The sequence below is a fragment of the Bufo bufo genome, chromosome 2, assembly GCF_905171765.1.
Source record: "Bufo bufo chromosome 2, aBufBuf1.1, whole genome shotgun sequence".
NCBI classification, from domain to species: Eukaryota; Metazoa; Chordata; class Amphibia; order Anura; family Bufonidae; genus Bufo; species Bufo bufo.
The window spans coordinates 1,801,600-2,089,957 of record NC_053390.1 but is presented as its reverse complement, the minus strand read 5'-3'; the positions used below and the strand labels follow the sequence as shown (position 1 = coordinate 2,089,957).

General features: G+C 48.9%; 1 protein-coding gene across 5 annotated transcripts; it reads right to left on the bottom strand.

Moving 5' to 3' along the window:
- Positions 1–107,462: 107,462 nt before the first annotated feature.
- On the bottom strand, positions 107,463–238,506 carry TLN1 (talin 1). 5 transcript variants are annotated; one of them, XM_040420671.1, is made up of 58 exons: positions 238,436–238,506; positions 214,544–214,712; positions 212,319–212,416; positions 209,199–209,328; positions 208,775–208,927; positions 207,416–207,558; positions 207,197–207,324; positions 206,998–207,058; positions 201,183–201,287; positions 200,856–201,011; positions 200,673–200,774; positions 200,043–200,119; positions 193,678–193,858; positions 193,459–193,572; positions 178,221–178,329; positions 177,641–177,849; positions 177,244–177,342; positions 170,946–170,999; positions 168,216–168,383; positions 167,846–168,140; positions 165,480–165,646; positions 165,270–165,398; positions 165,079–165,192; positions 164,863–164,976; positions 164,624–164,758; positions 159,868–159,996; positions 159,681–159,783; positions 157,986–158,194; positions 155,879–155,998; positions 155,567–155,764; positions 151,595–151,734; positions 151,188–151,281; positions 149,605–149,694; positions 149,352–149,474; positions 146,624–146,767; positions 146,379–146,540; positions 146,148–146,288; positions 145,889–146,070; positions 145,663–145,795; positions 145,493–145,594; positions 145,232–145,402; positions 144,998–145,147; positions 144,817–144,918; positions 130,957–131,076; positions 130,710–130,856; positions 122,761–122,927; positions 122,489–122,672; positions 121,839–121,964; positions 121,633–121,749; positions 121,365–121,550; positions 121,180–121,287; positions 120,989–121,094; positions 118,454–118,578; positions 118,113–118,238; positions 117,965–118,027; positions 117,707–117,889; positions 117,506–117,631; positions 107,463–108,256 (listed from the first exon to the last, which is right to left on the bottom strand). In XM_040420671.1, the coding sequence occupies exons 2-58, from the start codon at positions 214,671–214,673 to the stop codon at positions 108,125–108,127; spliced, it is 7,680 nt and encodes a 2,559-aa protein (XP_040276605.1). In that variant the 5' UTR covers positions 214,674–214,712; positions 238,436–238,506; the 3' UTR covers positions 107,463–108,124. The 5 variants fall into 5 exon arrangements, with proteins under 5 accessions (XP_040276605.1, XP_040276608.1, XP_040276606.1 ...); XM_040420674.1 differs by lacking the exon at positions 238,436–238,506 and adding an exon at positions 238,302–238,319; XM_040420672.1 differs by lacking the exon at positions 238,436–238,506 and adding an exon at positions 223,377–223,552.
- Between the last annotated feature and the right edge of the window lie 49,852 nt (positions 238,507–288,358).

Sequence of the window (288,358 nt, the reverse complement as noted above, 5' to 3'; positions counted from 1 at the left end):
ACAGCTCAGGAGCCACCAGGGGCTCACAGTTTAGGGGGTGTCAGGGAGATACAGCTCAGGGGGTGTCAGGGAGATACAGCTCAGGGGCTCACAGTTTAGGGGGTGTCAGGGAGATACAGCTCAGGGGGTGTCAGAGAGATACAGCTCAGGAGCCACCAGGGGCTCACAGCTTAGGGGGTGTCAGGGAGATACAGCTCAGGGGCCACCAGGGGCTCACAGCTCAGGGGGTGTCAGGGAGATACAGCTCAGGGGCCACCAGGGGCTCACAGTTTAGGGGGTGTCAGGGAGATATAGCTCAGGGGCCTCCAGGGGCTCACAGTTTAGGGGGTGTCAGGGAGATACAGCTCAGGGGACCCCAGGGGCTCACAGTTTAGGGGGTGTCAGGGAGATACAGCTCAGGGGCCACCAGGGGCTCACAGTTTAGGGGGTGTCAGGGAGATACAGCTCAGGGGCCACCAGGGGCTAATAGTTCAGGAGTTCACAGCTCAGGGGGTGTCAGGGAGATACAGCTCAGGGGCCACCAGGGGCTCACAGCTTAGGGGGTGTCAGGGAGATACAGCTCAGGGGCCACCAGGGGCTCACAGCTCAGGGGGTGTCAGGGAGATACAGCTCAGGGGCCACCAGGGGCTCACAGCTTAGGGGGTGTCAGGGAGATACAGCTCAGGGGCCACCAGGGGCTCACAGCTCAGGGGGTGTCAGGGAGATACAGCTCAGGGGCCACCAGGGGCTCACAGTTTAGGGGGTGTCAGGGAGATACAGCTCAGGGGCCACCAGGGGCTCACAGTTTAGGGGGTGTCAGGGAGATACAGCTCAGGGGCCACCAGGGGCTAATAGTTCAGGAGTTCACAGCTCAGGGGGTGTCAGGGAGATACAGCTCAGGGGCCACCAGGGGCTCACAGTTTAGGGGGTGTCAGGGAGATATAGCTTAGGGGGTGTCAGGGAGATACAGCTCAGGGGCCTCCAGGGGCTCACAGTTTAGGGGGTGTCAGGGAGATACAGCTCAGGGGCCTCCAGGGGCTCACAGTTTAGGGGGTGTCAGGGAGATACAGCTCAGGGGCCACCAGGGGCTCACAGTTTAGGGGGTGTCAGGGAGATATAGCTCAGGGGCCACCAGGGGCTCCCAATTTAGGGGGTGTCAGGGAGATACAGCTCAGGGGGTGTCAGGGAGATACAGCTCAGGGGCCTCCAGGGGCTCACAGTTTAGGGGGTGTCAGGGAGATACAGCTCAGGGGCCACCAGGGTCTCACAGTTTAGGGGGTGTCAGGGAGATATAGCTCAGGGGATGTCAGGGAGATACAGCTCAGGGGGTGTCAGGGAGGTACAGCTAAGGGGGTGTCAGGGAGGTACAGCTCAGGGGCCTCCAGGGGCTCGCAGTTTAGGTGGTGTCAGGGAGATACAGCTCAGGGGGTGTCAGGGAGATACAGCTCAGGGGCCACCAGGGGCTCACAGTTTAGGGGGTGTCAGGGAGATACAGCTCAGGGGGTGTCAGGGAAATACAGCTCAGGGGGTGTCAGGGAGATACAGCTCAGGGGCCACCAGGGGCTCACAGTTTAGGGGGTGTCAGGGAGATACAGCTCAGGGGGTGTCAGAGAGATACAGCTCAGGAGCCACCAGGGGCTCACAGCTTAGGGGGTGTCAGGGAGATACAGCTCAGGGGCCACCAGGGGCTCACAGCTCAGGGGGTGTCAGGGAGATACAGCTCAGGGGCCACCAGGGGCTCACAGTTTAGGGGGTGTCAGGGAGATACAGCTCAGGGGCCACCAGGGGCTCACAGTTTAGGGGGTGTCAGGGAGATACAGCTCAGGGGACCCCAGGGGCTCACAGTTTAGGGGGTGTCAGGGAGTTACAGCTCAGGGGCCACCAGGGGCTCACAGTTTAGGGGGTGTCAGGGAGATACAGCTCAGGGGCCACCAGGGGCTAATAGTTCAGGAGTTCACAGCTCAGGGGGTGTCAGGGAGATACAGTTCAGGGGCCACCAGGGGCTCACAGCTTAGGGGGTGTCAGGGAGATACAGCTCAGGGGCCACCAGGGGCTCACAGCTCAGGGGGTGTCAGGGAGATACAGCTCAGGGGCCACCAGGGGCTCACAGTTTAGGGGGTGTCAGGGAGATATAGCTCAGGGGCCTCCAGGGGCTCACAGTTTAGGGGGTGTCAGGGAGATACAGCTCAGGGGACCCCAGGGGCTCACAGTTTAGGGGGTTTCAGGGAGATACAGCTCAGGGGCCACCAGGGGCTCACAGTTTAGGGGGTGTCAGGGAGATACAGCTCAGGGGACCCCAGGGGCTCACAGTTTAGGGGGTTTCAGGGAGATACAGCTCAGGAGCCACCAGGGGCTCACAGTTTAGGGGGTGTCAGGGAGATACAGCTCAGGGGGTGTCAGGGAGATACAGCTCAGGGGGTGTCAGAGAGATACAGCTCAGGAGCCACCAGGGGCTCACAGCTTAGGGGGTGTCAGGGAGATACAGCTCAGGGGCCACCAGGGGCTCACAGCTCAGGGGGTGTCAGGGAGATACAGCTCAGGGGCCACCAGGGGCTCACAGTTTAGGGGGTGTCAGGGAGATATAGCTCAGGGGCCTCCAGGGGCTCACAGTTTAGGGGGTGTCAGGGAGATACAGCTCAGGGGCCACCAGGGGCTCACAGTTTAGGGGGTGTCAGGGAGATACAGCTCAGGGGCCACCAGGGGCTAATAGTTCAGGAGTTCACAGCTCAGGGGGTGTCAGGGAGATACAGCTCAGGGGCCACCAGGGGCTCACAGTTTAGGGGGTGTCAGGGAGATACAGCTCAGGGGCCACCAGGGGCTCACAGCTCAGGGGGTGTCAGGGAGATACAGCTCAGGGGCCACCAGGGGCTCACAGTTTAGGGGGTGTCAGGGAGATACAGCTCAGGGGCCACCAGGGGCTCACAGTTTAGGGGGTGTCAGGGAGATATAGCTCAGGGGCCTCCAGGGGCTCACAGTTTAGGGGGTGTCAGGGAGATACAGCTCAGGGGCCACCAGGGGCTCACAGTTTAGGGGGTGTCAGGGAGATACAGCTCAGGGGCCACCAGGGGCTAATAGTTCAGGAGTTCACAGCTCAGGGGGTGTCAGGGAGATACAGCTCAGGGGCCACCAGGGGCTCACAGCTTAGGGGGTGTCAGGGAGATACAGCTCAGGGGCCACCAGGGGCTCACAGCTCAGGGGGTGTCAGGGAGATACAGCTCAGGGGCCACCAGGGGCTCACAGTTTAGGGGGTGTCAGGGAGATACAGCTCAGGGGCCACCAGGGGCTCACAGTTTAGGGGGTGTCAGGGAGATACAGCTCAGGGGCCACCAGGGGCTAATAGTTCAGGAGTTCACAGCTCAGGGGGTGTCAGGGAGATACAGCTCAGGGGCCACCAGGGGCTCACAGCTCAGGGGGTGTCAGGGAGATACAGCTCAGGGGCCACCAGGGGCTCACAGTTTAGGGGGTGTCAGGGAGATATAGCTCAGGGGCCTCCAGGGGCTCACAGTTTAGGGGGTGTCAGGGAGATACAGCTCAGGGGACCCCAGGGGCTCACAGTTTAGGGGGTGTCAGGGAGATACAGCTCAGGGGCCACCAGGGGCTCACAGTTTAGGGGGTGTCAGGGAGATACAGCTAGGGGACCCCAGGGTCTCACAGCTCAGGGGGTGTCAGAGAGATACAGCTCAGGAGCCACCAGGGGCTCACAGTTTAGGGGGTGTCAGGGAGATACAGCTAGGGGACCCCAGGGTCTCACAGCTCAGGGGGTGTCAGAGAGATACAGCTCAGGAGCCACCAGGGGCTCACAGTTTAGGGGGTGTCAGGGAGATACAGCTAGGGGACCCCAGGGTCTCACAGCTCAGGGGGTGTCAGGGAGATACAGCTAGGGGACCCCAGGGTCTCACAGCTCAGGGGGTGTCAGAGAGATACAGCTCAGGAGCCACCAGGGGCTCACAGTTTAGGGGGTGTCAGGGAGATACAGCTCAGGGGACCCCAGGGGCTCACAGTTTAGGGGGTGTCAGGGAGATACAGCTCAGGGGCCACCAGGGGCTAATAGTTCAGGAGTTCACAGTTTAGGGGGTGTCAGTGGTTCACACTTCATTACCTCCAGATGGTCATTAAATCACTTCCAGATTGAGGTCTGTAATGAGAGAAGTTATGCAAACTGATCCTCGGCCCAGCTGCACGTCCATCATGTCCGAGCTCCGCCAGGTCCATCGGGTCCCTTCCGATATCAATACTAGAAATTAAATAGAAAGGAATCGTCTACAACTCAGAGTTTCTGGAGGGAAACCAGCAATTCCAGGCAAGTCCAACGCACGTTCGGGATCAAATGTTCGCGAACCGCGCATTCACATCGCGCCCATTGACTTTAATGGCAGGCGAACCTGAAAAACCTTCAGTTCATATTTGCAGCCAGCAAATACAAACTAGAAGTGCACAAATAGTCCCCCAACATGGACAGTGACCAGAGGGGGATCATTGGCAAAAATTCCCACAAAAAATATGTATTTTAATCAGGGGCCGTCTTAAAGGGAAACTCTCAAAATGTGCCCATCTGGAGCCTAGAAATGTTATTTCCTATCGGTCTGATGTATATAAATGTGCAGCGCTCCACGGGTTGTATCCTGCAGAGTCTATTCAAAAAATGCAGACGTTAACGTACATTTTTTTTCAACCATGGAACTGTATGGTGAACGGACGCCACTGTGCGCCATCAGTCTGAGGCATCTGTTATTAATGTATATATTTTTGCTATGCATTAAATGGATGGCACAAATAGGATGTGAACCCAGCCCTAGTGTCAGAATAAGCCCCAGTACACAGCGGAGCGGAGAGGGGAGGCCGCCATGTACTGACAGAGCGCTACCTGGTCCTGGTGGTCAGGGGTGAGGACTGTGTCTCCCAAGGATCATTATATACTGGGAAATACAGGGCGCAGTATAATACACTAGAATCTATATAATATACAGATATTAGCCCTACCCCCGAATAATAATACAATTAGGGGGTCATTTATTATATAGAAATACGTCGATGTTAGGCGTATTTCTGACACATGACCCTGTGACATTAAGGTTCTTATGGTGAATGCGGTTCATACGCCACCATAATGCGAGGCGGAGGAGTGAGACAGGGGTGTGATTATGTGGCTAGAGATAAAAAAATGTAACTGTCGGCCAGTACAGGCCCCAAAAATTTGCCAATAGGCGTTCACCTGACAGCAAAGAACTGTGGATTCTGTGGCTGGAGGTACATTAGGCGGTCACAGGATAAATATGTAACTGTCGGCCAGTACAGGCCCCAAAAATTAGGCATTCACCTGACAGAAAAGGCCTTTTATGCCGCTGTATCTACATAAGGCAAGGACCATTCTTTGTTCTGGGTGGTGGCGGATATGTGTGGGCTGGCATGAGGAAATTCAATTACACGTGGTCGTCACATGTGTTGAATCCCTCCGAGATCCATGCCTCATTCATTTTTAGAAATGTGAGGTAGTCCACACTGTAGTGAGCTAGGCGAGTGCGCTTATCGGTCATGATCCCCCCTGCTGTGCTGAACGTCCTTTCGGACAGGACACTTGACGAGTGGCAAGCCAACAGTTCCATGGCAAATTGTGCCAGCTCTGGCCACAGGTCAAGCCTGCACACCCAGTAGTCCAGGGGTTCCTTGCTTCTCAGAGCGTCCACATCGGCCGTTAACCCGATGTAGTCGGACACCTGTCGGACTAGGCGTTCCCTGAGCCTGGATCTGGAGGGCGGCTGTCGATGGGTTGGCTGCAAGAATGAACTCATATCTGAAGTGACCAACACATCTTCAAACTGCACTCTTTTTGCAGGCGCGGTAGGATTGGTACCCATCATTTTGCCCTGTTTTAGCGCGCTCAGCAGATTGGCACCGTTGTCGCACACCACTTTACCAACTGTCAAATTGAGTGGGGTTAGCCACTGATCGGCCTGTGACCGCAGAGCTGAAAGCAGTGCAGGACCCGTGTGGCTCTTGGCTTCCAGGCACAACAGACGCAGCACAGCATGGCAACGTCTCACCTGGCACGTCAAATAGGTTCTGGGGATCTTGGGGGGCGCCGCAGAAGAGACGGTAGCAGCGGAAAAGGAGGAGTCAGCCGAGGAGGAGATGGAGGATGGAGTAGGAGGAGGAGAAGAAAAGGCAGGCCTGCATGCAATCCGTGGCGGTAACACCAAATCTACACAGGTGCCGCGGGTTACATGTCTGACGGCTGTCAGAAGGTTCACCCAATGGCCAGTAAAAGTTACAGTGCCTTGCAAAAGTATTCACTCCCCTTGACTTTTTTCGTGTTTTGTTACAATACAGCCTTAGGCCTCACACTGTTACGAAGCTGCCGGCTGAGTACCCTTCGTACAGCTCCTTCCTGCACCTTGAAACCCTCCAGCATACGATAGCCCACCCAATAACTAGCCGAAACTTAGTTAATAGTGAATCAGATGGATTTTATTAACAGTGCCTGCACCAGGCCGTATATACACCTGGACCCCACAGGGGGTCCAGGGACAGAACAATGGGACATAGCCCTGGCGCCGCTGTGTCTGGGAGACAAGGATAAGATTAGTCACCTTCTCTCCCAGACTACAGGGTGCCCATACAAACAGGACACTTTTTACATGGTTACACACATTATCCTTATACACAATATATTTCCCCAGATAGCTCTGGGGATGGGGAACACTTGGAGAAAATAGTGCTCGGATCAGAGCTAGGGGGGGCGGTGCAATCGTCGAACGAAACACATTGGTGCATGGCTTGTCTCCGATCAGAGGAGCTGTTCCATGGGCTTAATCGTGTTAGTCCGCCGGATTTGAATATGGCGCTTAAACTCGAGCTGTGCGTGGCCGGCCAATCAGCTTAGTCCTGGAGAGCGGCGTCTCGGGGATTGGACAGTTCAAAAGTAAACAACCGTAGCTCTCCTGCTGATTGGCTGGCACTCTCCTCCGGCGGACCAGCGGGTCAGGTGGAAACTTGTAGCCCGCCCAGGGCTCCATGAGAGAGCGCTTTTCCCAGGGTGGAAAACAAAGGGGGGAAAGTACAACTGGGCCAATAAGCGCCCTCCTGAGATGGGGCAAATAAACAGAATGGGGCAAGCATGAGGTGGGGCTGTCCCTAACTGTCACAGTGCTCCCCCGTGACCAACAGTCCTGGCAGACCCGGCTCGACCCCAATTGGGTCGACTTGGGGGTGTCTGGGGAAGTAGATACTCAGGGAGTAGACACCAATTCCGTCTGGAGGGACAGCGCATCAGCATTCCCCTTCTGTTTGCCTGGCCGATAGTGAATAGTAAAGTTATAAGGTTGCAGGGCCATGCTCCATCTTAACAGCCTGGCGTTGTCCCCGGCCACCCTATTGAGCCAGACCAGAGGATTGTGGTCAGTAAGGAGGGAGAACTGATGGCCGTAGAGATATGGCTGCAACTTTTTGAGTGCCCAGACCAGCACCGGGCACTCTTTCTCCACCGCGGCGTAGCTCACTTCTCTGGGTAGATGTTCTCCCCCATCCTCTCCGACCTGGCTCAACACCGCTCCGAGTCCAAACAAAGAAGCGTCTGTATGGACAAGAAAGCGGTTAGATGCATTAGGGGCGGCCAAAATAGGGGCATTCACCAGGGCTGTCTTTAGTTGTTGGAACGCCGTCTCACACTCCGGGGACCACAGGACTTGTCGGGGCAGACTCTTTTTAGTCAGGTCGGTCAGGGGCTTGGCTATGGCGCTATAGTTCGGGACAAAGCGGCGATAATAGCCGGCAGCATCGAGGAATGCCAATACCTGGGTCTTAGTCCGGAGAGTGGGCCAGTTAGCTACTGCCTCTACTTTGGCGGTTCAGGACGCTGTCTCCCACAACCCACCCTGTGTCCCAAGTATTGGACTTCGGCCATCCGGACATGGCACTTGTCGGGTTTTAAGGTCAGTCCTGTGGTTTGGATCCTATCCAAGACTACCCCTATGTAACAGAAGCCCTCTGTTTGTCGGTTGGAATATTGTGAATTTTGGGGTACTTGTTAATGCGCATAAAAAAATATTGGTTTTCCTGTCTGGTGATGATTAGGTTACTACAGTGTCTAACCTGATTATCTCCCAGGCAGAGGGGAGACATTGCGTGGGACTGTCCTGGATTGTGTGATTATTTCCATTGGTCTATGTGGTTGTCACGCAGTTCTCAATTAGGTCCACAGGGGAGGGCCCCTTCCATGGAGACTTGTATATAAGGCCAAGGGTGGCACCAATAAATGTTGTTCTTACCCTCAACACGCAGCCTCGTCTCGTGTTGTAGGGAACATTGATGGCCAGTTCGCATTGTTGCCATCTTTTCTCACAAGTCCGGCGAGGCACAGGTAAGCCCTTACCTGAGCCTGTGCCACAAGCCGGTCTTAAACAAATGTGGTCAGCGGGAGCAGGCAGTTCCGAGAACAGCCCGATGAAGGCCCCCGGCGGCTGTTCTCGGAACTGCCTGCTCCCGGTGACCGCATTTGATTTCAGACCGGCTCGCGCACAGGCACAGGTAAGCCCTTACCTGTGCCTCGCTGGACTTGTGAGAAAAGATGGCAGCCCGCATGTGTTCACGGGCGAACAATGTGAACTGGCCATCCATCACTGGTAGGGAGCAGCTATATCACTACTAGCTCTTGTAAGAGCTGCACAGCTACTGGAAATCGCAACTCGGCTTGGAAGTCTCTGGAGCAGCTCTACAGCGCCACGCTGACCACGGGAAAAGGACGTCGCCAACAGTTGATACCGTTACATTTGGTGGCAAGCAGTGGGATGGTCCTTCTACCCCAGGAGGCGTGCAGGTCGAATGGAAAGCCAATATGAGCAGCTAAAAAGGATGACCCTCAAGGATCTACTGAAAAGCCGTGGAGGGAGTGCCAGCAACCGACCTAAGAGGGAGCTGATTGCGGAGTCACAGCAACTGGATCGGAATTCTGCCATGGCTGAAACCCCTACCCCACCTGGAGACGAAACGGCTCACATAGTGAGGGAGCGGTTGGCGATCTATGAGCCAAACCCTTCTGAGGAACGGATTGCACAGATTTTTGCCCAGGTAGCAGCGGAAGCTCGAGAACAAGGGAATACGATCTGCAACTAATTATTGCCCAGCGACTCCCAGAGCCACCCCCAGTCACCCTTACTCCGGCCATCACAGAAAAGCGGAAGGTACCATTTGCTGCATTTAAACAGTTCCTGGAGGCAGAGGGGGAGATCGACAGCTATTTTTGCGGACTTTGAAAGGCGGTGTGTACTTTACCAGGTACCCCCAGAGGATTCGGTTACCATTCTATCTGGCCAGCTATCCGGGAGAGCAGCGAAAGTCTTTCGGGCCATCCCAGAGGACGAGGTAAAACAATACCACCTTGTCAAAGACACCTTACTTAAATGGTATGCCTTAACTCCTGAGGCATACCGGTGGAAATTCCGAGATACCAAAAAACGGGGATGTGACACCCACATGGAATGGGCTAACAGGTTGCACCGCACCGCTACCCATTGGATTAATGGATGCCAGGCCGTATCTGCCGAGGAGGTGCTACAACTTTTTCTCTTGGAGCATTTCTTCAATAATCTACAGCAGGACTTAAGCAACTGGGTAAGAGACCGACGTCCCCACACCCTAACAGGAGCGGCACGCCTGGCCGATGAGTATGCGGATTCCAGGCGACTGGACCCAGCGTTATCCCGACCTAATCCTCGAGCCGATGCCCGGGTCCCTATTGTATCCAGACCCGCTCCACGACCGGAGTTTAGGGCCCCTGTTCCGCCCAGCCCCCCTCATTTTGCTGGTCCTTCCAGGAATAGTTCAGAGTATTCCAAGGTGAAATGTCACCGATGCCACGAACCAGGACACCTTGTGGCCAATTGCACTTTTGGTCCTCCCCGACCGGAGTTTAGGGCCCCTGTTCCGCCCGGCCCCCCTCGTTTTGCTGGTCCTACCAGGAATAGTTCAGTGTATTCCAAGGTAAAATTTCACGGATGCCACAAACCAGGACACCTAGTGGCCAATTGCCCTTTTGGCCCTCCCCGACCTTCCTGGAACAACTCATCCCCAGTGTCAACCCCTGCTGCATCCCGTAGCCCGGCTGTCCACTGCATGGACACGGACACTCACCCTGAGGAATATCTGGGGGTATTGTACGAGGTCAATCCCATTCATGCTGATTCTGGGGATAATAGACAGCAGCACCGACAAGAGGTCAAACTCAATGGACAGGTCGCCCACTGGGGCTACCATTACACTGGTACAGAGGCACTTGGTTCCAGCCCATAAGCGTACAGGCCAACCCATAGTTGTTCGAGTGGCTGGGGGAGCCGTATTTCGCCTGCCTACCGCCCGTGTTCACCTAGACTGGGGAGCCGGATCCGGTGTAGTGAAAGATGGCATAATGGATACCTTACCTGCAGAAGTCTTTCTGAGCAATGATTTGGGCCCCCTCACTTCTGCCTACGTCCCCACCTCTACAGCAGCTGCACACCCCGTGATGACCAGGGCCCAAACTAGAACCGAATAACAGAGGCTGGACAGCCCCAAGTTGCCCTGAAAAAGGGTCAGACCGGGTCTGCCAGCGTGTTCCACTGAGAGGGAGCCATGTAACAGAAGCCCTCTGTTTGTCTGTTGGAATATTGTGGATTTTGGGTTACTTTTAATGTATAAAAAGAAAATGTAGTTTTACTGCCTAGAGTTGATTAGGTTACTACAGTGTCTAACCTGATTATCTCCCACTCAGGAGAGACATTGTACGTTCTGTATGGGGGTCTTTATACACAGTGTGGTTTTACTGTCTGGAGATAATTAGGTTACCTACAGTGCTAACCTGATTATCTCCCAGGCAGAGGGGAGACATTGGGAATGTCCTGGATTGTGTGATTATTTCCATTGGTCTGTGTGGTTGTCATGCAGTTCTCAATCAGGTCCACGGGGGAGGGCCCCTTCCATGGAGACTGGTATATAAGGCCAAGGGTGGCACCAATAAATGTTGTTCTTCTTACCCTCAACTCGCAGCCTCTTCTCGTGTTGTTGGGAACAGCTATATCACTACTAGCTCTTGTAAAAGCTGCACAGCTACTGGAAATCGCAACTCGGCTTGGAAGTCTCTGGAGCAGCTCTACAGCGCCACGCTGACCAGGGGAGAAGGACGTCGCCAACAGTTGATACCGTTACACCCTAGATGTTCCAAGTGCTCCTCCCAGGTGTCACTGTAGACCGCTATGTCATCTAGGTACACGCAAGAGAACTCCTGGAGTCCCTCTAGGAGTCGGTCAACCATCCGCTGAAATGTAGCCAGGGCGTTCTTCATCCCGAATGGCATCACCTTAAACTGGTAAAGGCCAAACGGGGTGAGGAAGGCCGACTTCGGGATGGCCTCCGGCGCCAGTGGGATCTGCAGTATCCCTTGCATAAATCTATCGTAGTCAGGTAGTTACCCTTGGACAAGCGGTCTAGCAGTTCGTCTACTCGGGGCATAGGGTAGGCATCAGTCACAGTCTTGTTGTTTAACCGACGGTAGTCCACGCAGAAGCGCGTGGATCCGTCCTTCTTGGGCACCAAGACTACGGTGGAGGCCCAGGGACTTTTGGAGTCTTTAATTATTACTAGGTCCAGCATATCCTGGATTTCAGCTCGCATCCCTTCCCTGACTGCTTCAGGGATGCGATAGGCTGGCTAACGCACTTGCGTCTTAACCGGGGGTTTCTACGGAATGAGTGGCTAGGTGAGTATAACCCGGTTTGGCGGAAAACATCTTCCGCCGTTTGTGGAGTAGTTGGCGGACTTGGGTCCACTCCCCCGGGTTCAACCCCTCTCCGAGCTGGACCCCCTCGACTGTCCCTCCTCGCTTCTGCTCTTCTAAGAGGTCGGGCGGAGGAAGGTTTTCACTATCATCAGCGGCTGGGGCACAAACCACTGTGACTTCCTCTGTCCGCTCCTCGTATGCCTTCAGCATGTTGACGTGGAAGGTCCAGCGGACCCTCGCGTCAGAGCATGGGGATACGACATAGGTGGTGTCGGGGATCTGCTCCACCACCTGGTATGGTCCCTGCCAGGAGGCCTGTAGCTTGTCGCGCTTGGTCGGTTTAAGGACTAGTACGTTCTGGCCGACCCGAAAGCTACGGTCCCTGGCCCTCCTGTCGTTCCATACCTTCTGGCGCTTCTGGGCCGCTTCTGGGTCTCGTAGTTCCAGAACGTATGGGACAACAGGGGTCCCTTCCTCACTAGTGGCCCCCTCCTAATGCTCTCTGATGAGGTCTAGGGGTCCTCGTACCCGGCTCCCATACAGTAACTCAAACGGTGAGAGCCCAGTAGATTCGTGTGGCACTTCTTGATATGCAAAGAGTAGATGTGGCAGGAATCGCCCCCAATCTCTGTAAGCGGTGAAAGGTCCTGAGCATCTGCTTCAGGGTCCCATTGAACCTCTCACAGAGGGCGTTAGTCTGGGGGTGGTACGGGGAGCTCTATATTGGCCTAATTCTGCAAATCCTCCATAGCTGTGACTTGGGTCCCCTGATCAGTAAGTATCTCTCGAGGGAACGAAACTCTGAAACACCTTCATCAGCGCCTCCGCCACCGTCTCTGCGTGGATATTAGGCAGTGCTACTGCCTCGGGGTATCTCGTAGTGTAGTCCACCACGGTGTGAATGAATCTGCAGAACGCCAGACATGCAGGGTATTGTGAAGTGAGGTCATGGTTATGGGCAATCGAGGGTTACTCACTGTTTGGAGGAGAACCCTGGGCAGGCATGTGGCAGTGAAGGAGAGGCTGACACAAAGTTCCTCTGGGGCACACTCAGTATGTATGGACCAGGCCTGATGGTGGATGAGGTGCCCTGGATGTTACAGGTGTTTTGAGTGCCTGGGGCAAGGTCCCTTTAAGGATCGTGACGCCAGTGCCTGTAACGGTGGCACACCGGTTTCCAGTAGCAATAAGTGAGGTACACAGGTGGTATAGTGAACCAAACATTGCTTTACTTTAAACAGTCCAAACTTTGTACATACAGTTGATAATGATGCAGTCCCTTTTATCATATGTTCCACAAGCAGGCTTACATTCAATAAAGGCAGGTATAATCTTGCAAGATACTTGGAGGGTAAACAATTAATGCTTCACAGATCAGGCTGCACTATCTCCACAGCTATTCTGGCTGGCTGTATCCCAAGGCCCGGATGCCTAAATGCTGGCTTTAATCCTTGGTAAATAATCTTCCTCCCGTATTGACCCTTGCTTCTATTTTATTGTACCTCTGCCCATCAGCTTACTTATCTGAGCTGGATGTACTGTCCTTGCTTGGTATGTAGGTGGCTGCAGGTTTCTCCCAGGAGGTACATCTCGTCTCTTGGGGTAATCTTCTGAGCTAACTGAGGCTCACTTTATCAACAGGCAGGCTATCATTCTTCACTAGCCTCCTGGTAGCAACTAGAAGCCTGGACTATCCAGCTGCATGTCAGGAGGAGGCCCTCAGCATATCTCTGGCTAAGATGTCCTCTCACTTCTGTGTCCACAGACTCCTGACTACAGACTTCTGACCCCTCCCTGTCTGGGCCTGAATATTTATTCTAGGGGCTCTCTATCTCCCTCTAGTGTCTAGGATGCTACACTACACCCTCATAGGCCTGCTATGCATGTCACAGGGGAAACATTGCATACAAAAGCACACAGAAAATACAGTAAAATGTTCCTTAGGAGTAACACGTGAACCTTGTGTAGTGCCCACCCCTACCTAGTGGGACACTACAAATCTCTTCCCTGATGGACTAGGCTTGGCCAGGGGTCCCATGATGTCCACAGCGATGCGGCCAAAGGGCTAGCTGAATATGGGCATTGTGCGGCGTCTGGCGCGCGGGTGATCGCCTCTCTTCCCTGTCCGCTGGCAGGCATCGCACGTTTTACAGTATTCTTTGTTGTGCCCTGAAATTCCCATTCAGAAGAAGCTTTGGGTCAGTATATGTAACATACGGCGGATCCCCATATGCCCTGCCAGGGGGATATCATGGCTGATCCACAGCAGTTTGGGACGGTACTTTTGGGGCACAACTAACTGCTGTTTGGGGGTCTGTGCTGCCCCTCTCCCCGCTCCCTCTGTGACCCTATATATTCAGCCTTGTTCCCTCTTGAAGCGGTCCCCGTCTTGCCATCAATACTCCTGGTCTGCTTGGGCACGGTACTTGGCCAGAGACAGGTCCTGCCTGGTCTCTTCCTGGAACTTTACAATTTACAGTCACAAGTGACAGTCGGATGGTCAGCTTTTTGGATACAAGGGTTATCAAGGATGTGAAAGGTAATTTGTCAACTGATTTATTTCGAAAGGAGACAGACAGAAATAGCATCCTCCACTTTACCAGCGCCCATCCATCTGCTCTAAAAAAAGCTATTCCAAAGTCCCAGTATCAGAGGGTCAGACGAATTGTCTCTGACCCCTTGGTACTGGGTCATAGAATAGAAGAGATGACCACAAGATTTGAAGAAAGAGGGTACCCGTCATCCATCCTAACTAACACCATAAAGGAGTTAGATTCTCCCCGTAGCTCTGAGAATAAACAAGACAAAAGTCTACGAGTGGCACTGATTCACAAATTCCATCCATTCAATTCTAAATTAGATAACATTGTTAAAAAACATTGGTGTTTACTAGGTAAAGCATACCCCCAAATCAAGGAATTCCAAAATCTGCCCCTCATTTGTAATAAGAAAAACCCTAGCTACAGGGACAAGCTAGTACGAGCGGATATTGGAAGCACCCGTGGTACTCTTAAACAAGGGGTCCTGGCTACACAGCGGAAGGGTACGTTTCCATGTCTCCATTGTTTCCAGTGTTCTAATGTCATCAAAGGGCCCAATGTTCACCACCCACATACTGGACGCTCACATGCAGTTGATGGCTTTTTCACTTGTGAATCAGCCAACGTTATATATCTAATAAAATGTCCTTGTGGGTTACTTTACATTGGGGAAACTATGCAGAGCATCAAAGACCGCATTGGAAAACATAAATCCACCATTAGGACGAAAAATTTGCTTTTACCAGTTCCCTCCCATTTCGATAAGTTTCATCATACAGTCGCTCAATTAAAATTTCAGGTGATAGAGCAGATTTCTAGACCCAGACGGGGTGGCGACATTAAAAAATTACTTTTGCGTCGGGAGGCGTACTGGATTCATACCCTTGATACCCTATATCCGAGAGGCCTCAACCGCGACTATGAAAATTATGCATATATGACTTCTTGTAGTGCTATTTTTTTCTGTTCATCTCAATTTTACTGATTTTTATAATCTTTTTTGCATTATTATATTTTTTTCCAGACATCTACCATATAAATGAAGGAGTCCCTCAGCTGTATTGGTATTTAACAACATTATTTTGTTTTCATTACGATTGACATGTATTTTGTTACCTGTTGCGCTTTTTGATTCCCTGATTGACTACCTTGATCTTGTTACTATGTGACCATGTACGTACCGCCCCTATTATGGGCGTTCACATCACTGTGATTTTCCTTTCCTCAATCATTGATACGCATATATATATGAGTTGCTGAACATGTATATTTATCTGTTTGTTGAGAAAGGCAATTGAGCCGAAACGCGTCCCTTTGATGGACTATTGTTACAGGCAATAAAACTTTGCAAGCATTGAAGACTCGTCTGCTGGGATCTTTCTTTTCATCACACGTGGTAATTATCCTATCCCGTGCGGCGAGCACCTCAGCGTGTGCCGGCCAAACCTCTTGCTACATCTTCCTGGAACTTGGCCAGTGTGTCCCAAGCAACTAGAGGTACTGTCGAGGAGTGGTCATGTTCCTGACTCATCGGGACAAAGGGGAGTCGGGTATAGTCAGGGGAGGTTCAGGGTCAACGGGTCTTACCTGGGCCTCTCCGGAGTGTGGGTGTTCTTGCGCTTGCCGGGTTTGGGACCGGTTGGTAATGGGGCAGGCCGTTTCAGTGATGGCAGGGGTAAACGCAGAGGTCAACTAACCCAACTGACCCAAATAGTTCCCTAGCAGGACCTCCGCTGGTAAGTTCTGCATTACTCCGACCTCTACGATGCGGGCATCAACACCCCAATCCAAGTGAACTTTGGCCGTGGGCAATCAGTAGATGGTACCTGTGGCGAAACCAACCTCGCCACTGGGTTTTGGAGGGGCCTGGCTACCAGCCTCTTGCCCCAGGATTATGGACCCTCTCATCAGCCAGGCTTCCTTTGTTCACAAAGGACTTGTACTAACTTGAACCCCTGGTCTAATTCGTGCCATTTTGGGATGTTAAATGACTATGTGTATTTAAAAGGGTGGGACATTGTATACATTGAGTAGTGAGGTCTGTTCCATTGTCTCTCTGTGTGTATTGGCGATGTCCTTTGTCCTGAGAGATAATTGAATTACGTCTCGGTTGTCTCCAGGACAGAGGAAATTGTGTATTCTCCTGCCTGTGATGATTGCATCAACCCAGAGTGAGGTAATTGGATCACGGGCAGAGGGGAGGATTTTGTGTGGGAGTGTCTGAGTGTATTGTACGTGGTTATTGGCTGTTTTTACAAAACCCTGTGGGTGGTAACCTTGTTGGAAAATGTGTATAAATCAATGCTTGTGTGTTCAAATAGAGAGTTCCTGTTTTTTACCCTTCATCATGTTGAGGCTGGTGTTTGGGTAACTGATCAACACTGGGGGATTGCTATACGCTGAAGATTTGCTATACTCTCCTGGCATAACTACTAGCTCTTGTAAGAGCTGTTCCTGGTCTCTGGATCCCTGAGAGGTTCACCCACTGGAGCCTGGAGCCTTGTCGTAGGTCCAGGGTGGGTAGGAGACGGCAAGACCTCAACCAAGCTTCGGCGGTTCGTGGGGTCTGCAGCGCTTACGGTGTCAAGTGGAGTGCTGGGAGTCCTCTGGAAGCACTAGGAGCATTTATCGACTGAGGTACCCGGTCGGGGTGCTAGGAGATCCGTTACATTGGTGGCAAGCAGTGGGATGGCGTCCTAGTGAGAAGAGAAGCAGCTCGGAGACACCATTCGTGGATTTACAAAATTGAGGGCAACGCTAGTATCTGTACAGCGCCCCTGGCTACAGCAGGATGGAATTGGCTAGTCTTCAAACAGCGTTCTACTACGAGGAGGAGGATGAACCGGACTGGAGGGATGCAGTCCGGAAAGGCGTCTGGCACGAGGCCCTGGAAGATGTACAGCGTCGGCGGGGCGAGTGTCTCCCCAGTAATGAGCAGCAGTTGCGGATGCGAATGCCCTTCTGGGAGAGAAGCCTCTGGGTGAGTGGGTGACAGAACTGGAGAGCCTGGTATGGAAGGAGCTTTGGCTAGACAACGCCTACCAGGCACTCTGGTGGTATGTGATTCAGCACTCCCCCTGGATGGCTGAGCACGACAGACCCGAGGGTGGGGATTATGATGGCCCTGGACTACAGGGAGGCTATGCATGACTAGGCTACAGAGAGAGAGGTGAGACAAGATCTGGCATCTCTAGTGTCAAAGGAGTGGGAACTGAAGCAGGATTACCAATACCTCTTCAGCTCAATTCGGTCCCAATATACACTGCCAGAGAGCTGGGTGGCAGTCCCAGACCTACAACCCTACAGCTGGGAAGACCCGACTGAAGTATCCCCTGCTTCAGTACCAGCTACAGAGGTAGGGGACCTCATAGACTGGTCCTGGGGGGAAACCCATATGGCAGGTGGAGATGGGACCGAGATCTCTCCACCGGCCCTACAGGGATGCTGGGCAGTCGGCACAGATCCCCAACGGCAGCCGGAGTTTCAGGGTGTAGGGACAGTTGGTCCTGATCCCCAGCTGCAGTGTACTTTGAAGAGAGATGAGATAACCGGTCCCTCTCTCCAACCACAGGGGGACAGCACCCCTAACTCCAATGATGCACATGGGACCACAGTCTCTGCACCAGGCCTACCAGGATGCTGGACGGCCGGTACAGAGTCCCCAACAACCCCGCAGGAATGCCAGGAGGAGGAGGTAAGCGATCCCTCCTCTCCCCAGCTGATCCGCAACAAGGTCCTGGGGGTAGGATTCCCTGACCCCATCCCAGCGGAAGAGCTGGCATCTGGGCAGAGCGCAGTTGGCCTCTGCCCTCCTCTATCCTCTTCTCCAGAGGCTGACTCCACACCGGCTTCCCCAGCGGAAGAGCTGGCATCTGGGCAGAACACAGTTGGCCTCTGCCCTCCTCTATCCTCTTCTCCAGAGGCTGACTCCACCCAGGCTTCCCCAGAGGAAGAGCTGGCATCAGGGCAGAACACAGTTGGCCTCTGCCCTCCCCTATCCTCTTTTCCAGAGCCGGACTTCCCACAGGCTACCCCAGCGGAAGAGCTGGCATCTGGGCAGAGCGCAGTCGGCCTCTGCCCACCAAGTACCTACAGCTTCAAGCTAGAGAACAACAAGGAAGCAAGGAGTAGCAGAGGCCCCCTCAAAAGCTGGGGACATACAGAACAGAGCCAGGCCCCAAAATTCAACAGGTCCAGTATTGGGTTGTGGGTGGACTGCCAGACTAACTCAGATACCGACCGGCGTGAGGTCCGGTATCTGGTTAGTCTTCCCTGGGAGGGGGAGATGTGTGGCGAAACCAACCTCGCCACTGGGTTTTGGAGGGGCCTGGCTACCAGCCTCTTGCCCCAGGATTATGGGCCCTCTCATCAGCCAGGCTTCCTTTGTTCACAAAGGACTTGTACTAACTTGAACCCCTGGTCTAATTCGTGCCATTTTGGGAGATTACATGACTATGTGTATTGAAAAGGGTGGGACATTGTATACGTTGAGTAGTGAGGTCTGTTCCATTGTCTCTCTGTGTGTATTGGCGATGTCCTTTGTCCTGAGAGATAATTGAATTACGTCTCGGTTGTCTCCAGGACAGAGGACATCGTGTATTCTCCTGCCTGTGATGATTGCATCAACCCAGAGTGAGGTAATTGGATCACGGGCAGAGGGGAGGATTTTGTGTGGGAGTGTCTGAGTGTATTGTACGTGGTTATTGGCTGTTTTTTACAAACCCTGTGGGTGGTACCTTGTTGGAAAATGTGTATAAATCAATGCTTGTGTGTTCAAATAAAGAGTTCCTGTTTTTACCCTTCATCATGTTGAGGCTGGTGTTTGGGTAACTGATCGACACTGGGGGATTGCTATACGCTGAAGATTTGCTATACTCTCCTGGCATAACTACTAGCTCTTGCAAGAGCTGTTCCTGCTCTCTGGATCCCTGAGAGGTTCACCACTGGAGCCTTGTCGTAGGTCTAGGGTGGGTAGGAGACGGCGAGACCTCAACCAAGCTTCGGCGGTTCGTGTTGTCTGCAGCGCTTACGGTGTCAAGTGGAGTGCTGGGAGTCCTCTGGAAGCACTAGGAGCACCTATCGACAGAGGTACCCCGGTCGGGGTGCTAGGAGGATCCGTTACAGTACCGCCCGCTACCCTGACCGCCACCTTGTGCCCCGTTCTCTCTGCTTGGGGTACTCGGTGGGGTTGAATCAGGGTGAGGGTGGCCCCGGTGTCCCGAAGTCCTTCCGTAGCTTATCCATTCACTCCCGACCACTTGTCGGTGATGCTGCCTGTTGTCTGGGTTGTCGGCTTGCACCGGATCTGCCTCATGCAGGACTCCCCAGCTTTCTTCTGCCGCCCAGGTATCAGTCTCTGGTCTCGGGGCGTATGTTTCCCAGTTCAGGCAGTGGGCATGCTCCGAGGTTGGTTGTACCCCGGTCAGGACCACAAGGGTTTTTTGTCCCAGATGCAGGCAGTCCACTGCTTGTGTTCCCGCTGATTACACTTGAAGCAGCGGGCTTGGGATCGCTGTACCGAGGAACTTGGTGCTTGTGGGGTGGTGGAGCTCTGTCGCAGTGCCAGGGTCAGTGTTGGGGATGCCAGTTTGGCTGGGGACAGAGCCTCAGGTTTTTCCCCCCATCTTGCGTCCTGGTGCTCATCCGCAAGATGGCCGGCTTCCTCCATGGTAAGGGTCTGTTTATCCCTTACCCAGTCTCTCACCTCGGGCACTGTGACCTCGTAAAACTGTCCCAGGAGTATGAGCTCCACCAAGTCCTCCAGGGTAGAGGCTCGACTGCCCTGTATCCAGCTCATCGCAGCCCTGTGTGCTCAGTAGGGCCATTCTGCATAAGAGTCTTTGGGCCCCTTTTTCAGAGCCCTGAACCTGCGCCGGTATGCTTCTGTTGTCATAGCGTACCTGGCGAGGAGTTTTTTTTTGACCCGAGCATATCTGGTGCTGTCCTCATCTGGTACCGCCCGGTACGCCTCTGCTGCTCGGCCCGTGAGTTTGCTGGCCAGCACGAGGACCCATTCTTCGGACCGGAGTCCCTGCAGGTTGCACTGTCTCTCGAAGTCCTGCAGGTATCTGTCTATTTCACCCTCCACGTCATCGAAAGCTTTGAACGCGGCATAATTGATCTTCATCTGACCTGAGGGCTCGCTGTTCTGTGTCGGGTTTGGCGACACCCGAATTCTGGTCTCTGCCATCTGCAGTTGGTTCTGCCTCTCCGCATTCCTTTCCTCCTGTACTTGATTCATTATCTGTAGGATCACTTCAGTCCCAGGGTTCGGCCCGAAGAAGGGTAGCCGTCCCTTAACTTCCCTCTGGAATTCCGAGTCCTCGGATCCCCTGGACGAGGGACTGCTGATCCAGTCGTTCTCCATGAGCTCTGCTATGATGACAACCTTGGACTTGTTGCTCGCCGTTCTCCCTTGAGCCTCCAGCAAGTCCTTCAGAGTCGTTCTCTTAAGCAGCTGGAATTTTGCTCCATCCACCAGTCTCGTAGTGGTTCCAGGGTTTTTCTGGCATGAAGGAGTGAATCCCGCTGCTGCCAACCATTGTTACGAAGCTGATGGTACTTCGGCTGAGTACCCTTCGTACATCTTCGTCCTGCGCCTTGAAACCCTCCAGCATACGATAGCCCACCCAACACCAGGCCTTATATACACCTGGACCCCACAGGGGGTCCAGGGAAAGAACAATGGGACACAGCCCTGCACTGCTGTGTCTAGCAAACAAGGTTAAGATTAGCCGGGGACCGGTGCAATCGTCGAGCGAAATACACTGGCGCGTGGTGGAAACTTGTAGCCGCAGTTTCATGGAGCCCTGGGCGGGTCAGTGGAAACTTGTAGCCCACCCAGGGCTCCATGAAACTGCAGCAAAACGTGCCTGGGTACTCGCATCTCTCTCAGGAGGAAATCTCCTCGTAGGTAGCACCTGAGAGAGCGCTTTTCCCAGAGTGGAAAACAAAGGGGGAAAAGTGCCACATAGCCAAAGAGCGCCCTCCTGAGATAGGGCAAATAAACAGAAAGGGGCAAACACGAGGGGGGACTGTCTGTAACTGTCACACACACGAACGTTGTTTTGGTCCGCATCAGAACCCGCAGTTTTTGCGGCTTTGATCTGGACCCATTCACTCTGTGTGCTGTCTGCATCCGTTGCTCTGTTCCGTGGTCCGCCCAAAAAATATAACCTGTCTATTCTTGTCTGTTTTGCGGACAATTTTTGCGGCAATTTGTGGACCCGCAAACACACAACGGTCGTGTGCATGTAGGCCTTAAGTTCAATGTTTTGTTAATCTGAATTTTATGTGATGGATCAGAACACAATAGTCTAAGTCGGTGAAGTGAAAGGAGAAAAATATATAAATAAAACTATTGTTTAGAAATAGAAAACAGAAATTGTCCTGTGCGTATGTATTCACCCCCTTTGTTAGAAGCCCATAAAACGCTCTGGTGCAACCAATTACCTTCAGAAGTCACATGATTAGTGACATGATGTCACCTGTGTGCAATCTAAGTGTCATATGATCTGTCACTACATATACACACCAGAGGCTGCAACACCTAAGCAAGAGGTATCACTAACCAAACACTGCCATGAAGACCAAGGAACTCTCCAAACAAGTAAGGGACAATGTTGTTGAGAAGTACAAGTCAGGGTTAGGTTATAAAAATACCCAAATCTGTGATGATCCCCAGGAGCACCATCAAATCTATCATAACCAGATGGCAAGAACATGGCACAACAGCAAACCTGCCAGAGACGGCCGCCCACCAAAACTGACGGACCGGGCAAGGAGGGCATTAATCAGAGAGGCAGCACAGAGACCTGAGGTAACCCTGGAGAAGCTGCAGAGTTCCACAGCAGAGACTGGAGGATCTGTACATAGGAGGACAATAAGCCGTACGCTCCATAGAGTTGGGCTTTATGGCAGAGTGGCCAGAAGAAAGCCATTACTTTCAGCAAAAAACAAAAAGACACGTTGTGAGTGAAAAGGCCTGTGGGAGACTCCCAAATGTACGGAGGAAGGTGCTCTGGTCTGAGGAGACTAAAACTGAACTTTTCAGCCAAAGAAAACGCTATGTCTGGCGCAAACCAACACATCACATCACCCAAAGAACACCATCCCCACAGTGAGACCTGGTGGTGGCAGCATCATACTGGGGATGGGACTGGAAACTGGTCAGAGCTGAGGGAAAGATGGACGGTGCTAATACAGGGATATTCCTGAGCAGAACCAGCCCACTCTGTGCGTGATCAGAGGCTAGGATGGAGGCTCACCTTCCAGCAGGACAATGACCCCAACACACGGCTAAGCAACACTTGGGGGGTTTAGGGGAAACAGTAAATGTGTTGGAACGGCCGAGTCACAGCCCAGATCTCAATCCAATAGAAGATCTGTGGTCAGACGTAAAGATCGTGTTCACAAGCGCAAACATCCGACCTGAAGGAGCCGGAAGCAGTTCTACAAGGAGGAACGGGCAACAATCCAGCGGTCAGATGTGGCGACTGCTCATAGAGTCAGACGCTGCTGATACTGTGGGTGGGTTAGGCCCAAAACGTGCTAGAGCAAAGCCCAGCTTGACTGTCTGTAGCTCTGTGCAAGCAACTCCCGTATGGCGCCTTTTGTCCACTAAGATGTGCAAGATCTGCAGGATTAAATTAAAGCCGTGGGCATTCAAACATAGTTATAGGTACGAGAGCTCTATTGCGGCTCTTAGGCAACATCACTGGATCCTTGGTCAGCATATCCAGTCAGGACAAGTCTTTCCTCCTTCTCCTGTCCTCTTTGTAGCAGCCAGCACGCATCCCCAAGTGTCCTTTGTCGTCATCATTATCACCTTTCATCTCTTCTCCTGCTAAGACTCCTTGTCCTCAGCTCCATTTTGAAACATCTGTAAACACCCCAGAGGTTGGTGTTACTACACGCCACTACCCCGCTACTATCTCCTATGAGCCTTTTTAACTGTCATCTGATGTAATTTACATTATGTCTTCCACAATGTGCATATAAATCTATGTTAAATGCAAATTGTTCATGTAAATTGCCTGGTTACCAGTAGGTGGCAGCAACTCATTGGCAAGTACAGTTAGTGTTTAGTGTGAATCAAAGCTGGAATGGAATATTCCAGCTGAGCTCCCCCTCTGTGGAGAGGTGGGCTGGTCCCACAACCTGCAGCATCGGTGGAGAAGGAAGTTAGAGAGAGTGTAGCCCACCCCACTGCTAGGGGTAGGTTGAGTGTGTGGAGCTCCCCTGCATAGGGAAGACAACAATGAGCTAGTCTCGGCTGAGACTTGGCCGTATACCCAGTCTGAGCACCTACAGCTCAGCTGGATGAGGAAGGCAGAAACTAGAGGCAAACTCCAGAGTTGCAGGAAGAAAGCATCTCCTGAGAATCCATCTGTGAGATAAGTCCAGTGCCTAGGAGAAGCCAATTCCTCCTCAGCTAGTCTGTCCCCACACAGCAGAAGGTACCAGATAAGTGCAGAAGCTAATCTTGGATAGTTACAGAGCTACCAAGCAGCCGTTTTATCCTGCAAGCTCCACATTTAGAGCAGAAGTACTCATCCCTGCCAATGATTGCCAAAACCAGCTGGGACAAGGACACCAAAGCTGTATACACTTGGATGCATGTTATTTCAAGTAAAGCAACGTTTGAACTTCATCTAAAGGTCTGGCCATCATTTCTGTAGCAAATTCCTCTATTACTACTAACTATCACTACACTCAAATTCATTGCAAGTGAGGCAGGAGTCAGGAGTCAGCCGTACCCAGGTAGGAGCCACTGTGACATAACTACCCACCACCAAGCTATAGGACCTTTATAGGCCATTACACCCACTCTGGCATTCCTAATCGGGGCATGCGTTATAACACCCTTGGGAGGACCCTGTGATAGTACCCTGCGCACGCTGCAATTGGCATCACGACAAATACAGGATATACGGATGTAGCAGGGTTAACACACATGCTTATGAGACAGGTTATCTAATCTAAATGCAACTAAATACAAACCGGATTCCAAAAAAGTTGGGACACTAAACAAATTGTGAATACAAAACTGAATGCAATGATGTGGAGATGGCAAATGTCAATATTTTTATTTGTAATAGAACGTAGATGACAGATCAAACGTTTAATCCGAGTAAATCTATCATTTTAACCCTTTCAGGACCAAGCCATTTTTCACCTTAAGGACCAGGCTATTTTTTGCAAATCTGACCAGTGTCCGTTTATGTGTGAATAACTTTAAAACGCTTTTACTTATCCCGGCCGTTCTGAGATTGTTTTTTCGTCACATATTGTATTTCATGACACTGGTAAAATTGAGTAAAAAAATTTCATTTTTTTAAATAAAAAAATACCAAATTTACCAAAAATTTGGAAAAATTAGAAAATTTCCAAGTTTCAATTTCTCTACTTCTATCATACATAGTAATACCTCCAAAAATAGTTATTACTTTACATTCCCCATATGTCTACCTTATGTTTGGATCATTTTGGGAATGACATTACAAGGCCTAGAAGTTTAGAAGCATTTTTCAGAGAATTTCCAAAACCCATTTTTTAAGGACCAGTTCAGGTCTGAAGTCACTTTGTGAGGCTTACATAATTGAAACCACCCAAAAAAAAGACCCCATTTTGGAAACTACACCCCTCAAGGTATTCAAAACTGATTTTACAAACTTTGTTAACCATTTATGCGTTCCACAAGAGTTATTTGCAAATGGAGATGAAATTTCAGAATTTCTATTTTTTTGCAAATTTACAATTTTAATCAATTTTTTCCAGTAACAAAGCAAGGGTTAACAGCCAAACAAAACTCAATATTTATGGCCCTGATTCTGTAGTTTACAGAAACACCCCATATGTGGTCGTAAACTGCTGTACGGGCACACAGCAGGGCGCAGAAGGAAAGGAATGCCATACGGTTTTTGGAAGGCAGATTTTGCAGGACTGTTTTTTTTTACACCATGTCCCATTTGAAGCCCCCCTGATGCACCCCTAGAGTAGAAACTCCATAAAAGTGACCCCATCTAAGAAACTACACCCTCAAGGTATTCAAAACTGATTTTACAAACGTTGTTAACCCTTTAGGTGTTCCACAAGAATTAATGCAAAACGGGCACACGGCAGGGCGCAGAAGGAAAGGTGCGCCATATGGTTTCTGGAAGGCAGATTTTGCTGGATTGTTTTTAGACACCATGTCCCATTTGAAGCCCCCCTGATGCACCCCTAGGTTAGAAACTCCAAAAAAGTGGCCCCATTTTGGAAACTACGGGATAAGGTGGCAGTTTTGTTGGTACTATTTTAGGGTACATATGATTTTTGGTTGCTCTATATTACAATTTTTGTGAGGCAAGGAAAAAAAAAATTGGAAATTCTGAAATTTCATCTCCATTTGCCATTAACTCTTGTGGAACACTTAAAGGGTTAACAAAGTTTGTAAAATCAGTTTTGAATACCTTGAGGGGTGTAGTTTCCAAAATGGGGTCAATTTTTGGAGTTTATACTCTAGGGGTGCATCGGGGGGGCTTCAAATGGGACATGGTGTCAAAAAAACAGTCCAGCAAAAACTGCCTTCCAAAAACCATATGGCATTCCTTTCCCTCTACGCCCTACTATGTGCCCGTACAGCAGTTTACGACCACATATGGGGTGTTTCTGTAAACTAAAGAATCAGGGCAATAAATATTGAGTTTTGTTTGGCTGTTAACCCTTGCTTTGTTATAGGAAAAAATGGATTAAAATTGAAAATTTGCCAAAAAATAGCTGTTTTGGCACTGCTTTTATTTTTTATTATTTACAACGTTCATCTGACAGGTTAGATCATGTGCTATTTTTATAGAGCAGGTTCTTACGGATGTGACGATACCTAATATGTATACTTTTTTATTTATTTAGGTTTTACACAATAATATCATTTTTGAAACTAAAAAAAAACATGTTTTAGTGTCTCCATAGTCTGAGAGCCATAGTTTTTTCAGTTTTTTGGCGATTGTCTCAGGTTGGGTATCATTTTTGCGGGATGAGATGACGGTTAGATTGGCACTATTTTGGGGTGCATATGACTTTTTGATCGCTTGCTATTACACTTTTTGTGATGTAAGGTAACAAAAAAATAGCTTTTTTGACACCGTTTTTATTTAATTTTTTTTACAGTGTTCACCTGAGGGGTTAGGTCATGTGGTATTTTTATAGATCAGGTTCTTACAGACATGGCAATACCTAATATGTCTACCTTTTTATAATTTATCAGGGTTTTACACAATAATAAAAAAAATCATGTTTTAGTATCTCCATAGTCTGAGACCCATAGTTTTTTTATTTTTTGGGCCATTGTCTCATGTAGGGGCTCATTTTTTGCGGGATGAGGTGCCGGTTTGATTGATACTTTTTTTGGCGTACATGCGACTTTTTTGATCACTTTTATTACCTTTTTTGGGAAGTAAGGTGGGCAAAATTTCAATTTCCTCATAGTTTTTATTTTTTTATTTTTATGGCGTTCACCGTGTGGGGAAAGTAACATGACCGTTTTATAGATCAGGTCGTTATGGACGCGGCGATACCTAATATGTGTAGTGTATTTTTTTTTTTTTATTTTATTCAGTGATAAATGTGTTTTTTTAAAACTTTACTTTTTTCACTTTTTTTTTGACCCAGACCCACTTGGTTCTTGAAGATCCAGTGGGTCTGATGTCTGTATAATACAGTACAGTACAATATATATTGCACTGTACTGTATTTTACTTACACTGAACAGATCTCTGCCTTTTAGCACAGATCTGTTCAGCACCATGGAGAGCAGGATGCCTGAGACGGCGTCCTGTTGCCATGGGAACCTTCCCCGTCTGCTCAGTACTGTTCAGAACTGCGCAGACGGGGAAGGGTAAGGACGGGGCTGTCGGGGGGCTGTCTGGGGGCTCTCTCCCTCTCCCATTGGGGGGCTGCAAAGGCACAGCAGCCCCCCGATGGGAGAGGGAGGGAGCTCCCTGAGCTGTTAACCTTTTCCATACAGCGGTCCGTACGGACCGCTGTATGGAAAGGGTTAAACGGCTGACATCGCATCACCGATGTCAGCCGTTTATACCAGGGTGTCAGCAATGTGCTGACACCCTGGTATACCCACTAGACGCCAACGATTATTGCACCCCCTGCACCTCCCGCACCGCCTGCGACACCCCCCCTGCACCACCCGCCCACATAATATCATTCAGGGGTGCAGGGGGGGGTGAAAAATCTTTATTTTGGACATACAAAAGTGCAGAAAGCGCTACAAACCGCAGGTCTGAATTGACCTGCGGTTTGCAGCGATCGCCGATAGGGTGGGGTCACAGGACCCCCCTCGGCATTGACCCAAGGTGCCTGGCTGTGTGTAACAGCCGGGATCTCAGCGCTGTCACCATGTCTGCAGACATGGTGACAGTTTAATGCCATGACGTGTATACTCATCATGGCGCGCTAAGTAGCAGTGCGCCATGACGAGTATACTCATCATAGGTCGGGAAGATTTTCACACTATCTCCTTCTCGGATCGCTTCCCTGACAGGAATTGGGGCGATCAGAGAAGGAGAAGCACATAGTTACTCCCTAACCCCCCCTTACCTGCCCCGATGCGCTGCGATTGGTCCCTCTGCAGTATTGGAACAATCACAACGATCGCGGGCGGTCAGAGCTCCGATACAGTGCCTGCCGGCTTCTCTGATTGCCTAGCAACCCCAGCACGCCGGCTTCACTGAACCTTCAGCGCTTCGCTCCCTGCGCTGACAGAGAAAGCCGATCACGTACATGCACGTGGGAATGCGGTGAGGCACCACATTCCCCCACGTACATGTACGTGATGTTGCGTGAAGGGGTTAAAGGAAAAATACATTGATTCCAATTTTCACGGTGTCAACAAATCCCCAAAAAGTTGGGACAAGTAGCAATAAGAGGCTGGAAAAAGTAAATTTGAGCATAACGAAGAGCTGGAAGACCAATTAACACTAATTAGGTCAATTGGCAACATGATTGGGTATAAAAAGAGCTTCTCCGAGTGGCAGTGTCTCTCAAAAGCCAAGATGGGTAGAGGACCACCAATTCCCACAATGTTGCGCAGAAAGATAGTGGAGCAATATCAGAAAGTTGTTACCAGCGAAACATTGCAAAGACTTTGCATCTATCATCATCAACCTGTGCATAACATCATCCGAAGATTCAGAGAAATCTGGAACAATCTCTGTGCGTAAGGGTCAAGGCCGTAAAAACCAATACTGGATGCCCGTGATCTCCGGGCCCTTAAACGACACTGCACCACAACAGGAATGCTACTGTAAAGGAGATCACAGAAGGGCTCAGGATACTTCCAGAAACCATTGTCAGTGAACACAATCCACCGGGCCATCCGCCGCTGCCAGCTGAACTCTACAGTGCAAAGAAGAAGCCATTTCTAAGCAAGATCCACAAGCTCCGGCGTTTTCACTGGGCCAGGATCATTTAAAATGGAGTTGGGGCAAATGGAAGACTGTTCTGTGGTCGACGAGTCACGATTCAAAGTTATTTTTGAAATCTGGGACGCCATGTCATCCGGACCAAAGAGGACAAGGACAACCCAAGTTGTTATCAAACGCTCAGTTCAGAAGGCTGCATCTCTGATGGTATGGGGTTGCATGAGTGCGTGTGGCATGGGCAGCTTGCATGTCTGGAAAGGCACCATCAATGCAGAAAAATATATTCAGGTTCTAGAACAACATCTGCTCCCATCCAGACGTCATCTCTTTCAGGGAAGACCCTGCATTGTTCAACAAGATAATGCCAGACCACATTCTGCATCAATCACAACATCATGGCTGCGTAGGAGAAGGATCCGGGTACTGAAATGGCCAGTCTGCAGTCCAGATCTTTCACCTATAGAGAACATTTGGCGCATCATAAAGAGGAAGGTGCAACAAAGAAGGCCCAAGACGATTGACCAGTTAGAGGCCTGTATTAGACAAGAATGGGAGAGCATTCCTATTTCTAAACTTGAGAAACTGGTCTCCTCGGTCCCCAGACGTCTGTTGAGTGTTGTAAGAAGAAGGGGAGATGCCACACAGTGGGGAAAATGGCCTTGTCCCAACTCTTTTGGGATTTGTTGACACCATGAAATTCTGATTCAACATATTTTCCCCTTAAAATGGTACATTTTCTCAGTTTAAACTTTTGTTCCGTGATTTATGTTCTATTCTGAATAAAATATTAGAAGTTGGCACCTCCACATCATTGCATTCAGTTTTTATTCACCATTTGTATAGTGTCCCACCTTCTTTGGAATCCGGTTTGTACGTTAAGCAATTGCTTTTCAATGGCTTTTGTTTTAAGATAACGCGATGAGTTAAGAAATTTGAGGTAAGAGTGTGTGTGTTACCCCTGCTACATCTGTATTATCCACCTGACCCGGCCACTGCACTATAAGTGGCGTCAGCGAACCCGTATCCTAGTCACTGCATTAAGTGGCGTCACGATCAGGATTGGATTGTGTGTCTACCATTGCTACAAGGCCTAGGAACTGTGTAAAAACCCTGAAAATTGACTTTATTGCTTTTATTGCGGTGCAAAAAAGTGCTAAACAGTGCGTGCCAGCACGCCAAGGGGTAAATTTGCCATATTTATGTAATTTGCGCAGCTATTTTCATGACCCTCAGAAGCGGGGAAAACCCATAAACGACCACTCTCAGGAGTGCAAAAATGCTGACTACCGCCCCTCTAGAAGCGGGAAACCCTAAATCCTGCTCCACCAAGAACTTTGCAATCTGAGTCAAGGGAGTGAAGAACTCCTCCTCTCAGGCTCCACCTTCACTTCCTGCATCCAGCATGACTGAGGAGCAAAGGAAGATGGCTCTCCCCAAGCCCAAGTGGGACCAAGATGTCGATCAAAGGCGAACCCTGTTTATGAAAAGTACCGATCAGAGATCCGGGTTCTCCCAATTAGTGAACAAGAAAGGCCCGTCAGTGTTTGCCATGATTCCGGAGGCCACTACTGACGCAAAGATGGACCGCTGTTCTCCAGTCTGCTCCGTCGGAAGCAGTCGTCAGCCCAGCTATCCAGGTCCCGGAAGCGCCTACGTCCCAGATGATATCATCCACCCCCGCGACAATGGTCTCGGCACAGCAGCAAGCCGCGACCCCCGCAGAGTCGACTGAGGCTCCAGAAGCCACCGAGACCACCCCCGAACACCAGCAGGAGGCACCGGAACCAGCCACCCGGCCGCAACAACAGGTCGTAGCCATCCCGCTCCCTGAGGCCCCAGTGCAGCCCGTAGCTGCCCCTGAACCGGACCCGGTGGTACCCGGTCACTCTGCTAGGCCCAAGGAGGCCCCGCTCTGTACGCCGGCTAGCGTGGCGGAGGCAGCAGAAGTTTCCACTCCACTGCCCAGGTGGACTGAACCCAGGCTCAGTCACATTAACCCTGAGGTCCCTCTCGAGATCACTTGCCATTCCCAAAGTCAATGGGAGTATAAAACGGCAGTGGAAGAGTGGGTAAAGCAGGTCCTGGATGACCCCCGACCAGGGGACCACAAATTAATCAGGCGCACGGGAACTGTGCTGTAGTTACCTGTTAAAAGAGGAGTGGGGTTCCTACAGGACAACTACAGCTGGGGGGATTTGTTTGTGGGCCGTGAAGTGGAAGTATCTGCCGCAGGCCTGCCACAACTTATATGTCAGGGACTAGGTGGAATACACCCCGATGCGCTCCGCGCTCATTTTTGGAGGTACTATAGGGGGCAGTGTTATTGCTGGAGGTACTATAGGGGGCATTGTTACTGCTGGAGGTAATATAGGGGGCATTGTTATTGCTGGAGGTAATATAGGGGGCATTGTTACTGCTGGAGGTACTATAGGGGATAGTGTTGTTGCTGGAGGTAATATAACGGGCATTGTTACTGCTGGAGGTACTATAGGGGACAGTGTTATTGCTGGAGGTAATATAGGTGTCACCGCCAGTTCTGTGAGAAGGTCTGTTAAAGAACGTCATGCAAGAGGTAAAGAAGAACGTCTGTTTTGGTTTCACTTTTTGTCATCTCCTTTCCTTCTCCCAGCTGTCACCTATTTACTCTAATTGTCTCCCTTTATATTCCCTCCCATACTGCCTCACTTTGCGGTTTATACTTACTTCCTGGGATTGTGTTCACTGCTGGAGTCTGCTACAGGCTGATTCCTCAGATAAGTCTTTTTCCTTTATTTGTGTTTCCTTGCTGGGCTTGATTCTAGGTTACCCTGACTCCGTCCGTATTAAGTGCAGGGAGCCGGTGGTCGTGTCCTCTCACTATTATAGGGTTTTCAGGTGTCACACAGTATTAGGTACGTGGGCATGCAATTGTCTACCATAAAGACCTTTGCATGGGCATAGCAGTCAGGGAGAGCTCTAGGGGTTTTATAGGGCTCATCCATATGCTCCTTAGTTTGGGATCAAGCCAGTCGGATGTTTATTTATAAGTTCCAGCTTTCTGCAACACCACCCCGTGACAATAGGGGGCATTGTTATTGCTGGAGGTATATAGGAGGCATGGTTATTGCTGGAGGTAATATAGGGGGCATTGTATGCTGATGGTAATATAGTGGGCATTGTTATTGCTTGAGGTAATATAGGGGGGCAGTGTTATTGCTGGAGGTAATATAGGGGACATTGTTATTGCTGGAGGTACTATAGGGGGTAGTGTTATTGCTGGGGGGTAATATAGGGGGCAGTGTTATTGCTGGAGGTAATATAGGGGGCAGTGTTATTGCTGGAGGTAATAGGGGGGCATTGTTATTGGCTAGAGATACCATAGGGGGCAGTGTATATTGCTCGAGGTACTATAGAGGGGCAGTGTTATTGCTAGAGGTAATATAGAGGGCAGTATTATAAGTGGAGGTAATATAGGGGCAGTATTATTGCTGAAGGTACTATAGGGGGCATTGTAATTGCTAGAGGGTAATATAGGGGGGCAGTATTATTGCTGGAGGTAATATAGGGGGCAGTTGTTATTGCTGGAGTTACTATAGGGGACAGTGTTATTTGCTGGAGGGTACTATAGGGGGCATTGTAATTGCTAGAGGTAATATAGGGGGCAGCTATTATTGCTGGAGGTAATTATAGGGGGCAGTGTTATTGCTGGAGTTACTATAGGGGACAGTGTTATTGCTGGAGGTACTATAGGGGGGCAGTGTTATTGCTCGAGGTAAAATAGGGGACAGTGTTATTGCTGGAGGTACTATAGGGGGCAGTGTTATTGCTGGAGTACTATAGGGGATAGTGTTATTGCTGGAGGCAATCTAGGGACAGTGTTATTGCTGGAGGTACTATAGGGGCAGTGTTATTGCTAGAGGTAAATATAGGGGCAGTATTATTGCAGTGTTATTGCTGGAGGTAATATAGGGGGTCAGTGTTATTGCTGGAGGTAATATAGGGGGCAGTGTTATTGCTGAAGGGTAATAAAGGGGGCAGTATTATTGCTGGACGTAATATAGGGGCATTGTTATTGCTGGAGGTTAATATAGGGGCTGTGTTATTGCTGGAGGTACTAGAGGGGGCAGTATTATTTGCTGGATGTAATATAGGGGGCAGTGTTATTGCTGGAGGTACTATAGGGGGCAGTGTTATTGCTGGAGGTAATATTGGGGACAGTGTTATTGCTGGAGGTAATATAGAGGGCAGTATTATTAGTGGAGGTACTATAGGGGCAGTGTTATTGCTAGAGGTAATATAGAGGGCAGTATTATTAGTGGAGGTAATATAGGGGCAGTATTATTGCAGTGTTATTGCTGGAGGTAATATAGGGGGCAGTGTTATTGCTGGAGGTAATATAGGGGGCAGTGTTATTGCTGGAGGTATTATAGGGGGGGCTGTATTATTGCTGGACGTAATATATGGGGCATTGTTATTGCTGGAGGTAATATAGGGGGCAGTGTTATTGCTGGAGGTACTAGAGGGGGCAGTATATTGCTGGATGTAATATAGGGGGCAGTGTTATTGCTGAGGTACTATAGGGGGGCAGTGTTATTGCTGGAGGTAATATTGGGGGCAGTATTATTAGTGGAGGTAATATAGGGGCAGTATTATTTGCAGTGTTATTGCTGGAGGTAATATAGGGGGCAGTGTTATTGCTGGAGGTAATAAGGGGGCAGTGTTATTGCTGGAGGTAATATAGGGGGCAGTGTTATTGCTGGAGGTAATATAGGGGGCAGTGTTATTGCTGGAGGTACTAGAGGGGGGCAGTATTATTGCTGGAGGTAATATAGGGGGGCAGTGTTATTGCTGGAGGTACTATAGGGGGCAGTGTTATTGCTGGAGGTAATATTAGGGACAGTGTTATTGCTGGAGGTACTATAGGGGGCAGTGTTATTGCTGGAGGTACTATAGGGGGGCAGTGTTTATTGCTGGAGGTAATATAAGGGGGGGCAGTGTTAGTGCTGGAGGTAATATAGGGGGCAGTGTTATTGCTTGGAGGTACTATAGGGGGCAGTGTTATTGCTGGAGTTACTATAGGGGACAGTGTTATTGTTGGAGGTACTATAGGGGCAGTAGTATTGCTGAGGTAATATAGGGGGCATTGTTATTGCTGGAGGTAATATAGGGGGCATTGTTATTGCTGGAGGTAATATAGGGGCATTGTTAATGCTGGAGGTAATATAGGGGGCATTGTTATTGCTGGGAGTTAATATAGGGGGCATTGTTATTGCTGGAGGTAATATAGGGGGCATTGTTATTGCTGGAGGTACTAGAGGGGCAGTATTATTGCTGGAGGTAATATAGGGGGCAGTGTTATTGTTGGAGGCAATATAGGGGGCATTGTTATTGCTGGAGGTAATATAGGGGGCAGTGTTATTGTTGGAGGTAATATAGGGGGCAGTGTTATTGCTGGAGGTGATATAGGGGGCATTGTTATTGCTGGAGGTAATATAGGGGGCAGTGTTATTGCTGGAGGTGATATAGGGGGCAGTGTTATTGCTGGAGGTGATATAGGGGGCAGTGTTATTGCTGGAGGTAATATAGGGGCAGTGTTATTGCTGGAGGTAATATAGGGGGCAGTGTTATTGCTGGAGGTAATATAGGGGGCAGTGTTATTGCTGGAGGTAATATAGGGGGCAGTGTTATTGCTGGAGGTAATATAGGGGCAGTGTTATTGCTGGAGGTAATATAGGGGGCAGTGTTATTGCTGGAGGTAATATAGGGGGCAGTGTTATTGCTGGAGGTAATTAGGGCAGTGTTATTGCTGGAGGTAATATAGGGGGCATTGTTATTGCTGGAGGTAATATAGGGGGCAGTGTTATTGCTGGAGGTAATATAGGGGGCATTGTTATTGCTGGAGGTATAGAGGGGCAGTGTTATTGGTGGAGGTAATATAGGGGCAGTGTTATTGTTGGAGGCAATATAGGGGGCATTGTTATTGCTGGAGGTAATATAGGGGCAGTGTTATTGCTGGAGGTAATATAGGGGGCAGTGTTATTGCTGGAGGTAATATAGGGGGCAGTGTTATTGCTGGAGGTAATATAGGGGGCAGTGTTATTGCTGGAGGTAATATAGGGGGCAGTGTTATTGCTGGAGTTACTATAGGGGACAGTGTTATTGCTGGAGGTAATATAGGGGCATTGTTATTGCTGGAGGTAATATAGGGGGTAGTGTTATTGCTGGAGGTAATATAGGGGTCAGTGTTATTGCTGGAGGTAATATAGGGGGCAGTTTATTGCTGAGTTACTATATGGGGCAGTGTTATTGCTGGAGGTACTATAGGGGGCATGTTATTGCTGGAGGTAATATAGGGGGCAGTGTTATTGCTGGAGGTACTATAGGGGCAGTATTATTGCTGGAGTAATATAGGGGCAGTGTTATTGTTGGAGGTACTATAGGGGCATGTTATTGCTGGAGGTAATATAGGGGGCAGTGTTATTGCTGGAGGTACTAGAGGGGGCAGTATTATTGCTGGAGGTAATATAGGGGGCAGTGTTATTGTTGGAGGTAATATAGGGGGCAGTGTTATTGCTGGAGGTAATATAGGGGGCAGTGTTATTGCTGGAGGTACTATAGGGGCAGTGTTATTGCTGGAGGTAATAGGGGGGAGTGTTATTGTGGAGGTAATATAGGGGGCAGTGTTATTGTTGGAGGTAATATAGGGGGCAGTGTTATTGCTGGAGGTAATATAGGGGGCAGTGTTATTGCTGGAGGTATAGGGGGCAGTGTTATTGCTGGAGGTAATATAGGGGGCAGTGTTATTGTTGGAGGTAATATAGGGGGCAGTGTTATTGCTGGAGGTAATATAGGGGGCAGTGTTATTGCTGGAGGTAATATAGGGGGCAGTGTTTATTGCTGGAGGTAATATAGGGGGCAGTGTTATTGCTGGAGGTAATATAGGGGGCAGTGTTATTGCTGGAGGTAATATAGGGGGCAGTGTTATTGCTGGAGGTAATATAGGGGGCAGTGTTATTGCTGGAGGTAATATAGGGGGCAGTGTTATTGCTGGAGGTAATATAGGGGGCAGTGTTATTGCTGGAGGTAATATAGGGGCAGTGTTATTGCTGGAGGTAATATAGGGGCAGTGTTATTGCTGGAGGTAATATAGGGGGCAGTGTTATTGCTGGAGGTAATATAGGGGGCAGTGTTATTGCTGGAGGTAATATAGGGGGCAGTGTTATTGCTGGAGGTAATATAGGGGGCAGTGTTATTGCTGGAGGTAATATAGGGGGCAGTGTTATTGCTGGAGGTACTATAGGGGGCAGTGTTATTGCTGGAGGTAATATAGGGGGCAGTGTTATTGCTGGAGGTAATATAGGGGCAGTGTTATTGCTGGAGGTAATATAGGGGGCAGTGTTATTGCTGGAGGTAATATAGGGGCAGTGTTATTGCTGGAGGTAATATAGGGGGCAGTGTTATTGCTGGAGGTAATATAGGGGGCAGTGTTATTGCTGGAGGTAATATAGGGGGCAGTGTTATTGCTGGAGGTAATATAGGGGCAGTGTTATTGCTGGAGGTAATATATGTTAGTTATATTTAATATCAGTGTATTATTAATATAGGGGGCAGTGTTATTGCTGGAGGTAATATTAGGGACAGTGTTATTGCTGGAGGTAAATAGGGGCAGTGTTATTGTTGGAGGTAATATAGGGGGCAGTGTTATTTCTGGAGGTACTATAGGGGGCATTGTTATTGCTGGAGGTAATATAGGGGGCATTGTTATTGCTGGAGGTAATATAGGGGGCAGTGTTATTGCTGGAGGTAATATAGGGGGCATTGTTATTGCTGGAGGTAATATAGGGGGCAGTGTTATTGCTGGAGGTAATATAGGGGGCAGTATTATTGCTGGATGTAATATAGGGGGCAGTGTTATTGCTGGAGGTAATATAGGGGGCAGTATTATTGCTGGATGTAATATAGGGGGCAGTGTTATTGCTGGAGGTAATAGGGGGCATTGTTATTGCTGGAGGTAATATAGGGGGCATTGTTATTGCTGGAGGTAATATAGGGGGCAGTGTTATTGCTGGAGGTAATATAGGGGGCAGTGTTATTGCTGGAGGTAATATAGGGGGCATTGTTATTGCTGGAGGTAATATAGGGGGCAGTGTTATTGCTGGAGGTACTAGAGGGGGCAGTATTATTGCTGGAGGTAATATAGGGGGCAGTGTTATTGTTGGAGGCAATATAGGGGGCATTGTTATTGCTGGAGGTAATATAGGGGCATTGTTATTGTTGGAGGTAATATAGGGGGCAGTGTTATTGCTGGAGGTAATATAGGGGGCATTGTTATTGCTGGAGGTAATATAGGGGGCAGTGTTATTGCTGGAGGTTCTATAGGGGCAGTGTTATTGCTGGAGGTAATATAGGGGGTAGTGTTATTGCTGGAGGTAATATAGGGGGCAGTGTTATTGCTGGAGGTAATATAGGGGGCAGTGTTATTGCTGGAGGTAATATAGGGGGCATTGTTATTGCTGGAGGTAATATAGGGGGCAGTGTTATTGCTGGAGGTAATATAGGGGGCAGTGTTATTGCTGGAGGTAATATAGGGGGCAGTGTTATTGCTGGAGGTAATATAGGGGGCAGTGTTATTGCTGGAGGTACTATAGGGGGCAGTGTTATTGCTGGAGGTAATATAGGGGGCAGTGTTATTGCTGGAGGTAATATAGGGGGCAGTGTTATTGCTGGAGGTAATATAGGGGGCAGTGTTATTGCTGGAGGTACTATAGGGGCAGTGTTATTGCTGGAGGTAATATAGGGGGCAGTGTTATTGCTGGAGGTAATATAGGGGCAGTGTTATTGCTGGAGGTACTATAGGGGGCAGTGTTATTGTTGGAGGTAATATAGGGGCAGTGTTATTGCTGGAGGTACTATAGGGGGCAGTGTTATTGCTGGAGGTAATATAGGGGCAGTGTTATTGCTGGAGGTAATATAGGGGGCAGTGTTATTTCTGGAGTTACTATAGGGGACAGTGTTATTGCTGGAGGTAATATAGGGGGCAGTGTTATTGCTGGAGGTACTATAGGGGGCAGTGTTATTGCTGGAGGTAATATAGGGGCATTGTTACTGCTGGAGGTACTATAGGGGACAGTGTTATTGCTGGAGGTACTATAGGGGGCAGTGTTATTGCTGGAGGTAATATAGGGGCAGTGTTATTGCTGGAGGTACTATAGGGGGCAGTGTTATTGTTGGAGGTAATATAGGGGCAGTGTTATTGCTGGAGGTACTATAGGGGGCAGTGTTATTGCTGGAGGTAATATAGGGGGCAGTGTTATTGCTGGAGGTAATATAGGGGGCAGTGTTATTGCTGGAGGTAATATAGGGGGCAGTGTTATTTCTGGAGTTACTATAGGGGACAGTGTTATTGCTGGAGGTACTATAGGGGCAGTATTATTGCTGGAGGTAATATAGGGGGCATTGTTATTGCTGGAGGTAATATAGGGGGCATTGTTATTGCTGGAGGTAATATAGGGGACAGTGTTATTGCTGGAGGTAATATAGGGGGCATTGTTATTGTTGGAGGTAATATAGGGGGCAGTGTTATTGCTGGAGGTACTAGAGGGGGCAGTATTATTGCTGGAGGTAATATAGGGGGCAGTGTTATTGCTGGAGGTAATATAGGGGGCAGTGTTATTGCTGGAGGTACTAGAGGGGGCAGTATTATTGCTGGAGGTACTATAGGGGGCGGTGTTATTGCTGGAGGTTCTACAGGGGACAGTGTTATTGCTGGAGGTTCTATAGGGGGCATACATAATACTAATATTATTACTACTGGGGCCACTATAGGTGACATTATTACTAGGGTTAGGGGCACTGTAGTTGGCTTTATATCTTCTGGAGTCACTGTGGGGGAGGATATTAGTACTGTGGTATCAACAGCGGGAATTATTATTACTGTGGGCATTATTATTACTGATGGCACTAGAAGAGCATTATTACTGGGGCCACTAGTTTTTCAGCAATATATTAGGGTTAGGGTAGGATGATTCTGCAGCGGCACTAGGATGATGGAAAAGTCAGGAATTTAACATGCCTGCGTGGCCGAAAGAATTCGTCATGGTGGTCTGGGCCAGACGGAAAAGATGAGGAATGACAACATCCATATCAGAGGAGCTGTCACTGGATAAAGAGGTATGTGGTGCTGTATTCTCCTAATGTTTGGTAGCTGTGAAAGACCAGGCAGCATGATGGTGGTAGAGCTGGCATGCAGAGCCCCCCCCCCCCCCCTCTTAATTAGAGATAAGTAGGATAGGAAGACACATCTTGGCACCTTATTGTGGGCACCACAAAGGGGCAGCTTCTGTGGAGGCATTTTGTGCTGCTGTGGCAGTATTTGTTGTGGCATTATGGTACTGCTGACCCAGCCTACTTGTGTTGTCCCCACCAACATGGGTTACTTTTAGTTTTTATTTTGTCAGGACCTCATAAGGTTCCCAGTCCACCCCTGTCTTGCATTTTCCAGCTTTTCTACCTGGCCAGTGGAGGTCTCCCCCCATGTAGATGTGTACAGTCTCTCATTGTGTTCTCCTATACTGTGGTGGTGGTGGTGGTGGTGAGAGCTTCCTGTAGGTCCCACAATGACGTTCTGTGAAGACATGTTTATCATCTTGCATTTTCCAGCTTATCTTCCTGGCCAGTGGAGGTCTCCCCCCATGTAGATGTGTACAGTCTCTCATTGTTGTCTCCTATAATGTGATCTTAGTAGTGGTGAGAGCTTCCTGTAGGTTCTAGGATGAAGTTGTGGCTTTCTAGAGATGTCTTCTAGCATCCAGCTATGGTTCCTGGACCGGGCTGCTCTCCTCTGGCAGGTTATGTAGATGTCATGTGTGCCCCTCTCTCTAATGGTTGCCTCCTACGATGTGACCTCAGTAGTGAGAACTTCCTGTAGGCCCTGATGTGAAATTTTGGCTTCTTAGAGACATCTTCTGACATCTTGTTTTCTTGGGCTGATCTTCTTGGATAGTGGTTGTCTTCTCCTATGTGGATGCCATAACCCTCTTCTTCTCTGTAGATGCCTCTCTGGTTTCTATCCACCATACATGGATATGTCACATGGGTTGAATAGTAATGCTTACAAGAACATGTCATTGTCTCATGATGGGAGCTTTCTGGTTCCTTCAAGGTGTTTGCTGGATCTATGCAGCCACCATGGGATCTGTGACGGTGCCTAGATGTCTTATCCTTAACCCCTGTGCTTCTGACCATTATCTCAGAATTTCTGGCCGTCCTCACACTGACAGGACCAGATCATCTTACACTGGCAGCTGGGGAACATGAAGCTAATATAGCTGGGCAGAAGGACATGAGCATGAAGGACCATCGAAGGTTGTCACCGCCTGCTGGTCGAAGCTGCAGGAAACAATGACTGCCAGTGATGGAAATCCTAGAAGACCATTACATGCGGTATTACTGCTCAGGAGTCTGGGAAAGCTGAGTGTAAGGGCCTGGTTGTGGGTGCTGCTGGGCGCAGCTTCTCTCATCCTCTGGATTTCATTAATAACAGGAGTAAAAGTGGAAAGTGCATGTGCTGGAGGCGGCGTCTCCTGACAGATAAGGCGGGACAGGTGCTGGGGCAGCGGAGGCCGGTTTCATCTATTTCCAGCTGTGATCTCAGTGGAGGATTGCCCGGCCATCAGATCCAGGATTCAGCAGCCAAATCCTTCCATCACCCCCACCGCACACATTGACACCCGCGCCTCGCGCCTCCTTCTGTGGCTTTAATAGGAGCTGTGCAGGGCTGGGGATTAACCTCACTTTATTTTAACTTTACTTGAAATACTCAGCTCCGGCATAAGACCTAAGGGGAGGATTCCGCCTCTCTGGCTGCAGAGCATCGCCTCATCCTGCAGACCACCTTCTCCTCCTGCAGAGCATCCCCTCCTCCTGCAGAGCACCTCCTCCTCCTTCAGACCACCTTCTCTTCCTGAAGAATAAATGCTCCGCTTTCAGAGGACCGTTTCCTCTTGCAGAGCATCCCCTCCTCTTGCAGAGCACCCCCTCCTCTTGCAGAGCACCCCCTCCTCTTGCAGAGCACCCCCTCCTCTTGCAGAGCACCCCCTCCTCCTGCAGAGCACCCCCTCCTCCTGCAGAGCACCTCCTCCTCCTGCAGAGCACCTCCTCCTCCTGCAGAGCACCAACTCCTCCTGCAGAGCATCCCCTCCTCTTGCAAAGCAACTTCTCCTCCTGTAGAGCACCGTCTCTCATTCAGAGCACCTCCTCCTCCTTTAGACCACCTTCTCCTCCTGTAGAGCACATCCTCCTCTTTCAGAGTGCCTCTCCTCCTGGGGAGCACCTCTTGCAGAGCATCCCCTCCTCTTGCAGAGCATCCCCACCTCTTTAAGATCATCCCCTTCTCTTGCAGAGCATCATCTCCTCTTGCAGAGCACCCCCTCCTCCTGCAGAGCACACCCTCCTCCTGCAGAGCACCAACTCCTCCTGCAGAGCACCAACTCCTCCTGCAGAGCACCGTCTCATTCTGCAGAGCATCCCCTCCTCTTGCAAAGAAACTTCTCCTCCTGTAGAGCACAGTCTCATTCTGCAGAGCATCCTCTCCTCTTGCAAAGCAACTTCTCCTCCTGTAGAGCACCGTCTCTCATTCAGAGCACCTCCTCCTCCTTTAGACCACCTTCTCCTCCTGTAGAGCACCGTCTCTCATTCAGAGCACATCCTCCTCTTTCAGAGTGCCTCTCCTCCTAGGGGGCACCTCTTGCAGAGCATCCCCTCCTCTTTAAGATCATCCCCTTCTCTTGCAGAGCATCTCCTCCTCTTGCAGAGCACCTCCTCCTGCAGAGCATGATCTTCTCCTGCAGAGCACCATCTACTCCTGCAGTGCACCTTCTCCTGCAGAGCATCCTCTCCTCTTGCAGAGCACCTCCTTCTCCTGCAGAGCATATCCTCAGGCAGAGCACCCACTCATTCTGCAGACCATGCCTTCCTCTTGTAAAGCAAAGCCTCATTTTTTCAGCACATCCCCTCCTCTTGCAGAGCATTTTCTCCTCCTGCAGAGCACCTCCCCCTTCCTGCAGAGCACCTCCCCCTTCCTGCAGAGCACGGTGGTGCCACTACTAATAGATCTGCTGTTGCTACTACTACTACTACTACTACCACTACTATTACTACTACTACCACTACTACTACTACCACTACTAATAGGTCTGCTGTTGCTGCTACTACTACTACCACTACTATTACTACTACCACCACTGCTACTATTACTACTAATACTAATACTACTACTACCACTAATACTACTATTACCACTACTACTAATAGGTCTGCTGTTGCTACTACTACCACTACTATTACTACTACTACTACTAATAGGTCTTCTGTTGCTACTACTACTACCACTACTATTACTACTAATACTAATACTACCACTACTACTAATAGGTCTGCTGTTGCTACTACTAATAGGTCTGCTGTTGCTACTACTACCACTACTATTATTACTGCTACCACTACTACTAATAGGGCTGCTGTTGCTACTACTACCACTACTATTATTACTACCACTACTACTAATAGATCTGCTGTTGCTACTACTACTATTACTACTAATAATAATAGGTCTGCTGTTGCTACTACTACAACTACTACTAATAGATCTGCTGTTGCTATTACCACTACCACTAATAGGTCTGCTGTTGCTACTACTACTATTACTACTAGATCTGCTACCACTACTACTAATACTGTAGGTCTGCTCTTGCTGCTGCTACTACTACTAATACTACTACTACGTCTTCTGTTGTTGTTGCTGCTGCTGCTGCTGCTGCTGCTACTACTACTACTACTACTACAAATACTGTAGGTCTGCTGCTACTACAAATACTACTACTACAAATACTACTACTACCATTAATACTGTAGGTCTGCTGTTGCTACTAATAATAATAATAATACTAATACTACTCCTACTACTACTACTAATAGGTCAGCTGTTGCTGCTGCTACTACTACTACTACCACCACTAATGTATCTGCTGTTGCTGCTACTACTACTACTACTACTACTACTACTACTAGGTCAGCTGTTGCTGCTGCTGCTGCTACTACTACTACTACTACTACTACTACTACTACTACTACTACTACTAATGTATCTGCTGTTGCTACTACTACTACTACTAATAATAATACTACTACTACTACTACTACTTCTACCACTTCTACCACCACAGATAAACTACATGGAAACTCCAGCAGACAGACCAGGAATAAAATCCAATATCTTTATTGTTTTTCTTTAAAATCCAAGGCTGACCGAACATACAACGGTCTACACGTTTCGACTAGGCGTCTTAATCATGACCAGGATGCGTCACCAGATCTCCTGGATTATACAGACACTAGAGTTAGAAGCATGTCTAGCGGCATATTAAAACATGCACCATATAAACCAAAATCCCCCAAAAAATGAAGAAAAGAGAAAACACAAGAACCAAATAAATATAAAAAAATCAAATCATGTCTCCTAAACCAAAAAATCCAGAAGGATTCCCTGTCGAGGAGTCGTCTATTCCTATCTCCACCTCGCATCGATGACTATGTACATCCCTAAAATGTCGGGATAACGTAGAAACATGAACTACTTTCTCACTGGACACATCAGGAAGGTGTTTTCTTCTCCTCACCTTTAGACTATTGGATGTACAATAAATAAATCACGTTGTTCATATTACAACTGATGTAAAAGACTTCTCCTGCAGTACTGTATCCACCCCTTTCCCCTACCGTAATACACATACACTGAGGCCACATTTCTAGCAGCCTGCAACATCCAACCACCTAGATTTACCACTACTAGTCTTCTCCAAGACTCAGCGACAATGTGGAAGATAGGGTGGGTGCCCGACTCCGGCTCCAGGATTGGTGGCAGGCTATCATCCTGGTACAGGATAGGCATAGGATAGGCAACCTGTCTACTACACGTAGTGACCACCCACGTTCTCCATACCCTCTCGACACTCAGTACACGTTCCCCATACCCTCTCGACTCTCAGTACACGTTCCCCATACCCTCTCGACTCTCAGTACACGTTCTCCATACCCTCTCGACTCTCAGTACACGTTCTCCATACCCTCTCGACTCTCAGTACACGTTCTCCATACCCTCTCGACTCTCAGTACACGTTCTCCATACCCTCTCGACTCCCAGTACACGTTCTCCATACCCTCTCGACTCTCAGTACACGTTCTCCATACCCTCTCGACTCTCAGTACACGTTCTCCATACCCTCTCGACTCCCAGTACACGTTCTCCATACCCTCTCGACTCTCAGTACACGTTCCCCATACCCTCTCGACTCTCAGTACACGTTCTCCATACCCTCTCGACTCTCAGAACACGTTCTCCATACCCTCTCGACTCTCAGAACACGTTCTCCATACCCTCTCGACTCTCAGTACACGTTCTCCATACCCTCTCGACTCTCAGTACACGTTCCCCATACCCTCTTGACTCTCAGTACACGTTCTCCATACCCTCTCGACTCTCAGTACATATTCTCCATACCCTCTCGACTTAAACCTCTGAGACAGGGCCGCACTTTTCAACTTAAAGGTAATGGTTTCAGGATAAGGGATACCATTAATTACGTGCTTTGGGTAACAAGACGAGGCTAGTAACGTGGCGTTCCCACTAGTGTCTTTCCTATAGTTGCTACTAGTTATCTTCTTCCACTTCTTTGAGAGCTTGATGTCCAAAAAAGGAATGTCTTTTGAAGATACGGTATACATGAACCGAAGATTCATATCATTATCATACTTCACAAACTGCAAACCATTATAATGTCATCTATGAACCTTCCATACCACATGACTGAGGACAAAATGCCACATATAAATATTTGCAAACAAGGGGGGTAATTTCACACCCATCGGAGGGATGGAGGGATGAGGGACAGAGGGATGAGGGACAGAGGGATGAGGGACAGAGGGATGAGGGACAGAGGGATGAGGGACAGAGGGATGAGGGACAGAGGGATGAGGGATGAGGGACAGAGGGATGAGGGACAGAGGGATGAGGGACAGAGGGACGGAGGGACGGAGGGACAGAGGGACAGAGGGACAGAGGGACGGAGGGACAGAGGGACAGAGGGACGAGGGACGGAGGGACGGAGGGACGGAGGGACGGAGGGACGAGGGACAGAGGGACAGAGGGACGGAGGGACGAGGGACAGAGGGACAGAGGGATGAGGGACAGAGGGACAGAGGGACAGAGGGATGAGGGACAGAGGGACAGAGGGACAGAGGGACAGAGGGACGGAGGGACGGAGGGACGGAGGGACAAGGGACAGAGGGACGGAGGGACGGAGGGACAGAGGGACGGAGGGACAGAGGGACGGAGGGACGGAGGGACAGAGGGACGGAGGGACGAGGGACAGAGGGACGGAGGGACGGAGGGACGAGGGACAGAGGGACGGAGGGACGGAGGGACAGAGGGACGAGGGACAGAGGGACGGAGGGACAGAGGGACGAGGGACAGAGGGACGAGGGACAGAGGGACGGAGGGACAGAGGGACGAGGGACAGAGGGACGGAGGGACGGAGGGACAGAGGGATGAGGGATGGAGGAATGGAGGGATGAGGAATGGAGGGACAGAGGGATGAGGGATGGAGGGAGGGATGGAGGGACAGAGGGATGAGGGATGGAGGGAGGGACAGAGGGATGGAGGGACGGAGGGATAGAGGGATGGTGGGACGGAGGGATGGAGGGACGGAGGGACAGAGGGATGGAGGGACGGCTGGAGGGATGGAGGGACTGAGGGATGGAGGGACAGAGGGATGGAGGGACGGCTGGAGGGATGGAGGGACGGCTGGAGGGACAGAGGGATGGAGGGACGGAAGGATGAGATAGGAGGGATGGAGGGACGGAGGATAAAGAGCAGCTACATCACATGTTGCCCATTTGAAACGCTCTTCCCATTCCAATCTACTGACAATGTCTAAAAACCTGCTTGGTGTCCCTCAAATAACTTGGCACAGATTTGACCACAGGTTGTAAATGCCCCAAACGTTCTCCTAAACTACCTATCCCCGATACTAGGAGTCGCATGGGGGGGGGGGGGGGGGGGATCTACTTTAGGGAGCGAATGTAAAATCGGTATTCCAGGCTCTGAAACATAAGGTGATCCCTGAGCTTTCCATCTACGACTCACGGCGGGATCTGATCTCCATATCCTATATGTGGGTGAGTCACTAACGCTTCAGTGCATCCAAAATTACCGTACAGCCCCCTTTATCCGATTTCCTAATCACGAGATCTTCTTTAACCCTTAGAGTGCCCAGTGCCCGTCTTTAGTAAGATTATATTTTAATAATTTATTATGTTTTCATTCTCTCACTTTCTGGTTCAGAAGCGCTAGATCTTTATCAACTAGTTCCTGAAATGTATCTAGATTTTCCACACTAGGCCACGCCTCTAACTCCGCCCAAAACATAACTATACACCTAATCCCACCCGGTCCGCTTAATGCCCCCCACATAGTAATTATTCCCCCTTCATGCCACCGCACAGTATTTATGCCCACATTGTGCCCCCTCTCAGAATTATGCCCAGCTGTACCCCCAGTATTATGCTCACATTGTGCCCCCCTCTCAGAATTATGCCCAGCTGTGCCCCCAGTAATATGCCCTGTTATCTGTGCCCTCAGTAATATGCCCTGTTATGTGCCCCCAGTAATATGCCGTTATGTGCCCCCAGTAATATGCCGTTATGTGCCCCCAGTAATATGCCGTTATGTGCCCCCAGTAATATGCCCTGTTATGTGCCCCCAGTAATATGCCCTGTTATCTGTGCCCCCAGTAATATGCCGTTATGTGCCCCCAGTAATATGCCCACATTGTGCCCCCAGTAATATGCCCACATTGTGCCCATCAATATGCCCTGTAATGTGTCCCCAGTAATATGCCCAGCTGTGCCCCAGTAATATGCCCTGTTATCTGTGGCCCCAGTAATATGCTGTTATGTGCCCCAGTAATATGGCCTGTTATGTGCTCTCAGTAATATGCTCACATTGTGTCCCAAGTAATATGCCCACATTGTGCCCCCCCAGTAATATGCCCTGTTATGTGCCCCCAGTAATATGCCCAGCTGTGCCCCCAATAAAATGCCGTTATGTGCCCCCAGTAAAATGCCTACATTGTGCCCCCAGTAATATGCCCACATTGTTCCCCCCAGTAATATGCCCACATTGTTCCCCCCAGTAATATGCCCACATTGTTCCCCCCAGTAATATGCCCACATTGTTCCCCCCAGTAATATGCCCACATTGTGCCCCCAGTAATATGCCCACATTGTTCCCCCCAGTAATATGCCCACATTGTTCCCCCCAGTAATATGCCCACATTGTTCCCCCCAGTAATATGCCCACATTGTTCCCCCCAGTAATATGCCCACATTGTTCCCCCCAGTAATATGCCCACATTGTTCCCCCCAGTAATATGCCCTCATTGTGCCCCCAGTAATATGCCCACATTGTTCCCCCCAGTAATATGCCCACATTGTTCCCTCCAGTAATATGCCCACATTGTTCCCCCCAGTAATATGCCCACATTGTTCCCCCCAATAATATGCCCACATTGTGCCCCTCACAGAATGTAAAAAAAATCAACACCACATACTTACCTTGTTCCTAGCAGCAACAGCAGGACATCGGCTGCTCTGGTCTGTGAAAGAGGCGGAGCCAAGGCTAACTGCCGGCCAGCCCCGCCCCCCCGCACAGACCAGAGGTGTGGAGAGCCGGCAGGGGGGAGGAATGATGAAACAGGGGGCGGATCTCTGCTTCATTATGGCAACTGTTTCTGCTTCCTATGGACGCAGGGACAGCTGCCAGAAAGCGGGACATACCGGGACAGTCACGGAGATCCGAGACTGGTTGGGAGGTATGCTACCACCACTACTACTACTAATAGATCTGCTGCTGCTACTACTACTACTACTACTACTACTACTACTACTACTAGTTATAGATCTGCTACTACTACCACTAGTATTACTACTCCTACTCCCACTTTTCACATCCACACTGCACTGCTGCTACTACTACCATGACTACTATTACCACGACTACTACCACTTTCCACATCCACACTGCACTGCTGTTATTCCCACTACTACTCCCACTTTCCACATCCACACTGCACTGCTGTTATTCCCACTACTACTCCCACTTTCCACATCCACACTGCACTACTGCTGCTGCTGCTACTACTACTACTACTACTACTACCACAACTACTATTACTACTACCACGACTACTACCACCACTACTACCACTTTCCACATCCACACTGCACTGCTGTTATTCCCACTACTACTCCCACTTTCCACATCCACACTCCACTGCTGCTGCTTCCATTTAAAAGGGAGAATCTCTCTAGGCTTGTTCAGAACAAGTCACTTTTCCTTCTGACAACCAGCACTTGTGCGTGTCATTTGGGCAGTATTCTGACCCTGTCAGGGCACAGTGTTTGGACGCTTGGTCCTAAAGATTCGGTGTCTTTTCCCAATAACACCATGTGTGGATGCACACCATCTGCCTCTGATAAGGCACAATCTTTGGAAGCTTTGCGAAATAAATTATAAAAAATAAATGAAAAGTCTCTAGGAGACCAGAGGGTGTTATCTACCAATTTCCAGGGCACGTGAAGCCACTTTGGTTTGGCTGGAATAGTTTCGGGTCTGAACTTAACTTTTTCAAAAAGTTGGTGAACCTGAAACCAACTGAATCCCAAAAGGGTGTCTCATCTCTCTGCTATGGTCATTATGGAGTGGAGTCAGATGAGGATGGATGGAGAACCAGTAATGACTTCCAAGTCTGGAGAATCTCTCTCAATGGTTGGTGTCCATTTTCCACAGCCCATGTCTGTGGAAGAGAGTTCACCCTGTGGTAGATCGTGGACGGATTTGTGGAGCAGGGCAAACTTGGGGCCCCAGCTGTCATGGCAGAGAATCCAGCAGAGCTGACATGTGTGTTCTGCCTGTGTCAGCGAGCTGCCATCCAGGGCATGGCTAATCCCTCCGTCTGGATAGACATTCCTGGCAGGGCTCAGCAGGAGATGTGTCAGGAGGAGGATTAGGATCTATGACTCCCTCTCCTCTTCCTCCCTGGACTTCTGGCAGTGAATATCTCATCTCAGACAAAGCCACACGACTTACATGGACTTCTGTAAGTCAAATATTTATATTCAGCAGCTCAGGACATCTGAGCTCATCACCCGGGGGAGGACGATAGGATTCCTCATTCTCCAGACGGTGGATCATAGGAGCCGAGCATTATAAGGAGACCAGAAGAAGAGGTCTGCCACTTCTGCTGCACTGTAGAAAACTTCACAATGTGCGCAAATCCCAGCGACCACCAAATGGACCCCTGCACAACAGCAAAGTGGTCCAAGTACCGGGCTCCTGGACAAAGGGCCCAATAATGAGTGTACAGACACCACCACAAACCAAAGAGAGCGGCAGAACGTCTGACGGGTCCGTCACAGGCGTCCTCCTGAAAAACAGACACACTATGCCGAAACTAACATTAATGGGGGAGGAACGAGAGAGTTTCTGGCCGACAACTCTATAGAGGGAGAAAGGGCAACTGAGGTCCAAATATATGAGGTGTCCAACTATCTATAGAGTAAGAGCAGATACTGAGGATTACACCCAGTATACAGGACAGGAGAAGTGGTACTGTGCAGTGTGTATATATATACAGAATAAGAGCAGATACTGAGAATTACACCCAGTATACAGGACAGGAGAAGTGGTACTGTGCAGTATATAATATATATATATATATTATAATACACATACAGTACAGACCAAAAGTTTGGACACACCTTCTCATTCGAAGAGTTATCTTTATTTTCATGACTATGAAGGCATCAAATCTATGAATTAACACATGTGGAATTATATACATAACAAACAAGTGTGAAACAACTGACAATATTTCATATTCTAGGTTCTTCAAAGTAGCCACCTTTTGCTTTGATTACTGCTTTGCACACTCTTGGCATTCTCTTGATGAGCTCCAAGAGGTAGTCCCCTGAAATGGTCTTCACTTCACAGGTGTGCCCTGTCAGGTTTAATAAGTGGGATTTCTTGCCTTATAAATGGGGTTGGGACCATCAGTGGCGTTGAGGAGAAGTCAGGTAGATACACAGCTGATAGTCCTACTGAATAGACTGTTAGAATTTGTATTATGGCAAGAAAAAAGCAGCTAAGTAAAGAAAAACGAGTGGCCATCATTACTTTAAGAAATGAAGGTCAGTCAGTCAGCCGAAAAATTGGGAAAACTTTGAAAGTAAGGGCTATTTGACCATGAAGGAGAGTGATGGGGTGCTGCGCCAGATGACCTGGCCTCCACAGTCACCGGACCTGAACCCAATCGAGATGGTTTGGGGTGAGCTGGACCGCAGAGGGAAGGCAAAAGGGCCAACAAGTGCTAAGCATCTCTGGGAACTCCTTCAAGACTGTTTGAAGACCATTTCAGGGGACGTCCTCTTGAAGCTCACCAAGAGAATGCCAAGAGTGTGCAAAGCAGTAATCAAAGCAAAAGGTGGCTACTTTGAAGAACCTAGAATATGACATATTTTCAGTTGTTTCACACTTGTTTGTTATGTATATAATTCCACGTGTGTTAATTCATAGTTTTGATGCCTTCATAGTCATGAAAATAAAGAAAACTCTTTGAATGAGAAGGTGTGTCCAAACTTTTGGTCTGTACTGTATATATATACACTGCACAGTACCACTTCTCCTGTCCTGTATACTGGGTGTAATCCTCAGTATCTGCTCTTATTCTGTATATATATACACACTGCACAGTACCACTTCTCCTGTCCTGTATACTGGGTGTAATCCTCAGTATCTCCCCTTATTCTGTATATATACACTGCACAGTACCACTTCTCCTGTCCTGTATACTGGGTGTAATCCTCAGTATCTGCTCTTATTCTGTATATATATACACTGCACAGTACCACTTCTCCTGTCCTGTATACTGGGTGTAATCCTCAGTATCTCCCCTTATTCTGTATATATACACTGCACAGTACCACTTCTCCTCTCCTGTATACCGGGTGTAATCCTCAGTATCTGCTCTTATTCTGTATACATACAGTGGCGGAAATAATTATTTGACCCCTCACTGATTTTGTAAGTTTGTCCAATGACAAAGAAATGAAAAGTCTCAGAACAGTATCATTTCAATGGTAGGTTTATTGTAACAGTGGCAGATAGCACATCAAAAGGAAAATCGAAAAAAAACTTTAAATAAAAGATAGCAACTGATTTGCATTTCATTGAGTGAAATAAGTATTTGAACCCCTACCAACCATTAAGAGTTCTGGCTCCCACAGAGTGGTTAGACACTTCTACTCAATTAGTCACCCTCATTAAGGACACCTGTCTTAACTAGTCACCTGTATAAAAGACACCTGTCCACAGAACAATCAATCAAGCAGACTCCAAACTCTCCAACATGGGAAAGACCAAAGAGCTGTCCAAGGATGTCAGAGACAAAATTGTAGACCTGCACAAGGCTGGAATGGGCTACAAAACCATTAGCAAGAAGCTGGGAGAGAAGGTGACAACTGTTGGTGCGATTGTTCGAAAATGGAAGGAGCACAAAATGACCATCAATCGACCTCGCTCTGGGGCTCCACGCAAGATCTCACCTCGTGGGGTGTCAATGGTTCTGAGAAAGGTGAAAAAGCATCCTAGAACTACACGGAGGAGTTAGTTAATGACCTCAAATTAGCAGGGACCACAGTCACCAAGAAAACCATTGGAAACACATTACACCGCAATGGATTAAAATCCTGCAGGGCTCGCAAGGTCCCCCTGCTCAGGAAGGCACATGTGCAGGCCCGTCTGAAGTTTGCCAATGAACACCTGAATGATTCAGAGAGTGACTGGGAGAAGGTGCTGTGGTCTGATGAGACCAAAATAGAGCTCTTTGGCATTAACTCAACTCGCTGTGTTTGGAGGAAGAAAAATGCTGCCTATGACCCCCAAAACACCGTCCCCACCGTCAAGCATGGGGGTGGAAACATTTTGCTTTGGGGGTTTTTCTGCTAAGGGCACAGGACAACTTATTCGCATAAACGGGAAAATGGACGGAGCCATGTATCGTGAAATCCTGAGCGACAACCTCCTTCCCTCTGCCAGGAAACTGAAAATGGGTCGTGGATGGGTGTTCCAGCACGACAATGACCCAAAACATACAGCAAAGGCAACAAAGGAGTGGCTCAAGAAGAAGCACATTAAGGTCATGGAGTGGCCTAGTCAGTCTCCGGACCTTAATCCAATCGAAAACCTATGGAGGGAGCTCAAGCTCAGAGTTGCACAGAGACAGCCTCGAAACCTTAGGGATTTAGAGATGATCTGCAAAGAGGAGTGGACCAACATTCCTCCTAAAATGTGCGCAAACTTGGTCATCAATTACAAGAAACGTTTGACCTCTGTGCTTGCAAACAAGGGTTTTTCCACCAAGTATTAAGTCTTTTTTTGTTAGAGGGTTTCAAATACTTATTTCACTCAATGAAATGCAAATCAGTTGCTATCTTTTATTTAAAGTTATTTTTTCGATTTTCCTTTTGATGTGCTATCTGCCACTGTTACAATAACTACTATTGAAATGATTACTGTTCTGTGACTTTTCATTTCTTTGTCATTGGACAAACTTACCAAATCAGTGAGGGGTCAAATAATTATTTCCGCCACTGTATACACTGCACAGTACCACTTCTCCTGTCCTGTATACTGGGTGTAATCCTCAGTATCTGCTCTTACTCTGTATATATATACACTGCTCAGTACCACTTCTCCTGTCCTGTATACTGGGTGTAATCCTCAGTATCTGCTCTTATTCTGTATATATATATACACTGCACAGTACCACTTCTCCTGTCCTGTATACTGGGTGTAATTCTCAGTATCTGCTCTTATTCTGTATATATACACTGCACAGTACCCTTCTTCCTGTCCTGTATACTGGGTTGTAATCCTCAGTATCTGCTCTTATTCTGTATATAATATATATATATATATACTATATATATATATATATACACACTGCAGAGTACAATGTGTCACATATCTGGGTGTAATCCTCAGTATTGCTCTTATTCTGTATATATACACTGCACAGTACCACTTCTCCTGTCCTGTATACTGGGTGTAATTCTCAGTATCTGCTCTTATTCTGTATATATACACACTGCACAGTACCACTTCTCCTGTCCTGTATACTGGGTGTAATCCTCAGTATCTGCTCTTATTCTGTATATATATATATATATATATATATATATATATACACACTGCATAGTACCACTTCTCCTGTCCTGTATTCTGGGTGTAATCCTCAGTATCTGCTCTTATTCTGTATATATACACACTGCACAGTACCACTTCTCTGTCCTGTATACTGGGTGTAATTTCAGTATCTGCTCTTACTCTGTATATATATTACACTGCACAGTACACTTCTCCTGTCCTGTATACTGGGTGTAATCCTCAGTGTGCAGGAGCAGTGGGACGGGTGTGGTCGTGTGTGCAGGAGTCAGTGGACGGGTGTGGTCGTGTGTGCAGGAGTCAGTGGACGGGTTGTGGTCGTGTGTGCAGGAGTCAGTGGACGGGTGTGGTCGTGTTTGGAGGAGCTCCTGCTGATTGTCCAGCGCTTCCAGGGATTTTTCCATCTATCCCAGCACAGGCCTGCCTCTCTCCCCAGGGAGGTGGTGGGGTCTGGGCAATGAAGCGAGCTGAAGACCCAGGATCCTACTTCCCGGGGGTAGGCCGGCGGGAGGTAGGGGAGGTGAGCTACCGGCCTCAGTTCCATCTCCCGCCTCGGGGGTCAGAAGATCCAGCAGGAGTCGTGGTGCAGCGGCCCCTGCAGCCCCCGGAGGTGAAGCGTGTCCATCGCGGCAGTTCCAGGAGGGCGGACAGTAGCCCTCCAAGAGGTACGCGGAGTGCTCCTGGGGATGGGACGGTTCCGGTTCAGGCTGACTGGGGCAACATGAAGCCCCGCGAACTAATCGCTGTTTACAGCTCCCGGATCACAGCCTACCTCGGGAGTACGAGGAAGCGATAGGACCTCAAGAAAGTGAGGGAGAACCTGAAGCTTGAGAGGGGGAAGGTGGACAAAGCGGAAAGAAAAAACAGGCCAGAAATATCAAGAAAAATAAAAATCTTAAAGAAGTCATTAAAGAGCTGCAGGAAAGAATGGGGGCCATATTCTGGATAACAGTGGTCCCTTCAAGGAAAAGCTCATGAACGATCAAAGGTTTAATGAAATGGCTGGAAACCAAAAGCAGCAGGAAGATGACTCCTCTAGTGAGGAGGAAGAGTCGGACATGGGGGGGCAGCCTGCGGAAAACTGGCATCACCGCAGAGCAGGTATGCCTGCCCCCCACTAGCTCTGACGAAGAAGGCGGGTACAGTGAGAACAGCGGAGTTGGGGGGCAGCTTATGGCCGAGATACGCCACCTGGAGTCCCCCCAAAATTATGTGGACATTGTTTTGGTAATGAATTACCTGAAGATGAGCCGATGGAAAGAAGAGAAAGACAAAGACATTAAAGCCAGAGGTGAGGTTATGTCTATGTGACCCACCCTGCGTGCCCTGGGCCAGCTGAAAGCCAGCTCAGGGCACGAACCCCACCATCCTCCTGGCCGGTCTCTGCTGTGGGATCGGTGCGTAGGGAGTGGGGAGACAGACGTGGCAAAGATGGCGCAGGACGCCGTCCCGTTTGCGGTAACAGGGGCGGTGAGGAGAAGCAGGAGGGGCCAGACAGGAAGGCTCCCGGGGCGGGCGGCGAGGGGGACATGGTTGGTGGTCGGATGGCTCCGCCGCCTCTGCTGGGGCACTGGACAAGTGCCGGGTGGAGGTGCGGCGGGGCGGTGTGGCTGCCACTGCCCCCCTTGCAGAGGTTGTTGCCGGGATCCCTGTCCTGGGGTCTGCCTCCTCTGCCCCGGTCTGCTTCGCCGCTCCCGTGCACCCTGCAGCCCCCCCTGCCGGGTTTTGGCATGGCGGTGGGGGACGGGGGGCTGGGGGTGGTGGGCACGGGTGTGGGTGGGAGGGGGTGGGACCGCGGGTACAGTGGTGTCCCGTTCCGGAGTTGCAGGGGGAGGGTGCGAGGTGGCTGCCTCCGCCCCTCCAGTTTGGATGCCAAGTCCTTGCCGGTGTTCCGGTCCTCCTCTGCCCCGGTCTGCTCCGCTTCAGTCCCTTCCGCTGGTATTGTCGTGGCGGCGGGGAGTGGAGGCGCAGTGGGAGTGGTCAGGGGTGGAGGGGGTGGGGCTTCGGATGTCCAGAAAAGAGCTCAGAGCAGTGTGTGTTGTAGGCAGAGAGGGAGGGGGCGGTCTGATGAGAGTGTGGTGCGCACCGCCCCTCCCTCCTGCACTGTCCGTCAAGTGGATAAGGCCGGCGTGGCTGGACCAGTGGTTCTACAGCCCGCCGGCCTGAAAAATCAGGAAAGACTGAAAAATCAGAAAAGACTGTTAAAGATGTGTCCAGCAAGGAGATGCTGGACAAAACAAATATGTGACCTCGGTCCCCTCTGGCCCAGCAGTGTGTGTGGGGGGAGGGGAGAGTGCGGTAGTGGCCACTGAAGAAGTGGTCACTTGTGTAAATACAGTTTTTGTTAGTGGTGTTGCCCTGGGCCCTGATGGAGGGGTGAATGTTGGAGGTCGGCCGCCCACTGTACAAGTGGCCGGTGCGCCTCATGTAGCCCCTTCAGAGGGGTCTGGAGTGGCACCTGCTGTAGATAGGTCTGGGGGGGATGGGGGTGGGCCCGGTCCGGCTGCCCCTCCTGCGTCGGTTACGCCTGGCAGAAGTTATGCTGGTGTGGTTGCCGGCGCATGGGGGGGAGGGGCGGTCCCCATTGTCCTCCCCATTACCAATGTCTGGTGACGGTAACTTGCAGCGGCAACTTCTAGAGGCTCTTAGGAGAGGGGAGAATTCCATTACAGTAGGGGGGCAGCAGGTGGATCTATCCTTCTGGATAGACAGGCATGGCCTGCATGCCTTCCGAGAGCAAGGCGGGGGCGAGACCACCTGGTCCTCACCCACAACCGGCCCCGGGTCAACCAGGCGGAATGTTGTCTGTCTGAAGTGGAGAGGCAATGAAGCGTGCCCTACCAGAAAGAGGGTGGCAGAGCTTCTCTTTCGGATGGGCATCAGGGCATGTGACATCTTTGCCCTGATACATCCGTATGGCACCCGGGAGTTTGATGTCAGTTTTGCCCGGCCAGAGGGTCTTGAACTTTTCTGGTCTGGGTATGAACTGGCAAAAGACCAGCCGGACTGGCAGGGGTTTTTTGTGCAAGCGATAACCCGCCAGAATGAGGTCAAGAAGGTGACCGTTCTCACCCGTAACGAGTCACTTTCTTGTGTTGACATCTTGACCTGGTTGAACAGGTACGGGGACGTCCAGGGTCTTCCTAGCAAGAACCTGGATGAGTTTGGCATCTGGTCGGGTGCCTGGACGTTTCAGATTAAGTTGAAACATTCAGGGGGTCGGTTTCTCACATACCATCATCTGCTTTCCTTGGTCGGGATAGGATCATGGTGTTCTACAGGGGGCAGCCTAAGCTGTGTTACAAGTGCGGCAGCCCTTCGCACTTCAGCGCCAGCTGCAAGTGCAGAGGTGCGCGTTTGTGCGGGGGTGAAGGCCATCTAGCTGCATCTTGTGGGCAGATTAGATGCAACCTGTGTGGTGAGCTAGGGCACCCGTTCAGTCGTTGCCCTCGCTCTGTCGCCAACGTGGCTCGTGCACGCGCGGAGGCGAGCCGGGAGGCCCCCACCGCCGAGGCGAGTGCTGGCGAAGGCGACAGGGCAGTGGGGTCAATGAAGAGAAAAGACGGCCCGTCCCAGCAGAGACGGAGGGAGAGGCGTCAGATGGAGAGGGGGCAGGTGGAACCCCGTCCTGGGGTGATGCCTGTGCCCTCCCAAGAGAATGCCTCTCCTAGAGCTGAGACTCTGGGGGATATCGAGGGGAATGAGGAACTCAGGAGACTAGACCGTTCCGAGGTGACTCTGTCCTCTTGCTACGAGAGTGCAACAGAGGGGAGTGAGACAGAGTCTAAAAGAATAAGAAGGAAACGTCTGACCAAAAAAAGATCTAGCCCGACTAGAGTGCCTGTGGAAGGCAAAGCCAGCTCCCCCCTGGACCTCTCTAATCCTGACTCTCTTCCCCTGGATCTTTCCAACCGGTACCTCACCTTGGATGAGATCTCCGCCTCCTCTTCTTCCGGGGGGAGGTTCAAGGTGGGGAGCCGGAGGGGCAAGAGAAGGAGCCTCTGGAAGGGCCCGCGCCTCCCTCCGGTGAGGATGCAAGGTCCTCAGGAGGTGGGGCGGGTCCAGACACTGGGAATGGGAATGACAAGGGTGGTGCGAAGGGGGAGGCGGTGGTGACTAATGAGATGGACACCACTGTCTCTCTCAAAAGAGATCGTGCCACCTTAGGGGGTAGCCCCAAGAGGGGTAAGAAGAAGAACAAGAAGGGGAAGGGAAGGAAGAAGGCCGTCTAACTTAATCACTCTGTATGGCGGCACTCACTCCGTTGACGCTGGCGACCATTAATGTCGCCAGTATTAAATCGGATGCGGCTAGGTTTGCAGCCTTTGATTTTCTCAGCCGGGTTGAAGCTGACATTTTATTTTTGCAAGAGACCAGGCTGCCAGATTTGGCGGCTGTGTATAAAGCAAAAAAGGAGTGGAGGTGTGGTCCATCATATTGGTCTCTTGCGGCTGAGCCGTATAGCGGAAGTGGCGGTTCTTTTTACCGCACCAGTAGAAAGCCGACGAGTGATTGAGTTAGAAATGGGGAGGTGTTTGATTTTAGATGTCCTCATGAAGGGTCAAGAGCTTCGCCTGATAAACATCTATGGTCCCCAAACCAGGTGGGATCGGAAGCGTCTCTTTATGAGGATCAAACCTTTCCTTTTTACGAGTCGGCAGGTGGTCTTTGGCGGGGACTTTAATACAGTCACAAGGTCCCAAGACCGGGGAGGCGCCAGAAACCGGCTGGCTTATGATAGTGTATCCCTGAATAGCATAGCTAGCGAGGCTCGCCTGGTGGATGTCCACATTAGGCACACCCCAGGCCACGGTGGTTTCACTTATTATAGAGGTAGTCAGATTAGGTCTAGAATAGACAGGTTTTATTTAAAGGAGGAGACTACTTTTTCACCTTTAGAGGTGGTAGAGGTGGAATTCTCCGATCACTGTCTAATTATGTTCTCTTTGAATGTTGCAGAATCCCCCCAAATGGGAAGAGGCTATTGGAAGCTAAATTCGGCCCCTCCTGGAGGAAGCAGAGGTGAGACAATCCTTTAAGGACTTCCTTCAGAGTCAGGTAGAGTTGCTGGATCTTTGTGACACTAAGTCTGAGTGGTGGGAGATATTCAAAGATCGGGTGGCAAAATTCTTCCGCCAGCTCTCGAGCCTCAGGTCCCTGGACAGGTACCGCTTGTATCAGGGTCTGAGGAGGAAACTCGAACAACTGGTCTCGACTGGAGGTAGCCGAGAGGATATCTCCAGGGTGAAATCTTTGCTTAAGAGGTGCCAGTACGATAGGCACACGTCTTGGTTTTTGAGAGGGATTTCGGGAAGTACCGCTCGCCCGACCCTTACAGAAACTGTAAGATGTCAGTGAAAAGTAAGTTGGTGACGGGACTGGTCGATGGTACGGGATCTCTGGATAGGTCCAGATCAGGGATCTTGGAAATCGTCAAGTCCTTCTACTCGTGCCTCTTGAGGAAGAAGGATCTGAATCGGGACAGGATTTCGGCTTTCCTGGCTGAAACCATCCCCGAGTCAAGAGTGGACCTCTCTCTTGGCGTTTTGATAGAAGAAATCAGAGAAGAGGAAGTCAGCCTGGCGATCGAAGGGCTTGCCCTAAAGAAGTCGCCAGGCCCGGATGGCTTAACATCCGAGTTTTATAAGACCTTTAAGGACTCTTTGGTTCCCCTCTTGACTAAGGTATTCAATGAGTGCCTTTCCTCGGGTGCTCTGCCGAAGTCAATGAGGAGGTCAGCTCTGATCCTTATATCAAAGGGTAAAGATCCGAGCCGTATTGAGAATTGGCGTCCCATAGCGCTTCTCAATACGGACAGAAAGATCCTGGCCAAGATACTGTTTAAACGGTTGGTGCAGTTTGCACCCCGGCTCCTTTCGGAGACCCAACATTGCTCAGTTCCAGGCCGAAGCACGTTTAGTGCTGTGCTCGGTGTCCGAGAGGCAGTGGAGCAGAGTAGGGCGGGTAACTGGAAGGGTACATGCTGGCTTTAGATCAGGCAAAGGCTTTTGATCGGGTTAACCACGAGTACCTCTGGGCAGTCCTTCTGAATATGGCCTGCCGGGAGGATTTGTCGATTGGCTAAAGATCTTGTATGCAGGGGCAGAGAGTTTCCCGCTGGTGAACGGTTGGTCTGGCAGCCCTTTTGAGGTCGGGTCTGGAGTCCGCCAGGGTTGTCCATTGAGCCCGCTCTTATACGTGTTTGCGATTGATCCTTTTATTAGGAGGATTGATCGGGGACCGTTAGCGGAGTCAGGATGAGTCTGGAGGAGCCAGAAGCCACTCTGAGGGTGGTGGCGTATGCCGATGACGTCACTGTTTTCGTGTCCTCGGGAGGGGGGGCGGAATACGTGATGTCGGAGGTAGAACGCTACTCGGAAGTCTCCGGGTCCATGATTAACCGGGATAAGTGTGAGAGTCTCTGGCTGGGAGGGGGTGATCCATCTTTCGGTCTCCCGGACACCCTCCCAGAGCCCCAGTCGTCAGCCAAAGTCCTAGGCGTTCAATTCGGCCATGGGGATTATCCCACCCAAAATTGGGACAGCAGGCTCACGATCGCCGCTCAGAAGGTTGACCAGTGGAAGGGTTGGTCTTTGACCCTCAGGGAAAGGGTGAACCTGATCAAGACTTACCTTCTCCCTTTGCTTATCTATTTGGCCAGTGTATGTGTCTTGCCAGAACCTCTCTGGACTCGGGTTTACAGTCTGTTCTTTCAACTGTTATGGGGGAATAGGCTGAACCTAGTCAAGAGAGAGGTGACATACCGTACGAGGAGATTAGGGGGGTTGGGTATGGTCAACCCAGTGGTGTTCCTTGTGAACACCTTTGTTAAGATCAACCTGGCAAACCTCTGGAAAGAGAGGGCTCCTCCGTGGGTAGTCTCTTGCAGGGGTTGGTTTCGGCCTTTCTTCCAGGAGTGGGAGACAGGAGGGCAAGTGAAGGATTTGCGTACACCTCACGGATATCTTCCGGCTTATGTCACCCCGATTCTGAAGGTGATCCGCCAGTGGGGTTTGGGAGTGAGGGAAATCAAGACCCAGTCAAGGAGATCCCTTGACGAGAGGGTCTTGTTGACCCACTTCTGGAAGCCCCTGGCCCTTAAGGATTGCCCAAGCCGGGATCTAGACAAGGGGTTACAGTTGTTAAATTCGGCAAGGATCCCCTTGAAGTTTTGGGACTTGGCTTGGCGCTGCTTTCACGGGAAGCTGTATGTAAGGGACAACTTGAAGTACAGGAACTCTGATGAAAGGGGTTGTCCCCGGGAGGAGTGTGGCGACATACTGGAAAGTATGGAGCACTTCCTGCTTCAGTGTCCCTTTAATACAGAGGTATACAAACGGGTGGGTGCATCCATTGGCTGGCCTAGGCTAGCCAACCTCTCCTATGCGGAATGGGCTTATGGAGCATTCAAAGGTTTGGGAAGAAGGGACCCATGCACAGCTTTTATAGTTAGCATAGTGATCAGGTACTTCACATGGAACGCACGGTGTTTAGTTTCAACCCAGCAGAAAGTCCTCCCTGTGGAAGAGGTGTGTAGGAACATTCTAGGTGACCTGGCGAAGGTTCGCTCTCTTGAGTGCGAGAAGGTGGGTACGGATGGGGTCTCTTACCTCTGGAGAGGCTTCACCTTTGATGTGCCTTAGCCTCAGTAGCACTTTTCCTGGTGTTGGGCTGAGGCTTTCACATTAGGTTTTTGTTTTGTATTTAAGATGAGTTTTTGAAGAAAGGTTTGCAAATGACTGAACTTGGGCCTTCGGGTGGATTTTAACATTGGTTTGTATAGATTGATATGGTTGTTATAAGATGTATATATTGTATGATAGGGTAAGTGGGGTGTAGTTAGGTTGGGTGGGATGGGGTGGGGGGGTTCATATTTTTGTGTGGGGAGACCTGCATCCAGCCCTGGACTATGCGGACATAGGAGGACATGAGGCGAGGGGCTGGGTGTGGGTGGTGGTGGAAGGGCTGGCCTCATGGAGGGACAAGAGGCGGAGGTTGGCCCTGGGTGAAGGTGATGGGATAGATAGATTGGTAGGGTTAGTATAGGTTTGTTTTCTCATATATGTGTGTAAAAAAAAAAAAAAAAAAAAAAAAAAAAAAAAAAATTAATTAAAATTAAAAAAATTATTAGAGTTATTTGATATTTCTGTTATGATTATTTTATGTTTATTATTTTTTATTGTAAGAAGTTGTAATTTAGTTTCTGTTCTGATTAATTTGTATAAATTTGTATATAGTCGGGGCTCAGCCGGATCGGATGTTTACGTTAGGCTAAGTTTCATTTTCTCCATTTTTTTTAGTAGGTATGAATGAGATAGTATGCATGTAGCTGGGCCAGTAGGGTAAGTGTATATACTTTATACCTTGTTTTGAAAATTTTATGGCAACGTTTTTGTATTTTTGTATAAAATTAAAAAAGAGTTCCTCTGTATCTGCTCTTATTCTGTATATATATACACTGCACAGTACCACTTCTCCTGTCCTGTATACTGGGTGTAATCCTCAGTATCTGCTCTTATTCTGTATATATATACACACACTGCACAGTACCGCTTCTCCTGTCCTGTATACTGGGTGTAATCCTCAGTATCTGCTCTTATTCTGTATATATATACACTGCACAGTACCACTTCTCCTGTCCTGTATACTGGGTGTAATCATCAGTGTGCAGGAGCCAGTGGACGGGTGTGGTCGTGTTTGGAGGAGTCAGTGGACGGGTGTGGTCGTGTGTGGAGGAGCTCCTGCTGATTGTCCAGCCGCTTCCAGGGATTTTTCCATCTATCCCAGCCCAGGCCCTGCCTCTCTCCCCAGGGAGGTGGTGGGGTCCTGGGCAATGAAGCGACTGAAGACCCAGGATCCTACTTCCCGGGGTAGGCCGGCGGGAGGTAGGGGAGGTGAGCTACCGGCCTCAGTTCCATCTCCCGCCTCGGGGGTCAGAAGATCCAGCAGGAGTCGTGGTGCAGCGGCCCCTGCAGCCCCCGGAGGTGAAGCCGTGTCCATCGCCGGCAGTTCCAGGAGGGCGGACAGTAGCCCTCCAAGAGGTACGCGGAGTGCTCCTGGGGATGGGACGGTTCCGGTTGAGGCTGACTGGGGCAACATGAAGCCCCGCGAACTAATCGCCGTTTACAGCTCCCGGATCACAGCCTATCTCCGGGAGTACGAGGAAGCGAATAGGACCCTCAAGAAGGTGAGGGAGAACCTGAAGCTTGAGAGGGGGAAGGTGGACAAAGCAGCCAGAAAAAACAGGCCAGAAATATCAAGAAAAATAAAAGTCTTAAAAGAAGTAATTAAAGAGCTGCAGGAAAGAATGGGGGCCATTCTGGATAACAGTGGTCCCTTCAAGGAAAAACTCATGAACGATCAAAGGTTTAATGAAATGGCTGGAAACAAAAAGCAGCAAGAAGATGACTCCTCTAGTGAGGAGGAAGAGTCGGACATGGGGGGGCAGCCTGTGGAAACTGGCATCACCGCAGAGCAGGTATGCCTGCCCCCCACTAGCTCTGACGAAGAAGGCGGGTACAGTGAGAACAGCGGAGTTGGGGGGCAGCTTATGGCCGAAATACGCCACCTGGAGTCCCCCAAAATTAGTGAGGACATTTGTTTTGGTGACGAATTGCCTGAAGATGAGCCGATGGGAAAAAAGAGAAAGGCAAAGACATTAAAGCCAGAGGTGAGGTATGTCTATGTGACCCACCCTGCGTGCCCTGGGCCAGCTGAAAAGCCAGCTCAGGGCACGAACCCCACCATCCTCCCTGGCCCGGTCTCTGCTGTGGGATCGGTGCGTAGGAGTGGGGAGACAGACGTGGCAAAGATGGCGCAGGACGCCGTCCCTGTTTGCGGTAACAGGGGCGGTGAGGAAAAGCTGGAGGGGCCAGACAGGAAGGCTCCCGGGGCGGGCGGCGAGGGGGACATGGTTGGTGGTCGGATGGCTCCGCCAGCCTCTGCTGGGGCACTGGACAAGTGCCGGGTGGAGGTGCGGCGGGGCGGTGTGGCTGCCACTGACCCCCTTGCAGAGGTTGTTGCCGGGATCCCTGTCCTGGGGTCTGCCTCCTCTGCCCCGGTCTGCTTCGCCGCTCCCGTGCGCCCTGCAGCCCCCCCTGCCGGTTTTGGCATGGCGGTGGGGGACAGGGGGGCGGGGGTGGTGGGGACGGCTGTGGGTGGAGGGGGTGGGACCGCGGGTACAGCGGTGTCCCGATCCGGAGTTGCAGGGGGAGGGTGCGAGGTGGCTGCCTCCGCCCCTCCCAGTTTGGATGCCCAAGTCCTTGCCGGGGTTCCCGTCTCCTCTGCCCCGGTCTGCTCCGCTTCAGTCCCTTCCGCTGGTATTGTCGTGGCGGCGGGGAGTGGAGGCGCAGTGGGAGTGGTCAGGGGTGGAGGGGGTGGGGCTTCGGATGTCCAGAGAAGAGCTCAGAGCAGTGTGTGTGTAGGCAGAGAGGGAGGGGGCGGTCCTGATGAGAGTGTGGTGCGCACCGCCCCTCCCTCCTGCACTGTCCGTCAAGTGGATAAGGCCGGCGTGGCTGGGACCAGTGGTTCTACAGCCCGCCGGCCCGAAAAATCAGGAAAGACTGAAAAATCAGGAAAGACTGTTAAAGATGTGTCCAGCAAGGAGATGCTGGACAAAACAAATAATGTGACCTCGGTCCCCTCTGGCCCAGCAGTGTGTGTGGGGGGGAGGGGAGAGTGCGGTAGTGGCCACTGAAGAAGTGGTCACTTGTGTAAATACAGTTTTTGTTAGTGGTGTTGGTGTTGCCCTGGGCCCTGATGGAGGGGTGAATGTTGGAGGTCGGCCGCCCACTGTACAAGTGGCCGGTGCGCCTCATGTAGCCCCTTCAGAGGGGTCTGGAGTGGCACCTGCTGTAGATAGGTCTGGGGGGGATGGGGGTGGGCCCGGTCCGGCTGCCCCTCCTGCGTCGGTTACGCCTGGCAGAAGTTATGCTGGTGTGGTTGCCGGCGCAGGGGGGGAGGGGCGGTCCCCATTGTCCTCCCCATTACCAATGTCTGGTGACGGTAACTTGCAGCGGCAACTTCTAGAGGCTCTTAGGAGAGGGGAGAATTCCATTACAGTAGGGGGGCAGCAGGTGGATCTATCCTTCTGGATAGACAGGCATGGCCTGCGTGCCTTCCGAGAGCAAGGCGGGGGCGAGACCACCTGGTCCTCACCCACAACCGGCCCCGGGTCAACCAGGCGGAATGTTGTCTGTCTGAAGTGGAGAGGCAATGAAGCGTGCCCTACCAGAAAGAGGGTGGCAGAGCTTCTCTTTCGGATGGGCATCAGGGCATGTGACATCTTTGCCCTGATACATCCGTATGGCACCCGGGAGTTTGATGTCAGTTTTGCCCGACCAGAGGGTCTTGAACTTTTCTGGTCTGGGTATGAACTGGCAAAAGACCAGCCGGACTGGCAGGGGTTTTTTGTGCAAGCGATAACCCGCCAGAATGAGGTCAAGAAGGTGACCGTTCTCACCCGTAACGAGTCACTTTCTTGTGTTGACATCTTGACCTGGTTGAGCAGGTACGGGGACGTCCAGGGTCTTCCTAGCAAGAACCTGGATGAGTTTGGCATCTGGTCGGGTGCCTGGACGTTTCAGATTAAGTTGAAACATTCAGGGGGGTCGGTTTCCCACATACCATCATCTGCTTTCCTTGGTCGGGATAGGATCATGGTGTTCTACAGGGGGCAGCCTAAGCTGTGTTACAAGTGCGGCAGCCCTTCGCACTTCAGCGCCAGCTGCCAAGTGCAGAGGTGCGCGTTGTGCGGGGGTGAAGGCCATCTAGCTGCATCTTGTGGGCAGATTAGATGCAACCTGTGTGGTGAGCTAGGGCACCCGTTCAGTCGTTGCCCTCGCTCTGTCGCCAACGTGGCTCGTGCACGCGCGGAGGCGAGCCGGGAGGCCCCCACCGCCGAGGCGAGTGCTGGCGAAGGCGACAGGGCAGTGGGGTCGATGAAGAGAAAAGACGGCCCGTCCCAGCAGAGACGGAGGGAGAGGCGTCAGATGGAGAGGGGGCAGGTGGAACCCCGTCCTGGGGTGATGCCTGTGCCCTCCCAAGAGAATGCCTCTCCTAGAGCTGAGACCCTGGGGGATATCGAGGGGAATGAGGAACTCAGGAGACTAGACCGTTCCGAGGTGACTCTGTCCTCTTGCTACGAGAGTGCAACAGAGGGGAGTGAGACAGAGTCTAAAAGAATAAGAAGGAAACGTCTGACCAAAAAAAGATCTAGCCCGACTAGAGTGCCTGTGGAAGGCAAAGCCAGCTCCCCCCTGGACCTCTCTAATCCTGACTCTCTTCCCCTGGATCTTTCCAACCGGTACCTCACCTTGGATGAGATCTCCGCCTCCTCTTCTTCCGGGGAGGAGGTTCAAGGTGGGGAGCCGGAGGGGCAAGAGAAGGAGCCTCTGGAAGGGCCCGCGCCTCCCTCCGGTGAGGATGCAAGGTCCTCGGGAGGTGGGGCGGGTCCAGACACTGGGAATGGGAATGACAAGGGTGGTGCGAAGGGGGAGGCGGTGGTGACTAATGAGATGGACACCACTGTCTCTCTCAAAAGAGATCGTGCCACCTTAGGGGGTAGCCCCAAGAGGGGTAAGAAGAAGAACAAGAAGGGGAAGGGAAGGAAGAAGGCCGTCTAACTTAATCACTCTGTATGGCGGCACTCACTCCGTTGACGCTGGCGACCATTAATGTCGCCAGTATTAAATCGGATGCGGCTAGGTTTGCAGCCTTTGATTTTCTCAGCCGGGTTGAAGCTGACATTTTATTTTTGCAAGAGACCAGGCTGCCAGATTTGGCGGCTGTGTATAAAGCAAAAAAGGAGTGGAGGTGTGGTCCATCATATTGGTCTCTTGCGGCTGAGCCGTATAGCGGAGTGGCGGTTCTTTTTACCGCACCAGTAGAAAGCCGACGAGTGATTGAGTTAGAAATGGGGAGGTGTTTGATTTTAGATGTCCTCATGAAGGGTCAAGAGCTTCGCCTGATAAACATCTATGGTCCCCAAACCAGGTGGGATCGGAAGCGTCTCTTTATGAGGATCAAACCTTTCCTTTTTACGAGTCGGCAGGTGGTCTTTGGCGGGGACTTTAATACAGTCACAAGGTCCCAAGACCGGGGAGGCGCCAGAAACCGGCTGGCTTATGATAGTGTATCCCTGAATAGCATAGCTAGCGAGGCTCGCCTGGTGGATGTCCACATTAGGCACACCCCAGGCCACGGTGGTTTCACTTATTATAGAGGTAGTCAGATTAGGTCTAGAATAGACAGGTTTTATTTAAAGGAGGAGACTACTTTTTCACCTTTAGAGGTGGTAGAGGTGGAATTCTCCGATCACTGTCTAATTATGTTCTCTTTGAATGTTGCAGAATCCCCCCAAATGGGAAGAGGCTATTGGAAGCTAAATTCGGCCCTCCTGGAGGAAGCAGAGGTGAGACAATCCTTTAAGGACTTCCTTCAGAGTCAGGTAGAGTTGCTGGATCTTTGTGACACTAAGTCTGAGTGGTGGGAGATATTCAAAGATCGGGTGGCAAAATTCTTCCGCCAGCTCTCGAGCCTCAGGTCCCTGGACAGGTACCGCTTGTATCAGGGTCTGAGGAGGAAACTCGAACAACTGGTCTCGACTGGAGGTAGCCGAGAGGATATCTCCAGGGTGAAATCTTTGCTTAAGAGGTGCCAGTATGATAGGCACACATCTTTGGTTTTTGAGAGGGATTTCGGGAAGTACCGCTCGCCCGACCCTTACAGAAACTGTAAGATGTCAGTGAAAAGTAAGTTGGTGACGGGACTGGTCGATGGTACGGGATCTCTGGATAGGTCCAGATCAGGGATCTTGGAAATCGTCAAGTCCTTCTACTCGTGCCTCTTGAGGAAGAAGGATCTGAATCGGGACAGGATTTCGGCTTTCCTGGCTGAAACCATCCCTGAGTCAAGAGTAGACCTCTCTCTTGGCGTTTTGATAGAAGAAATCAGAGAAGAGGAAGTCAGCCTGGCGATCGAAGGGCTTGCCCTAAAGAAGTCGCCAGGCCCGGATGGCTTAACATCCGAGTTTTATAAGACCTTTAAGGACTCCTTGGTTCCCCTCTTGACTAAGGTATTCAATGAGTGCCTTTCCTCGGGTACTCTGCCGAAGTCAATGAGGAGGTCAGCTCTGATCCTTATATCAAAGGGTAAAGATCCGAGCCGTATTGAGAATTGGCGTCCCATAGCGCTTCTCAATACGGACAGAAAGATCCTGGCCAAGATACTGTTTAAACGGTTGGTGCAGTTTGCGCCCCGGCTCCTTTCGGAGACCCAACATTGCTCAGTTCCAGGCCGAAGCACGTTTAGTGCTGTGCTCGGTGTCCGAGAGGCAGTGGAGCAGAGTAGGGCGGGTAACTGGAAGGGGTACATGCTGGCTTTAGATCAGGCAAAGGCTTTTGATCGGGTTAACCACGAGTACCTCTGGGCAGTCCTTCTGAAATATGGCCTGCCGGGAGGGTTTGTCGATTGGTTAAAGATCTTGTATGCAGGGGCAGAGAGTTTCCCGCTGGTGAACGGTTGGTCTGGCAGCCCTTTTGAGGTCGGGTCTGGAGTCCGCCAGGGTTGTCCATTGAGCCCGCTCTTATACGTGTTTGCGATTGATCCTTTTATTAGGAGGATTGATCGGGGACCGTTAGCGGGAGTCAGGATGAGTCTGGAGGAGCCAGAAGCCACTCTGAGGGTGGTGGCGTATGCCGATGACGTCACTGTTTTCGTGTCCTCGGGAGGGGAGGCGGAATACGTGATGTCGGAGGTAGAACGCTACTCGGAAGTCTCCGGGTCCATGATTAACCGGGATAAGTGTGAGAGTCTCTGGCTGGGAGGGGGTGATCCATCTTTCGGTCTCCCGGACACCCTCCCAGAGCCCCAGTCGTCAGCCAAAGTCCTAGGCGTTCAATTCGGCCATGGGGATTATCCCACCCAAAATTGGGACAGCAGGCTCACGATCGCCGCTCAGAAGGTTGACCAGTGGAAGGGTTGGTCTTTGACCCTCAGGGAAAGGGTGAACCTGATCAAGACTTACCTTCTCCCTTTGCTTATCTATTTGGCCAGTGTATGTGTCTTGCCAGAACCTCTCTGGACTCGGGTTTACAGTCTGTTCTTTCAACTGTTATGGGGGAATAGGCTGAACCTAGTCAAGAGAGAGGTGACATACCGTACGAGGAGATTAGGGGGGTTGGGTATGGTCAACCCAGTGGTGTTCCTTGTGAACACCTTTGTTAAGATCAACCTGGCAAACCTCTGGAAAGAGAGGGCTCCTCCGTGGGTAGTCTCTTGCAGGGGTTGGTTTCGGCCTTTCTTCCAGGAGTGGGAGACAGGAGGGCAAGTGAAGGATTTGCGTACACCTCACGGATATCTTCCGGCTTATGTCACCCCGATTCTGAAGGTGATCCGCCAGTGGGGTTTGGGAGTGAGGGAAATCAAGACCCAGTCAAGGAGATCCCTTGACGAGAGGGTCTTGTTGACCCACTTCTGGAAGCCCCTGGCCCTTAAGGATTGCCCAAGCCGGGATCTAGACAAGGGGTTACAGTTGTTAAATTCGGCAAGGATCCCCTTGAAGTTTTGGGACTTGGCTTGGCGCTGCTTTCACGGGAAGCTGTATGTAAGGGACAACTTGAAGTACAGGAACTCTGATGAAAGGGGTTGTCCCCGGGAGGAGTGTGGCGACATACTGGAAAGTATGGAGCACTTCCTGCTTCAGTGTCCCTTTAATACAGAGGTATACAAACGGGTGGGTGCATCCATTGGCTGGCCTAGGCTAGCCAACCTCTCCTATGCGGAATGGGCTTATGGAGCATTCAAAGGTTTGGGAAGAAGGGACCCATGCACAGCTTTTATAGTTAGCATAGTGATCAGGTACTTCACATGGAACGCACGGTGTTTAGTTTCAACCCAGCAGAAAGTCCTCCCTGTGGAAGAGGTGTGTAGGAACATTCTAGGTGACCTGGCGAAGGTTCGCTCTCTTGAGTGCGAGAAGGTGGGTACGGATGGGGTCTCTTACCTCTGGAGAGGCTTCACCTTTGATGTGCCTTAGCCTCAGTAGCACTTTTCCTGGTGTTGGGCTGAGGCTTTCACATTAGGTTTTTGTTTTGTATTTAAGATGAGTTTTTGAAGAAAGGTTTGCAAATGACTGAACTTGGGCCTTCGGGTGGATTTTAATATTGGTTTGTATAGATTGATATGGTTGTTATAAGATGTATATATTGTATGATAGGGTAAGTGGGGTGTAGTTAGGTTGGGTGGGATGGGGTGGGGGGGGGTTCATATTTTTGTGTGGGGAGACCTGCATCCAGCCCTGGACTATGCGGACATAGGAGGACATGAGGCGAGGGGCTGGGTGTGGGTGGTGGTGGAAGGGCTGGCCTCATGGAGGGACAAGAGGCGGAGGTTGGCCCTGGGTGAAGGTGATGGGATAGATAGATTGGTAGGGTTAGTATAGGTTTGTTTTCTCATATATGTGTGAAAAAAAAAAAAAAAAAAAAAAAAAAAAAAATTAATTAAAATTTTAAAAAAAAAAATAATAATAAAAAATAAAAAAAATAAAAAAATTATTAGAGTTATTTGATATTTCTGTTATGATTATTTTATGTTTATTATTTTTTATTGTAAGAAGTTGTAATTTAGTTTCTGTTCTGATTAATTTGTATAAATTTGTATATAGTCGGGGCTCAGCCGGATCGGATGTTTACGTTAGGCTAAGTTTCATTTTCTCCTTTTTTTTTTAGTAGGTATGAATGAGATAGTATGCATGTAGCTGGGCCAGTAGGGTAAGTGTATATACTTTATACCTTGTTTTGAAAATTTTATGGCAACGTTTTTGTATTTTTGTATAAAATTAAAAAAGAGTTCCTCAGTATCTGCTCTTATTCTGTATATATATACACACTGCACAGTACCACTTCTCCTGACCTGTATACTGGGTGTAATCCTCAGTATCTGCTCTTATTCTGTATATATATATACACTGCACAGTACCACTTCTCCTGTACACTGGGTGTAATCCTCAGTATCTTGTGGCAGTGATACTGTGAAGGTGATGTGGATTATTTTCTGTGGAGACTCTTTTGGCTTTTGGCGCCACCTTCTGCTTTGGCAGATTTAGTGATTACTGCAGTTTAGAAAGAGTCAGACAGAGAAATCCAACCTTAACCCTTGACTATACAGGCGGTAACCACATCATGACCACTTTGCATTGTCAAACCCTAAGAGGGAAGAATAAAAGAGGCTTCTGTGGTTGAAATGTGGAGTTGCACAGTTTTTTGGGGTCTACTAATTGCTGTGTTTTCTAATTTTACTCAAGGGACTATTAACCCAATGTGGTTGGCCAGGATAAGACATTCTTAACATTTTCTATAAAACTTTTTTGCCTTCATGATTTTTGGAAAGTTCTCCGGAACAAATATAAACATTCAAGCTAACGACCTGCCACATACTCGTGGCTTTGGAGCTTCAGGCCCAATCGCTCTATTAAGACAAGGGGCAGGAAGAACTTCCCCTCCCCCATCACCTTCTTAGATCCTCAGCAATTCCAAGACTGCCATCGGCCAAAATTCCAGAGCAACAAATGTGGCTTTATATGGAAAGGAAAATTCCTGGGATTTCAGACTTACCCTGGGAAAGAGGAGCCAAGAGCATGCCTGACCAGTCCTCGCACTCCTGCAGGGTTAGGAGTCCTGATGCTAAATTACATCGTGTGAAACACCAGTCACATCCAAACCAGTGGAGCTTCAACTTAACCCCTTAAGGACACAGCCTCATTACACCTTAAGGACAAGCCATTTTTTGCAAATCTGACCAGTGTCACTTTAAGTGGTGATGACTTTAAAAGCTTTGACTTAGGCCGAATGCACACGGCCGTGTTCCGTGGTATGCCGGGCTGGATTCCTGTTCAGAGCAGGCGCGCATTGGTTGCTATGACGCCGCCGCTTCGAGTGTATTACTGTAGTGCAGTATGAGTGTATTACTGCCTAGTGATGGTTGCCCCCTTTCAGTAGGTACAGTGAGTAGCTGTGTCCATTAGTATGCAGTCCATAGAAAATTGTCTTTATGTATTACCAGTGTTGGTGACATAGAAAAAATGTAGAAAAAATATATAATATATGGATAGAACAATAAAAGAATAAAAAAGGTAAAAATATATATAAATGGTATATCAGTCCACAGACCACTGATGAAGAAGGCAGCTTAGTCCTTCGAAACGCGTCTGGTGACTTCCCTCTAAAAAACCTGCTAAAATCTTTATTTTGGAAGCGCTTCCACATAACCGATTCCATCCAAGTCCCCTGGATTGAAAAGACCACCAGCGAAAATCCCAATACCAAATCCGGCAAAGACACGCGAGACGCCAGAGAAGTGACGTCACACACACGCGGCACGCCGAGAAGACCGGGAAAACAGACACCGCTGAGCGCTGTAAGGCCGCTCCAACAGCCAGGATATCCATACCCCACAAAGAAGGTAAACAGTCAGGGTCTTTACTAAATGTGTGGGACGCCACACTAAGTACAGCACCCGACTGATATACCATTTATATATATTTTTACCTTTTTTATTCTTTTATTGTTCTATCCATATATTATATATTTCTTCTACATTTTTTCTATGTCACCAACACTGGTAATACATAAAGACAATTTTTTATGGACTGCATACTAATGGACACAGCTACTCACTGTACCTACTGAAAGGGGGCAACCATCACTAGACAATCACAGCATTGTCATATCCCCACCTTGCACATTTTTTCACTGTGCACCTCCACTGCCGCATATTGCAGATCATCATTTTTATCCTTGAGTACCCCATTTTTTAGAAATTCTACATTTTTAGAACGTCTACTCCTACTCTCCATTCTTAAACCCATCCTCCTAAAAATAAATATATATTTTTTACTATCACCTGTGTACATTGCTTCTTCAGTATTATTGATAGATGTAGAGTGCCGGTTTTCCACTATATACCTTTATTGCTTTAAACTACTTTCCTGAATGGGTGAATCAGTCCAAAACCAGAGCACCTACACATTGCAGTGATCAGGTGAGCCACCAATAACCCACCTTTTTCTCCTCATGAGTGTATTACTGTAGTGCAGCGGCGGCATGAAGCGCACGGCATCATAGCAACCAATGACGCCGTGCGCGCCTGCTCTGAACAGGAATCCAGCCTGGCATACCACGGACCACTCTCGGCCGCGTGCATTCAGCCTTATCCAAGCCATTCCGAGATTGTTTTTTCGTCACATATTGTACTTCATGACACTGGTAAAATGAAGTAAAAAAAAATCTTTTTTATTTATAAAAAAAATACCAAATTTACCAAAAAATTATTAAAAATTTCCAGGTTTCAATTTCTCTACTTCTATAATATATAGTAATACCTACAAAAATAGTTACTACTTTACATTTTTTCCAGTAACAAAGCAAGGGTTAACAGCCAAACAAAATGCTATATTTATGGCCCTGATTCTGTAGTTTACAGAAACACCCCATATGTGGCCGTAAACCGCTGTACGGGCACACGGTAGGGCCTAGAGGGAAAGGTGCGCCGTGTGGTTTTTGGAAGGAATGTTTTGCTGGACTGGTTTTTTGACACCATGTCCCATTTGAAGCCCCCCTGATGCACCCCTAGAGTAGAAACTCCATAAAAGTGACCCCATCTAAGAAACTACACCCCTCAAGGTATTCAAAACTGATTTTTACAAACTTTGTTAACCCTTTAGGTGTTCCACAAGAATTAATGGAAAATAGAGATACAATTTCAAAATTTCACTTTTTTGGCAGATTTTCCATTCTAATAATTTTTTCCCAGTTACATAGCAAGGGTTAACAGCCAAACAAAACTTAATATTAATGGCCCTGATTCTGTAGTTTACAGAAACACCCCATATGTGGTCGTAAACCGCTGTACGGGCACACGGCAGGGCGCAGAAGGAAAGGAACGCCATACGGTTTTTGGAAGGCAGATTTTGCTGGACCGGTCCCATTTGAAGCCCCCTGATGCACCCCTAGAGTAGAAACTCCAAAAAAGTTACCTTATTTTAGAAATTATGGGATAGGGTGGCATTATTGTTGGTACTAGTTTAGGGTACATATGATTTTGGTTGCTCTATATTACACTTTTTGTGAGGCAAGGTAACAAGAAATAGCTGTTTTGGCACAGTTTTTATTTTTTGTTATTTATAACATTCATCTGACAGGTTAGATCATGTGGTATTTTTATAGAGCAGGTTGTCATGGATGCGGCGATACCTAATATGTAAACTATTTTTTTTATTTATGTAAGTTTTAAGAAATGATTTAATTTTTGAAACAAAAAAAAAATCATGTTTTAGTGTTTCCATAGTCTGAAAGCCATAGTTTTTTCAGTTTTTGGGCGATTATCTTGGGTAGGGTATGATTTTCGCGGGATGAGATGGCTGTTTGGCACTATTTTGGGGTGTGTATGACTTTTTGATCGCTTGCTATTACACTTTTAGTGATGTAAGGTGACAAAAAATTGCTTTTTTGACACTTATTATTTTTTTTTTTTTTACAGTATTCACCTGAGGGGTTAGGTCATGTGATATTTTTATAGAGCAGGTTATTATGGACGCGGCGATAACTAATATGTATACTTTTTTTATTTATGTAAGTTTTACACAATTATTTCATTTTTGAAACAAAAAGATCATGTTTTAGTGTCTCCATATTCTGAGAGCCATAGTTTTTTCAATTTTTGGGTGATTATCTTAGGTAGAATCCAATTTTTTGCGGGGTGAGGTGACGGTTTGATTGGTACTATTTTGGCGTACATACGACTTTTTTGATCACTTTTATTGCCTTTTTTGGGAAGTAAGGTGGGCAAAATTTCTATTTCATCATAGTTTTTTTTTTTTATGACGTTCACCGTGCGGGTAAAGTAACATGACCGTTTTATAGATCAGGTCGTTACGGACGCTGTGATATCAAACATGTGTAGGGAATTTTATTTTTTTCATTTTTAATCAGTGATAAATGTGTTTTTTGATTTTTACATTTTTACCTGCATCCCTTGTAATGGAGGCCATTATGGCACCAAAAATGGAAAAAGGCAGAATAGATCCAACATGCATGTGGATCCAACACTCCCTGAATTTTATGGCGGCCATTATGGCGCATAACAGGTAGTATTTAGTGTTAGGACCCGTCTAACAGAGATCACCTTGACGTTCGGCAGACGGGCTCAGATGGTTTTGTACAAAATGCATTGGCCAGCCTCTCACTTTATAAATAAGCCTAGCATTAGCACCATCATTTTTGGCATTGTTGTACTTTATCTGATTTGCAGGGTGCTGCTGCATTATCTCTTTTTTTCCTCTAGGTCTTTGCCATGGTGGCGTTCACCTGCGCACTGGGAGGTGCTGACTAACCCCCTTTTTTTGCGGTTGCCATGGTAACCATCACTCGCTGCCACAGCAGAGCAGTGGGTGATGGGGAGGGAGAGGGGCCCCCTCCCTCTACCATCGGGGGCTGAAAAGGCACAGCAGCCCCCGATGGGAGAGGGAGCTCCCTCCCTCTTAACCTCTTCCATACAGCGGTCCCTACGGACCGCGGCATGGAAGGGGTTAAACGCCTGACATCTGGGCCAGCACAGATGTCAGGCGTTTCAAGCAGAGTGTAAGCAATGTGCTGACACTCTGCAAACCGCTCGGCTATCCTGTGAGAGGAGGCGGGCGGAAGATCGCATGCCTGCCTGCCCGCCCCCCCAAGCACCGCTCGCCGGCAGATAGAGGGCAGCAGGGGGAGGGGGGGGTTAAACATTAAAATAAAGGTTATTTGAAGTTTCTGATCCACGCGGTCACAGACCGCAAGGATTAGAAACTTCCGAAACCGCAGGTCTGAATTGACCTGCGGTTTGCTGCGATCACCTACACGGAGGGGGTCACAGAACCCCCCCTCGCATTTAGCCAAGGTGCCTGCTCAATGATTTGGGCAGGCACCGGGTTCCGATCACCGCCTGCTGAGCGGCAGTGATCGGAAATACATAGGACGTACCGGTAAGCCCTGTGTCCTTAACGATCAGGAAATCAGTGCGTACCGATACGCCCTATGTCAGGAACAGGTTAAAAGCTTAAACATCACTTATCAGCTTCATCCTATCAGTATCTGACCTATAGACATCCCTTATCAGCTTCATCCTATCAGTATCTGACCTATAGACACATCACTTATCAGCTTCATCCTATCAGTATCTGACCTATAGACACATCACTTATCAGCTTCATCCTATCAGTATCTGACCTATAGACACACATCACTCATCAGCTTCATCCTATCCGTATCTGACCTATAGACATCACTCATCAGCTTCATCCTATCAGTATCTGACCTATAGACATCACTCATCAGCTTCATCCTATCAGTATCTGACCTATAGACACATCACTTATCAGCTTCATCCTATCAGTATCTGACCTATAGACACATCATTCATCAGCTTCATCCTATCAGTATCTGACCTATAGACACATCACTTATCAGCTTCATCCTATCAGTATCTGACCTATAGACACATCACTCATCAGCTTCATCCTATCCGTATCTGACCTATAGACATCACTCATCAGCTTCATCCTATCAGTATCTGACCTATAGACACATCACTCATCAGCTTCATCCTATCAGTATCTGACCTATAGACACATCACTCATCAGCTTCATCCTATCAGTATCTGACCTATAGACACATCACTTATCAGCTTCATCCTATCAGTATCTGACCTATAGACACATCACTCATCAGCTTCATCCTATCAGTATCTGACCTATAGATACATCACTCATCAGCTTCATCCTATCAGTATCTGACCTATAGACACATCACTTATCAGCTTCATCCTATCAGTATCTGACCTATAGACACATCACTCATCAGCTTCATCCTATCAGTATCTGACCTATAGACACATGACTCATCAGCTTCATCCTATCAGTATCTGACCTATAGACACATCACTTATCAGCTTCATCCTATCAGTATCTGACCTATAGATACATCACTCATCAGCTTCATCCTATCAGTATCTGACCTATAGACACATCACTTATCAGCTTCAACCTATCAGTATCTGACCTATAGACACATCACTCATCAGCTTCATCCTATCAGTATCTGACCTATAGACACATCACTTATCAGCTTCATCCTATCAGTGTCTGACCTATAGATACATCACTCATCAGCTTCATCCTATCAGTATCTGACCTATAGACACATCACTTATCAGCTTCATCCTATCAGTATCTGACCTATAGACACATCACTCATCAGCTTCATCCTATCAGTATCTGACCTATAGATACATCACTCATCAGCTTCATCCTATCAGTATCTGACCTATAGACACATCACTTATCAGCTTCATCCTATCAGTATCTGACCTATAGACACATCACTTATCAGCTTCATCCTATCAGTATCTGACCTATAGACACATCACTTATCAGCTTCATCCTATCAGTATCTGACCTATAGACACATCACTCATCAGCTTCATCCTATCAGTATCTGACCTATAGACACATCACTTATCAGCTTCATCCTATCAGTATCTGACCTATAGACATCACTTATCAGCTTCATCCTATCAGTATCAGTATCTGACCTATAGACACATCACTTATCAGCTTCATCCTATCAGTATCTGACCTATAGACACATCACTCATCAGCTTCATCCTATCAGTATCTGACCTATAGACATCACTTATCAGCTTCATCCTATCAGTGTCTGACCTATAGACACATCACTTATCAGCTTCATCCTATCAGTGTCTGACCTATAGATACATCACTCATCAGCTTCATTCTATCAGTATCTGACCTATAGACACATCACTTATCAGCTTCATCCTATCAGTATCTGACCTATAGACACATCACTCATCAGCTTCATCCTATCAGTATCTGACCTATAGATACATCACTCATCAGCTTCATCCTATCAGTATCTGACCTATAGACACATCACTTATCAGCTTCATCCTATCAGTATCTGACCTATAGACACATCACTTATCAGCTTCATCCTATCAGTATCTGACCTATAGACACATCACTCATCAGCTTCATCCTATCAGTGTCTGACCTATAGATACATCACTCATCAGCTTCATCCTATCAGTATCTGACCTATAGACACATCACTTATCAGCTTCATCCTATCAGTATCTGACCTATAGACACATCACTCATCAGCTTCATCCTATCAGTATCTGACCTATAGATACATCACTCATCAGCTTCATCCTATCAGTATCTGACCTATAGACACATCACTTATCAGCTTCATCCTATCAGTATCTGACCTATAGACACATCACTTATCAGCTTCATCCTATCAGTATCTGACCTATAGACACATCACTTATCAGCTTCATCCTATCAGTATCTGACCTATAGACACATCACTCATCAGCTTCATCCTATCAGTATCTGACCTATAGACATCACTTATCAGCTTCATCCTATCAGTGTCTGACCTATAGACACATCACTTATCAGCTTCATCCTATCAGTGTCTGACCTATAGATACATCACTCATCAGCTTCATTCTATCAGTATCTGACCTATAGACACATCACTTATCAGCTTCATCCTATCAGTATCTGACCTATAGACACATCACTCATCAGCTTCATCCTATCAGTATCTGACCTATAGATACATCACTCATCAGCTTCATCCTATCAGTATCTGACCTATAGACACATCACTTATCAGCTTCATCCTATCAGTATCTGACCTATAGACACATCACTTATCAGCTTCATCCTATCAGTATCTGACCTATAGACACATCACTTATCAGCTTCATCCTATCAGTATCTGACCTATAGACACATCACTCATCAGCTTCATCCTATCAGTATCTGACCTATAGACATCACTTATCAGCTTCATCCTATCAGTGTCTGACCTATAGACACATCACTTATCAGCTTCATCCTATCAGTATCTGACCTATAGACACATCACTCATCAGCTTCATCCTATCAGTATCTGACCTATAGACACATCACTTATCAGCTTCCTCCTATCAGTATCTGACCTATAGACACATCACTTATCAGCTTCATCCTATCAGTATCTGACCTATAGACATCACTCATCAGCTTCATCCTATCAGTATCTGACCTATAGACACATCACTTATCAGCTTCATCCTATCAGTATCTGACCTATAGACACATCACTTATCAGCTTCATCCTATCAGTATCTGACCTATAGACACATCACTCATCAGCTTCATCCTATCAGTATCTGACCTATAGACACATCACTCATCAGCTTCATCCTATCAGTATCTGACCTATAGACACATCACTCATCAGCTTCATCCTATCAGTATCTGACCTATAGACACATCACTCATCAGCTTCATCCTATCATTATCTGACCTATAGACACATCACTCATCAGCTTCATCCTATCAGTATCTGATCTATAGACATCACTCATCAGCTTCATCCTATCAGTATCTGACCTATAGACACATCACTCATCAGCTTCATCCTATCAGTATCTGATCTATAGACACATCACTTATCAGCTTCATCCTATCAGTATCTGACCTATAGACACATCACTTATCAGCTTCATCCTATCAATATCTGACCTAAAGACATCACTCATCAGCTTCATCCTATCAGTATCTGACCTATAGATACATCACTTATCAGCTTCATCCTATCAGTATCTGACCTATAGACACATCACTTATCAGCTTCATCCTATCAGTATCTGACCTATAGACACATCACTTATCAGCTTCATCCTATCAGTATCTGACCTATAGACACATCACTCATCAGCTTCATCCTATCAGTATCTGACCTATAGACACATCACTCATCAGCTTCATCCTATCAGTATCTGACCTATAGACACATCACTTATCAGCTTCATCCTATCAGTATCTGACCTATAGACACATCACTTATCAGCTTCATCCTATCAGTATCTGACCTATAGACATCACTCATCAGCTTCATCCTATCAGTATCTGACCAATAGACATATATCACTCATCAGCTTCATCCTATCAGTATCTGACCAATAGACATATATCACTCATCAGCTTCATCCTATCAGTATCTGACCTATAGACACATCACTTATCAGCTTCATCCTATCAGTATCTGACCTATAGACATCACTTATCAGCTTCATCCTATCAGTATCTGACCTATAGACACGCATCACTTATCAGCTTCATCCTATCAGTATCTGACCTATAGACATCACTTATCAGCTTCATCCTATCAGTATCTGACCTATAGACATATATCACTCATCAGCTTCATCCTATCAGTATCTGACCTATAGACAGACATCACTCATCAGCTTCATCCTATCAGTATCTGACCTATAGACACATCACTTATCAGCTTCATCCTATCAGTATCTGTCCTATAGACACATCACTCATCAGCTTCATCATATCAGTATCTGACCTATAGACACATCACTCATCAGCTTCATCCTATCAGTATCTTACCTATAGACATCACTTATCAGCTTCATCCTATCAGTATCTGACCTATAGACAGACATCACTCATCAGCTTCATCCTATCAGTATCTGACCTATAGACACATAACTTATCAGCTTCATCCTATCAGTATCTGACCTATAGACACATCACTCATCAGCTTCATCCTATCAGTATCTGACCTATAGACATCACTTATCAGCTTCATCCTATCAGTATCTGACCTATAGACACATCACTCATCAGCTTCATCCTATCAGTATCTGACCTATAGACAGACATCACTCATCAGCTTCATCCTATCAGTATCTGACCTATAGACACATCACTTATCAGCTTCATCATATCAGTATCTGACCTATAGACACATCACTCATCAGCTTCATCCTATCAGTATCTGACCTATAGACACATCACTCATCAGCTTCATCCTATCAGTATCTGACCTATAGACACATCACTCATCAGCTTCATCCTATCAGTATCTGACCTATAGACACATCACTCATCAGCTTCATCCTATCAGTATCTGATCTATAGACATCACTCATCAGCTTCATCCTATCAGTATCTGATCTATAGACACATCACTCATCAGCTTCATCCTATCAGTATCTGACCTATAGACACATCACTTATCAGCTTCATCCTATCAGTATCTGACCTATAGACACACATCACTCATCAGCTTCATCCTATCAGTGTCTGACCTATAGACACATCACTCATCAGCTTCATCCTATCAGTATCTGACCTATAGACATCACTTATCAGCTTCATCCGATCAGTATTTGACCTATAGACACATCACTCATCAGCTTCATCCTATCAGTGTCTGACCTATAGATACATCACTCATCAGCTTCATCCTATCAGTATCTGACCTATAGACACATCACTTATCAGCTTCATCCTATCAGTATCTGACCTATAGACACATCACTCATCAGCTTCATCCTATCAGTATCTGACCTATAGACATATATCACTCATCAGCTTCATCCTATCAGTATCTGACCTATAGATACATCACTCATCAGCTTCATCCTATCAGTATCTGACCTATAGACACTTCACATATCAGCTTCATCCTATCAGTATCTGACCTATAGACACATCACTCATCAGCTTCATCCTATCAGTATCTGACCTATAGACACATCACTTATCAGCTTCATCCTATCAGTATCTGACCTATAGACACATCACTCATCAGCTTCATCCTATCAGTATCTGACCTATAGACACATCACTTATCAGCTTCATCCTATCAGTATCTGACCTATAGACATATATCACTCATCAGCTTCATCCTATCAGTATCTGACCTATAGACACATCACTCATCAGCTTCATCCTATCAGTATCTGACCTATAGACACATCACTTATCAGCTTCATCCTATCAGTATCTGACCTATAGACACATCACTTATCAGCTTCATCCTATCAGTATCTGACCTATAGACACATCACTCATCAGCTTCATCCTATCAGTGTCTGACCTATAGACACATCACTTATCAGCTTCATCCTATCAATATCTGACCTATAGACACATCACTTATCAGCTTCATCCTATCAGTATCTGACCTATAGACACATCACTCATCAGCTTCATCCTATCAGTATCTGACCTATAGACACATCACTTATCAGCTTCATCCTATCAGTATCTGACCTATAGATACATCACTCATCAGCTTCATCCTACCAGTATCTGACCTATAGACATCACATATCAGCTTCATCCTATCAGTATCTGACCTTTAGATACATCACTCATCAGCTTCATCCTACCAGTATCTGACCTATAGACATCACATATCAGCTTCATCCTATCAGTATCTGACCTATAGACACATCACTTATCAGCTTCATCCTATCAGTGTCTGACCTATAGACACATCACTTATCAGCTTCATCCTATCAGTATGTGACCTATAGACACATCACTTATCAGCTTCATCCTATCAGTATCTGACCTATAGACACATCACTTATCAGCTTCATCCTATCAGTATCTGACCTATAGACACACATCACTCATCAGCTTCATCCTATCAGTATCTGACCTATAGACACATCACTTATCAGCTTCATCCTATCAGTGTCTGACCTATAGACACATCACTTATCAGCTTCATCCTATCAGTATCTGACCTAAAGACATCACTCATCAGCTTCATCCTATCAGTATCTGACCTATAGACACATCACTTATCAGCTTCATCCTATCAGTATCTGACCTATAGACACATCACTTATCAGCTTCATCCTATCAGTATCTGACCTATAGACACATCACTTATCAGCTTCATCCTATCAGTATCTGACCTATAGACACATCACTTATCAGCTTCATCCTATCAGTATCTGACCTATAGACACATCACTTATCAGCTTCATCCTATCAGTATCTGACCTATAGACATATATCACTCATCAGCTTCATCCTATCAGTATCTGACCTATAGACACATCACTTATCAGCTTCATCCTATCAGTATCTGACCTATAGACATATATCACTCATCAGCTTCATCCTATCAGTATCTGACCTATAGACATATATCACTCATCAGCTTCATCCTATCAGTATCTGACCTATAGACACATCACTCATCAGCTTCATCCTATCAGTATCTGACCTATAGACACATCACTTATCAGCTTCATCCTATCAGTATCTGACCTATAGACACATCACTCATCAGCTTCATCCTATCAGTATCTGACCTATAGACACATCACTTATCAGCTTCATCCTATCAGTATCTGACCTATAGACACATCACTTATCAGCTTCATCCTATCAGTATCTGACCTATAGATACATCACTCATCAGCTTCATCCTACCAGTATCTGACCTATAGACATCACATATCAGCTTCATCCTATCAGTATCTGACCTTTAGATACATCACTCATCAGCTTCATCCTACCAGTATCTGACCTATAGACATCACATATCAGCTTCATCCTATCAGTATCTGACCTATAGACACATCACTTATCAGCTTCATCCTATCAGTATCTGACCTATAGACACATCACTTATCAGCTTCATCCTATCAGTATCTGACCTATAGACACATCACTTATCAGCTTCATCCTATCAGTATCTGACCTATAGACACATCACTTATCAGCTTCATCCTATCAGTATCTGACCTATAGACACACATCACTCATCAGCTTCATCCTATCAGTATCTGACCTATAGACACATCACTTATCAGCTTCATCCTATCAGTGTCTGACCTATAGACACATCACTTATCAGCTTCATCCTATCAGTATCTGACCTAAAGACATCACTCATCAGCTTCATCCTATCAGTATCTGACCTATAGATACATCACTCATCAGCTTCATCCTACCAGTATCTGACCTATAGACATCACATATCAGCTTCATCCTATCAGTATCTGACCTTTAGATACATCACTCATCAGCTTCATCCTACCAGTATCTGACCTATAGACATCACATATCAGCTTCATCCTATCAGTATCTGACCTATAGACACATCACTTATCAGCTTCATCCTATCAGTATCTGACCTATAGACACATCACTTATCAGCTTCATCCTATCAGTATCTGACCTATAGACACATCACTCATCAGCTTCATCCTATCAGTATCTGATCTATAGACATCACTCATCAGCTTCATCCTATCAGTATCTGATCTATAGACACATCACTCATCAGCTTCATCCTATCAGTGTCTGACCTATAGACACATCACTCATCAGCTTCATCCTATCAGTATCTGACCTATAGACATCACTTATCAGCTTCATCCGATCAGTATTTGACCTATAGACACATCACTCATCAGCTTCATCCTATCAGTGTCTGACCTATAGATACATCACTCATCAGCTTCATCCTATCAGTATCTGACCTATAGACACATCACTTATCAGCTTCATCCTATCAGTATCTGACCTATAGACACATCACTCATCAGCTTCATCCTATCAGTATCTGACCTATAGACATATATCACTCATCAGCTTCATCCTATCAGTATCTGACCTATAGATACATCACTCATCAGCTTCATCCTATCAGTATCTGACCTATAGACACTTCACATATCAGCTTCATCCTATCAGTATCTGACCTATAGACACATCACTCATCAGCTTCATCCTATCAGTATCTGACCTATAGACACATCACTTATCAGCTTCATCCTATCAGTATCTGACCTATAGACACATCACTCATCAGCTTCATCCTATCAGTATCTGACCTATAGACACATCACTTATCAGCTTCATCCTATCAGTATCTGACCTATAGACATATATCACTCATCAGCTTCATCCTATCAGTATCTGACCTATAGACACATCACTCATCAGCTTCATCCTATCAGTATCTGACCTATAGACACATCACTTATCAGCTTCATCCTATCAGTATCTGACCTATAGACACATCACTTATCAGCTTCATCCTATCAGTATCTGACCTATAGACACATCACTCATCAGCTTCATCCTATCAGTGTCTGACCTATAGACACATCACTTATCAGCTTCATCCTATCAATATCTGACCTATAGACACATCACTTATCAGCTTCATCCTATCAGTATCTGACCTATAGACACATCACTCATCAGCTTCATCCTATCAGTATCTGACCTATAGACACATCACTTATCAGCTTCATCCTATCAGTATCTGACCTATAGATACATCACTCATCAGCTTCATCCTACCAGTATCTGACCTATAGACATCACATATCAGCTTCATCCTATCAGTATCTGACCTTTAGATACATCACTCATCAGCTTCATCCTACCAGTATCTGACCTATAGACATCACATATCAGCTTCATCCTATCAGTATCTGACCTATAGACACATCACTTATCAGCTTCATCCTATCAGTATCTGACCTATAGACACATCACTTATCAGCTTCATCCTATCAGTATCTGACCTATAGACACATCACTTATCAGCTTCATCCTATCAGTATCTGACCTATAGACACATCACTTATCAGCTTCATCCTATCAGTATCTGACCTATAGACACACATCACTCATCAGCTTCATCCTATCAGTATCTGACCTATAGACACATCACTTATCAGCTTCATCCTATCAGTGTCTGACCTATAGACACATCACTTATCAGCTTCATCCTATCAGTATCTGACCTAAAGACATCACTCATCAGCTTCATCCTATCAGTATCTGACCTATAGACACATCACTTATCAGCTTCATCCTATCAGTATCTGACCTATAGACACATCACTTATCAGCTTCATCCTATCAGTATCTGACCTATAGACACATCACTTATCAGCTTCATCCTATCAGTATCTGACCTATAGACACATCACTTATCAGCTTCATCCTATCAGTATCTGACCTATAGACACATCACTTATCAGCTTCATCCTATCAGTATCTGACCTATAGACATATATCACTCATCAGCTTCATCCTATCAGTATCTGACCTATAGACACATCACTTATCAGCTTCATCCTATCAGTATCTGACCTATAGACATATATCACTCATCAGCTTCATCCTATCAGTATCTGACCTATAGACATATATCACTCATCAGCTTCATCCTATCAGTATCTGACCTATAGACACATCACTCATCAGCTTCATCCTATCAGTATCTGACCTATAGACACATCACTTATCAGCTTCATCCTATCAGTATCTGACCTATAGACACATCACTCATCAGCTTCATCCTATCAGTATCTGACCTATAGACACATCACTTATCAGCTTCATCCTATCAGTATCTGACCTATAGACACATCACTTATCTTTTTTTTGCCTTCCTCTGGATCAACTTGCAGGATAACAAGCTGACCTGGTTGGACAAATGTCTTTTTTCGCCCTTATGTACTATGTTACTACTATGTAACAACACTTTATTGATAATCCAACAATAACCATAATATAAAAAACATATCACTATTAACATATATCAACGTATTTTCCTTTAACCCCCCAGAAGCCCCCCCCCCCTCCTACTTCAGCACCACCCCTCCGTTCTAAGACCGAGGAGTGGGGTTGACGGGTGAAGAGCGGGGGAAGCTTCTAGAAGATCCAGTCTCCACAGATTCCAATCTATTTTTTCTCAGTATTTCTCTGCTTATACAAAATGTATTCATACCTCTTAGTAGTACTCACCAGATTTAACCATGTATTCACAGTGGGACTGTTTCGCGAAAACCAAGAACGTGCTATCAAAAGTCTTGCCAAAAACATTATCTTAAATAAAAGATTTTTTTTGTATTGCTGACAGCTCACCCAGTACCCAACATTCAGGGCAGAAAGGGATCCGCACCTTCAATTACCCCTCCGTATATTTATGGATAACCCCCCAATAGGGTTTCAACTGTGCCCAGGACCAGAACATATGCAGATTGTCCGCTTCAGGGACATCGCACCTGGGGCAGTTGGAGTCGTTCCTAATCCCACATCTATTAAGCCAGAGAGGTGGGACATAAAGTCTATGTAAAATATTAAACTGCACCACCACATGATTAAAATTATGTGAAACCAATTTTAAATTCAGAGTTACCTTCTGCTCGTCGTCCACATGAATCATTCGGCACTCATTTTGCCAAGTCCTCTGGCCAGCAGAAGAAACCCCTCCAAATCGAGTTAGAAGTATATTTTTATAAAAGTGAGAAATCTTCATCTTCTGATCCCAGTTCCCTGTCCTCTCATGAAGTTGTGCTGAGGTGTGTATATGAAACCTAGTTTTTTCCTTTATACTAAAAAGTGCCGATCTTAACTGTAAATACCGAAACCATAATAACTTCCGTGCTTTTTCTCTCTCTGATAATTCTACAAATGAAATAATATCTCCATTACTTACTACCTGTGTCAAATAAAAAATATGACTTTTTTGCCAATATTGTTCCTTAGCTAGTTCCTCTAAAGTCCGAAAGTGCTGGTTATGCCATAAGGGAGTGCATCCTAGGGAGCCTTTCACTCCACACCATAGTCTAATAGAATACCAAGACTTCCTAAAAAGATTCCGAGCTGATCTAAATTCCCTATCGGAGTTGATCAATTGACTCCAGTAGAGTAAACAAGTTATCATATGGAGATCTGTTCACTAAGTCCCTACAAAGTCAGCTATCTTTCCATTCACGGAGAAAACAAAACTGTGCAGCTAGAAAATATCCCCTAAAACAGGTGAGGTTGACTCCTCCACCCTCTAGGGGCTTATACCAATGCTCTAACTTGAGTCTTACTCGTTTCCTCCCCCAGAGTAGATTGTTAATAATCCTTTCAATTACCTTAACCCCTTCACGCAACATCACGTACATGTACGTGATCGGCTTTCACTGTCAGCGCAGGGAGCGAAGCGCTGAAGCTCCGGTGAAGCCGGTGTGCTGGGGTTGCTAGGCAACCAGAGAAGCCGGCAGGAGCTGTATTGGAGCTCTGACCCGCCCGCGATCGCTGTGATTGGTCCATTACTGCAGAGGGACCAATCGCAGCGCATCGGGGCAGGTAAGGGGGGGTTAGGGAGGGATTATGTGCTTCTCCTTCTCTGATCGCCCCAATTCCTGTCAGGGAAGCGATCAGAGAAGGAGATAGTGTGAAAATATTCCCGACCAATGACGAGTATACTCGTCATGGCGCACTGCTACTTAGCGCGCCATAATGAGTATACACGTCATGGCATAAACTGTCACCATGTCTGCAGACATGGTGACAGCGCTGAGATCCCGGCTGTCACACACAGCCGGGCACCTTAGGTCAATGCCGAGGGGGGTCCTGTGACCCCCCCATGTCGGCGATCGCTGCAAACCGCAGGTCAATTCAGACCTGCGGTTTGTAGCGCTTTCTGCAGTTTCTGATCCCCGCAGTCCCTGACCGCGGAGATCAGAAACTTTAGTATGTCCAAAATAAAGCTTTTTCACCCCCCCTGCACCCCTGAATGATGTTATGTGGGCGGGTGGTGCAGGGGGGGTGTCGCAGGCGGTGCAGAGGTGCGGTAAGGTGTGGGAGGCGGGCGGTGCGGCAGGCAGGATCGCGATCCCCCGCCCGCCTCCCTTTCAATGATCGTTGGCGTCTAGTGGGTATACCAGGGTGCCAGCACATTGCTGGCACCCTGGTATAAACGGCTGACATCTGCGATGCGATGTCAGCCGTTTAACCCTTTTTATACAGCTGTGCCTTTGCAGCCCCCCGATGGGAGAGGGAGAGAGCCCCCAGAGAGCCCCCCTCAGCCCTGTGCTTACACTTCCCCGTCTGCGCAGTTCTGAGCAGTACTGAGCAGATGGAGGAAGGTTCCCATGGCAACAGGACGCCGTCTCAGGCGTCCTGCTGTCCATGGTGCTGAACAGATCTGTGCTGAAGGCAGAGATCTGTTCAGACAAAGTGTAAAATACAGTACAGTACAATATATATTGTACTGTACTGTATTATACAGACATCAGACCCACTGGATCTTCAAGAACCAAGTGGGTCTGGGTCAAAAAAAAAGTGAAAAAAGTAAAGTTTCAAAAAAACACATTTATCACTGAATAAAAAAATAAAAAATAAAATACACTACACATATTAGGTATCGCCGCGTCCGTAACGACCTGATCTATAAAACGGTCATGTTACTTTCCCCGCACGGTGAACGCCATAAAAATAAAAAAATAAAAACTATGAGGAAATTGAAATTTTGCCCACCTTACTTCCCAAAAAAGGTAATAAAAGTGATCAAAAAAGTCGCATGTACGCCTCATCCCGCAAAAAATGAGCCCTTACATGAGACAATGGCCCAAAAAATAAAAAAAACTATGGGTCTCAGACTATGGAGATACTAAAACATGATTTTTTTTCTGTTTCAAAAATGATATTATTGTGTAAAACCCTGATAAATTATAAAAAGGTAGACATATTAGGTATTGCCATGTCCGTAAGAACCTGATCTATAAAAATACCACAGGACCTAACCCCTCAGGTGAACACTGTAAAAAAAATTAAATAAAAACGGTGTCAAAAAAGCTATTTTTTTGTTACCTTACATCACAAAAAGTTTAATAGCAAGCGATCAAAAAGTCATATGCACCCCAAAATAGTACCAATCTAACCGTCATCTCATCCCGCAAAAATGATACCCAACCTGAGACAATCGCCAAAAAACTGAAAAAAACTATGGCTCTCAGACTATGGAGACACTAAAACATGTTTTTTTTTGTGTCAAAAATGATATTATTGTGTAAAACCTAAATAAATAAAAAAGTATACATATTAGGTATCGTCACGTCCGTAAGAACCTGCTCTATAAAAATAGCACATGATCTAACCTGTCAGATGAACGTTGTAAATAAAAAATAAAAACAGTGCCAAAACAGCTATTTTTTGGCAAATTTTCCATTTGAATTCACTTTTGCCCATAACAAAGCAAGGGTTAACAGCCAAACAAAACTCAATATTTATTGCCCTGATTCTTTAGTTTATAGAAATGCCCCATATGTGGTCGTAAACTACTGTACGGGCACACGGCAGGGCGCAGAAGGAAAGGAGCGCCATATGTTTTTTGGAAGGCAGTTTTTGCTGGACTGGTTTTTTGACACCATGTCCCATTTGAAGCCCCCCCGATGCACCCCTAGAGTATAAACTCCAAAAAATGACCCCATTTTGGAAACTACACCCCTCAAGGTATACAAAACTGATTTTACAAACTTTGTTAACCCTTTAAGTGTTCCACAAGAGTTAATGGCAAATGGAGATGAAATTTCAGAATTTCAATTTTTTGTTACTTTGCCTCACAAAAAGTGTAATATAGAGCAACCAAAAATCATATGTACCCTAAACTAGTACCAACAATACTGCCACCTTATCCCGTAGTTTCCAAAATGGGGCCACTTTTTTGGAGTTTCTACTCTAGGGGTGCATCAGGGGGCTTTAAATGGGACATGGTGTCTAAAAACAATCCAGCAAAATCTGCCTTCCAGAAACCATATGGTGTTCCTTTCCTTCTGCGCCCTGCCGTGTGCCCGTACAGCAGTTTACGACCACATATGGGGTGTTTCTGTAAACTACAGAATCAGGGCCATAAATAATGAGTTTTGTTTGGCTGTTAACCCTTGCTTTGTAACTGGAAAAAAAATATTAAAATGGAAAATCTGCCAAAAATGGGAAATTTTGAAATTGTTTCTCTATTTTCCATTAAATCTTGTGCAACACCTAAAGGGTTAACAAAGTTTGTAAAATCAGTTTTGAATACCTTGAGGGGTGTAGTTTCTTAGATGGGGTCACTTTTATGGAGTTTCTACTCTAGGGGTGCATCAGGGGGGCTTCAAATGGGACATGGTGTCAAAAAACCAGTCCAGCAAAATTTGCCCTCCAAAAACCATACGGCGCACCTTTCACTCTATGCCCCGCTGTGTGCCCGTACAGTAGTTTACGGACACATATTGGGTGTTTCTGTAAACGGCAGAGTCAGGGCAATAAAGATACAGTCTTGTTTGGCTGTTAACCCTTGCTTTGTTAGTGGAAAAAATGGGTTAAAATGAAAAATTAGACAAAAAAATGAAATTCTCAAATTTCCTCCCCATTTGCCAATAACTCTTGTGCAACACCTAAAGGGTTAACAATGTATGCAAAATCAGTTTTGAATACCTTGAGGGGTGTAGTTTCTTAGATGGGGTCATTTTTGGGTGGTTTCTATTATGTAAGCCTCGCAAAGTGACTTCAGACCTGAACTGGTCCCTAAAAATTGAGTTTTTGTAAATTTCGGAAAAATTTCAAGATTTGCTTCTAAACTTCTAAGCCTTATAACATCCCCAAAAAATAAAATATCATTCCCAAAATAATTCAAGCATGAAGTAGACATATGGGGAATGTAAAGTCATCACAATTTTTTGGGGTATTACTATGTATTACAGAAGTAGAGAAACTGAAACTTTTAAATTTGCAAATTTTTCCAAATTTTTGGTAAATTAGGTATTTTTTTGTGCAAAAAAAATAATTTTTTTGACTTCATTTTACCAGTGTCATGAAGTACAATATGTGACGAAAAAACAATCTCAGAATGGCCTGGATAAGTCAAAGCGTTTTAAAGTTATTAGCACTTAAAGTGACACTGGTCAGATTTGCAAAAAATGGCCAAGTCCTTAAGGTGAAAATGAGCCCGGTCCTGAAGGGGTTAATATACCTATCCGGGATCCAAACTGGAGAATTCCTAAAGAGATAGAGTAACTGAGGGAGAATCACCATCTTGACTAAGGATATTCTATCCGCCTTTGACAAAGGTAATCGAAGCCACGTTGTTATTTGCAACCTTAACTTATTTATCAATGGCATCAAGTTAAGCGGAATAAAATCTTCCGGCCTTGGGTAGACTGTAATGCCAAGGTACTCAAAGGAGTCCGCAATTTTTAGAGTGTTTAAAGGACTATCCTTGGGGAATGAGAATTTATCTAAGGGCATAGTTGTTGTATCTAGTGGCATAATCGTGGTTTATCCCAGTTTACATCCAGACCTGAAGCTTCTCCAAAAGAATGTATTGTTTGCATAATAGATAACAGGGTAGAGTTTGTCTGTTGAACATAAAATAAAACATCATCGGCATATAAAGAAATGCAATCTTCCGTTTCCAATACCCCAAACCCTAGTATCCCAGGATCTTGTCTAACCCTGGCAGCCAAAAGGTTCAATATAGATATCAAATAGAAGAGGATAAAGTGGACATCCCCGGCGAGTGCCCCTGGTCATGGGGAAACGTCTTGTAAGATGTCCATTTATATTCAGTCTTGCAGTAGGAGATCTATAAGGAAGTTTAACCATATTAATAAACCTAGAGCCAGAGCCCATCGTGTGAAGCACTCTCCATAGAAACCCCCACTCAACTCTATCAAAGGCCTTAGACGCATCTATAGACAGGATGGATCGTGAAGGCCCTCCAGACGTCTGTATATTAGAGAATAGACGGTGTCGATTATAATGAGTCCCCTTGTTGGGAATAAAGCCATTTGGGTCTGGATGTAGAATTGATGTCATAACACTAGAGAGCCTCATAGCCACGATTGTAGAATAAAGTTTAACATCCGTGTTAGGCCTCATGCACACGACCGTTGTGTGCATCCGCTCCGTTATTTTTCACAGTTTAGCGGAGGTCCCATTCATTTCTATGGAGCTGTGAAAAAAAACTGATAGTCATCCATTTTTTCTCTGTGTCCGTGATTCCAGTCGGTCCAAAAAATATAACCTGTCCTATTCTTGTCAGTGGAAAACGGAGGACGGACCCATTCAAGGCAATGGGTCCGTCCAAAAAAACGGATGCACAACTGGTATGTCATCCGTGTCCGTGTCCGTTTTTTTCTACAAGACCTTGGTGCAATAAAATTACACTTTTCATTAGCCTTCCTTTTTTTTCCTTGTCAGACAAAAAAAAAGGAAGACACAAGGAAACACAACTGAAGCCAAATCACTGACAGTGAAAAAACACGTGTGCATGAGGCCTTAAGGAGAGAAATCGGTCTATAGGATCCCAGCTCATTAGGGTCTTTACCCTTCTTTAATATTACTGTTATCACGGCCTCTGTCATCGTTTCTGGGAGGACTCCGTCTGTTATGGAATCAGAGAATGTTCTCCACAGATGGGGAAACACAACCTCCCCATATTCACGATAAAACTCATACGGGAGTCCATCCAATCCGGGGGGAAGAGTTACCTGAACAGGCCTTCATTGCATTCTCTATCTCTTGAGGGAAAAGGTCCATCTCCAGACGTTCCTTTTGCCCATCTGTAAGAACCGGAAGGGAAATAGAGTCCAAGTATGCGTCCATCGCCGCCTCTGAGAGGACACTGTCTGATTCATATAATTCAGAAAAGTATTTTATAAATACTTCTAATATTCCCTCCTGATCTTCCACAATAGTACCATCAGACGTGCGAATACTACCGATCTCTTTCTTTGGATCCTGGCTTGGTATCACTCTAGCCAGCATCTTCCCAAGGCCTCTGTTGTGCTTTATCCAGAAGGAAGTCAGAGAAAGCCTGGCTTGTCCTCTTCATAATCTCTCTACCCTCCTCCGTCTTCCCTTGGCCATTCCTTCAGCGGCTGCTTCCTCTAGTTCTTTCTCCTTCATCGCATAGCGCTTGCTCAGATTTGCAATTGTACCAATAAAAATCCCTCTCATAAATGCTTTAAACGTGTCCCAGATATATTGAGATTTAGCTGAGGCATAATTCCTATCCCAAAAGGCAATAATCTCCTTTTCTATCCGATTGTGATTATCAATTATTAATAGCCAATGGGGATTCCATCTAAATGGAGGCTTCACTCTCTAGTCATTCTCACCCGTACACAGCTCTATTGAGACGGGAACTTGGTCTGAAACGGATCTGGCCTCATATTTCATACGTTTAACACAATTTAAATAGCCTTTATTTATCAAGGTCAGATCAATTCTAGACATAGATCTTCCAGATTTACTGACACAGGAAAAAGCTCTTTTCTCCTTAAATAGATATTCCCAGACATCCACGAGGCCACCTCTTGGCAAATCCAATACAACCTGTCTATTTACCTTGTCCCCTAGACCTCGAACATTCCATGTAAGTATTCTTATAATCATTAATTAATCCTAAGATGCCCAAGTACCACCCTCCTCACGCCTCACTCCGTTCCCCACCTCGGCTTTGGACGCATCGCAGCAATCCCTCCCCCCCTCCCCCCAATCCCAAACCTCAAACCTCGATTACCCTTTGATTCGTGACTAAAAGAAAGACCTTTTAACTAGGACCATCCCTCCCCCGCTCCCCCGCTGAACCTCCAACAATCAAAAAAAAGAAAAAAGAGAAAGAATTTTTTTTTAAGCATTATTACTATCCAGCCAATCAGTGGCCAGCTCTGGAGTATCGAAAAAAAAACAGAGTCATTAAACATAATCCTTAACTTGGCCGGATACAAAAAAATAAAAAAAAATAAAAAAAAGAGTACTTGCCCTGAAGGCGTTTTTTAACTTCTATGAAAGTACACCTCTTATCTTGAACGTCTTTGGAGAAATCGGGGAAGAGGAGGAGTTTACCCCCATTATACAAGATCGGAGGGGACTCCCGTGCTCGCCTCAAGATCATGTCTCTATCACTGGCGGCTAGCATCTTAATAATTACGGTCCTTAGTCTCCCCCTCCAACAACCAGGCTCCAACCAGGCTTCTTCCGTGGTAGCGCTGGCACCAGGGCAAAGTACCGCTGGTCTATGCCCACTCAGCAACCCACCAAGGCAGTCTACCAGTCCCCCACACAGCCGTAGTGAGGCACATGGACAAGTTTATCCCTTGCTCAGGTGTAGTAACCATTTATTGTGGGTGGGCTGTACTGCTGATTCTATTTTGTGGGTGGGCTGCTGGACTAACAAGGGCACTGACCGGCAGAAGGTCAGATACCCTGTTAGTCTGTTTGGAAAAGGGGAGAAATGTGGCGAAACCAACCTCGCCACTGGGTGGTGGAGAAGCCTGGTTGCCAGCCTCTTGCCCCAGGATTATGGGCCCTCTCATCAGCCCATGCTAAACTTAAATCCCATGGCGATTTGACTGTGTTTGTGGCATCTGAGCGCTGTTTGGATATATTGAGCGCTCAGATCCAAGCCATCTGGGGATATGTTAAATGTCTATGTTTACTGTAATGGTTGGGACATTGTATATTTGAGCAGTGATGCCTGTCCTATTGTCTCCACGTGTGTATTGGCGATTTCCCTTTGTCCTGAGAGATAATTGAATTACTCCTCGGTTGTCTCCAGGACAAAAGACATTGTATATTCTCCTGCCTAATTACATCAACCCATTGTGTAAGGTAATTGTATCACAGGCAGAGGGGAGGATTTTGTGTGGGAGTGTTTTACTGTATTGTACGTGTTTATTGGTTGTTTTTACAAAACCCTGTGGGTGGTACTAGTGTGTAACAATGTTATATAAGATCAATAAATGCACAGCTCTGGGTGACCACTGCTTTGCCCTCAACACGGAGCTTGGTCTCGTTCTTGGGGGGATTCACTGTATGCTGTTAGACTGATTGCTAGGAGTGTAAGCTGCTTGGGTGCGTTTCCTATTCGTCTGCTAGCAGCTATTCGTGAAGTTCCGTTCGGGAGTTTGGAGCATTCCCTTGTATGCCGTTACACCCTCAATCTTCAATCTTCCATAGAAAAGGTTAGCATTTGATGATTAGTTGGAGAGAGCTGGGAAATGGGGATTAAGACTACTGTCCGGTGGGGTTGGTTGAAAATTAGTGGGGTTAGGCTGGGCAGAGAGACAGAGGGGATAAACAGAGAAAGAGTCCAGGAGGGGGAGATTAACAAGGATAGATCTCACCAGTCCGGGGGGCTTCCACTATGGTTCAGCCTCAGTCCGCGTCGAGGAGAGACCAGCAAGACAGCTGTAAACACCGGTCGGCCAAACCAAAAGCAGGAGAGGAGGGGAGGAGGAGAGCGGTCCACCGCTGGAGAAGACTGCAAAGCTGTGAAGCCGGAATTCAAGCAGAGCCAGCGCCACTGCAGAGGGATAGCAGAGGAGGAGGATAAAACCCCAAGGCATCGGAGTCCCAGGAGACACAGGAGGGTAGCAGCCACGAACACCCAGGCCGTACTATCACCCCACCACACAACAGGAGAAAGGCAAGCCGGCAATCCACTGCTCTCGATGCGCTCACAGCTCTGGGAGACCCGCACAGACTCAGAGACTTCTACGAGGGCACAATCCAGCGCAGCGTCCAGTACTTGGTACGGAGGTATTCCAGCATTGGGGGAGGGGGGAGAGCATAACGCTACGTGCTCACGTCATCAGGTCCTGCCCATCCTATCAGTATCTGACCTATAGACACATCACTTATCAGCTCTAGACTCTGTTGCTCCCCTCAAACATAACAAAATCCGAAAAATCAACAGAGAACCCTAGCACACCATTACACCCATCCTCAAAAAGCCATTCCTTAATCAGTCTTCTTTGTCTAGTTATCACTCCAAACTCTCTCTGAAACGTCTATCCAAACGAATAGCCAAAGACATTGCGTTCTCCAAAGTATCTGGGTATTCATGAAAAGCCAGAGCATCTTTCAACCTTTCAGATAACCCCTGACAAAACTGGCTACGTAACGCGCGGTCGTTCCACCCTGACTCAGTAGCCCACCTCCTAAACTCTGTGCAGTAAACCTCAGCAGTATGTTTACCCTGTAGTAAGTTACGTAATTTTGATTCTGCCATCGAAACTCGATCTGGGTCATCGTAAATCAATCCCAGGGCTTTAAAAAATTCCTCCACCGACCGGAGGGCCAGAGACCCGGGCGGCAGAGACAAAGCCCAGGATTGTGCGTCCCCTTTAAGCAAAAACATGACGATACCCACCCTCTGATCCTCATTACCTGATGAAAATGGGCACAATCGAAAGTACAAATTACATGACTCTTTGAAACGGAAAAAATCATCAGTACCCCCTGCAAATTTCTCAGGAAGAGCGACTTTAGGCTCCCCAACAATTTGACCTGTACCTGAAGCAACACCCTCTGACACTGTGTGACCGTACTACGTAGATCCGCAACCTCCAGGGACAAACCCTGCATGTGGTCAACCAGTGCATCAATTGACGCCATCACATAAACCCTGAGCAATGGCAGTCACAGTATGGCAGATTATAATGTCACGGCGGACGTGCACTCAATATAAAAGATAACACACCAACCAGGCTCTGGATGAGAGACAGGAAAAGGGTCACCTCCTAGTTTATCCCTGACCTCTTTCCCTGCACTGCTCAGCCCACAGGCAGACCTTGAAGGTAGGTGTGCTGTGTCCTCCAGCCTGGACTGACAAAACCCTGAACTCCCTGAGATGGTGAAGTGGGGAGATAGGAGAAGCCTGCTCGCACAGAACCTGGATGGGAAAGATGACACCAACAACCAAACTAGAAATTACACTTATCTCTTGAGAGCAGGAACTGACAGCCAACCTTCCCTCCAAACTTCCCTGACCAAAATGATCAGTATAATCCGCTCAGAGCACTTAGCTGGAGACCATTTAAACTAATGACTCCACCCAGTGCACCTGATGCGAGGCGGATCCAGCACAGCATCAAAACAAATACTAAACTCATGCTGCTATCCTGGCCGACCTCCGCACATCGTCAGAGTGGGGCATGACATCCTCACTGGGGAGACACTCGCCCCGCCAACGCTGTACATCTTCCAGGGCCTCGTGCCGGACGCCTTTCCAGACTGCATCCCTCCAGTCCGGGTCATCCTCCTGCTCGTAGTGGAACGCTGTTCGAAGGCTAGCCGATTCCATCCTGCTGTAGCCAGGGGCGCTGTACGGATACTAGCGTTGCCCTCAATTTTGTAAATCCACGAACTGTGTCTCCGAGCTGCTTCTCCTCTCACTAGGACGCCATCCCACTGCTTGCCACAAATCAAACGGATCTCCTGGCACCCCGACCAAGTACCTCCGTCGATAGATGCTCCTAGTGCTTCCCGAGGACTCCAAGCATTCCACTTGACACCGTAAGCACTGCAGACCCCACGAACCGCCGAAGCTTGGTTGAGGTCTCACCGTCTCCTACCCACCCTGGACCTATGACAAGGCTCCAGTGGGTTAACCTCTCCTAAATCCAGAGAGCAGGAACAGCTCTTACAAGAGCTAGGAGTTATAGCCAGGGGAGTATACAGCAAATAGCAATCTCCATACACATGAGACGAGGCTCTATGTTTAATGTAAAACAGGAACTCTTTATTGAACACAAGCATTGACTTATACACATTTTCCAACAAGGTTACCACCTGACTCCAGCTGTATCGCACCGCACGCTCCAGCCCGAAGATTTTACCTTTTTTTGTACGAATAAAGGATTTGAACCACGCCGGTGAGTGCTGCTTTTCTATTCCTCTCATGTTTAAAAAGAGTTAAATGTCCATAGCTGTTGGGAGACGGCAACAACGGGGGCGTCGGACAGATGCAGAAACAAAGGGGAGTTGTTAAACAAAGCCCTAGTCAAGTACTTCACCACCACCTGTCTTCTCACCAACTCAGACCCCAGCACCAGATCAATGTGTAACATCCTGAAGTAACATCCTGAACTTCTGTTCCCCTGCTTCATAATGTTAGGTATATGCATAATGTCATCTGGTAAAAGTTTGCATCATTTTCCCCATAATGTGCATTTTCCAGGTCTGTTGCATTATATTTATGCTGTAATATTCATGTACACCAGCAGGTGGCAGCATTATGTAGCAGAATCAAGCCAGTTAGTATATCTAGACTGGAATAAACCATTCCAGGCTAGCTTCCCCCTATCTGAGGAGGAGTGGAATGTTCCCACATCCTACTTCAGAGGGAGGACAGAAAGTTCTAGGCAGTGTTCAAGCCACCCCCTGTTGGGGTAGGCTGTGTGAATAGGAGCTCCCAGAAACAAGGATCCCAACCAAGGATTTAGGCCTCTCTAAGGCCCAAAGCAACCTTCCCAGCCTGAGTTCCTTACCTCAGCTGGATGACAAAGAAAGCAGCCATCTTCAGAACTACTAGATCTCCAGGAAGAAACCACCATTCCCTGCCAGCAGTCCTGTAAGTACAGATTCCAAATACAAGGAGAAGATAAGTACCTCCATAGCTAGTCAGGCCCAAACAAAGCAGAACCCAAGACAGAGCAGAAGACAGATACCTGCCAGATTCTGTACTAGATGCAGAAGATATATATAATTCCTGCCACATATTGCCAATACCTGCTGGGACCTAAAGACTATTGCTGTAACATTGTATGGATCTAGAGCTGCATAAGATAACCTCAAGTAAAGACAAGTTGGACCCTATTCTCTGTGTGGAATTCCATCATTCCTCCATTACTCCTATTTACAACACTCAATTTGTTGCATGTGAGCCAGGATACAGGAGTCCAGCCATACTAAGGTAGGAGACACCGTTGACACAATACAGAGACAATATCCCCCTCTGGCATTCCTAGCCTAGTACATGAGCTATACCATCTTAAAGGGCCCTTTTACAGTACCTGCGCAAGCTGCAACTGGCGTCACAAACTTAGTTACACCTAAATTTGACCCACTGCATAGCAGCCCCAATGACCCAGTGTTCTGCTCATTGCAAATGCGTGATAAAGCCTTGTGTGATCTGGTATAGCAAGAAAACTGACGCACCTTGGGGTGTCGAATACGCCACAGATCTATCAGGGCCACCTCCTCCAACAATCTACCAAAGGCTGATACAGGACCATCAGCGTCTGCCTGCGCCCCCCCGTATCTATCCCAGTAGGGATGAATAGTATTGTTGAAATCTCCACCATAATGACTGGTATATCAGGGTTACTATTAATAAATGTCAGAGCACCTCTTAACGCCACACTGCTATAAGATGGAGGGATATATAGTGATACTAACAGATACTCCTGCGTGAAGATAATACAGTGTATGCAGATAAATCGGCCGTCAGGGTCAATCTTGGATGACTGAACCTGGAAGGGAATTGATTTATAGACCAGGACACTAACCCCTCGGGAATAGCTAGATAATGCCGAGTGGAACGTAGGACTCATCCATGACCTATGGAATGACTGTGCCCCCTCCTTCGTAAAGTGGGTTTCTTGCAAACATCTCTCATATATATAAAAACGAGTTTCTGTCTGTCTGTCTAGACGTGTCTAGATGTTCTTTATGCGCGACCAAACGACTGGACCGATCTTAACCAAATTTGGCACATAGGTACATCAGGTGTCCGGGAAGGTTTTAGACCGGGTATCAGCTCTCTAGGACGTACCGTTCCTGAGATATTCCCAAAAAATGACCCACATTAGCCAATAGTACCTGAGTGGGACTAATAGTGACAAAAGTCTCACTGATATTTCAAGATTCAAAGCTGCCAGTGGCCCACAGTGTGAAGTGTGGGGAAATATCCTTTTAAAATATAGCCTTTATAAGATATGCGATAAAATATACACCACAGGATGCATCAACAATACAAAACATATATAAGGGGGTTCGGGGATAGATGCCCCACTGCTGGTGAAGCTAAGGTAAGCAATGAAACTGCTGCGCCTGTGTGTACGCACGCAGTCTTACCTAAAGCAAAGGTAAGTATTAAACCGGCCGCGCCCTGTGGACGCAATCAGTCTCACCTGACCAACAACAATACAAGACATAAAAGGGGTTCCAGGATAGATACCCCACAGCCGGTTGATACAATGGTAAGTATAGAACACTGCTGCGCCTGTGTGGACGCAAGCAGTCTTACCCGACCAACCAGGTGACCAGGATCGGCATGACGGGGAATGATGCTGTGATAGAACTGGGTGTAGAACAGAGATGCAGTCACGGGAGTGTGAATACTGTGCCCTATATCACCCTATACACTTGGTAGGAAGGGGGCTGCTCCCATACTGCCTGTCTACACAGAGCACTCGCCCTGAAAAGGATGACCCCGTCAGGATACCTGTCCCTAGTTATGGACCTGGTCACTAGTCTAACAACAATTATTAATAACTACAGACCTCCCGACGTGGCACGTTTCTGTCGTGTCGACTCCTCAGGGGGATTCAGTACATGTAGAAAGGAAGAAACAATAGGTACCACCTATAACTGCAGATAGCAGGTAAGCATATCCTGCAGTAACGTGGTTACACTACAAGGGTAGGCTCAAGCACTCAATATAGGAGCCTGAGGGCAGACATCCGTGGTGCAGGATTGCCGTGCTGCAGAGGGATAGATGCTCCTCCGCTTGTTGGTGTGTGAGGATATAGTGATCCTCGCTAAAGGTAATATCCCTATGGTTTAGGGGGTTCCTCAACCAATACCAGCCACACTGACACATACCTTGTTGGAGTTTAAATAGAGCCCAAACGCGCCTCTTCTTGGGAGACCGCCCTGTCAGCATCTGCGTCGGCGTCTGACGTCACGCGCATGCGCCGCGACGCACCAGACGCCACCGCCCATACCACATGATTATAGCGACCAATCCGATCCAGGGGCGGAGGGTGTGAGCGGTTACCTAGGAGACTATGTCAACAGGAAGTAACCACACAGCACGTCTCTTGATAGAGGCGTCTGTGATGACGCTATGACACAGAATCATAGCAAGATGACAAGGGGGGAAATATTGTGGTCATGGACTCGGCGCACTATAAGAATATGTGCAGGAACATACTGTCAGACAAAGGGACGTATGAAGTTCTGAATCACGACCCCACTGAGGGTTATAGGCGAGAACTGAAAAATATTTTGGATGAGGCGAAAACCTCCAATGTCATCACTGCCGAGGAATTTGCTTTTCTATTTCCTTTGCATCCCCGCAAATCTACATTCTAGAGTCTCCCCAAAGTGTATAAGGGGGTCAGTCCTCTGAAGGGGAGACCCATAGTGTCGGGGGTGGACAATCTCAACCAGAATCTTGGTATTTATATCGATCAGGTATTGGCACCCTTTGTTACAGCTCTCCCCTCCCATGTCAGGGACACTACTGACCTCCTTAAACGTCTGGAGGGTCTGACATTGGAGGAGACATGCCTTCTTTCCAGCATTGATGTTGAGGCCCTCTATTCATCTATACCGCACAATCTGGGCCTCACCGCGGTAGAACACTTTCTACGGTCACGGGGATGTCAGTATCGCGCCCACAGCCAATTTGTCCTGCGTCTTCTTGAGTTTACCCTAACACGTAATTTTTTCACCTTTGACGGGAGGACCTACCACCAGCTCAGGGGTACAGTGATGGGGTGTCCATGTGCCCCGTCGTATGCAAATTTATTCCTGGGCTGGTGGGAGGAAACCATCGTTTTTAGGGAAGAAGAGGCGTTGGATACTTATGAAATTGGCTTGTGGGCGCGATACATTGATGACATCTTTATACTCTGGAATGGAGAACAAGGGACTTTTGAAACCTTTGTCCAACATATCAATCAGAATAACATAGGCATGCGTTTTACGTGTGAGTCGCACCCTACATCACTGCCATTCCTGGACACTAAAATCTCCAAGAATGCAAGGGGGGAACTTGACACGTCAATTTTTAGGAAGGAGAGCTCTACGAATTCCCTCCTGAGATGGGAGAGTAACCATCCCCTCCCACTCAGGAGAGGAATTCCTAGGGGCCAATACTTGCGACTACGACGCAACTGCTCAGACAAACATGATTTTATTCACCAGGCAGCTGATTTAAGGTCGAGATTTTTGTCCAGGGGCTACCCCGACTATGTGTTGAGAGCAGCGTTCCAGTCAGCCCTGTCTCGTCCAAGAAGCTCGTTGCTCACCCCTAACCCACCATCCACCCCGCAAACCAGGATCATGAGAATAATCACCAATTTTGATAGGGGGTCCCAACAAGTCAGACAGATTATAAAACGTCACTGGGAAGTCCTCAAAATGGACCCTGACTTGAAAGATGTCTTGGGTGATCAACCACAAATCACCTACCGCAGGGGACCAAATATCCGTGACAAACTCGTGCACAGTCATTATGCACCTGATCGCACGAAGACCACATGGTTGCGATGTAGGATCCAGGGTTGTTATAGATGTGGTGATTGTATAGCGTGCAAGCGCATACGAGTTACCAAATCCTTTGTGAGCAGTGTGACAGGCAAAACATATTCAATCCCACATTTCATTAACTGTAAATCCAGAGGGGTCATTTACCGGATCCAATGTGAATGTGGGATTGAATATGTAGGGAAGACGATACGGGAATTCAGGAGACGGATAGGGGAGCATATAGGGGATATCTCACACAAACGAGATACCCCAATCTCAAAACAGGTACATACTGTGCATAATGGTAAAGCCTCCTTGAAGTTCCTGGGTATCGATCTTGTTAAGCCTCCCTTGAGAGGGGGCGACTGGGATAGGTGTCTACTTCAACAAGAATCTAGATGGATATTCCATCTCAAAACATCTGCACCTCGTGGCCTTAATGAAAGGCTTGATTATGGGTGCTTCATATAGATTGCGGTGATGGCCCCTTTAAAAAGGATATATCCCAGGTTAACGGTGACATCCCGTTCTAAGTGATGGGATGAACCCACTTGAAACATTCATTTCCTCATTATTAATTCAAATCCACTTTGCCTCATGTGTGTAATTCCCTGTAACCTGTCCGTGTCCTTGTATTTCCTGCAAAAAATGTCAGTCTAATCTTGCTATGATTCTGTGTCATAGGGTTATCACAGACGCCTCTATCATGAGCCGTGCTGTGTGGTTACTTCCTGTTGACACAGTCTCCTAGGTAACCGCTCACACCCTCCGCCCCTGGATCGGATTGGTCGCCATAATCATGTGGTATGGGCGGCGGCGTCTGGTGCGTCGCGGCGCATGCGCGTGACGTCAGACGCAGATGCTGACAGGGCGGTCTCCCAAGAAGAGGCGCGTTTGGGCTCTATTTAAACTCCAACAAGGTATGTGTCAGTGTGGCTGGTATTGGTTGAGGAACCCCCTAAACCATAGGGATATTACCTTTGGCGAGGATCACTATATCCTCACACACCAACAAGCGGAGGAGCATCTATCCCCCTCCAGCATGACAATCCTGCACCACGGATGTCTGCCCTCAGGCTCCTATATTGAGTGCTTGAGCCTACCCTTGTAGTGTAACCACGTTACTGCAGGATATGCTTACCTGCTATCTGCAGTTATAGGTGGTACCTACTGTTTCTTCCTTTCTACATGTACTGAATCCCCCTGAGGAGTCGACACGACAGAAACGTGCCACGTCGGGAGGTCTGTAGTTATATTTTTTGTTGTTAGACTAGTGACCAGGTCCATAACTAGGGACAGGTATCCTGACGGGGTCGTCCTTTTCAGGGCGAGTGCTCTGTGTAGACAGGCAGTATGGGAGCAGCCCCCTTCCTACCAAGTGTATAGGGCTAATTAGGGCACAGTATTCACACTCCCGTGACTGCATCTCTGTTCTACACCCAGTTCTATCACAGCATCATTCCCCGTCATGCCGATCCTGGTCACCTGGTTGGTCGGGTAAGACTGCTTGCGTCCACACAGGCGCAGCAGTGTTCTATACTTACCATTGTATCAACCGGCTGTGGGGTATCTATCCTGGAACCCCTTTTATGTCTTGTATTGTTGTTGGTCAGGTGAGACTGATTGCGTCCACAGGGCGCGGCCGGTTTAATACTTACCTTTGCTTTAGGTAAGACTGCGTGCGTACACACAGGCGCAGCAGTTTCATTGCTTACCTTAGCTTCACCAGCAGTGGGGCATCTATCCCCGAACCCCCTTATATATGTTTTGTATTGTTGATGCATCCTGTGGTGTATATTTTATCGCATATCTTATAAAGGCTATATTTTAAAAGGATATTTCCCCACACTTCACACTGTGGGCCACTGGCAGCAACCACATTAGCCAATACAAGCCTGCAAGTCTTTCTCTTCAAATCCCAACTGCCATAAACACAGTTTTGCTCCAGGTTACCATAACAACCAGCCATTTTTCTTTCCTGCTTAAAGGGGCGGGCACTGTGGAGGTCACTGTTAAAGGGGCGGTCACTGTTAAAGGGGCGGGCACTGTGAAAGTCACAGTTAAAGGGGCGGCCACTATGAAAGTCACTGTTAAAGGGGTGGCCACTGTGAAAGTCACTGTTAAAGGGGCGGTCAATGCTAAAGGGGCGGGCACTGTGAAGGTCATTGTTAAAGGGGCGGGCACTGTGGAGGTCAATGTATATCAGATGTTTCTGTGTGTCATAAAAGATAGACAGTTTCCCCCATAACAGTGACCTCTACAGTTATAAAAAGACACTAAGTCCCGACACAAGCGCACAGAATAGTCACGTCAAAAAAAGATACTAAGTCCGGACGCAAGCGCATACAACATCAACAATAGAAAAGTAACTAAGTATCGAACGCAAGCGCAAAAGAAACATTGTGATTAGCTGACAATCTGACCATCGTGACCGACGGAACCGCACCTGGATAGGTCTATTCACATGCTCTTCAACACGAGAAATAATTCTATTGGACAATACTGAGCGGAAACCCGCCTCACAGATATACAAGTCCTTACAAACGAAACACTCGTGTTGCTAGTAGCTCCTTACCCCCCTGAAGAAGCCGCATCTCGCGGTGAAACATGTTGGGGGAGCTGCACCATTAGTTTTTAATGATTATGGCAGGGCAAAGGAATGATTAACTGGACGGCGATCTGCAGACGCCGCTTATAGACATATATTATAGGGGCAGAAAATAGGCAAAAATGCGGGCGGTAAGAGCCGCTATGAGTACTTGATAAAATATATCGTACCTGGACACATATAGCACTGTAGGTTGGGCAATAATCCCAAGAGCTTTAGTTGCAAGGTGTCTGATGTCGGCTGACATTACAGACACGCACTCTACAATCATTTGCAAAAGATAAAAAGATCTTAGCTTACCTACAGATAAGCAGTGGATGCTAAGCCTATAGCCCCCGAATAGCATTGCGCCCCATAAGTTGTTTTAAATTTATATGTTTTTTGTGGCTATATCGTTTATTAAAGGAGAAATAAAGGTTATATTTTAACAATTAGAGAAAAGGCCAGAAACAGGAATTATAGTCTTAGACTATTGAAACTGAAAAACTCTACAGTACCCGCCCCTTTAACATTGACCTCCACCAAAAAATCGTTCCTGCCTTGCATCTTCTAACAGGCCGAGGCACAAGTTCTCCATGAAACCGGACATATAAGCAACGTTTCAACCTCTCTACTTCTGCTGAGCGAGATTGTCCCCCACCATAAAAGGATACACGTGCTCTGTGGGCAGCTCAGTAGTAGAACAGTAGAGGGATAACCTCCTAACAGGTCACTTAGTAATAACCAAGGGTACAAACTTGAGTTAGACGGACGGCCATAATCTCTCCTCCTGTCGCAGCGGACGTTCATGCTGGTTGATCCACGTGGCCACATCTTTCGGTGTAGTGAAGAAATGAACAAATCCCAGAGCAGCCACCCGCAGACGTGCCGGGTACATCATAGAATAGGACGCTTGTAAGGAACGAAGTCGCCGCTTGACATCCAAGAACTGGCTCCGCTTCTTTTGGACTTCTGAGGAAAAGTCTTAAAAGAACGCAACCGTTTGCCCATTAATAGTGATGTCAGGGCGGTTTCTGGCTGCCCGCAAAATGGCATCCCGGTCTCTGTAGTGAAGTAACTTAATCAGAACAGGCCGTGGAGACGCTCCCAGCGGCAGCCGTCTGGTGGGGACTCGGTGCACCGCCTCCACCGCATACAGCAGGGAAAGGACCTCTGTGACAAAAGATTCTTTAAGCCAATTTTCTAAGTATGACGTAGGGTCTTGCCCCTCAACTTTTTCAGGGATCCCCAGAAGCCGTACATTATTGCGTCTAAGACGGTTCTCCAAGTCATCAGACTTGGCGATTAATGCTGAGATTTTCTGTTCATGGATGCGGGACGCCCTGGTTAGAGGGGGCAACTTATCTTCCACCTCACTGACACGACTCTCCACCTCTCTTTGATCAACTTTCTGCAGGTCATGGTGTATAAAGGAGGACTCTTGTTTTAGGGACCCCATTTGCTGCTGTAACGCTGTCAGGGTCACTGCCCTGAATACATCTTTTAATGTTGGCTCTGCACTTCGGGGAGATATGGCCCCCTCCTCCTCTGCCACAACTGCCTCCTTAGTGGCTGCCGCACCAGCCTCCATGTCATGTTGGGCTTCTCCTCCAGAGGCCTTCTCCATGGCCTGGATCGCCTCTTCCTCTGCTATATAGGGCCCCTTCAGCTCCAGCATTTGCTGTGGAACCCTGGAGCTCATCACACTCCGCGCTGCAGCTGGCACACCCCCTGCCTTCCTGTAAGGAGCGTGCCGGCGCCATCTTGCACACCTCGTTCGGCACCTCCCGCCGTCTTCTTATTCTTTTTAGCGGCGCCTACGGCCATGGGACCACTCCAGATGAACACCAGGGTACTGTTGTCGCCGTGAGTATTGCCAGCGATCGCCAAGGAATCCCACGGAGCAGGCTTTTGGATTAAAGAGGCGGGAGCTGACACACATTGCTGCCATTCACATCCCCGGTCACGCCACGCCCCCCAGACAGGACACTTTTAATGGGGAATTTACTTTTACATTCTGCATTTCATCTGACAATTTATTTTCCTCAGTGAATACATTGGAGAAAAAAATATTTAACAGCTTTGCTTTCTCCTCGTCGCTCTCTGCGACTCCCCCCTCATCACTCTTTAAAGGGCCGACACCTTCAGATTTATACTTTACCATTTATATAATTGAAGTACATTTTAGGGTTAGTTTTACTCTCTTTGGCAATAAATCTCTCGGTCTCTAGTTTGGCCGCTTTTATTTGTTTTTTACATATTTTATTTTTTTCCTTATAGTTTTTCAGTGCTTCCTCGCTCCCCTCCTGTTTTAGTGATTTATATGCTTTCTTTTTGTCATTTATTGCTTTCTTTACAGTTCTATTTATCCACATTGGTTTCATCTTGTTCCTTAACCTTTTATTCCCATACGGTCTGTACCTCTCACAATTAGAGTTTAGGATGCTTTTAAAGATATCCCATTTTGTGGCTGTATCTTTATTTTTGAGGACTTTGTCCCAGTTAGTTAGGCCTATGGCCTCTCTTAGTTGACTACATTTAGCTTTTTTGAAGTTTGATATTTTTGTTCCTCCCTGAATTAACAGCTAAATTATCTGAAAGGCCCACAAGGGTAGGGGTTAAATCCTGGAGATCTTGTGCACGCGCCGCTCATCTATAGAGCCTCAAGTATAATGAGAGCAGCTTCAGGAATGCGGTTCCGATTCCTCTCCTGGCTTCTGTGGCATAACTTCCAGTGGTTGAGCAGAGCTGACCATGGACCTCAGCACAGCGTCTTACTACCACTGGACAGAAGGCAGCCACAACCTGTCCTTGAACAGTGGCAGACGGATCCTCTGCCACGTCTGGCAGCTTAGGACGGTGATAAATAAGACAAGAGCCGCCTCTCCGAGGTGAAGATATTTATTGGTGAGAAGAGTTTTGGTGGAGCCATGGAAGTGAGCAGCACAGACGGCATCGCTCACGCTCCATCAGAACAGCATATAAAATTTCAACAAAATGCAAAATAAAAATATATACTTTATATAGAAATGTAACGGGATGTCACGGGGAGACGAGGAAGCGCGCGGCACGGTAAGGAGTAACAGTTTGATTGTGCACGGCACGTTCAGGCACTTGTCGGCATGTGGTCGCACATACACAGAGGTCACCAGGCACACAGCATTCACTCCACCTCCCTGTGAGTGCACAGCGGAGGACAGCAGGAGAGGCAAGCAGCTGGAGGTTAATACAGCACAGACAGGGCATCAGCCCTGCTCACAAGCCAGCGTCAGGGCATTAAGGCACCACCAGTACAAAACAAACCGTTCACAAGCCGGGAACGGACAGTATTCACACAACGTGTTCTGCTCTTTCCAGCTGAGGCATCTGAGGAAGAAGATGAACCATGTGGCCCCAAGTCCCAGAGCGCCGGATTCATACTGACTACTGAGGCCCATGTGCAAGAGTGATTAGTGAGCGGGAGAAGCCGGTTAAGCCTCAGTAGTTGGGGAGGAGGGGGCTGGGAAATGTTAATGGCATGTTGGGTGGGAATGAGTCAGCCGAATTTTCAGTTCTGGGAGTCTTCTCGCAGCTCTGATGGCAGAAACTTATACTGCTGCTGTCTAATCATGGCCAGCTTCTTCCGCGCTTCCTCAAGCTCGCGCTCTTTACGCAACATTTCTTCCTGAGCTGCAATAATCTGCAAAACAAGGCCACAATCTGAGGACTGTTGGCAATGCCGACTCCAAGACAAGCAGGTGAACATCCCACCATAGACATGTCGAAGAAGGACACTTCACCCAGGTCTCCAGCTACTAATGTATGTATGAAGCTCCCACCATAGTGATGTCATCAGGGAGAGACACATCGCCCAGGTCTCCAGCTACTAATATATGTATGAAGCTCCCACCATAGTGATGTCATCAGGGAGTAACACATCACCCAGGTCTCCAGCTACTAATGTATGCATGAAGCTCCCACCATAGTGATGTCATCAGGGAGAGACACTTCACCCAGGTCTCCAGCTACTAATGTATGTATGAAGCTCCCACCATAGTGATGTCATCAGGGAGAGACACATCACCCAGGTCTCCAGCTACTAATGTATGTATGAAGGTCCCACCATAGTGATGTCATCAGGGAGAGACACTTCACCCAGGTCTCCAGCTACTAATGTATGTATGAAGCTCCCACCATAGTGATGTCATTAGGGAGGGCCTCCAGCTACTAATGTATGTATGAAGCTCCCATCATAGTGATGTCATCAGAGAAGGACACATTGCCCAGGTCTCCAGCTACTAATGTATGTATGAAGCTCCCACCATAGTGATGTCATCAGGGAGAGACACATCGCCCAGGTCTCCAGCTACTAATGTATGTATGAAGCTCCCACCATAGTGATGTCATCAGAGAGAGACACATCACCCAGGTCTCCAGCTACTAATGTATGCATGAAGCTCCCACCATAGTGATGTCATCAGAGAAGGACACTTCACACAGGTCTCCAGCTACTAATGTATGAAGCTCCCACCATAGTGATGTCATCAGGGAGGGACACATCACCCAGGTCTCCAGCTACTAATGTATGAAGCTCCCACCATAGTGATGTCATCAGGGAGGGACACTTCACACAGGTCTCCAGCTACTAATGTATGTATGTATGAAGCTCCCACCATAGTGATGTCATCAGAGAGAGACACATCACCCAGGTCTCCAGCTACTAATGTATGCATGAAGCTCCCACCATAGTGATGTCATCAGAGAAGGACACTTCACACAGGTCTCCAGCTACTAATGTATGTATGAAGCTCCCACCATAGTGATGTCATCAGAGAAGGACACTTCACCCAGGTCTCCAGCTACTAATGTATGAAGCTCCCACCATAGTGATGTCATCAGGGAGGGACACTTCACACAGGTCTCCAGCTACTAATGTATGCATGAAGCTCCCACCATAGTGATGTCATCAGAGAAGGACACTTCACACAAGTCTCCAGCTACTAATGTATGTATGAAGCTCCCACCATAGTGATGTCATCAGGGAGGGACACTTCACACAGGCCTCCAGCTACTAATGTATGAAGCTCCCACCATAGTGATGTCATCAGGGAGTAACACATCACCCAGGTCTCCAGCTACTAATGTATGTATGAAGCTCCCACCATAGTGATGTCATCAGGGAGAGACACTTCGCCCAGGCCACCAGGTACTAATGTATGCATGAAGCTCCCACCATAGTGATGTCATCAGGGAGGGACACATCACCCAGGCCACCAGGTACTAATGTATGCATGAAGCTCCCACGATAGACATGTCAAAGAAGGACACTTCACCCAGGTCTCCAGCTACTAATGTATGTATGAAGCTCCCACCATAGTGATGTCATTAGGGAGTAACACATCGCCCAGGTCTCCAGCTACTAATGTATGTATGAAGCTCCCACCATAGTGATGTCATCAGGGAGTAACACATCACCCAGGCCACCAGGTACTAATGTATGTATGAAGCTCCCACCATAGTGATGTCATCAGAGAGTAACACATCGCCCAGGCCACCAGGTACTAATGTATGTATGAAGGTCCCACCATAGTGATGTCATCAGGGAGAGACACATCACCCAGGTCTCCAGCTACTAATGTATGTATGAAGCTCCCACCATAGTGATGTCATCAGGGAGGGACACATCACCCAGGTCTCCAGCTACTAATGTATGTATGAAGCTCCCACCATAGTGATGTCATCAGAGAAGGACACTTCACCCAGGTCTCCAGCTACTAATGTATGAAGCTCCCACCATAGTGATGTCATCAGGGAGAGACACATCACCCAGGCCACAAGGTACTAATGTATGTATGAAGCTCCCACCATAGTGATGTCATCAGGGAGTAACACATCACCCAGGCCACCAGGTACTAATGTATGTATGAAGCTCCCACCATAGTGATGTCATCAGGGAGTAACACTTCACCCAGGTCTCCAGCTACTAATGTATGTATGAAGCTCCCACCATAGTGATGTCATTAGGGAGGGCCACCAGGTACTAATGTATGTATGAAGCTCCCACCATAGTGATGTCAGAGAGTAACACATCGCCCAGGCCACCAGGTACTAATGTATGTATGAAGCTCCCACCATAGTGATGTCATCAGGGAGGGACACATCGCCCAGGTCTCCAGCTACTAATGTATGTATGAAGCTCCCACCATAGTGATGTCATCAGAGAGAGACACATCGCCCAGGTCTCCAGCTACTAATGTATGTATGAAGCTCCCACCATAGTGATGTCATTAGGGAGGGCCACCAGGTACTAATGTATGTATGAAGCTCCCACCATAGTGATGTCATTAGGGAGAGACACTTCACCCCCAGGTACTAATGTATGCATGAAGCTTCCACTATAATGATGTCATCAGGGAGGGACACTTCACCCAGGCCACCAGGTACTAATGTATGTATGAAGGTCCCACCATAGTGATGTCATCAGAGAGTAACACATCACCCAGGTCTCCAGCTACTAATGTATGCATGAAGCTCCCACCATAGTGATGTCATCAGGGAGGGACACTTCACCCAGGCCACCAGGTACTAATGTATGTATGAAGGTCCCACCATAGTGATGTCATCAGGGAGGGACACATCACCCAGGTCTCCAGCTACTAATGTATGTATGAAGCTCCCACCATAGTGATGTCATCAGAGAGTAACACATCACCAAGGTCTCCAGCTACTAATGTATGCATGAAGCTCCCACCATAGTGATGTCATCAGGGAGCGACACTTCACCCAGGCCACCAGGTACTAATGTATGTATGAAGGTCCCACCATAGTGATGTCATCAGGGAGAGACACATCACCCCCAGGTACTAATGTATGTATGAAGCTTCCACCATAGTGATGTCATCAGGGAGGGACACTTCACCCAGGCCACCAGGTACTAATGTATGTATGAAGCTCCCACCATAGTGATGTCATTAGGGAGAGACACTTCACCCCCAGGTACTAATGTATGCATGAAGCTCCCACCATAGTGATGTCATCAGAGAGTAACACATCACCCAGGCCACCAGGTACTAATGTATGTATGTATGTACAGTGGGGGAAATAATTATTTGACCCCTCACTGATTTTGTAAGTTTGTCCAATGACAAAGAAATGAAAAGTCTCAGAACAGTATCATTTCAATGGTAGGTTTATTGTAACAGTGGCAGATAGCACATCAAAAGGAAAATCGAAAAAAAAACTTTAAATAAAAGATAGCAACTGATTTGCATTTCATTGAGTGAAATAAGTATTTGAACCCCTACCAACCATTAAGAGTTCTGGCTCCCACAGAGTGGTTAGACACTTCTACTCAATTAGTCACCCTCATTAAGGACACCTGTCTTAACTAGTCACATGTATAAAAGACACCTGTCCACAGAATCAATCAATCAAGCAGACTCCAAACTCTCCAACATGGGAAAGACCAAAGAGCTGTCCAAGGATGTCAGAGACAAAATTGTAGACCTGCACAAGGCTGGAATGGGCTACAAAACCATTAGCAAGAAGCTGGGAGAGAAGGTGACAACTGTTGGTGCGATTGTTCGAAAATGGAAGGAGCACAAAATGACCATCAATCGACCTCGCTCTGGGGCTCCACGCAAGATCTCACCTCGTGGGGTGTCAATGGTTCTGAGAAAGGTGAAAAAGCATCCTAGAACTACACGGGAGGAGTTAGTTAATGACCTCAAATTAGCAGGGACCACAGTCACCAAGAAAACCATTGGAAACACATTACACCGCAATGGATTAAAATCCTGCAGGGCTCGCAAGGTCCCCCTGCTCAGGAAGGCACATGTGCAGGCCCGTCTGAAGTTTGCCAATGAACACCTGAATGATTCAGAGAGTGACTGGGAGAAGGTGCTGTGGTCTGATGAGACCAAAATAGAGCTCTTTGGCATTAACTCAACTCGCTGTGTTTGGAGGAAGAAAAATGCTGCCTATGACTCCCAAAACACCGTCCCCACCGTCAAGCATGGGGGTGGAAACATTTTGCTTTGGGGGTGTTTTTCTGCTAAGGGCACAGGACAACTTATTCGCATAAACGGGAAAATGGACGGAGCCATGTATCGTGAAATCCTGAGCGACAACCTCCTTCCCTCTGCCAGGAAACTGAAAATGGGTCGTGGATGGGTGTTCCAGCACGACAATGACCCAAAACATACAGCAAAGGCAACAAAGAAGTGGCTCAAGAAGAAGCACATTAAGGTCATGGAGTGGCCTAGTCAGTCTCCGGACCTTAATCCAATCGAAAACCTATGGAGGGAGCTCAAGCTCAGAGTTGCACAGAGACAGCCTCGAAACCTTAGGGATTTAGAGATGATCTGCAAAGAGGAGTGGACCAACATTCCTCCTAAAATGTGCACAAACTTGGTCATCAATTACAAGAAACGTTTGACCTCTGTGCTTGCAAACAAGGGTTTTTCCACCAAGTATTAAGTCTTTTTTTGTTAGAGGGTTCAAATACTTATTTCACTCAATGAAATGCAAATCAGTTGCTATCTTTTATTTAAAGTTATTTTTTCGATTTTCCTTTTGATGTGCTATCTGCCACTGTTACAATAAACCTATCATTGAAATGATACTGTTCTGAGACTTTTCATTTCTTTGTCATTGGACAAACTTACAAAATCAGTGAGGGGTCAAATAATTATTTCCCCCACTGTATGAAGCTCCCACCATAGTGATGTCATCAGGGAGAGACACATCACCCAGGTCTCCAGCTACTAATGTATGTATGAAGCTCCCACCATAGTGATGTCATCAGGGAGGGACACATCGCCCAGGTCTCCAGCTACTAATGTATGTATGAAGGTCCCACCCTAGTGATGTCATTAGGGAGGGACACATCGCCCAGGTCTCCAGCTACTAATGTATGTATGAAGGTCCCACCCTAGTGACGTCATTAGGGAGGGACACATCACCCAGGTCTCCAGCTACTAATGTATGTATGAAGCTCCCACCCTAGTGACGTCATCAGGGAGAGACACATCACCAAGGTCTCCAGCTACTAATGTATGTATGAAGCTCCCACCATAGTGACGTCATTAGGGAGAGACACATCTCCCAGGTCTCCAGCTACTAATGTATGTATGAAGCTCCCACCATAGTGATGTCATCAGGGAGAGACACATCGCCCAGGTCTCCAGCTACTAATGTATGTATGAAGGTCCCACCATAGTGATGTCATTAGGGAGGGCCACATCACCCAGGCCACCAGGTACTAATGTATGTATGTATGAAGCTCCCACCATAGTGATGTCATTAGGGAGAGACACTTCACCCCCAGGTACTAATGTATGCATGAAGCTCCCACCATAGTGATGTCATCAGAGAGTAACACATCGCCCAGGTCACCAGGTACTAATGTATGCATGAAGCTCCCACCATAGTGATGTCATCAGGGAGGGACACATCACCCAGGTCTCCAGCTACTAATGTATGTATGAAGCTCCCACCATAGTGATGTCATCAGGGAGTAACACATCACCCAGGCCACCAGGTACTAATGTATGTATGAAGGTCCCACCATAGTGATGTCATCAGGGAGAGACACATCGCCCAGGTCTCCAGCTACTAATGTATGTATGAAGCTCCCACCATAGTGATGTCATTAGGGAGAGACACTTCACCCCCAGGTACTAATGTATGCATGAAGCTCCCACCATAGTGATGTCATCAGGGAGTAACACATCGCCCAGGTCACCAGGTACTAATGTATGCATGAAGCTCCCACCATAGTGATGTCATCAGGGAGGGACACTTCACCCAGGTCTCCAGCTACTAATGTATGTATGAAGCTCCCACCATAGTGATGTCATCAGGGAGAGACACATCACCAAGGTCTCCAGCTACTAATGTATGTATGAAGCTCCCACCATAGTGATGTCATCAGAGAGTAACACATCACCCAGGCCACCAGGTACTAATGTATGTATGAAGGTCCCACCATAGTGACGTCATTAGGGAGGGACACATCACCCAGGTCTCCAGCTACTAATGTATGTATGTATGAAGCTCCCACCATAGTGATGTCATCAGGGAGGGACACATCACCCAGGTCTCCAGCTACTAATGTATGTATGAAGGTCCCACCCTAGTGACGTCATTAGGGAGGGACACATCACCCAGGTCTCCAGGTACTAATGTATGTATGAAGCTCCCACCATAGTGATGTCATCAGGGAGAGACACATCACCCAGGTCTCCAGCTACTAATGTATGTATGAAGCTCCCACCATAGTGATGTCATCAGGGAGGGACACATCGCCCAGGTCTCCAGCTACTAATGTATGTATGAAGGTCCCACCCTAGTGATGTCATCAGGGAGAGACACATCACCCAGGTCTCCAGGTACTAATGTATGTATGAAGCTCCCACCATAGTGATGTCATCAGGGAGGAACACTTCACCCAGGCCACCAGGTACTAATGTATGTATGAAGGTCCCACCCTAGTGATGTCATCAGGGAGGGACACATCACCCAGGTCTCCAGCTACTAATGTATGTATAAAGCTCCCATCATAGTGATGTCATCAGGGAGGGACACATCACCCAGTCCACCAGCTACTAATGTATGTATGTATGTATGAAGCTCCCACCATAGTGATGTCATCAGGGAGAGACACATCGCCCAGGTCTCCAGCTACTAATGTATGTATGAAGGTCCCACCATAGTGATGTCATTAGGGAGGGCCACATCACCCAGGCCACCAGGTACTAATGTATGTATGTATGAAGCTCCCACCATAGTGATGTCATTAGGGAGAGACACTTCACCCCCAGGTACTAATGTATGCATGAAGCTCCCACCATAGTGATGTCATCAGAGAGTAACACATCGCCCAGGTCACCAGGTACTAATGTATGCATGAAGCTCCCACCATAGTGATGTCATCAGGGAGGGACACTTCACCCAGGTCTCCAGCTACTAATGTATGTATGAAGCTCCCACCATAGTGATGTCATCAGGGAGTAACACATCACCCAGGCCACCAGGTACTAATGTATGTATGAAGGTCCCACCATAGTGATGTCATCAGGGAGAGACACATCGCCCAGGTCTCCAGCTACTAATGTATGTATGAAGCTCCCACCATAGTGATGTCATTAGGGAGAGACACTTCACCCCCAGGTACTAATGTATGCATGAAGCTCCCACCATAGTGATGTCATCAGGGAGTAACACATCGCCCAGGTCACCAGGTACTAATGTATGCATGAAGCTCCCACCATAGTGATGTCATCAGGGAGGGACACTTCACCCAGGTCTCCAGCTACTAATGTATGTATGAAGCTCCCACCATAGTGATGTCATCAGGGAGAGACACATCACCAAGGTCTCCAGCTACTAATGTATGTATGAAGCTCCCACCATAGTGATGTCATCAGAGAGTAACACATCACCCAGGCCACCAGGTACTAATGTATGTATGAAGGTCCCACCATAGTGACGTCATTAGGGAGGGACACATCACCCAGGTCTCCAGCTACTAATGTATGTATGTATGAAGCTCCCACCATAGTGATGTCATCAGGGAGGGACACATCACCCAGGTCTCCAGCTACTAATGTATGTATGAAGGTCCCACCCTAGTGACGTCATTAGGGAGGGACACATCACCCAGGTCTCCAGGTACTAATGTATGTATGAAGCTCCCACCATAGTGATGTCATCAGGGAGAGACACATCACCCAGGTCTCCAGCTACTAATGTATGTATGAAGCTCCCACCATAGTGATGTCATCAGGGAGGGACACATCGCCCAGGTCTCCAGCTACTAATGTATGTATGAAGGTCCCACCCTAGTGATGTCATCAGGGAGAGACACATCACCCAGGTCTCCAGGTACTAATGTATGTATGAAGCTCCCACCATAGTGATGTCATCAGGGAGGAACACTTCACCCAGGCCACCAGGTACTAATGTATGTATGAAGGTCCCACCCTAGTGATGTCATCAGGGAGGGACACATCACCCAGGTCTCCAGCTACTAATGTATGTATAAAGCTCCCATCATAGTGATGTCATCAGGGAGGGACACATCACCCAGTCCACCAGCTACTAATGTATGTATGTATGTATGAAGCTCCCACCATAGTGATGTCATTAGGGAGAGACACTTCACCCCCAGGTACTAATGTATGCATGAAGCTCCCACCATAGTGATGTCATCAGAGAGTAACACATCGCCCAGGTCTCTAGCTACTAATGTATGTATGTATGAAGCTCCCACCATAGTGATGTCATCAGGGAGGGACACATCACCCCCAGGTACTAATGTATGTATGAAGCTTCCACCATAGTGATGTCATCAGGGAGAGACACATCACCAAGGTCTCCAGCTACTAATGTATGTATGTATGTATGAAGCTCCCACCATAGTGATGTCATTAGGGAGAGACACTTCACCCCCAGGTACTAATGTATGCATGAAGCTCCCACCATAGTGATGTCATCAGAGAGTAACACATCACCCAGGCCACCAGGTACTAATGTATGTATGAAGCTCCCACCATAGTGATGTCATCAGAGAGTAACACATCGCCCAGGTCTCCAGCTACTAATGTATGTATGAAGCTCCCACCATAGTGATGTCATCAGGGAGGGACACATCGCCCAGGCCACCAAGTACTAATGTATGTATGAAGGTCCCACCCTAGTGATGTCATCAGGGAGGGACACTTCTCCCAGACCACTAGCTCTTAATTTATGGGACTGGGGTGGGTCTTAATGGCAGCATGATGGCACTACATGGAGCTGATCTGGAGAGCGGACAGCACTGCTGACAGTTTCCAGTCCGTTATGTACTAAGAGCAGGTCTGCTCCACGGCTGCAGGCCGGGTCATTTCCGTGTCAGATATTGGTGCACTTATTGATTATACGTAGGGTACATGTGCTGCCATCTCACCTGTGCGATCCCTCCCACCATCTTCTCCTTCACCACCACCGTCTCGTCATACTCTTGGAATGCGGCTGCTTTTTGAGCAGCTTTTACTAGGTTGTCGGATGCTCGCTTCACGGCGTTACCTGCCACCTGTGGAGATACGACATCATTAGAGGTGAGGGCCGGTCCCCTTGCTCAGGACATCTGCGTCCTCCATCCACCCACCTGCAGTCTCTTCATGGCCTCCGAATCATGGTCAGCTTTCACTTTACAAGCCACAAGGAGCTGAGCTGTGGACGCAGCCACCTGCTTAGCGGATGATATCAGCTTCTCCTCGCTGGCATGACCTTGAACCGCAGAATTTGCTGCCTCACATAAATTACTTGTAGCGGCAGCAACCATCCTGGCCTGGGGAAGTAGAGAACATCAGGTAAAAGCCTGCACCGCTGTAGACACCTCCAGTCACTGCGCCCATATACTCACAGCTGAGATCAGACCCTGCGACCACTGGCCATCATCTACTGCATTGGCTGGGATAGCTCCAACCTGAGGAAGGAAAGCAGAAGGTGTGATGGGAGAAACCAGGAGAACACAAAGGACCATCCTCCTCCAGGAAGGCACAAGAACCCACCTTGCCCTGGGCCACCAGCTCTCTCTGGGCTGCAGATGCCGCTTTGACCAGGGCACTGGTGGCTGCTGCAATGGACTTGGCTGCCTCCAGGATCTGCTCTTCGAAGTTTAGGCTCTCGTCCGCCTGCTGTAAACACAGAAGAGCCAACGGTGAGTATGACGACTCAAGATGCCACAAGCTGAGCAGGTCTTGTGGAGGAGGCCACGGACTGGACGTCCACAGCAGACTTCAGGGTGGATGGACCTCCATCATCTTGGTAATTTGATGTTTAGGCTGCAAATGATTCAGTAAAGCTCGGCCGTCTGGAAGGGGCGAGAGCTTTGGTACCAGGGGTGACTTACCTTGGGTTTGGCACGAGGTTTCAGCTGCTCAAGCTTCTTGGCTGCGGCTTCTATAGCGGCTGCAGCTCCCAACAGCTCGTTCTCAGCAATCACCGTGGGGTCCTCGGGATCCACCCATTCGGTGCCTGGACACATGAAAGAGTGGGCGGAAAAAGGGTCACTACACCGAAAACCTGTGGGACCATCCACTACAATACTGGTTCTTACCACAAAGGACGGCTCCCTGGGCAGGCTGATCCTACCCGCCGGGCTAACCATAAGAAGGTCTGAGCCTCTGACTGCAGGATCAGACTACACAGGGCTTGTTGTCTGTTACCACGGAGACCCTGAATGAGAACTGCAACAGGTCAAGGAGGGTGGTGCAGAGCGGAGTAAAGCTGCTGACAGCCCCTCCGTGTGCGATATCGGTGGGCTGCTCAACGCTCCCCGCCACATCCTGCCCCGATCCCTTATTGAGCTGCACCGCTATGTGAACGCCCTCTTATCTCAGGCTGCACCGTCATGTGAACGCCCTCTTATCCCAGGCTGCACCGCTATGTGAACGCCCTCTTATCCCAGGCTGCACCGGTATGTGAACGCCCTCTTATCCCAGGCTGCACCGCTATGTGAACGCCCTCTTATCCCAGGCTGCACCGTCATGTGAACGCCCTCTTATCCCAGGCTGCAGCGGTATGTGAACGCCCTCTTATCCCAGGCTGCACCGTCATGTGAACGCCCTCTTATCGCAGGCTGCAGCGGTATGTGAACGCCCTCATTATCCCAGGCTGCAGCGGTATGTGAACGCCCTCTTATCCCAGGCTGCACCGCCATGTGAACGCCCTCTTATCCCAGGCTGCACCGTCATGTGAACGCCCTCTTATCCCAGGCTGCAGCGTCATGTGAACGCCCTCTTATCCCAGGCTGCACCGGTATGTGAACGCCCTCTTATCTCAGGCTGCACCGGTATGTGAACGCCCTCTTATCCCAGGCTGCACCGCTATGTGAACGCCCTCTTATCCCAGGCTGCACCGTCATGTGAACGCCCTCTTATCCCAGGCTGCAGCGGTATGTGAACGCCCTCTTATCCCAGGCTGCACCGTCATGTGAACGCCCTCTTATCGCAGGCTGCAGCGGTATGTGAACGCCCTCATTATCCCAGGCTGCAGCGGTATGTGAACGCCCTCTTATCCCAGGCTGCACCGCCATGTGAACGCCCTCTTATCCCAGGCTGCACCGCCATGTGAACGCCCTCTTATCCCAGGCTGCACCGCCATGTGAACGCCCTCTTATCCCAGGCTGCACCGGTATGTGAACGCCCTCTTATCCCAGGCTGCACCGGTATGTGAACGCCCTCTTATCGCAGGCTGCAGCGGTATGTGAACGCCCTCTTATCCCAGGCTGCACCGGTATGTGAACGCCCTCTTATCCCAGGCTGCACCGCTATGTGAACGCCCTCTTATCCCAGGCTGCACCGTCATGTGAACGCCCTCATTATCCCAGGCTGCAGCGTCATGTGAACGCCCTCTTATCCCAGGCTGCAGCGTCATGTGAACGCCCTCTTATCCCAGGCTGCAGCGTCATGTGAACGCCCTCTTATCCCAGGCTGCACCGTCATGTGAACGCCCTCTTATCCCAGGCTGCACCGTCATGTGAACGCCCTCTTATCCCAGGCTGCAGCGTCATGTGAACGCCCTCTTATCCCAGGCTGCAGCGTCATGTGAACGCCCTCTTATCCCAGGCTGCACCGTCATGTGAACGCCCTCTTATCCCAGGCTGCACCGGTATGTGAACGCCCTCTTATCCCAGGCTACACCGGTATGTGAACGCCCTCTTATCCCAGGCTGCACCGGTATGTGAACGCCCTCTTATCCCAGGCTGCACCGGTATGTGAACGCCCTCTTATCCCAGGCTGCACCGGTATGTGAACGCCCTCTTATCCCAGGCTGCAGCGGTATGTGAACGCCCTCTTATCCCAGGCTGCACCGTCATGTGAACGCCCTCTTATCCCAGGCTGCACCGTCATGTGAACGCCCTCTTATCCCAGGCTGCACCGGTATGTGAACGCCCTCTTATCCCAGGCTACACCGGTATGTGAACGCCCTCTTATCCCAGGCTGCACCGGTATGTGAACGCCCTCTTATCCCAGGCTGCACCGGTATGTGAACGCCCTCTTATCCCAGGCTGCACCGGTATGTGAACGCTCTCTTATCCCAGGCTGCACCGGCATGTGAACGCCCTCTTATCCCAGGCTGCACCGGTATGTGAACGCCCTCTTATCCCAGGCTGCACCGGTATGTGAACGCCCTCTTATCCCAGGCTGCACCGGTATGTGAACGCCCTCTTATCCCAGGCTGCACCGGTATGTGAACGCCCTCTTATCCCAGGCTGCAGCGGTATGTGAACGCCCTCTTATCCCAGGCTGCACCGTCATGTGAACGCCCTCTTATCCCAGGCTGCACCGTCATGTGAACGCCCTCTTATCCCAGGCTGCACCGGTATGTGAACGCCCTCTTATCGCAGGCCACGCCCTTGGTACACAAGGAGCACACTCGTCACCTTTCATGGCCTCCGCAGACTGGATCAGCTCGGTCACTGAACCGGCCACCTGTTTGGAGAACGCCGCCAGCTGTTGCTTCAGGTCGGCGCTCGGCTTATGAAGGATCTGTGAGGAGAGAAGAGCGGACAGGTGAGACCACCGTACGTGACCATGGGGGGCGGCAGCCCTGTCCTCGGCCCGTCACACTCACCACCAGCACATGGTCGAGGAGCTGCAGGTAGCCCGTGGCGCACTCCTTTCCGAACCTCATGGCTCGGATGCGCACGTCTGCGTTCACCTCCGGGTGGTAGGCGGCTTCCTGTGGACACAGAGGACACGGAGTCACCAAGCTGCTCTAGTGCCATTCACACCGACGCCATTCCTCACATGACGCACCTTGCATGAGCGCAGCATGTCAGCGATAGCCCGCCGGCTCAGGTTGGCTGTGGCAATGACGTCTTCCTGACGACACGAGTTTCCGGCAGCAACAGCCTTGGCGGTGGCCATGGTGATGCCTTTGGTCGTGCGAATGAAGTCCTCTGGGGTGGACGTCTGAGGAGGAGGCTCCGGTGAGGTGAAAACCTGAGAGAGAAACATTTAAAGGGGATAAGGGAAATAAGAGGTAAAGCCTCCATATTCCTGATGCCTCCGACCCCAGACTCACCGCAAGCTCCTGCCTTATGTGTTCTATTGTGGCCTCCAGGGCCCGGGTTCCCTTGGTAGCCTCATCTTCTACAGCTTTCACGGTTTTCAGGAGAGACGTCACATTGGTCACCATCACCTGGAACCACAAAAATATCAATGACCCCGAGACCCACTGCATCATGTCGGCCACTGTGTGTGACGATCCCAAACCAGGTGGTCACTTACCTTGGCTGAATTCTTCAGCTGGTAGACTGAGGGGTCATCACTGGACTTCCCGGCTGCAGCCTTGGTGGCACTGATCAGATCGCCTAGAGCCTTGGCCACGTCCTTCACTGCATTTATAAGAACCACCTGACAAAAGAACAAAACGTCTGAGGTGATGGAGAGGCCCCCGAGGAACAGCCGACCGGGCTCAGTCAGCACAGCATGATGTGTCCAAGGTGACCGCCTGGCCAAGAGCCCACCCAGGTCGCTCGTAGCTACTGTACATGGATCCCCTTCTGAGTTTTTAGGGGGGTGCCACCTGATGTACCTTGTTCTGATGGATCTTCATCTCTATTTCTGGGTGAGACACCTCCGAGCTCCTTCATACTGCCCTTCTCAGTATCTTATAGAGGTGATGACATCACACAGTACAGTCAGGGCGCCCCATGCTGTGCACATCTGAGGAGGTTGGGCTCTTTATAGGGCTCCCCGGCTATAGAATCTATGAACTGACCATGGTCCCAGCTCATGAAGACTGCTGACAGCAGCTACAGATTGGGACAGTCCCCTACACCGTACCTTATACTAAGGGCGAGATTAGGAGAAAGCAAAGGTCTCCACCTCCTTGAACATCCCAGACACTGCCCTGAACCTGGTGGGTCTAGATCTACCTGAGTCTCCGGGTCCTCAGATCCTAGGCTGGCCGCGCCAAGCTTGACATTCTCAGCCAGTCGTGTGATAGTCGTCACGGATGATTGCGCCGCCTGGGCCAGCTTCTCTTGACTGGACGTTGCATTCTGAACCAAGACCTTTGTGTCTTCTACCAGAGCTTTAGCTGTCTTGAGGATACCCTCGCTGCAAGGTGAATTACAGGACGCACTGGGTCAGAAGGGGGCCACCTCAAATACCTGGACTGATCCCATCAGGACAAATCACTGCTCACCGGTGATCCGCAAACGTCTCTGCGTTCTCTCTGTTCAGCGTTCCAGCTGTGGCGAACATAATGGTGGTGTCCAAATCAGCAATGATCCCAGACACGGCGCTGGCAGCGGTGATACAGGCCTGCGTGCCACGGTTACCAGCCTGAAGGGCGGCCAAAACATGAGACACCTAGGAGCAAGAACATAAACACACATGAGGATCACACATTACTGTCATTGCTGACCATGAAGGACACGGCAGGGTGAGGATCACACACCGCTGTCACTGCTGACCATGAAGGACACGGCAGGGTGAGGATCACACACCACTGTCACTGCTGACCATGAAGGACACGGCAGGGTGAGGATCACACACCGCTGTCACTGCTGACCATGAAGGACACGGCAGGGTGAGGATCACACACCACTGTCACTGCTGACCATGAAGGACACGGCAGGGTGAGGATCACACACCGCTGTCACTGCTGACCATGAAGGACACGGCAGGGTGAGGATCACACACCGCTGTCACTGCTGACCATGAAGGACACGGCAGGGTGAGGATCACACACCGCTGTCACTGCTGACCATGAAGGACACGGCAGGGTGAGGATCACACACCGATGTCACTGCTGACCATGAAGGACACGGCAGGGTGAGGATCACACACCGCTGTCACTGCTGACCATGAAGGACACGGCAGGGTGAGGATCACACATTACTGTCACTGCTGACCATGAAGGACACTGCAGGGTGAGGATCAGACACCGCTGTCACTGCTGACCATGAAGGACACGGCAGGGTGAGGATCACACACCGCTGTCACTGCTGACCATGAAGGACACGGCAGGGTGAGGATCAGACATTACTGTCATTGCTGACCATGAAGGACACGGCAGGGTGAGGATCACACACCGCTGTCACTGCTGACCATGAAGGACACGGCAGGGTGAGGATCACACACCGCTGTCACTGCTGACCATGAAGGACACGGCAGGGTGAGGATCACACACAGCTGTCACTGCTGACCATGAAGGACACGGCAGGGTGAGGATCACACACCGCTGTCACTGCTGACCATGAAGGACACGGCAGGGTGAGGATCACACACCGCTGTCACTGCTGACCATGAAGGACACGGCAGGGTGAGGATCACACACCGCTGTCACTGCTGACCATGAAGGACACGGCAGGGTGAGGATCACACACCGCTGTCACTGCTGACCATGAAGGACACGGCAGGGTGAGGATCACACACCGCTGTCACTGCTGACCATGAAGGACACGGCAGGGTGAGGATCAGACACCGATGTCACTGCTGACCATGAAGGACTCAGCAGGGTGAGGATCACACACCGCTGTCACTGCTGACCATGAAGGACACGGCAGGGTGAGGATCACACACCGCTGTCACTGCTGACCATGAAGGACACGGCAGGGTGAGGATCACACACCGCTGTCACTGCTGACCATGAAGGACACGGCAGGGTGAGGATCACACACCGCTGTCACTGCTGACCATGAAGGACACGGCAGGGTGAGGATCACACACCGCTGTCACTGCTGACCATGAAGGACACGGCAGGGTGAGGATCACACATTACTGTCACTGCTGACCATGAAGGACACAGCAGGGTGAGGATCACACATTACTGTCATTGCTGACCATGAAGGACACGGCAGGGTGAGGATCACACATTACTGTCATTGCTGACCATGAAGGACACAGCAGGGTGAGGATCAGACATTACTGTCACTGCTGACCATGAAGGACACAGCAGGGTGAGGATCACACACCGATGTCACTGCTGACCATGAAGGACACAGCAGGGTGAGGATCACACATTACTGTCATTGCTGACCATGAAGGACACGGCAGGGTGAGGATCACACACCGCTGTCACTGCTGACCAGGAAGGACACGGCAGGGTGAGGATCAGACACCGCTGTCACTGCTGACCATGAAGGACACGGCAGGGTGAGGATCACACACCGCTGTCACTGCTGACCATGAAGGACACGGCAGGGTGAGGATCACACATTACTGTCATTGTTGACCATGAAGGACACAGCAGGGTGAGGATCAGACATTACTGTCACTGCTGACCATGAAGGACACGGCAGGGTGAGGATCACACACCGCTGTCACTGCTGACCATGAAGGACACGGCAGGGTGAGGATCACACACCGCTGTCACTGCTGACCAGGAAGGACACGGCAGGGTGAGGATCACACACCGCTGTCACTGCTGACCATGAAGGACACGGCAGGGTGAGGATCACACACCGCTGTCACTGCTGACCATGAAGGACACGGCAGGGTGAGGATCACACATTACTGTCATTGCTGACCATGAAGGACACAGCAGGGTGAGGATCAGACATTACTGTCACTGCTGACCATGAAGGACACGGCAGGGTGAGGATCACACACCGCTGTCACTGCTGACCATGAAGGACACAGCAGGATGAGGATCACACATCGCTGTCACTGCTGACCATGAAGGACATAGCAGGGTGAGGATCACACACCGATGTCACTGTTGACCATGAAGGACACGGCAGGGTGAGGATCACACACCGCTGTCACTGCTGACCATGAAGGACACGGCAGGGTGAGGATCACACACCGCTGTCACTGCTGACCAGGAAGGACACGGCAGGGTGAGGATCACACATTACTGTCACTGCTGACCAGGAAGGACACGGCAGGGTGAGGATCACACATTACTGTCACTGCTGACCATGAAGGATACGGCAGGGTGAGGATAACACATTACTGTCACTGCTGACCATGAAGGACACGGCAGGGTGAGGATCACACATTACTGTCACTGCTGACCATGAAGGACACGGCAGGGTGAGGATCACACACCGCTGTCACTGCTGACCAGGAAGGACACCGCAGGGTGAGGATCACACACCGCTGTCACCGCTGACCATGAAGGACACGGCAGGGTGAGGATCACACACCACTGTCACCGCTGACCATGAAGGACACGGCAGGGTGAGGATCACACATTACTGTCATTGCTGACCATGAAGGACACGGCAGGGTGAGGATCAGACACGGCTGTCACTGCTGACCATGAAGGACACGGCAGGGTGAGGATCAGACATTACTGTCACTGCTGACCATGAAGGACACGGCAGGGTGAGGATCACACATTACTGTCACTGCTGACCAGGAAGGACACGGCAGGGTGAGGATCACACATTACTGTCACTGCTGACCATGAAGGACACGGCAGGGTGAGGATCAGACACCGCTGTCACTGCTGACCATGAAGGACACGGCAGGGTGAGGATCACACACCGATGTCACTGCTGACCATGAAGGACACGGCAGGGTGAGGATCACACACCGATGTCACTGCTGACCATGAAGGACACGGCAGGGTGAGGATCACACATTACTGTCACTGCTGACCATGAAGGACACAGCAGGATGAGGATCACACATCACTGTCACTGCTGACCATGAAGGACACGGCAGGGTGAGGATCAGACACCACTGTCACTGCTGACCATGAAGGACACGGCAGGGTGAGGATCACACACCGCTGTCACTGCTGACCAGGAAGGACACGGCAGGGTGAGGATCACACACCTCTGTCACTGCTGACCATGAAGGACACGGCAGGGTGAGGATCACACACCGATGTCACTGCTGACCAGGAAGGACACGGCAGGGTGAGGATCACACACCGATGTCACTGCTGACCATGAAGGACACAGCAGGGTGAGGATCACACACCGCTGTCACTGCTCACCAGGAAGGACACCGCAGGGTGAGGATCACACACCGCTGTCACTGATGACCATGAAGGACACGGCAGGGTGAGGATCACACACCACTGTTACTGCTGACCAGGAAGGACCCCGCAGGGTGAGGATCAAACACCACTGTCACTGCTGACCATGAAGGACACGGAGGGGTGAGGATCACACAACGATGTCACTGCTGACCATGAAGGACACGGCAGGGTGAGGATCACACATTACTGTCACAGCTGACCATGAAGGACACGGCAGGGTGAGGATCACACAACGATGTCACTGCTGACCATGAAGGACACGGCAGGGTGAGGATCACACATTACTGTCACAGCTGACCATGAAGGACACGGCAGGGTGAGGATCACACACCGATGTCACTGCTGACCATGAAGAACACGGCAGGGTGAGGATCACACATTACTGTCACAGCTGACCATGAAGGACACGGCAGGGTGAGGATCACACACCGCTGTCACTGCTGACCATTAAGGACACGGCAGGGTGAGGATCACACACCACTGTCACCGCTGACCATGAAGGACACGGCAGGGTGAGGATCACACATCACTGTCATTGCTGACCATGAAGGACACAGCAGGGTGAGGATCACACACCGCTGTCACTGCTGACCATGAAGGACACGGCAGGGTGAGGATCACACACCGCTGTCACTGCTGACCATGAAGGACACGGCAGAGTGAGGATCACACATTACTGTCACAGCTGACCATGAAGGACACGGCAGGGTGAGGATCACACACCGCTGTCACTGCTGACCATTAAGGACACGGCAGGGTGAGGATCACACACCGCTGTCACTGCTGACCATGAAGGACACAGCAGGGTGAGGATCACACATTACTGTCACTGCTGACCATGAAGGACTCAGCAGGGAGAGGATCACACATTACTGTCACTGCTGACCAGGAAGGACACGGCAGGGTGAGGATCACACACAGCTGTCACTGCTGACCATGAAGGACACAGCAGGGTGAGGGTCACACACTGCTGTCACTGCTGACCATGAAGAACACGGCAGGGTGAGGGTCACACACTGCTGTCACTGCTGACCATGAAGGACACGGCAGGGTGAGGATCACACACCGCTGTCACTGCTGACCATGAAGGACACTGCAGGGTGAGGATCACACACCGCTGTCACTGCTGACCATGAAGGACACGGCAGTGTGAGGATCACACACCGATGTCACTGCTGACCATGAAGGACACGGCAGGGTGAGGATCACACATTACTGTCACTGCTGACCATGAAGGACACGGCAGGGTGAGGATCACACACCGCTGTCACTGCTGACCATGAAGGACACGGCAGGGTGAGGATCACACACCGCTGTCACTGCTGACCATGAAGGACACGGCAGGGTGAGGATCACACATTACTGTCACTGCTGACCATGAAGGACACGGCAGGGTGAGGATCACACACCGCTGTCACTGCTGACCATGAAGGACACGGCAGGGTGAGGATCACACACCGCTGTCACTGCTGACCATGAAGGACACGGCAGGGTGAGGATCACACATTACTGTCATTGCTGACCATGAAGGACACGGCAGGGTGAGGATCACACACACCGATGTCACTGCTGACCATGAAGGACACGGCAGGGTGAGGATCACACACCGCTGTCACTGCTGACCATGAAGGACACGGCAGGGTGAGGATCACACACCGCTATCACTGCTGACCATGAAGAACACGGCAGGGTGAGGATCACACACCGATGTCACTGCTGACCATGAAGGACACGGCAGGGTGAGGATCACACACCGATGTCACTGCTGACCATGAAGGACACGGCAGGGTGAGGATCACACACCGATGTCACTGCTGACCATGAAGGACACAGCAGGGTGAGGATCACACATTACTGTCACTGCTGACCATGAAGGACACGGCAGGGTGAGGATCACACACCGCTGTCACTGCTGACCATGAAGGACACGGCAGGGTGAGGATCACACATCACTGTCATTGCTGACCATGAAGGACACGGCAGGGTGAGGATCACACACCGCTGTCACTGCTGACCATGAAGGACACGGCAGGGTGAGGATCACACACCGCTGTCACTGCTGACCATGAAGGACACGGCAGGGTGAGGATCAGACACCGATGTCACTGCTGACCATGAAGGACACGGCAGGGTGAGGATCACACACCGCTGTCACTGCTGACCATGAAGGACACAGCAGGGTGAGGATCACACACCGCTGTCACTGCTGACCATGAAGGACACAGCAGGGTGAGGATCACACACCGCTGTCACTGCTGACCATGAAGGACACGGCAGGGTGAGGATCACACATTACTGTCACTGCTGACCATGAAGGACACGGCAGGGTGAGGATCACACACCGCTGTCACTGCTGACCATGAAGGACACAGCAGGGTGAGGATCACACACCGCTGTCACTGCTGACCATGAAGGACACGGCAGGGTGAGGATCACACATTGCTGTCACTGCTGACCATGAAGGACACGGCAGGGTGAGGATCACACACCGCTGTCACTGCTGACCATGAAGGACACGGCAGGGTGAGGATCACACATCACTGTCATTGCTGACCATGAAGGACACGGAAGGGTGAGGATCACACACCGCTGTCACTGCTGACCATGAAGGACACGGCAGGGTGAGGATCACACACCGCTGTCACTGCTGACCATGAAGGACACGGCAGGGTGAGGATCAGACACCGATGTCACTGCTGACCATGAAGGACTCAGCAGGGTGAGGATCACACACCGATGTCACTGCTGACCATGAAGGACACGGCAGGGTGAGGATCACACATTACTGTCACTGCTGACCAGGAAGGACACGGCAGGGTGAGGATCACACATTACTGTCACTGCTGACCATGAAGGACACGGCAGGGTGAGGATCACACACCGCTGTCACTGCTGACCATGAAGGACACAGCAGGGTGAGGATCACACACCGCTGTCACTGCTGACCATGAAGGACACAGCAGGGTGAGGATCACACACCGCTGTCACTGCTGACCATGAAGGACACGGCAGGGTGAGGATCACACACCGCTGTCACTGCTGACCATGAAGGACACGGCAGGGTGAGGATCACACATTGCTGTCACTGCTGACCATGAAGGACACGGCAGGGTGAGGATCACACACCGCTGTCACTGCTGACCATGAAGGACACGGCAGGGTGAGGATCACACACCGCTGTCACTGCTGACCATGAAGGACACGGCAGGGTGAGGATCACACACCGATGTCAATGCTGACCATGAAGGACACGGCAGGGTGAGGATCACACACCGCTGTCACTGCTGACCATGAAGGACACAGCAGGGTGAGGATCACACACCGCTGTCACTGCTGACCAGGAAGGACACGGCAGGGTGAGGATCACACATTACTGTCACTGCTGACCATTAAGGACACGGCAGAGTGAGGATCACACATTACTGTCACTGCTGACCATGAAGGACACGGCAGGGTGAGGATCAGACACCGATGTCATTGCTGACCATGAAGGACACGGCAGGGTGAGGATCACACACCGATGTCACTGCTGACCAGGAAGGACACAGCAGGGTGAGGATCACACACCGCTGTCACTGCTGACCAGGAAGGACACAGCAGGGTGAGGATCACACACCGATGTCACTGCTGACCATGAAGGACACGGCAGGGTGAGGATCAGACACCGCTGTCACTGCTGACCAGGAAGGACACGGCAGGGTGAGGATCACACACCGCTGTCACTGCTGACCATGAAGGACACGGCAGGGTGAGGATCACACACCGATGTCACCGCTGACCATGAAGGACACGGCAGGGTGAGGATCACACACCGCTGTCACTGCTGACCAGGAAGGACACGGCAGGGTGAGGATCACACATTACTGTCACTGCTGACCAGGAAGGACACGGCAGGGTGAGGATCACACACCGCTGTCACTGCTGACCATGAAGGACACGGCAGGGTGAGGATCACACACCGCTGTCACTGCTGACCAGGAAGGACACAGCAGGGTGAGGATCACACACCGCTGTCACTGCTGACCATGAAGGACACGGCAGGGTGAGGATCACACACCGATGTCACTGCTGACCAGGAAGGACACGGCAGGGTGAGGATCACACAGTACTGTTGCTCATGTGGGACCACTGCCCAGCTGCAGGCCTCCACCCACCTTCTCGGACACAAGTCGTGCACAGTCGATCAGCTCTCTCTTGGTGTAAGCGTCTGTTGGGCAGCACTGGAGGGCACCAGCTTTTGTGACCAGCTGAGAGCAACCATGGCCCAGCTCTTGTACCCGCTGCTTAATGTGGGATCCAATCTGAAAGCAGAAAAATCACAGAAGGAAATCACACACAGAAACCAAGGGGACCATGGGATAAAGGACCCACAGAGGCCTCAGGATCATCAGCACTTCTCACCTCTTCATTTTCCGCCGTCATAGATGCCGGTTTTGCTTCATGAGCAAGTTGGCCATAGTCTGAAGTAAGCTGGCTCGCCAGAGTCCCCAGTTCATCAGGATTCGTGGTGGATTTTGTGACCTGGAAGATGCATAAAATTATACACAGGATACAAGCCTTAGAGGAGGGAGCAGAAATAATGACCCTAAATAATATATAACCTGACCCCAAACTAACAGTAATGACTCCCGGTGATGTATAACGAGACCCCAATGTGTGCAGTTAAAGACGACTTCCACACAGATTCACAGATCTTACAGTAAAGAACCAGCTCCTGAGGTGACTGCTCCACAGATTCACAGCTCTTACAGTAAAGAACCAGCTCCTGAGGTGACTGCTCCACAGATTCACAGCTCTTACAGTAAAGAACCAGCTCCTGCGGTGACTGCTCCACAGATTCACAGCTCTTACAGTAAAGAACCAGCTCCTGAGGTGACTGCTCCACAGATTCACAGCTCTTACAGTAAAGAACCAGCTCCTGAGGTGACTGCTCCACAGATTCACTGCTCTTACAGTAAAGAACCAGATCCTGAGGTGACTGCTCCACAGATTCACAGCTCTTACAGTAAAGAACCAGCTCCTGAGGTGACTGCTCCACAGATTCACAGCTCTTACAGTAAAGAACCAGCTCCTGAGGTGACTGCTCCACAGATTCACAGCTCTTACAGTAAAGAACCAGCTCCTGAGGTGACTGCTCCACAGATTCACAGCTCTTACAGTAGAGAACCAGCTCCTGAGGTGACTGCTCCACAGACTCACAGCTCTTACAGTAAAGAACCAGCTTCTGAGGTGACTGCTCCACAGATTCACAGCTCTTACAGTAAAGAACCAGCTCCTGAGGTGACTGCTCCACAGATTCACAGCTCTTACAGTAAAGAACCAGCTCCTGAGGTGACTGCTCCACAGATTCACAGCTCTTACAGTAGAGAACCAGCTCCTGAGGTGACTGCTCCACAGATACACAGCTCTTACAGTAAAGAACCAGCTCCTGAGGTGACTGCTCCACAGATACACAGCTCTTACAGTAAAGAACCAGCTCCTGAGGTGACTGCTCCACAGACTCACTGCTCTTACAGTAAAGAACCAGCTCCGGAGGTGACTGCTCCACAGATTCACAGCTCTTACAGTAAAGAACCAGCTCCTGAGGTGACTGCTCCACAGATTCACAGCTCTTACAGTAAAGAACCAGCTCCTGAGGTGACTGCTCCACAGATACACAGCTCTTACAGTAGAGAACCAGCTCCTGAGGTGACTGCTCCACAGATTCACAGCTCTTACAGTAGAGAACCAGCTCCTGAGGTGACTGCTCCACAGATTCACAGCTCTTACAGTAAAGAACCAGCTCCTGAGGTGACTGCTCCACAGATTCACAGCTCTTACAGTAAAGAACCAGCTCCGGAGGTGACTGCTCCACAGACTCACAGATCTTACAGTAAAGAACCTTCTCCTGAGGTGACTGCTCCACAGACACACAGCTCTTACAGTAGAGAACCAGCTCCTGAGGTGACTGCTCCACAGATTCACAGCTCTTACAGTAAAGAACCAGCTCCTGAGGTGACTGCTCCACAGATTCACAGCTCTTACAGTAAAGAACCAGCTCCTGAGGTGACTGCTCCACAGATTCACAGCTCTTACAGTAAAGAACCAGCTCCTGAGGTGACTGCTCCACAGATTCACAGCTCTTACAGTAAAGAACCAGCTCCTGAGGTGACTGCTCCACAGATTCACAGCTCTTACAGTAAAGAACCAGCTCCTGAGGTGACTGCTCCACAGAGTCACAGCTCTTACAGTAAAGAACCAGCTCCTGAGGTGACTGCTCCACAGACTCACAGCTCTTACAGTAAAGAACCAGCTCCTGAGGTGACTGCTCCACAGATTCACAGCTCTTACAGTAAAGAACCAGCTCCTGAGGTGACTGCTCCACAGACTCACAGCTCTTACAGTAAAGAACCAGCTCCTGAGGTGACTGCTCCACAGATTCACAGCTCTTACAGTAAAGAACCAGCTCCTGAGGTGACTGCTCCACAGACTCACAGCTCTTACAGTAAAGAACCAGCTCCTGAGGTGACTGCTCCACAGATTCACAGCTCTTACAGTAAAGAACCAGCTCCTGAGGTGACTGCTCCACAGACTCACAGCTCTTACAGTAAAGAACCAGCTCCTGAGGTGACTGCTCCACAGATTCACTGCTCTTACAGTAAAGAACCAGCTCCTGAGGTGACTGCTCCACAGATTCACAGCTCTTTCAGTAAAGAACCAGCTCCTGAGGTGACTGCTCCACAGACTCACAGCTCTTACAGTAAAGAACCAGCTCCGGAGGTGACTGCTCCACAGATTCACAGCTCTTTCAGTAAAGAACCAGCTCCTGAGGTGACTGCTCCACAGACTCACAGCTCTTACAGTAAAGAACCAGCTCCGGAGGTGACTGCTCCACAGATTCACAGCTCTTACAGTAAAGAACCAGCTCCTGAGGTGACTGCTCCACAGATTCACAGCTCTTACAGTAGAGAACCAGCTCCTGAGGTGACTGCTCCACAGACTCACAGCTCTTACAGTAAAGAACCAGCTCCTGAGGTGACTGCTCCACAGATTCACAGCTCTTACAGTAGAGAACCAGCTCCTGAGGTGACTGCTCCACAGATTCACAGCTCTTACAGTAAAGAACCTTCTCCTGAGGTGACTGCTCCACAGACTCACAGCTCTTACAGTAAAGAACCAGCTCCTGAGGTGACTGCTCCACAGACTCACAGCTCTTACAGTAAAGAACCAGCTCCTGAGGTGACTGCTCCACAGATTCACAGCTCTTACAGTAAAGAACCAGCTCCTGAGGTGACTGCTCCACAGATTCACTGCTCTTACAGTAAAGAACCAGCTCCTGAGGCGACTGCTCCACAGATTCACAGCTCTTACAGTAAAGAACCAGCTCCTGAGGTGACTGCTTGATTGAGAAGAGGTAAGTCAGCTGTTTGCTATTGTGCGTTTGCTAATGAGCCTAGCTCACTAAGGTGTTACATTTGTTGCTGGGGGAGGAGTTTGGGAAGGAGTGTGTGTATATATAGAGACAGACTCATTAGCTGGCCTAATTCATTAGCTGAAAGTACTACATTAAGTACTAGTAAAGAGATATTGCAGGAGATAGTCAGGAGGTAGGCTGGAAGGTGGAAACAATACAAAAAAAAAAAAAGGTAAGATTTGTTTGATTTAAAGTTACAAATTTATTTTTTTATTTTTTTATTTTTTTCTCCTCTTTAAAATGGCAGACTTGGTTCAGTGCAGGAATTGTTGTGCATTTATTTCATGTTCCACTCTTTGGAGATTCGGATGCTGTCAGATCTGTAGACAGTTCTCCTTACTGCAGCAGGAAATTGCATTTTTGAAAGCTGAAATATTTAAATTATCTGTTAAACAAACTCCAGCTAGGACTGCTGCAATGCAGCTGCCACAGAGGACCCCCAGAAATGGCAGATGGGTTAATGTAGGTTCTGGAAGTCTTAGAGTGGTGGATAGAAGACATGTCCCACAGTCGGTGGTTCTCCATAATTCATTTGCAGCACTCTCAGAATGTAAGGACAACATGGATATGGACTCAAGCACAGAGGGTGAGAAACCATCGACTCCTATGTCTAATGTATGCAACAAAAAAGATAAAGTGAAGTCTCAAAGGAAGCAGCTGTTGCTGGGTGATTCAATCATAAGAAGTGTGGAGCTTAAAGAAAATGGTTTTGTGAGATGTCTCCCTGAGGCTACTGCTAGAAGAGATAGAAGACGTATTATTAATATTGTTAAGCAAGCAAAGCAGGAAGGGGACGTGGATGTTCTTGTCCATCTAGGGACAAATGACCTGGCTTGCAATGAAGTGTCAGAGGTGAAAAAATCTTTTATCACACTTGGTAATGACGTACAGGATTTTGCATCCACCATTTCATTTTCTGAAGTTCTGCCTGTGCATAATGTTCAGAATGATAGGCAGAGGCGCATAAAGGAGTTCAACATATGGCTTGGTAAATGGTGTCAAGAGCAAGGATTTGGCTTTGTTTCTCATGATAGCTCTACTTGGAATAGAAAGGAACTGTACAAAAAAGATGGTTTGCATCTTTCTCTCAAAGGAACAAATGTACTTAGTGAACAACTCCAAGAATTTGCGAAAGAGTATTTAAACTAGGAAGGGGGGGCAAAAGAGTGAAAATAAAAGAGTCCAATTGCCCCCCGAAACAATGCCAGAACAGGTCAGAAGCACAGAGGTTAAGAAATGATAAGCTCAGAGTCCTGTCTACAAATGCTCGCAGTTTAGGTAAAAAAATCAATTAACTTGGGTCAATAATGGCATCTGAGAATGTAGATTTAGTGGCTGTTACGGAGACATGGTTTAATGAAAGAAATGACTGGGACATAACCATACCAGGGTACTCTTTATACAGAAGAGACAGAGAAGGCAAGAAAGGAGGAGGAGCGGCCCTGTATGTGAAAGATAGCATTAAATCTAACCTAATACAAGTTGGTGAGGCCAACATAGAGTCAGTTTGGGTTACGTTGCAGTTTGCTAACCATGCAGTAACTCGTGTAGGTGTGATATATAGACCACCTGGTCAAGTTAAAGAACTAGATGATCTACTAGTTGAAGAAATAGCTAAAATGACAATGAAAGGAGAAGTTATCATTATGGGAGATTTCAATCTTCCAGATATAAACTGGAAAACCAAAATAGCAAGTTCTACCAGGAGTACAGATATTCTAAATTCCCTACTGGGGTTATCTCTACAACAAGTGGTTGAGGAGCCAACCAGGAGGGAGGCCATTTTGGATTTGGTATTCACAAACGGGGATTCGGTATATGATGTCATTGTAGGCGAAACCTTGGGATCTAGTGATCACCAGTCAGTGTGGTTTAATATAAGAACTGTGAAAGAGTCCCACCACACAAAAACAAAAGTTTTAGATTTTAGAAAAACAGACTTTTCAAAAATGAAATTAGTCATAAATGAGTCCTTATCAGACTGGAACGGATTACATGGAGTCCAGGAGAAATGGGACTACTTAAAAGGTGCATTATTGAAGGCAACAGAAAATTGCATTAGACTTGTCAGTAAAAGCAAAAAAAGGAGGAGACCACTGTGGTACTCAGCAGAAGTGGCCCAAATCATTAAAAATAAAAAGCTAGCATTTTGTAATTATAAAAAAACCCAGAGCAATGAAGATAAGGAAATCTACAAGATTAGGCAGAGAGAGGCCAAGCAAGTTATAAGAACTTCTAAAGCGCAGGCAGAAGAAAAACTAGCTCAGTCTATGAAAAAAGGGGATAAGACATTCTTCAGATATATAAATGAAAAAAGGAAATTAAAACAAGGAATAACTAAATTAAAAACAAAGGACGGAAGGTATGTAGAAGAGAATAAAGGGCTAGCCGACTGCCTTAATGAATACTTCTGTTCAGTTTTTACAAAAGAAAAAGGAGAAGGACCTCCACTAGAAAGGATGACTATTAAATCGTTTGATGCATGTGTCTTTACAGAGGAAGATGTTCTAAGTTTGCTGTCTAAGGTGAAGACAGATAAGTCACAGGGGCCTGATGAGATACACCCAAAATTATTAAAAGAGCTTAGTGGTGAGCTGGCAAAACCGTTAACAGATTTATTTAACCAATCATTAGTAACAGGAGTCGTCCCGGAAGATTGGAAATTGGCAAATGTCGTGCCCATTCACAAGAAAGGTAGTAGGGAGGAATCGAGCAACTATAGACCAGTGAGTCTGACATCAATAGTAGGCAAATTAATGGAAACCCTATTAAAGGATAGGATTGTGGAACATCTAAAAACCCATGGATTGCAAGATGAAAAACAACATGGGTTTACTTCAGGGAGATCATGTCAAACAAATCTTATAGATTTTTTTGACTGGGTGAATAAAATAATAGACGGTGGAGGTGCAGTAGACATCGCATATCTAGATTTTAGTAAGGCTTTTGACACTGTCCCACATAGAAGACTTATCAATAAACTGCAGTCATTGAGCATGGACTCCCATATTGTTGAGTGGATTAGGCAGTGGCTGAGTGACAGACAACAGAGGGTTGTAGTCCATGGAGAACATTCAAAACAAGGTAATGTTACCAGTGGGGTTCCACAGGGATCTGTACTGGGACCAATTTTGTTTAATATCTTCATAAGTGATATTGCAAAAGGCCTCGATGGGAAGGTTTGTCTTTTTGCTGATGACACAAAGATATGTAACAGGGTTGATGTTCCTGGAGGGAAACGCCAAATGGAAAAGGATTTAGGAAAACTAGAAGAATGGTCAGAACTCTGGAAACTGAAATTTAATGTGGATAAGTGCAAGATAATGCACCTGGGGCGTAAAAACCCAAGGGCAGAATATAGAATATTTGACACAGTCCTGACCTCAGTATCTGAGGAAAGGGATTTAGGAGTAATTATTTCAGAAGACTTAAAGGTGGGAAGACAATGTAATAGGGCAGCACGAAATGCCAGCAGAATGCTTGGATGTATAGGGAGAGGTATAAGCAGTAGAAAGAGTGAAGTGCTTATGCCTCTGTACAGAACACTGGTGAGACCTCACTTGGAGTATTGTGCGCAGTACTGGAGGCCATATCTCCAGAAGGATATAGATACTCTAGAGAGAGTTCAGAGAAGAGCTACTAAACTAGTACATGGATTGCAGGATAAAACTTACCAGGAAAGGTTAAAGGACCTTAATATGTATAGCTTGGAAGAAAGAAGAGACAGAGGGGAGATGATAGAAACTTTTAAATACATAAAGGGAATCAACTCGGTAAAGGAAGAGAGCATATTTAAAAGAAAAACTACCACAAGAGGACACAGTTTTAAATTAGAGGGGCAAAGGTTTAACAGTAATATAAGGAAGTATTACTTTACTGAGAGAGTAGTGGATGCATGGAATAGCCTTCCTGCAGAAGTGGTAGCTGCAAATACAGTGAAGGGGTTTAAGCATGCATGGGATAGGCATAAGGCCATCCTTCATATAAGATAGGGCCGGGGGCTATCCATAGTATTCAGTATATTGGGCAGACTAGATGGGCCAAATGGTTCTTATCTGCCGACACATTCTAGGTTTCTATGTTTCTGAGGTGACTGCTCCACAGATTCACAGCTCTTACAGTAAAGAACCAGCTCCTGAGGTGACTGCTCCACAGATTCACAGCTCTTACAGTAAAGAACCAGCTCCGGAGGTGACTGCTCCACAGATTCACAGCTCTTACAGTAAAGAACCAGCTCCTGAGGTGACTGCTCCACAGATTCACAGCTCTTACAGTAAAGAACCAGCTCCTGAGGTGACTGCTCCACAGACTCACAGCTCTTACAGTAAAGAACCAGCTCCTGAGGTGACTGCTCCACAGATTCACAGCTCTTACAGTAAAGAACCAGCTCCTGAGGTGACTGCTCCACAGATTCACAGCTCTTACAGTAAAGAACCAGCTCCTGAGGTGACTGCTCCACAGACTCACAGCTCTTACAGTAAAGAACCAGCTCCTGAGGTGACTGCTCCACAGACTCACAGCTCTTACAGTAAAGAACCAGCTCCTGAGGTGACTGCTCCACAGATTCACAGCTCTTACAGTAAAGAACCAGCTCCGGAGGTGACTGCTCCACAGATTCACAGCTCTTACAGTAAAGAACCAGCTCCTGAGGTGACTGCTCCACAGATTCACAGCTCTTACAGTAAAGAACCAGCTCCTGAGGTGACTGCTCCACAGACTCACAGCTCTTACAGTAAAGAACCAGCTCCTGAGGTGACTGCTCCACAGATTCACAGCTCTTACAGTAAAGAACCAGCTCCTGAGGTGACTGCTCCACAGATTCACAGCTCTTACAGTAAAGAACCAGCTCCTGAGGTGACTGCTCCACAGATTCACAGCTCTTACAGTAAAGAACCAGCTCCTGAGGTGACTGCTCCACAGATTCACAGCTCTTACAGTAAAGAACCAGCTCCTGCGGTGACTGCTCCACAGACTCACAGCTCTTACAGTAAAGAACCAGCTCCTGAGGTGACTGCTCCACAGATTCACAGCTCTTACAGTAAAGAACCAGCTCCTGAGGTGACTGCTCCACAGATTCACAGCTCTTACAGTAAAGAACCAGCTCCTGAGGTGACTGCTCCACAGACACACAGCTCTTACAGTATAGAACCAGCTCCTGAGGTGACTGCTCCACAGATTCACAGCTCTTACAGTAAAGAACCAGCTCCGGAGGTGACTGCTCCACAGATTCACAGCTCTTACAGTAAAGAACCAGCTCCTGAGGTGACTGCTCCACAGATTCACAGCTCTTACAGTAAAGAACCAGCTCCTGAGGTGACTGCTCCACAGATTCACAGCTCTTACAGTAAAGAACCAGCTCCTGAGGTGACTGCTCCACAGATTCACAGCTCTTACAGTAAAGAACCAGCTCCTGAGGTGACTGCTCCACAGACTCACAGCTCTTACAGTAAAGAACCAGCTCCTGAGGTGACTGCTCCACAGATTCACAGCTCTTACAGTAAAGAACCAGCTCCTGAGGTGACTGCTCCACAGATTCACAGCTCTTACAGTAAAGAACCAGCTCCGGAGGTGACTGCTCCACAGATTCACAGCTCTTACAGTAAAGAACCAGCTCCTGAGGTGACTGCTCCACAGATTCACAGCTCTTACAGTAAAGAACCAGCTCCTGAGGTGACTGCTCCACAGATTCACAGCTCTTACAGTAAAGAACCAGCTCCTGAGGTGACTGCTCCACAGACTCACAGCTCTTACAGTAAAGAACCAGCTCCTGAGGTGACTGCTCCACAGATTCACAGCTCTTACAGTAAAGAACCAGCTCCTGAGGTGACTGCTCCACAGATTCACAGCTCTTACAGTAAAGAACCAGCTCCTGAGGTGACTGCTCCACAGATTCACAGCTCTTACAGTAAAGAACCAGCTCCTGAGGTGACTGCTCCACAGATTCACAGCTCTTACAGTAAAGAACCAGCTCCGGAGGTGACTGCTCCACAGATTCACAGCTCTTACAGTAAAGAACCAGCTCCTGAGGTGACTGCTCCACAGATTCACAGCTCTTACAGTAGAGAACCAGCTCCTGAGGTGACTGCTCCACAGATTCACTGCTCTTACAGTAAAGAACCAGCTCCGGAGGTGACTGCTCCACAGATTCACAGCTCTTACAGTAAAGAACCAGCTCCTGAGGTGACTGCTCCACAGATTCACAGCTCTTACAGTAAAGAACCAGCTCCTGAGGTGACTGCTCCACAGATTCACAGCTCTTACAGTAAAGAACCAGCTCCTGAGGTGACTGCTCCACAGATTCACTGCTCTTACAGTAAAGATCCAGCTCCGGAGGAGACTGCTCCACAGATTCACAGCTCTTACAGTAAAGAACCAGCTCCTGAGGTGACTGCTCCACAGAATCACAGCTCTTACAGTAAAGAACCAGCTCCTGAGGTGACTGCTCCACAGATTCACAGCTCTTACAGTAAAGAACCAGCTCCTGAGGTGACTGCTCCACAGATTCACAGCTCTTACAGTAGAGAACCAGCTCCGGAGGTGACTGCTCCACAGATTCACAGATCTTACAGTAGAGAACCAGCTCCTGAGGTGACTGCTCCACAGATTCACTGCTCTTACAGTAAAGAACCTTCTCCTGAGGTGACTGCTCCACAGATTCACAGCTCTTACAGTAAAGAACCAGCTCCGGAGGTGACTGCTCCACAGATTCACTGCTCTTACAGTAGAGAACCAGCTCCTGAGGTGACTGCTCCACAGATTCACTGCTCTTACAGTAAAGAACCAGCTCCGGAGGTGACTGCTCCACAGATTCACAGCTCTTACAGTAAAGAACCAGCTCCTGAGGTGACTGCTCCACAGATTCACAGCTCTTACAGTAAAGAACCAGCTCCTGAGGTGACTGCTCCACAGATTCACAGCTCTTACAGTAAAGAACCGGCTCCTGAGGCGACTGCTCCACAGATTCACATCTCTTACAGTAAAGAACCAGCTCCTGAGGTGACTGCTCCACAGATTCACAGCTCATACAGTAAAGAACCGGCTCCTGAGGCGACTGCTCCACAGATTCACAGATCTTACAGTAAAGAACCTTCTCCTGAGGTGACTGCTCCACAGAATCACAGCTCTTACAGTAAAGAACCGGCTCCTGAGGCGACTGCTCCACAGATTCACATCTCTTACAGTAAAGAACCAGCTCCTGAGGTGACTGCTCCACAGATTCACAGCTCTTACAGTAAAGAACCAGCTCCTGAGGTGACTGCTCCACAGACACACAGCTCTTACAGTAAAGAACCAGCTCCTGAGGTGACTGCTCCACAGATTCACAGCTCTTACAGTAAAGAACCTTCTCCTGAGGTGACTGCTCCACAGATTCACAGCTCTTACAGTAAAGAACCAGCTCCGGAGGTGACTGCTCCACAGATTCACAGCTCTTACAGTAAAGAACCAGCTCCTGAGGTGACTGCTCCACAGATTCACAGCTCTTACAGTAAAGAACCAGCTCCTGAGGTGACTGCTCCACGGATTCACAGCTCTTACAGTAAAGAACCAGCTCCTGAGGTGACTGCTCCACAGATTCACAGCTCTTACAGTAAAGAACCAGCTCCTGAGGTGACTGCTCCACAGACTCACAGCTCTTACAGTAAAGAACCAGCTCCTGAGGTGACTGCTCCACAGATTCACAGCTCTTACAGTAAAGAACCAGCTCCTGAGGTGACTGCTCCACAGATTCACAGCTCTTACAGTAAAGAACCAGCTCCTGAGATGACTGCTCCACAGATTCACTGCTCTTACAGTAAAGAACCAGCTCCTGAGGTGACTGCTCCACAGATTCACAGCTCTTACTGTAAAGAACCAGCTCCGGAGGTGACTGCTCCACAGATTCACAGCTCTTACAGTAAAGAACCAGCTCCTGAGGTGACTGCTCCACAGATTCACAGCTCTTACAGTAAAGAACCAGCTCCTGAGGTGACTGCTCCACAGACTCACAGCTCTTACAGTAAAGAACCAGCTCCTGAGGTGACTGCTCCACAGATTCACTGCTCTTACAGTAAAGAACCAGCTCCTGAGGTGACTGCTCCACAGATTCACAGCTCTTACAGTAGAGAACCAGCTCCTGAGGTGACTGCTCCACAGATTCACAGCTCTTACAGTAAAGAACCAGCTACTGAGGTGACTGCTCCACAGATTCACAGCTCTTACAGTAAAGAACCGGCTCCGGAGGTGACTGCTCCACAGATTCACAGCTCTTACTGTAAAGAACCAGCTCCGGAGGTGACTGCTCCACAGATTCACAGCTCTTACAGTAAAGAACCAGCTCCTGAGGTGACTGCTCCACAGATTCACAGCTCTTACAGTAAAGAACCAGCTCCTGAGGTGACTGCTCCACAGATTCACAGCTCTTACAGTAAAGAACCAGCTCCTGAGGTGACTGCTCCACAGATTCACAGCTCTTACAGTAAAGAACCAGCTCCTGAGGTGACTGCTCCACAGATTCACAGCTCTTACAGTAAAGAACCAGCTCCTGAGGTGACTGCTCCACAGACTCACAGCTCTTACAGTAAAGAACCAGCTCCTGAGGTGACTGCTCCACAGATTCACTGCTCTTACAGTAAAGAACCAGCTCCTGAGGTGACTGCTCCACAGATTCACAGCTCTTACTGTAAAGAACCAGCTCCGGAGGTTACTGCTCCACAGATTCACAGCTCTTACAGTAAAGAACCAGCTCCTGAGGTGACTGCTCCACAGATTCACAGCTCTTACAGTAAAGAACCAGCTCCTGAGGTGACTGCTCCACAGATTCACAGCTCTTACAGTAAAGAACCAGCTCCTGAGGTGACTGCTCCACAGACTCACAGCTCTTACAGTAAAGAACCAGCTCCTGAGGTGACTGCTCCACAGATTCACTGCTCTTACAGTAAAGAACCAGCTCCTGAGGTGACTGCTCCACAGATTCACAGCTCTTACAGTAAAGAACCTTCTCCTGAGGTGACTGCTCCACAGATTCACAGCTCTTACAGTAAAGAACCAGCTCCGGAGGTGACTGCTCCACAGATTCACAGCTCTTACAGTAAAGAACCAGCTCCTGAGGTGACTGCTCCACAGATTCACAGCTCTTACAGTAAAGAACCAGCTCCTGAGGTGACTGCTCCACAGATTCACAGCTCTTACAGTAAAGAACCAGCTCCTGAGGTGACTGCTCCACGGATTCACAGCTCTTACAGTAAAGAACCAGCTCCTGAGGTGACTGCTCCACAGATTCACAGCTCTTACAGTAAAGAACCAGCTCCTGAGGTGACTGCTCCACAGACTCACAGCTCTTACAGTAAAGAACCAGCTCCTGAGGTGACTGCTCCACAGATTCACAGCTCTTACAGTAAAGAACCAGCTCCTGAGGTGACTGCTCCACAGATTCACAGCTCTTACAGTAAAGAACCAGCTCCTGAGATGACTGCTCCACAGATTCACTGCTCTTACAGTAAAGAACCAGCTCCTGAGGTGACTGCTCCACAGATTCACAGCTCTTACTGTAAAGAACCAGCTCCGGAGGTGACTGCTCCACAGATTCACAGCTCTTACAGTAAAGAACCAGCTCCTGAGGTGACTGCTCCACAGATTCACAGCTCTTACAGTAAAGAACCGGCTCCTGAGGTGACTGCTCCACAGACTCACAGCTCTTACAGTAAAGAACCAGCTCCTGAGGTGACTGCTCCACAGATTCACTGCTCTTACAGTAAAGAACCAGCTCCTGAGGTGACTGCTCCACAGATTCACAGCTCTTACAGTAGAGAACCAGCTCCTGAGGTGACTGCTCCACAGATTCACAGCTCTTACAGTAAAGAACCAGCTCCTGAGGTGACTGCTCCACAGATTCACAGCTCTTACAGTAAAGAACCGGCTCCGGAGGTGACTGCTCCACAGATTCACAGCTCTTACTGTAAAGAACCAGCTCCGGAGGTGACTGCTCCACAGATTCACAGCTCTTACAGTAAAGAACCAGCTCCTGAGGTGACTGCTCCACAGATTCACAGCTCTTACAGTAAAGAACCAGCTCCTGAGGTGACTGCTCCACAGATTCACAGCTCTTACAGTAAAGAACCAGCTCCTGAGGTGACTGCTCCACAGATTCACAGCTCTTACAGTAAAGAACCAGCTCCTGAGGTGACTGCTCCACAGATTCACAGCTCTTACAGTAAAGAACCAGCTCCTGAGGTGACTGCTCCACAGACTCACAGCTCTTACAGTAAAGAACCAGCTCCTGAGGTGACTGCTCCACAGATTCACTGCTCTTACAGTAAAGAACCAGCTCCTGAGGTGACTGCTCCACAGATTCACAGCTCTTACTGTAAAGAACCAGCTCCGGAGGTTACTGCTCCACAGATTCACAGCTCTTACAGTAAAGAACCAGCTCCTGAGGTGACTGCTCCACAGATTCACAGCTCTTACAGTAAAGAACCAGCTCCTGAGGTGACTGCTCCACAGATTCACAGCTCTTACAGTAAAGAACCAGCTCCGGAGGTGACTGCTCCACAGATTCACAGCTCTTACAGTAAAGAACCAGCTCCTGAGGTGACTGCTCCACAGATTCACAGCTCTTACAGTAAAGAACCAGCCCCACAGATTGACCGTTGTGGGGATTTCACCTGGAGCAGCCTTTCCCCACACATGTTGACAGGCTACCATTAGATGCCCTCCAGGCTCCTGATCAGTTTTGGTTCTCTTCTCTACATGCTCCAGATGGGGGCGCACTAATCATTTGTGGGGCGCGCACAGTACGACGTTCGGACACCGTAAAGGATGCCGCCACTCACCATCTCCTGCACCGTCACAGCAATGGCTTTGGCCGTTTTCACCATTGTCGTCTGATAGTCAACAAAGGATCCCTCTGGTTCCCCGATGCGCTGCTCATCCAGCTAGAGAGAGAAGTCGTAGATCAGTCATCAGCTGGATCAGTCATCATCAATGGCTGCCGTCCCGATAGGAGACACTAACCTTGTTGATGGCCTGAGTGATAGAGTCCACCATTCCCCCCACTGCCCCTGCCGCACTCGCTGCCTCATTAAAAGTGGCAGTCAGGTCGTCCACCGCTTCGTGCATCATCTGGGCGGCTTCATCCAGAGATTCCTGTGTGTGCGCTGCCACCTGCAACAGAAAACCACAAGCTGGGGTGAACTCCCGCTGAGAGGGACACGCCTAGACTGCTGGCTCTCGGCTCCTGCCCCTCACCTTGGGGTTGCCTCCAGCCTCCTTGGCAGTGTAGAGCATCTGCAGGGCCGATTCTGCTAACGTCTTGGTCTGGTCCAGAAGGTTCATCTGCTGCTGGTGGTTGATGGTCTTGGAGGCGGCTCCAATAGCTGCGTGGGTCAATGGCTCGAAGTACTGCGCCATCTGAGATACCTGCCAGGATGAAGAACACCAGAGACTGGTTAGTGCTTGGTCACAAAGCCATGAGAGACCACCGCACATCCCCTGAGAGAACACCCTCACCTTGTGTCCGAGCTGTGACGAGTCCGCCCTCGCTGCTGCGGCCAGCGGGTCTATAAGGTTACTGATCTCCTGCACCGATGTCTGCATCTGGTTGTGCAAGGCCTGGAAGGAAAGGAGATGTGAGAGAGGCAGCAGTATAAAGCAAGCCCACAGCCAAGGCTCACACTCACCTCCTGGGATATGCCCTCTCGTGGTAACAACTGTTGACTGATGGCTTCTAAGGAGGCCTGGTCCAGCTCTCTCACCGCCTGGTTCAGCAGCTCGATGGCCTGGTCACATTCTCTCTGACCTGGTGCCTTCTCCCTGTGGAGTGATGGACATGTCAGGAATCACGTGTCACCTTGGGAACACTAGGGGAATTTAGGCAGGACTGCGCGCCGCTCCGCGCCTTCTCACCTCATGTTAGTGATCAGCTTTTTGATGGAATCAGACACTGTGCGGGAGTGGCCGGCCAGCACTGACCACTGCGGAGGGTCCTTAGGGTTGGCAGCCAGAGAACGTGCGGTCTGGATCAGGCCAGAGGAACTTTCTAGCATGGCCTGAGCGGAGCTGATGATGGGCTCCATGGCGCGGAGACCCTGAAAAAGTGACACGTCAAGAATAAGCCAAATTGTGGAAACGTGAGATGTTCATGACCGCATATCAGTATCCTGACCTCCGGCGAGATATGCGCTGGAACACTAGCAAACTCTGGATTGGAGGCAAAGGCGGTGAGGTTCTCCACGGCGTGGATCAGTGGGATGGTGGCATCACGGCACTTCACCCGATTATCTTCATTGAATGCTCCATCCAAGGCCTAAAATAAAGAGATGACCATGACCTCCTCAGGCGTTACATCGCTGAATGCAATGCCACCCATCAGGCAGGATTACGGGTATGGATGTACCTTGATGGTCTTCACTAGGTTGGCCGTGCTGTTGGCCACCTCCTTAGCTGACTGCACAAACTGCCTCTTGGCCACAGGGTTGGAGGTGTGAGTGGATGCCAGGCGGCAGGCGTTGCACAGGGCAGACGTGTGTTTGGCCACTATGGTGGCAGCTGACAGCACCTATGGATGGAGAACATACACATGAGGACATGATGGATGGAACAGAGCGCTCTACGGACCCAATAGCACCCCCAGGTTATTACCTGTGACTGTGTGCAGGCCGGGTCTCCCAGGTTCTGACATGCCATCTGAATAGCCTGATTAGCTCGAGCAAACTGGGTGGGATCCACAAGACCCTGCGTACCGGCGCGGCTGCTGGGGTCCGAAACTCCGACAAGATATGCGGCCTGAGCAGAGGGCAAAGGTGAGAAATCACTGCTGTGCGCTACTGGACAAATAGTATACAAGAGTCCATCTCTACATATCCGGGGAGGCGTCCGGCCGCTATATACAGCCAGCGGGGAGGCGTCCGGCCGCTATATACAGCCAGCGGGGAGGCGTCCGGCCTCTATATACAGCCAGCGGGGAGGCGTCCGGCCGCTATATACAGCCAGCGGGGAGGCGTCCGGCCGCTATATACAGCCAGCGGGGAGGCGTCCGGCCGCTATATACAGCCAGCGGGGAGGCGTCCGGCCGCTATATACAGCCAGCGGGGAGGCGTCCGGCCGCTATATACAGCCAGCGGGGAGGCGTCCGGCCGCTATATACAGCCAGCGGGGAGGCGTCCGGCCGCTATATACAGCCAGCGGGGAGGCGTCCGGCCGCTATATACAGCCAGCGGGGAGGCGTCCGGCCGCTATATACAGCCAGCGGGGAGGCGTCCGGCCGCTATATACAGCCAGCGGGGAGGCGTCCGGCCGCTATATACAGCCAGCGGGGAGGCGTCCGGCCGCTATATACAGCCAGCGGGGAGGCGTCCGGCCGCTATATACAGCCAGCGGGGAGGCGTCCGGCCGCTATATACAGCCAGCGGGGAGGCGTCCGGCCGCTATATACAGCCAGCGGGGAGGCGTCCGGCCGCTATATACAGCCAGCGGGGAGGCGTCCGGCCGCTATATACAGCCAGCGGGGAGGCGTCCGGCCGCTATATACAGCCAGCGGGGAGGCGTCCGGCCGCTATATACAGCCAGCGGGGGAGGCGTCCGGCCGCTATATACAGCCAGCGGGGAGGCGTCCGGCCGCTATATACAGCCAGCGGGGAGGCGTCCGGCCGCTATATACAGCCAGCGGGGAGGCGTCCGGCCGCTATATACAGCCAGCGGGGAGGCGTCCGGCCGCTATATACAGCCAGCGGGGAGGCGTCCGGCCGCTATATACAGCCAGCGGGGAGGCGTCCGGCCGCTATATACAGCCAGCGGGGAGGCGTCCGGCCGCTATATACAGCCAGCGGGGAGGCGTCCGGCCGCTATATACAGCCAGCGGGGAGGCGTCCGGCCGCTATATACAGCCAGCGGGGAGGCGTCCGGCCGCTATATACAGCCAGCGGGGAGGCGTCCGGCCGCTATATACAGCCAGCGGGGAGGCGTCCGGCCGCTATATACAGCCAGCGGGGAGGCGTCCGGCCGCTATATACAGCCAGCGGGGAGGCGTCCGGCCGCTATATACAGCCAGCGGGGAGGCGTCCGGCCGCTATATACAGCCAGCGGGGAGGCGTCCGGCCGCTATATACAGCCAGCGGGGAGGCGTCCGGCCGCTATATACAGCCAGCGGGGAGGCGTCCGGCCGCTATATACAGCCAGCGGGGAGGCGTCCGGCCTCTATATACAGCCAGCGGGGAGGCGTCCGGCCGCTATATACAGCCAGCGGGGAGGCGTCCGGCCGCTATATACAGCCAGCGGGGAGGCGTCCGGCCGCTATATACAGCCAGCGGGGAGGCGTCCGGCCGCTATATACAGCCAGCGGGGAGGCGTCCGGCCGCTATATACAGCCAGCGGGGAGGCGTCCGGCCGCTATATACAGCCAGCGGGGAGGCGTCCGGCCGCTATATACAGCCAGCGGGGAGGCGTCCGGCCGCTATATACAGCCAGCGGGGAGGCGTCCGGCCGCTATATACAGCCAGCGGGGAGGCGTCCGGCCGCTATATACAGCCAGCGGGGAGGCGTCCGGCCGCTATATACAGCCAGCGGGGAGGCGTCCGGCCGCTATATACAGCCAGCGGGGAGGCGTCCGGCCGCTATATACAGCCAGCGGGGAGGCGTCCGGCCGCTATATACAGCCAGCGGGGAGGCGTCCGGCCGCTATATACAGCCAGCGGGGAGGCGTCCGGCCGCTATATACAGCCAGCGGGGAGGCGTCCGGCCGCTATATACAGCCAGCGGGGAGGCGTCCGGCCGCTATATACAGCCAGCGGGGAGGCGTCCGGCCGCTATATACAGCCAGCGGGGAGGCGTCCGGCCGCTATATACAGCCAGCGGGGAGGCGTCCGGCCGCTATATACAGCCAGCGGGGAGGCGTCCGGCCGCTATATACAGCCAGCGGGGAGGCGTCCGGCCGCTATATACAGCCAGCGGGGAGGCGTCCGGCCGCTATATACAGCCAGCGGGGAGGCGTCCGGCCGCTATATACAGCCAGCGGGGAGGCGTCCGGCCGCTATATACAGCCAGCGGGGAGGCGTCCGGCCGCTATATACAGCCAGCGGGGAGGCGTCCGGCCGCTATATACAGCCAGCGGGGAGGCGTCCGGCCGCTATATACAGCCAGCGGGGAGGCGTCCGGCCGCTATATACAGCCAGCGGGGAGGCGTCCGGCCGCTATATACAGCCAGCGGGGAGGCGTCCGGCCGCTATATACAGCCAGCGGGGAGGCGTCCAGCCAGCGGGGAGTATAATGTGGGGGGGCTGCCTAGGGTACAGTGTGAGGGCGGCATGGGTGGTAAGATGCAAAGTTCCTGGTCATTCTTGTATGGTTGATACCTGACATCCTGACCACCTACCTGAGCCGCTGCCTCGGTCAGACCACACAGGGCTTTTGAGGCAGTACTAACAGATTCACCAAATTCCGGTAAATTACTGGTCTTGGCGTGCTGAGAGATTCCGGCCATCGATTCACCCAGAATCTAAAAGAAAGAAGAAAAATAAACATTACCACCACTGTGGATTGTAATGTGGGAGGTATGAAGGATGGGGCCCCGGAGTGACCGAGGCTGCGAGACGTGGACACTCATGACAGAGTGAAGAGGTCTGCACCTTGGAGTTCTCCATTACGCTGTCCAGACAGTGGAAATAGGACTGGTCGTTGACGGGCTCAGTCGGGTTCTGCAGCAGTTCTCGGACAGTCTGGAATCACAGATGTAATAATGTCAGTGCTCAAGAATCACCTCCAGAACCTACAGCTCAATTCTAGAGACACAGGAGATGACACCTTCAGAACCTGGAGCTCAATACTAGAGACACAGGAGGTGACATCTCCAGACCCTACAGCTCAATACTAGAGACACAGGAGATGACACCTCCAGACCCTACAGCTCAATACTAGAGACACAGGAGATGACACCTCCAGAACCTGGAGCTCAGTACTAGAGACACAGGAGATACCACCTCCAGAACCTGGAGCTCAATACTAGAGACAAAAGAGATGGCACCTCCAAAACCTAGAGATCAATACTAGAGACACAGGAGATGACACCTCCAGAACCTGGAGCTCAACACTAGAGAAACAGGAGATGACACCTCCAGAACCTGGGGCTCAGTACTAGAGACACAAGAGATGTCACCTCCAGAACCTAGAGCTTAACACTAGAGTCACAGGAGATGTCACCTCCAAAACCTAGAGATCAATACTAGAGACACAGGCGATGACACCTCCAGACCCTACAGCTCAATACTAGAGACACAGGAGATGACACCTCCAGAACCTGGAGCTCAATACTAGAGACACAGGAGATGACACCTCCAGAACCTGGAGCTCAATACTAGAGACACAGGAGATACCACCTCCAAAACCTAGAGATCAATACTAGAGACACAGGAGATGACACCTCCAGAACCTGGAGCTCAATACTAGAGAAACAGGAGATGACACCTCCAGAACCTGGGGCTCAGTACTAGAGACACAAGAGATGTCACCTCCAGAACCTAGAGCTTAACACTAGAGTCACAGGAGATGTCACCTCCAGAACCTGGAGCTCAATACTAGAGACACAGGAGCTGTCACCTCCAAAACCTAGAGATCAATACTAGAGACACAGGCGATGACACCTCCAGACCCTACAGCTCAATACTAGAGACACAGGAGATGACACCTCCAGAACCTGGAGCTCAATACTAGAGACACAGGAGATACCACCTCCAGAACCTGGAGCTCAATACTAGAGACAAAAGAGATGGCACCTCCAAAACCTGGAGCTCAATACTAGAGACACAGGAGATGTTACCTCCAGAACCTGGAGCTCAATACTAGAGACACAGGAGATGTCACCTCCAGAACCTGGAGCTCAATACTAGAGACACAGGAGATGTTCCCTCCAGAACCTAGAGCTCAATACTAGAGACACAGGAGATGTTACCTCCAGAACCTGGAGCTCAATACTAGAGACACAGGAGATTTTACCTCCAGAACCTGGAGCTCAATACTAGAGACACAGGAGATGTCACCTCCAGAACCTGGAGCTCAACACTAGGGACACAAGAGATGACACCTCCAGAACCTGGAGCTCAATACTAGAGACACAGGAGATGTCACCTCCAGAACCTGGAGCTCAACACTAGGGACACAAGAGATGACACCTCCAGAACCTGGAGCTCAATACTAGAGACACAGGAGATGTTACCTCCAGCTCACGCAGAGCGTTGTCACATTCCTTCTGTCCCGGAGCTTGCTGGGTGCAGACTGTGATCAGCTGATTGATGCTGTCAGTCACCGCCCTGAAAATACACACATTACTGAGCAAATCCTGCCGTACGGAAGCCCCACCTACAATATACACATATATAATGAAGGGCAGAACATAGATATACAGAACATACAGAGGGGAGGAGCTATGATATATAACATGGAGGGGGAGGCGACGTGTCATATAATGTACTGAGAACATAGATATACAGAACATATAGAGGGGAGGAGCTATGATATATAACATGGAGGAGGAGGAGACGAGTCTACCCGGGGGCGGACCGTATAGTTTATACACAGACATATGACACGCCCCCCACTCTATGACTCCTCCCTTGCACTCACCTGGCTGCAGCGGCCAGCTGGATCTTCAGGTTTGGCGCCGCGGGGTCGGCAGAGAGCGCTTTAGCTGCCAGTAACAACTTGCTGGATGAGAGGGAGATGCTCTTCAGGTTGGAGACGACCTGGGCCTGGTCCTCCTTACTCTGCAGACAGAAGAGGGACGCCGAGCAGCACCACCGTCAGATGTGGCTCTGTACATCCTCCTGTCACACCTCCCTCTCTGCTGTGCCTCTGTACATCCTCCTGTCACACATCCCTCACTGCTGTGCCTCTGTACATCCTCCTGTCACACATCCCTCCCTGCTGTGCCTCTGTACATCCTCCTGTCACACCTCCCTCACTGCTGTGCCTCTGTACATCCTCCTGTCACACATCCCTCCCTGCTGTGCCTCTGTACATCCTCCTGTCACACCTCCCTCACTGCAGTGCCTCTGTACATCCTCCTGTCACACATCCCTCACTGCTGTGGCTCTGTACATCCTCCTGTCACACATCCCTCACTGCTGTGCCTCTGTACATCCTCCTGTCACACCTCCCTCTCTGCTGTGCCTCTGTACATCCTCCTGTCACACATCCCTCACTGCTGTGCCTCTGTACATCCTCCTGTCACACATCCCTCCCTGCTGTGCCTCTGTACATCCTCCTGTCACACCTCCCTCCCTGCTGTGCCTCTGTACATCCTCCTGTCACACCTCCCTCACTGCTGTGCCTCTGTACATCCTCCTGTCACACATCCCTCACTGCAGTGCCTCTGTACATCCTCCTGTCCCACATCCCTCTCTGCTGTGCCGCTGTACATCCTCCTGTCACACCTCCCTCTCTGCTGTGCCTCTGTACATCCTCCTGTCCCACATCCCTCTCTGCTGTGCCGCTGTACATCCTCCTGTCACACCTCCCTCACTGCTGTGCCTCTGTACATCCTCCTGTCACATACCCCTCTCTGCTGTGCCTCTGTACATCCTCCTGTCACACATCCCTCTCTGCTGTGGCTCTGTACATCCTCCTGTCACACATCCCTCTCTGCTGTGCCTCTGTACATCCTCCTGTCACACCTCCCTCACTGCAGTGGCTCTGTACATCATCCTGTCACACCTCCCTCTCTGCTGTGCCTCTGTACATCCTCCTGTCACACATCCCTCACTGCTGTGGCTCTGTACATCCTCCTGTCACACATCCCTCTCTGCTGTGCCTCTGTACATCCTCCTGTCTCACCTCCCTCACTGCTGTGCCTCTGTACATCCTCCTGTCACACATCCCTCTCTGCTGTGGCTCTGTACATCCTCCTGTCACACATCCCTCACTGCTGTGGCTCTGTACATCCTCCTGTCACACATCCCTCACTGCTGTGCCTCTGTACATCCTCCTGTCACACATCCCTCACTGCTGTGGCTCTGTACATCCTCCTGTCACACATCCCTCACTGCTGTGCCTCTGTACATCCTCCTGTCACACCTCCCTCACTGCTGTGCCTCTGTACATCCTCCTGTCACACATCCCTCACTGCTGTGGCTCTGTACATCCTCCTGTCACACCTCCCTCTCTGCTGTGCCTCTGTACATCCTCCTGTCACACATCCCTCACTGCTGTGGCTCTGTACATCCTCCTGTCACACATCCCTCACTGCTGTGGCTCTGTACATCCTCCTTTCACACATCCCTCACTGCTGTGGCTCTGTACATCCTCCTGTCACATATCCCTCACTGCTGTGGCTCTGTACATCCTCCTGTCACACATCCCTCACTGCTGTGGCTCTGTACATCCTCCTGTCACACATCCCTCACTGCTGTGCCTCTGTACATCCTCCTGTCACACATCCCTCACTGCTGTGGCTCTGTACATCCTCCTGTCACACCTCCCTCACTGCTGTGGCTCTGTACATCCTCCTTTCACACATCCCTCACTGCTGTGGCTCTGTACATCCTCCTGTCACATATCCCTCACTGCTGTGGCTCTGTACATCCTCCTGTCACACATCCCTCCCTGCTGTGGCTCTGTACATCCTCCTGTCACACATCCCTCTCTGCTGTGGCTCTGTACATCCTCCTGTCACACCTCCCTCCCTGCTGTGGCTCTGTACATCCTCCTGTCACACATCCCTCCCTGCTGTGGCTCTGTACATCCTCCTGTCACACATCTCTCACTGCTGTGGCTCTGTACATCCTCCTGTCACACATCCCTCCCTGCTGTGCCTCTGTACATCCTCCTGTCACACCTCCCTCACTGCTGTGGCTCTGTACATCCTCCTGTCACACATCTCTCACTGCTGTGGCTCTGTACATCCTCCTGTCACACCTCCCTCCCTGCTGTGCCTCTGTACATCCTCCTGTCACACCTCCCTCACTGCTGTGCCTCTGTACATCCTCCTGTCACACATCCCTCACTGCTGTGGCTCTGTACATCCTCCTGTCACACATCCCTCCCTGCTGTGGCTCTGTACATCCTCCTGTCACACCTCCCTCCCTGCTGTGGCTCTGTACATCCTCCTGTCACACATCTCTCACTGCTGTGGCTCTGTACATCCTCCTGTCACACATCCCTCACTGCTGTGGCTCTGTACATCCTCCTGTCACACATCCCTCCCTGCTGTGGCTCTGTACATCCTCCTGTCACACATCTCTCACTGCTGTGGCTCTGTACATCCTCCTGTCACACCTCCCTCCCTGCTGTGGCTCTGTACATCCTCCTGTCACACCTCCCTCACTGCTGTGCCTCTGTACATCCTCCTGTCACACATCTCTCTCACTGCTGTGGCTCTGTACATCCTCCTGTCACACATCCATCTCTGCTGTGGCTCTGTACATCCTCCTGTCACACATCCCTCACTGCTGTGCCTCTGTACATCCTCCTGTCACACATCTCTCTCACTGCTGTGGCTCTGTACATCCTCCTGTCACACATCCCTCCCTGCTGTGGCTCTGTACATCCTCCTGTCACACATCCCTCTCTGCTGTGCCTCTGTACATCCTCCTGTCACACATCCCTCCCTACTGTGCCTTTGTACATCCTCCTGTCACACATCTCTCACTGCTGTGGCTCTGTACATCCTCCTGTCACACATCCCTCCCTGCTGTGGCTCTGTACATCCTCCTGTCACACATCCCTCCCTGCTGTGGCTCTGTACATCCTCCTGTCACACATCCCTCACTGCTGTGGCTCTGTACATGCTCCTGTCACACCTCCCTCTCTGCTGTGGCTCTGTACATCCTCCTGTCACACATCCCTCACTGCTGTGGCTCTGTACATCCTCCTGTCACACCTCCCTCTCTGCTGTGGCTCTGTACATCCTCCTGTCACACATCTCTCTCACTGCTGTGGCTCTGTACATCCTCCTGTCACACATCTCTCTCTGCTGTGGCTCTGTACATCCTCCTGTCACACATCCCTCTCTACTGTGGCTCTGTACATCCTCCTGTCACACATCCCTCCCTGCTGTGGCTCTGTACATCCTCCTGTCACACCTCCCTCTCTGCTGTGGCTCTGTACATGCTCCTGTCACACATCTCTCTCACTGCTGTGGCTCTGTACATCCTCCTGTCACACATCTCTCTCACTGCTGTGCCTCTGTACATCCTCCTGTCACACATCCATCCCTGCTGTGGCTCTGTACATCCTCCTGTCACACATCTCTCTCACTGCTGTGCCTCTGTACATCCTCCTGTCACACATCCCTCCCTGCTGTGGCTCTGTACATCCTCCTGTCACACATCTCTCTCACTGCTGTGGCTCTGTACATCCTCCTGTCACACATCCCTCACTGCTGTGGCTCTGTACATCCTCCTGTCACACCTCCCTCACTGCTGTGGCTCTGTACATCCTCCTGTCACACATCCCTCACTGCTGTGGCTCTGTACATCCTCCTGTCACACATCCCTTGTCTACTAGTGGACCATACAAGAAAGATGCTTGACCGCGACACAGGTTTCCGAATAATTCCCAGAATAGCCAGTAAAGCCCTGGTGCTGCCCATCCTCATACCTGTGACTGTCCTGCCATCTCCACTCCTGCCAGGAGGAACTCATTGAAGTCCTGACCATATTTGCCAGAAGCCTTGGCCAGATCCTGCGGGGTTCCTCGGGACGCTTGCACAAGTTCGTTTGCGGACTGATTGAGGCCGGCCGCCGCCTGGTTCAGCTGACTCTGCGCTTCCTGGAAGTTCTTGTTGCTGGGAGGGAACTGAAAGGTACAGATGATAGAGTGACAGGAGGAGCATCATGGGGTCATGGCGACATTAAGGTACATGGTGGGACCGAGCCTGCGGCAGGCGAATACTGGATGGAGGGCACTTACAGAGGTCGCCAGGAGCTTCTTGCTGGCTTCTCCGATGCTCTTTATTGCAGCGTCCACATCTCTCTGTCCGGGCAGACAGTTCACACATCGGTTCAGGGCCTGGGACACGGCCTTAGCGACCTGCAGAGAGGAAAGACCGTCACCGACTGCAGCCGAGAGAGCGCCGACCGGCAGAAGAACCATAACTGACACATGGAGAGCGCCCAGAGGAAAGACCGTCACCGACTGCAGCCGAGAGAGCGCCGACCGGCAGAAGAACCATAACTGACACATGGAGAACGCCCAGAGGAAAGACCGTCACCGACTGCAGCCGAGAGAGCGCCGACCGGCAGAAGAACCATAACTGACACATGGAGAGCGCCCAGAGGAAAGACCGTCACCGACTGCAGCCGAGAGAGCGCCGACCGGCAGAAGAACCATAACTGACACATGGAGAGGGCCCAGAGGAAAGACCGTCACCGACTGCAGCCGAGAGAGCCCCGACTGCAGCCGAGAGAGCCCCGACCGGCAGAAGAATCATAACTGACACATGGAGAGCGCCCAGAGGAAAGACTGTCACCAACTGCAGCCGAGAGAGCACCGACCGGCAGAAGAACCATAACTGACACATGGAGAGGGCCCAGAGGAAAGACCGTCACCGACTGCAGCCGAGAGAACCCTGACCAGCAGAAGAACCATAACTGACACATGGAGAGGGCCCAGAGGAAAGACCGTCACCGACTGCAGCCGAGAGAGCCCCGACAGGCAGAAGAATCATAACTGACACATGGAGAGGGCCCAGAGGAAAGACTGTCACCGACTGCAGCCGAGAGAACCCTGACCGGCAGAAGAACCATAACTGACACATGGAGAGCGCCCAGAGGAAAGACTGTCACCGACTGCAGCCGAGAGAACCCTGACCAGCAGAAGAACCATAACTGACACATGGAGAGGGCCCAGAGGAAAGACCATCACCGACTGCAGCCGAGAGAGCGCCAACCGGCAGAAGAACCATAACTGACACATGGAGAGGAAAGACCGTCACCGACTGCAGCTGAGAGAGCGCCCCGACCGGCAGAAGAATCATAACAGACACATGGAGAGGGCCCAGAGGAAAGACCGTCACCGACTGCAGCCGAGAGAGCGCCAACCGGCAGAAGAACCATAACTGACACATGGAGAGGAAAGACCGTCACCGACTGCAGCTGAGAGAGCGCCCCGACCGGCAGAAGAATCATAACCGACACATGGAGAGGGCCCAGAGGAAAGACCATCACCGACTGCAGCCGAGAGAGCGCCAACCGGCAGAAGAACCATAACTGACACATGGAGAGGAAAGACCGTCACCGACTGCAGCCGAGAGAGCCCCGACCGGCAGAAGAATCATAACCGACACATGGAGAGGGCCCAGAGGAAAGACCGTCACCGACTGCAGCCGAGAGAGCGCCGACCGGCAGAAGAACCATAACTGACACATGGAGAGGGCCCAGAGGAAAGACCATCACCGACTGCAGCCGAGAGAGCGCCGACCGGCAGAAGAACCATAACTGACACAGAGCGCCCAGAGGAAAGACGACGAGCACTCACCAGCACCCAGCAGGAGACAGCCCCCCAATGTTACCCATCAGAGGTCTAATAATCACCCGCACCCAGCAGGAGACAGACCCCCAATGTTACCCATCAGAGGTCTAATAATCACCCGCACCCAGCAGGAGACAGCCCCCCAATGTTACCCATCAGAGGTCTAATAATCACCCGCACCCAGCAGGAGACAGCCCCCCAATGTTACCCATCAGAGGCCCAATAATCACCCGCACCCAGCAGGAGACAGCCCCCCAATGTTACCCATCAGAGGTCTAATAATCACCCGCACCCAGCAGGAGACAGCCCCCCAATGTTACCCATCAGAGGTCTAATAATCACCCGCACCCAGCAGGAGACAGCCCCCCAATGTTACCCATCAGAGGTCTAATAATCACCCGCACCCAACAGGAGACAGCCCCCCAATGTTACCCATCAGAGGCCCAATAATCACCCGCACCCAGCAGGAGGAGAAGACAGGCCACCCTTGCTCAATAGGAGGAGGATGTCCTGGCCCAATCTTACCCATCACAGGTCCACTACACACCTGAGCCAGTCTCTGCTGACCTTCGGCATCTGCTGGTTTACCCACGGCTCTTTTAGCCTCTTCAATGAGATTTCCAGACTTGTCCATGACATCTCCCGCACACTCTAACATGGCGGTCTGCACAGCTGGATCTGAAGCGTTTGCAGCTACACCACGACTAGCCTGGGCCAGGGACTTCAGGGCCTGGGCGACATCTCGGGCAGCGCGTCCTTACAAAGAGAAGGATTGTACAAGTGAGAAACTCAAGAAACAAGAGGCTGGGGAGAGAAGACAGGACAGAGCACAGGAGAGACAAGAGGCTGCGGAGAGAAGACAGGACAGAGCACAGGAGAGACAAGAGGCTGCGGAGAGAAGACAGGACAGAGCACAGGAGAGACAAGAGGCTGCGGAGAGAAGACAGGACAGAGCGCAGGAGACAAGAGGCTGCGGAGAGAAGACAGGACAGAGCACAGGAGACAAGAGGCTGCGGAGAGAAGACAGGACAGAGCACAGGAGACAAGAGGCTGCGGAGAGAAGACAGGACAGAGCACAGGAGAGACAAGAGGCTGCGGAGAGAAGACAGGACAGAGCACAGGAGACAAGAGGCTGCGGAGAGAAGACAGGACAGAGCACAGGAGACAAGAGGCTGCAGAGAGAAGACAGGACAGAGCACAGGAGAGACAAGAGGCTGCGGAGAGAAGACAGGACAGAGCACAGGAGACAAGAGGCTGCGGAGAGAAGACAGGACAGCGCACAGGAGACAAGAGGCTGCGGAGAGAAGACAGGACAGAGCACAGGAGACAAGAGGCTGCGGAGAGAAGACAGGACAGAGCACAGGAGAGACAAGAGGCTGCGGAGAGAAGACAGGACAGAGCACAGGAGACAAGAGGCTGCGGAGAGAAGACAGGACAGAGCACAGGAGAGACAAGAGCACAGGAGAGACAAGAGGCTGCGGAGAGAAGACAGGACAGAGCGCAGGAGAAACAAGAGGCTGCGGAGAGAAGACAGGACAGAGCACAGGAGACAAGAGGCTGCGGAGAGAAGACAGGACAGAGCACAGGAGACAAGAGGCTGCGGAGAGAAGACAGGACAGAGCACAGGAGAGACAAGAGGCTGCGGAGAGAAGACAGGACAGAGCACAGGAGAGAAGAGGCTGCGGAGAGAAGACAAGACAGAGCACAGGAGAGACAAGAGGCTGCGGAGAGAAGACAGGACAGAGCACAGGAGACAAGAGGCTGCGGAGAGAAGACAGGAGAGAGCACAGGAGACAAGAGGCTGCGGAGAGAAGACAGGAGAGAGCACAGGAGAGACAAGAGGCTGCGGAGAGAAGACAGGACAGAGCGCAGGAGAAACAAGAGGCTGCGGAGAGAAGACAGGACAGAGCACAGGAGACAAGAGGCTGCGGAGAGAAGACAGGACAGAGCACAGGAGAAACAAGAGGCTGCGGAGAGAAGACAGGACAGAGCACAGGAGACAAGAGGCTGCGGAGAGAAGACAGGACAGAGCACAGGAGAGACAAGAGGCTGCGGAGAGAAGACAGGACAGAGCACAGGAGACAAGAGGCTGCGGAGAGAAGACAGGACAGAGCACAGGAGAGACAAGAGCACAGGAGAGACAAGAGGCTGCGGAGAGAAGACAGGACAGAGCGCAGGAGACAAGAGGCTGCGGAGAGATGATAGACATCACTCACAGAGGCTGGAGGGTCATATTCGTTACCTGTGTAATTCTCATTTCCATGGACAATCTCGCCAAGCAGCTGTGCGATGGCCGAGCTCACTGCTTTCGTGCTGTTCCCCAGATCTTGAGAGCATTTCTCCATCTGTGTAGGACAGAACACAGATGTCTTCAGATGTCCCTACACACAGAAGACTTTGCTGGCTCCAGTCACGTCTCTTTTACTTACCATCTCTCCAGGTAAAGGCTGTAGTTTCCCCTCTCTCGCCGCTGCTTTTGCCTCCTTTAGATCTTGCTCCAAGGATCGAATGAGGCTCAAGGCAGAATCAATTTCCAGAGGACCACAGGTCTCCTGCGCCTAAGAGATCAGAGTAACGTCATCAGAGCCACTGCTCCAGCACAAGCCAAGCACATATCCCTACCGAGAGCACCCATTAATAACTACAACCCCTCCCAGGAGCACCCATTAATAACTACAACCCCTCCCGGGAGCACCCATTAATAACTACAACCCCTCTCCGGACCACCTACTAATGACCACATCAACTCGATGGAGCACCTAATAACTACAACCCTCTATTGGTTGCATAGTCTTATGACAAGACTATTCGCTGTTGTGAGATAATGAAAACTCAGATCTGATGGTATATTCTAACCCCGAGGCGTTCCCATGGTGATCGGGACGCTCCATGCACACTTGACTGGAGCGGGCTGAAATCCTAGGGAGCCCAGTCAGATAAGAACTGTTTTTTTTGGGAACCATAGACCCTAAGCAGGGAGGAATCATGTGTAAAACTAATATATAGCACTATATTCAAAATATTTGCTAATTCTCGAAGTGGCGATATTCGCGATTAAAATTCGTAATTCGAATATTCGCGCTCAACACTACTAATAACTACAACCCTTCCCCGGAGCACCTAATACCCATCATGACACCTCCCCAGAGCACCTAATACCCATCATGACACCTCCCCGGAGCACCTAATACCCATCATGACACCTCCCCGGAGCACCTAATACCCATCATGACACCTCCCCGGAGCACCTAATACCCATCATGACACCTCCCCGGAGCACCTAATACCCATCATGACGCCTCCCCGCAGCACCTAATACCCATCATGACGCCTTCCCAGAGCACCTAATAATTATCATGACGCCTTCCCAGAGCACCTAATAACCATCATGACGCCTTCCCAGAGCACCTAATACCCATCATGACACCTCCCCAGAGCACCTAATACCCATCATGACACCTCCCCGGAGCACCTAATACCCATCATGACACCTCCCCAGAGCACCTAATACCCATCATGACGCCTTCCCAGAGCACCCACTAATAACCACAGTAAATAACTCCAGATCTGCACTCAGGTGACAGATGTAAGTTCTATTGAGAGGCCAATAAATCTCTGCTTCACAGAAGAACGGTTTTCCATATCACTCCTCTCCACACAAACTCCTTCGTGTCTTTCAACCAACGGGCGACTGAGGATCTCTATATGTCACACCTTCAGAGCAGAAATTAACCTGGCAGAGATCCACTTAGAAGCTTCCACCCAAGCACTTTCGGGTGTAATGGGGCGAAAGATATTATGTTTCCCGTCCTCTACTTATTCTTTCAGCTCTCTTACACTTACTGATTGGATTGCTCTTCAATAACCTCTATGTAGATTTAGCATTTATCTCTCGTTACTATACCCCCCCTTCCCCCCACCTTATCAGCCGGTTTGATCACAATTTGGTCATTCTGTCTCTGCTTTCTCTCTATGTCCTCCAATCCTCTGAAAACTCCTCTCTGGATCGCTTCTATACAGTCATTTCCTTATTTTCCGGATAAAATGTTGACTTCTTCCTGAGTAAAGTGTGTACATGTGCATCATTCTCCGTTTCCTGCTGTTTGCTTTCCCGTATTGGAAGTAACGTATTTGAATATATTCCGTTTTCTGACAAAACTATGGCCATCCAGACGTCGGGGCAGATGGAAGACTGCACTCTCCCTCGCTTAGATCTCTTCTTCCTTCCTCTATTTCCTCCAGAGGAGTTTATAAAATACATGAATTAAAACAATTGGAAAACATTTGCCGGGATTCTGTTAATTTCTTGGACCTAGAGATTTTTCTGTAAAAGAATCCGTTCTATACGAGAACCTATTTCCAGCCGTTATGGATATACAGACATTCACGGCTGCCATTATAAACCTCGGATCAGAAATCTCCCCAACTCCAGAGAATAATGAGGAACTGCACAAAGATATTATACCGGTCCGTATGTGTCCCTGGAAAAGGAAGGTAATAACATGCAACGCCTGATCATGGGAGCGCGGCGGGAGGACAGGCTGGGGCTGAAGGAGCGGGGCGGGAGGACAGGCTGGGGCTGAAGGAGCGGGAGGACAGGCTGGGGCTGAAGGAGCGGGGCGGGAGGACAGGCTGGGGCTGAAGGAGCGGGGCGGGAGGACAGGCTGGGGCTGAAGGAGCGGGGCGGGAGGACAGGCTGGGGCTGAAGGAGCGCGGCGGGAGGACAGGCTGGGGCTGAAGGAGCGCGGCGGGAGGACAGGCTGGGGCTGAAGGAGCGCGGCGGGAGGACAGGCTGGGGCTGAAGGAGCGCGGCGGGAGGACAGGCTGGGGCTGAAGGAGCGCGGCGGGAGGACAGGCTGGGGCTGAAGGAGCGCGGCGGGAGGACAGGCTGGGGCTGAAGGAGCGCGGCGGGAGGACAGGCTGGGGCTGAAGGAGCGCGGCGGGAGGACAGGCTGGGGCTGAAGGAGCGGGGCGGGAGGACAGGCTGGGGCTGAAGGAGCGGGGCGGGAGGACAGGCTGGGGCTGAAGGAGCGGGGCGGGAGGACAGGCGGGGGCTGAAGGAGCGGGGCGGGAGGACAGGCTGGGGCTGAAGGAGCGGGGCGGGAGGACAGGCTGGGGCTGAAGGAGCGGGGCGGGAGGACAGGCTGGGGCTGAAGGAGCGGGGCGGGAGGACAGGCTGGGGCTGAAGGAGCGGGGCGGGAGGACAGGCTGGGGCTGAAGGAGCGGGGCGGGAGGACAGGCTGGGGCTGAAGGAGCGGGGCGGGAGGACAGGCTGGGGCTGAAGGAGCGGGGCGGGAGGACAGGCTGGGGCTGAAGGAGCGGGGCGGGAGGACAGGCTGGGGCTGAAGGAGCGGGGCGGGAGGACAGGCTGGGGCTGAAGGAGCGGGGCGGGAGGACAGGCTGGGGCTGAAGGAGCGGGGCGGGAGGACAGGCTGGGGCTGAAGGAGCGCGGCGGGAGGACAGGCTGGGGCTGAAGGAGCGCGGCGGGAGGACAGGCTGGGGCTGAAGGAGCGCGGCGGGCAGAGGTTCTGCTGGTGGATGCAGAAGATTCACTTATAGAGAAGACGACGTTATTATGTACAAAACGCATCTCGTGGAATAGGATGATTTATGTAAAATAAGATGCGGAAATGACATATCGCACATTAAATAAATACCGCCCATACCTGAGAACCCAGGACGGCCTGCCGAAGCGGAGCGAAACACGGGTCGGGCATTGGGGATTGTTTTATGAGAAAATCAAGACAATAATCTTGTGGTAAATAGTGCTTTTAGTGGATCTCTGCCAGGACGATTACCTCTGAAGGTGCGACATAGAAATCTTCAGACACGGAAGGAGTTTGTGTGGAGAGGAGAGATATTGAAAACCGTTCTTCTGTGAAGCAGAGATTTATTGGCCTCTCAATCGGGACTTATTCCCAGTATTGTGGATCCAGCTGCAGAATTGGGACACTTGCAAAGGAACATTCAAGCAATATTTCACCACATGACGTCCCCGGAGCACCAAATAACTACAACCCCTCCCCGGAGCACCTAATAACTACAACCCCTCCCCAGAGCACCTAATAACTACAACCCCTCATCAGAGCACCAAATAACTACAACCCCTCCCGGAGCACCAAATAACTACAACCCCTCCCCGGAGCACCTAATAACCACAACCCCTCCCCGGAGCACCTAATAACTACAACCCCTCCCCGGAGCACCTAATAACTACAACCCCTCCCCGGAGCACCTAATAACTACAACCCCTCCCCGGAGCACCTAAAAACTACAACCCCTCCCCGAAGCACCAAATAACTACAACCCCTCACCAGAGCACCAAATAACTACAACCCCTCATCAGAGCACCAAATAACTACAACCCCTCCACGGAGCACCTAAAAACTACAACCCCTCCCCGGAGCACCTAGTAACTACAACCCCTCCCCAGAGCACCTAAAAACTACAACCCCTCCCCGGAGCACCTAGTAACTACAACCCCTCCCCGGAGCACCTAGTAACTACAACCCCTCCCCGGAGCACCTAGTAACTACAACCCCTCCCCAGAGCACCTAGTAACTACAACCCCTCCCCGGAGCACCTAGTAACTACAACCCCTCCCCAGAGCACCTAGTAACTACAACCCCTCCCCGGAGCACCTAGTAACTACAACCCCTCCCCGGAGCACCTAGTAACTACAACCCCTCCCCAGAGCACCTAGTAACTACAACCCCTCCCCAGAGCACCTAGTAACTACAACCCCTCCCCAGAGCACCTAGTAACTACAACCCCTCCCCAGAGCACCTAGTAACTACAACCCCTCCCCAGAGCACCTAGTAACTACAACCCCTCCCCAGAGCACCTAGTAACTACAACCCCTCCCCAGAGCACCTAGTAACTACAACCCCTCCCCAGAGCACCTAGTAACTACAACCCCTCCCCAGAGCACCTAGTAACTACAACCCCTCCCCAGAGCACACTAGTAACTACAACCCCTCCCCAGAGCACCTAGTAACTACAACCCCTCCCCAGAGCACCTAGTAACTACAACCCCTCCCCGGAGCACCAAATAACTACAACCCCTCCCCGGAGCACCAAATAACTACAACCCCTCCCCGGAGCACCTAATAACTACAACCCCTCCCGGAGCACCTAATAACTACAACCCCTCCCGGAGCACCGACTCCACATATGCCGACGTACTTTCTGTGACGCCGTCCGCAGCTCAGCCAGGGCGGTAGCCAAGTTCTTGGTGCACTGACCGAGTTGCATGGCCGACGCCGGATCAGACACCGTTGGAACAGCAGCTTTTCCAGCAGCGACCAGTTTACCTCCAGGCTGCAATGAGAAAGAGAACATCACTGCACAAGCCACTGTCAGCGGCTCACAACTCTCATTCTCCCCATGCAGACACAAGCTCCATGCAGGAGGGCGGCAGGTACCGGCAGGAAGTTCTGGCTGGCGCTGATCAGAGATAACTGGGCACTGGGACTGTCGGGCTGGGACTGGCTACCTCGGACTCCTTGGACCAACATGGGGATCTGATCGGCTACAACCTGTAGAGAGAGAGAGAGAGAGAGAGAGAACATGGAGGCGGGGGACTGCTTAATGGTGGAGGGGTGCTGCGGTGGAGGAGGTGGCGGGGATGGAGCTCACACCTTGCAGCTTTGTACCAGCTGTTGCTGTGCTGCTGGGTTCTTGTTGCTGGATGCGGCGTTCTGCGCTGCGGCGATGGTCTGTGTAGCGGCCGCTGCTGCCTGCTTGGCGGCTTGCTAGAAAAATAACAAGGTAAACAGTTTTAAGTCTGAGCGAGAGGGTCCTGAGCGGACCGTCTCCTCGCCGCATTCACCTCCAGCTTGTGCACCAGTTTCTTCTTTATGGCGTTCTGCGCAGCAGCGTTGGTCGCCATACGCAGACCTTCAGCGGCTTCTCGCAGCTTCTGCTGCTGCTCCTCACTGTCCGGATGAGCGGCGGCTCCCTGTAGGAAAAGTGTCAAGGACTGTCATAACCTGGAAGGCAAGAGAGCAGGCGGCAGCGATGGCAAGCACCCAGCACCCACCTTGGCTGCTTCCACCATTCTCGCGGTGGCATCTGCAAGAAGTTTGGCAGCACTGAGAAGTTTTCGGGAATTTTCCAGGTCGCTCTCCTGTTCTGCATCTGCCTTGATGGCGCCCACGAGATCAGATGTAGCCTGAGCGAGGATCCGGGCCTGACGTACCATCTCACCTGGCAGAAGGAAACGGTGGTAAGCAGCCCGGAAACTACACAACCTGCCACCTGGGGGCGATCTACCAAGAAACTACACAACCTGCCACCTGGGGCGATCTACCTGGAAATCCACAAACAGCCACCTGGGGGCGATCTACCAGGAAATCCACAAACAGCCACCTGGGGGCAATCTACCGGGAAACTACACAACCTGCCACCTGGGGGCGATCTACCAAGAAACTACACAACCTGCCATCTGGGGCGATCTACCTGGAAATCCACAAACAGCCACCTGGGGGCGATCTACCGGGAAATCCACAACCTGCCACCTGGGGGCGATCTACCGGGAAACTACACAACCTGCCACCTGGGGGCGATCTACCGGGAAATCCACAAACAGCCACCTGGGGGCGATCTACCAGGAAACTACGCAACCTGCCACCTGGGGGCGATCTACCAGGAAATCCACAAACAGCCACCTGGGGGCGATCTACCGGGAAATCCACAACCTGCCACCTGGGGGCGATCTACCGGGAAATCCACAACCTGCCACCTGGGGGCGATCTACCGGGAAATCCACAAACAGCCACCTGGGGGCGATCTACCGGGAAATCCACAAACAGCCACCTGGGGGCGATCTACCGGGAAATCCACAAACAGCCACCTGGGGGCGATCTACCGGGAAACTACGCAAACAGCCACCTGGGGGCGATCTACTGGGAAATCCACAAACAGCCACCTGGGGGCGATCTACCGGGAAATCCACAAACAGCCACCTGGGGGCGATCTACCGGGAAATCCACAACCTGCCACCTGGGGGCCATCTACCTGGAAATCCACAACCTGCCACCTGGGGGCGATCTACCGGGAAATCCACAAACAGCCACCTGGGGGCGATCTACTGGGAAATCCACAAACAGCCACCTGGGGGCGATCTACAGGGAAATCCACAAACAGCCACCTGGGGGCGATCTACCGGGAAACTACACAACCTGCCACCTGGGGGGGATCTACCGGGAAACTACACAACCTGCCACCTGGGGGCGATCTACCGGGAAATCCACAAACAGCCACCTGGGGGCGATCTACCGGGAAACTACGCAACCTGCCACCTGGGGGCGAACTACCAGGAAATCCACAAACAGCCACCTGGGGGCGATCTACCGGGAAATCCACAAACAGCCACCTGGAAGCGATCTACCGGGAAACTACACAACCTGCCACCTGGGGGCTATCTACCTGGAAATCCACAAACAGCCACCTGGGGGCGATCTACCGGGAAATCCACAAACAGCCACCTGGGGGCGATCTACCGGGAAATCCACAAACAGCCACCTGGGGGCGATCTACCGGGAAATCCACAAACAGCCACCTGGGGGCGATCTACCGGGAAACTACGCAAACAGCCACCTGGGGGCGATCTACTGGGAAATCCACAAACAGCCACCTGGGGGCGATCTACCAGGAAACTACGCAAACAGCTACCTGGGGGCGATCTACCGGGAAATCCACAAACAGCCACCTGCGGGCGATCTACCGGGAAATCCACAACCTGCCACCTGGGGGCGATCTACCGGGAAATCCACAAACAGCCACCTGGAAGCGATCTACCGGGAAATCCACAAACAGCCACCTGGGGGCGATCTACCGGGAAATCCACAAACAGCCACCTGGGGGCGATCTACCGGGAAATCCACAAACAGCCACCTGGGGGCGATCTACCGGGAAATCCACAACCTGCCACCTGGGGGCGATCTACCAGGAAACTACACAACCTGCCCCACGGGAGCGATCTACCAGGAAATCCACAAACAGCCACCTGGGGGCGATCTACCGGGAAATCCACAAACAGCCACCTGGGGGCGATCTACCGGGAAATCCACAAACAGCCACCTGGGGGCGTTCTACCGTGAAATCCACAAACAGTGTAGTGGACATGTCAGGTACTGCAGCTGTCAGTGTAGTGGACATGTCAGGTACTGCCGCTGTCAGTGTAGTGGACGTGTCAGGTACTGCCGCTGTCAGTGTAGTGGACGTGTCAGGTACTGCAGCTGTCAGTGTAGTGGACGTGTCAGGTACTGACCTACCTCGAGCAGAGGGAGCTCAGAAAAGCCCTATAATGAAGTCCATGTATCTAGCCGATCCCCTGCTGGCACCTATGTGCAATGCGTCCGACACCACGTGTCTTCATGGTGACTTGTGGTCTCTAGGACTTACCGGCATCTCCCATGGAGCTGAAGATGTTCTCAGTCACATTAAGGATGGTGTCGGTGGCCTGGTCGTACCGCCCGGTAGGAGGTGCTCCAGATGCATTGTTTTTGATGTGCTGTAGCAGGTCATTGAGAGCCTGGGTGACGGCCGACGCTGCCACCCCCACTGCTTTCAGCAGCTCAGGATCTGATGTAGCATCCTTGGATGACTCCACGCAGCCTTCCACAGACTTGGCCACCTGCTTTCCAGCCTCCAGAAGCTGTTGCTGGCAGACGGGGGAGCTAATTGTAGGGGCCACGACCTGTAAGTAAAGCGTTAGTGGACGGGGGGGTCATCAGACTACTGGACGTCCACCGCTACCTCATATCTAACCAACCTTAGTGCAGGCGACCAGCTGAGAAGTAGACAGTGCACACTGTGTGGCTGCAGCAATGACCTGGGCCTGCTGAATGGGGTCATCAGACCGCTCCGCCACATTCTTGGCCTTGAGAACTAGAGCCGCTGCTGCAGTCGCTACGGCTTTGGCCAATTGCATCAGCATGTCCTGGAAAACGAGAGAACATAAATCACAAGGTGCCATCAGATCCCTGGAGAAATTAGAAAATCGGGAGAGGTGATCAGCACCAGATTAGATCAGAAATCATTTCCTACAATGGCGGAAGGCAAAAAATGTGAAGGATGCAGGAAGGATCTGACCTGAGGAGAGGGGGGCGCCTCCAAACCAGAGGACGAGGACTGTAGCCAAACTACCCCTTACACACTACACAAGCAACAAATAGACCTGAGGGGAACCAGCCTGACCCAGAGCCACCCTCCTGACAGGACCCATCGCCAACCTCCTGACCCACAGCCACCCTTCTGAGAGGAACCATGCTGACCCAGAGCCACCCTCCTGACAGGATCCATGCTGACCCAGAGCCACCCTCCTGAAAGGATCCATGCTGACCCAGAGCCACCCTCCTGAAAGGATCCATGCTGACCCAGAGCCACCCTCCTGAGGACCCATTCTGACCCAGAGCCACCCTCCTGAGGACCCATCCTGACCCAGAGCCACCCCCCTGAGGACCCATCCTGACCCAGAGCCACCCTCCTGAGGACCCATCCTGACACAAGGCCACTATTCTAAGAGGACCAGTCCTGAGACAAGGCCACTATTCTAAGAGGACCAGTCCTGAGACAAGGCCACTATTCTAAGAGGACCAGTCCCGACCCAGGACCACCATTCAGAGAGGACTTGTCCTCACCCAGGGCCACCCTCCTGAGAGGACCCATGCTGACCAAGAGCCACCCTCCTGAGAGGACCCATGCTGACCAAGAGCCACCCTCCTGAGAGGACCCATGCTGACCCAAAGTCACCCTCCTAAGAGGACCCACCGCCACCCTCCTGAGAGGACCCATCCTGACCCAGAGCCACCCTCATGAGAGGACCCATCCTGACCCAGTGCCACCCTCCTGAGAGGACCCATCCTGACCCAGAGCCATCCTCCTGAAAGGACCCGTCCTGACCCAGAGCCATCCTCCTGAGAGGACCCGTCCTGACCCAGAGCCATCCTCCTGAGAGGACCCGTCCTGACCCAGAGCCACCCTCCTGAGAGGACCCGTCCTGACCCAGAGCCACCCTCCTGAGAGGACCCGTCCTGACCCAGAGCCACCCTCCTGAGAGGACCCGTTCTGACCCAGAGCCACCCTCCTGAGAGGACCTATGCTGACTCAGAGCCACCCTCCTGAGAGGACCTATGCTGACCCAGAGCCACGCTCCTGAGAGGACCCATCCTGACCCAGAGCCACCCTTATGAGAGGACCCATCCTGACCCAGAGCCACCCTCCTGAGAGGACCCATCCTGACCCAGAGCCTCCCTCCTGAGAGGACCCATTCTGACACAAGGCAACTATTCTAAGAGGACCAGTCCTGAGACAAGGCCACTATTCTAAGAGGACCAGTCCTGAGACAAGGCCACTATTCTGAGAGGACCTGTCCTGACCCAGGACCACCATTCTGAGAGTACTTGTCCTTACCCAGGGCCACAATTCTGAGAGGACTTGTCCTCACCCAGGGCCACCCTCCTGAGAGGACCCATGCTGACCAAGAGCCACCCTCCTGAGAGGACCCATTCTGACCCAGAGCTACCCTCCAGAGGAGACCCTTCCTGACCCAGAGCCACCCTCCTTAGAGAACCCATCCTGACCCACTGCCACCTTCCTTAGAGGACCCCTCCTGACCCAGAGCCACCCTTCTGACAGCACCCATCCTGACACAAAGTCACCCTGCTGAGAGGACCAGTCCTAACACAAAGCCATCATTCCGAGAGGCCCCATCCTCACCCAAAGCCAGCCTCCTGAGAGGACCCATTCTCAACCAAAGCCAGCCTCTTGGGAGTACCCATTCTCACCCAAAGCCACCCCACTGAGAGGACCCATCCTCACCCAAAGCCACAGTCCTGAGGGGAACCATCCAGACACAGAGCCACAATCCAGAGAGGACCAATTCTCACATAGAACCACCCTCCTGAGGGTACCTATCCTGACACAGGGCTACTCTTCTGAGAGGTCCTGTCCTGACCCAGAGCCACCCACCTTAAAGAATCCATGCTGACCCAAAGCCACCCTCCTGAGGGGACCCATCCTGACACAGAGCCATCATCCTAAGAGGACCCATCCTGACACAGAGGCATCCTCCTAAGAGGCTGTGTGATTAAACTACTCAACCCATCACTTTACGACCTCCAAGCACACCACATAAAACAGAATAGAAACCAACAACATCTCTTCAGAACCATAAACTACTTTTCCACATGCCAAACACAACTTCTTCAGGCTGAACTATGGAATAATCAAGCGATTCTAATCTAGACCCATGAAAGGCTTACAAGAGGACACTCCCGGTGAAGACCCACAAAGCACCAGGGACAAAGAGCCACAACCAGGTAACGAGATTCAGAATCATCCAAGGATCAGACCAAGAAGTCATTAGATAATTACTGAAGTAATCAAAACTCAAATTATTAAAGAACGGAAGATTTCAGATTAACCCTTCAATGATTGGAGCCAAGACCCAACACCAAGAAGATACAAAGGCCACCAAAAATGAGCAAGCTCCTCGAGTTACCGTTCTCTGATCAGACATTGTGGTAGGAGTACGAGTGGCTCTGGCTGCCGAGATCTGCGAGAACCCACAAGAAACGTAAATGTGGAGAAGAAACCCTAATTACTTAAATCTACAAGAATAGGAGGGGAAGTAACACATTGTATAGAGATATGGATGGGCAGTCATCCCAAAAAAAAGGCAAAAAAAATGAAAACGGTCAATGGAAAAGCTGGCCCATATGAAGAGGAGGGGACACCGGGGTAATATATATCTACAGGAAGAGGAGAAGACACAGGGATAATATACATCTACAGGAAGAGGAGGAGACACTGGTGTAAAATACATCTACAGGAAGAGGAGGAGACACTGGTGTAAAATACATCTACAGGAAGAGGAGGAGACACTGGTGTAAAATACATCTACAGGAAGAGGAGGAGACACCGGGAAAATATACATCTACAGGAAGAGGAGGAGACACCGGGAAAATATACATCTACAGGAAGAGGAGGAGACACCGGGAAAATATACATCTACAGGAAGAGGAGGAGACACCGGGAAAATATACATCTACAGGAAGAGGAGGAGACACCGGGGTAATATACATCTACAGAAAGAGGAGGAGACACCGGGGTAATATACATCTACAGGAAGAGGAGGAGACACCGGGGTAATATACATCTACAGGAAGAGAAGGAGACACCGGGGTAATATACATCTACAGGAAGAAGAAAAGACACCGGGAAAATATACATCTACAGGAAGAGGAGGAGACACCGGGATAATATACATCTACAGGAAGAGGAGGAGACACCGGGGTAATATACAGTACAGACCAAAAGTTTGGACACACCTTCTCATTCAAAGAGTTTTCTTTATTTTCATGACTATGAAGGCATCAAAACTATGAATTAACACATGTGGAATTATATACATAACAAACAAGTGAGAAACAACTGAAAATATGTCATATTCTAGGTTCTTCAAAGTAGCCACCTTTTGCTTTGATTACTGCTTTGCACACTCTTGGCATTCTCTTGATGAGCTTCAAGAGGTAGTCCCCTGAAATGGTCTTCCAACAGTCTTGAAGGAGTTCCCAGAGATGCTTAGCACTTGTTGGCCCTTTTGCCTTCACTCTGCGGTCCAGCTCACCCCAAACCATCTCGATTGGGTTCAGGTCCGGTGACTGTGGAGGCCAGGTCATCTGGCGCAGCACCCCATCACTCTCCTTCATGGTCAAATAGCCCTTACTTTCAAAGTTTTCCCAATTTTTCGGCTGACTGACTGACCTTCATTTCTTAAAGTAATGATGGCCACTCGTTTTTCTTTACTTAGAATTTGTATTATGGCAAGAAAAAGCAGCTAACAGTCTATTCAGTAGGACTATCAGCTGTGTATCCACCTGACTTCTCCTCAACGCAACTGATGGTCCCAACCCCATTTATAAGGCAAGAAATCCCACTTATTAAACCTGACAGGGCACACCTGTGAAGTGAAGACCACATCAGGGGACTACCTCTTGAAGCTCATCAAGAGAATGCCAAGAGTGTGCAAAGCAGTAATCAAAGCAAAAGGTGGCTACTTTGAAGAACCTAGAATATGACATATTTTCAGTTGTTTCACACTTGTTTGTTATGTATATAATTCCACATGTGTTAATTCATAGTTTTGATGCCTTCATAGTCATGAAAATAAAGAAAACTCTTTGAATGAGAAGGTGTGTCCAAACTTTTGGTCTGTACTGTACATCTACAGGAAGAGGAGGAGACACCGGTATAATATACATCTACAGGAAGAGGAGGAGACACCGGGGTAATATATATCTACAGGAAGAGGAGGAGACACCGGGGTAATATATATCTACAGGAAGAAGAGAAGACAACGGGGTAATATACATCTACAGGAAGAGGAGGAGACACCGGGATAATATACATCTACAGGAAGAGGAGGAGACACCGGAATAATATACATCTACAGGAAGAGGGAAGAGGAGGAGACACAGGAATAATATACATCTACAGGAAGAGGAGGAGACACCGGGGTAATATACATCTACAGGAAGAGGAGGAGACACCGGTATAATATACATCTACAGGAAGAAGAGGGGACACCGGGATAATATACCGTACAGACCAAAAGTTTGGACACACCTTCTCATTCAAAGAGTTTTCTTTATTTTCATGACTATGAAGGCATCAAAACTATGAATTAACACATGTGGAATTATATACATAACAAACAAGTGTGAAACAACTGAAAATATGTCATATTCTAGGTTCTTCAAAGTAGCCACCTTTTGCTTTGATTACTGCTTTGCACACTCTTGGCATTCTGTTGATGAGCGTCAAGAGGTAGTCCCATGAAATGGTTTTCACTTCACAGGTGTGCCCTGTCAGGTTTAATAAGTGGGATTTCTTGCCTTATAAATGGGGTTGGGACCATCAGTGGCGTTGAGGAGAAGTCAGGTGGATACACAGCTGATAGTCCTACTGAATAGACTGTTAGAATTTGTATTAAGGCAAGAAAAAAGCAGCTAAGTAACGAAAAACGAGTGGCCATCATTACTTTAAGAAATGAAGGTCAGTCAGTCAGCCGAAAAATTGGGAAAACTTTGAAAGTAAGGGCTATTTGACCATGAAGGAGAGTGATGGGGTGCTGCGCCAGATGACCTGGCCTCCACAGTCACCGGACCGGAACCCAATCGAGATGGTTTGGGGTGAGCTGGACCGCAGAGTGAAGGCAAAAGGGCCAACAAGTGCTAAGCATCTCTGAAAACTCCTTCAAGACTGTTGGAAGACCATTTCAGGGGACTACATCTTGAAGCTCATCAAGAGAATGCCAAGAGTGTGCAAAGCAGTAATCAAAGCAAAAGGTGGCTACTTTGAAGAACCTAGAATATGACATATTTTCAGTTGTTTCACACTTGTTTGTTATGTATATAATTCCACATGTGTTAATTCATAGTTTTGATGCCTTCATAGTCATGAAAATAAAGAAAAAACTCTTTGAATGAGAAGGTGTGTCCAAACTTTTGGTCTGTACTGTACATCTACAGGAAGAAGAGAAGACACCGGGGTAATATACATGTACAGGAAGAGGAGGAGACACCGGGGTAATATACATGTACAGGAAGAGGAGGAGACACCGGGGTAATATACATCTACAGGAAGAGGAGGAGACACCGGGGTAATATACATCTACAGGAAGAGGAGGAGACACCGGGGTAATATACATCTACAGGAAGAGGAGGAGACACCGGGGTAATATACATCTACAGGAAGAGGAGGAGACACCGGGGTAATATACATCTACAGGAAGAGGAGGAGACACCGGGGTAATATACATCTACAGGAAGAGGAGGAGACACCGGGGTAATATACATCTACAGGAAGAGGAGGAGACACCGGGGTAATATACATCTACAGGAAGAGGAGGAGACACCGGGGTAATATACATCTACAGGAAGAGGAGGAGACACCGGGGTAATATACATCTACAGGAAGAGGAGGAGACACCGAAATAATATACATCTACAGGAAGAGGAGGAGACACCGGGGTAATATATATCTACAGGAAGAAGAGAAGACAACAGGGTAATATACATCTACAGGAAGAGGGAAGAGGAGGAGACCCAGGAATAATATACATTTACAGGAAGAGGAGGAGACACAGGAATAATATACATCTACAGGAAGAGGAGGAGACACGGGGAAAATATATATCTACAGGAAGAGGAGGAGACACCGGGGTAATATACATCTACAGGAAGAGGAGGAGACACCAGGGTAATATACATCTACAGGAAGAGGAGGAGACACGGGGAAAATATATATCTACAGGAAGAGGAGGAGACACCGGGGTAATATACATCTACAGGAAGAAGAGAAGACAACGGGGTAATATACACTGCTCAAAAAAATAAAGGGAACACTTAAACAACACAATGTAACTCCAAGTCAATCACACTTCTGTGAAGCAACAATGAGTGACAATCAATTTCACATGCTGTTGTGCAAATGGGATAGACAACAGGAGGAAATTATAGGCAATTAGCAAGACACCCCCAATAAAGGAGTGGTTCTGCAGGTGGTGACCGCAGACCACTTCTCAGTTCCTATGCTTCCTGGCTGATGTTTTGGTCACTTTTGAATGCTGGCGGTGCTTTCACTCTAGTGGTAGCATGAGACGGAGTCTACAACCCACACAAGTGGCTCAGGTAGTGCAGCTTATCCAGGATGGCACATCAATGCGAGCTGTGGCAAGAAGGTTTGCTGTGTCTGTCAGCATAGTGTCCAGAGCATGGAGGCGCTACCAGGAGACAGGCCAGTACATCAGGAGACGTGGAGGAGGCCGTAGGAGGGTAACAACCCAGCAGCAGGACCGCTACCTCCGCCTTTGTGCAAGGAGGAACAGGAGGAGCACTGCCAGAGCCCTGCAAAATGACCTCCAGCAGGCCACAAATGTGCATGTGTCTGCTCAAACGGTCAGAAACAGACTCAATGAGGGTGATATGAGGGCCCGACGTCCACAGGTGGGGGTTGTGCTTACAGCCCAACACCGTGCAGGACGTTTGGCATTTGCCAGAGAACACCAAGATTGGCAAATTCGCCACTGGCGCCCTGTGCTCTTCACAGATGAAAGCAGGTTCACACTGAGCACATGTGACAGACGTGACAGAGTCTGGAGACGCCGTGGAGAACGTTCTGCTGCCTGCAACATCCTCCAGCATGACCGGTTTGGCATTGGGTCAGTAATGGTGTGGGGTGGCATTTCTTTGGAGGGCCGCACAGCCCTCCATGTGCTCGCCAGAGGTAGCCTGACTGCCATTAGGTACCGAGATGAGATCCTCAGACCCCTTGTGAGACCATATGCTGGTGCGGTTGGCCTTGGGTTCCTCCTAATGCAAGACAATGCTAGACCTCATGTGGCTGGAGTGTGTCAGCAGTTCCTGCAAGATGAAGGCATTGATGCTATGGACTGGCCCGCTCGTTCCCCAGACCTGAATCCAATTGATCACATCTGGGACATCAGGTCTCGCTCTAGCCACCAACGTCACGTTGCACCACAGACTGTCCTGGAGTTGGCAGATGCTTTAGTCCAGGTCTGGGAGGAGATCCCTCAGGAGACCATCCGCCACCTCATCAGGAGCATGCACAGGCGTTGTAGGGAGGTCATACAGGCACGTGGAGGCCACACACACTACTGAGCCTCATTTTGACTTGTTTTAAGGACATTACATCAAAGTTGGATCAGCCTGTAGTGTGTTTTTTCACTTTAATTTTGAGTGTGACTCCAAATCCAGACCTCCATGGGTTAAAAAATTTGATTTCCAGTTTTTTATTTTTGTGTGATTTTGTCAGCACATTCAACTATGTAAAGAACAATGTATTTCAGAAGAATATTTAAGTAATTCAGATCTAGGATGTGTTATTTTTGTGTTCCCTTTATTTTTTTGAGCAGTATACATCTACAGGAAGAGGAGGAGACACCGGGATAATATACATCTACAGGAAGAGGAGGAGACACCGGGATAATATAAATCTACAGGAAGAGGAGGAGACACCGAAATAATATACATCTACAGGAAGAGGGAAGAGGAGGAGACACCGGATAATATACATCTACAGGAAGAGGAGGAGACACCGGGGTAATATACATCTACAGGAAGAGGAGGAGACACCGGGGTAATATACATCTACAGGAAGAGGAGGAGACACCGGGGTAATATACATCTACAGGAAGAGGAGGAGACACCGGGGTAATATACATCTACAGGAAGAGGAGGAGACACCGGGGTAATATACATCTACAGGAAGAGGAGGAGACACCGGGATAATATAAATCTACAGGAAGAGGGAAGAGGAGGAGACACCGGGGTAATATACATCTACAGGAAGAGGAGGAGACACCGGGGTAATATACATCTACAGGAAGAGGGAAGAGGAGGAGACACCGGGGTAATATACATCTACAGGAAGAGGAGGAGACACCGGGGTAATATACATCTACAGGAAGAGGGAAGAGGAGGAGACACCGGGGTAATATACATCTACAGGAAGAGGAGGAGACACCGGGGTAATATACATCTACAGGAAGAGGGAAGAGGAGGAGACACCGGGGTAATATACATCTACAGGAAGAGGAGACGACACTGGGGTAATATACATCTACAGGAAGAGGAGGAGACACCGGAATAAAAACAGAAATAGTTAGACAGGAAGATCTCGGGAGACCATAGTGGGCAAATCCTAAGTGATATTTTTGAGTATGCAAACAACTAAACTGAGATAAAGTAGCTAGTAGAAAGATCTGAGACACTTACCTGGAACCGTGGATCCGTGTCACACTCGCCAATCTGCTGCAACAGTTCTCCACTAGTCTGGCCCACATTTCCAGCAGCCTGAAGAAGGACCTGTCTTGGCTAAAGTCAGAGAAGAATTGAATCCAGTAAAATGTACATTGTCCTCATAAAAAGGCTAGTTGGAGATACAACTTTGCCTATGTTCACATTGCGCCGAGGCTTAATGTTTGCAACACACGAAAACGTCTCAGTGGACATAGAGCCATGGTGAATACCACGCAGCAGGTCACATAAAAATTTTTATACTGCGGGGGATATGTTTGTGGGATACATTTCAGCACCATTAATAAAAGGTGATGACGGCGCATCCCCCGACCTTTAAAGTGAATACAGAGTCCATGACAGATACTGAACACACCTCAGTGCTCGATGGCTGGGCAGTCTTCAGAAGCTCAGACACCGCTCCTGCCAGGTTCTTGGCGGCATGGAGAAGCTGTCTACCATTGCCACCTTCATCTTCCATAAGAGCAGCCAGAAGCTTTACACCACGGGACATCTCAGTGAGGTTGGAGGAGATGGTGGTAACGGCACATCCCACTGCTGTGTAATCTGTGTCGGCAGGATCACCTGAAATGCAGACGTGTTAGAAAACTCTCCCCAAACACAGATTTCTTCAATCCTCTCGATTATACTCAGGTCCACACAACTACACTGTCTTCTGGGACTACCAGAAGACTACAGTTTTCTCCAATTTAGGGGTTGTGCCAAGTTTAAAAGTTATCCCCTATCCACAAGATAGAGGATAAACAACTGATCGCTAGGGGTCCACTGCAACTCAGAGAATGGGGGTCCCATTCCTCTGACCTGATGGAGCGGCAGGTCGAGCATGCTCCCTGCTGCTCGATTCATTCTGTATGGTAGAGATGGCCAAGTACAGAGCTGGGCTAAGCATGCTCTAAATAGCTGAAGCCAGTCTACCCCCATCCCGGACTCCTCACCTGCGGTCAGGTTCACTACAGATGCAGTCCCAGCAGTGATGGCGTCCACCTGTGAATGGATTTCATGCTTGGATTCATCCATCTTGTTTTTTCGCCAGGCCTTGGCTGCCTACGGAGATCAGAAACCAGGTTAAAATCCAGCTGTCCTCATACATACATCATCCTGTACAGACCGTGCTCCAGACTTCTGCAGGTTCTAGATCAGGAGTCAGCAACCTTCGGCACTCGAGCTGCTGTGAAACTACAACTCTCAGTATGCACACTTGCTCAGCTGTTCTTGTAACTTCTCTAGAAGTGAAAGGAGGATTTGGGGAGTTGTAGTCTCAGAAGAGCTGGAGTGCCGGAGGTTGCTGATCCGGGTTCTAGATAAATAAACCTTAAAAATAAAGGTATTTTATTAACTATAGATAAGGGGCAGCGCTCTGGACATACTCCTCGATAAGGGGCAGCACTCTGGACATACTCCTCGATAAGGGGCAGCGCTCTAGACATACTCCTCGATAAGGGGCAGCGCTCTGGACATACTCCTCGATAAGGGGCAGCGCTCTGGACATACTCCTCGATAAGGGGCAGCGCTCTGGACATACTCCTCGATAAGGGGCAGCGCTCTGGACATACTCCTCGATAAGGGGCAGCGCTCTGGACATACTCCTCGATAAGGGGCAGCGCTCTGGACATACTCCTCGATAAGGGGCAGCGCTCTGGACATACTCCTCGATAAGGGGCAGCGCTCTGGACATACTCCTCGATAAGGGGCAGCGCTCTGGACATACTCCTCGATAAGGGGCAGCGCTCTGGACATACTCCTCGATAAGGGGCAGCGCTCTGGACATACTCCTCGATAAGGGGCAGCGCTCTGGACATACTCCTCGATAAGGGGCAGCGCTCTGGACATACTCCTCGATAAGGGGCAGCGCTCTGGACATACTCCTCGATAAGGGGCAGCGCTCTGGACATACTCCTCGATAAGGGGCAGCGCTCTGGACATACTCCTCGATAAGGGGCAGCGCTCTGGACATACTCCTCGATAAGGGGCAGCGCTCTGGACAGACATACTCCTCGATAAGGGGCAGCGCTCTGGACAGACATACTCCTCGATAAGGGGCAGCGCTCTGGACAGACATACTCCTCGATAAGGGGCAGCGCTCTGGACAGACATACTCCTCGATAAGGGGCAGCGCTCTGGACAGACATACTCCTCGATAAGGGGCAGCGCTCTGGACAGACATACTCCTCGATAAGGGGCAGCGCTCTGGACAGACATACTCCTCGATAAGGGGCAGCGCTCTGGACAGACATACTCCTCGATAAGGGGCAGCGCTCTGGACAGACATACTCCTAGATAAGGGGCAGCGCTCTGGACAGACATACTCCTAGATAAGGGGCAGCGCTCTGGACAGACATACTCCTAGATAAGGGGCAGCGCTCTGGACAGACATACTCCTAGATAAGGGGCAGCGCTCTGGACAGACATACTCCTAGATAAGGGGCAGCGCTCTGGACAGACATACTCCTAGATAAGGGGCAGCGCTCTGGACAGACATACTCCTAGATAAGGGGCAGCGCTCTGGACAGACATACTCCTAGATAAGGGGCAGCGCTCTGGACAGACATACTCCTAGATAAGGGGCAGCGCTCTGGACAGACATACTCCTAGATAAGGGGCAGCGCTCTGGACGTGACGTGTCCTCATATATAAGGTGCAGCGCTCTGGACGTGACTTGTCCTCATATATAAGGTGCAGCGCTCTGGACGTGACGTGTCCGCATATATAAGGTGCAGCGCTCTGGACGTGACGTGTCCTCAGATAAGAAGCAGCACTCTGGACGCGACATGTCCTCATAGATAAGGGGCAGCGCTCTGGACGTAACGTGTCCTCATAGATAAGGGGCAGCGCTCTGGACGTGACGTGTCCTCATATATAAGGTGCAGCGCTCTGGACGTGACGTGTCCTCATATATAAGGGGCAGCGCTCTGGACTTGACATGTCCTCATAGATAAGGGGCAGCGCTCTGGACGTAACGTGTCCTCATAGATAAGGGGCAGCGCTCTGGACGTGACGTGTCCTCATATATAAGGTGCAGCGCTCTGGACGTGACGTGTCCGCATATATAAGGGGCAGCGCTCTGGACGTGACGTGTCCGCATATATAAGGTGCAGCGCTCTGGACGTGACGTGTCCGCATATATAAGGTGCAGCGCTCTGGACGTGACGTGTCCTCAGATAAGAAGCAGCACTCTGGACGCGACATGTCCTCATAGATAAGGGGCAGCGCTCTGGACGTAACGTGTCCTCATAGATAAGGGGCAGCGCTCTGGAGATACTCCGATAAGGGGCAGCACTCTGGACGTGACCACATACAGTCATGTGAAAAAATTAGGACACCCTTTGAAAGCATGTGGTTTTTTGTAACATTTTTAATAAATGGTTATTTCATCTCCGTTTCAACAATACAGAGAGATTAAAGTAATCCGACTAAACAAAGAAAACTGAAGAAAAGTCTTTTCAAGATCTTCTGTAAATGTCATTCTACAAAAATGCCTATTCTAACTGAGGAAAAAGATAGGACACCCTCACATGTATTCCCTCTTAAATTGGCTCAGATCTCACACAGGTATATCACACCAGGTGCACATAATTAGTAGATCGTTACTCTGCATGTTGAATGAGGCTTGCCCTATTTAAACCTCAGACATTTAGTTTGGTGTGCTCCTGACTGTTGAAGTGAGAGTGAGCACCATGGTGAGAGCAAAAGAGCTGTCAGAGGACTTCAGAAAAAAGATTGTAGCAGCCTATGAGTCTGGGAAGGGATTTAAAAAGATCTCAAAAGATTTTGAAATCAGCCATTCCACTGTCCGGAAGATAGTCTACAAGTGGAGGGCTTTCAAAACAACTGCCAACATGCCCAGGACTGGTCGCCCCAGCAAGTTCACCCCAAGAGCAGACCGCAAGATGCTAAAAGAGGTATCCAAAAACCCTAAAGTGTCATCTCGAGAACTACAGCAGGCTCTGGCTACTGTTGATGTAGAAGTACATGCCTCTACAATCAGAAAGAGACTGTACAAGTTTAACTTGCATGGGAGGTGTGCAAGGAGGAAACCTTTGCTTTCCAAGAGAAACATCGAGGCCAGACTGACATTTGCCAGCGATAAAGTTGACAAAGACCAGGACTTCTGGAATAATGTTCTTTGGACAGATGAGTCCAAAATTGAATTATTTGGACACAACAGCAGAGGACATGTTTGGCGTAAACCAAACACAGCATTCCAAGAAAAGAACCTCATACCAACTGTGAAGCATGGAGGTGGAAGTGTCATGGTTTGGGGCTTCTTTGCTGCAGCAGGACCTGGTCAGCTCACCATCATAGAATCCACGATGAATTCTACTGTGTATCAGAAGGTGCTTGAAGAACATGTGAGACCATCAGTTAGAAAATTAAAGCTGAAGCGGAACTGGACCATGCAACATGACAATGACCCAAAACATACTAGTAAATCAACCAAAGATTGGCTGAAAAAGAAGAAATGGAGAGTCCTGGAATGGCCAAGTCAAAGTCCAGATTTGAATCCCATTGAGATGCTGTGGGGTGACTTGAAAAGGGCTGTACGTGCAAGAAACCCCTCAAACATCTCACAGCTGAAAAAGTTCTGCATTGAGGAGTGGGGTAAAATTTCCTCAGACCGATGTCGAAGACTGGTAGATGGCTACAAGAACCGTCTCACTGCAGTTATTTCAGCCAAAGGAGGTAACACTCGCTATTAGGGGCAAGGGTGTCCTATCTTTTTCCTCAGTTAGAATAGGCATTTTTGTAGAATGACATTTACAGAAGATCTTGAAAAGACTTTTCTTTAGTTTTCTTTGTTTAGTCGGATTACTTTAATCTCTCTGTATTGTTGAAACGGAGATGAAATAACCATTTATTAAAAATGTTACAAAAAACCACATGCTTTCAAAGGGTGTCCTAATTTTTTCACAAGACTGTATATAAGGTGCAGCGCTCTGGACGTGACGTGTCCTCAGATAAGAAGCAGCACTCTGGACGTGACATGTCCTCATAGATAAGGGGCAGCGCTCTGGACGTAACGTGTCCTCATAGATAAGGGGCAGCGCTCTGGAGATACTCCGATAAGGGGCAGCACTCTGGACGTGACCACATAGATAAGGTGCAGTGCTCTGGACGTGACGTGTCCTCATAGATAAGGGGCAGCACTCAGGACGTGACGTGTCCTCATAGATAAGGGGCAGCAGTCTGGATGTGTCCTCATAAATAATGGGCAGGACTCAGGACGTGACGTGTCCTCATAGATAAGGGGCAGGACTCAGGACGTGACGTGTCCTCATAGATAAGGGGCAGGACTCAGGACGTGACGTGTCCTCATAGATAAGGGGCAGCAGTCTGGACGTGACATGTCCTCATAGATAAGGGGCAGCGCTCTGGACGTGACGTGTCCTCATAGATAAGGGGCAGCAGTCTGGACGTGACATGTCCTCATAGATAAGGGGCAGCGCTCTGGACGTGTCCTCATAGATAAGGGGCAGCGCTCTGGACGTGTCCTCATAGATAAGGGGCAGGACTCTGGACGTGACATGTCCTCATAGATAAGGGGCAGCGCTCTGGACGTGTCCTCATAGATAAGGGGCAGCGCTCTGGACGTGTCCTCATAGATAAGGGGCAGCGCTCTGGACGTGTCCTCATAGATAAGGTGAAGCACTCAGGACGTGACTTGTCCTCATAGATAAGGGGCAGTGCTCTGGACGTGACGTGTCCTCATAGATGAGGTGAAGCACTCAGGACGTGACGTGTCCTCATAGATAAGGGGCAGCGCTCTGGACGTGACGTGTCCTCATACATAAGGGGCAGCGCTCTGGACGTGACGTGTCCTCATAGATGAGGTGAAGCACTCAGGACGTGACGTGTCCTCATAGATGAGGTGAAGCACTCAGGACGTGACGTCACGAGGTATTCACATTCAGCGCCTCTCCACCGACAATTGTGCAAAAATCTTTTAAATTGTGTTTTCACCCAAATTGTAGCTTTGAATGAGATAAGGTTTCTAATGGGGAACATCGGTGGACTGGGGAGCTTGTGAACGATTGCGGGCGTGGGCATCCGGCTCCGGGCCACATGTGTGAGATGAGACGTTATATAGCGGTAGATGCTTGGCCTGACGTGTTCTTTTTAGTTCGGTTGGGTTTGGTGGTGGTCACACCCTTGAGCGACCAGTGTATACTGTGTCTTGTAAGATAACACACTCTCCTCTACAGTCTTCTAAGGAGAAGACTGAACAGGAACATTCAAAGCTGAAGATTGTGCCAGAGAAGACATCTTGATGTAATAAAATGAAGTTTTGGCAACTACGACTTAAAAGGGCATTCCTGTCACCCTCCAAATCGTGGTGATCCCCAGGGGTCCAGCGCCATGTGCCCCATTCATTAGCTGTCTCACTGACCACATACTGGACTCCCTACAACTCTGCTTTAGGAGAATGTCCAGGTGTAAACTAATGGGTCACCTTGTATTAGAAAGCGGAGATCCCGCAGGAGACCCCAGCCCTCGAAGAGCCCACATACTAATCTCTGCACTACAGCCGGAGGAGCGGAGACCCCAGCCCTCGATGAAGCGTCCTCATACTGATCTCTGCACTACAGCTGGAGGAGTGGAGACCCCAGCCCTCGATGAAGCGTCCTCATACAGCTCTGCACTACAGCTGGAGGAGCGGAGACCCCAGCCCTCGATGAAGAGCCCTCATACTGAGCTCTGCACTACAGCTGGAGGAGCGGAGACCCCAGCCCTCGATGAAGCGCCCTCATACTGAGCTCTGCACTACAGCTAGAGGAGCGGAGACCCCAGCCCTCGAAGAGCCCTCATACTGAGCTCTGCACTACAGCTGGAGGAGCGGAGACCCCAGCAGGAGACCCTAGCAGGAGACCCCAGCCCTCGAAGAGCCCTCATACTGAGCTCTGCACTACAGCTGGAGGAGCGGAGAACCCAGCCCTCGATGAAGCGTCCTCATACTGAGCTCTGCACTACAGCTGGAGGAGCGGAGACCCCAGCCCTCGATGAAGCATCCTCATACTGATCTCTGCACTACAGCTAGAGGAGCGGAGACCCCAGCAGAAGACCCCAGCCTTCGATGAAGAGCCCTCATACTGAGCTCTGCACTACAGCTGGAGGAGCGGAGACCCCAGCCATCGATGAAGAGCCCTCATACTGAGCTCTGCACTACAGCTGGAGGAGCGGAGACCCCAGCAGGAGACCCCAGCCCTCGATGAAGCGTCTTCATACTGAGCTCTGCACTACAGCTAGAGGAGCGGAGACCCCAGCCCTTGATGAAGCGTCCTCATACTGAGCTCTGCACTACAGCTGGAGGAGCGGAGACCCCAGTCCTCGATGAAGCGTCCTCATACAGCTCTGCACTACAGCTGGAGGAGCGGAGACCCCAGCCCTCGATGAAGCGTCCTCATACAGCTCTGCACTACAGCTGGAGGAGCGGAGACCCCAGCCCTCGATGAAGAGCCCTCATACTGATCTCTGCACTACAGCTGGAGGAGCGGAGACCCCAGCCCTCGATGAAGAGCCCTCATACTGATCTCTGCACTACAGCTGGAGAAGCAGAGACCCCAGCCCTTGATGAAGCGTCCTCATACTGATCTCTGCACTACAGCAGGAGGAGCGGAGACCCCAGCAGAAGACCCCAGCCTTCGATGAAGAGCCCTCATACTGAGCTCTGCACTACAGCTGGAGAAGCGGAGACCCCAGCCCTTGATGAAGCATCCTCATACAGCTCTGCACTACAGCTGGAGGAGCGGAGACCCCAGCAGGAGACCCCAGCCCTCGATGAAGCATCCTCATACTGAGCTCTGCACTACAGCTGGAGGAGCGGAGACCCCAGCCCTCGATGAAGCATCCTCATACTGAGCTCTGCACTACAGCTGGAGGAGCGGAGACCCCAGCCCTCGATGAAGTGTCCTCATACTGATCTCTGCACTACAGCTGGAGGAGCGGAGACCCCAGCCCTCGATGAAGCGTCCTCATACTGAGCTCTGCACTACAGCTGGAGGAGCGGAGACCCCAGCCCTCGATGAAGCGTCCTCATACAGCTCTGCACTACAGCTGGAGGAGCGGAGACCCCAGCCCTCGATGAAGCATCCTCATACTGAGCTCTGCACTACAGCTGGAGGAGCGGAGACCCCAGCCCTCGATGAAGTGTCCTCATACTGATCTCTGCACTACAGCTGGAGGAGCGGAGACCCCAGCCCTCGATGAAGAGCCCTCATACTGATCTCTGCACTACAGCTGGAGGAGCGGAGACCCCAGCACTCGATGAAGAGCCCTCATACTGATCTCTACACTACAGCTGGAGGAGCGGAGACCCCAGCCCTCGATGAAGCGTCCTCATACAGCTCTGCACTACAGCTGGAGGAGCGGAGACCCCAGCCCTCGATGAAGAGCCCTCATACTGAGCTCTGCACTACAGCTGGAGGAGCGGAGACCCCAGCCCTCGATGAAGAGCCCTCATACTGATCTCTGCACTACAGCTAGAGGAGCGGAGACCCCAGCAGAAGACCCCAGCCTTCGATGAAGAGCCCTCATACTGAGCTCTGCACTACAGCTGGAGGAGCGGAGACCCCAGCAGGAGACCCCAGCCCTCGATGAAGAGCCCTCATACTGAGCTCTGCACTACAGCTGGAGGAGCGGAGACCCCAGCCCTCGATGAAGCGCCCTCATACTGATCTCTGCACTACAGCTAGAGGAGCGGAGACCCCAGCCCTCGATGAAGCGTCCTCATACTGAGCTCTGCACTACAGCTAGAGGAGCGGAGACCCCAGCCCTCGATGAAGCGTCCTCATACTGATCTCTGCACTACAGCTGGAGGAGCGGAGAACCCAGCCCTCGATGAAGCACCCTCATACAGCTCTGCACTACAGCTGGAGGAGCGGAGACCCCAGCAGAAGACCCCAGCCCTCGATGAAGCGTCCTCATACTGAGCTCTGCACTACAGCTGGAGGAGCGGAGACCCCAGCCCTCGATGAAGAGCCCTCATACAGCCCTGCACTACAGCTGGAGGAGCGGAGACCCCAGCAGGAGACCCCAGCCCTCGATGAAGCGCCCTCATACAGGTCTGCACTACAGCTGGAGGAGCGGAGACCCCAGCCCTCGATGAAGAGCCCTCATACTAATCTCTGCACTACAGCTGGAGGAGCGGAGACCCCAGCCCTCGATGAAGCGCCCTCATACTAATCTCTGCACTACAGCTGGAGGAGCGGAGACCCCAGCAGGAGACCCCAGCCCTCGATGAAGCGCCCTCATACTGATCTCTGCACTACAGCTGGAGGAGCGGAGAGCCCAGCCCTCGATGAAGCGTCCTCATACAGCTCTGCACTACAGCTGGAGAAGCGGAGACCCCAGCCCTCGATGAAGCGTCCTCATACAGCTCTGCACTACAGCTGGAGGAGCGGAGACCCCAGCCCTCGATGAAGCGTCCTCATACTGAGCTCTGCACTACAGCTGGAGGAGCGGAGACCCCAGCCCTCGATGAAGCGTCCTCATACTGATCTCTGCACTACAGCTGGAGGAGCGGAGACCCCAGCCCTCGATGAAGCGTCCTCATACTGATCTCTGCACTACAGCTGGAGGAGCGGAGACCCCAGCCCTCGATGAAGCGTCTTCATACTGAGCTCTGCACTACAGCTGGAGGAGCGGAGACCCCAGCCCTCGATGAAGCATCCTCATACTGAGCTCTGCACTACAGCTGGAGAAGCGGAGACCCCAGCCCTCGATGAAGTGTCCTCATACTGATCTCTGCACTACAGCTGGAGGAGCGGAGACCCCAGCCCTCGATGAAGCATCCTCATACTGAGCTCTGCACTACAGCTGGAGGAGCGGAGACCCCAGCCCTCGATGAAGCACCCTCATACTGAGCTCTGCACTACAGCTGGAGGAGCGGAGACCCCAGCCCTCGATGAAGCGTCCTCATACTGAGCTCTGCTCTACAGCTGGAGGAGCGGAGACCCCAGCCCTCGATGAAGAGCCCTCATACTGAGCTCTGCACTACAGCTGGAGGAGCGGAGACCCCAGCCCTCGATGAAGAGCCCTCATACTGAGCTCTGCACTACAGCTGGAGGAGCGGAGACCCCAGCCCTCGATGAAGCGTCCTCATACTGAGCTCTGCACTACAGCTGGAGGAGCGGAGACCCCAGCCCTCGATGAAGAGCCCTCATACTGATCTCTGCACTACAGCTGGAGGAGCGGAGACCCCAGCCCTCGATGAAGAGCCCTCATACTGATCTCTGCACTACAGCTGGAGGAGCGGAGACCCCAGCCCTCGATGAAGCGTCCTCATACTGAGCTCTGCACTACAGCTGGAGGAGCGGAGACCCCAGCCCCCGATGAAGAGCCCTCATACTGATCTCTGCACTACAGCTAGAGGAGCGGAGACCCCAGCCCTCGATGAAGAGCCCTCATACTGATCTCTGCACTACAGCTGGAGGAGCGGAGACCCCAGCCCTCGATGAAGAGCCCTCATACTGATCTCTGCACTACAGCTGGAGGAGCGGAGACCCCAGCACTCGATGAAGCATCCTCATACTGAGCTCTGCACTACAGCTGGAGGAGCGGAGACCCCAGCCCTCGATGAAGCATCCTCATACTGAGCTCTCCACTACAGCTGGAGGAGCGGAGACCCCAGCACCTCGATGAAGCATCCTCATACTGAGCTCTGCACTACAGCTGGAGGAGCGGAGACCCCAGCCCTCGATGAAGCGTCCTCATACTGATCTCTGCACTACAGCTGGAGGAGCGGAGACCCCAGCCCTCGATGAAGAGCCCTCATACTGAGCTCTGCACTACAGCTGGAGGAGCGGAGACCCCAGCCCTCGATGAAGAGCCCTCATACTGATCTCTGCACTACAGCTGGAGGAGCGGAGACCCCAGCCCTCGATGAAGAGCCCTCATACTGAGCTCTGCACTACAGCTGGAGGAGCGGAGACCCCAGCCCTCGATGAAGCGTCCGCATACTGAGCTCTGCACTACAGCTGGAGAAGCAGAGACCCCAGCCCTCGATGAAGCGTCCTCATACTGAGCTCTGCACTACAGCTGGAGGAGCGGAGACCCCAGCCCTCGATGAAGCGTCCTCATACTGATCTCTGCACTACAGCTGGAGGAGCGGAGACCCCAGCCCTCGATGAAGCGTCCTCATACTGAGCTCTGCACTACAGCTGGAGGAGCGGAGACCCCAGCCCCCGATGAAGAGCCCTCATACTGATCTCTGCACTACAGCTAGAGGAGCGGAGACCCCAGCCCTCGATGAAGAGCCCTCATACTGAGCTCTGCACTACAGCTGGAGGAGCGGAGACCCCAGCCCTCGATGAAGAGCCCTCATACTGAGCTCTGCACTACAGCTGGAGGAGCGGAGACCCCAGCCCTCGATGAAGCGCCCTCATACTGAGCTCTGCACTACAGCTGGAGGAGCGGAGACCCCAGCCCTCGATGAAGCGCCCTCATACAGCTCTGCACTACAGCTGGAGGAGCGGAGACCCCAGCCCTCGATGAAGCGTCCTCATACTGATCTCTGCACTACAGCTGGAGGAGCGGAGACCCCAGCCCTCGATGAAGAGCCCTCATACTGAGCTCTGCACTACAGCTGGAGGAGCGGAGACCCCAGCCCTCGATGAAGCGTCCGCATACTGAGCTCTGCACTACAGCTGGAGGAGCGGAGACCCCAGCCCTTGATGAAGAGCCCTCATACTGAGCTCTGCACTACAGCTGGAGGAGCGGAGACCCCAGCCCTCGATGAAGAGCCCTCATACTGAGCTCTGCACTACAGCTGGAGGAGCGGAGACCCCAGCCCTCGATGAAGCGCCCTCATACTGATCTCTGCACTACAGCTGGAGGAGCGGAGACCCCAGCCCTCGATGAAGAGCCCTCATACTGAGCTCTGCACTACAGCTGGAGGAGCGGAGACCCCAGCCCTCGATGAAGAGCCCTCATACTGAGCTCTGCACTACAGCTGGAGGAGCGGAGACCCCAGCAGGAGACCCCAGCCCTCGATGAAGAGCCCTCATACTGAGCTCTACACTACAGCTGGAGGAGCGGAGACCCCAGCCCTCGATTTAGAGCCCTCATACTGATCTCTGCACTACAGCTGGAGGAGCGGAGACCCCAGCCCTCGATGAAGAGCCCTCATACTGAGCTTTGCACTACAGCTGGAGGAGCGGAGACCCCAGCCCTCGATGAAGAGCCCTCATACTAAGCTCTACACTACAGTTGGAGGAGCGGAGACCCCAGCCCTCGATGAAGCGCCCTCATACTGATCTCTGCACTACAGCTGGAGGAGCGGAGACCCCAGTCCTCGATCAAGAGTCCTCATACTGATCTCTGCACTACAGCTGGAGGAGCGGAGACCCCAGCCCTCGATGAAGCGCCCTCATACAGCTCTGCACTACAGCTGGAGGAGCGGAGACCCCAGCCCTCGATGAAGCGCCCTCATACTGAGCTCTGCACTACAGCTGGAGAAGCGGAGACCCCAGCCCTCGATGAAGAGCCCTCATACTGAGCTCTGCACTACAGCTGGAGGAGCGGAGACCCCAGCAGAAGACCCCAGCCCTCGATGAAGCGTCCTCATACTGAGCTCTGCACTACAGCTGGAGGAGCGGAGACCCCAGCCCTCGATGAAGAGCCCTCATACTGAGCTCTACACTACAGCTGGAGGAGCGGAGACCCCAGCCCTTGATGAAGCGCCCTCATACTGATCTCTGCACTACAGCTGGAGGAGCGGAGACCCCAGCCCTCGATGAAGAGCCCTCATACTGATCTCTGCACTACAGCTGGAGGAGCGGAGACCCCAGCCCTCGATGAAGCGTCTTCATACTAAGCTCTGCACTACAGCTGGAGGAGCGGAGACCCCAGCCCTCGATGAAGCGCCCTCATACTGATCTCTGCACTACAGCTGGAGGAGCGGAGACCCCAGCCCTCGATGAAGAGCCCTCATACTGAGCTCTGCACTACAGCTGGAGGAGCGGAGACCCCAGCCCTCGATGAAGCGTCCTCATACTGAGCTCTGCACTACAGCTGGAGGAGCGGAGAGCCCAGCCCTCGATGAAGCGTCCTCATACTGAGCTCTGCACTACAGCTGGAGGAGCGGAGACCCCAGCCCTCGATGAAGCGTCTTCATACTAAGCTCTGCACTACAGCTGGAGGAGCGGAGACCCCAGCACTCGATGAAGAGCCCTCATACTGATCTCTGCACTACAGCTGGAGGAGCGGAGACCCCAGCCCTCGATGAAGAGCCCTCATACTGAGCTCTGCACTACAGCTGGAGGAGCGGAGACCCCAGCCCTCGATGAAGCATCCTCATACTGAGCTCTGCACTACAGCTGGAGGAGCGGAGACCCCAGCCCTCGATGAAGCGTCCTCATACTGAGCTCTGCACTACAGCTGGAGGAGCGGAGACCCCAGCCCTCGATGAAGCGTCCTCATACTGATCTCTGCACTACAGCTGGAGGAGCGGAGACCCCAGCCCTCGATGAAGAGCCCTCATACTGAGCTCTGCACTACAGCTGGAGGAGCGGAGACCCCAGCCCTCGATGAAGCGTCCTCATACTGATCTCTGCACTACAGCTGGAGGAGCGGAGACCCCAGCCCTCGATGAAGAGCCCTCATACTGAGCTCTGCACTACAGCTGGAGGAGCGGAGACCCCAGCCCTCGATGAAGCGCCCTCATACTGATCTCTGCACTACAGCTGGAGGAGCGGAGAGCCCAGCCCTCGATGAAGAGCCCTCATACTGAGCTCTGCACTACAGCTGGAGGAGCGGAGACCCCAGCCCTCGATGAAGCGTCCTCATACTGAGCTCTGCACTACAGCTGGAGGAGCGGAGAGCCCAGCCCTCGATGAAGCGTCCTCATACTGAGCTCTGCACTACAGCTGGAGGAGCGGAGACCCCAGCCCTCGATGAAGCGTCTTCATACTAAGCTCTGCACTACAGCTGGAGGAGCGGAGACCCCAGCACTCGATGAAGAGCCCTCATACTGATCTCTGCACTACAGCTGGAGGAGCGGAGACCCCAGCCCTCGATGAAGAGCCCTCATACTGAGCTCTGCACTACAGCTGGAGGAGCGGAGACCCCAGCCCTCGATGAAGCATCCTCATACTGAGCTCTGCACTACAGCTGGAGGAGCGGAGACCCCAGCCCTCGATGAAGCGTCCTCATACTGAGCTCTGCACTACAGCTGGAGGAGCGGAGACCCCAGCCCTCGATGAAGCGTCCTCATACTGATCTCTGCACTACAGCTAGAGGAGCGGAGACCCCAGCAGAAGACCCCAGCCTTCGATGAAGAGCCCTCATACTGAGCTCTGCACTACAGCTGGAGGAGCGGAGACCCCAGCCCTCGATGAAGCGCCCTCATACTGAGCTCTGCACTACAGCTGGAGGAGCGGAGACCCCAGCCCTCGATGAAGAGCCCTCATACTGATCTCTGCACTACAGCTGGAGGAGCGGAGACCCCAGCCCTCGATGAAGAGCCCTCATACTGAGCTCTGCACTACAGCTGGAGGAGCGGAGACCCCAGCCCTCGATGAAGCGCCCTCATACTGAGCTCTGCACTACAGCTGGAGGAGCGGAGACCCCAGCCCTCGATGAAGCGTCCTCATACTGAGCTCTGCACTACAGCTGGAGGAGCGGAGACCCCAGCCCTCGATGAAGCGTCCTCATACTGAGCTCTGCACTACAGCTGGAGGAGCGGAGACCCCAGCCCTCGATGAAGCGTCCTCATACTGAGCTCTGCACTACAGCTGGAGGAGCGGAGACCCCAGCCCTCGATGAAGCGCCCTCATACTGATCTCTGCACTACAGCTGGAGGAGCGGAGACCCCAGCCCTCGATGAAGCGTCCTCATACTGAGCTCTGCACTACAGCTGGAGGAGCGGAGACCCCAGCCCTCGATGAAGCGTCCTCATACTGATCTCTGCACTACAGCTGGAGGAGCGGAGACCCCAGCCCTCGATGAAGAGCCCTCATACTGAGCTCTGCACTACAGCTGGAGGAGCGGAGACCCCAGCCCTCGATGAAGCGCCCTCATACTGATCTCTGCACTACAGCTGGAGGAGCGGAGACCCCAGCCCTCGATGAAGAGCCCTCATACTGATCTCTGCACTACAGCTGGAGGAGCGGAGACCCCAGCCCTCGATGAAGCGTCCTCATACTGAGCTCTGCACTACAGCTGGAGGAGCGGAGACCCCAGCCCTCGATGAAGCGTCCTCATACTGAGCTCTGCACTACAGCTGGAGGAGCGGAGAGCCCAGCCCTCGATGAAGCGTCCTCATACTGAGCTCTGCACTACAGCTGGAGGAGCGGAGACCCCAGCCCTCGATGAAGCGTCCTCATACTGAGCTCTGCACTACAGCTGGAGGAGCGGAGACCCCAGCCCTCGATGAAGCGTCTTCATACTAAGCTCTGCACTACAGCTGGAGGAGCGGAGACCCCAGCCCTCGATGAAGTGTCCTCATACTGAGCTCTGCACTACAGCTGGAGGAGCGGAGACCCCAGCCCTCGATGAAGCGCCCTCATACTGAGCTCTGCACTACAGCTGGAGAAGCGGAGACCCCAGCCCTCGATGAAGCGTCCTCATACTGATCTCTGCACTACAGCTGGAGGAGCGGAGACCCCAACAGAAGACCCCAGCCCTCGATGAAGCGCCCTCATACTGAGCTCTGCACTGCAGCTGGAGGAGCGGAGACCCCAGCAGAAGACCCCAGCCCTCGATGAAGCGCCCTCATACTGAGCTCTGCACTACAGCTGGAGGAGCGGAGACCCCAGCCCTCGATGAAGCGTCCTCATACTGAGCTCTGCACTGCAGCTGGAGGAGCGGAGACCCCAGCAGAAGACCCCAGCCCTCGATGAAGCGCCCTCATACAGCTCTGCACTACAGCTGGAGGGAGATGCAGAAAGTCACACAAGGAGAACCACTCACTTCCTATGGATAATTGCTGGGTGACTATGAAGCGAATGGGCAGTAATTTGGTTAATTATGTTCACACTTTTTACCCCTGCAGAAAGATTTGACAAACAATTGGTACCCGGGCGCGGTGCACGAGCTGTTCCCCCTCAGCACCTTATCACTGCGCACTACTCTGCTCAGGGCCTTGCAGTCCTGTCTGGGGACAACAGCCGGATTATCGGATTACTGGACTACCAGCCGACTACAATCAGGGAGCAGAACCCGGATCTCCTTCATACTCACAGCATCCTGACCCAGAGGTGGCAGAGTATCAAAGTCATCCAGGGTGGCCTGGGCGGCGTTCACCGCCTGCATGCTGGAGTTGATGGTGCCAGTCAGAGCTTGCTGGGCAGAGGTCTGTGAAGAGTCAGAGGAGCGAGAGTCACAAAGGTGTACAGAAACAGACGACCCCGAGACCCATACCCGGGGGGCGCCACTGTCAGAAGTCACCCCAATCCTTACCAGTGGTGGCATGTGTCCCCAGTGCATCTGTCCGCTGGTCACCTGCTGCTGCGCCTGAGGCATGGAGCCCACCTGGAAGTTCTCAGGCCCACCTGCCCCAGAGCGCATGATGGCTGGCAGCGCCACCGAGCCGTGCTCCACTTTACCAACTTGGTTAAACTGCTGCTGAAGAACGGTGGATCTGGAAGAAAGATGGCGAAAGGTGTTCCCGGGATCAACGGAGCAGGTGAGGATTGGGCACAGATCTCCTGAAGGAGGTCTCACTCCAGAGGACAACCTACAGTCACGTCACATACAGACAGCCCCGACACTAACCAGGCGCTGACCGCTACATGCACTTAGGGGGCAGTATTATAGTAGTTATATCCTTGTACATATGAGGCAGTATTATAGTAGTTATATTCTTGTACATAGGAGCAGTATTATAGTAGTTATATTCCTGTACATAGGAGCAGTATTATAGTAGTTATATTCTTGTATATAGGAGGCAGAATTATAGTAGTTATATTCTTGTACATAGGAGCAGTATTATAGTAGTTATATTCTTGTACATAGGAGGCAGTATTATAGTAGTTATATTCTTGTACATAGGAGCAGTATTATAGTAGTTATATTCTTGTACATAGGAGCAGTATTATATTAGTTATATTCTTGTACATAGGAGCAGTATTATAGTAGTTATATTCTTGTACATAGGAGGCAGTATTATAGTAGTTATATTCTTGTACATAGGAGCAGTATTATAGTAGTTATATTCTTGTACATAGGAGGCAGTATTATAGTAGTTATATTCTTGTACATAGGAGCAGTATTATATTAGTTATATTCTTGTCCATAGGAGAGGATAGACGTGTGGTGCTGAGCTCCCTGCAGGGAGGGGGCATGGCTTCTGACCCAGGTGGAGGAGAGGGAAGCTGGGCTGATGATCCTGGGAAAGCCCAGAGCTTGGAGTTTGGCCTGCAGCATGGAGAGGAGAGTTTGGAAATGGTGGCTGGTGAGTCTTCTGAATGCAGCAATGTTTCTGACTTAAACATAAATGTGACCAGGAAAAATGTATTTAAACTTGAAATGAAGATCCACAGATTAAGAGATGAAATTAGCAAAGAGTCTGATCCTAAAACAAAGCTGATGAAGTGTGAGTGTCTGGATGGTTGCACACGTGAGCTGGCTGTACTGAAGGGGAGTCTGGAGGAAGATAAAAGTATAATATCTAAAATACAAAACTGGGCAAGTGACAAAAAGAAAGAATCTAGAGCCCAAGTTGTGAAAAGGAGAGAAATTCTTAGAAAAAAAGAAATTGAATATGAGACTGGTTGTAATGTTGTGAAGCAGAGGAACCCTATAATATATGGGGGTGCAGAGACTGGAGGATCACAGCTCTTGTGTGAACCATGTTTGGGGTCTGAGCCATCAACCTCTGCAAATGCTGCAGAACAAAGTGTGCCAGACAGCAAGGAGTTAAGCACAGTGGACTTTGTTTGTAGCACTGATGAATTGAATTCTAGTGTCAGTCCTGTGATTCAGCAAGAAAACTCTTTATGTGCTGATATGGTCAGTGAGACCCCGCTCAGTGCTGCGAGTGACAATGTACCCCATATTGAACCAACTGCACAGCGTGCAGCAGAGGTTACAGACATTGTACAGGACCCTCAGCTCTCCACAGTGCAGGCAGGACTATCTGCAGCTGAGGAGCAGCCGAGTACTGATCCATCTGCTGAAGAACCTCAGTACAGGAGACTGTTCTCTAATGTCACCAGGCCGGCGAACCCCCCACCTCAGAGGAGGAACGCAGTCAGAATCAGGTACACAGGACCAGAGGAGAACATCCCCTCTAGACTGCATATTGGGAAAGTTCTTCTGAAAGAGTTCATGAAGTTTAAGGCTTCTGAGGTGTATGCTCTGATCCATATTCCTTCCACCAGGAATTATGATGTCAGCTTTAAGCTTCAGTACAGTCTGGATTTATTCTGGAGCATTTATAATGATACTAAAGAGAACAAGATTTGGGAGCACCTCAGAGTGATCCAGCTGTCTAGGCCCCAGGTGGTCACGGCCACTGTCCTCTTCCAGTCAGAGGTGGTCGCACTGGCAGATCTGGAGCTCTGGCTGAACAGACAGTGTACAGTAGAAAGCCGGCCAGCAAAAATCTATGATGAGGAGGGTATATGGAATGGGGGCTACACTGTCAGAGTTCAGCTGGTCCAACACAACGGGGTGACCAGCCATCTGCCGCACTCCTTCTACCTGGGCTCTGAGAGAGGGATATGTTATTACCCTGGGCAGCCGCGCCTGTGCCATAGATGTGGGGGCAGACACTTCGCCCACAGCTGCTCTCGCACCAAGTGCTCATTATGTGGACAGTTGGGGCATGTAAAGGACGAGTGCACAGGCCCGGTCATCTGTAACCTGTGCTTAGGACAGGGCCACACGTTTCGGGACTGTCCGCACGCAGAACACAACAAGATTACTGAGGAGATGTTCACAGAAAACATGGAGGAAGACCAGGAGGATGTTCCTAGAACTACAGATGTAGTCTCAGAAACTGTCAATCCCAATGATGTTAGAAGCCAAGGTACCAGTGACCCCGCTGTAGAGACTGATGTGCCACCCATGGGTGCTGCTTCAAAACTATCACCAGCCACTGAAGAGAAATTCCTTCCAAGAAGCAAAATATTCAAAAAGGTTATCAATGAATTACTAAAACAAAAGCAAAGAACGCCTGAAGAACCAGCTGCCACCAAACCACCTGAAGAGAGGCCCAGCGTGTCTACAGAACCAGCTAACCCTGCAGGGGTCACACTTGTTGAACCAACTGATCCAGCCACAGAGACTATGTCCACAGAGCCAGCTGCTCCAGCCATAGAGACCATGTCCACAGAGCCAGCTGGTCCAGCCATAGAGACCAGTGTGGATGATGATGGGTTCCAGACAGTAAAAAGGAAAAACAGCACAGTGAAGAGAACACCTGAGCTATCGGTGCTGGAAGTAGCTTCTGGACGTTACAGTGTACTGGGAGAAGAAGATCAAGAGGAAGAGGCACAAATGGAGCAAGTTCATTCACTCAATCCTGAGGATGACCCTCAGAAAGAAGATCTTGTTTCCTCAGTGTCCGCCAAAAGATGGGGCTCTACAGGTCACAGCAGTGGGAGGAGGAAAAAAAGGGCAAAGAAGTTTAAGTGACCTGAATAAGACTGCAATAAAAATAAAAAAATAAAATTAAAAAAAACCCTCTTAATGTGAACAGTGTAAAGACTAAGAACAGGCGGTAGGCGAGTTTCTCAGGAGAGATCGGATGTCTTCTCCATCCATACAGGAGATTTATCTGAAGAGCAATGCTTAGGAGTTTGCAGCCGGGAGACAAGAGTCGTCTTTCTGGTCCTTTGTGCTGAAGATAAATGATTGTGTGATAGGATAGAAGTTGAGAAAAATAACTGCAATAATGTGTAATGGAGGAACATCCATGTGTCAGCATCTGTATAATGTTTGTGATGTAACTTTATTTCATTTATTTTCTATGACTTTATTGTAAATATATTGTAATATTTTGTTGCTTGATTTTAAATAAAAAGATCATTATAGTAGTTATATTCTTGTACATAGGAGCAGTATTATATTAGTTATATTCTTGTACATAGGAGCAGTATTATAGTAGTTATATTCTTGTACATAGGAGGCAGTATTATAGTAGTTATATTCTTGTACATAGGAGCAGTATTATAGTAGTTATATTCTTGTACATAGGAGGCAGTATTATAGTAGTTATATTCTTGTACATAGGAGCAGTATTATAGTAGTTATATTCTTGTACATAGGAGCAGTATTATAGTAGTTATATTCTTGTACATAGGAGGCAGTATTATAGTAGTTATATTCTTGTACATAGGAGCAGTATTATAGTAGTTATATTCTTGTACATAGGAGCAGTATTATAGTAGTTATATTCTTGTACATAGGAGCAGTATTATAGTAGTTATATTCTTGTATATAGGAGCAGTATTATAGTAGTTATATTCTTGTACATAGGAGCAGTATTATAGTAGTTATATTCTTGTACATAGGAGCAGTATTATAGTAGTTATATTCTTGTACATAGGAGCAGTATTATAGTAGTTATATTCTTGTACATAGGAGGTAGTATTATAGTAGTTATATTCTTGTACATAGGAGCAGTATTATAGTAGTTATATTCTTGTACATAGGAGGCAGTATTATAGTAGTTATATTCTTGTACATAGGAGGCAGTATTATAGTAGTTATATTCTTGTACATAGGAGCAGTATTATAGTAGTTATATTCTTGTACATAGGAGGCAGTATTATAGTAGTTATATTCTTGTACATAGGAGCAGTATTATAGTAGTTACAGTCAGGTCCATAAATATTGGGACATGGACACAATTCTGACATTTTTGGCTCTATACTCCACCACAATGGATTTGAAATGAAACGGACAAGATGTGCTTTACCTGCAGACTGTCAGCTGTAATTTGAGGGGATTTACATCCAAATCAGGTGAACGGTGCAGGAATTACAGCAGTTTGCATATGTGCCTCCCACTTGTTAAGGGACCAGAAGTAATGGGACAATTGTCTTCTCAGCTGTTCCATGGCCAGGTGTGTGTTATTCCCTCATTATCCCAATTACAATCAGCAGATAAAAGGTCCAGAGGTCATTTCCTGCTATCTGCATTTGGAATCTGTTGCTGTCAACTCTCAAGATGAGATCCAAAGAGCTGTCACTATCAGTGAAGCCATCATTAGGCTGAAGAAACACCACAAACCCATCAGAGAGATAGCAAAAACATTAGGCGTGGCCAAAACAACTGTTTGGAACATTCCTAAAAATAAGGAACGCACGGTGAGCTCAGCAACACCAAAAGACCCGGAAGACCACGGAAAACAACTGTGGTGGATGAGCGAAGAATTCTTTCCCAGGTGAAGAAAACCCCCTTCACAACAGTTGGCCAGATCAAGAACACTCTCCAGGAGGTAGGTGTATGTGTGTCAAAGTCAACAATCAGGAGAAGACTTCACCAGAGTGAATACAGAGGGTTCACCACAAGATGTAAACCATTGGTGAGCCTCAAAGACAGGAAGGTCAGATTAGAGTTTGCCAAACGACATCTAAAAAAGCCTTCACAGTTCTGGAACAACATCCTATGGACAGATGAGACCAAGATCAACTTGTACCAGAGCGATGGGAAGAGAAGAGTATGGAGAAGGAAAGGAGCTGCTCATGATCCTAAGCATACCACCTCATCAGTGAAGCCTGGTGGTGGTAGTGTCATGGCGTGGGCATGTATGGCTGCCAATGGAACTGCTTCTCTTGTATTTATTGATGATGTGACTGCCGACAAAAGCAGCAGGATGAATTCTGAAGTGTTTCGGGCAATATTATCTGCTCATATTCAGCCAAATGCTTCAGAACTCATTGGACGGCGCTTCACAGTGCAGATGGACAATGACCCAAAGCATACTGCAAAAGCAACCAAAGAGTCTAAGGGAAAGAAGTGGAATGTTCTGCAATGGCCGAGTCAATCCCCGGACCTGAATCTGATTGAGCATTTCACTTGCTGAAGACAAAACTGAAGGGAAAATGCCCCAAGAACGAGCAGGAACTGAGGACAGTTGCAGTAGAGGCCTGGCAGAGCATCACCAGGGATGAGACCAGCGTCTGGTGATGTCTATGCGTTCCAGACTTCAGGCTGTAATTGACTGCAAAGGATTTGTAACCAAGTATCAAAAAGTGAAAGTTTGATTTATGATTATTATTCTGTCCCATTACTTCTGGTCCCTTAACAAGTGGGAGGCACATATGGAAACTGCTGTAATTCCTGCACCGTTCACCTGATCTGGATGTAAATCCCCTCAGATTACAGCTGACAGTCTGCAGGTAAAGCACATCTTGTCCGTTTCATCTCACATCCATTGTGGTGGTGTATAGAGCCAAACATGTCAGAATTGTGTCCATGTCCCAATATTTATGGACCTGACTGTAGATGTCTCTGTAGATAAGGACAGTATTCCAGGATAATACTGTAGTACAGGTGTCAGAAACCTCCAGGGGTAGTGAAACTACATTTCCTGTTCTCTGGATTCCCACAGAAGTGATAGTTTCATGCTGGGAGTTATAGTTACACCACAGCAGCTGTGATGCCAGAGGCTGCTGATCCCCGCTATAGTATATAACGCCTGTGCTCCCCCCGAGATGCTGGGGGGGCATGAGTAATGGTGTGCGGTGGTCTCATGTCTGCATGGGGTGAATACTCTCCCTGTGGAGTCTCTTTCGTCCTCTCTTGCTGCCGCAGCATGGTGGGCACGGACTTGGCAGGAGGCCATGATTTACACAAGTCTGACGCTCTCTTACTTCTTCGGTGACACAGAATCCTCCAGCATGGTCGACTCTTCGTCCCCCTCCGAACCAAAGTGATCTTTGCTCTTTTTCTAAACAGAGGAAAACCGAAGCCATTCATTCTCAAAGTGTGGGGTGATGTGAGGACGTAGAGCGCAGGGACCGCGGGAAACGTGGGGGGATCGCTGCTGCCCCTCACTGGTCAACAGTCCACCCAAAAGGTAAAGCACTGGGACCAAGAGGAGCTGCGGGAGAAGGGTGCGCCACATCCACCGCACTGCAGCAGGGCTGTCACAGCAATGACGGGGTCTCAATGGGGGGGGAGGTAGTCACCCCATCAGCCTGGGCGGAGGAGGTGCAGTCACCCCATCAGCCTGGGGGGAGGGGGTGCAGTCACCCCATCAGCCTGGGGGGAGAGGGTGCAGTCACCCCATCAGCCTGCGGGGAGAGGGTGCAGTCACCCCATCAGCCTGGGGGGAGAGGGTGCAGTCACCCCATCAGCCTGGGGGGAGAGGGTGCAGTCACCCCATCAGCCTGGGGGGAGAGGGTGCAGTCACCCCATCAGCCTGGGGGGAGAGGGTGCAGTCACCCCATCAGCCTGGGGGGAGAGGGTGCAGTCACCCCATCAGCCTGGGGGGTAGTCACCTTTTTCAGGATGATGTCGATGTAGCCGGCGATGAGCTGGGCTATCTGCTCGCCTTCGGTGGTCTGCACAGAGTAGTAGCCGTCCTGATAGTCCCCGAAGTCCTAAGAGCGACAGAAAGGGAGCGGATTAGCGGAGGTCGCAGCGCGGCCACGAGAAGACCACCTGTGCAGACTGCCACTGACCAGTGTGAAGCTCTTGGGGGAGGCTGCCCAGCGCTTGATGTTGGTCAGATTCCACTCCTGGATCACCTCCTTGGTCTTCTCATCCACTCTCATCACACATTCCTTGGTGATGCCCAGAAGCCGAGGAACCAGCTTGTTCTTACCTTTCATTTTTTCCTAGAAGGAGATACAAAGAGACAATGATGATTAAAGATGGGGCAACGGGGGGTGATGTAACTTGGGAGAAGACGTCAGGGGGGGGGAGGGGCGCAGGTCACCCCATCAGCCGGGGTCACCCCATCAGCCGGGGTGTCGGTCACAGAGCGTGACGAGGCATCACCTGCTCACCTTCACCAGGAAGAAAGAGACGCCGTACGTCTTCAGGGAGCGCGCCAGCTTCACATAGCGAGCCTTCGCCTCTATCTCACTCATGTTACCGCACTGCTTGTGAGCCTGCAAGGAGAAGAGGGTGAAACACTGACACGTCACACACGTCACAGTCACACACACACGTCACAGTCACACACACACACACACACACGTCACACACACGTCACAGTCACACACACACACGTCACAGTCACACACGTCACAGACGTCACAGTCACACACACACACACGTCACAGTCACACACACACGTCACAGTCACACACACACACACGTCACAGTCACACACACACGTCACAGTCACACACACACACGTCACAGTCACACACACACACGTCACAGTCACACACACACGTCACAGTCACACACACGCGTCACAGACGTCACAGTCACACACACACGTCACAGTCACACACACACGTCACAGACGTCACAGTCACACACACACACGTCACAGTCACACACACACACACGTCACAGTCACACACACACACACGTCACAGTCACACACACACACACGCGTCACAGACGTCACAGACACACGCGTCACAGACGTCACAGTCACACACACACACGTCACAGTCACACACACACACGTCACAGTCACACACACACACGTCACAGTCACACACACACACGTCACAGTCACACACACACACGTCACAGTCACACACACACACGTCACAGTCACACACACACACGTCACAGTCACACACACGTCACAGTCACACACGTCACAGTCACACACACACACGTCACACACACACACGTCACACACACACACGTCACAGTCACACACACACACGTCACAGTCACACACACACACGTCACAGTCACACACACACACACGTCACAGACGTCACAGTCACACACACACACACGTCACAGTCACACACACACACGTCACAGTCACACACGTCACAGTCACACACACACGTCACAGTCACACACACGTCACAGTCACACACACGTCACAGTCACACACACGTCACAGACGTCAGTCACACACACGTCACAGTCACACACACACACACGTCACAGTCACACACACGTCACAGACGTCACGTCAGTCACACACGTCACAGACGTCACGTCAGTCACACACGTCACAGACGTCACAGTCACACACACGTCACAGTCACACACACGTCACAGTCACACACACACGTCACAGACGTCAGTCACACACACGTCACAGTCACACACACACGTCACAGTCACACACACACGTCACAGACGTCAGTCACACACACGTCACAGTCAAACACACACGTCACAGTCACACACACACACACGTCACAGTCACACACACACACGTCACAGTCACACACACGTCACAGTCACACACACGTCACAGTCACACAAACACGTCACAGTCACACACACGTCACAGTCACACACACGTCACAGTCACACACACGTCACAGTCACACACACGTCACAGTCACACACACGTCACAGTCACACACACGTCACAGTCACACACAGCCTTTTTATATCATGGGATTAGTAGAACTACAGGTAACAGCACTCTGCTAGTCAATTGCACAAAAATATAAGCAAATACTGAATAAAGAATAGCTGCTTGGTGGCCATAATTACTGCAAGGGCAGCTAGAAGCTCTTTGCGCATATAATTGATCACAAATACTTCGGGCCCATCTACCAGACGACAAGGTGGCCTCTCATCAGATGGGGCCTACTCTAACATGCCTCTCCTGGGCTTACAGCCTGCAATCTGGGCAAAGTAGCACCAAGCTATACCCTACACATGCCTCTCCTGGGCTTACAGCCTGCAATCTGGGCAGAGTAGCACCCAGCTATACCCTACACCTGCCTCTCCAGGGCTATCAGCCTGCAATCTGGGCAGAGTAGCACCCAGCTATACCCTACACCTGCCTCTCCCGGGCTATCAGCCTGCAGTATGGGCTGAGTAGCACCCAGCTATACCCTACACCTGCCTCTCCCGGGCTTACAGCCTGCAGTATGGGCTGAGTAGCACCCAGCTATACCCTACACCTGCCTCTCCCGGGCTGTCAGCCTGCAGTATGGGCTGAGTAGCACCCAGCTATACCCTACACCTGCCTCTCCCAGGCTATCAGCCTGCAATCTGGGCAGAGTAGCACCCAGCTATACCCTACACCTGCCTCTCCCGGGCTATCAGCCTGCAGTATGGGCAGAGTAGCACCCAGCTATACCCTACACCTGCCTCTCCCGGGCTATCAGCCTGCAGTATGGGCTGAGTAGCACCCAGCTATACCCTACACCTGCCTCTTCTGGGCTATCAGCCTGCAGTATGGGCAGAGTAGCACCCAGCTATACCCTACACCTGCCTCTTCTGGGCTTACAGCCTTCAATCTGGGCAGAGTAGCACCAAGCTATACCCTACACCTGCCTCTCCCGGGCTATCAGCCTGCAATCTGGGCAGAGTAGCACCCAGCTATACCCTACACCTGCCTCCCCCGGGCTATCAGCCTGCAGTATGGGCAGAGTAGCACCCAGCTATACCCTACACATGCCTCTCCCGGGCTATCAGCCTGCAATCTGGGCAGAGTAGCACCCAGCTATACCCTACACCTGCCTCTCCCGGGCTATCAGCCTGCAGTATGGGCTGAGTAGCACCCAGCTATACCCTACACCTGCCTCTCCCGGGCTATCAGCCTGCAATCTGGGCAGAGTAGCACCCAGCTATACCCTACACCTGCCTCTCCCGGGCTATCAGCCTGCAGTATGGGCTGAGTAGCACCCAGCTATACCCTACACCTGCCTCTCCCGGGCTATCAGCCTGCAGTATGGGCTGAGTAGCACCCAGCTATACCCTACACCTGCCTCTCCCGGGCTATCAGCCTGCAATCTGGGCAGAGTAGCACCCAGCTATACCCTACACCTGCCTCTCCTGGGCTTACAGCTTGCAATCTGGGCAGAGTAGCACCCAGCTATACCCTACACCTGCCTCTCCTGGGCTATCAGCCTGCAATCTGGGCAGAGTAGCACCCAGCTATACCCTACACCTGCCTCTCCCGGGCTATCAGCCTGCAGTATGGGCTGAGTAGCACCCAGCTATACCCTACACCTGCCTCTCCCGGGCTATCAGCCTGCAATCTGGGCAGAGTAGCACCCAGCTATACCCTACACCTGCCTCTCCCGGGCTATCAGCCTGCAGTATGGGCTGAGTAGCACCCAGCTATACCCTACACCTGCCTCTCCCGGGCTGTGAGCCTGCAGTATGGGCTGAGTAGCACCCAGCTATACCCTACACCTGCCTCTCCCGGGCTATCAGCCTGCAATCTGGGCAGAGTAGCACCCAGCTATACCCTACACCTGCCTCTCCCGGGCTATCAGCCTGCAGTATGGGCTGAGTAGCACCCAGCTATACCCTACACCTGCCTCTCCCAGGCTGTCAGCCTGCAATCTGGGCAGAGTAGCACCCAGCTATACCCTACACCTGCCTCTCCCGGGCTATCAGCCTGCAGTATGGGCTGAGTAGCACCCAGCTATACCCTACACCTGCCTCTCCCGGGCTATCAGCCTGCAATCTGGGCAGAGTAGCACCCAGCTATACCCTACACCTGCCTCTCCCAGGCTGTCAGCCTGCAATCTGGGCTGAGTAGCACCCAGCTATACCCTACACCTGCCTCTCCCGGGCTATCAGCCTGCAATCTGGGCAGAGTAGCACCCAGCTATACCCTATACCTGCCTCTCCCAGGCTATCAGCCTGCAGTATGGGCTGAGTAGCACCCAGCTATACCCTACACCTGCCTCTCCCGGGCTATCAGCCTGCAATCTGGGCAGAGTAGCACCCAGCTATACCCTACACCTGCCTCTCCCGGGCTATCAGCCTGCAGTATGGGCAGAGTAGCACCCAGCTATACCCTACACCTGCCTCTCCCGGGCTATCAGCCTGCAGTATGGGCTGAGTAGCACCCAGCTATACCCTACACCTGCCTCTCCCGGACTGTTAGCCTGCAGTATGGGCTGAGTAGCACCCAGCTATACCCTACACCTGCCTCTCCCGGACTGTTAGCCTGCAGTATGGGCAAAGTAGAATACAGCTGTACAATCTATCTAATTGGTAAATGGGCGGTGGTGCACGGTTCAAACTCACCACCAGGGGCGCCACCCCCCAGTGGCAGTGACAATAGGGAAGAAAAACAAACGAACCAGCACCTCCATAATAAGTAAATTTGAGAGCGCAGGTGCACGCTGCCTTTGCTGAAACACAATGGGATTAGTAGAACTACAGGTAACAGCACGCTGCTAGTCAATTGCACAAAGATATAAGCAAATACTGAATAAAAAATAGCTGCTTGGTGGCCATACTTACTGCAAGGGCAGCTAGAAGCTCTGCCACTGGGGGGGGCTATAGCTTGGTGCTAATTTGCCCAGATTGCAGGCTGATAGCCCAGGAGAGGCATGTTAGAGTAGGCCTCATCTGATGAGAAGCCACCTTGTCTTCTGGTAGATGGGCCCGAAGTATTTTTGATCAATTATATGTGCAAAGAGCTTCTAACTGCCCTTGCAGTAATTATGGCCACCAAGCAGCTATTCTTTATTCAGTATTTGCTTATATCTTTGTGCAATTGACTAGCAGCGTGCTGTTACCTGTAGTTCTACTAATCCCATTGTGTTTCAGCCAAGGCAGCGTGCACCTGTGCTCTCAAAGTTACCTATTATGGAGGTGCTGGTTCGTTTGTTTTTCTTCCCTTTACATACATATATCACACACACACACACACACGTTACACACACACACACATCTCCCATACATAGATCACACATACATGTCTCACACACACATATACAGTACAGACCAAAAGTTTGGACACACCTTCTCATTCAAACCTATGAAGGCATCAAAACTATGAATTAACACATGTGGAATTATATACATAACAAACAAGTGTGAAACAACTGAAAATATGTCATATTCTAGGTTCTTCAAAGTAGCCACCTTTTGCTTTGATTACTGCTTTGCACACTCTTGGCATTCTCTTGATGAGCTTCAAGAGGTAGTCCCCTGAAATGGTCTTCACTTCACAGGTGTGCCCTGTCAGGTTTAATAAGTGGGATTTCTTGCCTTATAAATGGGGTTGGGACCATCAGTGGCGTTGAGGAGAAGTCAGGTGGATACACAGCTGATAGTCCTACTGAATAGACTGTTAGAATTTGTATTATGGCAAGAAAAAAGCAGCTAAGTAAAGAAAAATGAGTGGCCATCATTACTTTAAGAAATGAAGGTCAGTCAGTCAGCCGAAAAATTGGGAAAACGTTGAAAGTAAGGGCTATTTGACCATGAAGGAGAGTGATGGGGTGCTGCGCCAGATGACCTGGCCTCCACAGTCACCGGACCTGAACCCAATCGAGATGGTTTGGGGTGAGCTGGACCGCAGAGTGAAGGCAAAAGGGCCAACAAGTGCTAAGCATCTCTGGGAACTCCTTCAAGACTGTTGGAAGACCATTTCAGGGGACGACCTCTTGAAGCTCATCAAGAGAATGCCAAGAGTGTGCAAAGCAGTAATCAAAGCAAAAGGTGGCTACTTTGAAGAACCTAGAATATGACATTTTCAGTTGTTTCACACTTGTTTGTTATGTATATAATTCCACATGTGTTAATTCATAGTTTTGATGCCTTCATAGTCATGAAAATAAAGAAAACTCTTCGAATGAGAAGGTGTGTCCAAACTTTTGGTCTGTACTGTACATGCCACACACACACACACATAGATCACACATACATGTCACACATATCACACATGCATGTCACACACAGACCCACCATAAAAATTCTCCGCTCTCCCTTCTGCTTGATGTATTCTTTAGGCAAAAAATCTTTTAACCTGGGATGATAGAGAAGGATTTAGTGCAGCGTCAGCTCTTGTCCTACCAAGTCATCTTCATCATTGTACCCTCACTACTATGCAGGTGCCACCTGCTATAAATACAGTACAACCACCCTCATCGTCCACCCCACTTACTCCAGGAATCCTGGCTTGTGCTTCACTTCATTGTGTGGTCCGAACTGCACTTGGCACTGGTAACCGGCAAATTCACAGGCCTTATCAAAGGAGACGGGGTGAGAGCCGTTCAGGATGTCATCCCGGGCCTAGAGGAGGGGAGGGTGAGAAGAGACGGGTGAGAGGCTCCACCATTATCAGACACAGAGGAGCACAGCCACTTACCTGAGCTACACATACCTGCACATAGAGGAGATTCAGCTGGACCGGGTCCCTGGAGTCCACGTTCTGGTCAGAGTAGAAGAACTTGCGCCTCAAGAGCAGAGTTTCATTTTCATCTACTCCTTGTTCCCGCAGGGTCCGTCCCGGATCTAGCCAGTTTACTGCAAGACAAGACGTTGAGAGAAAAAGCGGGAAATCACCCTAAAAGAGAACTTCAGGACCAGGGAAGACATCTTTAACATAGCATATACTATCACATAGAGCTCCTCAGCTATTTAGCTCACAAGCAGGATCTTCAGATTTATGGGTCCCATCAGGCTCTCCTACCAGGTTTCTCACTCCTATGGGTCCCATTAGGATCTCCTGCCAGGTTCCTCACTCCTATGGGTCTAATGAGGTTCTCCTGTCAGGTTCCTCACTCCTATGGGTCTAATGAGGTTCTCCTGTCAGGTTCCTCACTCCTATGGGTCTCATAAGGTTCTCCCTGTCAGGTTCCTCACTCTTATGGGTCCCATCAGGCTCTCCTGCCAGGTTCCTCGCTCCTATGGGTCCCACCAGGCTTTCCTGCCAGGTTCCTCACTCCTATGGGTCCCACCAGGCTTTCCTGCCAGGTTCCTCCCTCCTATGGGGCACACCAGCCAGGTTCCTCACTCCTATGGGGCACACCAGCCAGGTTCCTCACTCCTATGGGGCACATCACGCTCTCCTGCTAGGTATTTCAGTCCTACAGTATATATTACATCAAGCTCTCCTTCCAGGTTCCTCAGCCCTATATATTACATCCATCTCTCCCGACAGGTTCCTCAGCCGTATATGTTAAATCAGGCTCTTCTGCCAGGTTCCTCACCCCTATATGTCACGGGAGACTCTCCTGCCAGGTTCCTCAGCCCAATATATTACATTAGGCTCTCCTGCCAGGTTCCTCAGCCCTATATGTAACCTCAAGCTCTGACAGGTTCCTCAGCCCTATAGGTTACATCAGGCTCTCATACCAGGTTCCTCAGCCCTATAAATTACATCAGGCTCTCATACCAGGTTCCTCAGCCCTATACATTACATCAGGCTCTCATACCAGGTTCCTCAGCCCTATACATTACATCAGGCTCTCCTGCCAGGATCCTCAACCCTATATGTTAATCAGGTTCTCCTAGCCGATTCCACATCAGGCTCTACTGCTAAAATCCTCAACCCTATGGGTCACAGCAGATGCTTCTGCCAGGTTTATCATACCTATGGGTCACAGCAGACTCTTCTGAAAAGTTCCTCACCCCAAAGGGTCACAACAGGCTCTTCTTCTACCATGTCCATTGGACACTACTGGAAAACTATGAACACATGAAGAAAATGGCAGGAGCAAAGACCAGGCTCATGACTTACATTCATCATCTGTGTGAAGTTTCTGCTTCAGTTTTTCCATTTTTTTGTCGTCTCGTAGAAGTGTCTTGTCTCTTTTTAGTGTCCCAGTGATCTCCTCCTTCTTCTCCTCCAGCACATCTCGCACCAGGGAATACTCATCATAATTGGTGATACCTGAACAAGAAGACAGACATGAAAGTACTGCAGCCACAACCTTACACACCTGAATGACTACCATGGGACCGCAAGCCCAATCTGACCTCGAAGGACGGCAAATCCAATGTGACCATGAGGGACTATAAACCTAATGCAACTACCAAGGGGCCAGAAGCCAAAATGTAACTACGAGGGACCGCAAACCCAATGTGACTGAGGAAGCGCGAGCCATATGTGACTCCTGAGGCACCATACTACAGCCATGGAGGATGGCTGATTCCAGCCTTACCGATTCGGGCACAGATTGTCATCAATAGGTCGCTCATGGTTTTGGAGTCGTCCACCATGACAGTTTTCACTGTACCATCCAACATTCGAATCTTCAAAGGACGTTGTTTCTTCCTGTATTCCAAGGTGTCCTGTGCGCAAGAGGAGAATCATGGAAGCAACTATTAGGGTAGAAATCAAAAGCGTGAAGGAGACACCTACCAGACAAGACTATGAGGGGAGAGGTCACATGACTACAGGACACACCTACCAGACAAGACTATGAGGGGAGAGGTCACATGACTACAGGACACACCTACCAGACAAGACTATGAGGGGAGAGGTTCACATGACTACAAGACACACCTACAAGACAAGACTATGAGGGGAGAGGTTCACATGACTACAAGACACACCTACCAGACAAGACTATGAAGGGAGAGGTTCACATGACTACAAGACACACCTACCAGACACGACTATGAGGGGAGAGGTTCACATGACTACAAGACACACCTACCAGACAAGACTATGAGGGGAGAGGTTCACATGACTACAAGACACACCTACCAGACAAGACTATGAGGGGAGAGGTCACATGACTACAGGACACACCTACCAGACAAGACTATGAGGGGAGAGGTCACATGACTACAGGACACACCTACCAGACAAGACTATGAAGGGAGAAGTCACATGACTACAAGACACACCTACCAGACAAGACTATGAGGGGAGAGGTTCAAATGACTACAAGACACACCTACCAGACAAGACTATGAGGGGAGAGGTCACATGACTACAAGACACACCTACCAGACAAGACTATGAGGGGAGAGGTTCACATGACTACAAGACACACCTACCAGACAAGACTATGAGGGGAGAGGTTCACATGACTACAAGACACACCTACCAGACAAGACTATGAGGGGAGAGGTTCACATGACTACAAGACACACCTACCAGACAAGACTATGAGGGGAGAGGTCACATGACTACAAGACACACCTACCAGACAAGACTATGAGGGGAGAGGTCACATGACTACAAGACACACCTACCAGACAAGACTATGAGGGGAGAGGTCACATCACTTCAAGACACACCTACCAGACAAGACTATGAGGGGAGAGGTCACATGACTACAGGACACACCTACCAGACAAGACTATGAGGGGAGAGGTTCACATGACTACAAGACACACCTACCAGATAAGACTAAGGGGAGAGGTCACATGACTACAGGACACACCTACCAGACAAGACTATGAGGGGAGAGGTCACATGACTACAGGACACACCTACCAGACAAGACTATGAAGGGAGAAGTCACATGACTACAGGACACACCTACCAGATAAGACTAAGGGGAGAGGTCACATGACTACAAGACACACCTACCAGACAAGACTGTGAGGTGAGAGGTTCACATGACTACAAGACACACCTACCAGACAAGACTATGAGGGGAGGTCACATGACTACAGGACACACCTACCAGACAAGACTATGAAGGGAGAAGTCACATGACTACAGGACACACCTACCAGACAAGACTATGAGGGGAGAGGTCACATGACTACAGGACACACCTACCAGACAAGACTATGAGGGGAGAGGTCACATGACTACAAGACACACCTACCAGACAAGACTATGAGGGGAGGTCACATGACTACAGGACACACCTACCAGACAAGACTATGAGGGGAGAGGTTCACATGACTACAAGACACACCTACAAGACAAGACTATGAGGGGAGAGGTCACATGACTTCAAGACACACCTACCAGACAAGACTATGAAGGGAGAGGTTCACATGACTACAAGACACACCTACCAGACACGACTATGAGGGGAGAGGTCACATGACTACAGGACACACCTACCAGACAAGACTATGAAGGGAGAAGTCACATGACTACAGGACACACCTACCAGATAAGACTGAGGGGAGGTCACATGACTACAGGACACACCTACCAGACAAGACTATGAAGGGAGAGGTCACATAGATAAGACTGAGGGGAGAGGTCACATGTCTACAGGACACACCTACCAGACAAGACTATGAAGGGAGAAGTCACATGACTACAGGACACACCTACCAGATAAGACTGAGGGGAGAGGTCACATGTCTACAGGACACACCTACCAGACAAGGCTATGAAGGGAGAGGTCACATAGACAAGACTGAGGGGAGAGGTCACATGACTACAAGACACACCTACCAGACAAGACTGAGGGGAGAGGTCACATGTCTACAGGACACACCTACCAGACAAGACTATGAAGGGAGAGGTCACATAGATAAGACTGAGGGGAGAGGTCACATGTCTACAGGACACACCTACCAGACAAGACTATGAAGGGAGAAGTCACATGACTACAGGACACACCTACCAGATAAGACTGAGGGGAGAGGTCACATGTCTACAGGACACACCTACCAGACAAGGCTATGAAGGGAGAGGTCACATAGACAAGACTGAGGGGAGAGGTCACATGTCTACAGGACACACCTACCAGACAAGACTATGAAGGGAGAAGTCACATGACTACAGGACACACCTACCAGATAAGACTGAGGGGAGGTCACATGACTACAGGACACACCTACCAGACAAGACTATGAGGGGAGAAGTCACAGAGGTCACCGTGCAGGACATACTCTCGCTGGAGAATTATGGGAGGAGAATTATGGGATGAGGGGTTACAGGGGGCGACATATATGGAGGAGCTGGGATACTTCCATCACATTGTCACCTATGAGCAGCCTATAAGTGACCATGTAATGTTTTTGGAGGATGTTTTTCTAGATATAATACTTTTGAAGTCACACCATGTACCCTCTTCCTGTCCGGGCTCTATAACGTCCTCTTAGTTTGGACAGTAGACAGTCTCATGTCATTCTCTCGCCCAGAGGTCAGTGACTCCAGCAACACACTGATAAGTGCTCTTCTGTATCTAGGCCCATCGAGAGGACAACACAGCAATCATAGTATCATCCTTATTCTACACCTACTATTAGCATGAGGATTACCCTGCAGACATCCTCTCAGTGCATCACCCCTGCACATAGGAGTTTTCTCTCTGTGCGGACAACTTCAGAGGTCCCGTACTGACTGGTGAACTCACCCCATTACGTAACATGTAATAATCCAGCGCCTTCCCGGCCTCCAGCCAGATTCCTTTCTTGGGATCCTCATCGGACAGAAAGAGACCGAAGTCATTGGCTGAAAATGAAAAGAACAGATCAGATCCAGGAGAGACCGGGAGCATCCCGCACAACCTGCTCACTCTAAGGGCCAGTTCACAAGACGAAGCTGCATTTCCAGCCTGAGGTTCTGACGCAGATCTGCCCCAAACAACTTGCAGAAAACGCTGAATAAACGCATGGACTTACATGGAGCAGTTTTTAATGCTTGCCGTTCACTTCAGCGCCGATTCTGCCCCAGGACAGCGCGCTGCTGCTATGCTCCACACATCCTTTTTACAAGTGTGAAAAAAAAAAGAGCTGCTTCCCACTGAAATGAATACGAGGCACAAACGCTCAAAAATTACCAACACTGAGCCAAAATATCCTCACCCCCTGAGATCCCAACAATGAACCAAAATATTCCCCCAGAGATCCCAACAATGAACCAAAATATTCCCCCAGAGATCCCAACAATGAGCCAAAATAGTCCCCCCAAAGTTCCCAATACTGAGCCAAAATATCCCCCCCAGAGATCCCAACAATGAGCCAAAATATCCTCACCCCAGAGATCCCAACAGTGAGCCAAAATATCCCCCCCAGAGATCCCAACAGTGAGCCAAAATATCTTCACCCCACAGATCCCAACACTGAGCCAAAATATCCTCCCCCCCCCAGAGATCCCAGCAATGAGCCAAAATATCCTCACCCCAGAGATCCCAGCAATGAGCCAAAATATCCTCACCCCAGAGATCCCAATATTGAGCCAAAATATCCTCACCCCAGAGATCCCAATATTCAGCCAAAATATACTCCACTCAGAGGTCCCGACACTTAGCCAAAATATACAAGAGATCCCAATGATCCCACTGCCCCCATATAGTGAGCTCAACTCTGTGATCCCAAAGCTGCCATATAGTAAGCTCAGCCAAGAGATCTTATCGTCCCCATATAGTAAGCTCAGCCTGGTGATCCCACCACCCCCATTTAGTGAGCTGTCCAGAGATCCCACTGCCCCATATAGTGAGCTGTCCAGAGATCCCACTGCCCCATATAGTGAGCTGTCCAGAGATCCCACTGCCCCATATAGTGAGCTGTCCAGAGATCCCACTGCCCCATATAGTGAGCTGTCCAGAGATCCCACTGCCCCATATAGTTAGCTCAGCCCAGTGATCCCATAGAAATCTCTGACATTTTTGGTCTAGAAACCTTAAAATATTTGAAGTTAATCTCTTGAGGCATCATATAGGAATCATACATCACAGATAATATCCCGGTAGATGTCCAGAGCATGACTGGTGTGGGGCGGGAAACCACAGATTTTCCTCCCTGCACTATGGGAGATGCCCAGACCATTTTAGGATTGTTCAATACCTGTTACTCCTTTGGCACTATGTACTTGGAGAGGTTCTCGACTTTGGCTTGTGATGCAGGGGGATTACCGTACCCTTATAAACAACCCTATAGTTGTGGGATGCCCTCTTAAAATCCTTGCTATCTGCATATATTACAGGTGCCACTTGTCCGGGTCCAGGTGAATCTCAGAAGTCGTTGTATCCTGTCAGGGAGCAATACGAGTATCCAGAACCTAGTAGATTTCTTAATGTGAACACGTGAAAGCCCCGGGGATGGGACGATATCTGCAGAAAGCCCCGGGGATGGGACGATATCTGCAGAAAGCCCCGGGGATGGGACGATATCTGCAGAAAGCCCCGGGGATGGGACGATATCTGCAGAAAGCCCCGGGGATGGGACGATATCTGCAGAAAGCCCCGGGGATGGGACGATATCTGCAGAAAGCCCCGGGGATGGGACGATATCTGCAGAAAGCCCCGGGGATGGGACGATATCTGCAGAAAGCCCCGGGGATGGGACGATATCTGCAGAAAGCCCCGGGGATGGGACGATATCTGCAGAAAGCCCCGGGGATCGGATGACATCAGTTGGGGAGAATGAGGGCACAGGACAGGAGGTGTCCCAACTATAAAAACAGAAGAGCAGGACAAGTGTCAGCGGCCACCCACTGAGGGAGATCTGGACAGTAAATATAGCCCGCCTGGCATGTGACCTGCTGACAGAGGACAGGCACTTAACCCTTTCCTACACAGATTCCAGGCCTCCGTACACAACTGAGCCCAGATCCCCATGAGGCACCCCCAAAACTTACGCTGGCCGATCTGTGCCTCTGGGACACGCTCCCGGATGATACGACAGGCGTCATAAATCATTGTGGACGGTTCAAATTGCATCGTCTTCACCACATTGCCAATACTGATCTTCAATGACAGCGCCACCATGATGACAGCGGGGGTGGGGGACTACTCTATGGGAAAGACCTGAAGAGGAAGAAGAGCGGATTGCATGGGTGAGTATACAAACTACACAGAGGTTACATGTATGAGCATACTGTATGAACAACAGAGGTTACATGTATGATTGTACGACCTACACAGAGGTTACATGTATGTGATATATGAGTATATGACCTATATAGAGAATACATGTATATGTTATGAGTGTAGGACCTACTGATGTACCATGTCTACCATCCACCTACTTCTATCCACTGTGTACAGTTCTGCTGGTGTAATGACTGTTCACCGCCTGTCCTACCATCCACCTACTTCTATCCACTGTGTACAGTTCTGAGGGTGTAATGACTGTTCACCGCCTGTCCTACCATCCACCTACTTCTATCCCCTGTGTACAGTTCTGAGGGTGTAATGATTATTCACCGCCTGTCCTACCATCCACCTACTTCTATCCACTGTGTACAGTTCTGAGGGTGTAATGACTGTTCACCGCCTGTCCTACCATCCACCTACTTCTATCCACTGTGTACAGTTCTGCTGGTGTAATGATTATTCACCGCCTGTCCTACCATCCACCTACTTCTATCCACTGTGTACAGTTCTGCTGGTGTAATGACTGTTCACCGCCTGTCCTACCATCCACCTACTTCTATCCACTATGTACAGTTCTGCTGGTGTAATGATTCTTCACCGCCTGTCCTACCATCCACCTACTTCTATCCCCTGTGTACAGTTCTGCTGGTGTAATGACTGTTCACCGCCTGTCCTACCATCCACCTACTTCTATCCCCTGTGTACAGTTCTGCTGGTGTAATGACTGTTCACCGCCTGTCCTACCATCCACCTACTTCTATCCACTGTGTACAGTTCTGAGGGTGTAATGATTATTCACCGCCTGTCCTACCATCCACCTACTTCTATCCACTGTGTACAGTTCTGCTGGTGTAATGACTGTTCACCGCCTGTCCTACCATCCACCTACTTCTATCCCCTGTGTACAGTTCTGCTGGTGTAATGATTCTTCACCGCCTGTCCTACCATCCACCTACTTCTATCCCCTGTGTACAGTTCTGCTGGTGTAATGACTGTTCACCGCCTGTCCTACCATCCACCTACTTCTATCCACTGTGTACAGTTCTGCTGGTGTAATGATTCTTCACCGCCTGTCCTACCATCCACCTACTTCTATCCACTGTGTACAGTTCTGCTGGTGTAATGACTGTTCACCGCCTGTCCTACCATCCACCTACTTCTATCCACTGTGTACAGTTCTGAGGGTGTAATGACTGTTCACCGCCTGTCCTACCATCCACCTACTTCTATCCACTGTGTACAGTTCTGAGGGTGTAATCACTGTTCACCGCCTGTCCTACCATCCACCTACTTCTATCCACTGTGTACAGTTCTGAGGGTGTAATGACTGTTCACCGCCTGTCCTACCATCCACCTACTTCTATCCACTGTGTACAGTTCTGCTGGTGTAATGACTGTTCACCGCCTGTCCTACCATCCACCTACTTCTATCCACTGTGCACAGTTCTGCTGGTGTAATGACTGTTCACCACCTGTCCTACCATCCACCTACTTCTATCCACTGTGTACAGTTCTGCTGGTGTAATGACTGTTCACCGCCTGTCCTACCATCCACCTACTTCTATCCACTGTGTACAGTTCTGCTGGTGTAATGACTGTTCACCGCCTGTCCTACCATCCACCTACTTCTATCCCCTGTGTACAGTTCTGCTGGTGTAATGACTGTTCACCGCCTGTCCTACCATCCACCTACTTCTATCCACTGTGTACAGTTCTGCTGGTGTAATGACTGTTCACCACCTGTCCTACCATCCACCTACTTCTATCCCCTGTGTACAGTTCTGCTGGTGTAATGACTGTTCACCGCCTGTCCTACCATCCACCTACTTCTATCCCCTGTGTACAGTTCTGCTGGTGTAATGACTGTTCACCGCCTGTCCTACCATCCACCTACTTCTATCCACTGTGTACAGTTCTGAGGGTGTAATGACTGTTCACCACCTGTCCTACCATCCACCTACTTCTATCCCCTGTGTACAGTTCTGCTGGTGTAATGACTGTTCACCACCTGTCCTACCATCCACCTACTTCTATCCACTGTGTACAGTTCTGAGGGTGTAATGACTGTTCACCGCCTGTCCTACCATCCACCTACTTCTATCCACTGTGTACAGTTCTGAGGGTGTAATGACTGTTCACCGCCTGTCCTACCATCCACCTACTTCTATCCACTGTGCACAGTTCTGCTGGTGTAATGACTGTTCACCACCTGTCCTACCATCCACCTACTTCTATCCACTGTGTACAGTTCTGCTGGTGTAATGACTGTTCACCGCCTGTCCTACCATCCACCTACTTCTATCCACTGTGTACAGTTCTGCTGGTGTAATGACTGTTCACCGCCTGTCCTACCATCCACCTACTTCTATCCACTGTGTACAGTTCTGAGGGTGTAATGACTGTTCACCGCCTGTCCTACCATCCACCTACTTCTATCCACTGTGTACAGTTCTGCTGGTGTAATGATTCTTCACCGCCTGTCCTACCATCCACCTACTTCTATCCACTGTGTACAGTTCTGCTGGTGTAATGACTGTTCACCGCCTGTCCTACCATCCACCTACTTCTATCCACTGTGTACAGTTCTGCTGGTGTAATGACTGTTCACCGCCTGTCCTACCATCCACCTACTTCTATCCCCTGTGTACAGTTCTGCTGGTGTAATGACTGTTCACCGCCTGTCCTACCATCCACCTACTTCTATCCCCTGTGTACAGTTCTGCTGGTGTAATGACTGTTCACCGCCTGTCCTACCATCCACCTACTTCTATCCACTGTGTACAGTTCTGAGGGTGTAATGACTGTTCACCAGCCTGTCCTACCATCCACCTACTTCTATCCCCTGTGTACAGTTCTGAGGGTGTAATGACTGTTCACCAGCCTGTCCTACCATCCACCTACTTCTATCCCCTGTGTACAGTTCTGAGGGTGTAATGACTGTTCACCAGCCTGTCCTACCATCCACCTACTTCTATCCCCTGTGTACAGTTCTGAGGGTGTAATGACTGTTCACCGCCTGTCCTACCATCCACCTACTTCTATCCCCTGTGTACAGTTCTGAGGGTGTAATGACTGTTCACCAGCCTGTCCTACCATCCACCTACTTCTATCCACTGTGTACAGTTCTGCTGGTGTAATGATGGTAGGACAGGCGGTGAACAATCCACCTACTTCTATCCACTGTGTACAGTTCTGCTGGTGTAATGACTGTTCACCCGCCTGTCCTATCATCCACCTACTTCTATCTTTCATGGCTACTCTAAACACCATAATAGATATGGTGGTGCTCCTCCCATGACCAACATCTTCCTTTCTTCCTTTGTGGTTTCCTAAACACTGATATCATCCCTATCAAGACTCCTCATACATTTCCTTTGGCCTCCACCATGATGACACCACAAACTGACAACCACCCTCTCCTACATATCCTTGGAATAAGTGGGAACAATCCTAGAACATAAATATGCATGATATGTTGAGCACAAGGTTGACCCCAGCACACGCCCAGGTAGTTGTACTGGGTGCACGTCCCCGGGTTGGTTTCCCTCCACCAGGATCACCGAGTATATCTATATTTATGTAGGAGACAGCACACCGATCATCTTTATCCAATCCATATTCAGATAATCTTCAACACCAGTGGTATTGTATTTACATCAGTGCAACGTTTCGGGCCCTTTTTATTTGGTGCCCTTTCTCAAGCTTGTCCGGGGTGCAGACGTGTGTGTAGTCCGGCAAGTGAGTAAGACTGCACCAGCTCGAGAAAGGGCCCGAAACGTTGCACTGATGTAAATACGATACCACTGGTGTTGAAGATTATCTGAATATGGATTGGATAAAGAAGATCGGTGTGCTGTCTCCTACATAAAGCACATGGCACACAATGATATTTGTATAGTATACAGTATAGCATTACTTCATATATTGTGTCAGAAGAGAGCGGTTGAATGTACTCGACGCTCGCTTACACCTCACACATGTAGTCACCTCACACGTGTTAGTGAGATGTGTGGTATCTCCAGCACCCAGAGATCTCCCAAGTAGCACATTAAAGGTACAACATGGCGCTGAACTAAAACACCCTCAAAATACCCCGGAAGGAAAATAATAAGAAAAAAAAAAATATTTAACACTCATAAAACCAATCAGAATCCAAGCAGAGGAGGCGGTGGTGGGTGCTAGTGACCAACCCAACATAACCGGCACAGTCCTCCGCCGGCTTGAATTTGATTGGTTTTTATGTTGTCTGTGATATTATATACATCAAAAGCCAACAGACTAAAGCCTCAGTCACACGTCAGTGTTTGGTCAGTGATTTCCATCAGTGATTGTGAGCCAAAACCAGGACTGGAGCCTCCACAGACATGAGGTATATGGAGAGATTTGCTCCTGTTCTTCTGTGTTTAGAGCCGCTCCTGGTTTTGGGTCTTTTTGTGGGCGTCCTTAAGGTTTGTGTTACCCTGATGAGACAGCTAGCCGATATTAGGTTTTGGGTCTTTTTGTGGGCGTCCTTAAGGTTTGTGTTACCCTGATGAGACAGCTAGCCGATATTAGGCGTTGATCTAGATGTCACTGGGGGAGATGTATCCAAACTAGTGGAAAGGCAAACTGGCTCAGCTGCCCATGAAAAATGAAGTGCAATCTGATAGGTTGCCACGGGCAACTACAATTGTTTTCCTTTGTACCAGCTTTTATAAATTACCAGAACTTCATCCTGGGACCTACAGGAAGCGTTCACCACTACTGAGCTGACCATTAGAGAAAGGCCATACACAGGACATGTACATGGGGGGATGGGATACCAGGAGGAGACGACCATGATCCAGGAAGTAAAGGAGGAGAACACAATACGTCTATAAGATGCCAGAACTTCATCCTGGGACCTACAGGAAGCGTTCACCACTACTGAGCTGACCATTAGAGAAAGGCCATACACAGGACATGTACATGGGGGGGTACCAGGAGGAGACGACCATGATCCAGGAAGTAAAGGAGGAGTACACAATACGTCTATAAGATGCCAGAACTTCATCCTGGGACCTACAGGAAGCGTTCACCACTACTGAGCTGACCATTAGAGAAAGGCCATACACAGGACATGTACATGGGGGGATGGGATACCAGGAGGAGACGACCATGATCCAGGAAGTAAAGGCAGAGAACACAATACGTCTTTAAGATGCCAGAACTTCATCCTGGGACCTACAGGAAGCGTTCACCACTACTGAGATGACCATTAGAGTAGGCCATACACAGGACATGTACATGGGGGGGTACCAGGAGGAGACGACCATGATCCAGGAAGTAAAGGAGGAGAACACAATACGTCTATAAGATGCCAGAACTTCATCCTGGGACCTACAGGAAGCGTTCACCACTACTGAGCTGACCATTAGAGAAAGGCCATACACAGGACATGTACATGGGGGGGACCAGGAGGAGACGACCATGATCCAGGAAGTAAAGGAGGAGAACACAATACGTCTATAAGATGCCAGAACTTCATCCTGGGACCTACAGGAAGCGTTCACCACTACTGAGCTGACCATTAGAGAAAGGCCATACACAGGACATGTACATGGGGGGGGACCAGGAGGAGACGACCATGATCCAGGAAGTAAAGGCGGAGAACACAATACGTCTTTAAGATGCCAGAACTTCATCCTGGGACCTACAGGAAGCGTTCACCACTACTGAGATGACCATTAGAGTAGGCCATACACAGGACATGTACATGGGGGGGTACCAGGAGGAGACGACCATCATCCAGGAAGTAAAGGAGGAGAACACAATACGTCTATAAGATGCCAGAACTTCATCCTGGGACCTACAGGAAGCGTTCACCACTACTGAGCTGACCATTAGAGAAAGGCCATACACAGGACATGTACATGGGGGGACCAGGAGGAGACGACCATGATCCAGGAAGTAAAGGAGGAGAACACAATACGTCTATAAGATGCCAGAACTTCATCCTGGGACCTACAGGAAGCGTTCACCACTACTGAGCTGGCCATTAGAGAAAGGCCATACACAGGACATGTACATGGGGGGATGGGGTACCAGGAGGAGACGACCATGATCCAGGAAGTAAAGGAGGAGAACACAATAAGTCTATAAGATACCAGAACGTCATCCTGGGACCTACAGGAAGCGTTCACCACTACTGAGCTGACAATTAGAAAAAGGCCATACACAGGACACGTACATAGGGGGGGGGGGTGGAATACCAGGAGGAGACGACCATCATCCAGGAAGAGAACATGGGTAACATCAGCAGGAGAATACAAAACATCCAGAACTTCAGTCCAGGACTTACAGGAAGCTTTCACCAATATTGAGCTCTCCATTAGAGAAGACCATACACAAGACATATACCTGGGGAGGGAAGGGGGGGAGGTCGGGGTGGAGATGGGGTGCCAGGAGAAGACCACCTCTGTTCAGGAAGATCAGCCCAGACAGAAAAGATGGAGAACATCAGCAGGAGAACACAAGACATCTTTAACTTCATCCTGTGACCTACAGGAAGCTCTCAAGAGGAGACTAACACTAGCCAGCAGTATCAGCCTTGGAATAAAAGAAGCTGGGAGACATCTCTTAGAAGCAGAACTTCACCACAGGATCTACAGGAGGCTCTCAACACTTCTGAGGTCACAGTGACCATTAGGCTGCTTTCACATGGCCATGTGTGGTCCATGACCAGCGTTCTGTGTGACAACCACAAGTCCCAGAACAACCGTAGTTCATGTGAGCCTAACTCATTGCATCAAAAGGAACCTATGATGCTGCAAGTTCCATCCCAACCATAGGTCTAATGTCCCATACTGAAATGATGCTGTGAGTGTAGGACATTCAGACCCGCGGTTGGGCTGGAACTCACAGCATCAGAAAGCACATGATGCAATGAGTTCAGCCCAAGAGTAGTGGTCAGTCTGGGAAATGTGGCCATCGCACGGACAGCATTACAGAGACCACACATCTGGGCATGATTGAAGTTGTAGTTCTGCAACAGCTGGAGGGCCTTGAGTTTGACATTCTTGCTGTACGGGGATGCGAAACACAGCGTACATGACAAGAAACCCCTCAAATCCAGAGGAACACTATCCATGGAGGATAGAAACATCTCCAGGTCAAGGTCAGACGGAGACGGCTATACAAAGGCCTGCTGGGGGTTTGTGACATGGGGCAATACCAGGGATTATAGGGCACTGGGGACACAGCAGACCCAAGAATTGATAATAAATGATGATGCGGTCAGTGTCTTCTTGGTTTTGGTCACTTTCATCACCTCAATCTTCTTTGTGGGTTAAAAGAAAAAAAAAACGTTACCCGGGGAGCACTTTTATAGATGACTATACATAATATGGTGGAGTATAGGAGCCGGCGGAAGCAGTGAGATCTCCTGCTGCTGTCTTCTCCATATATAGAGAGAAGTGTCAGGAACTGGGGGTGGGGGACGTAATAATCACTTCTCCCAGTCATTCCGAGCCTCATCCTGCTGCCTCATACAAGAATGTGCATCCACAGAGACACGTATGAAACACCATCTCACACACGTCTGCACCTCCTGACAAAGAGCCCCAACGAGGCAGGAGATACAGAACAGTCCATCATCAACCTGCACACAAGTGCCACACAACATACGTGCATTACATGTAACATACAGTCACAAGTTTGGTGAATGGTCTCCAGGTCTCTGAACCTGACTGACAGGCGACTGAAGCTCAAGGGAGGCCCGGGGACGCGACTGAAGCTCAAGGGAGGCCCGGGGACGCGACTGAAGCTCAAGGGAGGCCCGGGGACGCGACGTCGCGGCCGGCCGGCCATGGGGACGCGACGTCGCGGCCGGCCGGCCATGGGGACGCGACGTCGCGGACGGCCGGCCATGGGGACGCGACGTCGCGGCCGGCCGGCCATGGGGACGCGACGTCGCGGCCGGCCGGCCATGGGGACATGACGTCGCGGAATTACTACAACGTGTTACTTAAAGTGTTCTGCAGAGGTCCAGCTCTGGTTGAACTGAATTCAGTATCCAATACCACCAAAAGTGACAGGTGGTCTATCTAACTCTGCACACATCCTGAAAATGATGTATTCACCCCCAGAGGAAGGACACAGTTGCCGATAAGCAGTACAGCCCAGACTGATAATGCAGCCAGAGCGCCATATCCCAGGGAGGACATGAGCAGTCAGAACCTGGGCCTCTTCACGTACTGCAAGAGAAGACTCCGAATCATGCGACCCGACCATTACGAGGAGAGGACACCAACAAGGAGATAGCGGACATCAACCTGTGTCCTCATACAGAGCTGTGGTAGCCGCACTCCTCTGTATATAGTCATCTATGGGTACATAATTGCCCCTCCTCGTTTCACTCCTGTAGTCATGAATTCCTGATTCGGTCATTTCTGTCAACGTAGACGCTTCTGTCTCTGACAGCACTGTTATTACTTTATACCGTACAGAGTCTATATCCTCCAGGCGTGAATTCTGCTGCGAGAGGTGTGCCTGCCCGCTCAGCGACACGCAGGGTGGAAACCACAGCTCGAGGACTCAGAGAATCCCAAATACAATGAATGACAGAGCAATACTCACACGTTTCAGGACAACCTGACCCTTCTACAATAAGCAGCGTCTGAGACAGGAGACATCTCTGAAGATCCAAGAAGATCAGAACACAAGACTTAAGAGGGTGTGATGTCTGCACGTGACTCACTATGGAAACGACCAACGCCAACTCATCCTAAGTCACAAAATGCGTCCATTCACCAAAGCATGCAGAGATGACAGGAGGAGACAGAGCAAAGAGAGGAAGAGGTTAAACAAGAGGATGTGTCCATGAAGCAACAGGAAGTGAGTGGGTAAGAGGCGAGAACAGAGCAAAAGAGAGAAGAAGACAGAGAAAGAGACAGATGTTTAGGACATGATACAAATACACCTGGTCCTTAGGTCTTAAAATGAGGTATATCCAACGTCAGATGAAGCCCCGCACACCGCAGATTCCCCCGGGGCAGTATTCATGCCACAAAAACTAGACCAGAATGAGAAGTCCACCCTAACTGCTGCCACAGGAATGAAGACACAAGTGGCTGCAGGGGCTTCACTGATCGTCAGCACGGTGACCACCTCTATAAGGGCGGACGTTTTGGCAGTTTGCTGGTCTGGAGCATTCAGGAGTATTGTTGCCACCCATTAATCTGGGGAGGGTTAGAGGCCATTTCCAAGTCCACCATTCTACAGAGGACAACCTTCCCAGGAGTGGACACCAAAACAAATTCACCCCAAGGTCAGACCATGCGGAGAAACTGCAAAAAACCCAAGCGCTCAGTCTAAGCCTGTCCAGGCCACAATCAGCAGGTTACATGTTCATGATAGAAGACGACTGATCAAGCATGGCTTGGGTGGAGTGGTTGTCTCCTTCTAAAAAGAACATGGCAGACAATTTCGGCTTGTTTGCAGCCACTGCATCTGGGCAACTTAGAGGACAATATAAGGACATCTAACAGCAGCTACAGCTTGGCCGACACTGGGTGAAGGAACAGGACAATGATCCCAAGGACAGCAGCAAATCTACGACAGAATCCAGGCTCGGCAATGGCCCAAAGTCCAGACCTTAACCCCACAGAAATACTGTGACAGGACCATAAGAGGACAAAGCGAATGCCCACAGGCCTGAAGGATCTGAAGGACACTGTTCCAGAGCGATGTGAGAGACCGAAAGTCATCCCGAAAACCAGGACTCTAAGGGTGGACTTCACACGTGGCTTCTCCATTTTGGCCTACTTTTTCTGGACCTGGTGGAATCTGTAGCGTATGGCGGTTCATTTGATGCTGGATCTACTTAAATTTAGGACCTTCAGAGGATCAGACATATTTTTATTATGTCCTGATATGTAAAACCATAGAATTCAGAAAGGTTGGACTTGGTTGGAGAAGATGTGTCAAGACTGGAGCAAAAGAAAACAGGCTTATGGAATAGCAACCAATGTCCGTGCTCCACAGGAAAGCGAACCGATCCATATGATTGGTGCCAAGGGGAAACGTAGAGATAGCGACATAGCGGGCGCATTACATCCCGCAGTCCACGGTGAAGTCCACATGAACATTAGATTGGTAAAGGACAAGTCACACAGGCCAGCTTGGGATCACTTTTCCTCCATTGTTCCATTAAAGAGGCGAATGAGTCGAGCGCTAACGACCGCACGGACCGATCCTCTACATGTCAGTCTTCATGCTGCCGATAACCAGGACTCCACCCGAGGTACTGGGACATCAATATAAGGGCAGCTCATCTCCAGTGCGCCCACTATTTCCATATCAAATGGGGGGCACGCACTATCATTATGACTTTCCAAAAAAAGGCCAAAACTGACAATAAAAGCAGAGAATGTAGACCAGAAACTCTAGGAACTGTGATCGGCGTCCAGAATCAAAAGAAATAACCCGACCGCTAAAGGGAAAAAAAATAAAAAATACAAACACTGAGCGTAGACCTACATATAATATAACCGGGAGGACGGTATAACACCAAGCATAGACCAACACGTAATAAAACCGGGAGGACGGTATAACGCAGAGCGTAGACCAACATATAATATTACCAGGACGGTATAACACCGAGCGAAGACCAATACGTAATATAACAGGGAGGACGGTATAACGCTGAGCGTACACCTACATATAATATAACCGGGAGGACAGTATAACGCCGAGCGTACACCTACATATAATTTAACCGGGAGGACGGTATAACGCCGAGCGTAGAGCAACACGTAATATAATCAGGAGGACAGTATAACACCGAGTGTAGACCAACTTATAATATTACCAGGACGGTATAACACCGAGCGTACACCTACATATAATATAACCAGGAGGACGGTATAACACCAAGCATAGACCAACACGTAATATAACCGGGAGGACGGTATAACACCAAGCATAGACCAACACGTAATATAACCGGGAGGACGGTATAACGCAGAGCGTAGACCAACATATAATATTACCAGGACGGTATAACACCGAGCGAAGACCAATACGTAATATAACCGGGAGGACAGTATAACGCCGAGCGTACACCTACATATAATATAACCGGGAGGACGGTATAACACCGAGCGTACACCTACATATAATATAACCAGGAGGACGGTATAACACCGAGCGAAGACCAATACGTAATATAACCGGGAGGACAGTATAACGCCGAGCGTACACCTACATATAATATAACCAGGAGGACGGTATAACACCAAGCATAGACCAACACGTAATATAACCGGGAGGACGGTATAACACCAAGCATAGACCAACACGTAATATAACCGGGAGGACGGTATAACACCAAGCATAGACCAACACGTAATATAACCGGGAGGACGGTATAACACCAAGCATAGACCAACATGTAATATAACCGGGAGGACGGTATAACACCGAGCGTAGACCAACACGTAATATAACCGGGAGGACGGTATAGCGCCGAGCGTAGACCAACATATAATATTACCAGGACGGTATAACACAGAGCGTAGACCAACATATAATATTACCAGGACGGTATAACACAGAGCGAAGACCAACACGTAATATAACCGGGAGGACGATATAACGCCGAGCGTACACCTACATATAATATAACCGGGAGGATGGTATAACACAGAGTGTAGAGCAACACGTAATATAATCAGGAGGACGGTATAACACTGAGTGTAGAGCAACACGTAATATCACCAGGAGGACGGTATAACGCCGAGCGTAGACCAACATATAATATAACCAAGACGGTATAACACCGAGTGAAGACCTACATATAATATAACCAGGAGGACAGTATAACACAGAGCGTAGACCAACACGTAATATAATCAGGAGGACGGTATAACACAGAGTGTAGAGCAACACGTAATATAATCAGGAGGACGGTATAACACCGAGTGTAGACCAACACGTAATATAACAGGGAGGACAGTATAACACCGAGCGTACACCTACATATAATATAACCGGGAGGACGGTATAACACCAAGCATAGACCAACACGTAATATAATCGGGAGGACGGTATAATACTGAGTGTAGACCAACACGTAATATCACCAGGAGGACGGTATAACGCCGACCGTAGACCAACATATAATATAACCAAGACGGTATAACACCGAGTGAAGACATACATATAATATAACCAGGAGGACAGTATAACACAGAGCGTAGACCAACACGTAATATAACCAAGACGGTATAACACCGAACGTAGACCTACATATAATATAACCAGGAGGACGGTATAACACCGAACGTAGACCAAAACGTAATATAACCAGGAAGACAGTATAATACCAAGCGTAGACCAACATGTAATATAATCAGGAGGATGGTATAACAACAAGCCTAGATCCAAGGGAGGATACACATAGTAGTATATGAGGTGTAGTATATACAGGGGGTATACATAGTGGTATATGAGGTGTAGTATATACAGGGGGTATACATAGTGGTATATGAGGTGTAGTATATACAGGGGGTATACATAGTGGTATATGAGGTGTAGTATATACAGGGGGTATACATAGTGGTATATGAGGTGTAGTATATACAGTGGGTATACATAGTGGTATATGAGGTGTAGTATATACAGGGGGTATACATAGTGGTATATGAGGTGTAGTATATACAGGGGGGTATACATAGTGGTATATGAGGTGTGGTATATACAGGGGGTATACATAGTGATATATGAGGTGTAGTATATACAGGGGGTATACATAGTGATATATGAGGTGTAGTATATACAGGGGGTATACATAGTGGTATATGAGGTGTAGTATATACAGGAGGTATACATAGTGGTATATAAGGTGTAGTATATACAGGGGGTATACATAGTGGTATATGAGGTGTAGTATATACAGGGAGGTATACATAGTGGTATATGAGGTGTAGTATATACAGGGGGTATACATAGTGGTATATGAAGTGTAGTATATACAGGGGGGTATACATAGTGGTATATGAGGTGTAGTATAAACAGGGGGGTATACATAGTGGTATATGAGGTGTAGTATATAAAGGGGGTATACATAGTGGTATATGAGGTGTAGTATATACAGGGGGTATACATAGTGGTATATGAGGTGTAGTATATACAGGGGGTATACATAGTGGTATATGAGGTGTAGTATATACAGGGGGTATACATAGTGGTATATGAGGTGTAGTATATACAGGGGGGTATACATAGTGGTATATGAGGTGTAGTATATACAGGGGGGATACATAGTGGTATATACAGGGGGTATACATAGTGGTATATGAGGTGTAGTATATACAGGGGGTATACATAGTGATATATGAGGTGTAGTATATACAGGGGGGATACATAGTGGTATATACAGGGGGTATACATAGTGGTATATGAGGTGTAGTATATACAGGGGGTATACATAGTGGTATATACAGGGGGTATACATAGTGGTATATGAGGTGTAGTATATACAGGGGGTATACATAGTGGTATATGAGGTGTAGTATATACAGGGGGGTATACATAGTGGTATATGAGGTGTAGTATATACAGGGGGTATACATAGTGGTATATGAGGTGTAGTATATACAGGGGGGTATACATAGTGGTATATGAGGTGTAGTATATACAGGGGGTATACATAGTGGTATATGAGGTGTGGTATATACAGGGGGTATACATAGTGATATATGAGGTGTAGTATATACAGGGGTGTATACATAGTGGTATATGAAGTGTAGTATATACAGGGGGGTATACATAGTGGTATATGAGGTGTAGTATATACAGGGTGTATACATAGTGGTATATGAGGTGTAGTATATACAGGGGTGTATACATAGTGGTATATGAAGTGTAGTATATACAGGGGGGTATACATAGTGGTATATGAGGTGTAGTATATACAGGGGGTATACATAGTGGTATATGAGGTGTAGTATATACAGGGGGGTATACATAGTGGTATATGAAGTGTAGTATATACAGGGGGGTATACATAGTGGTATATGAGGTGTAGTATATACAGGGGGGTATACATAGTGGTATATGAAGTGTAGTATATACAGGGGGGTATACATAGTGGTATATGAGGTGTAGTATATACAGGGGGTATACATATTGGTATATGAGGTGTAGTATATACAGGGGGTATACATAGTGGTATATACAGGGGGTATACATAGTGGTATATGAGGTGTAGTATATACAGGGGGTATACATAGTGGTATATGAGGTGTAGTATATACAGGGGGTATACATAGTGGTATATGAGGTGTAGTATATACAGGGGGTATACATAGTGGTATATGAGGTGTAGTATATACAGGGGGTATACATAGTGGTATATGAGGTGTAGTATATACAGGGGGGTATACATAGTGGTATATGAGGTGTAGTATATACAGGGGGGTATACATAGTGGTATATGAAGTGTAGTATATACAGGGGGGTATACATAGTGGTATATGAGGTGTAGTATATACAGGGGGGTATACATAGTGGTATATGAAGTGTAGTATATACAGGGGGGTATACATAGTGGTATATGAGGTGTAGTATATACAGGGGGTATACATATTGGTATATGAGGTGTAGTATATACAGGGGGTATACATAGTGGTATATGAGGTGTAGTATATACAGGGGGGTATACATAGTGGTATATGAAGTGTAGTATATACAGGGGGGTAAACATAGTGGTATATGAGGTGTAGTATATACAGGGGGTATACATAGTGGTATATGAGGTGTAGTATATACAGGAGGTATACATAGTGGTATATACAGGGGGTATACATAGTGGTATATGAGGTGTAGTATATACAGGGGGTATACATAGTGGTATATGAGGTGTAGTATATACAGGGGGTATACATAGTGGTATATGAGGTGTAGTATATACAGGGGGTATATATAGTGGTATATGAGGTGTAGTATATACAGGGGGGTATACATAGTGGTATATGAGGTGTAGTATATACAGGGGGTATACATAGTGGTATATGAGGTGTAGTATATACAGGGGGTATACATAGTGGTATATGAGGTGTAGTATATACAGGGGGGTATACATAGTGGTATATGAGGTGTAGTATATACAGGGGGTATACATAGTGGTATATGAGGTGTAGTATATACAGGGGGGTATACATAGTGGTATATGAGGTGTAGTATATACAGGGGGTATACATAGTGGTATATGAGGTGTGGTATATACAGGGGGTATACATAGTGGTATATGAGGTGTAGTATATACAGGGGTGTATACATAGTGGTATATGAAGTGTAGTATATACAGGGGGGTATACATAGTGGTATATGAGGTGTAGTATATACAGGGGGTATACATAGTGGTATATGAGGTGTAGTATATACAGGGGGGTATACATAGTGGTATATGAGGTGTAGTATATACAGGGGTGTATACATAGTGGTATATGAAGTGTAGTATATACAGGGGGGTATACATAGTGGTATATGAGGTGTAGTATATACAGGGGGGTATACATAGTGGTATATGAAGTGTAGTATATACAGGGGGGTATACATAGTGGTATATGAGGTGTAGTATATACAGGGGGTATACATATTGGTATATGAGGTGTAGTATATACAGGGGGTATACATAGTGGTATATACAGGGGGTATACATAGTGGTATATGAGGTGTAGTATATACAGGGGGTATACATAGTGGTATATGAGGTGTAGTATATACAGGGGGTATACATAGTGGTATATGAGGTGTAGTATATACAGGGGGTATACATAGTGGTATATGAGGTGTAGTATATACAGGGGGTATACATAGTGGTATATGAGGTGTAGTATATACAGGGGGGTATACATAGTGGTATATGAGGTGTAGTATATACAGGGGTGTATACATAGTGGTATATGAGGTGTAGTATATACAGGGGGTATACATAGTGGTATATGAGGTGTAGTATATACAGGAGGTATACATAGTGGTATATACAGGGGGTATACATAGTGGTATATGAGGTGTAGTATATACAGGGGGTATACATAGTGGTATATGAGGTGTAGTATATACAGGGGGTATACATAGTGGTATATGAGGTGTAGTATATACAGGGGGGTATACATAGTGGTATATGAGGTGTAGTATATACAGGGGGGTATCCATAGTGGTATATGAGGTGTAGTATATACAGGGGGTATACATAGTGGTATATGAGGTGTAGTATATACAGGGGGGTATACATAGTGGTATATGAGGTGTAGTATATACAGGGGGTATACATAGTGGATTATGAGGTGTGGTATATACAGGGGGTATACATAGTGGTATATGAGGTGTAGTATATACAGGGGGTATACATAGTGGTATATGAGGTGTAGTATATACAGGGGGGTATATAGTGGTATATGAGGTGTAGTATATACAGGGGGGTATACATAGTGGTATATGAGGTGTAGTATATACAGGGGGGTATACATAGTGGTATATGAGGTGTAGTATATACAGGGGGTATACATAGTGGTATATACAGGAGGTATACATAGTGGTATATGAGGTGAAGTATATACAGGGGGTATACATAGTGGTATATGAGGTATAATATATACAGGGGGGTATATGAAGTGTAGTATATACAGGGGGGTATACATAGTGGTATATGAGGTGTAGTATATACAGGAGGTATACATAGTGGTATATACAGGGGGGTATACATAGTGGTATATGAGGGGTATTATATACAGGGGTTATACATAGTGGTATATGAGGTGTAGTATATACAGGAGGTATACATAGTGGTATATGAGGTGTAGTATATACAGGAGGTATACATAGTGGTATATGAGGTGTAGTATATACAGGGGGTATACATAGTGATATATGAGGTGTAGTATATACAGGGGGTATACATAGTGGTATATGAGGTGTAGTATATACAGGGGGTATACATAGTGATATATGAGGTGTAGTATATACAGGGGGGTATACATAGTGTTATATGAGGTGTAGTATATACAGGGGGTATACATAGTGGTATATGAGGTGTAGTATATACAGGGGGGTATACATAGTGGTATATGAGGTGTAGTATATACAGGGGGTATACATAGTGGTATATGAGGTGTAGTATATACAGGGGGTATACATAGTGGTATATGAGGTGTAGTATATACAGGGGGGTATACATAGTGGTATATGAGGTGTAGTATATACAGGGGGTATACATAGTGGTATATGAGGTGTAGTATATACAGGGGGGTATACATAGTGGTATATGAGGTGTAGTATATACAGGAGGTATACATAGTGGTATATGAGGTGTAGTATATACAGGGGGGTATACATAGTGGTATATGAGGTGTAGTATATACAGGAGGTATACATAGTGGTATATGAGGTGTAGTATATACAGGGGGTATACATAGTGGTATATGAGGTGTAGTATATACAGGAGGTATACATAGTGGTATATACAGGGGGGTATACATAGTGGTATATGAGGTGTAGTATATACAGGGGGTATACATAGTGGTATATGAGGTGTAGTATATACAGTGGGTATACATAGTGGTATATGAGGTGTAGTATATACAGGGGGTATACATAGTGGTATATGAGGTGTAGTATATACAGGGGGTATATATAGTGGTATATGAGGTGTAGTATATACAGGAGGTATACATAGTGGTATATGAGGTGTAGTATATACAGGGGGTATACATAGTGGTATATGAGGTGTAGTATATACAGGGGGTATACATAGTGGTATATGAGGTGTAGTATATACAGGGGGGTATACATAGTGGTATATGAGGTGTAGTATATACAGGGGGTATACATAGTGGTATATGAGGTGTAGTATATACAGGAGGTATACATAGTGGTATCTGAGGTGTAGTATATACAGGGGGTATACATAGTGGTATATGAGGTGTAGTATATACAGGGGGGTATACATAGTGGTATATGAGGTGTAGTATATACAGGGGGTATACATAGTGGTATATGAGGTGTAGTATATACAGGGGGTATACATAGTGGTATATGAGGTGTAGTATATACAGGGGGTATACATAGTGGTATATACAGGGGTATACATAGTGGTATATGAGGTGTAGTATATACAGGGGGTATACATAGTGGTATATGAGGTGTAGCATATACAGGGGGTATACATAGTGGTATATGAGGTGTAGTATATACAGGGGGTATACATAGTGGTATATGAGGTGTAGTATATACAGGGGGGTATACATAGTGGTATATACAGGGGGTATACATAGTGGTATATGAGGTGTAGTATATACAGGAGGTATACATAGTGGTATATGAGGTGTAGTATATACAGGGGGTATACATAGTGGTATATGAGGTGTAGTATATACAGGAGGTATACATAGAGGTATATGAGGTGTAGTATATACAGGGGGTATACATAGTGGTATATGAGGTGTAGTATATACAGGAGGTATACATAGTGGTATATGAGGTGTAGTATATACAGGGGGTATACATAGTGGTATATACAGGGGGTATACATAGTGGTATATGAGGTGTAGTATATACAGGGGGTATACATAGTGATATATGAGGTGTAGTATATACAGGGGGTATACATAGTGGTATATACAGGGGGTATACATAGTGGTATATGAGGTGTAGTATATACAGGGGGTATACATAGTGGTATATGAGGTGTAGTATATACAGGGGGGTATACATAGTGGTATATGAGGTGTAGTATATACAGGGGGTATACATAGTGGTATATGAGGTGTAGTATATACAGGGGGTATACATAGTGGTATATGAGGTGTAGTATATAAAGGGGGGACACATAGTGGTATATGAGGTGTAGTATATACAGGGGGTATACATAGTGGTATATGAGGTGTAGTATATACAGGGGGTATACATAGTGGTATATGAGGTGTAGTATATACAGGAGGTATACATAGTGGTATATACAGGGGGGTATACATAGTGGTATATACAGGGGGGTATACATAGTGGTATATGAGGTGTAGTATATACAGGGGGTATACATAGTGGTATATAAGGTGTAGTATATACAGGGGGTATACATAGTGGTATATGAGGTGTAGTATATACAGGAGGTATACATAGTGGTATATACAGGAGGTATACATAGTGGTATATGAGGTGTAGTATATACAGGAGGTATACATAGTGGTATATACAGGAGGTATACATAGTGGTATATGAGGTGTAGTATATACAGGAGGTATACATAGTGGTATATGAGGTGTAGTATATACAGGAGGTATACATAGTGGTATATACAGGAGGTATACATAGTGGTATATGAGGTGTAGTATATACAGGAGGTATACATAGTGGTATATGAGGTGTAGTATATACAGGAGGTATACATAGTGGTATATACAGGAGGTATACATAGTGGTATATGAGGTGTAGTATATACAGGAGGTATACATAGTGGTATATACAGGAGGTATACATAGTGGTATATGAGGTGTAGTATATACAGGGGGGTATACATAGTGGTATATGAGGTGTAGTATATACAGGGGGTATACATAGTGGTATATGAGGTGTAGTATATACAGGGGGTATACATAGTGGTATATGAGGTGTAGTATATACAGGAGGTATACATAGTGGTATATACAGGAGGTATACATAGTGGTATATGAGGTGTAGTATATACAGGGGGGTATACATAGTGGTATATGAGGTGTAGTATATACAGGGGGTATACATAGTGGTATATACAGGGGGTATACATAGTGGTATATGAGGTGTAGTATATACAGGAGGTATACATAGTGGTATATACAGGGGGGTATACATAGTGGTATATGAGGTGTAGTATATACAGGGGGTATACATAGTGGTATATGAGGTGTAGTATATACAGGGGGGTATACATAGTGGTATATGAGGTGTAGTATATACAGGGGGTATACATAGTGGTATATGAGGTGTAGTATATACAGGAGGTATACATAGTGGTATATACAGGAGGTATACATAGTGGTATATGAGGTGTAGTATATACAGGGGGGTATACATAGTGGTATATGAGGTGTAGTATATACAGGGGGTATACATAGTGGTATATACAGGGGGGCATATAGTGGTATATGAGGTGTAGTATATACAGGGGGTATACATAGTGGTATATGAGGTGTAGTATATACAGGAGGTATACATAGTGGTATATGAGGTGTAGTATATACAGGGGGGTATACATAGTGGTATATGAGGTGTAGTATATACAGGGGGTATACATAGTGGTATATACAGGGGGTATACATAGTGGTATATGAGGTGTAGTATATACAGGAGGTATACATAGTGGTATATACAGGGGGGTATACATAGTGGTATATGAGGTGTAGTATATACAGGGGGTATACATAGTGGTATATGAGGTGTAGTATATACAGGGGGTATACATATTGGTATATGAGGTGTAGTATATACAGGGGGTATACATAGTGGTATATGAGGTGTAGTATATACAGGGGGGTATACATAGTGGTATATGAGGTGTAGTATATACAGGGGGTATACATAGTGGTATATGAGGTGTAGTATATACAGGGGGTATACATAGTGGTATATGAGGTGTAGTATATACAGGAGGTATACATAGTGGTATATACAGGGGGGTATACATAGTGGTATATGAGGTGTAGTATATACAGGAGGTATACATAGTGGTATATGAGGTGTAGTATATACAGGGGGTATACATAGTGGTATATGAGGTGTGGTATATACAGGGTGTATACATAGTGATATATGAGGTGTGGTATATACAGGGTGTATACATAGTGATATATGAGGTGTGATATATACAGGGGGTATACATAGTGGTATATGAAGTGTAGTATATACAGGGGGGTATACATAGTGGTATATGAGGTGTAGTATATACAGGGGGGTATACATAGTGGTATATGAGGTGTAGTATATACAGGAGGTATACATAGTGGTATATGAGGTGTAGTATATACAGGGGGTATACATAGTGGTATATGAAGTGTAGTATATACAGGGGGGTATACATAGTGGTATATGAGGTGTAGTATATACAGGGGGGTATACATAGTGGTATATGAGGTGTAGTATATACAGGGGGTATACATAGTGGTATATGAGGTGTAGTATATACAGGAGGTATACATAGTGGTATATGAGGTGTAGTATATACAGGGGGTATACATAGTGGTATATGAGGTGTAGTATATACAGGAGGTATACATAGTGGTATATGAGGTGTAGTATATACAGGAGGTATACATAGTGGTATATGAGGTGTAGTATATACAGGAGGTATACATAGTGGTATATGAGGTGTAGTATATACAGGGGGTATACATATTGGTATATGAGGTGTAGTATATACAGGGGGTATACATAGTGGTATATGAGGTGTAGTATATACAGGGGGTATACATATTGGTATATGAGGTGTAGTATATACAGGGGGTATACATAGTGGTATATGAGGTGTAGTATATACAGGGGGTATACATATAGGTATATGAGGTGTAGTATATACAGGGGGTATACATAGTGGTATATGAGGTGTAGTATATACAGGAGGTATACATAGTGGTATATGAGGTGTAGTATATACAGGGGGTATACATAGTGGTATATGAGGTGTAGTATATACAGGGGGTATACATAGTGGTATATGAGGTGTAGTATATACAGGAGGTATACATAGTGGTATATGAGGTGTAGTATATACAGGGGGGTATACATAGTGGTATATGAAGTGTAGTATATACAGGGGGTATACATAGTGGTATATGAGGTGTAGTATATACAGGAGGTATACATAGTGGTATATACAGGGGGGTATATACAGGGGGTATACATAGTGGTATATGAGGTGTAGTATATACAGGAGGTATACATAGTGGTATATACAGGGGGGTATACATAGTGGTATATGAGGTGTAGTATATACAGGGGGGTATATGAGGTGTAGTATATACAGGGGGTATACATAGTGGTATATGAGGTGTAGTATATACAGGGGGTATACATAGTGGTATATGAGGTGTAGTATATACAGGGGGGTATACATAGTGGTATATGAAGTGTAGTATATACAGGGGGTATACATATTGGTATATGAGGTGTAGTATATACAGGGGGTATACATAGTGGTATATGAGGTGTAGTATATACAGGAGGTATACATAGTGGTATATACAGGGGGGTATATACAGGGGGTATACATAGTGGTATATGAGGTGTAGTATATACAGGAGGTATACATAGTGGTATATGAGGTGTAGTATATACAGGAGGTATACATAGTGGTATATACAGGGGGGTATACATAGTGGTATATGAGGTGTAGTATATACAGGGGGGTATACATAGTGGTATATGAGGTGTAGTATATACAGGGGGGTATACATAGTGGTATATGAGGTGTAGTATATACAGGGGGGTATACATAGTGGTATATGAGGTGTAGTATATACAGGAGGTATACATAGTGGTATATGAGGTGTAGTATATACAGGAGGTATACATAGTGGTATATACAGGGGGGTATACATAGTGGTATATGAGGTGTAGTATATACAGGGGGGTATACATAGTGGTATATGAGGTGTAGTATATACAGGGGGTATACATAGTGGTATATGAGGTGTAGTATATACAGGGGGTATACATAGTGGTATATGAGGTGTAGTATATACAGGGGGTATACATATAGGTATATGAGGTGTAGTATATACAGGAGGTATACATAGTGGTATATGAGGTGTAGTATATACAGGAGGTATACATAGTGGTATATACAGGGGGGTATACATAGTGGTATATGAGGTGTAGTATATACAGGGGGGTATACATAGTGGTATATGAGGTGTAGTATATACAGGGGGTATACATAGTGGTATATGAGGTGTAGTATATACAGGGGGTATCCATAGTGGTATATGAGGTGTAGTATATACAGGGGGGTATACATAGTGGTATATGAGGTGTAGTATATACAGGGGGGTATACATAGTGGTATATGAAGTGTAGTATATACAGGGGGTATACATATTGGTATATGAGGTGTAGTATATACAGGGGGTATACATAGTGGTATATGAGGTGTAGTATATACAGGAGGTATACATAGTGGTATATACAGGGGGGTATATACAGGGGGTATACATAGTGGTATATGAGGTGTAGTATATACAGGGGGGTATACATAGTGGTATATGAGGTGTAGTATATAAAGGGGGTATACATAGGGGTATATGAGGTGTAGTATATACAGGGGGTATACATAGTGGTATATGAGGGGTAGTATATACAGGGGGTATACATAGTGGTATATGAGGGGTAGTATATACAGGGGGTATACATAGTGGTATATGAGGTGTAGTATATACAGGAGGTATACATAGTGGTATATACAGGGGGGTATACATAGTGGTATACACAGGGGGGGGGGGCACATACTTTTATATAAGGCGCAGTACATACAGAGTTCTATAGAAGTAGTATAGAAAGTTATATAGGAGGTGGCCCCTGCACAGAAGTGGCCCCCGGGTGACAGGCAGACAGGACAGGGACAGATATGAAGGGCTGTGGCCCTCAGAGCCCCGGGCCGCACTCACCGCTCCGTCCTCGGATCTCTCTGACTGCTCAGTGCCCGACCCCGCCCGGGATCCGCTCTCTCCCCCTCACTGACTGCAGTGGCGCGTTACTGACGCCAGGGGTCGCTACCCACACAGCGCGACGCTCCATCTGACGTCTGTGCTCTCCAGTCCACTCTATCCGGCCGCGCTCTATGATTACGGAAAACCTCCTCTCCATCTTTACTACTGGCGAGCGGACGTTTAGCAGAGAGGAGAGTCAGGAGGCTCGGCGGCCATATTAAGTGCTGGCAACAGACCAGGATGGCTGCTCAGTGCCATAGGGATTAGATACACAGCTCAGCAGACAGTATCACACAGGATAGGATTAGATACACAGCTCAGCAGACAGTATCACACAGGATAGGATTAGATACACAGCTCAGCAGACGGTATCACACAGGATAGGATTAGATACACAGCTCAGCAGACGGTATCACACAGGATAGGATTAGATACACAGCTCAGCAGACAGTATCACACAGGATAGGATTAGATACACAGCTCAGCAGACAGTATCACACAGGATAGGATTAGATACACAGCTCAGCAGACAGTATCACACAGGATAGGATTAGATACACAGCTCAGCAGACAGTATCACACAGGATAGGATTAGATACACAGATCAGCAGACAGTATCACACAGGATAGGATTAGATAAACAGCTCAGCAGACACTATCACACAGGATAGGATTAGATACACAGCTCAGCAGACTGTATCACACAGGACAGGATTAGATACACAGCTCAGCAGACAGTATCACACAGGATAGGATTAGATACACAGCTCAGCAGACTGTATCACATAGGATAGGATTAGATACACAGCTCAGCAGACTGTATCACACAGGATAGGATTAGATACACAGCTCAGCAGGCAGTATTACATAGGACAGGATTAGATACACAGCTCAGCAGACTGTATCACACAGGATAGGATTAGATACACAGCTCAGAAGACAGTATCACACAGGATAGGATTAGATACACAGCTCAGCAGACAGTATCACACAGGATAGTATTAGATACACAGCTCAGCAGACAGTATCACACAGGATAGGATTAGATACACAGCTCAGCAGACAGTATCACACAGGAGAGGATTAGATACACAGCTCAGCAGACAGTATCACACAGGAGAGGATTAGATACACAGCTCAGCAGACAGTATCACACAGGATAGGATTAGATACACAGCTCAGCAGACAGTATCACACAGGATAGGATTAGATAAACAGCTCAGCAGACAGTATCACACAGGATAGGATTAGATACACAGCTCAGCAGGCAGTATCACGCAGGATAGGATTAGATACACAGCTCAGCAGACAGTATCACACAGGAGAGGATTAGATACACAGCTCAGCAGACTGTATCACACAGGATAGGATTAGATACACAGCTCAGCAGGCAGTATCACGCAGGATAGGATTAGATACACAGCTCAGCAGACAGTATCACACAGGAGAGGATTAGATACACAGCTCAGCAGACTGTATCACACAGGAGAGGATTAGATACACAGCTCAGCAGACAGTATCACATAGGATAGGATTAGATACATAGCTCAGCAGACAGTATCACACAGGATAGGATTAGATACACAGCTCAGCAGACAGTATCACAAAGGATAGGATTAGATACACAGCTCAGCAGACAGTATCACACAGGAGAGGATTAGATACACAGCTCAGCAGGCAGTATCACACAGGATAGGATTAGATACACAGCTCAGCAGACAGTATCACACAGGATAGGATTAGATACACAGCTCAGCAGACAGTATCACACAGGATAGGATTAGATACACAGCTCAGCAGACAGTATCACACAGGATAGGATTAGATACACAGCTCAGCAGACTGTATCACACAGGATAGGCTTAGATACAGAGCTCAGCAGACAGTATCACACAGGATAGGATTAGATACACAGCTCAACAGACAGTATCACACAGGATAGGATTAGATGCACAGCTCAGCAGACAGTATCACACAGGATAGGATTAGATACACAGCTCAGCAGACAATATCACACAGGATAGGATTAGATACACAGCTCAGAAGACAGTATCACACAGGATAGAATTAGATACACAGCTCAGCAGGCAGTATCACACAGGATAGGATTAGATACACAGCTCAGGAGACAGTACCACACAGGATAGGATTAGATACACAGCTCAGCAGACAGTATCACACAGGATAGGATTAGATACACAGCTCAGCAGACAGTATTACACTGGATAGGATTAGATACACAGCTCAGCAGACAGTATCACACAGGATAGGATTAGATACACAGCTCAGCAGACAGTATCACACAGGGTAGGATTAGATACACAGCTCAGCAGACTGTATCACACAGGATAGGATTAGATACACAGCTCAGCAGACAGTATCACACAGGATAGGATTAGATACACAGCTCAGCAGACAGTATCACACAGGGTAGGATTAGATACACAGCTCAGCAGACTGTATCACACAGGATGGGATTAGATACACAGCTCAGCAGACAGTACCAACAGGATAGGATTAGATACACAGCTCAGCAGACAGTATCACACAGGATGGGATTAGATACACAGTCCAGTAGGCAGTATCACACAGGATAGGATTAGATACACAGCTCAGCAGACAGTATCACACAGGAGAGGATTAGATACACAGCTCAGCAGACAGTATCACACAGGATAGGATTAGATACACAGCTTAGCAGACGGTATCACACAGGAGAGGATTAGATACACAGCTCAGCAGACAGTATCACACAGGATAGGATTAGATACACAGCTTAGCAGACGGTATCACACAGGATAGGAAAAATTCTTACCTGGGATTTTACTTTCCTTGAGTCCGTAGGCAGCACAGAATGGGTTAACTTTGTTCTCATCCGATCCTTGGACCGCCCACCTAGATAATAGGTACAGATTAAAACAATTAACTCATTAGTAGTGACCTATAAAGGTTGCCTCCTCCAGAACCTCCTTGTGTTAATACAAATAGACTCAGACCAAGAATTATGCCAAGAAACAATATAAGAAATTTATTAGGGAGGGTATACTTGTGCTGCCTACGGACTCAAGGAAAGTAAAATCCCAGGTAAGAATTCTTCCTTTCCCATTTCGTCCTACGGCAGCACAGAATGGGATTTTCATAGATCACAAGGGGGGGTATCCTCACTCAGAGCTGCAGACAGAACCCCGGTACCAAAGGCTGAGCTCCTAGCGTTAACATCCAAACGATAATGCTTGACGAAGGTCAGGGATGAAGACCAGGATGCTGCATTGCAGATTTCTTCAATCGAGACCTGTGCGACTTCTGCCCAAGAAGTAGCCGTGGCCCTGGTGGAATGTGCTCTCACTGGAAATGGAGGTGGTATCTCTTCCAGAGAATAGGCTTCCATTATTGTGGCTTTGATCCATCTTGCCAAAGTATCCTTAGAAGGAGAAGAACCCTTTCTTGGCCCAGAGAAGAGGACAAAAAGGTTTTCTACTGCTCTGAATTCTCTTGTTCTTTGCAAATAGATAAGTAGAGCTCTTTTAACATCTAATGTATGTAAGAGTTTCTGGTTCTCGTCCAGAGGCTCAGGAAAAAATACTGGGAGGAACGACTCTATTTTTGTTTGCTGTTGAAGGGATTTTAGGCAAAAAGGCTGGCATAGTACGAAGTAGAACCCCATCTGGCAGGAAACGTAAGTACGGGAATTTTGAAGATAATGCCTGAAGTTCCCCCAGTCTTTTGGCAGACGTAATTGCTGTGAGGAATAGAGTCTTGCAGGAAAGCCATTGGTAGTCTACTTCTTGTAATGGCTCAAATGGGGGAGCTGCAAGCCTTTTTAGTACCAGAGAAAGATCCCAGATGGGCACTGGGTCTCTATGAATAGGTTTGAGCCTCTTGATCGCCTTGAAAAAACGGAATATCAAAGGATGATGAAGGAATTCATTCTCTGTTAGAGTTTATTGCCGTCATGTGGGATCTTAGCGTATTTGGCTTGAGCCCTTTCTGGAACCCATCTTGGAGGAACTGCAGGATGGCAGAAATATTGATGGTTTCATGGCTGGTCTGTGACATCCAGGATAGAAATTTTTGCCAGACTTTAGCATATCTTCTGTTGGTAGAGTCTTTCCTAGACGCCAGTAGGGTGTTGCTTACTGATTGTGACAAGCCCCTTCTCTCTAGTCTACTTCTCTCAGCCTCCAGGCCGTAAGGTGTAGACGTTGTAGATTCTGATGATACAGGTCCTTCTGCAACAGGAGATCTGGCCGCATGGGGAGTTTCCAGAAGTTCCCCCTCGACAAGTGAAATAGAAGGGGAAACCACGACCTTCTCGGCCAAAATGGCGTGATCATAATGGCCTGAGGCTTCTCCTCTGCTATCTTCCGAAGAACTCTCGGGATGAGAGGTACCGGGGGAAATATATAGACGAATAGGCGTTCCCAGCTGGAGAAGGCGTCCACCACTGTTGGACTGTCGAAGCTGTTCAGCGAACAAAACCTGCTCAGTTTTCTGTTCTCTGCTGTCGCCATCAGATCCCATGCAGGAGAGCCCCACTTCTCTGTAATTTGGTGAAAAAACGGACTGATTGAGCTCCCATTCGGCTTGGTTCACCGTCTTCCTGCTCAGATGATCCGCTTGCGTATTGCAGCAGCCCCTGATATGCGCTGCTTTTAGTTCCAGCAGGTGTGATTCCGCCCAGCTGAAAATAGTTTTGCACAGCTCCAGAAGAAGTCCGCTCCTCGTACCTCCCTGTTTGTTCAGGTAGAATACGGTAGTCAAGTTGTCCGAACGGATCAGAACGGATCTCCCTACTATATCGGACTTGAAGTGGCGAAGAGCCAACAGAACCGCATTCAGCTCTTTGTAGTTCGAGGATTTCATCCTGTCCTCGTGTGTCCAGAGGCCTTGCATCCACTTGTTCAGAAGAAGGGCTCCCCATCCTTGGCCGGAGGCATCCGTAGTTATGATCACTGAAGACAGGAACTGGAAGCTCTTCCCTTTGACTAAATTTTCTGTGCATAACCACCATCTGAGGGACCGAATTGTCGCTGGATTCAGCCTTATTCTCGCGTCCAAACTGAGTCTGGAGCGTCGCCAAGCTCGCAGCATGTTCATCTGAAGATCCCTGCTGTGGATATTTGCCCAAGGGACAGCTTCTGAAACTGACGTCATATGACCCAGAGTCTTCATAACCCTTCGTACTGAAGGAGAGCGGAGGGACATCAGAGTTTTCATTTCCTTCTTCAGTGCTTCCACCTTTGGCATAGGAAGATAGAGCTTCATGGCGACAGTATTCACTAGGAACCCTAGGAAGATCTTGGAAGTTGCTGGGACCGTGTCTGATTTTTCCCAATTTATTAGGAAACCCACAGACTGTAAGAGGTTCACTGTTTGTTCCAGATGTTGATGCAGGAGTTTCTCCGTACCGGCTACCAGCAACCAGTCGTCTAGGTATGGGAAGATCTGGATCCCCCTCAGGCGAAGTTCTACTGCAATAAGTACTGCTATCTTTGTGAAGATCCTCGGGGCTAAACATAACCCGAAGGGAAGAGCTCTGAACTGGTAATGCAAAATTTCTCTTCCTCTTTTGATGGCAACTCTCAGGAATCTTCTTGACTGTGGATTTATAGGAACATGCAGATAGGCGTCTTTGAGATCTAAAGAAGCCATGAACAGGTTCTTTCTGAGGACAGCAGCAATGGATCTCATCGTCTCCATTTTGAAATGGATCTTCTTTAGATGATGGTTTAAGTAGCGCAAGTCTATGATCAGCCAACTCTTCCCATTCCCTTTGGGTACGCAGAAAATTCTGGAGTAGATTCCGGAGTTCTTTGAATCGTTTGGAACTGGTTCCAAAGCTCCCTTTTCTATGAACTCCCTTAACAGAAGAAAGATCTGTGGATCTCTTGGTTTGTTCACAGTAAACCTGTCTCTCGGTGCGCGACTGAACTCCAGATTGTAGCCATTTTGTATGATGTCCAGAGCCCAGCTGTCTGATGTAATTTGAAGCCAGCTCCGGTGAAAAAGGGATAATCGACCTCCTACCCTTACAATTCTGGCGTCAGAATTCCTGCTTCTGAGGCCTATTCTCTTCAGTCTTCCTTTTAGGTTTCTCCGACGAACCCCAAGTTCTACGGTCAGTTCTTCCTCGGCTTGAGAGACCTCTATAGCCTGATCTTCTGGGATCCTGTCTGTAGGCACGAAAACTCCTGGGTTTCTCCTTCCGCTTGGCTTGAGGAAAACTTAGTACTTTATCCTCCATATTCACCTTCAAGAGTTTATCCAGGTGAGACCCGAACAATTCTCCTGGCTCAAAAGGGAGGGAACATAAATTGTTCTTAGAAGATGGATCCCCAGACCAGAGCTTCAACCAGAGCGATCTTCGTATGGAGTTGGTGAGAGCCATGTTCTTCGCCGTAAACCTTATCGTGTCTACTGGGAAATCACAGAGGAATTCCGCCGCCAGCTTCAGGTTAGGTATTTGCTTCAGGAGGTCTTCTCTGGGGACACCGTCTTCAATGTCCCTGCCAAGATGGCTTAACCATACTCTAAGAGCTCGCGCCACTGGGACTGACGCCATGGCCGCTTTATTAAGAGACGCTAGATAGGTGTGAGACCTCTTAAGGAGGCCATCCGCCTTCCTCTTCATAGAGTCCTTCAATAAAGCCGAGTCATCCGATGGAAAGAATGATTTTCTGGCTAATCTCGTCACTGCTGGGTCTACCCTAGCAGGGCCTTCCCAGCTCGAGGATTCCGCTGGATCTGTTTTATAAACTGCTCTGAATCTGGAGCCTAAGTTCAGCCTTGCCACTGGATGTTCCCACTCCTTACGCATAACTGCATCAAGAACAGGGTGACCTGGAAACACCGACGCCTTCTTCTTCGGAAAGTAGAAGAGATTATCCTCGTCATAGCTACTGGCCTTTTCCTTACTGGTTTCCATGATACTCTTTACCTCCTTAATAAGATGATTCGTGTCAGATTTATTGAATAGAAAGTTATCCTCTAGAACCGGCGACTCCGAACTAGAGGAGACTTCACCTTCTGACCGTGAATCCCCAGAAGAGGAAGATGGAGACCAACGTCTCCTCTTTTTTGATGACTTTTTAGGCTTAGTTTGTTTGAGGAAAGCCTTGAACAGAGACATCATCTTGGTGGTGTCGTCATCTGATGTTTCATCTGGATGGGAACACTGCTCGCAGATGTTAGAGGTATGGTCTTCCAGTAAGGGCTGCAGACAGGAGATGCAGAGTGCAGGTTCAGCTCTCTGTTTCTTCTTAGCAGGTGCAGTTCCCTGTGCGTCCTGGAAACACCTGAGGCAGAGATCCTGCAGGAAGTCATCAGGAAGGGGTTGGTCACAACCCTGACACAATCTGTGTCTGCTCTTGCGAGCCCTCTTGCTGGATGTGGAGGACATCTGTAATAAAAAATGAAGGTATAAATCATTCAAAATAACAGCAGGGCAATGAGGGGTTAACTGCCTGACAATAGGACAGGCAAATACCTTCAAATCGCTAGAGCTCAGCTGCCTAGGCACCAGGGCATCTGAGCTCTGCATAGTCCCGCTTTTTATACCTGAGATTTGAATTTGGCGCCCGAAGGAATGGGCGTGCGCCTATGACGTCAGACACCGCCGCGTCTGCGTTCCACGATGCGTTCCACCTGCGAAACCGGAAGTAGAAGATAGCCGGCATACCTGAGCGGCACAGCGCTTATCAGCCAAACCAATGGCCGGACGCTGAAGGGACGCAGGTGGGAGGTAAGCGGGACGAGAGTGGAGCCAGGGAACCATACATGGCTGTAACCACTCTCCGGCCTGGACCTTGGAAACAACAAGGTACAAACGGCCATCTCCAAGGTGGATCCATAGGTGGGCTTCATCCTCCGATGAGGACAATAAAAAAACACAAGGAGGTTCTGGAGGAGGCAACCTTTATAGGTCACTACTAATGAGTTAATTATTTTAATCTGTACCTATTATCTAGGTGGGCGGTCCTAGGATCGAAGGAGAACAAAGTTAACCCATTCTGTGCTGCCGTAGGACGAAATGGGAAAGGATTAGATACACAGCTCAGCAGACAGTATCACACAGGATAGGATTAGATACACAGCTCAGCAGTCAGTATCACACTGGATAGGATTAGATACACAGCTCAGCAGACAGTATCACACAGGATAGGATTAGATACACAGCTCAGCAGACAGTATAACACAGGAGAGGATTAGATACACAGCTCAGCAGACAGTATCACACTGGATAGGATTAGATACACAGCTCAGCAGTCAGTATCACACAGGATAGGATTAGATACACAGCTCAGCAGACAGTATCACACAGGATAGGATTAGATACACAGCTCAGCAGACAGTATCACACTGGATAGGATTAGATACACAGCTCAGCAGACAGTATCACACAGGATAGGATTAGATACACAGCTCAGCAGACAGTATCACACAGGATAGGATTAGATACACAGCTCAGCAGACAGTATCACACAGGATAGGATTAGATACACAGCTCAGCAGACAGTATCACACAAGATAGGATTAGATACACAGCTCAGCAGACTGTATCACACAGGATAGGATTAGATACACAGCTCAGCAGACAGTATCACACAGGATAGGATTAGATACACAGCTCAGCAGGCAGTATCACACAGGGTAGGCTTAGATACACAGTCCAGCAGTCGGTATCACACAGGCTGGGATTAGATACACAGCTCAGCAGACAGTATCACACAGGATAGGATTAGATACACAGCACAGCAGACTGTATCACACAGGATAGGATTAGATACACAGCTCAGCAGGCAGTATCACACAGGATAGGATTAGATACACAGCTCAGCAGACAGTATCACACAGGATAGGATTAGATACACAGCTCAGCAGACAGTATCACACAGGATAGGATTAGATACACAGCTCAGCAGACAGTATCACACAGGATAGGATTAGATACACAGCTCAGCAGACAGTATCACACAGGACAGGATTAGATACACAGCTCAGCAGACAGTATCACACATGATAGGATTAGATACACAGCTCAGCAGACAGTATCACACAGGATAGGATTAGATACACAGCTCAGCAGACAGTATCACACAGGATAGGATTAGATACACAGCTCAGCAGACAGTATCACAAAGGATAGGATTAGATACATAGCTCAGCAGGCAGTATCACACAGGATAGAATTAGATACACAGCTCAGCAGACTGTATCACACAGGATAGGATTAGATACACAGCTCAGCAGACAGTATCACACAGGATAGGATTAGATACCCAGTCCAGCAGACAGTATCACACAGGCTGGGATTAGATACACAGCTCAGCAGACAGTATCACACAGGATAGGATTAGATACACAGCTCAGCAGACAGTATCACACAGGATGGGATTAGATACACAGCTCAGCAGACAGTATCACACAGGATAGGATTAGATACACAGCTCAGCAGACAGTATCACACAGGAGAGGATTAGATACACAGGTCAGCAGACAGTATCACACAGGATAGGATTAGATACACAGCTCAGCAGACAGTATCACACAGGACAGGATTAGATACACAGCTCAGCAGACAGTATCACACAGGATAGGATTAGATACACAGCTCAGCAGACAGTATCACACAGGACAGGATTAGATACACAGCTCAGCAGACAGTGTCACACCGGATAGGATTAGATACACAGGTCAGCAGACAGTATCACACAGGATAGGATTAGATACACAGCTCAGCAGACAGTGTCACACAGGATAGGATTAGATACACAGCTCAGCAGGCAGTATCACACAGGATAGGATTAGATACACAGCTCAGCAGACAGTATCACACAGGATAGGATTAGATACCCAGTCCAGCAGACTGTATCACACAGACTGGGATTAGATACACAGCTCAGCAGACAGTATCACACAGGATAGGATTAGATACACAGCTCAGCAGACAGTATCACACAGGAGAGGATTAGATACACAGCTCAGCAGACAGTATCACACAGGATAGGATTAGATACACAGCTCAGCAGACAGTTTTACACAGGATAGGATTAGATACACAGCTCAGCATACAGTATCACACAGGATAGGATTAGATACACAGCTCAGCAGACAGTATCACACAGGATAGGATTAGATACACAGCTCAGCAGGCAGTATCACACAGGATAGGATTAGATACACAGCTCAGCAGACAGTATCACACAGGACAGGATTAGATACACAGCTCAGCAGACAGTATCACACAGGATAGGATTAGATACACAGCTCAGCAGACAGTATCACACAGGATAGGATTAGATACACGGCTCAGCAGGCTGTATCACACAGGATAGGATTAGATACACAGCTCAGCAGACAGTATCACACAGGATAGGATTAGATACACAGCTCAGCAGACAGTATCACACAGGATAGGATTAGATACACAGCTCAGCAGACAGTATCACACAGGATAGGATTAGATACCCAGTCCAGCAGACAGTATCACACAGGCTGGGATTAGATACACAGCTCAGCAGACAGTATCACACAGGATAGGATTAGATACACAGCTCAGCAGACAGTATCACACAGGAGAGGATTAGATACACAGCTCAGCAGACAGTATCACACAGGATATGATTAGATACACAGCTCAGCAGACAGTATCACACAGGATAGGATTAGATACACAGCTCAGCAGACAGTATCACACAGGATAGGATTAGATACACAGCTCAGCAGACAGTATCACACAGGATAGGATTAGATACCCAGTCCAGCAGACAGTATCACACAGGCTGGGATTAGATACACAGCTCAGCAGACAGTATCACACAGGAGAGGATTAGATACACAGCTCAGCAGACAGTATCACACAGGAGAGGATTAGATACACAGGTCAGCAGACAGTATCACACAGGATAGGATTAGATACACAGCTCAGCAGACAGTATCACACAGGATGGGATTAGATACACAGCTCAGCAGACAGTATCACACAGGATGGGATTAGATACACAGCTCAGCAGACAGTATCACACAGGATAGGATTAGATACACAGCTCTGCAGACAGTATCACACAGGACAGGATTAGATACACAGCTCAGCAGACAGTATCACACAGGAGAGGATTAGATACACAGCTCAGCAGACAGTATCACACAGGACAGGATTAGATACACAGCTCAGCAGACAGTATCACACAGGATAGGATTAGATACACAGCTCAGCAGACAGTATCACACAGGACAGGATTAGATACACAGCTCAGCAGACAGTGTCACACCGGATAGGATTAGATACACAGGTCAGCAGACAGTATCACACAGGATAGGATTAGATACACAGCTCAGCAGACAGTGTCACACAGGATAGGATTAGATACACAGCTCAGCAGACAGTATCACATATTATAGGATTAGATACACAGCTCAGCAGACAGTATCACACAGGATAGGATTAGATACACAGCTCAGCAGACAGTATCACACAGGACAGGATTAGATACACAGCTCAGCAGACAGTATCACACAGGATAGGATTAGATACACAGCTCAGCAGACAGTATCACACAGGATAGGATTAGATACCCAGTCCAGCAGACTGTATCACACAGGCTGGGATTAGATACACAGCTCAGCAGACAGTATCACACAGGATAGGATTAGATACACAGCTCAGCAGACAGTATCACACAGGATAGGATTAGATACACAGCTCAGCAGACAGTATCACACAGGAGAGGATTAGATACACAGCTCAGCAGACAGTATCACACAGGATAGGATTAGATACACAGCTCAGCAGACAGTTTTACACAGGATAGGATTAGATACACAGCTCAGCATACAGTATCACACAGGATAGGATTAGATACACAGCTCAGCAGGCAGTATCACACAGGATAGGATTAGATACACAGCTCAGCAGGCAGTATCACACAGGATAGGATTAGATACACAGCTCAGCAGACAGTATCACACAGGACAGGATTAGATACACAGCTCAGCAGACAGTATCACACAGGATAGGATTAGATACACAGCTCAGCAGACAGTATCACACAGGATAGGATTAGATACACAGCTCAGCAGACAGTATCACACAGGAGAGGATTAGATACACAGCTCAGCAGACAGTATCACACAGAATAGGATTAGATACACAGCTCAGCAGACAGTATCACACAGGGTAGGATTAGATACACAGCTCAGCAGACAGTATCACACTGGATAGGATTAGATACACAGCTCAGCAGACAGTATCACACAGGATAGGATTAGATACACAGCTCAGCAGACAGTATCACACAGGATAGGATTAGATACACAGCTCAGCAGACAGTATCGCACAGGGTACGATTAGATACACAGCTCAGCAGACAGTATCACACAGGATAGGATTAGATACACAGATCAGCAGACAGTATCACACTGGATAGGATTAGATACACAGCTCAGCAGACAGTATCACACAGGATAGGATTAGATACACAGCTCAGCAGACAGTATCACACAGGATAGGATTAGATACACAGCTCAGCAGACTGTATCACACAGGATAGGATTAGATACCCAGTCCAGCAGACTGTATCACACAGGCTGGGATTAGATACACAGCTCAGCAGACAGTATCACACAGGATAGGATTAGATACACAGCTCAGCAGACAGTATCACACATGATAGGATTAGATACACAGCTCAGCAGACAGTATCACACAGGATAGGATTAGATACACAGCTCAGCAGCCAGTATCACACAGGATAGGATTAGATACACAGCTCAGCAGACAGTATCACACAGGATGGGATTAGATACACAGCTCAGCAGCCAGTATCACACAGGATAGGATTAGATACACAGCTCAGCAGACAGTATCACACAGGATGGGATTAGATACACAGCTCACCAGACAGTATCACACAGGATAGGATTAGATACACAGCTCAGCAGACAGTATTACACAGGATAGGATTAGATACACAGCTCAGCAGACAGTATCACACAGGATAGGATTAGATACACAGCTCAGCAGACAGTATCACACAGGATAGGATTAGATACACAGCTCAGCAGGCAGTATCACACAGGATAGGATTAGATACACAGCTCAGCAGACAGTATCACACAGGAGAGGATTAGATACACAGCTCAGCAGGCAGTATAACACAGGATAGGATTAGATACACAGCTCAGCAGTCAGTATCACACAGGATAGGATTAGATACACAGCTCAGCAGACAGTATCACACAGGGTAGGATTAGATACACAGCTCAGCAGACAGTATCACACTGGATAGGATTAGATACACAGCTCAGCAGACAGTATCACACAGGATAGGATTAGATACACGGCTCAGCAGACAGTATCACACAGGATAGGATTAGATACACAGCTCAGCAGGCAGTATCACACAGGATAGGATTAGATACACAGCTCAGCAGACGGTATCACACAGGATAGGATTAGATACTCAGCTCAGCAGACGGTATCACACAGGGTACGATTAGATACACAGCTCAGCAGACAGTATCATACAGGATAGGATTAGATACACAGATCAGCAGACAGTATCACACTGGATAGGATTAGATACACAGCTCAGCAGACAGTATCACACAGGATAGGATTAGATACACAGCTCAGCAGACAGTATCACACAGGATAGGATTAGATACACAGCTCAGCAGACTGTATCACACAGGATAGGATTAGATACACGGCTCAGCAGACAGTATCACACAGGATAGGATTAGATACACAGCTCAGCAGGCAGTATCACACAGGGTAGGCTTAGATACACAGTCCAGCAGTCGGTATCACACAGGCTGGGATTAGATACACAGCTCAGCAGACAGTATCACACAGGATAGGATTAGATACACAGCTCAGCAGACAGTATCACACAGGACAGGATTAGATACACAGCTCAGCAGACAGTATCACACATGATAGGATTAGATACACAGCTCAGCAGACTATCACACAGGATAGGATTGGATACACAGCTCAGCAGACAGTATCACACAGGATAGGATTAGATACACAGCTCAGCAGACAGTATCACACAGGATAGGATTAGATACACAGCTCAGCAGACAGTATCACACAGGATAGGATTAGATACACAGCTCAGCAGACAGTATCACACAGGGTAGGCTTAGATACACAGTCCAGCAGTCAGTATCACACAGGATAGGATTAGATACACAGCTCAGCAGACAGTATCACACAGGATAGGATTAGATACACAGCTCAGCAGACAGTATCACACAGGATAGGATTAGATACACAGCTCAGCAGGCAGTATCACACAGGAGAGGATTAGATACACAGGTCAGCAGACAGTATCACACAGGATAGGATTAGATACACAGCTCAGCAGACAGTATCACACAGGGTAGGATTAGATACACAGCTCAGCAGACAGTATCACACTGGATAGGATTAGATACACAGCTCAGCAGACAGTATCACACAGGATAGGATTAGATACACAGCTCAGCAGACAGTATCACACAGGATAGGATTAGATACACAGCTCAGCAGACAGTATCACACAGGATAGGATTAGATACACAGCTCAGCAGACGGTATCACACAGGATAGGATTAGATACTCAGCTCAGCAGACGGTATCACACAGGGTACGATTAGATACACAGCTCAGCAGACAGTATCACACAGGATAGGATTAGATACACAGATCAGCAGACAGTATCACACTGGATAGGATTAGATACACAGCTCAGCAGACAGTATCACACAGGATAGGATTAGATACACAGCTCAGCAGACAGTATCACACAGGATAGGATTAGATACACAGCTCAGCAGACTGTATCACACAGGATAGGATTAGATACACGGCTCAGCAGACAGTATCACACAGGATAGGATTAGATACACAGCTCAGCAGGCAGTATCACACAGGGTAGGCTTAGATACACAGTCCAGCAGTCGGTATCACACAGGCTGGGATTAGATACACAGCTCAGCAGACAGTATCACACAGGATAGGATTAGATACACAGCTCAGCAGACAGTATCACACAGGACAGGATTAGATACACAGCTCAGCAGACTGTATCACACAGGATAGGATTAGATACACAGCTCAGCAGACAGTATCACACAGGATAAGATTAGATACACAGCTCAGCAGACAGTATCACACAGGATAGGATTAGATACACAGCTCAGCAGACAGTATCACACATGATAGGATTAGATACACAGCTCAGCAGACTGTATCACACAGGATAGGATTAGATACACAGCTCAGCAGACAGTATCACACAGGATAGGATTAGATACATAGCTCAGCAGACAGTATCACACAGGATAGGATTAGATACACGGCTCAGCAGGCTGTATCACACAGGATAGGATTAGATACACAGCTCAGCAGACAGTATCACACAGGATAGGATTAGATACACAGCTCAGCAGACTGTATCACACAGGCTGGGATTAGATACACAGCTCAGCAGACAGTATCACACAGGATAGGATTAGATACACAGCTCAGCAGACTGTATCACACAGGATAGGATTAGATACACATCTCAGCAGGCAGTATCACACAGGATAGGATTAGATACACAGCTCAGCAGACAGTATCACACAGGACAGGATTAGATACACAGCTTAGCAGACGGTATCACACAGGATTGGATTAGATACACAGCTCAGCAGACAGTATCACACAGGATAGGATTAGATACACAGCTCAGCAGACTGTATCACACAGGCTGGGATTAGATACACAGCTCAGCAGACAGTATCACACATGATAGGATTAGATACACAGCTCAGCAGACAGTATCACACAGGATAGGATTAGATACACAGCTCAGCAGACAGTATCACACAGGATAGGATTAGATACACAGCTCAGCAGACAGTATCACACAGGATAGGATTAGATACACAGCTCAGCAGACTGTATCACACAGGCTGGGATTAGATACACAGCTCAGCAGACAGTATCACACATGATAGGATTAGATACACAGCTCAGCAGACAGTATCACACAGGATGGGATTAGATACACAGCTCACCAGACAGTATCACACAGGATAGGATTAGATACACAGCTCAGCAGACAGTATTACACAGGATAGGATTAGATACACAGCTCAGCAGACAGTATCACACAGGAGAGGATTAGATACACAGGTCAGCAGACAGTATCACACAGGATAGGATTAGATACACAGCTCAGCAGACAGTATCACACAGGATAGGATTAGATACACAGCTCAGCAGACAGTATCACACAGGATAGGATTAGATACACAGCTCAGCAGACAGTATCACACAGGATAGGATTAGATACACAGCTCAGCAGACAGTATCACACAGGATAGGATTAGATACACAGGTCAGCAGACAGTATCACACAGGATAGGATTAGATACACAGCTCAGCAGACAGTATCACACAGGGTAGGATTAGATACACAGCTCAGCAGACAGTATCACACTGGATAGGATTAGATACACAGCTCAGCAGACAGTATCACACAGGATAGGATTAGATACACAGCTCAGCAGTCAGTATCACACAGGCTGGGATTAGATACACAGTCCAGTAGGCGGTATCACACAGGCTGGGATTAGATACATATTACAGTTATCATCGGTCAGCGGGGTCGGATCCCCCACTAGGAGGATCTGGTGGTCGTGGCGCTGCTCCCATTGAGATGACTATAAATCCGGAGCGGGGCGAGCGGTCGGCGCCGCGTCCACCTGTCCAGGATCCCGCAGGACTGTAATGGGGCAGAGATTCCTCAGGATGCAGATATAGGGGGTCATTTACCAGCAGATATACGCCAGGTCTATAAGAGGAGCGTGTCGGGAAGGGGGCCCCCTGTGGTCGGTGTAGAAAGTGCTCTAGATCTGCGTCCGCCTACGTTATGTAGAAGTCGCCTCCTCCACAAAAGGTGGATAAACCGCCAGCGCAGGAGGGACGCAGACCAGCGGGTAAAGCACCGGATCTCATGAATGTCCCCCATCAGCTCCCTGCTCCACTCTGTGCCCCCCCCCCCCAAATGGTAGTGATGTCATCAAGAGGACGAGTGATGTGAAGATGTCACTGTCAGGGGGGGCACTAAGAGGACATCACTACTGTAAGGGGGGCACTAAGAGGACATTACTACTGTCAGGGGGGGCGCTAAGAGGATATCACTACTGTAAGGGGGCACTAAGAGGACATCACTACTGTAAGGGGGGCACTAAGAGGACATCACTACTGTAAGGGGGCACTAAGAGGACATCACTACTGTAAGGGGGGCACTAAGAGGACATCACTACTGTAAGGGGGGCACTAAGAGGACATCACTACTGTCAGAGGGGGGGCACTAAGAGGTCATCACTACTGTAAGGGGGGCACTAAGAGGACATCACTACTGTAAGGGGGGCACTAAGAGGACATTACTACTGTCAGGGGGGGCACTAAGAGGATATCACTACTGTAAGGGGGCACTAAGAGGACATCACTACTGTAAGGGGGGCACTAAGAGGACATCACTACTGTAAGGGGGCACTAAGAGGACATCACTACTGTAAGGGGGGCACTAAGAGGACATCACTACTGTAAGGGGGGCACTAAGAGGACATCACTACTGTAAGGGGGGCACTAAGAGGACATTACTACTGTCAGGGGGGGCACTAAGAGGATATTACTACTGTCAGAGGGGGGGCACTAAGAGGTCATAACTACTGTCAGGGGAGCACTAAGAGGACATCACTACTGTCAGGGGGGGCACTAAGAGGACATCACTACTGTCAGGGGGGCACTAAGAGGACATCACTACTGTCAGGGGGGCACTAAGAGGATATCACTACTGTCAGAGGGCACTAAGAGGACATCACTACTGTCAGGGGGCACTAAGAGGACTTCACTACTATCAGGGGGGCACTAAGAAGACATCACTACTGTCAGGGGGGGCACTAAGAGGACATCACTACTGTCAGGGGGTACAAAGAGGTTATCACTACTGTCAGGGGGGGCACTAAGGGGACATCACTACTGTCAGGGGGACACTAAGAGGACATCACTACTGTCAGGGGTGGCGCTAAGAGGACATCACTACTGTCAGATGGGCACTAAGAGGACATCACTACTGTCAGGGGGCACTAAGAGGATATCACTACTGTCAGGAGGACACTAAGAGGACATCACTACTGTCAGGGGGGGCACTAAGAGGACATCACTACTGTCAGGGGGGGCACTAAGAGAACTTCACTACTGTCAGGGGGTACTAAGAGGTTATCACTACTGTCAGGGGGGGCACTAAGAGGATATCACTACTGTCAGGGGGACACTAAGAGGACATCACTACTGTCAGAGGGCACTAAGAGGACATCACTACTGTCAGAGGGCACTAAGAGGACATCACTACTGTCAGGGGGGGCACTAAGAGGACATCACTACTGTCAGGGGGGCACTAAGAGGACATCACTACTGTCAGATGGGCACTAAGAGGACATCACTACTGTCAGAGGGCACTAAGAGGACATCACTACTGTCAGGGGGGGCACTAAGAGGACATCACTACTGTCAGAGGGGCACTAAGAGGACATCACTACTGTCAGAGGGCACTAAGAGGACATCACTACTGTCAGAGGGCACTAAGAGAACATCACTACTGTCAGGGGGTGTAACTAAGAGGACATCACTACTGTCAGAGGGCACTAAGAGGACATCACTACTGTCAGGGGTGACACTAAGAGGACATCACTACTGTCAGAGGGCACTAAGAGGACATCACTACTGTCAGAGGGCACTAAGAGGACATCACTACTGTCAGGGGTACTAAGAGGACATCACTACTGTCAGGGTGCACTAAGAGGACATCACTACTGTCAGGTGGGGTACTAAGAGAACATCACTACTGTCAGAGGGCACTAAGAGGACATCCCAACTGTCAGGGGAGTCACTAACAGGACATCACTACTGTCAGAGGGCACTAAGAGGACATCACTACTGTCAGAGGGCACTAAGAGGACATCACTACTGTCAGGGGGTACTAAGAGGACATCACTACTGTCAGGGGGCACTAAGAGGTCATCACTACTGTCAGGGGAGTCACTAACAGGACATCACTACTGTCAGAGGGCACTAAGAGGACATCACTACTGTCAGAGGGCACTAAGAGGACATCACTAGTGTCAGAGGGCACTAAGAGGACATCACTACTGTCAGGGGTTACTAAGAGGACATCACTACTGTCAGGGGCACTAAGAGAACATCACTAATGTCAGGTGGGGCACTAAGAGAACATCACTACTGTCAGAGGGCACTAAGAGGACATCACTACTGTCAGAGGGCACTAAGAGAACATCACTACTGTCAGAGGGCACTAAGAGAACATCACTACTGTCAGAGGGCACTAAGAGAACATCACTACTGTCAGGGGGGGCACTAAGAGGACATCACTACTGTCAGGGGAGTCACTAACAGGACATCACTACTGTCAGGGGGCACTAAGAGGACATCACTACTGTCAGAGGGCACTAAGAGGATATCACTACTGTCAGGGGGGCACTAAGAGTTCATCACTACTGCCAGGGGAGTCACTAAGAGGACATCACTACTGTCAGGGGAGTCACTAACAGGACATCACTACTGTCAGAGGGCACTAAGAGGACATCACTACTGTCAGGGGAGGCACTAAGAGGACATCACTACTGTCAGGGGAGTCACTAACAGGACATCACTACTGTCAGAGGGCACTAAGAGGACATCACTACTGTCAGGGGGGCACTAACAGGACATCACTACTGTCAGGGGGGCACTAAGAGTTCATCACTACTGTCAGGGGAGTCACTAAGAGGACATCACTACTGTCAGGGGAGTCACTAACAGGACATCACTACTGTCAGAGGGCACTAAGAGGACATCACAACTATCAGGGGTACTAAGAGGACATCACTACTGTCAGGGTGCACTAAGAGGACATCACTACTGTCAGGTGGGGCACTAAGAGAACATCACTACTGTCAGAGGGCACTAAGAGGACATCACTACTGTCAGAGGGCACTAAGAGGATATCACTACTGTCAGGGGGGCACTAAGAGTTCATCACTACTGTCAGGGGAGTCACTAAGAGGACATCACTACTGTCAGAGGGCACTAAGAGGACATCACTACTGTCAGGGGAGTCACTAACAGGACATCACTACTGTCAGAGGGCACTAAGAGGACATCACTACTGTCAGGGGAGGCACTAAGAGGACATCACTACTGTCATGGGAGTCACTAACAGGACATCACTACTGTCAGAGGGCACTAAGAGGACATCACTACTGTCAGAGGGCACTAAGAGGATATCACTACTGTCAGGGGGGCACTAAGAGTTCATCACTACTGTCAGGGGAGTCACTAAGAGGACATCACTACTGTCAGGGGAGTCACTAACAGGACATCAGTACTGTCAGAGGGCACTAAGAGGACATCACTACTGTCAGGGGAGGCACTAAGAGGATATCACTACTGTCAGGGGGGCACTAAGAGTTCATCACTACTGTCAGGGGAGTCACTAACAGGACATCACTACTGTCAGAGGGCACTAAGAGGACATCACTACTGTCAGGGGAGGCACTAAGAGGACATCACTACTGTCATGGGAGTCACTAACAGGACATCACTACTGTCAGAGGGCACTAAGAGGACATCACTACTGTCAGAGGGCACTAAGAGGATATCACTACTGTCAGGGGGGCACTAAGAGTTCATCACTACTGTCAGGGGAGTCACTAAGAGGACATCACTACTGTCAGGGGAGTCACTAACAGGACATCAGTACTGTCAGAGGGCACTAAGAGGACATCACTACTGTCAGGGGAGGCACTAAGAGGATATCACTACTGTCAGGGGGGCACTAAGAGTTCATCACTACTGTCAGGGGAGTCACTAACAGGACATCACTACTGTCAGAGGGCACTAAGAGAACATCACTACTGTCAGAGGGCACTAAGAGGACATCACTACTGTCAGAGGGCACTAAGAGGATATAACTACTGTCAGGGGGGCACTAAGAGGACATCACTACTGTCAGGGGAGTCACTAACAGGACATCACTACTGTCAGAGGGCACTAAGAGGACATCACTACTGTCAGGGGGGGGCACTAAGAGGACATCACTACTGTCAGGGGAGTCCCTAACAGGACATCACTACTGTCAGAGGGCACTAAGAGGACATCACTACTGTCAGGGGAGCACTAAGAGGATATCACTACTGTCAGGGGGCACTAAGAGGACATCCCTACTGTCAGGGGTGGCGCTAAGAGGGTATCACTACTGTCAGGGGGCACTAAGAGGATATCACTACTGTCAGGGGGGGCACTAAGAGGACATCACTACTGTCATAGGGCACTAAGAGGACATCACTACTGTCAGGGGGCACTAAGAGGATATCACTACTGTCAGGGGGGCACTAAGAGGACATCACTACTGTCAGAGGGCACTCAGAGGACATCACTACTGTCAGGGGGTACTAAAAGGTTATGACTACTGTCAGGGTTTGCACTAAGAGGGTATCACTGCTTTCAGGGGGGCACTAAGAGGACATCACTACTGTCAGAGGGCACTAAGAGGACATCACTACGGTCAGAGGGCACTAAGATGACATCACTACTGTCGGGGGGCACTAAAAGGATATCACTACTGTCAGGGGGGCACTAAAAGGATATCACTACTGTCAGGGGGCACTGAGAGAACATCACTACTGTCAGGGGGCACTAAGAGGTCATCACTACTGTCAGAGGGCACTAAGAGGACATCACTACTTTCAGGGGGGGCACTAAGAGGACATCACTACTTTCAGGGGGGGCACTAAGAGGACATCACTTCTGTCAGGGGGGCACTAAGAGGACATCACTTCTGTCAGGGGGGCACTAAGAGGACATCACTACTGTCAGGGGAGTACTAAGATGACATCACTATTGTCAGGGGGGGCGCTAAGAGGATATCACTACTGTCAGGGGGCTCTAAGAGGACATCACTACTGTCAGAGGGCACTAAGAGGATATCACTACTGTCAGGGGGGCACTAAGAGTTCATCACTACTGTCAGGGGAGTCACTAAGAGGACATCACTACTGTCAGAGGGCACTAAGAGGACATCACTACTGTCAGGGGAGTCACTAACAGGACATCACTACTGTCAGAGGGCACTAAGAGGACATCACTACTGTCAGGGGAGGCACTAAGAGGACATCACTACTGTCATGGGAGTCACTAACAGGACATCACTACTGTCAGAGGGCACTAAGAGGACATCACTACTGTCAGAGGGCACTAAGAGGATATCACTACTGTCAGGGGGGCACTAAGAGTTCATCACTACTGTCAGGGGAGTCACTAAGAGGACATCACTACTGTCAGGGGAGTCACTAACAGGACATCAGTACTGTCAGAGGGCACTAAGAGGACATCACTACTGTCAGGGGAGGCACTAAGAGGATATCACTACTGTCAGGGGGGCACTAAGAGTTCATCACTACTGTCAGGGGAGTCACTAACAGGACATCACTACTGTCAGAGGGCACTAAGAGGACATCACTACTGTCAGGGGAGGCACTAAGAGGACATCACTACTGTCATGGGAGTCACTAACAGGACATCACTACTGTCAGAGGGCACTAAGAGGACATCACTACTGTCAGAGGGCACTAAGAGGATATCACTACTGTCAGGGGGGCACTAAGAGTTCATCACTACTGTCAGGGGAGTCACTAAGAGGACATCACTACTGTCAGGGGAGTCACTAACAGGACATCAGTACTGTCAGAGGGCACTAAGAGGACATCACTACTGTCAGGGGAGGCACTAAGAGGATATCACTACTGTCAGGGGGGCACTAAGAGTTCATCACTACTGTCAGGGGAGTCACTAACAGGACATCACTACTGTCAGAGGGCACTAAGAGAACATCACTACTGTCAGAGGGCACTAAGAGGACATCACTACTGTCAGAGGGCACTAAGAGGATATAACTACTGTCAGGGGGGCACTAAGAGGACATCACTACTGTCAGGGGAGTCACTAACAGGACATCACTACTGTCAGAGGGCACTAAGAGGACATCACTACTGTCAGGGGGGGGCACTAAGAGGACATCACTACTGTCAGGGGAGTCACTAACAGGACATCACTACTGTCAGAGGGCACTAAGAGGACATCACTACTGTCAGGGGAGCACTAAGAGGATATCACTACTGTCAGGGGGCACTAAGAGGACATCCCTACTGTCAGGGGTGGCGCTAAGAGGGTATCACTACTGTCAGGGGGCACTAAGAGGATATCACTACTGTCAGGGGGGGCACTAAGAGGACATCACTACTGTCATAGGGCACTAAGAGGACATCACTACTGTCAGGGGGCACTAAGAGGATATCACTACTGTCAGGGGGGCACTAAGAGGACATCACTACTGTCAGAGGGCACTCAGAGGACATCACTACTGTCAGGGGGTACTAAAAGGTTATGACTACTGTCAGGGTTTGCACTAAGAGGGTATCACTGCTTTCAGGGGGGCACTAAGAGGACATCACTACTGTCAGAGGGCACTAAGAGGACATCACTACGGTCAGAGGGCACTAAGATGACATCACTACTGTCGGGGGGCACTAAAAGGATATCACTACTGTCAGGGGGGCACTAAAAGGATATCACTACTGTCAGGGGGCACTGAGAGAACATCACTACTGTCAGGGGGCACTAAGAGGTCATCACTACTGTCAGAGGGCACTAAGAGGACATCACTACTTTCAGGGGGGGCACTAAGAGGACATCACTACTTTCAGGGGGGGCACTAAGAGGACATCACTTCTGTCAGGGGGGCACTAAGAGGACATCACTTCTGTCAGGGGGGCACTAAGAGGACATCACTACTGTCAGGGGAGTACTAAGATGACATCACTATTGTCAGGGGGGGCGCTAAGAGGATATCACTACTGTCAGGGGGCTCTAAGAAGTCATTACTACTGTCAGGGGGCACTGAGAGAACATCACTACTGTCAGGGGGGCACTGAGAGAACATCACTACTGTCAGGGGGGCACTAAGAGAACATCACTACTGTCAGGGGAGTCACTAACAGGACATCACTACTGTCAGAGGGCACTAAGAGGACATCACTACTGTCAGGGGGGAACTAAGAGGACATCACTACTGACAGGGGGCACTAAGAGGACATCACTACTGTCAGGGGAGTCATTAAGAGGACATCAATACTGTCAGGGGGCTCTAAGAAGTCATTACTACTGTCAGGGGGCACTGAGAGAACATCACTACTGTCAGGGGGGCACTGAGAGAACATCACTACTGTCAGGGGGGCACTAAGAGAACATCACTACTGTCAGGGGAGTCACTAACAGGACATCACTACTGTCAGAGGGCACTAACAGGACATCACTACTGTCAGGGGGGAACTAAGAGGACATCACTACTGACAGGGGGCACTAAGAGGACATCACTACTGTCAGGGGAGTCATTAAGAGGACATCAATACTGACAGGGGGCACTAAGAGGAGATTACTACTATCAGGGGGGTGCACTTAGAGGACATCACTACTGACAAGTGGGGCACTAAGAGGACATCACTACTGTCAGGGGGAGAACTAAGAGCACATCACTACTGTCAGAGGGCACTAAGAGGACATCACTACTGTCAGGGGGGCTCTAAGAAGTCATCACTACTGTCGGTGGGGCACTAAGAGCACATCACTACTTTCAGCGGGGGCACTAAGAGGTTATCACTACTGTGAGGGGGGCACTAAGAGGACATCACTACTGTCAGGGGGGCTCTAAGAAGTCATCACTACTGTCGGTGGGGCACTAAGAGCACATCACTACTTTCAGCGGGGGCACTAAGAGGTTATCACTACTTTCAGCGGGGGCACTAGGAGGTTATCACTACTGTCAGGGGGGCACTAAGAGGTTATCACTACTGTCAGGGGGGCACTTAGAGGACATCACTACTATCAGGGGGGCATTAAGAGGACATCACTACTGTCAGGGGGCACTAAGAGGATATCACTACTGTCGGGGGAGCACTAAGAGGACATCACTACTGTCGGGGGGGCACTAGGAGGACATTACTACTGTCAGGGGCCACTAAGAGGACATTACTAGTATTGTCAGAGGGGGCATTAAGAGTATATCACTACTGTCAGGGGACGAACTAAGAGGACATCACTAGTGTCAGGAGGTGAACTAAGAGGACATCACTACTGTCGGGGGGCACTAAGAGGACATCACTACTGTCAGGGGGGAACTAAGAGATCATCACTACTGTCAGGGGGAGCACTAAGAGGACATTACTACTGCTAGGAGGGCACTAAGAGGGCATCACTATTGTGAGGAGGCACTAAGAGGACATCACTACTGTCGGGGGGCACTAAGAGGACATTTCTACTGTAGGGGGGCATTAAGAGGACATCACTATTGTGAGGAAGCACTAACAGGACATCACTTTTATGAGGAGGCACTAAGAGGACATCACTACTGTCGGGGGGGCACTTAGAGGACATCACTACTATCAGGGGGGCATTAAGAGGACATCACTACTGTCAGGGGGCACTAAGAGGATATCACTACTGTCGGGGGAGCACTAAGAGGACATCACTACTGTCGGGGGGGCACTAGGAGGACATTACTACTGTCAGGGGCCACTAAGAGGACATTACTAGTATTGTCAGAGGGGGCATTAAGAGGATATCACTACTACTGTCAGGGAACGAACTAAGAGGACATCACTAGTGTCAGAAGGTGAACTAAGAGGACATCACTACTGTCGGGGGGCACTAAGAGGACATCACTACTGTCAGGGTGGAACTAAGAGATCATCACTACTGTCGGGGTACTACAAAGAGGACATTACTACTGTCAGAGAGGACATCATTACTGTCAGGGGGGGCACTCAGAGGACATCACTACTGTCAGGGGGAGCACTAAGAGGACATTACTACTGCTAGGAGGGCACTAAGAGGGCATCACTACTGTCGGGGGCACTAAGAGGACATTTCTACTGTCGGGGTGCACTAAGAGGACATTACTATTGTCAAGAGGCTCTAAGAGGACATCACTACTGTCAGGGGTGCACTAAGAGGACATCACTACTGTTTGGTGGGCACGAAGAGGACATCACTATTGTGAGGAAGCACTAACAGGACATCACTTTTATGAGGAGGCACTAAGAGGACATCACTACTGTCGGGGGGTCACTAAGAGGACATCACTACTGTCAGGGGGGCATTAAGAGAACATCACTACTGTCGGGGGGCACTAAGATGACATCACTATTGTGAGGAGGCACTAACAGGACATCACTATTATGAGGAGGCACTAAGAGGACATCACTACTGTTGGGGGGGCTCTAAGAGGACATCACTAATGTTGGGGGGGCACTAAAAAGACATCACTATTGTGAGGAGGCACTTTGAGGACATCTCCATTATCAGGAGGCACTAAGAGGACATCACTATTGTGCGGAGGCACTAAGAGGATATCACTATTTTGAGAAGACACTAAGAGGACATCACTATTTTGAGAAGACACTAAGAGGACATCACTATTATGAGGAGGCACTAAGAGGACATCACTACTGTTGGGGGGGCTCTAAGAGGACATCACTACTGTTGGTGGACCACTAAGAGGACATCACTACTGTCGGGGGGGCACTAAGAAGACATCACTATTGTGAGGAGGCACTTTGAGGACATCTCTATTATCAGGAGGCACTAAGAGGACATCACTATTGTGCGGAGGCACTAAGAGGACATCACTATTTTGAGAAGACACTAAGAGGACATCACTATTTTGAGAAGACACTAAGCGGACGGGTAATTATATTGGGTCTGGATTTGAGGAATAAAATATCTCCTTATTCAGAGCGCCTTATAGCTCAACGTCGTGAACAGACTTATTGTCCAGGCAAAGCTCCTCTGAAATTCTGGGAAGATGGCATCCAAATGAGCAGTTAACGAGCTCTTCCTGTGATGACACCCGATGAAAGGTAGGTATCACATAACTCAATAAGACATTTTTTATTTTGAACCCATTGTAACCCCCTGTGATGATATATGGGGCTGTCTCGCCACCTTCTGCCTGGCATGGCTGGAGATCATCCAGTCTCATACCCTGTGCTCCACCCTCCACCTTGACCACTGGAACATAAAATGCCCCTGAACAGGATAAGTGACCAGGCTGAGAACTGTCCTGTCCATGCTGAAGACTCTGACCTTCAAAAAGTTAGTGAGGGTCAGGCGTGGTGGTCTATCGTGGAGGTCTGGTCAGACAGGACTGGATTCTACCTCAGTGGTACTGGTCTGCAGGCCGCACACGGCGAAGCATGTAGTTGATTCTCTGTTAGTGCCGCTTGTATCCTCAGGTTGTTTCATTAAGGTTTAGGTGTTGAAACCACTTGTACATGCACTAAACATGGACACCAGGTCACCTCTAGGCCCTCACTACTGTCACTACAGATGCCTCGTATAAACACAAGATGCTTCCTCTTCAGGGACATTGTTGGTTATGGTCTATCACCCTATGACTCCGGCCCCGTGTCATACACGTGTTGTCTGTACTTCCGGGAGCCTACAGTTTGATATAAGAGCCGCCGTCAGAGGTGGAAGTTGTGTCTGATCTGTTTCTAATTGCAGCGTTCATTTGGGGAACTTGCATTTTGAAGCAGAACATGAAGAACTAAATGAAAGCAGCAAGTTATGGAGGGTGGAGGATTTCATCACATTACAGCTGGGGCCCTGGTGCCATGTCAGCTATTTACTAGTGATGAGAAAACCCGGATTGCCATGTCCGGGACCGTACCGAACATTATGGTGTCCAGGTACCGAACATGGACTTTAGTGCCAAAGTCCGTGTCCATGTTCGTAGTTTAAATAAAGCTTGTTAAAAGGCTGCAGCGCAGTCAATCAACAAGCGTTTAAGCTGTGGGCACTTGAAAGCCATCATAGTCAGGCCTAGTATTGGCATGGCTGTGATTGGCCAGCGCACCATGTGACCATGCATGAATAACCGATGTTTGGTTGGTGCAGCTGAGCCTCAAGCCCGGCCTGGTGGTGTGCGATAATGGGCGACATCTCGTAGCAGCTCTGGGACTAGCCGGTTTGACGCACATCCCTTGCCTGGCGCATGTTCTGAACTTGACGGTGCAGAGGTTCCTGAGGAACTACCCCGACATGTCAGAGCTGCTGCATAAAGTGCGGGCCGTCTGTGCGCGCTTTCGGCGTTCTCATCCTGCTGCTGCTCGGCTGTCTGCTCTACAGCGTAACTTCGGCCTTCCCGCTCACCGCCTCATATGCAACGTGCCCACCAGGTGGAACTCCACCTTGCACATGCTGGACAGACTGTGCGAGCAGCAGCAGGCCATAGTGGAGTTTCAGCTGCAGCACGCACGGGTCGGTCGCTCTGCGGAACAGCACCACTTCACCACCAATGACTGGGCCTCCATGCGAGACCTGTGTTCCTCGTTGCGTTGTTTCGAGTACTCCGCCAACATGGCCAGTGCCGATAACGCCGTTCTCAGCGTTACTATCCCACTTCTAGGCCTCCTTGAAAAAACGTTCCCAGCGATGATGGAAGAGGATGTGGCCAGGAGGAAGAGGAGGAAGAGGGGTCATTTCCATGGTTATCAGAGCAGTCGTCCACAGGTGGCTCCGAGGGTGGGTTCCTGCGGCCTGATACACAACTGTCCAGCCAGGGCACAGGTCTGGAGGATGAGGAGCAGCAGGGGCGTTGCTAGCACCTAGGCCCCTGATGTTTGGTCCCAGGCCCCGAATGTCCTGCCTGCCAGACAGATACAACTGTAAGTCCTAAGGACTAGTGTTGATTGAGCACCAAAGTGCTCGGGTGCTCAAGTAGAACACTTTGGGAGGCTCGGGTGCTCTACAGAGCACCAGAACACAATGGAAGTCAATGGGAGAACCTGAGCATTAAACCAGGCAGCCCCTGCTCTGAAGAGGGGAGGGCGTCTGGTTCATAGGAAAAGGTCAGAAATTGATGGAAACGCCACCGAAATGGTTCAGGAACAGCATGGGGAGGATGTCTGGATGCATCTTGGACTCCCAGGTCACTGCTGGGAACCATGTTGTCCGAGTAGTGCGCCACTTTTACAGACTGACAATAATACGCACAAAACCGAAGATAAAAATCGATTTTAGATGAAAAATTTTTAGGAAACATTCTTTCCTGTATATTTACTTGTATATAAAGTGCAAGTGCTGCCAAAAATTACAAGGAAGAGGCACTCCGACACAACCTGTATATCACATAAAGGAGGCCTCATTCACATTTTGGTACAATAGTTCAGGTAGAGGGACTCCTACACTCATAAAGCCTATGCACTAAGTGAAAGGGCTGCCAAATATTACAAGGAACCGGCGCTCCAATACACCCTTTATTACACATGGGCTGCTGGTGACCCTCAAAAACATTAGGGGCGAGGGCATGCTGCTGAGCTGACCCTCTGAAACATTAGGCGTAAGGGCAGACTAATATTGTAGCTGGCCAGCTAAGACCTGTCCTAGGTTGCTAGTATAGCTTATATGTTTATACAGCAAGACCTGCCAATAAACTTAATACAGTTCCTATGTTTATGTGTTAAAGACAAAAGCAGAGTTATTTACAGTGACTTCATGTTTTGGATGTCATATAACTGTTATATTTTGTGTTCACAGAAGCAGAAAAGATAATATGCCTTTAAGATTCATTATATAATGTAAGGTAAGCTCAGTGACACAGCAGATACAATATAAAGCATATAGTTAAACTGTTGTTGCTGAGAAGGAGTCTTGACCAATCACAGCCAGCCTCTCACACAGCAAGAGTTTTGACCAAACACAGCCAGCCTCACACACAGCCTGTGTGGGAAATTCCCCTAGCAGGAGCTGCTGGAATCATTACACCAGCGAGAGAAGCTGATCAGACATTCACTCCACTAAGAGCTGTGTTTTATAAAAGCAGAGAGGCCAAAATAGGCATTTAAAACAGTAATATAATGTTCCTACTGTTAATATAGTGATTAGAGCTGTATACTGAACCAGTTATATGTGTGTTTACTTACAGTTCCACCAATTGCAAACTACAAAGTTCACAATCCAAATTCAAATTCCATATTGCAATCCAAATTGCACACAACCATACCAGATCATACTCAACCAATCTGCAAATAGTTACTGCTAACTGCATACTGCAAATTGTGACCAAATTCAGCAAGTGAACTATTAGTTAGACCTCAGATATACCTCTCAGAGAGATCATAAAGTGCTTAAATAACATAAAGTGACAGTACAGATACTGAAGAGAGAAATATAGCCACCATTTTATGTTGAATGACAAGACTGAACAGTTGAACCACCATCTTATGCATACCGCCATATTGTGATATCTTTTCAACACATGTTTTGTACATGGACTATCTGCTGCGGAGGCGGCAGTGTTATATATGAAGAAAAGTAGAAGTTAATAAAGAAGTTATTTCAAGCATTTGGTGTGCTCTTTAAACCTACTGTTTCCATAGAACAGAGCTAGAGGAATTACAGAGTAATGGACAGTCTGGTTAGACTAAAAGTCAGAGATATCAAAACTCTATTGCCCTCAGAGGGCGAAGCAATTGCGCTCCTCAACTTAGTAGAGAGAGCATTAGAGCAGCAGAACGCCAGCATATACCGCCGCGCAGCAACTGTTCCCTGAGTGAGCAAGCAAAGACATCTCAGCGGACCTTCCATAGAGGCCAAAGAACGTGTGCATTAGTCAAACTGCAGCCGACTCTTAAAGTGGCAGAACAGCAAAGGCAAAATAGTCAGAGAAAGAGCGCCAACCCTCCTGCGATCCCTAGAGAGAGAAAGAGATGCATGGTGGGAGGCCAAAGTCCAGAGCTAGAGTGCCTGCACCTCTAGCCACGGAGAGGCAACGTACTGCAGCCAGCTAGTTCCCCGCCACTAGGCCCAAAGCCTGCAGCAGCGTATCCAAGCCAGTGCATTGCAAGTCATCACAAAGCATCCCAAGTCTGCACAGAGCATCGCATCATATCAAGAAAAGACAAGTCTCCTTTAAGACTGACATTTGTTCCTGCTCTTCAGAATAAGGTCAGAGCTTTCCTTATTACTTATCATTGCATATAGGTTTTGGTATAAAGTGACATTTTCGTGTTCAGGAATAAGAGACAAAGGACAGCTTGTAATACACGGACTCTGTTACATTTAAAGTGAAAGCCATATATCTGCGCCAACAGATGAAAAGTCTGGAAAGGCAGAAAGAAGTTAAGATCATAGAAGCCAGACTCAGAGTACACGAAGAGCATATGAATCAGAGTAGTCAAAGATTCAAATCTGTACTAAGTGAGGAAACAGACTCCTACTTTCCTTCATACGCCCAGGAGAATGGAAGGAAATCTCCAGCACTTAGTGAGGAAATAAGTTATTATCCTTCCATCACTGCCCAGAAAAACCAAGAGAGGCCTAGTCCAGTGTCAGGAAAAAGGTGTGTGAATTTACCCTCTATCTCTACCGGAAAAAATGAAGAAAAGGACTCCCCCAATTCAGAACTAAATGAGAAAATACACTGCTCCAAAAAATAAAGGGAACACAAAAATAAGACATCCTAGATCTGAGTTAATTAAATGTTCTTCTGAAATACTTTGTTCTTTACATAGTTGAATGTGCTGACAACAAAATCACACTGTGACAAACTGCCATTTGCCACTGGGCATTGTAGAGGACTTATGGCTAGCCTCCTGCCCTACGACTATGGCCCTGGGACATATTACCCTTCAAGAACAGTGTAACAGAACTATGCCGCATGTCTGAACTTTTAATAGGACCGAACGCGGTCAGCGGTGTATACTAAAGATTCTGTGGAACTAAAATCGGATGCACAAATACACGAACGCCGCTGACCCTTACCTTCTGCCATACTGAACTTTCAGCTCCAGAGACTAAGTCCCGTTCGAAGATGGGACTTAGTCGTTTTTCTGCATGAAATTGACCGACCGCACAGCCCAAATCTATGGAACTGTTTTGGGCAGGAAATTGTGCTTGCGGTCGGTCATAAAAGAATTCCACTTAACTTTTGATCCGCTGGAGGGATTTGTGTGATGTTTGGAAGTGTTTATGTTTGATGTATGCTGAGTTTAAATATGTATTTTTTATGGAGATGGAATGTATGGTTTTAAAGTTACAGTGTATGTAAAAAAACTGTATTTTTACTGTCTGTGATAGCTATGTTAATCCATAATTATATCACAGACAGAAGGGAGGATTTTGTGTATTCGGGTGGTGATTCCTCTCCTATTGTTCCCACATGTGTATTGGTGATTTCCCTTTGTCCTGAGAGATAATTGAATTGCTCTTCGGGTGTCTCCAGGGCAGAGAGGAGGAAACCATTGTGGGGATGTGTTGTATCCTGAGTGCTACGTGTCTGTCCTGTATCACAGTCCTCCTTCTGGTCCCCTAGGGGCGTGTACACCAGATGGGGACCTGCATAAATACGGGCGGGTAGCCCTCAATAAAGAGTTCAGTTCATGTTTTTCTAACCCTTCAAAACGGAGCCTTGTCTCGTTATTGGAGGGAATTGCTGTGTCACGCTGGGGATTGCTATGCTCTGCATATTCCCTGGAGGAGAGATCTTTCCCACACGGTCCTGAATGCTGGAGGTTCATTCAGGGTGGAAGGAAGACGGTGCGGCTCCAGTTAAGCTACGGCAGTTGTGGAGTCTGCGGTGCTTGTGGTGTCCAGTGCGGTGCTTGTGGTCCTCGGCGCAAGCAAGGAAGCGTCCATTAACGGAAGCGGATCCGTTACATTGGTGGCAAGCGGTGGGATGGCTTCCCTAGTGCGAGGAGCAGCATCCTGGGAACACCAAGCAAAACTGGAATATTGGTATAGTCACGTACGGTTTGACGCTATACTGAAGAGGCGGTTGGCTATCTATGGGCCCCACCTAACAGAGGAACTTGTACCGGAAGTGAGGAGAGAACTGGCGGAGTATCTGCAGCAGGAAGCAGAATATCGGGCAGAGATAGCGAAGTATTCCGTCCCTGCGCCCCAGCAAAAGCGTGAGTTACAGGGGGCCGAAGGTGTCGTCCTTCCCCCCCCAGCAGCAGTGTGTACCCCAGGGGGCCGAAGGTGTCGTCCGTCCTCCCCAGCGGCAGTGTGAATCCCAGGGAGCTGAAGGTGTCGTCCTATCTCCCCAGCGGCAGTGTGTGGTACAGGGAGCTGAAGGTGCCCTCCTTTCTCCCCAGTGGAAGTGTGTACCCCAGGGGGCCGAAGGTGTCGTCCTTCCCCCCCAGCGGCAGTGTGAACCCCAGGGAGCTGAAGGTGTCGTCCTTCTTCCCCAGCGGCAGTGTGTGTTACAGGGAACTGAAGGTGCCCTCCTTCCTCCCCAGTGGCAGTGTGTACCCCAGGGGGCCGAAGGTGTCGTCCTTCCCCCCAGCGGCAGTGTGAACCCCAGGGAGCTGAAGTTGTCGTCCTTCCTCCCCAGCGGCAGTGGGTGTTACAGGGAGCTGAAGGTGCCCTCCTTCCTCCCCAGCGGCAGTGTGTACCCCAGGGGGCCGAAGGTGTCGTCCTTCCCCCCCAGCGGCAGTGTGAACCCCAGGGAGCTGAATGTGTCGTCCTTCCTCCCCAGCGGCAGTGTGTGTTACAGGGAGCTGAAGGTGCCATCCTTCCCCCCCAGCGGCAGTGTGTACCCCAGGGAGCTGAAGGTGTCGTCCTTCCTCCCCAGCAGCAGCCTGTGTTTCAGGGAGAGGAGCGCAGCACCCTCTCTCCCCAGCGGCAGCTTACCCTAACAAGGGGAGACACCAATCGCCCAGACGGCGCAGATGGGACCGTGGTCTCTGCGCCTGACCTACCGGGATGCTGGACAGCCTGTCCAGATCCCCCACTACTCTCACCAGGACAACAGGAGGAGGGGGTAAGTACAAATTCCCCTCCCCAGTTAACTCCTAACGTGGCCTCAGGGTTAACAGAGGCGATGTTAACCCCTAATGACTCCCATGTTCCTCCGGCTACTGAGCCGTACTATGGTCTCAGCACCCCAGCAGAAGAGCTGGCAGCTGGGCATAGTGCAGTCGTCCTCTGCCCTCCCTCAAGTCCCCACAGCATGTTGCCCCATCACCACAGCAAAATACCCAGGTGCAGTAACTGTTTCTTGTGGGTGGGTCACCCTTGTACCTGTTTGTTGTGGGTGGGCTACTCGGGCATTTGGTTACTGTGGGTTGGTGGATCGACTAACGGAGGCACTGACCGACAGAAGGTCAGGTGCCTGGTTAGTCTTCCCCCCAAAGGGGAGATGTGTGACAAACTGCCATTTGCCACTGGGCATTGTAGAGGACTGATGGCTAGCCTCCTGCCCTACGACTATGGCCCCGGGACATATTACCCTTCAAGAACAGTGTAACAGAACTATGCCGCATGTCTGCACTGTTAATAGGACCGAACGCGGTCAGCGGTGTATACTAAAGATTCTGTGGAACTAAAATCGGATGCGCAAATACACGAACACCGCTGACCCTTACGTTCTTCCATACTGAACTTACGTTCGAAGATGGGACTTAGTCGTTTTCTGCATGAAATTGACCGACCGCACAGCCCAAATCTATGGAACTGTTTTGGGCAGGAAATTGTGCTTGCGGTCGGTCATAAAGGACTTCCACTAAACTTTTGATCCGCTGGAGGGATTTGTGTGATGTTTGGAAGTGTTTATGTTTGATGTATGCAGAGTTTAAATATGTAATTTTTATGGAGATGGAATGTATGGTTTTAAAGTTACAGTGTATGTTTAAAAACTGTATTTTTACTGTCGGTGATAGTTATGTTAATCCATAATTATATCCCAGACAGAAGGGAGGATTTTGTGTATTTGGGTGGTGATTCCTGCTCTGTTGTTCTCACATGTGTATTGGTGATTTCCCTTTGTCCTGAGAGATAATTGAATTGCTCTTCGGGTGTCTCCAGGGCAGAGAGGAGGAAACCATTGTGGGGATGTGTTGTATCCTGAGTGCTACGTGTCTGTCCTGTATCACAGTCCTCCTTCTGGTCCCCTAGGGGCGTGTACACCAGATGGGGACCTGCATAAATATGGGCGGGTAGCCCTCAATAAAGAGTTCAGTTCAGTTCATGTTTTTCTAACCCTTCAAAACGCAGCCTTGTCTCGTTATTGGAGGGAATTGCTGTATCACGCTGGGGATTGCTATGCTCTGCATATTGTAAAATTGAGTAAGATGTCGCACTAAGAACACTCAAACGACACCAGGTGCTCCTGTAAATTGAGGCCACTCACTCAATTTAGAAAAGCATATACGTATATAGGTGAACAGGGCACTCAAGGATAGCTGCGACCGTGTATTTAAGGCAAAGATGAGCTTTATTGATAATATAAATATATTTGATGCATATAACAATCAAGAATGCAGTAGAATAAATAGGTTATTAACAATTAAATATAATGAATATTCGACAGAGCAAAGGCTATTATTCGATTAATCAGCAAATATTCAATAGTCCAATATTGTAAATCTTGGATCCAATGGTTGTGAACATCCAAAGACTTGTTTGCAATAAGTCTATTCGTTTTTTACTTTCATATTGAGACAACAGTCATATGCTTTGCAGTTATTCAAATAGTCACGGCGGCGTCCCGCCAAAGCGACGTGAATGGCAGCAACTCACTGCTGAAAAGCTTGCAAGCGAATTAAGTCCATTACCTTTGTATCGACCAAGTGTTCGTCCGAAATGATCACAAGAGCCTTCAAGTGTACTTACTCCCAGGATCTGCCTTTAGATATTTGTAGCAGTATTCAATCAGGAGATTAAAGCCGGCTCTCTGTTCGGTTATGGTCGATTTAATGGTAAGGTAGGTTTTTCAGTACAAAGATGGGGTGTAGCACCAGACGCGTTTCGGGGTCCAACCCCTTCCTCAGTGGTATGCTTCACCCCATCCATAACCCCTCTTTTATACTGGATGTTACTTGTTTAACTTGGTCTCAATCCAATCTTCATTTCCTGTCTGTCGGTACTCAGGTGTTCCACATTGTATCACAATCACAAAGAGAGATGTCAGATGTGGAAACTAAAAAATACTTTTGCTGACTTTTGCAATGCATCATATTTCTGCAATTTCACCCAGTTATATACTTTAAATTTCTACATCCATTGATGCAAAAAACGCATCTGGACACCATGCGTTTTTAATGCGGTTTCCATGCGTTTTTCGCATTTTCACTTAAATAAAGGTACATATTGCCCATCAACAATATATATTAATTTTAAAACATTGAGAACAATATCAAATACCATTTCTGTCTGTGATACTCTGGTATTCCACATTATATCACAATCACAAAAAGAAATGTCATATATGGAAGATAAAAAATAAAATGTCATATGTGGAACCTAAAAAATGCTTTTGCTGGCTTTTGCAATTCATCACATTTTTGCAATTTCACCCAGTTATATACTTTAAATTTCTGCATCTATTGATGCAAAAAACGCATATGGACACCATGCGTTTTTGATGCGTTTTTTGATGCGGTTTCCATGCGTTTTTTTTTTTTTTTTGCATTTTCACTTAAATAAAGGCACATATTGCCCATCCACAATATATCTTAGTTTTAAAACATTAAGAACAATATCAAATACCACTAAAAGTCTCTATTACAACTTTAAAAGGGAAATATAGACAGGATGATAATCTACCAAATGACTCCTAAATAAATATGTTAAAATGCACAAATTCTATAAAACTGTCAATATAGACATAAAAGATATAAAAATGATTCATGTTAATACGAGGGATGTGTTAGGGGGGTTTTTCCTCTAGACGTGGGCGCCCCCCCTAACACATCCCTCGTATTAACATGAATCATTTTTATATCTTTTATGTCTATATTGACAGTTTTATAGAATTTGTGCATTTTAACATATTTATTTAGGAGTCATTTGGTAGATTATCATCCTGTCTATATTTCCCTTTTAAAGTTGTAATAGAGACTTTTAGTGGTATTTGATATTGTTCTTAATGTTTTAAAACTAAGATATATTGTGGATGGGCAATATGTGCCTTTATTTAAGTGAAAATGCAAAAAAAAAACAAAAAAAAAAAAAAAACGCATGGTGTCCATATGCGTTTTTTGCATCAATAGATGCAGAAATTTAAAGTATATAACTGGGTGAAATTGCAAAAATGTGATGAATTGCAAAAGCCAGCAAAAGCATTTTTTAGGTTCCACATATGACATTTTATTTTTTATCTTCCATATATGACATTTCTTTTTGTGATTGTGATATAATGTGGAATACCAGAGTATCACAGACAGAAATGGTATTTGATATTGTTCTCAATGTTTTAAAATTAATATATATTGTTGATGGGCAATATGTACCTTTATTTAAGTGAAAATGCGAAAAACGCATGGAAACCGCATTAAAAACGCATGGTGTCCAGATGCGTTTTTTGCATCAATGGATGTAGAAATTTAAAGTATATAACTGGGTGAAATTGCAGAAATATGATGCATTGCAAAAGTCAGCAAAAGTAGTTTTTAGTTTCCACATCTGACATCTCTCTTTGTGATTGTGATACAATGTGGAACACCTGAGTACCGACAGACAGGAAATGAAGATTGGATTGAGACCAAGTTAAACAAGTAACATCCAATATAAAAGAGGGGTTATGGATGGGGTGAAGCATACCACTGAGGAAGGGGTTGGACCCCGAAACGCGTCTGGTGCTACACCCCATCTTTGTACTGAAAAACCTACCTTACCATTAAATCGACCATAACCGAACAGAGAGCCGGCTTTAATCTCCTGATTGAATACTGCTACAAATATCTAAAGGCAGATCCTGGGAGTAAGTACACTTGAAGGCTCTTGTGATCATTTCGGACGAACACTTGGTCGATACAAAGGTAATGGACTTAATTCGCTTGCAAGCTTTTCAGCAGTGAGTTGCTGCCATTCACGTCGCTTTGGCGGGACGCCGCCGCGACTATTTGAATAACTGCAAAGCATATGACTGTTGTCTTAATATGAAAGTAAAAAACGAATAGACTTATTGCAAACAAGTCTTTGGATGTTCACAACCATTGGATCCAAGATTTACAATATTGGACTATTGAATATTTGCTGATTAATCGAATAATAGCCTTTGCTCTGTCGAATATTCATTATATTTAATTGTTAATAACCTATTTATTCTACTGCATTCTTGATTGTTTTATGCATCAAATATATTTATATTATCAATAAAGCTCATCTTTGCCTTAAATACACGGTCGCAGCTATCCTTGAGTGCCCTGTTCACCTATATACGTATATGCTCTGCATATTCCCTGGAGGAGAGATCTTTCCCACACGGTCCTGAATGCTGGAGGTTCATTCAGGGTGGAAGGAAGACGGCGCGGCTCCAGTTAAGCTACGGCGGTTGTGGAGTCTGTTGTGGTTGTGGTGTCCAGTGCGGTGCTTGTGGTCCTCGGCGCAAGCTAGGAAACATCCATTAACGGAAGCAGATCCGTTACACACACAAAAATAAAAAAATGGATATCAAATTTTTTAACCCATGGAGGTCTGGATTTGGAGTCACACTCAAAATTAAAGTGGAAAAACACACTACAGGCTGATCCAACTTTGATGTAATGTCCTTAAAACAAGTCAAAATGAGGCTCAGTAGTGTGTGTGGCCTCCACGTGCCTGTATGACCTCCCTACAACGCCTGTGCATGCTCCTGATGAGGTGGCGGACGGTCTCCTGAGGGATCTCCTCCCAGACCTGGACTAAAGCATCTGCCAACTCCTGGACAGTCTGTGGTGCAACGTGACGTTGGTGGATAGAGCGAGACATGATGTCCCAGATGTGCTCAATTGGATTCAGGTCTGGGGAACGGGCGGGCCAGTCAATAGCATCAATGCCTTCGTCTTGCAGGAACTGCTGACACACTCCAGCCACATGAGGTCTAGCATTGTCTTGCATTAGGAGGAACCCAGGGCCAACCGCACCAGCATATGGTCTCACAAGGGGTCTGAGGATCTCATCTCGGTACCTAATGGCAGTCAGGCTACCTCTGGCGAGCACAAGGAGGGCTGTGCGGCCCTCCAAAGAAATGCCACCCCACACCATTACTGACCCAATGCCAAACTGGTCATGCTGGAGGATGTTGCAGGCAGCAGAACGTTCTCCACGGCGTCTCCAGACTCTGTCACATGTGCTCAGTGTGAACCTGCTTTCATCTGTGAAGAGCACAGGGCACCAATGGCGAATTTGCCAATCTTGGTGTTCTCTGGCAAATGCCAAACGTCCTGCACGGTGTTGGGCTGTAAGCACAACCCCCACCTGTGGACGTCGGGCCCTCATATCACCCTCATGGAGTCTGTTTCTGACCGTTTGAGCAGACACATGCCCATTTGTGGCTTCCTGGAGGTCATTTTACAGGGCTCTGGCATTGCTCCTCCTGTTCCTCCTTGCACAAAGGCGGAGGTAGCGGTCCTGCTGCTGGGTTGTTGCCCTCCTACGGCCTCCTCCACGTCTCCTGATGTACTGGCCTGTCTCCTGGTAGCGCCTCCATGCTCTGGACACTACGCTGACAGACACAGCAAACCTTCTTGCCACAGCTCGCATTGATGTGCCATCCTGGATAAGCTGCACTACCTGAGCCACTTGTGTGGGTTGTAGACTCCGTCTCATGCTACCACTAGAGTGAAAACACCGCCAGCATTCAAAAGTAACCAAAACATCAGCCAGGAAGCATAGGAACTGTGGTCACCACCTGCAGAACCACTCCTTTATTGGGGGTGTCTTGCTAATTGCCTATAATTTCCACCTGTTGTCTATCCCATTTGCACAACAGCATGTGAAATTGATTGTCACTCAGTGTTGCTTCCTAAGTGGACAGTTTGATTTCACAGAAGTGTGATTGACTTGGAGTTACATTGTGTTGTTTAAGTGTTCCCTTTATTTTTTTGAGCAGTGTAGAACTGGATGATTCTATTCCTAGATGTCACTGCAACGGACAGGAGAATATTACAACCATTGTCCCAGTAAGACCACAGAGAACAGTTGTCACGGCGGACGTGCACTCAGACTAACAGATAAACCACCAACCAGGCTCTAGGCGAGAGGCAGGGGAAGGGTCACCTCCTAGCTAATCCCTGACCTCTCTCCCTGCACTGCTCAGCCCACATGCAGACCTTAGTGGTAGGTATGATGTGTCCCCGTACCTGGGCTGAAACACCCTAGATTCCCTGAGATGGTGAAGAGGGGAAATAGGAGCAGCCTGCTCGCACAGAACCTGGATGGGAGAGATGACACAAAACAATCAAACTAGAAACCACACTTATGTTTCTGAGCTGGAACAGACAACCTTCCTTCCTAGCTTCCAAGACCAAAGTGATTCCTATAATCCGCTCAGAGCACTGGGCTGGAGTGCTATTTAAACTAATGACCCCACCCAGTGCACCTGATGAGAGGCGGATCCAGCACGGCTCCAAAACAAAACACTAAACTCGTGCTGCTATTCTGGCCGACCTCCGCACATAGTCAGGGCGGGGCATGACAGTACCCCCCCTTCTACGGGTGACCTCCGGACACCCCGGACCAACCTTATCCGGATGGGACCTATAAAAAGCCCTCACCAGTCGGCTGGCGTTGACATCTAGAGCCGGAAACCACGTCCTCTCCTCAGGGCCGTATCCCCTCCAGTGCACCAGGTACTGAAGGGAACCCCGAAGAATTCTAGAGTCGAGAATCCTGGAGATCTCGAACTCCAAGTTTCCCTCGACTAGAAGAGAAGGAGGAGGCAATGGCGATGGTTCCACCGCTTTCACGTATTTTTTTAATAACGACCTGTGGACCACATCATGGATCCTCCAAGTCTGCGGAAGATCCAGCCGAAATGCTACAGGATTGATCACCGCAGAAATTTTATACGGACCAATAATTCTTGGACCTAGTTTCCAAGATGGCACTCTTAATTTGATATTTTTAGTAGACAACCACACCAGATCACCCACACACAGGTCCGGACCAGTCACACGTCTCCTGTCAGCCATTCGTTTATACCTCTCACCCATCCTCTCCAAATTCCCTTGAATCCTCCACCATATGGAGGATAAGGCAGAAGAGAATCTCTCCTCCTCTGGCATCCCAGAGGAACCAGTCCCAGAAAAGGTACCAAACTGAGGATGGAAACCGTATGCGCCAAGAAATGGCGACTTACCTGTGGACTCCTGCCTACGGTTATTCAACGCAAATTCTGCTAAGGACAAGAATGAGGACCAGTCCTCCTAATTCTCAGCCACAAAGCACCTCAAGTAGGTCTCCAGGTTTTGATTAGTACGCTCCGTCTGACCATTCGACTGCGGATGAAAAGCCGAAGAGAATGAAAGTTGAATGCCAAGCCGAGAGCAGAACGCCCTCCAAAACCTGGAGACAAACTGCGTGCCCCTATCAGAGACCATATCCGAAGGAATACCATGCAATTTCACAATATGATCCACAAAAATCTGCGCAAGAGTCTTAGCGTTAGGCAGACTAGTTAGCGATATAAAGTGAGCCATTTTACTGAAACGGTCAACTACCACCAAAATCACTGTTCTCCCGGAGGAACTCGGCAGATCCATAATAAAGTCCTTAGACAAATGCTTCCAAGGACGAGACGGAATCGACAATGGAAGAAGTGAACCAGCCGGTCGAGTATGAGCAACCTTTGACCGAGCGCAGGTTTCACAGGCTGTCACGTAATTCTCAATGCTCTTACGTAACCCTGGCCACCAGAACCTCCGGGACAACAGATCACAGGTGGACTTACCACCAGGATGTCCAGCAAGGACAGTATCGTGATGTTCCTTGAACACCTTGTATCGCAGGCCCTCAGGAACAAACAACCTCCCTGGGGGACAAGAACCAGGAGCCCCCTCCTGGGCTCCCAACACCTCCATCTCCAATTCAGGGTATAGAGCGGAGACCACCACCCCATCAGCCAAAATCGGAGCAGGATCCTCTGAATCACCTCCCCCAGGAAAGCTGCGAGACAAGGCATCTGCCTTGACGTTCTTGACCCCTGGGCGAAAGGTAACCACAAAATTGAACCTGGTAAAAAACAGTGACCATCTGGCCTGCCTAGGGTTCAGATGCTTGGCAGATTGCAGGTAAGCCAAATTCTTATGGTCTGTATATACCGTAACGGGGTGAGACGCCCCCTCCAACCAGTGACGCCATTCCTCAAAGGCCAACTTGATAGCCAACAACTCTCTATCTCCAACATCATAATTCCTCTCGGCGACCGAGAGCTTCTTGGAGAAAAAGGCACACAGGACCCACTTACCAGGAGATGAACCCTGTGACAGTACCACTCCAACCCCCACCTCTGATGCATCAACCTCCACTACGAATGGCTGAGACACATCGGGCTGCACCAGAATGGGAGCAGACGCAAAACGCTCCTTAATAGCCGAAAAGGCCTGCAATGCCTCATCCGACCAGACAGAGACGTCGGCGCCCTTCTTGGTCATATCAGTGAGAGGTTTTACTATGGTAGAGTAGTTCGAAATAAATTTTTTATAATAATTTGTAAACCCCAAGAACCGCATCAAAGCTTTCTGATTCTCTGGTCGGTCCCACTCCAGAACCGCCCGGACCTTTTCGGGGTCCATACGAAAACCAGAATCAGAAAGCATGTATCCCAAGAATGGAAGCTCTTGCACCGCAAACAAACATTTCTCCAATTTGGCATATAATTTATTCTCCCGAAGGATCGTCAAAACCTGTCTCACATGATCCTGATGGGTCTTCAGATCAGGAGAATAAATTAAAATACCATCCAGGTAAACTACTACGAACCTCCCCACCAAATGATGAAAAATGTCATTGACGAATAGCTGAAATACTGCTGGCGCGTTCGTCAACCCAAAAGGCATAACCAGGTTCTCAAATTGACCCTCGTGCGAATTGAAGGCCATTTTAGACTCATCCCCCTCCTTGATCCTGATCAGATTGTAGGCCCCTCTCAAATCCAACTTGGAGAACACCTTGGCTCCAACAATCTGATCAAAAAGATCAGAGATCAAAGGCAGGGGATATGGATCCCGGACTGTAATACGGTTCAATTCCCGGAAATCCAAACACGGTCTCAGTGATCCATCCTTTTTCTTCACAAAGAACAAACCTACTGCCACCGGAGACTTAGATGGTCTAATATGACCCTTTGCCAAACTCTCGGCGACATACTTTCGCATTACCTCTCTTTCGGGTTGAGAAAGGTTGTAAAGCCGAGACTTTGGCAACTTAGCGCCAGGAATGAGATTAACTGGACAATCATAGTCCCGATGAGGGGGCAATTCCTGAGCCCCACCCTCCGAAAAGACATCCGCAAAATATGAGAGATACTGAGGTAAAGCCGTAATGGACACACCAGAGATAGATGTGCCAAGACAATTATCCAAACAAAACTCACTCCAACCAATGATTTGTCTCGCTTGCCAGTCTATAATTGGGTTATGTTTAGTCAACCATGGCAACCCCAAAACTATAGGAGCTGGCAAATCCTTCAAGACAAAACAAGAAATAATTTCAACATGTGAATCACCCACCCTTAAGTGAATACCATGAACAATGTGAGTGAGACTCCTTTGAGAAAGAGGGGAAGAATCAATTGCAAAAACACGAATCTCGTTCTCTAAAGTGCAAGTACTTAGTCCTAGATTTTGAAGGAAAAGAAAGTCAATTAGGTTTACCCCAGCACCACAATCAAGGAACACCTCAACAAAAACATTTCTTGACTCCAGCACCACCATAGCTGGAAGGAGAAAACGGGAACTGCAGGGAGCTTGCATACCTGCCTGCTCCACCACACCATTCGTACTACCAAGTGTCAGGGAAGTTTTTTTTTTTCTTTTTCTCTACCACCTGCGGTTTAACATAAGGACAAGCAAAAACAAAATGACCCCTCTTTTAGCAATAGTAACATAGTTTGTGCAATTTCCTAAAGTCTCTACTATCAGAAAGGCAAGAAATCTGACCCAATTGCATGGGTTCCTCCGCTACCCCCGCGTTACCTGTAACATCACCCGGGGAGGCAGTAGAGATGAAACTCACAGAAGGGATACCTTGCGCAAACCCACTGGCATATTAGACCATCTAAGTCTCTGGTGGCAGTGGGTTTGTTCTTTGTGAAGAAAAAGGATGGATCACTGAGACCGTATATGGATTTCCAGGAATTAAACCGTATTACAGTCCGGGATCCATATCCCCTGCCTTTGATCTCTGATCTTTTTGATCAGATTGTGGGACCCAAGGTGTTCTCCAAGTTGGATTTGAGAGGGACCTCTCTCTGATACGTCTGTCTAGCCGTACTGCTAAAGACATGGCGTTCTCCAAAGAGTCTGGGTATTCATGAAAAGCAAGGGCATCCTTCAATCTTTCAGATAACCCCTGACAAAACTGGCTACGTAACGCGGGCTCATTCCACTCTGATTCAGTAGCCCATCTCCTAAATTCAACACAGTAAGCCTCTGCAGTATGTTCCTCCTGAAACAAATTACGTAATCGCGACTCTGCCATCGAAACCCGATCTGGGTCATCGTAGATTAATCCCAGAGCCTTAAAAAATTCCTCCACCGACCGGAGCGCCCGAGAACCAGGTGGCAGAGAAAAGGCCCAGGATTGCGCGTCCCTTTAAGCAGAGAAATAATTATACCTATCCTCTGACTCTCATCACCTGACGACGATGGACGCAGCCGAAAGTACAATTTGCAGGACTCTCTAAAACGGACAAAGTCATCCGTACCCCCTGAAAATCGATCAGGAAGAGCCACTTTAGGCTCCACACAAACTTGACCTCCTCCTGATGCCATAGCATTCTGACACTGTGCGACCAAACCACATAGCTCCGCAACCTCTAGGGATATATCCCCTGCATGCGGTCAACTAATGCTTCAATTGCCGTCATCACAAAACCGCTGAGTAACGACAGTCAAAGTTTTGGGCGGATTATAATGTCACAGCGGACGTGCACTCAGACTAACAGATAAACCACCAACCAGGCTCTAGGCGAGAGGCAGGGGAAGGGTCATCTCCTAGCTAATCCCTGACCTCTCTCCCTGCACTGCTCAGCCCACATGCAGACCTTGATGGTAGGTATGATGGGTCCCCGTGCCTGGGCTGAAACACCCTAAATTCCCTGAGATGGTGAAGAGGCGAAATAGGAGCTGCCTGCTCGCACAGAACCTGGATGGGAGAGATGACACAAAACATTCTGAGCTGGAACAGACAACCTTCCTTCCTAGCTTCCAAGACCAAAGTGATTCCTATAATCCGCTCAGAGCACTGGGCTGGAGTGCTATTTAAACTAATGACCCCACCCAGTGCACCTGATGAGAGGCGGATCCAGCACGGCTCCAAAACAAAACACTAAACTCGTGCTGCTATTCTGGCCGACCTCCGCACATAGTCAGGGCGGGGCATGACAACAGTCCTCGCTAGACTTCCCTTGCCGGAACCCACTGTATTTTCAGGAGACGTACTGAAGTTTATAGAGTGGAAGGCAAGCTTTGAAATGATCATTGAGCATCATTGCTTCAGTCCAGTCGACAAGTTATACTACCTTCAGAGATTTGTTGGTGGAGAAGCCAAGGAAGTTCTTGAAGGTAACTTCTATAGAAAAGACGAAGAAGCCTACAAGCAAGCTTGGGAAAAATTGAATGCAAGATATGGTCATCCTTTCTTAGTACAAAAAGCTTTTAGAGAAAAATTGAATAACTGGCCAAAAATAGGTCCTAAAGAACACTTCGGACTCCAAAAGTATGGTGACTTCCTGCAAGCATGCAGCAATGCCATCCCACATGTTCAAGGACTGGAAGTACTGAACGACTATCTAGAAAACCACAGGATTCTAAGCTACCTGAAGAAGTGGCTTCTAGATGGAATCGCTATGTGACTGAACAGTTAGATCTAGGTAAGAACTTCCCATGTTTTAAACAGTTCTCAGAGTTCGTCAATGAGGAAGTACGGATAGCATGTAATCCAGTAACATCATCTTACGTCTTAAAATCCTTAGAAGAAAGGGCTGCAAGAGAGATAAGATGTGCCAGAGCAACTAGCTTTGCAACCAACACAGCAGCTAAAGGTCCTGATACCTACGAGAACAAGTTCAAAGTCACTACTGGGATCAGTAGAGAGACAGAACCGACAAATCTTCAGACTACCTTCAAGTGTATGTTCTGTGGAGAGAACCATTCCATACATACAGTCAGGTCCATAAATATTGGGACATCGACACAATTCTAACATTTTTGGCTCTACAGGGAGTGCAGAATTATTAGGCAAGTTGTATTTTTGAGGATTAATTTTATTATTGAACAACCATGTTCTCAATGAACCCAAAAAACTCATTAATATCAAAGCTGAATATTTTTGGAAGTAGTTTTTAGTTTGTTTTTAGTTTTTGCTATTTTAGGGGGATATCTGTGTGTGCAGGTGACTATTACTGTGCATAATTATTAGGCAACTTAACAAAAAACAAATATATACCCATTTCAATTATTTATTTTTACCAGTGAAACCAATATAACATCTCAACATTCACAAATATACATTTCTGACATTCAAAAACAAAACAAAAACAAATCAGTGACCAATATAGCCACCTTTCTTTGCAAGGACACTCAAAAGCCTGCCATCCATGGATTCTGTCAGTGTTTTGATCTGTTCACCATCAACATTGTGTGCAGCAGCAACCACAGCCTCCCAGACACTGTTCAGAGAGGTGTACTGTTTTCCCTCCTTGTAAATCTCACATTTGATGATGGACCACAGGTTCTCAATGGGGTTCAGATCAGGTGAACAAGGAGGCCATGTCATTAGATTTTCTTCTTTTATACCCTTTCTTGCCAGCCACGCTGTGGAGTACTTGGACGCGTGTGATGGAGCATTGTCCTGCATGAAAATCATGTTTTTCTTGAAGGATGCAGACTTCTTCCTGTACCACTGCTTGAAGAAGGTGTCTTCCAGAAACTGGCAGTAGGACTGGGAGTTGAGCTTGACTCCATCCTCAACCCGAAAAGGCCCCACAAGCTCATCTTTGATGATACCAGCCCAAACCAGTACTCCACCTCCACCTTGCTGGCGTCTGAGTCGGACTGGAGCTCTCTGCCCTTTACCAATCCAGCCACGGGCCCATCCATCTGGCCCATCAAGACTCACTCTCATTTCATCAGTCCATAAAACCTTAGAAAAATCAGTCTTGATGTTTCAGCTTGTGTGTCTTGTTCAGTGGTGGTCGTCTTTCAGCCTTTCTTACCTTGGCCATGTCTCTGAGTATTGCACACCTTGTGCTTTTGGGCACTCCAGTGATGTTGCAGCTCTGAAATATGGCCAAACTGGTGGCAAGTGGCATCTTGGCAGCTGCACGCTTGACTTTTCTCAGTTCATGGGCAGTTATTTTGCGCCTTGGTTTTTCCACACGCTTCTTGCGACCCTGTTGACTATTTTGAATGAAACGCTTGATTGTTCGATGATTACGCTTCAGAAGCTTTGCAATTTTAAGAGTGCTGCATCCCTCTGCAAGATATCTCACTATTTTTGACTTTTCTGAGCCTGTCAAGTCCTTCTTTTGACCCATTTTGCTAAAGGAAAGGAAGTTGCCTAATAATTATGCACACCTGATATAGGGTGTTGATGTCATTAGACCACACCCCTTCTCATTACAGAGATGCACATCACCTAATATGCTTAATTGGTAGTAGGCTTTCGAGCCTATACAGCTTGGAGTAAGACAACATGCATAAAGAGGATGATGTGGTCAAAATACTCATTTGTCTAATATTTCTGCACGCAGTGTATACACCACCATAATGGAATTGAAATGAAACGGACAAGATGTGCTTTACCTGCAGACTGTCAGCTGTAATCTGAGGGGATTTACATCCAAATCAGGTGAACGGTGCAGGAATTACAACAGTTTGCATATGGGCCTCCCACTTGTTAAGGGACCAGAAGTAATGGGACAATTGTCTTCTCAGCTGTTCCATGGCCAGGTGTGTGTTATTCCCTCATTATCCCAATTACAATGAGCAGATACAAGGTCCAGAGGTCATTTCCAGTCTGCTATTTGCATTTGGAATCTCAAGATGAGATCCAAAGAGCTGTCACTATCAGTGAAGCCATCATTAGGCTGAAAAAAACACAACAAACCCATCAGAGAGATAGCAAAAACATTAGGCGTGGCCAAAACAACTGTTTGGAACATTCTTAAAAAGAAGGAACGCACCGGTGAGCTCAGCAACACCAAAAGACCCGGAAGACCACGGAAAACAACTGTGGTGGATGAGCGAAAAATTATTTCCCTGGTGAAGAAAACACCCTTCACAACAGTTGGCCAAATCAAGAACACTCTCCAGGAGGTAGGTGTATGTGTGTCAAAGTCAACAATTAGGAGAAGACTTCACCAGAGTGAATACAGAGGGTTCACCACAAGATGGAAACCATTGGTGAGCCTCAAAAACAGGAAGGTCAGATTAGAGTTTGCCAAACGACATCTAAAAAAGCCTTCACAGTTCTGGAACAACATCCTATGGACAGATGAGACCAAGATCAACTTGTAGCAGAGTGATGGGAAGAGACGAGTATGGAGAAGGAAAGGAACTGCTCATGATCCTAAGCATACCACCTCATCAGTGAGGCATGGTGGTGGTAGTGTCATGGCGTGGGCATGTATGGCTGCCAATGGAACTGCTTCTCTTGTAGTTATTGATGATGTGACTGCTGACAAAAGCAGCAGGATGGATTCTGAAGTGTTTCGGGCAATATTATCTGCACATATTCAGCCCAATGCTTCAGAACTCATTGGACGGCTCTTCACAGTGCAGATGGACAATGACCCAAAGCATACTGCAAAAGCAACCAAAGAGATTTTTAAGGGAAAGAAGTGGAATATTCTGCAATGGCCGAGTCAATCACCGGACCTGAATCCGATTGAGCATTTCACTTGCTGAAGACAAAACTGAAGGGAAAATGCCCCAAGAACAAGCAGGAGCTGAAGACGGTTGCAGTAGAGGCCTGGCAGAGCATCACCAGGGATGAGACCCAGCGTCTGGTGATGTCAATGCGTTCCAGACTTCAGGCTGTAATTGACTGCAAAGGATTTGCAACCAAGTATTAAAAAGTGAAAGATTGATTTATGATTATTATTCTGTCCCATTACTTCTGGTCCCTTAACAAGTGGGAGGCACATATGCAAACTGCTGTAATTCCTGCACCGTTCTCCTGATTTGGATGTAAATACCCTCAAATTACAGCTGACAGTCTGCAGGTAAAGCACATCTTGTCCGTTTTATTTCACATCCATTGTGGTGGTGAATAGAGGCAAAAATGTAAAAATTGTGTCGATGTCCCAATATTTATGGAACTGCCTGTAAGTGCCAACAATTGAAGGAGAAGTCCCCAGAAGAAAATAAAAAAATTATACTTGATAACCAACTGTGTTTTGGATGCCTAAGAAAAGGCCATGTTATTAAGGAGTGTAAGAAAAAGGCATCATGCAGGACGCCATCCTACACCACTACATGAAGAACGTCCAAAGAAAGATAAATCCTCAATACCTAAAGATACTGAGGAAGGAAAGAAAGTATCTGTATTCTCTTGCAGAATGAGGGAAGGAGAAAGAAATGGCACATCAATGGTTGTACCAGTGTGCATATTAAATCCTAAAAGGAGAAACAAGAAGGTATACGCCTATGCGCTACTGGATGCCCAGAGTGACGTCACCTTCATTGATCAAGAAATCTGCAAGAAATTACAAGTGTCTACAGAACCAGTGAAGCTCAAACTCACCACAATGACGGGGAGAGACACATGAGTGAACAGTCAAAGGGTCAAAGGACTGA

Excerpts from the sequence above, each read along its gene's own strand:
- TLN1 (XM_040420671.1), bottom strand. The coding sequence starts at position 214,673 with ATGGTGGCGCTGTCATTGAAGATCAGTATTGGCAATGTGGTGAAGACG. Across the intron at positions 208,928-209,198 it reads GACAATCTGTGCCCGAATCG|GTATCACCAATTATGATGAG; the intron begins GTAAGGCTGGAA and ends CTTCTTGTTCAG. Across the intron at positions 164,977-165,078 it reads AGCTGGTACAAAGCTGCAAG|GTTGTAGCCGATCAGATCCC; the intron begins GTGTGAGCTCCA and ends CTCTCTCTACAG.